This window comes from Pseudopipra pipra, chromosome 16 (assembly GCF_036250125.1).
Source record: "Pseudopipra pipra isolate bDixPip1 chromosome 16, bDixPip1.hap1, whole genome shotgun sequence".
NCBI classification, from domain to species: Eukaryota; Metazoa; Chordata; class Aves; order Passeriformes; family Pipridae; genus Pseudopipra; species Pseudopipra pipra.
This window is the reverse complement of record NC_087564.1, coordinates 1,059,738-1,312,885: the sequence shown is the minus strand read 5'-3', so window position 1 is coordinate 1,312,885 and position 253,148 is coordinate 1,059,738. Positions and strand designations below refer to the sequence as shown.

The following is a 253,148-nucleotide window of genomic DNA, read 5'->3' as shown; positions in this document are numbered from 1 at the left end:
CCAAGAACTCTTCCGTGCCTTGTTTGTTATCCAGGAGCCTGAGGCAACGCTGAGGCCAGTAGGACCCTGACAGGCAGCTGGGGAAACCTGGTAATGACAGGGCCACCAAACCAGTCAGGGAGAAGGAGGCAGAGGATGCAGAAATCAGCAGCGACAATAACAACCGGCCGGGGAACGGTGCCTGGGAGAGGTGGGATCAGTGAACCAGAGAGCTCCCTCCCTGCTCCTCACCTTTCTCCAGGCACCTCCAGGCCACATGGGATGGAGGGTGGGGTGGCAGTGGAAGGGCACTGGTGATGGATTCAGCTGCTTGAAGGTCAAGAGATGAGCCTCTTGTCAGGCTGTTTTCATGATTTCTGGGAAAACACAGCTGCACCTCTCTGGTTTGGCTGGAGAACTATCCCACTCATCAGCTGCCCAGGATTCTAACCTGGCAACCTTTGTTGGCCTTTAGGAACCAGAAGCTGGGGCAAAAGGCACACGTTTAACATGCACATATGAAAGGCTGGGCCTGGGAGAGGAGTTCATGAGAGGATATCACCTTCCTCCCCTCCCCTGAGTATCTCCTCCTGCTGTTCTCCACCCTCTGCTTCTGTCTCCTGAGACAAAACCCCTCCTGCAGCATCCCTGAGCCCATTCCTAATCTCTCACCCTGCACTGCCTGCAGGTCACCCCAAGCTGCCTCTGGTGCAGTGTGGGGGGGACACACCAGTGCAAGGGGTGGTATCAGCTGCTCTTCACAAAACACGGGCACAGCTGCCCGGGGCAGTGGTGGAATCACCACCCTGGAGGGATTTAAAAGCCAAGTGGATGTGGCACCTGGGGACATGGTTCAGTGGTGGCCTTGGCAGTGCTGGGGGAGTGGTTGGACTCGATGATCTCAGAGGGCTTTTCCAACCTAAATGATTCTGTGATTCTATGAGATGTCCCTCACAGCGTGTGTGTGTCCACTTCATTATTCCTTTTTCTCTGACAACATCGTATCAAAGAGAAAAACAGATGGTTCGTGTCTTCTGCCATTGCTGCACCACCTGAGCAAACACCAGCAGTGCAGCAGCACATCAGGGCTGCCATGGCCTGCTGTCCCTTTGCCATGTGCTGGTCACAGAGGAGATGCTGGGGGGTTTCCAGACTTTGTTTTGAATTGATCTGAAATAAAGCCAAGGAGAGGTGTCCAGAGAGGGCTTTCAGCCTTTCTAACCAGGTTTCCCAAGCAGCACCTCATGGTCAAGAGAAGGTGGTCCTGAATCCCACGATTCCATGATTCTATGTTGCTCCTTCATCCATCACTTGAGCTCCACGTCTCAGGTCTCCTTCATGCAGGTGCTGGATGTGAGGGTGGATGAGACGGTGGCCTGGCTGGAACAAAGGTACATGATGACAAGAGAGCTTCAGAGAAAGTGCAACATTCATTCTACCCAATTTCAGATGTTTGGGTGACACTCTGAGTCATATGGCTTAGTTCCAGGTGGTCCTGTGAGGAGCAGGGAGTTGGACTTGATGATCCTTATGGGACCCTTCCAGCTGGAGATGTTCTATGACTCCATAGGTGGGAAGGGTGCAGAGTGCTGTGTGTATCCAGCATTTACTCCTGTCTGTGGCCAGGGACACCCCTGAGCTGTCAAGAACTGTCTCCAGTGATGATTGTTGCTCCCAGATTCAGTGGAGTGAATTCTTTGTGTCCATAGAGGGACCATCAATCCAGCACTGACCAGCACCAGAAACACCCAGATTGCACCCGGGGGGGTGACCTTGAAATAAAGAAGACAGACAAGGGTGGCAGAGGGGCAAACAGGGCTTCCACCACCATGGACAGGCCTTTTCCATCATGTCCTCACTCCCAGAAGAGACCTCACGCTGGCCAGTGCCACCCCATTGTACCTTGCCTGGTGAAGGCATCACCAGCACCCAACAACACAGAGGGGCCCTTTGGCATGTCCTTCCCCAACCCAGCTCACAGCACCTGGGGCTGGATCAGTCCCTCTGAGAGTTTCATTTTGTTACATTTAATTAATTTAATTTCATTTCATTTCAAGAAATTTCAAGCAATTTCAAGAAATTTGATTTTATTTCATTGCATTATATTACATTTCATGAAATTTCATTTCATTTAAAAAAATCTAATTTTATTTCATTGCATTTCATGACATTTGATTTCAGTTAATTCATAACATTTCATTTCATTTCAAGAAATTCGATTTTATTTAATTTAATTTCAATTAATTTTGTGACATTTCATTTTATTTTATTCTGTGAAATGAATTTTCATTTCATGAAATAAAATAAATTTCTGAGTTTTCATTTCATTTTGTTACATTTCATTTAATTTTAAGAAATTTGATTTTGTTTCATTTCGTTTCAATTCATTTAATGAAATTTTGACATTTTATTTAATTTAATTTCATTAAATTTCATTTTAAGAAATTGGATTTCATTCCATTTCACTTCATTAAATTTACAGGGGACTGACCCAGGCCAGCTTATCGTGCTGTTCACTCACTGGACAAGGGATCAGCACCACTGCTGAGTGTGATCCTGGGCTGGGGAGGGACACAGTGCCCAGTGGATCTGTGTGGCCAGAGCAGACCAAAGAACACCAAGGATCAGACCTGTTTTGCCATGAAATCCATTCATCAGTTGTAATTAAAAAAAACCATTCAATTTTGGTTGTTTTTTGCCCTGGAAATGAGCAAAGGGGAGGCCATGGATGTGCTCAGAGGAAGGAGGGTCAGTGCTGCAGGGGGTGGTGGTCTCAGCCCTGCCTGTGAGTGCCATGTCCCTGGAGATGCTCTTGGGAGCTGCAGCTCTCCGAGGGACCACGTCACATTTCACCTTCCTTCTTCCACTGACTTCTGATTCCCTGAACATCCAAAGCCTGGAGTTCACATTATATGGCAGAACAAAAGTGTCCTGGGGGCAAGGGGCTGGGGAATCACACAAATAACAGTTTACTAATTTCATGCTGCCCACAGGACTCCTGAAGGCCTGGGGGTCTGGGCATGGGTTGTGGAGCTTTTCTCTTTTGGGGCAATTAGTTTCAACACAGCCTTTCTAATGACTGAAGGTTCTGGCTCGCCTGAAGGCACTTCAGAGCCTGCAGGAAAAGGGTCAGGGGCTCTGTGTCACTCAGGTCTCTGGATCATCAACCCAGCTCTACAGGCTGGGCTCTCATGGGCCAGCTCAAGGAGGTTTTACCCTTTAAGCTTGTGAAAAGATGTAGCAGGTAGACAAAGGTGTGGAGAAGCCTCAACTTTCTGCGTTTCCATGAAAATTGTGGCCCCAAGTGAGACTGCACAGGCTGCTCATGGCTTGGCTGCAGGGTGTCTACAAATAATTTTTATCCAGGCTTGGACAGACACAACCAGAACCCACAGCCCATCCCATGACCACAGTGACAGTGATTCATCCAAAGTACAGGAGGGTGTTTCTGTTCCGAGCTGGGGTCCCCAGGCTGCTGAACTCCCCTGGCAGGAGCCTCAGAGCTTGAGCCTCATGGAGCAGGACCTTGTTGCTTCCCTGGATTTTGCTAAAGAAGGCAAGCAGAAGTCAACTGGATGTTTGTTTTGTTCTTTCTGAGGGGATATTCATGGGACATCCTCTGGAGTCTACATTTTTTCCAGTGCCAGTGATGGGTGAACGTTTGAGTACAGGTATAACCTGGGAATTTTAATCAGAGAACCTTTCCTGTGTGAAGTTGAGAGAAGATCCTTGGGAGAGGCAGTTGGAAGGGGTAAGCAGATTTTGGTTGGCACTAGATGATCTTTAAGGTTCCATGCAATCCAAACCCTTCTATGATTCTTTTATGGAGGAGAGTTGGGGTGGAATAGGTGGACCTTCTTTCCCCCTTGTCTCAACATCTTCCTGAGCTCTTGCTCCTCACCACACAACTCCCAGCAGAAAAGGCCACTTTGTAGGGATCATTTCAAGGCACGTGAATGAGAGGAAGAACCCCAACACAGGATTTTCCCCCGGGGAGCAGGAGTGGCCACATTCCTGCAGCAGAGTCACAGGGCAGTCCCACAGCCCACCACTTACCCCCAGCTCCATGTGTTGGTCCCGTCAGGTATTTTTCCCGTGGCCTTTGCAGGGGGACGGGGATGCTGCAGGGACGCTCTGAGCAGCCCAGCTCAGCTCCAGTTGCAGCAAAGCAGCTGCAGCTCCAGCTCCCAGCTGCAGAGCCGTCCCCATCTGTTGCTCTCCCCGGACGCTGCGCTGGCTATCAGAGCACACCCCCGCGCTGTCACAGCTCCGCCACTGAGCTCAGGGCAGGAGGGGGGATCTCACCCACTGAGATGGCATTTTTATTCTTTTTTTCCCCCCTGCTTGGGTTGCTAGGAGGCTGAGCCATGCCTTTGGTGAATTTGCTGACCGGCATGCTTGACTTTTACAGTGGAAGCATCTCCTCTCCTGGAGCACTTGCCCCAGACAGAGCAGGTTGGTTGCACGAGAAGCAAAGAGAAGTGGTGTGTTTGTGCCTCACCGCAGCGGGACACCCGGAGGGGTCTGACCCCAGACTTCCAAGGAGCCCACGAGAGAGCCAGGGTATGTGTTCCCGTGGTTGGCAACAGGAGGGAACATCCATCCAGGCAGGGGTCCATGGACACGGAGGGGCTGGGCAGACCCTGCTGGCTTTGCCTCACCTCCTCCTCCCAAGGCCACCCTTGTTTTACCTCATACGAGCTTCACTCACCCAAGCACGAGAGGAGTGCCCTGTGTGAAACACAAACCCGGGGTACGTCCCCTGCCCTCAGGGACCCTGTCCCTCCCCCACGCGTGACGAGGAGCCGCGACCATCCCCTGCAGCCCTCCTGGCACCCCACGGGTCCCTCCGTGCCGCTCCCCGTGCCCGTCAGCGCCGGGGCGGCTGATGGGCCCTGACAGCGCTGCTCTTTTTCTCACGCCCCGCCGGCTCCTGCGAGGGGGGGCCCGGCCCGCGTGGCTGCGATGCCACCCCCGGAGCCCCCCGCGGGAGTCGCGTTGCACCGAGCAGCTGTTCCACATCACATCGCGTTGTGCCGCTCGCACCGCCCGTGCCTGGCCGGGAGCCGCGGAGCCCCGGGACGGGGATGCTCCCTGGAAGGACGGGCAGGGCGGAGATGGATCCGTCTGGCTCTCTGCAGACCCGGGGCGAGCAGGGGCGGGGGCGGGCAGGGCCCCACACAGCGCAGCAGCTTCACCCTCACGGTGTTGATCCAACACAAGGTCCCGCCTGTCTGTGCTCCCCCAGCCGTGCCCCGCAAAACTCTCCTCCCTTCTCTTCAGCTGCCGCCTCCAGAGCCACATCCAAGCACGGTGTACCTTTCCTTTGCTATTCCTGGCTCATCCAACCTACGGCCAGTCCTGGCCTGAAGTATCTTGCTGCTGAAGGAGGAGGGTGCCCAGTGTTCCTCCACTTTGCACCCAAGCCTACTCCATTTCCCCGCAGGGAAAAGCTTTGGTGGTGGGTTCACCCTGGATGCAGCAGCCCCTCAAGATGTGTGTGATGTGAGCCCAGTGTCAGGAGCTACTCCAGCTCCTCAGGAAGGGCATGGAAGATGGTTTCCCCTTCAGTCCAGATCCTGAGCTGGAGCAAACCAGCACCACGGGGGCAGTGCAGGTCCTGCAGCCCCTTGTGGGCTGCTCAGCAGTGATGTGCTCCCTGCTCCCCAAGCACAGGCTCATCCTCCTGGCCTTCCTTGGGCAGCAGAGTTTCCCAGCCCTGGTGCTTGCAGGAGTTCTGCAGCCTCGCTGCACAGCTTATCCATTTTTAACGAGCACACCTCATAAATACTTTGTAAAGCACCTTCTAGCCAAAGTGCTTTGTTTGATTATTTTTTCTTCCCTGGCTGCTTGGAGGAGCTGCTCACCCTCCTGTTTTCTCTGGTCTGTGGCTTTTGCACACATTTGCTGCTCTGAAGTTACAGAGCTCCGTCTCCAACACCCAAGATGAGCTCGATGAGGTGCACATTGCTGTCCCCTAGGGTGGGTCACAGTGAAGGATGACAGCGCTCCCCTTGCTCCCTGCACCCTTCTCAGCACCCTGCAGACACCTTGGTGCCTCCATCAACCCCACTGAGCGCTGGGAGCAGCACAGGTGGGCTCCTCCACACCCTCACCCAGACCTTCCTCACTCTTCCCCTCCCATGGGGCCTCCTTCCCCGCTGTCCACCTTGGGCACTGGGCACTACTGGAAGAACAGGACCTGCCCTCTTCCCTCTCTGTGGCTCCCACATCTTCCCAGTCACCTGCAACTCTGCCAATTTTCAGAAGATTTCCATTTTTGCCTTATAAAGTAGGTGGAGCAGGAGAAAATGACAACGCAAACACGACTTGCCAGAGCTGTGTTCCTGCCTGGGAGATATTCCCAAACCAGGGTTTGGCTTGTTCAGTGTGCAGCAGATTATTTTTATCTCTTTCTCTTTTCTGAGTCAATGCATTGCATGGTACCAGAGCAGGCACTTCCAAAGCAGCTGGTCACAGAGCTGTCCTACCACTGGCTGAGCTTCATCCACTCCAGAAACATGTCAGAGGAGCTGAAGGAAGCCAGTTTGTGTCAACTGACATGGACTTCTCTCCAACTCCTTGTTATATGGCTCCAGCAACCCTTGACTTCGCCAGGTGGTGACGTTTGATGGCAACTTGGCAGGTCCTGCCAGTTCAATACTGTCCCTGCCCCCAGCTCCTGCTTATCCTGGTCCCTCTTGCAGTTTAATTGCTGAGGTTTTAGCTTGCTGCCATAAAGCTGGCTGTCCCAGCCTTCACCTTCCCAAAGTGTTTGGTTCCCAGTTCAGCTGAATTAGACAAAATAGTCAAAATCTGAAAAGTAGAGAGAGGTTTTATGAAGCTTCCTGGGCTTGTCAGAGAGAGAGACCTAAAGTGCTGCCCCATATTTCCTAAGAAATGCTACCATATGAAGTCACCAGGATCTTCTAGAACCACCACCAGGCCAACCAGTGCGTGCATGGCCACCCAACCAGCACCAGTGTCCCAGGAGTTGCTGCCTCAGCTCTGGGAGCAGAGGGTATGACAGGTGACAGGGATGGGAGGGTCTCACTGAGAGCTGGAGAAGTGGGATGAATGAAGTGTGCCCCAGGGGAGAGATTCTAGGGAGTGAATGTGGAAGAGGTTGGGATGTGAACCCAGGAAAGCAGCTGCTCACACCGTGGCTTTTCCCACACTTTATGACCACTTTTGCTGGGGCTCTGAGCCTGGTTTCCTCTTCCCTGGGTGGTAAAACCATCCCAGGAAGGTTGCAGGGCCTTTTGTCATTTTCCTGCTTCTGAATTTTTTATTTTGTTCTTATTTCTCATCTGTGAGAGTCTCACTCTTGTCCAGCACCTGCTCTCTGCAGGCCCCGGCATCCCCAGCCCGGGGAGGACTTTCCCAGGCTCAAAAGGAGAGGTTTCAGAGCCTTTTGTTGCTGTTCTCTCCCTGCCATGGTGTTAATGGCTCGTGAAGGCAGCCTGGCCCCATCAGGCAGCACAGGGTGACCTGTGCATCGAGTGGACACGGGTGCCCCCGGGCAGGACCCGCCTGCGCAGGGTCAGCGCTGCCGCTGTCACCGCCAGAGCCGTCCCCGTGCCCCAGCCTGTCCCTGGCAGCAGGTGAGCTGGAGGATGGGCCTGTGGTGGGGGCACAGTGCTCAGAGCTTTGTTTCTGCCTTGCTCTTGGCCAGGGACCCATCAGCTGTGCCTTCAGTTGGGTGGTGGAGTTTTGGCTGGAGATCCTGCTGCATCTGGCACGTGCTGGACACCCCCAGAACACTGAGATTGGGGCAGAACACAGGAGCAGAGGGCACACACCTGAGCCTGCAGCTGACAGATGTCACAGAGCTTCCTGGCTGGGTTGGATGGAAGGGGTTACAGAAGTGTAAGCCCTTATTTTGCTTCTCTTTTGGCTTTGGGATGGACGAGGAGACTTCTGGCAGGGGCTGGAATTAGGCACCTGAGATAGGTCCCTGCTGTGTGACTTTGTGATCCAGCTAGGGATGTCCCCCAGCACAGACACCTGTGTGCAAGGAAGGGAGGTGAGACCCCAGCCTGGTCCTTCATTAGAAAACAGTGTGAGATCCATACAGTCGGAGGGGGAAGGCAGAGTGAAGGAGGTGAGTTTTGAGAGGAGTCTGGATATTTACTGAGCAGGTGAAAAGCACCTTCCCCAGAAGGAAGTGTGACAAGATCTGAGGTAGAAACTCTCCCATGAAGGCTGTGCCTCAATATGAGGAGTGGGAGCAGCCCAGCAGGCAGAGAGTGGGACCAACTCTGTCAGCAGCCAGAGTCCTGGTGGCTCCAGAGAATCATGGAATAATTTGGGATGGAAGGGATCTTAAAGCTCATCTTGTTCCACCCCCTGCCATGGGCAGGGACACCTTCCCAGTTTGCTCCAAGACCCTTCCAGCCTGGCCTTGGACACTTCCAGGGATGGGGCAGCCACAGCTTCTCTGGGCAACCTGTGCCAGGGCCTCATCACCCTCACAGGCAAGAATTTCTCCCAAATAACTAATCTAACCCTGCCCTCTGCATGTTTAAATTTCTCCCAGGTGCCAAAAAAATGGCCAGGCCACCAAATACAGACCCCAGCTCAGCTGTGGGGGAGTTTTGAGGAGAAAGAAAGAGCACACAGCTAAAAGAGCTGCCAAGGGGAGCGTTATTGATATGCAAGTCACATGTCCCTGTGAAATGCTGCCAACCAAAGACCTGTGGCAACCAGGACATCTGTGAAAGCATTTAACAGCAGATTAGATGGGTAAAAATGCTTCAGATCTCAGATCTCTCTGTTCAACCTCATCTCTGGAAGACATGGTACAAGTGAGGATGCACCAGGTGAGCTGGATTGGGAAGGTGCAGACAGGGATCCTGTGCAGAGCCTCTCCCAGCTCCTGTACTCCTGGAGGGGTTTGGACACCAACCCTGAACAGAAAAGCAAAGTCAGTCCCTCTCTCTGAGTCACTGAACATTTCTTTATCCACACTGTTACTGTATTTTCTGGGCAGGTACACATTCTTCAGTAGTTCTGGTGGCTCAGGTTTTGTGATTAAACACCTCTGGGCACAAATTTGGTACAGGCAGGAGATAAAGAAGATTCACACTAAGAGAATCAAGATTTCGGCTTTCCATTTTGTCTTACTCAGATCACTGTTTAGGCCACCTTTGGTCAATTTGGTGTCCCAGCCACCTTTGACTGTTTGGATTTGATGCTCTTGGAGGTCTTTTCCAACCTCAATGATTCTATGATTCTATGATCAGAGCAGTTCTTGCTTTATTGAATTACTGGAGCTACTTTCCCCTTGAATGCTGCTACACTGTCCTCCTTCTTCCACTCTGTTCTTCAGGTCCCCACACCCAAATTAAGAGGCCACTCTGCTGTTTTGGAAATCCCTCAAAGATCTGAGTATTTATTCTTTGAAGCACCTTTGGGAACTGTTTGAAGAGCGAGAGCATCCTGCTGATCCCACCCAGCCTGGCTCTCCTGTGTTTTGTCCCTGATGTGATCTTTGTTCCAAACACAGGCTGGGGATGAAGGACTCACAAATATCAGCAAGGAAATCAGAGAAGCTGCAATTTTAATAATATGGAGGAAGTCACTTGTTTAGAGCCTGATTCATGATTCTCTATTGCCCATGACAGCTTATGCTGGTATTATATTTGCTTCTGCTCTCACCTTCCCACATTTCTGGGGATAATTTTTATTCCATAACTTGTTTTAACTCATCCACCCTGATTCCCAACTGTCCTTAGCTGGCTAGGAAATATGGAATTAACCCTTCTATAAATCGTTTCACTTTTTCAATGCTTTTGTCCCCACATCCATAAATGGGGACTCACCTCTGCCAGACCAACGTGGCTCTTGGCATCTCAGTCACTGAACTTTCTGATTTATCTTGATGTGCAACTCTCCCTCCAACCACCCCGGGTGTTGGAAACCATCTGGGAATTACCTGTATGGCTTTTCCACGTTTTCCCTATGAAAACAGCTTTCACTGGCTTTGCTGGTCGTCAGGTTCTTGTCTCCCAGACCAGGTTATAAGCTACAGGTTTGGTGCTCAGTAAGTAAGGACTGCTAGAAGGATTGGTTCCAACCCAATGGGAGGAGTGATGTGTTGCTTATCCTGGGATTTAAACTGTAATTAGCTCTGATTGCATTGAGTTTTTAGCATCTCCTGTGACTGTGATAAATGGCTGGGATCACTGATCCTCATCCCCACACTCCCTTTTCTCAGCTGGTGGGATGCTCTCCTGGCTGCCCCACTGGCTCCACTCCCATGAGCATCCCCAGCCCTGCACGGGGCTGCCAAGGGGGAAATGACATTGCCTGTGCTTTGGGAGCTTCCTCAGCAGCACTGCAGTGGGGAGGGCAGTGTCCAGCTTCTCCTGACTGGTGCCAGGGATTTCATGCCTCCTTTGTTGGAAAGTTTTCCCGGAAACTCCAGTGAATTCAGAGGAAAACAGAGCTTTGTCTGGCTGTAATTCCCAGCTCCAGATGTTAAATGTTTGAAGGGACTGCAGTTGGACTAGAGGGTTGTTGTTGGTCTCTTCCAACTGAACTGTTCTATTCTATCCCATCCCATCCCACCCCATTCCATTTGATATGGGTGGGATGGGATGGGATAGAATGGAGCATTGGATAAAGTGCTTCACAGTCGTGACAACACTAAGAGCCAGGAAATGCCCCCAGGTTTAAGATGTCCAGCCCAAGTTTTGGACCAGGGGTGGGAAACTGGTATTTTTATCATTACACAACCCATACACTGGGGTTGGCCTAGTTTCCTCCCTGCAGCATGTGTGTGTGGGCTGCTAGAAAAGTTAAGGCTGGAAATTAAATTGTTCCTGTGATTCCATCCATGACCAGAATCAACCCAATTACCATTGTCAACTGGAATTTGGAGTCCAGAGCTGAGACCATAACGTAGAGACCCATAGCCTGATCTCCTATGCACCTTCTTCTAATTCTGTCCTCCAACCTCCACTGGAACAAAGTCTCTTCCCCTTCCAAAATGCCCTGAAGGTGCCTGCGCACTGTTTTTGCCCAAAAAATGAAGGCTGGACTTCCAACTGCTGAAAGACTCAGGTTGTTGTTGATTCTCAAGGTTGAGCTGGTGATGAGATGTCTCTGTTGGGGTATCTCTGGCTGGTGGCCTGGAGCTTCCAGTTCCTTGGTTTATGCGAATACATCTCCAATCAGATTTCCATTGGAAAAGCTCCAGTTCATGCATAATTTGGTAGGTAGCCCCTCAAAGCTGGTACAACAACCCCAAGGTTGTTTCCTGCCCATGGTAAATTTGTGGTAGAGGATCTCAACAGGTATTACTAAAAAAGCACCAAAACACAGGTCAGGTGAGGTGACTGAACTTTCTTGTTATCATCTAAAAGAGGAGTGAGTGTCTGTAAGTACTGAGTTTCTTCCAGCCCAAGAAATCACTTCTTCAAGCACAATTGAATGGGAAGTGGAGAAAGTCAAGGAAAGCGGTGACTTCTCTCTGGTAACCATGTGGTACCTGCTTCAGAAGCAGGTAAAACAACAGCAGTTCCAATGGCACCAAATTCACCCAGGATGAGGAATTCAGTGTGACAGAATGGAAAAGAGGGGAGAGGAGAACAGGGGGAGATGATACCCATCAGAGGAGAAAAGGGAACTGCTACACTGTCCCACCACGTCCTCAGTGCCCCTGAGCAGCCAAGGGGGTGTTGGCTCTGCTGCATCCCCTTCCCAGGCCTGCTGCACCTCCAGCTGTGGTCTTGGACAAGCCCATCTGTGCTTCCCTCACCGCCGTGGTGCCGTTACCCGTAACACCACCTTTATGGCATCATTGATGGTTATGGAGAGCTTTGAGGTTCTTGGGTTGGGAGGGCAAAGGCCTGTTGTTTAGTGGGCACCTCCATGGAGCAGTGGAGGCACAACCTTTGCTCTCTCTTCCAAGACCATTTAGGACCCTTGGCTTTGCTGGGGTAACGTGTTGCTGGTCCTCACCCCTGTTGCTGCTGCTTTTCCCCCCTCTCTGTCGCTCTCACTCCCCCTTTCTCTCCTCCTCCTCCTCCTCTCCCGGCTCCGTAGCAGTTTCCTCGGGAGTGTTCAGCTAGCTGACACATTTGCCACAGATGGATGGTGCACACGGAGACAGCTGTCACTCCCGATTTGTGGTCCACTGCGTGACAGCAGGACTGATGCCTTCTGAAAGGCCGTCTCGCGGAGCACATGCACTCTGACATTCTTCGAGATGAGCCCTACAGACACCTCTCAGTGGACCTCAGGAGGAGCTGGCAAGCGAACCCTTCCCGCTCCCCCTCCCCGGAGCAGCCTGCAGGCTGGAAGAAAGCAGCCACTGTGGTGTGCACACACACACAGGCACGGCCAACCTCCTTGGGTAGTTCTGTGCCACTACTGGTCTGCCAGGTCCCAGCCCGGCTGTTTGCTCCTGATGCTGGTGTATGAAGTGAGGCGGGTGGAGATTTGCAAGAGGGAAAGGTCACCAGCAAAGCTGCTCTTTTCCCCTTTTCCGCCTTTTTTAATTGCAGGAGGGAGGGATATGGGCTTCAGTTTCATTCTGTCAGAGCAGCTGCCTCCAGCCTCTTGAGTTCCTCTGTCACAACAAAAGCTGATCAACTTTTGCAGCCACAGCCCCTTCAGGCCTCTCTGTCTCCTCCATCACTGGTGGTGGCCTCCATCACTTATGCTGGTCACCACCACCTATGGCCCACACAGCAATATGGAAACCTTGGCAGGGATTTCCCCCCACCCTCCCACCCCAGACCTCACAGGGCAGTGGGGCAGGATGTCCTAACAGCTCCTAGGGAGGTTCCTCTCGCCAGCTTGAGGCCACTTGCAGAGGTAAGGCTGACTTAGGCAAGGCTGGCTCCTCGGAGAACAAAGCTCTCCGTCCTTAACTGGACCCAGGCTCATAGTTTCAGGTCCTAACCACCCACACCTGTCCTGGGTACTGACATGTCGACACCTGAGTATTCAGCTCTGAGACCTTCAACAAAACCTTTTGGTGGGACTTTCAGGTGGACAGAAAAAGCAAAACAGAGGAAACAGTATTTAGCTCTGGATAGAAGAACAAAATCCTCCAGATGCCAGACACCATGAGAATGGGAACTGATCCTTCCTTTGGTCTTCAGGGAAAAAAATTTCCTTTCAGAAAACATATATGCACAGCTCTTATTTCTCCATCTGACTTGAGGAAGGCTGTTGTCAACAGAATAGGTCTTCCCACAAGGGAAAAGTTTGAACTAGATCTAGAGAATATCATCTGGGTCCCTCTGGAACCGGCCTGAGATTTCCCCAACTTCTTCATGTCTGAGTCCTGCCCCATGGGACACAAAAACCTGGTGGCACAAGGTCATGAAAAAAGTCCTTCTAGAAAGGTCTCTGGGTGGTGCTCAACAGTGGAAAACCAGGGGAGAGGACACAGGCAGAACAAACTTACACGAGACTCCTCTTGGATACTCTCCAAGCTTTCAACCAGTCATAGCTGAGGGACTGCAGGAACCAGGTGGGATTTCTCTGTATCCAGTAACTCCTGGTGGAGTTCCCACCCCCACAGTGCCTGGGTGAGGTCTGTTCATCCATCCCCTTCCAAAGTCTTTAGGAGCCATTTAAATACACAGGAAGATTTACAGAATGCAAGGACATCACTTCTCCTGGTTGCTTTGACCCCTTGACTCCTGTTCCCAACCCCTGAGAGCAGGCTGAGTCTGTTGAGCAGGAGCCTGCTCAGCAGGACATGGAGAAGGTGTGGCTTGTGCCAGGACTCTGCTTTCCTGGGTCCTTCAGCAGCAAGAACAGCGTCTCCCACCAGAGTCTGAGCTGCAAGTGTGTTGCCTTTGAGCTTCCTGGCTGAATCCAGCTCTGTTATCCTGGCAAGGACACCCCCAGCCTGGTGGGAGGCCATGCCAAGGCAGCATCAGCATGAGAGGAAGGTATTCAGGTGGGATGGGGGTCCTGGCAGGGGAGATGGGGCACCTCCCCAGCGCCAAAGCTGGGAAGGGACCTCCCCGTGTGGCAAATATTAAGATAAGTATGGATCCAGCAGGAAAGTCCACCATCAGAACTGCAAGTTCAATATTGCTGAAAGTCACTGAAAACCATAAGAAGAGGCTGAGATGGACCAAAGTGCAGTTGAAACTCAAGAGAAAGGAGCAGTGCCATTTCCTTTCAATGAGAGCACCCCAGAAAGGAAAAGAAAGACCTGCTCTGTCACTGGCACCTGTACCTTTCCATCAGGCCATCTCTGAGCAGGGCTGTCTGACCCCAGAAGGTGGGACTGCCCAGGGCAGAAGGTCCCAGCAGTGGCTGTGAGAAAGGGTCCCGTGAGGGCACTGTGCTCCTCAGCTGCAGAGAAGGAATGATGAGCTCTTGCAAAGTCTCAGGAGGTTCTGGTTGGACACACAGCAGCTTGTCCCTGGAGATGTCCAGGGTCACGGGAATACAGCTCTGATACAGCTATTTGAACTGAGCTTGGGAACACCAGGCATTCTGGCATTGCCATGGGCCCCTCTACAGCAGCATCACAAGGCTCCAGAACACTCAGGGACATCAGAAGCAATTATGTTGTGAGAATGTGGCACTCTGGGGAAATCCTGGTCCATCTGGACAAAGCATGGTCAGAGCAGGTACTGGCCTTTCCAGGACCTTCCTTCTGAGATCCTCAGAGTGATGAGGACTGGTGAGGCTGAGCTTTAGCAGGATGGATGTGTGAGCTCCAGGGTAGGAGATCTCAATTCAGCCCAGGTCTGGTGAACCAAAGGCAGGAGACACAATCCCAAAGCCCTGGGGGCAGCTTTGGGTGCCACAATATAAAGGAGATCTAAAGCTCTTAGAGAGTACCCAAAGGAGGGACACGAGGATGGTGAAGGTTCTAGAGGGGAATAGAGCTGTATGAGGAGCAGCTGAGGTCACTTGGCTTCTTCAGCCTAGAAAAGAGGGGACTGAGGTCAGACCTCATTGGGGTCTGCAGCTTCCTCACGAGGAACAGTGGAGGGGCAGCTCCAACCTCTGCTCTGTGTGAGCAGGGACAGGACCTCAGGGAATGGCTGGAGCTGTGTCAGGGCAGGGTCAGGTTGGATCTCAGGAAAAGGTTCTTCCCCCAGAGGGTGGTTGGGCACTGAACAGGCTCCCAGGGCAGTGGGCACAGCACCAAGGCTGCCAGAGCTGCAGGAGTGTTTGGATGATACTCTCAGGGACATTGTTGGGATTGTTGGGGTGTCTGTGCAGGGCCAGGAGTTGGACTGGATGGTCCTTGTGGGTGCCTCCAGCTCAGGATATTCCATGATTCTGTGAGTGTGGTTCTAGATGCCTCTGCCTGGAGAGACCCTTCAGTGCAGACACATCACCAGTCTGACCCTTGGCCCTTCAGCTCCCAAGGTGTTACAAGGAAATCTTTGCTCACAACCCCATGGGGCTCAGCTCCATGGGCCATGTATTTAGGTGGTCCTGCCAGATGCCACCTCAAAGTTAAATTCCCCCTCTTTGTGTCAGCTGGGGATGGGGGATCCCTCACCCATGTTCAGCTGTGAATGTACCCAAGGTTCCAGAATTGTTTCTATTAAGTGGTGTAGCCCAAGGCTGTTTTTTTCCCAAATATTTTTGAGGGAGGTAGAAATGCAGGTCAGAAGAAGATGCAGGTTTGCAGGAAGGGTCTGAGACCTTGGGAGCACATTGTCAGTCCAGCCAGGGTTGGGTTGTTTGGGAAGGGAACAAACAAAATTTTTTATGACAAAATTCTTAGATTTTGAACTTAAACAAAATACAAATAAAAACAGTTGAAAAAGAGCAGCACAATATTCATAACAAAAGCAGGAACCCATCATTATGGACATAAAAACAGTCCATCTGTGCTGCATGTGACCAAATCCAGTAGAAGATATCAGACTCCAAGGGAGACTCTGGTCTGGGAGGGATGTCATTACCTTGTGCCCCCTTTCTGAGGGCAGGCTTGCTTGGCAGGGAAGCCAAGGCTTTCCCAGAGGAGCTCCAGCCAGGAATGCCCCACCTAAAACAGAAGAATGACTTGCCCTTCTTGGCTCCCAGCCAAGACATAGGAGGTGAGTGGAGAAGCAGGACCAATCCTTTGCCGTGGGGAGCTGGTGGGATGGTGGCAGTGGCACCAAGGGCTGACCAGCCTGGTGCCAGGTAAAATCTGGTGGAGAAGGTCGTGAAACAGGGATTTCTGCAGCCCCTGCTCTGCACAACTGGCTGTGCACCCTGGCTCGTGGGGAGGATGAGATGGGGAAAAGGGAGGAAACTCCAGCTTCTGCTGGACAATGTCCTCAAAACATCAGGACATATGGCAGGAGAGTAGGTTCAGCAGCCTCCTGCCTGTCCTTGCTGCCCCCACCGTGGTGGTGGCCAGGACACTCACACATGCCTGGCCCTGTGCTGGCAGCTCCCCACCATCCCCTTTCCCTTGGATGGGTGAAGGGGGCAGCCCCAAGCAGAACATGGAGTTTTCCTGGCTAGCCCCCCACTCCAGGACATGCCATCTCAGCAGCTTTGCACATGTGTGGTGGCCCTGGTGCCCCAGGACCTGGTCTCTGGGTGTGTTTGGGGGAGGATGGTTGGACAGCCCCGGGAGTGCCCCTTCCCTGCCCTGCCTGGCAGCACCGGGGGCATTACTGGGGAGGGGTAAATAATTTGTGCTGGAGAGCTGCAGATGGACAGAGGCATTTGGCAGTGAATCCTCAGCCCCTCACCTGCTGGAGGTGAAGCAGGAGCGGGATCAAGGTGAAAATGCCTTCACGTCTCACCAGCCTTGAAGAGCAGATGAAAGGGGGCACTGGGAGCTGGGGATAACAAAAGGAGAACAGGGAAAGTTCAAGTCAGGCAGGGATTTCTGGCTGGTGGGTTTTCCACTGAGAAATTCTCTCTGCCTCTTTCATAGTGATGAAGATCCTTTTAATTTTTTTTTCTTCCCCCTTTCTCCTCTCCTTCTCCTTTTCCTCTTTTGCCAGGCTGATAGCTGGGAGCTGTGGAGCATGTGATGCATCTTCCATATAGGGGCAGGAGCAAACCAAGACCAACTGATGGACGCCCTAGGGCCAGACTTGCAGACAATATATAACCTACTGCATGATCTAAAACGCTTCCCACTTCCACAGAGCGAACATCAGGCAGAGCGGAGCCGCAGCTAGGGAAGAGGAATCCTGTGTGCAGGTAAGTCCTTCTCGTCTCCTGCTCCAGGAGGGTGTCCCACGTAGGGGGAAGGTGCAAGGGACCTGCTCTGTGCCCAGCTGCTGTGCTGGCAGGAGGGATGGGGCAGCTACTGCTGTTATTAGTGGGGATTTTTTAAGCCTTTTTGGTGGCAGCAGAGTTCAGGACGGTGGTGGGGAGAGTGGGAGACAGAACCTGGCAGATCCCAGACTCAGTCCCTGTCCCTGCAAACACCGATGCCTTGAGTGGGAGAGCATCCCGGGCCAGCCGGCGTTCCTTTACTCTCGTTAACTGCTGTCGAGGTTTGCCTGGGCTGCGGGAAGATCACGGCTCCTGCCCGGCTGCTCGCCGGCGTCTCCCGCCCGTCACCGTCCCATCCCGCCCGGCCGCGCTGGGGGCCCCTTTGCCTTTGATAAAGCAGCAAAAAGAATTACCAGACAACTTTGAAAAACACTCTTGCACATCCCTCTCGCTGCCTCCAGCGCTCTCCTGGCTGCCTTCACCTTCCCGCGCTGGAATTCCCTTTGCAAGGAAAACTGTTCCCAGCCGGGACTGAAGGGGGGATGTGGGCTGGAGGGAACAGGGTGGCAAACGCAAAGTGTGAGGGGTCTGCGTGTGGGGGGAGTATGAGGGGTCTGTACAGCCCAAATGCTGCGGGTGTCCCTGTACCACATATCCGGCCCCACGGAGGGGGATCAGGCTTTGTGTTGTCATACTTTGTGTCCTGCTGAATGGAAAACCATCCTAGCAACCGCTCCGTGCTCGGCGGGGCCTCGCCGAGTTTATAGAGGGGTGGGGTTTGTTTGCTTTGGGGTACCGACTGTGCCTGAGGGAGATGTGGGGATTGAAGAATCCTGGCCGTGTTTGGGGCTGGGGAATCTCCGTGAACTCCCAGATTCTTGGGCAAGACCCGGCTGTCCCATGTGAAAGGGCTGCTGTGACTGTAATTGGGATAAAGAGGGAAAAATCATTCAAATGAATGTTTGGGGGCACTTTGGCTTATACACCCCCAGTGAAAGCACAGATGAAAAAAACGCTCTGTGTGAGGCCAGGCTGAGGATGTTGCCTTGCTCTGTGCCCTGGTTCCCCCCCGTGCCATTCCCCTTCCCCAGTGCTGCCCGTGCAGCGTTTGCCGCGGTGCCCCCGCGCACGTACGAGGGGTCAGCCCAGGGGAGCGGCAGAGCCAGCACTGATGGAATCCAGGCTGTGTTTAGGTGAGGGCACTCAGAGAACCTGCAGCATAAAGGCAGAGGCCCCTCTGCGAGCAGAGCCAGCTCTGCAGGGTGACACAGGTGGGAGGGGGACAGCTGTGTCCCCTCCACACTGAACCAGGATGGGGGTCACCACGAAAGCACCCTGCACCCTGTCTGTGGGCACCGAGGCTCCGGGCACGGCTGGAGCTGCCCATCCTCAAGGCAATCGTGTGTGGGCCCAGGGATTGATGCCCCCATGACACACAGGGCCAGGGACGTGCTGGGGTTTGGTTCCCAGGGAGTCGAGGGTCTGTGCTGGATGTCCTGCCATGCAGTCGGTGATTTGGGCCAAACTCTCTCTCTGCTGCCATGAGTTTTTCCTGGGAAAGGAGGGTAAATCTGATGGCACCATCGGGATCAGGCAGAGCATGAAGAGCTGTCAGGGGCTCAGGAAGTGCCCTGCCCTTGGCTTGGAGCATAGGAAGTAGAGGAGAGGACACCTCACCCCCTCAGTTCCAGGAAGGGGACAGCTGATGGACCTTTGAAAACTCTTCCTGGTGGCAAATGCTCTCAGATTTGTGCCACTGAAATGAGGACAGTGCAAGCCCTCTCCAGCTTTTTTGAGCCCCCTGTGTAGTGCTAAGCGCCCAGAATCCCATTTGTGAGCAGGGCACTGAGCTGCTCCCCCCGTGCACTTGAACCAAGCAAGTCTCAGCCACATCAGGCAAAGGAGTGGCCAAAAGGGTACCTCTGGGTGCCCCCATCCCAGTGTCACTGGTAAGGCAGGAGGTCCCTAATGCTGTACATGAGTGCCCAGCCAGAGGGAGAAGTAAAGATGTCAGAGATTTTTTCTCCCTTATGGGATCAGATTATCCCTGTCTTCCCCTGCTTTTCTTGTCAGTGTTTTCTCCTCTCCCATCCTTCCCAAATTTCGAATCTGGGACAAATTTCAGGGCAAGCTGAATTTCAGCCAAGCTGAAGCCTAAAATCAGTGCTTCCTGTTCTCCCAGACCCCGGGCTGATTTCAGTCAGCAGTGCTGGTTTTGGTGCGGGGGACATCAAGAGTATGAAGCATCCACTCCAGCGCCATCCCTTGATGTTCCCACCTCAATGAGCACCATCTGCAGAGAGTTTTACCCCTGCAGTGCCTTATTCTGCTCCAGGGTTTCTTGGTGACACCTACAGCCCCCACACAGAGTGAGGACACTGCCTGTAAGGGACCACCAGCCCTGCTGGGACCAGACCAAGCACAGATCCAGAGCTGAGAGCAGGACCCCTGTCCCTGCTCTCCTGCCAGCACCAGGTCTTCTTGGACCTAGAAATGCCTCAACTTGCTCTTTTTGGTCTGGGAGGTGGATTGGCTTGCTCACTTTAGTGTTTGGTTGCCCACCTTGGTCCTGGCCGCCCATCCTGGTGCTTGGGCTGTGTCTGTGTTTGCATCAGGCTTCGAATCGTTGTTGTTTGCAATTATCATAATTTCTTATCAGAGGTGTGGGGCTGGTGGGTGGGTTGATGGGCAGAGAGGGCAGAGCTGTTGGTGTTCCATAGATCCTCCTTATGGTCCTGCAGAGCTTGGGAGGAGCATCCTTTGGATCTGGGGAGAAAAGGGACCGACTCCATTTCTCGCGTGCCGTAAGGAGCAAGTGCAAGCCCGGCTGGAGCGAGTCATGGACGGGGCAGGGATTGCAGAGGCATCACATCACTCTGTGGCACAGGCTCCTCTTTGGCATCCAGGGTGATTTCCTGGGCACAACATCAGCCACCCCACCCCAAATCCGGGGCAGGCACCGAGCCCGGCACCGGGAGCGCCGGGCAGGGCTGGCAGAGGCAGCAGGGCTGGCACAGCTGTGTGGCTTTCAGAGATACTTGATCGATAGCTCCTTCCTCCCACTCCCCCCGCTCCCCCAGTCCCCACATGCATTTTTCATGCGAACCCCTCCTGGGCAAAGGCTGTCTGCGCAGGAAAAGAAACTGAAAAAACCGCAAAACACAACAAACCGCAACCAAAACCTACTTTTGTTTCTCTGGTCCCCGGAGATTTTTGTAGTTTAAGGGCCAATCTATAGATTCAGGCTGGGAATATCTTTGCTCCATGAACAAAGAGGGATGAAAAAGCTCCCCGGGGCTTTTCTTAACCCTCTTCATTTGGCCCAGAGTAGGAAAAGGCTCTGTACAGCGAGGGGTCTAATGGTGCAACACCGTCTGGGCAAACTGGGGAGGCTGGAAAGGGGAGCTGGGCTCCTCTGCAGCTCTTCCTGGGCTCATAGCCCTCCCGGGATATGCTGGGATGATGTGCAATGGGGGCATCCCCCTGGGTTCAAAGGGTCAACAGGGCTCCTCATATGGCTGCAAGTCAACCCATGAATGTGAGGCTGGGTCCAGGGTGATCCCAGGCCACAGCGGCCGGTAAGGCTGGTGGATCCTCGGGCAGGTCCTGCCTGGCCCCCCACGGAGAGCTCAGATGAAGGTTTGGGTATGAGCAAAAAATCTGCACGGTTTGGGCAACGGGCAGTTTTCAGGGTGAATTCTTTTTTTTCTCTCCTGTTGTCTGTGAGAGGTGCTCCCTTTTTGCTCCTTATTTTTGGGTGGCACCAGTAAGACGGAGCAGCATCCCACAGCCCCTGTTGTGCCAGGGCTCCTGTGACTCTCCCTCCCATCACCGGTTCCAGCCCTGCCTGTGCAGGGATGCCGAGAGCACCGGGCAGCTGCCTGCGGGGATGTGGGTGCTGAGGGACCGATCCCAGGTGAGGGCTCAGCGCTTCCCGAGATTCCTCCAGACCCACGCTTCCCACTGCATCCCTGGCACCCCACTCTGGGCACTGCTTCAGCCCCGTTACCTTGGGAGCACGCCTGTGCCCGTCACAACCGGGGCCAGACCCATCTCCTGCGGGTTTTGCATCAAGATTTCTGCTGCGTCCCCAAATTCCCCCTATTTCCCTGGGAAGCTGATGGCTCCCACGGCCCCGCAGCAGCTTCTCTGGTCCATAACGAGCCCGGGCGGCGTCGGCAGAGTACGGGCAGGCACGGAGCATCCCCCCGCAGCCCTCCCACCCCCCCGGGCCGAGGCACCGGAGCCGCACCGAGGCGGCGTGTCCGGGGTCCAGGGACGGGAGCGCTCCCCCGCTCCGCCGGCGAAAGGGCACGGGCCAGAAATAGAAGGGGGAGGAGGACGCTGTGACCTTTCCAGCAGCCGGTGACGAATAAAACTTTCCGGCTACCTGTAGGAAGGCGCAGGGCAGGCTCCGTTATCGGCTCATCAAAGGACGACGTCCCCTGCGAGCAGGACAGGCAGAGCCGCCGCGCCCGTGGGGGTTCCTGGAATGAACCTGCCGGTGCCTGGATCCGGCGAGTGTGCGTCTCCACACACGCGGGAGGCTCCAGCCGCGGCCGGGAGCTCTCAGGGTGCTCCCGGAGCTGAGCAGGGAGGGACGGGAGGATGGCAGTTGCCACCAGCACAGGCAGGAGGGCAGAGAGAGCCACCTCTCTGCTAACAGGCTCCCGGGGGCGATTTGGGCTGCTCCCCTTGGGACAGAGCAGGACGGGATGGGACCTACCGTGCACAGCGCAGGGGGGGGGGTCGGACCCAAGACACCCCTAAAGACCCACTTCGGCCGGGGTCCCCCTGTGCCCCCGTGCACCCGGGGACACCCAGAGGCAGCAGGGAGTGGGATGCGGCAGCCATCCGGTGGTACCAGGGTGCAGACTGTCCCTATCGGGCTCAGAAAAATGCCCCCAAGCCCCATGGCGGCAGACCCAAGGAGAAATCTGCGTGGAGGCTGCCCCCATCCGCTCCTCTTCCTCCCTCCGGGATGCGGTGGCATCCACTCGGATGGAGCGAGGCAGCCGTGCTCCCCCCTCCCCAGTTGTCCCCCTGCTCGCTGACCCGGGCGGGGGGCGCTGGCAGGCGGCTCCCCCGGCCCCCCCTCGCAGATGGCGTGGGCAGCCAGCACAGGTGGCCCTGTGCCACGGCAGATTGGGCCCGGCTGCCTGCGGAGTGCCCGGGCAGCGCTGCGCCCCTGCCGCGGCTCGGGGACAGCAGCAGAGCCACGGCCCCCCCGTGCAGGGGGTGCACAGCCAAGGGGGTCCCCGCACTGCCGTGCCCGGTGCTGGATCCGGCTCTTCAGCACTGGCACCAGAGCCCTGTAAAATAATAAACCAAGGACGGGTGACAGGGAGCTGGTGGCTCAACACGAGGAGGGACACGGGGTCCCCTCACTTGGCCCCGGAGAGATGAGCTGAGCCAGAACATCAGGCGGTTTTGGGAGGGTCCCATTTTAAGGAATTGCATTAAACAGTGCCGTGCAGGGTTAGTACGATGCAGATGTCTGGGCTGGTCCAGCATCCGGAGAGGAGATTCTCAGGATACAGCTCCCCCCGGTCCTTCCAGCCAGAGCCAACACCCGGGGTGGGGTGGGGTGCCAGGTACCCCAACTGGGTGGTGTGAGGCTCGCTTCTAGGAGAAAAGGACCTGCAAGGGGACAAGGGGAGGCCCCTCTTCGCCGCGATGGTGCTCAGCCCCACACGGGGATTCCAGAGCACGAGCTCCGGGGTGGACACTGCATCAGGAAGATGGCATCAGCTCCAGGATGGGCACAGAGTGGGGATGACGGTGGGACGGTCCCAGCTCGAGGGGACCCGTCCTGTGACACAAGGGGGGATCTTGAGCTGGAGATGTGGCACAGAAGCTGTCAGGGCAAGGGTGGTGGCTGGAGCAGGTAAATCATTAATGCCGGAGAAAACCAGGCTGGCATCCTGCCCATCACTCGTCGACAGGAAAAGCTGATGTTGGAAGGAGAATTTTCACGTCTAGCCTTCCCCTCCTTCCTCTGCCTCCCCCCCTAGGGACAGGGGGCTGGAGCAGAGAGCCGGCCCGGAGCCACGCACGCACCCAGCCCCAAACCAGCCTCTTGCCGAGCACGTTCGCTTCCAGCCCAGCTGGTTTTGCTCCCAGCCTGCTCCGTCTGTGCACATTAAAGCTTTTTCTAGGTCTGAACTGCTTTTGGCAAGCCAGGCTCCTGTTGGTCCTCACCACCCTCCCCATGGCTGCTCCCCCCGATCCTTTCCCCGTCTGGCTCCCGCTCCCCCTCCCCGGTCGAAGCCCTGCCAGGGACATGGCAAATCAGCGCGAAGCCTGCGGGGCAAATCGGTACAAATGAGACCAAGCAAGAGGGTGGGGAGGGACGGCGAGGGGGGGGGATGACTCTTGGGTTGGCGCTTCTGTTGCCGAGTTTGATGTTTCCTGCAAACAACCCTGTAAATGCTCAGGAGCGGCTTCGGACATCACCTGGCCCCTGCCTCGGCGGGTTTTGGGGACGCTGGGTCCCGGGCGGGGGGACAGCCCTCACCCCTCTCCCACAGCCTCCCCGCAGCCTCCCGGCCCTGAGCAGGGACCCAGCCGGGACGGAAAAGGGACCGAGCTGTAAGTCCTGACATTTCAATCTGTTTTGGGGAGAGATGGGGTGGGCGGAGGGCGGAAGGTGTTGGAGGCAGCACAGGGGTCCCACTGCGGGTCAGGGCAGGAAACAAAACCCACCAAGGACTTGAAGGGGAAAACATTCCCCCTGTTACAAGCTGCCTTCTCCTGTCAGTTTTGCACTCTCCCGGATAAATTCCCAGGCATCTGGTAGTGCCAGGGAAGCCCAGTGCCACACCGAGCTCGGCCAGGAGCGGGAGCTGGTCCCCGGACAGGGGATGTGCGAACCCACTGGGTGCAGGGAGGTGGCTGTTCCCAAGGGATGCTCTTTGATCCTGCTCTCCTGTTTCTTTGCAAGCCGTGTAACTCCTGCTTATTAAAGGCACTCGGCACCGGGGAGGTCATATGGGGCCTTTCTGCTTGGGTTGCTCTCCTAATGACATGTCCGACTGCCTTCGTGAGTCCCTGACAATAGAAAGTTTGTGGAGGATTTTGGATGCTTTCCCCACGGCCGTGTGATGGGTGGCAGAGGTCTGACTGTTCTTCCCACTGAAAAATGAAATGATACATCGGGAAAAGGGAACCAGCCTGAGAGGACACAGAGGGCAGGTTAATTTAAACATATTTACCTCTTCTTGTTTGTGTAATAATCAAGATCAATGGTTTTCTGCAGGTTTGGAGATATGATGAGTGTTTGTAATGGTAAAAAAGAAATATAAACCAGGTGAAGGTTGAAATTTAACAGTAGCACAGTATTATCCATAATTTTTTCTTCCTCTAAATCCTTCTTAATGGAAATGAAAACTAAACTGAGCCATTGAATTTTCAGAGGAGGTGAGTTATTGAAATGCCTAATGGTGTCAATTAGGAATATACTTCCTCATGCCAAAGGATGCCTGTTTGTAGGAATTTTGGTAATTAAATCAAAAGGTCACATAACAAGGAACAGTTCACAGCAGTCAGAGGCTTCTTACAAAAAGAGGCAAGGAAATCAGGTCAGTAAGGCCCAGCTGTGTATCCAGGTGGTGACAAACCCTGGGACTGGGATGGGGACAGGTTTTGGGCACCCTCTGGGTGTTGCCTGCATGGTTTCATGGAGCTGCCCTGCTCTCACCCCTCCTCCAAGGGGAGGATTTGGGTTCCCCTCTGTGAAAATTCGCGATGGGAGGTTGTGAATGTGTCATCCCGCATTGGTCTTCTCACCCTTTCCTGGAGCCTCCAAGGAATTTCAGAGTCCTACCCATCCTAGAGGCAGTGGGAGGGGGCCCTGCGTTTGAAGGGGGGATGCAGAAATACCCCCCTTCCTGCACAGGCATCTCGGGGACTGTCACAGCATCTCCTCCCGGCTCCTCCGGCGCTGCCGACACCCGGGAATTGCAGGGACGCGGCCGCTCCACACGGTCCTGCGGCACAGCACAGGTTAACGAGCTGCATTCCCGCTTCATGCTCCAGCTAATAACATCCCTGCCTCGTCCCAGTGGCTTTGCCTCGGGCCGTTGTTACTCCTCCTGGTCATCCCTTGGCCAGCGCAGACCTTGCTGGGCGATTTGGTGGCCAAGTGCTACCTGCCCGCTCGGCGTCTCCGCCTCCGGAGTCAGCGACATCCCTCGGCTCCCGTTCCGTGCTGCAGCCCAGGCGTTGCTCCTCCTGAGGGAGCGAAGGAGCTGGAAGCATAGGGAAGAGGCTACCGCACCAAAAACCCAACTGAACACCATTCCTGAGGGGCAGGCAGAGAGGTGCCTGCTGCCCACAGCATCACAAACGCTCCTGCCCAAGAATAAATATGCATTTGGAGACTAAATATGTGTTTTGGAGAGAAATCTGCCTGCAAAGCGGCTGCAAAGAGACGCGATGTGCTGGCTGGTGTGCTCAGGGTCCCCACAGAGCAGCCTCTTCCCAGGGCTGTGCCCCTCCTGATTCCCTCCTCTCTGCTGGGATTGTGGCATCCCCTAGGAACAAAACAAGTTTCTCTCCTGAAGGGTTTGTGGATGTCCCTGCCTGCTGGCCCCAAGCCAGAGTATCCCATCCCTGCGAGAGGGCCTCTGCCTGGCTCTGCTCCTCCACCTTCCCTGGAGTCCTTCCCAACCAGCTCTTCTGCTCTGCAATTTCCCTGATGTTCCCAAGCTCTCCCAGCCAGTGTTGAACCATTTCCCCTTTAGTTTTTTAGTGTGTCGAGTTGCTTGTGGTCACCTAAGGATGGGGAGGGAGAAGCAGGGAACATTCCTAACTGGAACCATTTTGAAATAGGTTTTACAATGGGCTGGATTTCATGGATGTGGTCACCAAACTTGTGCCAAATTGGCACATCAAGCCTCTCCGTTTTTTTTTTAGTAGCTTTTACTTTAAATATACTTAGTCCTTTGCAGGCAGTTCTTTGGTGGCTGGTTAGACCTTGTCATGATTTAAATGTCTCCCTTGTGGCTCCATCCTAAAATTGCTGGCTGAATTCAGAGCTGAGAGCTGACAGGCAGGAGCAGGGATACGCTCATGTCCTCCTGGGTGGGGGCACAGCATTGCCACAGCCCCCCTTTTTCTCTGGGAGTGGTTGAAATCACAGCTCCACCTTAGCCATGTTTTGGCTAAGAAGATACCTCTCCTCTAACAGGAGAGGGGGGGGGGTCTATGGGGATTGCCTTGAGAGCCAGGATCCTGACCAAGAAAAAGAAGGGATATACTGTGTGTGCACCAAGGTCTGTTCCCTGTGACCTGTGATCCCCTTTCCTGCCTCCCCTGCCCATCTGGCCTGGCAGGAGGATCCAAAAGGACACAGGGAAGAAATAAGTGTGTCTGCAAATGGGCCCATGTCCAAAGGATGCACCAAGGAAGGGTCTTTGGCTGAATGGGGCAATGCCAAATGAGGGTTGGGTGGCTGCAACCAGTGATGCTTTGCTTGGGAAGCCCTTGGAGACACTGACAAGCTCAGAAAGTCCCAAGAGGGCCAGCTGTGGGACAATCAAGCAATCCCTGGGCACTGCTGGCTCCAGCCCAGGCTCTGCTGAGATGTGCAGAGGTTCCTGCAGGGACATAACAGCTCCTGGCTTGAGGTGTACCATGGCACATGTTGCTCAGACACATTAGGGAGCACTTGGAGTGGGCCAGACATGTCTCTGGGACAGCTGTGAGTCCTCCTCAAAGTCCTTTCCATCTTCAGCAAGGGTGAGAAGGTGTCAGGGTGAATTTACTGGTGTCAGAGTAGCCTGACTGCTGTACAGAGATGACTCACTGCCTGGGCAGGGGGGGACAGAGGGATGCTGTGTAAGTGACCTCAGCAGGGCCCTGGACAAGGCCTCCTGCAGTATCCTCATGGCCAAACTGGAAATGTGAAGACGAGGTGGGTCAAAATCTGGCTGGACTGCCAAGGCTCAATGGGCTGTGCTGAGCCAGGGAAGGTGAAGCTTCCAACTGGAGAAAGGGGCTGACAGGGACCTGCCAGAGCTCAGTGAAGGAAATGGCAAAGTCCTGCACCTGGGATGGGTAACCCCCTGCAGCAGGGCATGTCCTGGGCCAACAGGCTAAAACACAGCTATGCAGGAGAGGAGCCACATCCATGACATGAGCAGAGACAGAACATTGCCAAGAACTGGACAGAAGGGAAAGGGCCTGAAGATAGTAGGAAGCATTGAATGTGAACATGGAGACAGGGAAGGGTGAGGGCAATGTTTGTGATGTCCTTGTGTGCAGCTCCTCTCCTGTAGCAAGGGATAACTGAGGACACAGCCATGGACATGTACAGGAGCAGGAGGGGGCTGGGCTGCAAGGCAGGAGGTGGGCAGGCAGGGAGGGAAGACTCTTTGCTCCTGTCCCCAGAGAAAACCACGTGGATTTGAACTGAAAGAAGGTGCATTTTTTGATTGCAAGACGGAGACTGATTTGGTGGTGAAGGACACCTGGGTAGCAAGTACAAGCATGACAGGTACATCGTGGGAGAGAGCTCAGGATGTGAGGAGGGTTGTATCAAGATGGGAACTTTTGGTGACCTTTGGTGTGTCTTAGGAGACGTGAAAAGATCTGGGCTCTGCTAGGCCAGCAAAAGCAAAGCAGAGATCTCCTCCCTTTCTTATCATTCCCATCCCAAGAGGGTTTGAGTGTGAACTGTTCAAGGACAAATGGAAACAAAAATGAGGAGAGGATTTCTAAGTACTGGTGCTGCAGAGGTTTGGGAAGATCATGGAGCTAATGGGGCAGGGGGTGACAAAAAGCACCTTGTTGTGTGACACAGCTCATTGTTTTGCAGAGGAGGTGGCAGAGGAGGTGGCCATACCCAGCCTGGAGATCTGTGCTCCCAATGGGGCAGAGAGATGATCTAATGTCTGTGTCCACACTGAGGACACTCACAGATGTGACTACCAGGACAGGTAGTCACAGGCAGTGGGATCCATCCTGGGCTGTCACACCAGGAAGAGGAGAAACCACTAAGTGGGGAAAAGAACTTCAGATGTCATAGAAACTGGAAGAATTTATGGAAACTTTTTCTGGAGACAGGAAAGGCAATGCTTTGAACCTTCAGTAGCCCTGCACATCACAAGGATGACCCAGACTTTAGCACAAAGGATAGTTGGACCATACATTCCTATTCCACCTTCATAGACCTCTTAAGCCCCCCCAGTTCTCTCCAGTTGTCCATCCTTTCCCCTGGTAACCATGCCAGCCTGGACACCACCTCCTCTTCATACCTCTGGGTGTCAGCCATACTGTTGACCCTCCTGAGTTTCGCACAACCACTTTCTCCTCTCTCCAGCTGCCCATTTTCATTTGGAGATTGATGTTGTCTTCACAGATTTGGAGGTCAGTTTGCCATCGAGTCACTGACACCATGGCTGGGAGCCTGTGGTCTCCTGGGGCTCCATTACCAGGTAGAGTGGAGGTGGAGGAAGATGTAGGAAGCTCCCATTGTGGGGTCTGGGCACAAGCTTGTGGGGGTGGTTGATATAATGTGGAGAGACAGTCTCACATCCTGGTGAGCCAGGACCTGCCTCTTCCCCGAAGGGCTTGCGGCAGGAAAGGCTGTGGGAGGAAGGCCGCTTGTGGTGGAGGACCCTCGTGTCTCTGGAGAGTAGCCTGGAGGCTGTGACGGCCTGATCTCATCTCTCAGGGAGCCTGTGAGTTGTGTTGTGAGTGTCACAGGCGGGGTGGTGACTCCAGCCCATTGCCACTTGGTTGAACGCTTTTCACGCGGTGCCGGCGTTGCCCCAGGGAGCCTTCAGGCTCAGTGAGTTTTAGGGACAGATAGATGCTTTTTGGGGATAGAGGCTAGAGGAGGAGCATCTTGGGACAGGTCAGAGACATAATAACACTTCCTGAACAAGTGCACAAAAGGGAGAAGATTTTTATTCAATATTAGAGAAGACTTGTACATGTGAAGGTGCTGTGGCTCTGGCACATGGCAGGGAGTAAGTTCATCGTCTGACTCAAGGACACCCCAAGGCTCAGCAGGAGGCGCCAGACAGCCTGCACTTCCAAAGGCAGCAATGCTCACACAGATGGAGCTACCTCATGTCTGGGGTGGGCTTTAGCTCTGCAGGTGGCCCTGACCAAAAGCCCCCCAAGAACTGAGCTTTCCCAACCAGAAACTCCAGATCAACCCATAGGCTGGAAACCCAAAGGTTGGGAACCCAAATATTTTCAGATTTGTAGACCATGACTCTGACTTCAGCTTGACCCTGGGATGTGAAGCATATGCTTTGGTGACCCCACACATGAAGACACAGAACAGGTGATGAGGAACCCTCCGAGCAGCAGAGCCGCACTGAGCTTGGGGGTGTGGGTCAGAGCCTCTGGCCTCGCATGCGAGGACGTGGTGGGTGGGCAGACATAGAAAGATTGGAGCAGATGGGAAACCCCAGGCCTTTCTGAAGCTATTTTGTGGATTTGGGAAGAGGAGAGATTTTGATGCAACAATTGTTGCATCAAGCCAGAGGAAGGTACACCTCGAGGTGGGAATAGTTTCAAAGTTGCTGAAGTAGGGACCCCAGAGAGACACGGCAGGATGGCCTGCCACAGTCACTGCCACAGAGGCTGGGGAGGTGCAGAGGTCTCAACCCCACCAGCCAGGCTTCCCTCTTGCCGAGTGTCTCCTGCTTTGCCATGGCCAATTGCCTCCATCCCAGCCTCCGATAAACGCTTAAAAGCTCAAATCACACAACCCCAGGCTGTGGAAATAAAAAGGGACCCGATAGCCGCTAATAGCCGAGCAGCCCCTGCGGCAACAGCGGGTACTGGAGGGAAAGTGGTTTGCATTGATCAGCAGCTCCCTGTTGCCTCCCGCCCCGCTCTGCCCTGCTCTGCCTGGTTGCTGCAGCCACAGCACTGGAAAAACGGGATCAAACCCCGCGGGAGGCGCCAGAATCCGGGTAATGGCAGCAATGGTATGGTTTGTAGGGTTGGTGTGAGATCCCATTAAAGTGCCATCCTTCTGCTCCCCACTGTCCTGTCCTGGCAGGGTCACCAGGGCAGCACGTCCCTGGGATGCCAATTGCTGCAGACAAACAGTGCTGGGATCACAGACTGGAGCGAGGCTGAGCCTCTGGAGCATGAGGGACCGGGACAGCCCAGAAAGAAGCAGCTGATGGATGTAGGAGCAGGGAAAAGTTGTCCTTTTGTTTGGTGCTGGGAGTGCAGGGCACCACCAATGAATTCCCACCCAGGGTAGGACCAGCTCATGAGAGACCACAGGAGCCCTCAGCTGCAGGACGAGGTGGAGGCAGGTGGTTCATCACAACACTGAGTGGAGAAGAACTTCAGTGCCTTTCTTGAGCCCCTTCCTCCATGCCATGTCCTACAGCCATCTGGGAAAGGCTGAGGGCAACCAATTTCCTTGGGAGCATTGTAGCTCCCTGGCAGCCTCCCGAGTCAGCCTCACAGGTCAGTGGCAAAAGGAGGACACCAATTTGAGAGATGGGGTCTCTGTTCCAGCCAGAACAGCTCTTGGGTGTCTGTAAAAGCAGATCAGGACATGCCCACCTACAGATGGAGAGGATGGCAGGAACTGTTTGTGTTGGTACAGGACCCATTGGATTGAGCCCCTTCCTGCATGTGGCTGCCACAGACTAGGAGGAGGCTCAGGGAAGGGATGAGGTCTGGAAGGGTTCGGCCCCACGTACAGCTTCATCCTGGAAAGGAGGTGGTGAAGCAGAGGTGTGATGATGAACCATGTGGCTGGAGGGTGGACAGGGACCGTGGTTGCTGCTTCCACCAGTCAAAAAATTGGGGGCCATTAAATGACACTTGTGGGGACAACAGGCTCAGAAAGCTGGAGAATGAAGCTCTGGGCAGTGTGCCAAGAACTCCCTGCTGCAGGATGCTTTGGAGGCTGAACATTTCCACAGCTTCAAGAGAAGCTCCTGGAGATTCAGACTGGGGAGGGCCACTGCCATGTGCTGCATCCAGTGGCACCCGGTCTACTGGGATGGCCGAGGGATTAGGAGAATTGGAGTGGTACTATAGATACTTCTCCTACATCTCAGGAACCTACTTTGACTGTTAGTAGGGACATGATGGCCGGCTGAGGTGATATAGTTCATCTATCCCAATGGTTTGTATGCCCTTCCCTGCATCCCTGTGACTGGAGACCAGGCTGGGATATTTAAGCACTGGAGCACCAGGGACTCCAGTTCTCTTTCCTAGGCATCTCTCCCTTCTTCTTTCCCTTTGTCTCCCTCTCTTTCTTCTCCCCTTGCCACTCGGCTCCCTCCGCCCGGCGCTGCCCTGCCCTGGGCGGTCCCGGGGCGGGGAGCAGGGATGCCGCAATTCCCAGGCACAGGTGCGCGGTCCCTGCCGCGCTGCCCCCGGGCACGGCCCCCCCGCCGCGCCTGGCAGCACACTGGAAATAATGTGTTGTGGCAGAGAGAGACTCAGCAGACCACGAAGATCTGCTGGTGCGGGAACTGCTCAGCAACCAGGAGCCACAACGCCTGTCCCCCAGCTCCGCAGGGCCTGATCCGGGTCTGGGGATGCCTCTGCTCCTCCGGGGCCTGCCCAGATCACACGCAGGGCACCTTCTCACTCTCTCATTCTTTTTCTTTGCTCTTTCCCCTTCTCCTCCCTTGCTGTTCCTCTCTGCATCGTTAAGGAGGTGGAAGCAGCCAAGCTGCCTGTCCCTACACGGGACATCTCCCTGCCGTGCCCCGCACCACCGGGCACAGGAGGGAAACCAACGGCTTTTGCAGCAGCCTTGGAGGAGGAGGATCAGGTGTGCAGGAATGGAACAACCAGTGCCAGTCTTCCAGCAAAGATTTAATCTGCCTCTGGCATATAAACAGCAAATGTTTGTTCAACTGACCTGCAAACAGGGGACGTGAATCGCAGCAGGGCCGAGGCGCCGGCTCCCTGCACTTGGTTCCTTGCCATCCAGCAGGGTGACATGGGGCAGGGAACCAGGGACAACGAGGTCCAGGATGCTCGGGGCACCCCAGGCTCGGTGGCTGGAGCCAGGGAGCGATGCTGGGAGGGACCTCATGCCACCCAGCTGCTGCTGCATCCCTTCTGCTCCCTCGAGCGTGTGCTGAGCTCTCCTGGCTCACGGGCGTGATGCACACACACCGTGTCTGAGGGCTGAAGGACAAGTATGTCCCTGTAGGCTGTCCCTCGCTGCCCTCAACCTGCAGGCAGGAGGCCCCAAGCTCTGCCTGCACATCCCACTGCGATGGGAGAAATCAGCCTTGGCTGCTGCAGGTTTGTTACAAGGGGACGTTTTTGCCTGTTTTCTGCATGACCAGATCTCAACAGCAGGGTCGGCTTCCAGCTCAGCCCACACGTGAGTGTGCAGAGGGCTGTCCCCAAGCCCTGCCTGCAGCTCAGCCTGGTCTGGGGAAAGCCATAGCACGGCTCATTCCCTGTCCCCATTGTAGGTGGGAAGTATTTCCTGCTGTTTATGATGACCCTCAAAAAGAAATTTGAAAGGGTCCTATGTAGGACTTTCTTCCATCATGCAAGCACTCTCACCATGCTCCTGGGGGAAGGTGATGCCCTTTGGTGCCTGTAGTGAGGAGACTGGATAACAGACCATGAAGCACCTTCAGCCTGGCACAGCCATCTCCTGGGCATGAGGCTGGTGGGACTATCCCCAGGATCACCAGTATTCCTGTTTCAGGGACCGTCAGATAACTCCTTGTCCCAGCTGCCTAAAGCTGCAGACACACAGGCTCTTTGCCTTCCCATCCTCCAAATCCTGTCTCCTTCTTCCCGAAAGCCAGGGAGCAGATTATTTCCCTGAATGGCTCCAGCTGCCACATTGGTGGCAATCTGGAGCTGCTCCTGGCCTCCTCCTTCCTGGGTTCTGCGTCCCCACACCAGCCTGACTGCAGCATCTCCTGGGGCAGAGCTCTGCCCAGGGACCTGCTGTGTGGGGGAAGGATTTGGCTCTTGAGAAATGAGCCCTAGATACACAGAATGAGCCCTCAAACTCTGTCCCCACCAGGAGAAATGTATTATTTTTTTTCTGAGAAGCTGGCAAGTCCCTCCAGGGCAAATCTGTGTCTGGAGGGGTGACACAGACACGTGCATCAGAGTCGGGTGCCCCGTAACTGCTTTGCCATCTGTGGAGGAGCCCAATTTCGTGGCCGTGGAGCCTGTGCTGGTCTGGCTCCTCTGGGGGATGAGGAGTCAGAAGGCTGTGCCCCTTGGCCCACTCCCAGAGCTGGTGGAGTGACCTTGGAGGGACGGGCTGTGGGACAGGTGTGACCCTGCTGTCCCCAGGGAGGTTGTGGTGGGAACACAGAGCGGACAGCACGGTGTCAGGGGCCTGCTGGGGATGTTGCCTGAACATCTTGATCTTGGGGAAGACACCTGGAAGTGGGGAGGTGTGGTTTAGCCTGGATTGGTTGGTCGGGCTGGATTACCCCTGTTGTGGCACAGGACAGTATCAGTCCCACGCAGCCAGGGAGGCAGGTCTGCTTTTCCAGCCCTGACACCCAGTTCCAGGCAGTCAGCCCACAGTATCTCCCACCTAGTCTGTCCATCCAACTGCTCTCTTTGTGCCCGGATCACACGTCCATGTGCAGGCTCACAAGTCTCTGCATTTAGCCCAGTTCTGCACCAGCTTTGGTGCCACAGCTTTGGAACTTCTCCATCAGCTCTGACATTGCAGTAGCCCAGGAGAGGGCAAAGCCAAAGCCACACAGGTCTGTGCCCAACACAGTGTTTAGGTTTCCATTCTCTTCTCTTTCATTCCCTGCCTTCAGCAGGGAAATGGTCCCTGGGCTGGGCTGGGGCTGCCCCAGGGAGGCTGCAGCTGCGTGCCTCAATGTCAGCTCAAGGTGGTTTAGCTTCAATGCCTTTAATAGTGTTTGTTTTCCTTTTCCTCTGGGGTGGCTTGAGAGAAGAGGGTCAGTAATGGAATCAGCATGTACAGGAACACCTGTAGGATTTGGGTAAAAATTCCATCACTGGCCTGGGTTTCAATCCTAAATATGGGAGCTCCAGATTGACGTCCCAGTAGCTCCAGTCTCTGGGTCCAGGAGGTGCCCACGGAGCAGAGCCATCACCCTGGGGAGCTGCAGGCACAGCTCACCACCTCCATGCTGTCCTTTTTCCAGGGCACACAGCACTTCCCAGAGAGGTGTGGGAAGATTCACACACCCTGCCCCTCTGTTCCCACAAGGAGCCATCTCCAGGCACCCACCGCCATGTCCAAGGACGACGTGAGCTGCAAGCTGACTTCAGTCTACAAGCACAAGGAGAGGAAGCCGAAGAAGCCTCACTACATCCCAAGGCCATGGGGCAAACCCTACAACTACAAATGCTTCCAGTGCCCCTTCACCTGCATGGAGAAGTCCCACCTCTACAACCACATGAAGTACAGCCTGTGCAAGAACTCCCTGTCCCTCCTCATCGAGTCCGACTGGCCCTACAAGAAGGGGAACCTGCTGCACCCAGAGCTGCGGCTCCTGCACACGGAGCCCTCCCGGCTGCGCGGGCGGAGGGATGAGCAGGACACCTGTGACTCCTCGGCCACCTCGGTGGGGTCGGGCCGGACCAAGCAGACTCCAGGCAGGGATGGCCATGAGGACAAGTCAGGAGTGGAGATCCTGCCTGCTGAAGGAGCTGGTGAAGAGGGTGGCCAGTTCCAGGAGGAGGAGGAGGACGTCGCAGGCCTGCTGCGGGAGATGGATGCGGGGGAGAAGAAAGAGAAAAGCGAAGAGGCAGGTTGCCAAGGTGACCCAGCTGAACCAGAAGTGAATGCTTTGGTCTTCGGCTTCAAGAACAAGAGGGACAACAAGCCTTGCAAGGAGGTGGAGCCCGACTTCATCATCACGGATGTCTTCTCCCTCAAGAACCATGTCATGAAGAGCAGGGAAATGGCCTCCCCTGACCTAGATGCTAAGCCAAAGCATTGCAAAGTGCCAAAGAAATGCCTGGCCAGCGGTGGGATCCTCATGGAGCAGTGGAAGCTGGTGGCAAACGGGCAAAGGAGGAATACACCTGAGGTCTCCCCACCTTGTACTGACAGCAACATCATCCCGTGCTATCCACCTCCAGCCTACAGTGACTACCACGAACCTCAGGGCCTAAACCTCTCACTGCTGGGTATCAACTACCCATTAAACCCCAGTCTCTTCTCATACCTGAGCCCCACCATGGCCAACAGCACGACAACACACCCACACTTGGCTCAGCTGCCCTTCCTGGCTTCCACGGCCCAGCTGATGCACCCACATGCCTCCCACTTCCAACCTCTGCAGACCCCCGAGCGCTCAGCCTTCCTTCCCAGCTTCTACTACCCCTTGCTCTTCGAGCACACCTTCGGCTCCACTGACAGCAAGATGTCCTCCAGCAAGCCAGACACCCAGCAGCTGGTGGGCTCAGTCATGCCCACACCACCCCAGGCCAAACCTCCCAATGAGCCAACCAAACCCGGGCTGCTGAAGGTACCCATCCTGAAGACAGGTTTTCCTTGGTCCAAAGGTGTCCGGGAGGAGCCAGGCTCTGAGCTCAGCCACCCTGCTATGCTGGAGCAGGAAGAAGAAGAGAAATGGCTGTCCCAGGAGAAGGAGGGCAGCCCAGCTTTGGGCCTCACCAACCTGCGCAAAAAGCCAGCCACTGACATCTACCAAACCGTGGTGGGGGTGAAGGATGGTGCTTTCACCCACGGCGGCGTCCGGAAGACAGAGCTGGGAGTGGTGACCTGTCTGGAGACCAGCAGCCCTCCAGGAAACCCACTGAAGAGGAAGTTCCCAGCCAACGGGCTGGATTTGATAGGACCTGAGAGGATGATGCCTGAAAAACTCAGCTACCAGGGCAGGTAAGTGATCTCAGCTCCTTCCTGACATCTGGTTGACCTTAAACATCACCTTTGTACCCTGTTGTATTACTGATCCCCCTACTAATCTGATCATCTCTAATGAGATGAGCTCCAGAGGGCTGAGCATCCCCCAGGCTGGTGGTCCACACCAGTGCCCACTCAGAGCAGGACTCTGCCCTCCAGGTGTGTCCAAGCACCTGGGCTATGTCACACATGCTGTCACTTGCTTTCCCCTATTCTATATAGAGCCAGAGGTCGTGCATGTCTGTGTGGTGTAGACCTGTGCTCCTCAGGCTCCAGGAAAGCTCCTCTTGTGTCCCCAGATATCCCACGTTTGCTGGAACAATCATTGCCTATTTTTAAACACACCCATTTGCATTCCTTTGATTCGCCTTCTGGTTTCAAAGCCCAGAAGGAGGGTCACGTTCCCAAACATTTCCTTTTACCTGGGGCTAGAAATGTGCACAGCTCCTTTAAACAGATTTTCGGTTCCTCCCTTGGTTGTGCAAGTCCAGCTGTGACTCCAAGAAAAATGTCACAGTAAACCCACCCCTTTGACACCTGGAGAAACTTTCTCTGGAGAAGCTCTCTGTGGTTTTCTGTCTCCACCTGCCCTTTCCCTGCTCTCAAGTGGGATGGAGAGATCCCCTCCAACTGAGCCTTCATTCAGAACTGTAGGATGGTCATTTCCATCAACATTCTCCAGTGCTCCAAGAAGAGGGAGAACCCAGGTTTGGCCAGATGAGGTGGGATCAGCACCATTTCCCCAGGCTGGTCCCTCCCTTGGTTGATGGGTGTCATGAAACAGTGTGTGCCAGGGCCCATCCTCCTCCTAGGAGAACGATGCCAGGAGCAGGTCCAGCCAGGGCTCTTCACGCTTTGACCAAAATCCTTCCTGGAAGGGTCCCACACTGGCAGCAGCCAGTGGAGGAACCCCGGCTGTATCTGGACCTGTGCCCGAGGGTTTTCCTGTCATTTTCCCTACTGACTGTATCTGCTTCTTCTCTGCAGCGGTTCAAGGGCCAACGCTGGCCACATCCCCAAGGTCCTCGACCACTGGCACACAGAGGTCCTCGCAGGGCAGCCTGAGGAACCAGAGAGGGGCAATGACACTGAAGTCTTTCCCTCTGTGGGTGCTGCCCTGGACCACGGTCTCTGCAAGCAGAGCAGACCCCAGGAGACATCTGCCACCATGACAGACTCTGAGGCAACAACCGTGCTCATCGGGGACCTGTCCAAAACCTTGGAGGAGTACCAGGAGGTGGAGAAGAAACTGTCTGATCTGGCAAAGGAGGACACCCCTGGGCAAAAAGAGCTGAGGGACCAGCTGGTCAAAATACGAAGGGAGCTCTACCACATCCACCAGGCACTGGAGAAAGCCACCAAACCCCACGAGGGGCCGCTGGACCTGTCGGTGAAGAGATCCTCGGAAGGTCTGGAGAAGGTCCAGCAGGCCAAGAAGGAGCCCTGCAACACGAGCCTGGGAAGTGAGAAGCTCCACGGCAAAGACCAAGGGCCCCTCAGCAAATGTCCGGCCACGGGGGAGGCCGGAGATGGGGAGGGGCTGCCCAGCTGCCTCCTCGAGGCCGAGAACAAAACCATCGACCTGCTGATCAAGATGAGCCGCTCCGAGAGCCTCCGGGCGGCCTCGTCCGAGGGCCCCCTGGGTGCTGTGATCAAGGCCGAGGTGCTGCCGCTCTCAGTGCCCCTGGAGCTGCGGCACGTCATGGAGCCCTACTACAGCCGCACCACCAAGTGTGAGGCCGACTCCAGCGTCCTGCTCTGCTCCGACGGCAGGTCCGGCACCACCCAGGGCCCTCAGCTCCCGGTCCCTGCTGAGGACGGGCCCCTGGGCTGCCGGGCCATGCAGCGCTCCCTGTCCCGTGGCCTTCCCGGCGACACCGACGCCGTGTGTGTCCACAGCCCTCTGCATGCAGACCCCTAAATCCAGCTCGCTTGAAAGCTCCTGGATCTCACTGACCACCTCATGCTTCACCTTGCCAGCGTCCCACCTCTCCACTCCTCCGCTTCCCCATGGATGAAAGCTCAGCCACTGCCTGGCTGGAGCCACGTTCTGGGGGTCCAGCCAGCTCCCATGGATGACTCCACAAGACGTAAAAATCCAGTCCCTGTCCTCCCTCAGTGTCACAGACAGTGCTGCTGGGCTCTCCATGCTCCTCAGCCTCAGCACCCTGCTCCTAGAGCTCCCTTCCAAAGGGAAATCATTAGCAGCAACAACGGACAACTGCTAAAAGCACCAGACTCTCAGCAAAAGGCTCACCCAGCCCTCTCATCAGGCACACTCAGGGACATTTTCAACCCAGCTCCCATAATCTGTGGACAGGGGAGGGGCTACAGAGGGCCAAGCCTTGGTCCAGGCTGTGCTCAAAGAGACCGTGGCTGTCACCTTGTGCAGAGCAAAGACACAGTGGCTTCACCCCACGGAGGCTGGAGGGTCACAGCAGGAAGTTGAATGCACAGCTGGACTGAGCCAGAGGCCAAGTGCTTTCCACACTCTGGAGACAAGAACATCCTCCCAGTCACAGTGACAAGGTGACATGGCAGCCACTTTGCCAGCTCCACACCTGGGTCCTGAGCTCTCCTCCAGGGGTGTTTGCCATGTGTGGGGAATGCTGGGCAGTGGGGACTTGCTCCTGTCCACTGACCATTCAGGGTCTGGTTCCCCCTTTCGCCTTTACACACAAAGAACCTTCCCTCCCTCTGCCCCTTGGCTTCTGCCCAAGCAGACATGATGCGTGGCCCTGATTCTGCAGAGTTCAGCTCCCAGGTGCTCCTGCCCACTAGTCCTAATCCCCCAAATGATGGCACATGGGACAGCAAAATGGGTGAGATGATGCTGCCATGAACCACACAGCTCAAGGGACAAAGACCCCAAAAATAACTGAAGGGACAAGCTTACCCTGTCTCAAGCTGGAACAAGGCTGAGCAGCCACCCCTGAGCCAGACCGCTGGGGACCCACCCACACAGTCAGGTGCCTGATGCTTGTGGGATCAGCATCAACCTTCCCAAAAGGCCACCTTTTCCCCATGTTCTTGCCTCTGTTGGGCAGGCTGGGACCCACCACAGGGCAGTCACACCACCCTGTCCCCTGCCACCCTGCTGAGCAGCATCTGGCTCTGGCTCTGTCTCAGGATGTCACCATGCTTGGGGGCCAGGAATTCTTGGAGTCCCTCCCTCCAGTGCTCTCCTCCTGGAAAAGCCAGGCACCCTTTCTTTCCCATCCACACTCCCTGTTCAGGACATGGTGGGGTGTCTTGGTAGCACCCAGAGCTTTCACCACCTTGACCTGGTGGCTTGTTTTTTGGAATGAGAAACACTGGGATGGGGGGGCAGGAGGGCAGGACGAAGGGGACAGAGGTAAAGCCACAAATAAGGGACCTGCACAGTGCATCCAAGGAGCTGTAGACACTCTGGACACAAAGTGGATATTCTCACTGCAGTGGCTTAAGAAGGCAACCCTGCACATGGGACCTGGGATTCACAAGTACTTTGATGGACCCAGACAACAGGAAGAGTTGGCTCTTCTCACTGCTTTGCTCTCTGGACAAAGCTTCCACCTCATCAAAGGAGCTTATTTCTCACTGTAAGACTTTTCCTAAGGCACAGGGGCCTGTGGGGTTGTTGGTCTCTTCTCTCTGAAAGGAAGGAAAAATGATCAGCTCAGCACTGTGGCCCTCTTGAGCCAGCTCCAGGTCTTCCTGATGGACCATGTCCTGCTGCTTCCCAGCATGGCCCTGTCCCCTCAGGGTCCAAGGGAAGGTCATGAGACTCCACTAGAACAGACCCCAGAGCTTCGGTGCAGGACTCTTGATCCCAGAGACCAGAGGAGCTGATGTTGGGCCTTTCTTTCTGGGTGTGAATAGTGCTGTCATCTCTGAATGCCAGAGCACCATCAGCACAGAAGCTCCCTCCACACCAAGCACCTTGCTCACATCACCCACTCCCACCAGCCTCCCAATCTCTCTTCAGCCTCTTCTGCCACCCTGTGCCCCTTTGTCACCCTGTGCCCCTCTGTCACCCCCTCTCCCCAGCTCCCTCTCTGACAGCCCTGGCACCCACTGTCCCCATGCCAGCACCTCCCTGTTCCCATATCTCAGGGCTCCCTAATCCCCCCCCCCACCTTCTCTGTGCACCCTTCATCCCTGGACCCTCACCCAGAGCACAGCCAGGAAGATGGAGTCCCATTTTCCTGTGACATCCTTCCCTGCCCTCCCAGCCTTTACCTCCCCTGAGGAACAACAAGACATGTGGGTCCCTCTGCCCACCTGGGAGCCCCATCTCCTCCCAGCCCCGTTGTTTCAGCAGATCCCCGTCTGAACCCGGGCACCTCGGAGGTCCAGGGCACCAGGGGGGTAGCTGAGCTCTGGGACCAGCAGCCCTGACCTTCAGCAGGAGATCCCTGCCCAGACCTCCAGGCAGTGCTTCCTTTCACCCTGTGTTAGCTGAGATGCTGCCTGCACACTGCCACCTCTCCCTCCCCAGCCCCTGACTCCATCCTGCTGCCCTGAGCTGGGATGCTGCCCTGCTCTGTGGTGCCAATGCTGTGAACTGGGCACTCTCCCACAACCAGAGCTGGTGCCCACAGCCCTCACCACGTCACCCACCATCTCCCTCGCCTCCCCAGAAAGCTGGGGACCGGTGGGAGCTGGGGGTCGATCACACAGTATTTATTGTTCACAGTTTTACGAATGTACAAAACAAAAACCAAACCATTAAAGGGAAAACCTCCGAGTGGGAGTTGCTGTTGCCTGCTTTGTTCTCCTTTCTGTGGAGCTCTGTCTGCTCCAGCCAGATCCTGCAGCAGTCCCTGGCCATGGTTCTCCAACATGCAGCCTGTGTTTTCAGGGTGCCGGGTTAGCCACCAGATGTGGCAGGATGTTGGCTCTGGCTGCATGTGGTCAGTATTTACGTGGGTGGGTTTTGACTGTTTTGTTTTGCTGGATCAACACTGGGATACCATTAGCTTGTCCCGTGCCGGGAAGAGGGGCAGCCCATTATGTCTGGCAGCAGATGTCAGGGGAAGAAAGCTCCTCACAGGAGCCACGAGGGTCCTAATTCATAGAATCATAGAATTCCAAAACAGTTTGGGTTGGAAGAGACCTTAAAGCTCATCTCATTCCAACCCCCTGCCATGGGCAGGGACACCTCCCACTATCCTTGGTTGTCCAACCCCCATCAACCTGGCCTTGGACACTTCCAGGGATCCAGGGGCAGCCACAGCTTCTCTGGGCAACCTGTGCCAGGGCCTCCATACCCTCACAGGAAAGAATTCCTCCCTAACTAGTACTAAACCTACTTTCAGTCTGAAGCTGTTCTCCCTTGTCCTATCACTACCCTTCCTCCTGCAGAAGTCCCTGCACACACACACACAGCCTCTTCCTTCCATCTCCATTGACAATTTACCATGGCTAGGCCTTGGGGCTGCAGCGCCAGCCCCTGAGTCCTGGTGCAGGGCAGAGCAAAGAAGGGGGTATAGGGTCATATCCCACATCCCAGTGCCACCCTGTTGCTCAGCCTTTGCACTTTGTCCTCAGGGGTGCTGGTGGCACCCTCACAGAAGGGATGGCTCCCCTCCGTGCACTGGCATGGCTCTCCAAGGCAGCCCCCTGCCCCGGGACTGCTGCTTGCAGAGAGCCAGGGTGGGATTTTCTGGAGGTGGCCAAGCTGGTGGAACCATTCCAGCTGAAAAGATGAAAGCATTTACCTTTACATTTAAATAATGGATGAGAGTTGAACTACCGGGGTGGCTTATCCAGTCTGCAATCTGCACCCCCAGGGCCCTCAGCCCACTCCAGCACAGCGCCCATTACACGGCTATTTGGTCACCCTAAAGGCATCTGATAGGGAGCCATTACCTGCCCTTTACTGCAGGCCCACTGATAGTCATCTTTCCTGGTCAGGGTTGACCAAACTCCCCCTGCTTGTGTGTTCCCCCCATTTTCCTGCCAAGCCAAAAGCAGTCCCAGTCGACAGCTGTCGGACCCAGACAAATCCCTCCCCTGCCCTGATGAATCCAGCAGCCCCCCTGCTCCTGGAGCTGGGGGGATGTGGAGTCACAGCAGGTCCCTCAGAGCCCAGCAGCTCCTGGTCAATGGAGCTGCACAACTTTTATGAGTTTCTAACCCCAGGTGGGTACAGCTGCTCCTGCTCAAGTATTCCCTCTCCTCCCGGTTCAAGAGCAAAGGAGAGCTCTGGGATTGGGAGGGAGGGAAGTTTCCTAATAAACAAACCCTGAGGGAAGGCTTATCTTGGGCAAGGCAGTGGAAGGAACCAGATTTCAAGGTTCCTTGTAAAAGGGGAGGTTGTCATGCTCCCCCTCCCATTGGCACAAGGATGTGGCCCCAGGGAAGCTGAGGGTGGAGGTGGGTTCGCTGCATCCTCAACCAGTTTTCCAGCTGCACTGGTGTGACTGTGAGCTCTGGCTGGATGCCCTGCCAGGGTCAACAGCAAGGGGAGACAGTGCAGGGGCAACCCAGGCACCCTGGGGCACAGGGATGGGGCCAGAGTTTGTAGGGAAGGGTGGCAGGTCACATCATGCTGTTCATCTTGAGCATGAGGTGGGAACATGCCACAGACCCCATGAAAATGCTGTGTCCCCAAATTTCCCCGGCAAAGGGCCAGTGGTAAATTTTGGGGATGGATCTCATGCTGGAAGAGGACTTTCACTGCAGAGGTACAGTCCCAGGGCTTCATGGGGGACAGCAGGGGCTGTGGTGGGCGTCACCTCCTCCCATTGCACCTCAGCCTGGTGGGGGAAACAACAGTCCAAGGGATGGAGCAGAAAACTCCCTTGGGATTTCTGGGCACTCACTCGTAACAGTGGAACCAGCTGGGGACAAGAAGTGGTTCCTGCCCAGCACAACCAGTTCTCTCTTACCCCAACGTGGGCAGAGCAGAGCTCAGAGCAGTGGAAAGTTACTAAACGTGGACTCAAGAAGGGCCAAGGTCGGGCAGGAGATTTCTGAGACGTGTGAAGCTGCAAAGACAACCTGGAGCAGGATCGCTCCGTCTCGGGCAGGAGGGGGGCAATGACCTGCCTTTGCAGCAGTGACAGGGCAACTTCAACAGCGTGTTGAGGGCAGGCAGAGATCTCAGGCTGGAGGACTCTGGAGCTGTGAAGACAAATCAGGAATTGCCCCAGAACTCTTCCCATCACTCCAGGGGGTCTGTCCAAGTCCACCTTGCATTTCCCACCTGGGGAAAGGCTGCCAAGGCTTCCTTTATGCCAAAGGACTGCACACCCGGGGACAGTTTCCCCATGACCTTAAGTAAGGAGCAGCAGTGCTCTCAGGAGCTCCAAGCAAAGTGTCCTGGAAGACACCTGGAGAACATCATTCCCTTTTTGTCTCTTCCTCAGCCCTCTCCTCAGCCTTGTCCCGCCCTTTGCTTGGAAGCATTTGCACATTAGGAGCAAGCAGGGGAGGATGTGGCTCCCCTCGAGGCAGAAATGTCACCCCCAGGGCTGGTGGCACAGCACGGAAGCAGCACAGATGTGCTGAGAGCTGGCAGGGGCTGATCTGTGAGGGCAATGAGATTGGACAGACAGCCCAGCCACCAATTCTCACCCAAACTGCAGCTCCTGTGCAGGAACCACAAGCCCTCATCCTCCTGGGAGCCTCTCTGTGGGAGGAATAGGAGCAGAGACAGCCAGAAGGCATCACTCCACACAGTTGCCTGTGGCTCATCTTGCATCCTCTGCTCCCAGCTGTTTGTGGAAGCAGCACTGCTGCTCCTCACCGCTCTCACCACTGTGGTGGCATCACTGCCTCCAGCCATCTCACATGCCCTGCTGACTGTCCCCTGGCTCTGATGGGAACACTGCTGGAGTGTTTTGAGTCCAACATGAACTCTTCAACCCCATCGGCCATGAACGCTGAGCTGCAGAGCAGTTCCTGGGACAGCAGCTCCAGAGCTGCTCCGGCAGCGCCCGTGTTCTCCATCCCCCCATGGCATGCAGCCAGTGTAGAGGAGCAGCTATCCCATCTCCTCAGATTTAGATGAGGAAAAACAGTACAAAAAGCTACAAAATCTCCCTGCTGCGTTTTCCCATCTGTTATTGCAATTGGAGGTTTCCTTTCCCTGCTCCTGGATGCCTCCGAATGGATCGTTTCCCTGGGTATTTGCCCAGGGCAGAACCTTTCTGGCTTTGGAGCTGGATCAAAGGCCCATGGAGGGAAGCACTGAGGTTTAAGTACTTAAAAGAGCTGGAGCAGGGAGAGCAGTGCTCTGGCTCTCACAGGGCTGATGCTCCCGGAGGCAGCCAAGCCGAATGGGGAGAGAGTTTCCCTCAGGCTTCGCAGGCTAAGACAGGGTGAGATCCCAGCTGCTGATGATGTTTGATCAGCTCCTGCCTTCCTGCCCACTTCCCTGCCTGGAAGGGACCTGCACCTGCTGGGACTGAGGCAACATGGGAGATGCCAAGAGGTGCTGAGGCACCAGGGCTGGGTGCTCCCCACGGCTGCCTTGGGGTGCAGGGGAAGATGCTCAGGGTCAAAGGGTTGAGAGAGAAGGAGGAAACAATCCTGCAAAGCAGAAGCTGCCTGAAGACCCAGGAGAACCTGCATGGCCAGGTACAGTGCCTGGGCAGCCCAGGCTCCCCCATCCCAGGCAGCAGCTGCTGCGAAGCCCAAACAGCCACATAATTTTCCCAGACCTGGGGCTCAGGGAGTCAAACCACCCAGCCACTGTTATTTCCTCCCTAAGTTTAGGTGTGGGGTACCCAAGGATGTAGGCAGTTTGTGGTTTGGGTGGGAAGGGAGAGCAGAAAATGCAGGTGCAGGTGCTTCCTTGTACACTTGTAGGGGTGCCCAGCAGCAGTGCCAGCCTGCACACCTCCCTGCCAGAGGAAGGGCTGGAGCAACGCTTCCTGGGAGACCAAATGGTCCAGTACCAGCCATAAGAGGAGGTTTCTGGCACACAGCTTTGCTCCAGTAATATCCCTGCTGGAGTTCTGCAGAGCTCCTGGACCTCCAGAGGCCTCCCCAGCAGGCTGAACATGGAGCTGTGTTTGCAGAAAGTTTCTGTTCATTTCCTGCTTCCCACATGGCCTCGGGTTGCTGTTCCCTGCCAGGACAGGAGGATGCTTCACTTTCCTCCCACTGCCCTCCTGGACTAGTGTGGAGAGGCTGCAGGAGCCAGGTCAGGTTGGGATGGAGGGAGCCAGCCTGGTGGGACCACTGCCCAGATCCCATGGCCTTGGTGACAAGCTGGTGCCCAGGGTGGGTGGGGAAGGGGTGGCAATGGGGACACTGCCCCCAGGACAGGCTGGGGCTCATCCAGGGGGCTGCTCGTGGCAGGAAGAGGGCTTTGTGGCAGTGCCCTACTGTGCTTCACAGATTTTGGGCCTTTCTGTCAGGCTCAACAGGGAGCTTGATGTCTCAAAGAGGATTAACTCCCTAATCCTCTTGTGAGCCTTGTAAGAGCAGGAGGCTGCAGAGGAGGAGGGAGAAAGGGAGTAGCCCAGGCTCAGCCCTTGTCAGACCCTGGAGAATCTTCTCCATGGGTGTGGTAACCAGCAGTGGGGATTCCAGAATGTCCATGCCAGCCAGAGGAGAGGGCCAAGGCAGTTTTAGGGACCAGAGTAGTTACAACTTTCCTTTCTGGAGGGATTTCTGCAATGCCTGAAGAGGAACTGAATTCCTGCTCTCAGCTCCATGGAACCAGGTTCAGGAAGTCCCAACCGCAGTCCCAGCCTGTGTGGGGGATCAACCTCCAAAAGCACTGTCCCCAGTGCCCCCCAAGCCCCTGTGTGTCTCCAGCTGGACACTGCAGGCATTTCATGGAGAGTGGGGGAGTGTAGCCGGGCTGGGGCTGTGCTCGGGCTGGGAATCATGTTTTCTGTCTGGCTGTGCAGGGGATACTCTGGCTTCCCACTGAAAGCTCTCGGGCAGTCTTGGGGCACCACTTCCCATTGCACCCACCCAAACACAGACACAGACACACGCAGACACACGCAGACACCGACACAAAAACACACAGACACCCATACAGACACACACACAAACACACAGACACAGACACCGACACAAACGCACAAACACACGCGGTGCGTTCCAGCTTTTTGATAATTAGTGCCAATCACCCGCGGTTGTTGGACAGACGGAGCCGCCTGGTGTCTGTGCAAAGCAATGACCAGCCCGTGTCCAGCCGGATGCTGCTGCCATCTCACCTCGTCCCCACATCGCCCCTTCAGTCCCTGCAAACCATCACAGCCCTTGGCTGCAACGCCCTTGTGCTGACAGAGGTCTGGAGCAGGCTGGGGATTGCTGGGGCCCTCTGGGATGGAGTGCTGTGACATCCAGCGTGGACCTGGGGGTCCTGGCAATGGCCAGTCGGCCCTGAGTCAGCAGTGCCCTGGCAGCCAGGAGGGCCAACCCTGTCCTGGGGGCATCAGGCCCAGTATCACCCGCCTGGCCAGGGAGGGGATTGTCCTGCTCTGCTCTGCCCTGGGGAGGCCTCACCTCAACATTGGGGCAGTTTGGGGGGACACAATGGAAGGAAGAGATTGAGCCATTGGAGAGTGTCCAAAGGAGGGTAAAGAGATGGGGAAGGGCCTTGATTTGAAGCCGTGTGAGGACACTGAGGGCACTTGATGTGTTCAGCTGGAGAAGAGGAGACTGAGGGGAGACCTCAGTGCAGTTCCAACTGCCTGGGCAGTTGAGGGGCAGAGGAGGGGCAGGGACTGAGCTCTGCTCTGGGGGGACCAGGGACAACACCCAGGGAATGGCTGGAGCTGTGCCAGGGCAGGGTTAGGTGGGATCTCAGGAAAAGGCTCTTCCCCCTGAGGGTGGTTGGGCACTGACCAGGCTCCCCAGGGCAGTGGGCACAGCACCAAGACTGCCAGAGCTCCAGGAGTTTGGATGATCCTCTGGGGCACAGGGTGTGACTCTTGGGGATGGTCCTGTGCAGGCCCAGGAGTTGGACTCCATGACCCTTGTGCATCCCTTCCAACTCATCATGTCATTCTGTGACCTGAGCAGGCTGAGGACTGCTGGGACTCAAGGCTGGAGTGCTCCAGTGTCCAGCATGGACCTGAGCCCCAGGAGGGGCTCATTGCACCGTGACAATTAACACTGCACTGACACTGTGGCCATCTGTGTCCCCCCAGTCCTCTCCCCAGCCAAGGAGCTGTGCTCTAGATGGGGAAATATTTTTTTCCCCCAAATCTGTGACTTGGTAGCAATGACATCGGCTGCTCCTGTGGGATCTCCCACTGGCTCCCTGCACACATGCACAGTGCCAGGTGGGCACCAAGCATCCCTGGGCACAGAGACTGGCAGAGACCCAGGGCTTGTGTGTTCCCTGTGGACACTCAACCAAGATCTGCTGTCCCTGGGCCAGGGTGGGAAAAGTTGCAAGAGGAGAAGTTCATCACTCATACCTGCAAGGAATGTGCACCAGAAAAGCCTGAACTGAACCCAAACTCTCTTTCCCTTGGTCCATTTCCAGAGCCAGCGGGCTGACCATGCCCTTGTCCTTGAACCCTGTAGCTCCCGGTGCTGGTGTGGGCATGGGCTGTGCCAGGCCCTGCCATGACACAGGTGTCTTTGGGGGTCCAGGGATGGCTTCTGAACAGGTTGTGACAGAGCCACGGTCCTGGAAAGGTGAACAGGAGCCCCAGGGCCAGGCTGTGTTTGTTTATCCTGGTGATGGAGCTCACAACAGCAAAACAAAAGGTCAGACCCTGTTGCCCTGGGAGATGGTTTTTGAAGCTGCCTCCCGTCCTGCTGGGGCTCGGATGGAGCGGCCACGGTGCTTGTCGTGTCAAGTTATTTCTGTAATTTTGGCTGGTAATAGGTCTGAAGCAGCTTCCCAGGCACTGTGAGCTTCGGAGTCTGATACAGGACCAGAAGGGCCCTAAACACACGGCAAGAGGAGCACCCAGTCCTGGGGCTTTGGGGGCAGATCTCCATCCCACAGCTCCTGCAGCCAGCTGGACCCCAAACTGCTTCCTGAGCCCTAAGGGCCAGGTACTTGCAGGCCCTCCAAACATCCCAGAGGTGGCTGAGTCTGATCCAAACTTCACTTACCTTTGGCCCATCTGAGGAATGAATAGATACAAACTTCTTCACACCTTGACCAGGTTTAAGGTGGGTGGTTTGAGCTCACTGCTGGCAAAGGTGGATGGAGCACAGACAGGAAGCACTGCCAGAAATCACTGCCAGGGAGGAAGGGCAGGTTCTGAGCAGCCCCTTGCAGGCTGCTCCTGGCCAACTCTGCTTTTACTCCTGACCCTCTTTGTTGGAGCTGAACTGATAAATGCAACCATCAACTCCAAACATGGATTTGCCCAGCTGAGGGGAGCCTGGTTTGAGCAGCATGGAGATGGAGAGGGGGGCTGTGCCAGGAGTCCTGGCTGATCTGCCTCTTCCTGGAACTTCTCCATCACTGCACCTCAAAGCCTGATGTGGCAAAATTCCCCAGTCTCCTTTTTGCAAGCGGGGAGACTGAGGCACACAGCTTCACAGTGCCCCAGGCTGGGGGCACACGGGGAGGCAGAGACACAGCCACAAGACCAGGCAGGAGCCCTGATCTGCAATGAGGGTCCCTGTCCCACCCCAGCAGCTGCCAAGGGTGACGTGCAGCAAATCAGCCCCTTTGCCTCTCCTTAAAAGCCCCAAGTCATCCCCGCAGCTGGGCACCTTGGAGCACAGACCAATCCTGCGGGAAAGGCACCTTGTCTCTGGCAGGAGACCAGCAGGGAATAAAAAAACCACGCAGATAAGCCCTTGTGTCGCTGCTTCTGGTTGTCAGCACAAGGAGTTTTGTGTTTACCCAGACCCAAGGGCAATCGCCCGTCACTAACAACACAAGATCCCCTGGTCCTGCTCCCTGAGCCCGGCAGGACGACTCCTGCTCCTGAGGCAGCAGGACAGAGCTGGTGGGACAGAGCAGGACAGAGCCGGTGGGAGGGCAGCACTGCCAGGGAAGGACAGGCAGCTCCCCAGACAGCAGGACTGAGGTACAAGGTCTGTTGAGTTGGGCTCGTGGTCATTTCCCTGAGTTGTGCGGGGGACAGGTCAGAGACCTCTTTTTGGGCTTAGACCCCTGAATGAGCAGCTCAGGCTTGGCTCAGGACACCATCAGGGGTCTGAGGGCAGCTTTGAGTGCCCAGCACCTGAGAAGGGAGGTGGATGCTCGTGGTGAGGGGGGTGTGGTGGCTGGCATAGCAGTGGCTCAGTTTCCCATCTGTAAAATCCAGTGGTTTGGATTTCGGACTCTGTCCAGCGCTGAAGGAGGACCCTGACATGCAGTTCTGGGTGGGGGTGGGGGGCTTATTTCCACCAAGCACGTCTCTGCTGCTGGAGACAAAGCACAACCACTTTGGGGAAGAAACAGCTGTTCCCAGGCCCCAAATCCAGCAGAAATTGGATTCCGTCTCTATTCACACTCATCCCCACCATCACAAATTTGTGTTTGGTAGCTCTGCAAGTATTCAGGGGATGGGGTTTAGATAATTGTGGGATTTGCACATGGAAAGGACTGTTTGGCAGAGTATGCCTTAGCTTCCTTCAGTTGTGGTTTGGGGAAATGTCCCTTTTGCAGGCAGCACAGAGCACATGATCCAGGCAATCATGGGACATGGGGCGATAAAAGTGGAGTGACAGCCTGCAAACAACTCAAAACAGCCAAGTGTGCCCATTATAATATTAATTATAATCACATTTAAAACAAAGTGAACTTCTGCCTCCCCAGGAGCTTTAATGAGGCCACATTTCCCTTGCCGGCTACAAGCTGTGCTCCAGCCAGGCCCTGGGAACACAGCAGAGCCGGGCTCCCATCACTGCTTAGTGTGTCTGTGCAGGGCCAGGAGTTGGATTTGATGATCCATGTGAGTCTCTTCCAGTTCAGAATATTCTGTGATTCTGTGAATGAACATGGTTTGGAGAGATGAGGCTCACAGAAAATAGGGTTAAGAGGTGTTAAAGACCTGAGAGAAGCCACTAATCTGAGGAACCAGAGAGGTGGAGATGCCATTCAATGTGCTCACACATGACTCACCTTTACACAAAAATCCTCAGGCCACATCTGACACCAGCTGAGCTATCGTTGAAGCCAGTGGACCTTTCTGGCTGTTCCTCCAGCTGCAGATCCAGCTTGATGACTCTTTCATTTTCATGCCAATGTCCTTGTTTGTCTTTATGTCCCAAGCACATAATTAGCTGGCACTACAGTGATGTGGTTTCTTTGGCACTGAAGTTAATCCAGACCAGTGTCTACACCTTGACCCTGGGTAGGCAGCAAATGCCTTAGTGTATCCCCAGGGATGGCAACAGGCAGGGACAGTCATGGTCCTCCTGCTTCCCCCAAACAGGGACAAGAGATTTGTCATGGACTACACGCTGGAGACCAGCCAGCTAAAGGAGAAGCTGCTGAAAACCATCTACAGCCTCCAGCTGAAGTCATTTGCCACTCTCCAGACAGCCAGCCCACTGCTGAGCAGCCAGCCCAGCATGGGCATGGTGACACAGCACCAAGTCCACCAGCTGGAAGATAAGGCCAAAAGTCTGTGTGGAGATCTGGACAACATCAAGAACCTCCTCCACTATTGCCAGGATAACCTGGTCCGGCAGATCCCCAACCCCACCGGCAGCCGCTATGGGGGTGTCCGTGGAATCCACTGCTCCCCGGATGGCTCCATCTACCTGACAGCCGAGAACGCTCCCTGGGTCCACGTCCTCTCCAGCACAGGCCACACGCTGCAGGCCCTGCCCTGCCAGCAAAGGGGGAAGGGCACTTTCTTGCCAGAAGATGTGACTGTGACTCGCACGGGAATGGTGGCTGTGGCCGACATGGTGAATGAAGCCATCTGGGCCTTCAACCCTCACACCAGCCTCTCCAAGAGGGAATGGATAAAGATCAGAAAGGTTGGTTCCCCCAGGGGCATTGGAGTCGACTCCATGGGCAAGATCTTGGTAGCAGACTATGCCCAAGGCCAAGTGCACAGCTTTGCTCTGGACCACGCCTTCAAGACACTCCAGGTCCACTCAGTCCCTGACCTGCAGGGGCCTCGCTACGTCAGCCCAGCGCCCAGCGGGGGCTTTGTGGTGAGTGAGGAGTGTGGGGACGCCAAGGTCTTCACGAGCAGCCACAAGCTCCTCTGCTCCCTCAGCAGCAAATATGGACACCAGTTTGGCAACCCCGCTGGGGTGTGTGTGGATAGGGATGGCAGCATCCTGGTGGCAGACGAGCAGCGCCGGACAGTCCACTTGTTCCCAGAGCATGGGGCTCCCGTCTGCCTGGTGTCCATGGGGCTGCGCAGGCCTGCTGGCATGGCTTGCTCCGCCTTTGGGAACCTCTTTGTGGCAGACACGGGGGAGAACTGTGTCAAAGTCTTTAAGTACTGTGTGAGATCCCCTTACAATCCCACCAACCCTGGTGGTCACCCCAACCAAACACCCAGGAGGGGAGGGAGGATGGCTCCACTGCAGCCCAGCTGAGCTGTGGGTCTAGTGGTGGCTGTGAGCTCCATCTCCTTCACACAGAATCATATCATAGAATCATGGAATGTTTTGGGTTGGAACGGACCTTAAAGCTCATCTTGTTCCAACCCCTCTGACATGGGCAGGGACACCTGCCACTAGACCAGGTTGCTCCAAGTTCCTGGCCTTGAACGCTTCCACGGATGCAGAGCATTGCCCCAGACCTGACCTCCTGACGGCTCCCAGCTTCTTCCAGATGGCAGAATCAAGGACTAGACCAACTCTGGAGCAGCTAAACCAGCACCAGAGTAGCTAAAGGATGACCAGGCTACTCAGAATTGGCCACGAGTTGGTACCTTGGCAAATTTACCACCACACTCTCAAATCCTTGTGTGTTTTTGCAAAGCTAATATGAATATTTTTCTTCCCCACACACTGTTTTGATGTATCATGGTTCCACCTTCCTGATGCCAGAGTATGACCAGAGTGGTAAGGCCAGAGCTGGCAGCCATGGCCTGCCAGAGAATCATGGAATCACAGAATGGTTTGGTTTGGGAGAGACCTTAAAGGCCATCTCATTCCACCCCCTGCCATGGGCAGGGACACCTTCCACTAGACCAGGTTGCTCCAAGCCCTGTCCAGCCTTGCATGGTTGAGACAACTGGTCTGTACTAACTCATCCCCAGGATATTAGGAAAAGTTTTGGAATCACAGAATGGCACGCTGGGTCTGTAACAGACTTCAGGAGAAGGGTAGGATGAAGGGAATTCCGTCTGTGCTGCATTCCTGACCTCTACAGGGAAGCAACAACCACTGCACAAATTCCATATGGGAACGTGGAACTGCTCGCACTGCCCCCTGTCCCGGGGCTGAGACTGCCGGGCTGGGCTGTCTGTTATCCCCTGTCGAGGAGAGCTCGGAGCCACTGCCCTTATCGGCAGAGACCAGGGAGAGGCGGGCAGGGTGTGGTGGCACAGGGAAGGGCGTTTTCCTCTCCCATCTGCAGCCCTCAGTTTGGACATGGTGCTGAACGGCTCCTTGGCCTCTGCTGATGTCTGAGACCTGAGTCCAGTCACCACCTCTCACCCCAAACGATCCCTGGAGAGGGCCTTGCTCCTTCCTGGCCTTGGAACAAGCACTGAAGATGTTGAAGATGGTGCCCTCCCAGACTCCTCTCCCTGTAGAACGAGGCAGCCCCAGAGCAAACCCAGAAATAGGGAAGGGGCCTGTCTGTGTGGTCTGCAGGTATGGAGATGAGCCTGTCCCATCCCAGGGAGCTGAGCTTCCAGAAAACCAAACCTTCCCCCACCTTATTTCCAATTCTGTGGCACTCAACAACAAAAATAAACCCCCAAAACCTCTTCTCCAGCTCACCTCCACCTCCACACCCACTTTCCCTTTTCATGTGAGACCCCCTCACATTGTCCAGAGTCTTCCCAAGCTCGCTGGCCCCAACCCACCACTGGGTAACAGGAGGGAAGCTCCCGGGCACCCATCTGCACTCATGGGCCTCTGCCAGGCCAGGGAGCTGCTGAGGTGCTGGGGGTGGGAGTCAAGGGGTCCTGTCAGGACAGCCCCTGGCCTGTGGGGGTGGGGGATAATAGAGTCCCATGGGGATGGACAAGTCCCTGACCTTTGGGAGGAGGGACAACAGGGTTCCTGAGGAAAGGCAAGTCCTTGGACTTTGGGGATGAGGGTGAACAGGGTCCTGCTTGGCAAGGCGAGTCCCTGGCCTTTGAGGATGAGAGACAAGGGGCTCCCATGGGGACAGGCAAACCTCTGGCCTCTGGGGACATGGGACAACATGGTCCTGTGGGGACAGGCGAGTCTCTGGCCTTTGGGGATGGTGGACATCAGGGTCCCACATTAGAAAGGGATGTCCCTCACCTGTGGGATGGGGACAACAGGATCCCATGAAGACAGGAGAACCCTGTGGGATGGGGGGCATTGGGGTCTCGTGAGGACAGGTGAGTCCCTGGACTTTTGGAACAGAGGATGGGGTCCTGTGAGGACAGGTGAGCCTCTGGCATGTGGGAATGGGGGACAACTGGGTTCCATGAGGACAGCCGAGCCTCTGGCCAGGGAGGATGGAGGACGACAGGGTCTGGTGAGGACAGGTGAGTCCCTGGGTTGTGGGATCGGGAGCAGGGGGGTCCCATGAGGACATGCGAGCCCCTGGCCTCGCTCCAGGGGAGGACGGGCACGCCGACTGCCCTTATCGCCCGTCCCAGGCGGCCCCGCCGCTCCCCGGCCCGGGGAAGGCGCCGGGAGGAGCGCGGGGAGCGGGCACAGGGAGCGGAGCGGGCACAGCCGGGCCCTCACGGGCAGCGGGCACAGCCGGGCCCCGAGAGCCCCGGAACGCGGGCGGCGGGCGGCGGCGGCGGCCGGGCCCTCCCTGCGGGGCCCCGCGGCTCCCGCGTCTCCGGGCAACGCGGGCGGAAGCGGCGGCGCCGGGCGGGCGGTAGGAGCGGGGCGGGCCCGGCCGGGCCGGGGGCTGCGGGGGGAGCCGGGGGAGCCGTGGGCGGGGGGCACTGCCGGGCCCCTCACGGCAGGAGAGACACTGAGGGGCTGGAGCACGTCCAGGGAAGGGAACGGAGCTGGGGAAGGGGCTGGAGCAGCAGGAGCGGCTGAGGGAGCTGGGGGGGCTCAGCCTGGAGAAAAGGAGGCTCAGGGGGGACCTTCTGGCTCTGCAACTCCCTGACAGGAGGGGGGAGCTGGGGGGGTCGGGCTCTGCTCCCAGGGAACAAGGGACAGGATGAGAGGAAACAGCCTCAAGCTGTGCCAGGAGATGTTTATACTGGATATTGGGAAAATTTCTTCATGGAAAGGGTTGTCCAGCCCTGGCACAGCTGCTCAGGGCAGAGGTGAAGTCCCCATCCCTGGAGGGATTTAAAAGCCGTGTGGATGTGACACCTGGGGACAGGGGTTAGTGGTGGCCTGGGCAGTGCTGGGGGAATGGTTGGATTTGACGGTCTTGGAGGGCTTTCCAACCTTTATATTTCTATGATTGTGTATCTCCTGGCCTGCTCTCCCTCACCCCCTGGAAGGACCTTGGAGTGCTGAGGTGTGGGTTTGACCCAGGGTCAGCACCCCTTGGCTCTGCTGGTGGCCACAGGATAGCTCATGTGGTGACACCTGGGCCACATCCCACTGTTCACCTTTGCTTTTCTGACAAAAGTTCTGAAATTAATTCATCCTGGGGTCCTGTCTTTATTTTTTGGTCACCTTAACACATTTTAGGCGGTGTCCAGTTTTTGTTTTGGTCGCCTGAGATCGTTTGCTGATGCTCTGCAGCATCTCAGGGAAAGGCTGGGGGTTTCCAGCAGGAATGGGTGGATCTGGAAGATTTTAGGCACTTTATGAACAGGGACTAAGCACATTGGTAGGATTTTTCTGCTCAAATTAGCAGCAGTGAAAACAATTGACTGTGATGACACTTAAGAGGTGAACTTTATATTCAGTCTATTGAAATGAATGAGGTGGGATACCTAGCCAGTTGTGGATTTGGGAATACAAACCACAGTAACGTAAGAATAGTTGATCAGCTGGTTTTCAGCTATCAAGATATTTTGTACAGCCTGAAAATTGTATCAGAATCTTCTCTGCAGCAGCCAAAGGGCAGATGATGTGCTTAGGGTATGATTTGACCTGAGCTATAGCCAGATTAGTTGGGTGCATAAAATGATATTAATTTAAAAGGTTGGGAAAGGTGTAAGAGGAAAAACTCCCAAAATAGGGAAGATAAGGATAAGTGTTTCTGCTCCATGAGAAGTTTTCCCAGATGACTGTGGCTGTCTTAAAAAAAAAATCTCAGTGAAAAGTAAATATTTGTATTGAGAGTCAGTAGACAATTCCTCTTCCAAATGTCCAATGGATGGACAAAGCTTTAAGGTCAGCTGTGCAGAGACACTGGAAGTCTCTTGTAGGGATACACTCAAACACCTCTCACATCTCTTGAGGTAAAAGAACAATTAAAAAATCAACTTTAAAAGCTTACCTCCCCAATATTACTGATATAAGTACTGAAAACTCCCTTCAAGTACTTATTCTTTTAATTTTTCTATTTTTTCTTTCAAAAATGGAACTCAATTTCAGTTTTTAGAGTATTCAGCTATGGGCAACTTCACTTACAAGGTTTTGGTACTGTGATATAACTAGAATGTTATCACTAGCTAAATTTATATTACTTTAAGTAGTGTCTGAGCATATGTGTGTATGTACATTCCTGACACATTCAATCTGTTGTTTTGCCTTTCAGACCCCCTGTATTTACATAATTCATTTCCTTTTTCCTGGGAGTATGTCTGTGGGTCTTAGGGGAAAAGAATTAGAATCCTTTTGCAAATCTAAAGCAAAACATCATCTCACCTGACAATGTTTCCTTAACAGCCTGAGTTAAGCAAGAAGGCATGAGAGGTGGTGAAAGGAGCACTACTTTGGCCAGTATTCCTGGACAAACCAGGGATACTGAAGGGAAGGAAGGCGAAATATAGGGGACAGATTTGATTTCAAACTATTTTAAGGACTAATCTAATTAATTGTGTCTGTTTCACCACTTCTGGATAGGACATGTGTCCTTCGACGTCTCCATGGTCCTCCAGAAAAATAACACCAAAAATACCTCTTTCCGTAGAAGCTATTCCCTATATTTCCAGAGAAGTGAAAAATAAGCTTGGAAGTCTTGTTTTTCAGTCCATTTGGGTGTGATAGTCACGAGGCTTTGGTGAAAGATGCCATTTTTAGGTTGTGCTGCAGGTCTCTGTCCTGCCCAGGCCTGGTGTGCTGCACCCCGACAGCCTCGGGGCGTCACAGCTGCCACTTCTCCCCTCCCTCACACAGCTCTCTGCTTCCCTTCCCTCCTGCTGGAGGCTTGAAACCCTTTGGGAAAATACATAATAGTTGAGGTTCTATCACTTGCCCAGAGAAGCTGTGGCTGCCCCATCCCTGGAAGTGTTGGACGGGGCTTGGAGCAACATGGTCTGGTGGAAGGTGTCCTCACTCATGGCAGGGGGTGGAACAAGATGGGCTTTAAATTCCCTTCCAACCCAAACCATTCCGTGATTCTATGATTCTTTTGAGATCCTGCTTCCTCACAGACTCCAGGTCTCCAAGGTTCTCCCTCTGTGGCCTCCAGATCTCACCAGGGGCTGGAGGGTCTGTGGGGCAGCAAGGGACGGTGCTGTGTGCCCTCAGCACCTGCCAACACTGTGCTTCCAGCACCACGCTCCAATAAAATCCCTCAGGAGCACCCCTATGTCTGCTTGAGGGAAGTTTTGGGGGTGCTTTGCTGTTTTGCAGTAAAAGGGAAAATTCAGTCCAAGGAAGAACAACATTACTCCTTGCAAAGGCAGCTGTGGTGCTTTTCCCATTGGAGGACCGTGCTGTGCACCAAGGGAACCTCACCTTGTTGCTCAAGGAGCTGAGAACTTCTACATTTCCAAGTGCTGTACTGGGGCTGGGGGACTGGAGGAATCGTAGAATCCCAGAGTGGTAAGTTTGGAAGGGACCTTAAAGCCCATCTCATTCCACTCCTGCCGTGGGCAGGGACACCTGCCACTATCCCAGGTTGCTCCAACCTCGTCCAACCGGCCTTGGACACTTCCAGGGATGGGGCAGCTGCAGCTCCCCAAATTACCCTTCTCTGAGTTTTAACCCCAGAGGTTAATCACTCTCCTTTGCTGCTCCCCATCCCTCAACACCGTAGCAAATTCCCAGGTGCTGAGATTTACTGACTCCCTTGTCCTGCTTTAACGGGAGGAAAACAAAGCTATCAGGGCCTCCCTGCACATCCTCTGTCCGTGTTATAAATACCCTCTGTGTTCCCTTTCCGACTGACTGGGTCCCTGCAGAGGAGGCAGCCTCGGGGCCCTGCGGAGTTTTCACATCCCTAACAAAGCACTGAAGGACGGCAAAGGACAACGGGCGCCGGGTGCGACTGTTCTGCGCCAGCGCCCTCCTTACTGCAATTACAGCTCTGTTAGAAACCTCCACCTTATTTAAAGAGACACTGTCAACTGCCTCAAAGCTCCTTTTGGGAAGAGTCTCCCAAAGCCACTGAGATGTGTTCTTAATGATGGGGAGAAAAACACTGGAGATAAAGAGCACTGATAAAGTGGAGAGGCTTCTCCATTTTTAGGCTCTTGTGTCTAATGAATGAAAACTGCTGCACTAACTTCAATTAATCACTGTAGTCCCTTTTGATAAAATTGTTGTTGCAGTTTCCAGATGAGGTGAGTGAGGCAAGAGGAGCTGAGTGATCTGACTAAGGTTGCTCAGTGAGTTTTTGCAGAGCACAGCTCCGGGTTCTGAGGTGATAAAAGAGAGTCTGAAATTATCTGGCTTTATGGCATGGATCAATATTTGATTGTTGGTGATAGCAGGAAATACTCCCCAGAGACACCATGGTGCACTCTAGAAGTGCTCCAGCACATCCAGTTGGGGATCTAAGATCCGAGGCTGAATGAATTCCTGATCTTTTCTGGTCCGATGCGCTGTGCTTATCAGTGAAAGACCTTTCCAGGACTCACAAAAGGTGACTCCAGGCTCACCTTTCCTCACTTCAAAGACTGCAGATCATCAGGAACCTCCTGAACGTGTGTGTGTCTGATGGCTGTCACTGTCCTTACACAAGTGGTTGGGCGCAGTGTTTTCAAACCTGCTTGGTTCTCCTCCCTGGTGACTTTGGCCAGCTCAGATTTTCTTGCATTTACTCGCCATTCTCAGCTTTTATTTTTGTGTTTGTTGCAGGTGTCCCGTCCCTCCAGGGTCCCTGCCATGGTACTCAAGGTGTTCTTCCCATCGTGCTGCTCCTCGGCAGACAGCGGGATCCTGGTCGGCCGCTGGCTGTCGGAGCAGAGCTCTGCCGTTGTCCTGGCCGTGGTGCACTTCCCCTTCATCCCTGTGCAGGTGAAGCAGTACCTCGGGCAAGTTCAGCACCTGACCAAAGTCAGCCTTTCTGTGCTCGGCTCCTGGAGCAACAGCAAACAGGAGAAAGAGGAGGGTCTGAGTGAGTTCTTGGAAGACCTTGGGACCATATTCTCCCATGAGCCTTGGATTCAGATAAGCAAAGAGGGAGACAGCAAGTTTTGGAGCTGCTCTACCCTTCAGAAACACTCCAGCAGCCCTAAGGAGGAAGAAGTCATCTTGGTGTACTATGACCAGCGCAAAGTTATGCTCTCCCATCTGCACCCCCCTCTGGACACAGGTGATGGGAGGGCAGAGGATGCCTCCAAGCTCTCTACCATCTTCGACACCGTGGCCAGGAGCAGGGTGCTGTTCATGACCGACAGGTACGACGAGGGGCCCATCAAGCTGACCCACTGGCAGTCGGAGGGGGTCGAGGCCAGTATCATCGTGGAGCTGCTCAAACAGACCTCTGTGCCTGCCTGCATGCTCCTCACATTCCTGCTCTCACTGGTCTCTGGGATCTGCAGGAGCAGGTAAGTGATGTGATGTCAGCCAGCTTGTTTTGTGTGGAAGTGTAATTTAGGCATTTACAGGATTTCTGCTCAGCCCCAGTGAGAAATATGGTTGATACAAAAGGTTCTGTTGGAAGCAGGCTGCTGTTGGAGTTTGGGGAGCCCCACTGAAATCACAAGGCCAAAGGCTCCCTCAGATAGGACTCTTCATGGAGCTGGGAGGGTTTCTGGGGAGGCATTTGCAGCAGCCCCACTTCACTTTCATCACAGCTGGGCCAGTGGATTTTCAGCTATTCCATGGCTGACAGAATGCTGTGAGCCTCTCCTTAATGGCTTCACAGCTGAGACTCCCTCCTCCCTGTTTGCTGTGAATCCCTCCACAGCTGTCAAACGTCAGCAAATAGTATTTCTAAATCCATTGTCCTCCAAGAGACTGTGGTGCTGCAGCCTTGGAGCCTTATAGCAGGTCACAGGGATTGCTGCTGTGCACGAATCCTTGGTGAAATCCTGTTCTCACAACCAGGAGACTGACTAGGATGATCCACATGTAGTATGTGGCAAGTGCTTGCACTAATGAGGAATTCTGAGCAGATTTGAAGGGGAGAAGTTTAGAACCATGGAATCATTTAGGTTGGAAAGATCATGGAGTCCAACCATTAACCCAGCACTGCCAAGGCCACCACTAACCCATGTCCCCCTGTGCCACATCTACATGCTTTTTGAACACTTCCAGGGATGATGATTCCACCACTGCCCTGGTCAGCCTGCCTGGAGAGGCTGTGGAGAGGGAGGAGAGTGGAGTTCTGGTTCCAAGCTGTAGGGGGACACTTTAATTGATGAAATTTGGATAACAGCTACTACTGTATTCATGGATAAATCTTCTCAAGTGCAGCCTAAGGGCAGGAGGAAGGGAAGCTTTTAACAGTTTCCAATTGTGTGATACTGTTGTGAAAGAATTACAGTGAAACTCTTCCCATGCAAAGACTTTCTGAACAGTAGGGTTACCTATTTTGGTACATAAAGGGGAAACTGTCCAGTTTTGGACTATTCTATTGGAAGAGATTTAGGATCAGGCCAAAACCTGATATAATCAAGGACACTGGTTCCTGGGGCTGCCCTGTAGATGCTGACTCTGTGTTAGTGGCTGTTAATGGTGACTAAGTCACAACTTTGTGGTTGGGCAGAAGATTCGGAGTCAGCCCAGAAGGTCCTTTTTCTGGCTGTCCATGGGCTGTGCCACCACCAACAAACAGGATGATCCTTTTCTTTGTCTTAAAAGGTCCTGACTTGATCAGTCAGGCTTAGAGTCAGGTTAACCCAAGGCTCACAGGTCCCCAGAAGGCCACAGTCTAACTCAGGAACTCGAGCTCAGTCTGGTTGGGCCTGGATAGCTGCTACCCAGCTTCTCAGGAATTCTGACTTCAGCTTTCCTAAGCCCAGGATGGATGTTTTGAGGCACAGCAGCAGCCAGCTGTACCTGCCAGCAGGCAGAATGTGGGGCTGGCTGTGCCCAAACCTGGGCTGAACTTGTTCTTGGGCTTGGGAGACAGATACAGCTTGTTCTCTTCTCTGTTTGATTCACCCGTAGGATCAGCATTATACTCACTTATCTTACAAAGCATCAGTCTTAGAGAACAGAGATTAGTACCTGGCTTTATAACAAACCTCCTGCTCAACTTTCTAAGTCATTTAAAGGATTTTGGTTCCACTCAGCACGTGGTGTGTGCTACAACCTCCCTTGTGCCAACATCCTCAAGGCAGGGAGGGTTCAAGGTGTCATGGGCAGGTGTCCTTCCAGTCCCCTCCTCCCTGTGCTGGGACAGGATGTCCCATAAAATAAGATTTACCAGGTTTTTGCTCCTTCAGGTCACAGGACTTCATTCTTTCCCTGGTTTTTGTGATGTCAGCTTTGAAAAGCTAAAGAAAGAGATCAGCAATGTCCTCTGGGGCTGCAGACCTTTTGGATATGCCCTGTTGTGTATTTGCACAGGAGAAGCAGGGCAGCAGCTGGAAATCTCAGGAAGTGAGTTGCTGACACCGGTCCAAGCTCACCCAGTGCTCCCTTATCTTGAGTTAAGCCATTTCTTCAGCACCACCGTGTGCTGAGGGGTGGCCATTGCAATTCTGCTTCAGAGGGACTTGGGGGCAGGATTCCCATTATCCCTGAAGGTCTCTGTACTCTTGGGGACATCAGGATGATTTTGTCTTGGGACAATAAGTTCTGTGTGCTCCTTGTGGAAAAAAGTCTGTTTATAAACACCATGAGGTCTGATCCCTCATCCAAAGGGAGGCACTGTTCCTGCAGTTTCTGGGAGTTCTGGTTAATGGAGCTTAATATTTGCATGTGATCTAGATTTGGAAAGATTACTTTTCATCTGTTATCTGAAAAATCCCCTCTCACTCCTGGGAAAAAACTAAATTGGAAAATCAAGACTTACTCATGGAGGCTGTGCTAATTTATTGCTAAAATTCCTTATATTTGGAAATACCCCAAAGATCTCCTGCTGCTTAAATAATGCAATGACACAACATCACTGGATTTCTGTTGGGTTTTTCAATCTGGTTGGTTTTCCATTGAAGTTCTGAAAATCATTCTATATAGTGGGTGGTAAACAAGTGGGAGCATTTCTGGCAATGTGCAAAGGGGTAGGAGACCACGCAGGGAATATTTCTGGCTTTCTTCCTCAGCCCTCCTAGAGATGAGAGTTCCTGTAGCACATCCTGCAGCTGCTCTGTTGAGCTTTTTGCAGTATGTTTGTGTTTTTATTTCAATAAGGATGTGTATTTCCTTTGCAAAGAAGGTGTGTGAGTGGAGTAGAGGTTGTCCTTGTGGTGTTGGGTGAAAAGAAAAGAGAGTCAGTTGTAGCACAGACAAGCACATCCATCTGGTGTGTCTGTTGCTTGAGGAGCAGCCCTGGATGTGGGAGACACCCAGTGCTGGGAGAGGATGTGGGACTGTCACTGTGAGTGTGTGGCACAGGGCCCTGGATCTGCTGCTTTCTGCCTCAGCTGAGAGGGTCTGGCAGCTGGGGTTTGACTGGTAATTCCTCACCTTCAGCCATCTGGACATAATCCCACAGGTAGAGTGTTGCTCCTTCCCCCTCCTTTGCATTTCAAGTGCAATTCTCTGCTCTAGTCAAGTTTTGCAACAGCAGAATTTGTAACTGCTGGGCTGGGGCATAATTGGAAGAGAAAGCTCGTCTGCTCTTGTGTCTCTGTGAATCTGTGAGCCCAGGTCTTTGCATCAGTGACCCCCCCTCTCCCGCCCCTGCACGGAGCTCTTTCCTCCACCCCTCCTCTGACAAGGCAGCTGAGGAGCAGTGCTTTCATTTGTCTCCAAGGTGGGAGGCTGTAGCGAAGAGCTGAGTAACTTGGAGACCTCAAATTAAGAGTGATTCACAGAACACTGCGTGTGTTTCAAAGCCAATGTGTCTGAAATCTGAATGGGGAGGGAGGGGGAAGGGGGCACTTCAGCACTTGGGTTTTCAAGCTGACAAACCCTGCACGAAGGGTGGGTGGAAGGGCTCAGGGGGATGTGGGGAGGAGGGGATAGCAGCCATGGGGAGCTGAGTGGGGTTTGGAGGGGCCATACCCTTGTGATCTGTGTGAAATGCATAAATAGTCTGTCCATCCCAGACTGTCCTGCAGGCACTCTGCTGCTGGGCGTGGGCTGATGTCCTCTGGTGAGATCCATGGAAGGCAAGCACACTTTGCAGGGACACACATCTCCAGGTCATGCTCAGTAATGATCCAAGCAGCTCTACAATTTCAAAAGCAAAGCAGGATACAAGGAATAATGTTGGCGTGTGGAATGACGTAAACTGCAGGACCGTGACAAAGCAGTCCAGGAGAGTAGGTGGAGTGACTAAAAGTGAATGTAGATCCCTGGACCCTAAACAGAAAACAGTGAAACACTGTGAAAATAGTGCAACAACAACTGTGTACAGGAGAGAAGTGATTCAAATCATGTCCACATCAGAGTTTAGCCCCCAAAGCAAACCTGGTGCTCTGTGTTGCTGTTGGCTTCTGCACCCAGTGCTGTCATTTTAACCTACACAAGGCACTATCAGTCCTTGCTTTGTAGGTTGTGTGGCAATAAAAGTAACTCCCCAAAATAATTGAGCATCATTTAGTACTTTTCTTCTGAGTCATAAGAAAAGAACCGTGTGACTGTTTTCTCCCCTACAAGCCTCATGTGAATGTTAACTTTGAAACCTAATTAAGTGCCGAGTGTCGTGTTATCTGCATAATGCTGGTCACTGTGAGGCTGTGGAGAGAAGGTAGAAATGAAGACCCTGAGAAAGGAATTTGAAAGTAATAAAGAAAAAAAGAAAAAAGGATCAATTGGAAGAAAAAAGAAAAGAGGAGGGGAAAGGGACAGAAACTCCACAGAGAGCATTGCTCTTTGTTATACCAAGCTCACACAAAACAGAAACTGGTGATCCCCTCTCCTGTGAGAAAAGGCTGGGACAGTTGGAGTTGTTCAGCCCAGAGAAGAGAAGGCTCCAGGGAGACCTGAGAGCCCCTTCCAGTGCCTAAAGGGGCTCCAGGAGAGCTGGAGAGGGACTTGGGACAAGGGCCTGGAGGGACAGGACAAGGGGGAATGGCTTCCCACTGCCCGAGGGCAGGGTTAGATGGGATATTGGGAAGGAATTGTTGGCTGTGAGGGTGGGGAGGCCCTGGCACAGGTTGCCCAGAGAAGCTGTGGCTGCCCCTGGATCCCTGGAAGCGTCCAAGGCCAGGTTGGACGGGGCTTGGAGCAACCTGGGCTAGTGGAAGGTGTCCCTGCCCATGGCAGGGGATTGAGATGAGCTTTGAGGTCCCTTCCAACCCAAACCATTCAGTGATTCTATGATTGGTAATACTGGGATTTGTGCAGCAGTTACACCATGTTGTGTTGTTGCCCTGCACACAAAACTGCCTTGGCTCCTCTCTGCTGGAGGCTCGGGGCATTGTGCAAGCCCAGTGATGTATCCCAAAGCACAGGCTGGAATCAGGATTGCCTTGTGGCTTCCTTGGAAGAGCAAGGCACGTGGTTTGACAGAGTGGAAATGGGAGGTTGGCTTGTCTGCTTTAGATGCCTTGGTCTGGCAAGGCTCCTTAATTCTGTTAACCTTTCAGAGAGTCCTTAACATCTCTGCTTGCACAGCCTTAACTGTGCACTGAGTGTTTTGCATGGATTTGGGATGCTGGCCTGCCTGCTGCATGGCAAAGGCAAAAGGGGACATTCCCATGTGTTTCTGCAGGGTGCTGAAGTTTTGGCCTTTGTCTTTCTTATGGAGCAAACTCTCAACTTGTGAGCAGCTGGGACATCGCCTGCAGCACCTCCAGGTCATCAGCAGCAACAAGAAGGCTCAAACCCAGACTCAGCTGATGAGGTATGGGGTACATGGAAAGTCGTGTGTGTCTTTGCTCTATTCCTGTCTCCCTTGGGGAGCCCAAACCATGGATCCCATGCTCACACAGCACTATGGGGTCATCACTGCACCCCTTGCTCTACTCTTTTTTCCCAAGCCTTGGAAAGGCAACTGGGATATTGCCCCCCAAAAGCTTGTCCTGCACCCATGCGTGAGTGCTTTGCTCTCACAACTCCCACAAACTCATTGCTTTCCTGTGTGCTGCTGTTAACCAAAAACTGCCATCAGTGTTCAGTGATACTTTCCATAAGAGCAGAAAGAAATGTTCCTTTCTTTTACCCACTCTTTTGGGGAACCTTTTCTTGCAAAAACTCTGACGGCAGTAACAAAGTCAGTGTAAGAGAAAAGGCAAACATGCAGCACAGTGAGTGGAACAGAGCAGAGATCTGAGACAGATATTGAATGCCCTGCGGCCCTTCCACAGCCAGTCTTGTTCTGTGTGCTTCTCTGATCCTGCAGTAATAGACTCCCAGGGAACACTTAAAATAGATTAGCAGATTTGAAGGCCAAAAGTAACTGCGATTGTTTAATCTGATTTCCTGAATAACTCACGTCATAAAATTTCATTCAGAAACTCCAGCAGGGAAGGGGGAACTCAGCAGTCCTTCTGGGTTTGTGTATGAACCCAGAAACACTATTTATTGCCTTGAGTTGGGAAACCATCTGATCTCAGCGTGGATGCTCCAAGTGCTGGTGCCCTCAGGGCTGGTAATTGGTAAATCCCCCCTGAGTACATCTCTACCTTTCAGTCTAACATTCCTCTTTGTAGCTTCAATCCAGTCTTTGCTCCCTACTAAAAAAGGTTTTGTGGTGTGGCAGACTCTGAGTGGCTCCATGTTTAGAATCACAGAATCACAGACTATCCTGAATTGGAAGGGCCCCACAGGGATCATCCATCCAATTCCTGGACCTGCACAGACACCCCAACAATCCCACCCTGGCCCTGGGAGCATTGTCCTTGAGCTCTGTCAGCCTTAAGGCCGTGCCCACTGCCCTGGGCACTGCTGTTCAGTGCCCAGCCACCCTCTGGGGGAAGAACCTTTTCCCGAGATCCAACCTGACCCTGCCCTGACACAGCTCCAGCCATTCCCTGGGTGCTGTCACTGGTCACAGAGCAGAGATCGGAGCTGCCCCTCCACTGCCCCTCATGAAGAAGGTGCAGACTGCCATGAGGTCTCCCCTCAGTCTTCCTTCTCCTGGCTGAACACAGAAGGAACAGCACAGCAGGGAAGGTCAAAAGGTCCCTACAGTGTTCCTCTTCACTGGGTTGTCCTGTTGTCCCTGGGACATTAGGATGCAATGTAAGCAAAGCCAACAGTTGTCTTTGAAACATTAAACACTGTCCTTCCTTTTTCTCTAACACTCTTTCTCGTTCTCCTGCATGCAGGAAAGCCAACATCTTTGTCTCTCTACTGATTGATGTGGCCCTGGGGATCCTGCTGATGTCCTGGCTCTACAGGAAGAACCGAATTGGTCACCTTGCTGACACTCTCATCCCCGTGGCTGACGTAAGTCTGGCCAAGGCTGTTCCTCTTCACCTGCTCTGGGTGCTGAGCAGCTCTCGATGCCTGGGGTAGCTGGAAGGAGGCAGTGCCTCCCACACAAGGGTTTCAGAGAGTCCTGTCTGAAGTCATGCAAATTAGGTCTCCTCGAGAACAGTGAAATCTTCAATCAAGCCTGTTGGGGCTGCTCAAAAAGAACACAGTTCTGCTTTGTATGTGCTGTGCATGGCAATTAGGTGTTTACTGGAGGGCTGCTCCAGGTCCTGAAGGGACAATTATGGCTTGGACAGCTCTGCAGCTGCAGGTTGAGTGGTTATGGAGTCACAGTACTTTTATTTTGTTCTTGAGTCAACAGAAAGTGTCCTCAGATTGTTTGGGGGGAAACAAAGCTGTAACTTGGGCTGAATCTGATAAACTGCTGAAAAGTCAGACTTGATAAGCAGTGCAGCTGTGCTTGTGAAAGGAGTTTCATGGGGAAGTCCAAAGGCTTTGGCTGGTCAGGGTACAAACACCTGAAATCCTGCCTAAGAGCTTTGGGATACAGAGGCTAAACTAGGAAAACTTGCTGTGTCTTGTGATTCTGTCAAACATAGCTCCTCTTGCCCACGAAGATCTCTCAGCATCAGCAGAAATTCATGAGGAGCAAGTCTGACTCACACTGTCCTGCTCTTCTGGTGGCTCATTTTAGGTGCAGAGCTCCAATATATCTGTTTAGTGGCAATAAGGAACATATAATGTACTTCAGAAGCTGGAGACCAGACCACTAATCTGAGGTCAGCTCTGTCTTAAGAGCTTCTGTGTCTTGGGAATACAAGTGCAGCCAATTTTGAGCCCTGCCATGCAGCTGCACAGCCTAATCCTTTCTCTGCCCACTTTTCTTTCATTTCTGAGTGGATCTTTCCATTGGTTTCTTTCTAGCAGCTGGAGAACATCTTCTCTCTGCTCTTTCTCCAGCTTCTTCATTCTGATTAGAGAATTCCAGCAGCAGTTTATCTTTCCTACTTATGCTGCGTTTCCTGAGAAGGGCTTCCATTTCCCTTGATGATGATCTGCTTGGTCTGTGTCTAACCCTTTAATTGTTGCAACCCATCAATCTCTGATCATGACATGCTGTGCTTTCACAAAGTGTGTATGGAGTGTCCAGCATAGCTGTGGATCACGATTATTGCTGTTCTTCTTATCTTCCATAGTCAAACTTTCAAGGATAGCATGTTTTAAGGATTGCTGCAGCCACTGTTCACCAGCAGTGGCAGGTAGAAAGGACCACATTTCCTGCAGGAGCTATACCCTACAAATATTTTTCTAAGCCTTATTTCTAAGTCTTTTCCTTACAACTGGAGAAGTTTAGGTTCCCTAGAGCTGTCTCTATGCGATTATTGTAAGTGCCCAGCTCTCAGAAATCTGATTTCTTAACAAGTCTGCAGGGAAGTGGCTTTGGCTGCATTCCTGGTGGCACAGGAGGCTCCGGGAGGGATTCCATCTGCCCAGTGTCTTTGGCAGATGGACACTCTCTGTGCTCCAGGTATGTCCAACCCCAGCACCTGTCCTGGACAGGCTGGCTTCTGAGGTTGCTTGTTTGTTCCTCTCTCAGTAATTTAGCTCACCTGTCACTCAGCTCATGCATCAGTGTCAGTTATCTCCACAGGCCTCCTACGTGTGTGGACTTGGTTACCTGGCTATCACCAGGAGCTGTTTGCTTTCCTTCCTGGAAGTGCTGACTCCTCCATGTGTGGGGGGCCCTGATAGCCAGTCAGTGCCTTTCTTCCCTGTTTATCCAGGCTTATCAGTTCGGGCCACTCACAACTCTCCTTACTTCCCAGCCTTACTTTCTTCTTTCAGGCATATTAGGCTGTGGACACAAAATCATTTGGAGTCCTTTTACTGCCTTTGCTGGGCATTGATTTATATGCATATTCTGCAGGCCTTAAAAATGCAGATCTGAGTGATCCCAAAATATACCGATGACTTCAGCATGTGCTGTGCAAGCCAGCTCCGCTTCTCTTCCAGTATGACAGCAAAATCTCCCCTTAGCCATTCAGCAGTAGGTTTCCTCTGTGCTGCTGAGTGTCCATCTGGAATGCATTATTCCCATCACTGGGGCTTTCTCAAGTGCTTGTGTTTTGCCAAGTTCAGTAACAGAGCTCCTGTTCCTTCCCTAAAGCTCCTTCTCTTCTGCTTTTGAGCTGTGCCCCAGATCTGCTGATGGCATTGGCCTTACACTTCTGTGTGTTAGTAAATAGAATATTGGATATATCATTTGCCCCAGAGGGTGGTGGGGCACTGAACAGGCTCCCCAGGACAGTGGGCACAGCACCAAGGCTGACAGAGCTCCAGGAGTGTTGGGACAACACTCTCAGGGACAGGGTGGGATTGTTGGGGTGTCCCATGCAAGGCAGGGTCCTTGTTGGTCCCTTCCCGCTCAGGGTATTCCCTGATTCTATTATAATATGATTATTATGTACTCTAATATATTTTAAATCATACATAACCTTATTTTAACCTCACTGATTTTCCTATTGACAAACTAACCTTATATAACATATAACCTCATCGGTTTGATTGATTGATTTTAATATTGACAAAATTACAGCTGTGTGGAGCCTGGATAAACTGCTCATTTTTTTGCCTAGCAGACATCTCTCTGGAAGGAGGGAGGTCCAGGTGGGGTATTTTGACTCTCAGCACAGGTCACACAGTCAGCTGCTGCCAGGAGGCTCAGTCCCTGTTCCCTGGCCATCATTCCTCATCCCCTGATGAAATGGTTCTCAAATCAGCACTTAGCTGGCAATTGTTGATGCTGCACAAGGCATCCCACTCTCACAGCTTGAGGAGCTGTGCTGTGCTGGCTGTAATAACAAGTTGCTTTTGTCAGGCAGTGAGGCAGATGTGATTCACAGACACCCAGGGAGCCACTGGCAAGGAGCTGTGTGCAGTACCAAGGACTGATTTTGGAGCAGGCTTTCAAATCCAAGAATGGAAAATGGGAATAATCTTCTCTCTGTAGGTGCCCACACAACTCCTACCTTCCTCCTTCCCCTTGATCCCACCAGGCTTGCCAGTGGTTGTCCCTTTTCCACGACAGCCTTTTTTCAGAAATACCTGACTCAAAGCACTACACTCGCTTATAAACTACCTTCTGTTTCTTTTTTACCTCCTTCATCTCTTTGATCCTCACCAATGTCTCTTTTTCTAAAGCTGTAATCTCTTTGAAACAGTTAAATATTTATCATGGATCGTGCCTCCAAAAGCCTTACTGGGGCTTGGAGATAATTGGATGTACATTCCTACTCAGCCTTGTTCCGCTGATGCATAAACAAAGCAAGCAGAGAGAACACTTCCTGGAAAATATTTATAGATGGTAACTTGTAAAATAGTGTGTCTTAGAGCCCCAAACACCTGCAGCAGACACAGGCAGGGGTGTCTGGCAGCGAGAGCTTTGGCTCTGTGTGCTCCAACCTGCACCAGATAGAGCCATTAAGGCTTCAAGGTCATCAAATCCCACAATCAACCAGCACCACCACTGTGTTCAGCACTAGAGCATGTCCTCAAGTGCCACATCCACATGCTTTTTGAACACTTCCAGGGATGAGGACTCCACCACTGCTCTGGGCAGCTGTGTCAGGGCCTGACCACCCTTTCCATGAAGAAATTTTCCCAATATCCAACCTAAACCTCCCCTGGCATAGCTTGAGGCTGTTTCCTCTTGTCCTGTCCCTTGTTCCCTGGGAGCAGAGCCCACCCCCCCCCAACTCCCCGTTCCTGTCAGGGAGTTGTGAGAATGAGAAGGTCCCCCCTGAGCCTCCTTTTCTCCAGGCTGAGCCCCTCCAGCTCCCTCAGCTGCTCCTGCTGCTCCAGCCCCTTCCCCAGCTCTGTTCCCTTCCCTGAAGCATCAGTGGGTTTCCCGGTGCCCTGTGTGCCCTTATCCATGTCACATCACCATCAGTCCCTCTGCATATGGAAACGAGAAAGAGAATGACAGTAAAGGGAATATTTCCACAGTGAGCTCATCTAACCCTTGTTAGCTTCAGTCTCTCTCCAGTTTGGTCGTGTCCCTGCACCCTGTTATGAAACACTTCAGCCCACTGTGTGTGATTTATTAATACTGCCCACATTCAGTATTCATGACTGCAGGAGGAGAATTGGCCTCCCAGTCACCTTTTCTGATTCTCCTGGCTATCGATCAATCCTAAAATATCTGTTTGGAAAACAATCTCCAAGGTTATGCCTTGGGACTATGCTTTGGGAAGGCTTGCCCAGGTAAATAACAGCAAGATAGGGCACCTTCCCAGGGCTACGTGCCCCTGTCAGGGTTTAGCAGCACCTCTGGGACTGGCAGCCTCCAGAAATACTGCCTGCTGAAAACCAGCCTTGCTGAAGGACTGCTTTCAAGCATTTAAATATTTCATTAAAATCCCCAAATGCTTTTTCTAAGTTACCAGTCCAACACTTTAAATATTAAACCCAGTCTATTTATAAAGCAGCAAACGCTTCCCAGCCACAGAGGTGAGCTCCATGGGATCCAATCAGTCCTGACTTGCAGTGAGACAGAGGAAAAATGGAGGGAACAGAAAGACAGCCTTTTGGAGAAGTTAGAGATGGAGCCATTAATTTTGCCACTGCACTGAAAGTAAATATTTACAAACTCATTTTGCCAGGATCTTGGTTGGTTGGTTAATAAAGAAAATGGAATCGTTCCTTGGAAACAATTTCCTTGTAGGGAAATTATTCATATGAATGATGGGGAAAGTAGGCTGCAGTACTTGAGGGAGTGTGGTTTGGTGGTTCTACATGTGGGCAGTTTTCAGTGCCCTTCACTTGCGTGGACTTAACTGTCAATGGGATTTTTGGAGGTAGAAGGCTTTTCCTCACGATCTGTTCATGTGGGACAATGTCAGAGGTCCCTTCTTCCAGGTATGTTCCCCAGCTCCTTGCTGAAGGTTACCACTCTCAGCTACCTCAGTTCACAGCCTGTAAATGAAGTTCATCTCTGGTTTCAGCTCAGGAGAGTAGGGCAGGTGAGAAGCACCAAGCAGCAGAGCCACTGCAAGGGGAGTGTGGAGTAGTGGGGTGGAGAGAGAAAATCAATAAATAACATCAGCCCGGGATGAAATCACCAGAAATTGTGAGTCAAAGCCCCCTGTGAAGGGTCTGGAGCACAAGTTTGAGGTAAGGAATAACAATCCCAGAGCTGTGTTTTGGTTTGTTCTGCTGCATTGAAGTGGCAGCACCCAGGGCAGGGGGGAACATGTTCTGGAGCTCAGCACCAGAGTCCCTTGGGAGCTACACCTCCAGTCCTGGGACAGTGTTGGTCCCTCATAACAAGAAAGCCATGGAGGGGCTGGAGCATGTCCAGGGAAGGGAACGGAGCTGGGAAGGGGCTGGAGCAGCAGGAGCAGCTGAGGGAGCTGGGGGGGCTCAGCCTGGAGAAAAGGAGGCTCAGGGGGGACCTTCTGGCTCTGCAACCCCCTGACAGGAGGGGGGAGCCGGGAGGGGTCGGGCTCTGCTCCCAGGGAACAAGGGACAGGGTGAGAGGAAATGGCCTCACGTTGTGCCAGGAGAGGTTTAAATTGGATATTGGGAAAACTTTTTCACGGAAAGGGTGGTCAGGCCCTGGCACAGCTGCCCAGGGCAGAGGTGGAGTCCTCATTCCTGGAGGGACTTAAAAGATGTGGATGTGGCACTTGGGGATGTGGGTTAGTGGTGGCCTTGGCCATATTAGGTTAATGGTTGGACTTGTTGATCTTAGAGGTCTTTTCCAACTATAATGGTCTCTGATTCTGTGATTTGGGGACAAGCTCCATTAGTGTTTTTCATCAGTGATTCAGAGGTTGCTTTGTTTCAGGAATGCCATAGGTACCTCTCCATGGAGCCTCCAGAGAGACACAAGAGTGATAGGCAAGAGCAGTGCTATAAGCAGGGCTAATTTTGCCTAGTACACCACAGAGTATCAAGAAATTTTGTGTATGAAATACATTTATATAATCATGTTTTCTACCCTGCACTAAACACATAAAGGTTGTTTGTAAAAATTCACTGCACTGCCATCTTCCCCCCTTTTACAATCCTGGCAGCCTTCCCCAAGCTCAGCTCTGACTTTTTAGTTGACTGTCTCCAGAAGTCCATTTGTGCACCAGCATTTGCCATCTATTTCCAGAACTCTCATTTGACACTGTGCAAGTCTACCAGAGGTGACACAGTTTCATGTTCCCAGCACTGAGACCATGGAAGCAGTTCAGGTTCCTCTCAGCTGTTGTGTTTGAGTCAGTAAGGAGTCAGTGAAGGTGCAGGTCTGATTTGACTGGTCGGCTGTAAAGTAGTTGTTTGGATTTTTTTCCATGGGTTTGAAGGTTGTGGTAAGAATCCTTTGAGGGGGCAGCACCAACAGTGCACAGTTCCTGTTTGGTGTGGTAGCACTGTTTTATCTCCAGTCCCTACTTCCCTGTGTTTGCAGCATGTAGCTGAGGAGCTCCAGGACCTGCTCCAGTGGCTGATGGGAGCCCCAGCTGGACTGAAAATGAACCGAGCTCTGGATCAGGTTCTGGGCCGCTTCTTCCTCTACCACATCCATCTCTGGATTAGTAAGTGCAGTTGTTTAACTTCCCAGCCTCCCTTTTCATCTCTTTCCTCTGAGTGTTTAATGTTTGCCTGGAGGTGAGTAATGAATCAAAATGCTCTTCTGCAAGTACAGACTTGTCTTTGAGTCTTCCTGCTGTGGGAACTGAAGCCAAAGTTGGATTCCCACACAAGGAAATCATGCACATTAAGCAAAGTGCTGGTATTGATGCTCTGCAAGAAGTGCAGATCACCATGGAGCTTTCTTGGTGTCACTGGTGGTGGGTGTCCAAGGGAAGGCACCTCTACAAGGTCTGACATAGCATTTACATGGCCTTTGCCATATGGAAGGCAGCTGATGGGGTAGGGATGAGGAATGTGCAGGGATGCAAACACCAGCCCTGTTCTATTCCCAACTTGAGCTTAGTGCAATTTCATTTCAGGTTCCCCCTTGAAATAACACCCCCCTTCTGTCCTTGGTGGAGGAGTACAGTCATGATGGACATGAACCCCATAGTTATTATACTGCTTTACTTTGCTCACCAATCAAGTATGGTCTTGTTTGTGTGACTTTGCCCCACTTTAGTGATGAGACTGTTTCTCCACACTGTTTTGTTTTATAAAAGCCATATGGGGTGGCTTTTGTGGGAAGGGCAGGAAAATAGAAATGGTTGCAGTAAATGATGATGTGTGCAGTTAAAAATGTACTTGAGAACCCAGACACAGGTGTAGAAAATCAAATGTTCCATCCCTGGAAGTGTTCAAGACCAGGTTGGATGGGGCTTGGAGCAACCTGGTCTAGTGGAAGGTGTCCCTGCCCATGGCAGGGGATGGAACAAGATGGGCTTTAAGGTCCCTTCTGACCCAAACCATGCCATGCTGATTCTATGAATCACATGTGGAGCAAGTGGCTGCTCTGTTCAAGGTAAGTGTATCCTCCCCTTCCTCACAGAGCTGCCACACCTCGACAGAAACCTGGGCTGAAAGAGAGTTTTAGTTGGCCCTCCTAAAAAGGAGGTGACATCTAAAGGAGCTTTCCAGCTTCACTTCCATGTTTTCACGGCTCTGGTTTCCGGAGCAGCGTTCTAGAGTAGGGGGAATCAGACTTTTGAGAGTGCCAGGGGGATGTGACACTGACCCTCTGACGTGTCCACCAGGCTACATCCACCTGATGTCGCCCTTCATCGAGATGATCCTGTGGTATGTGGGGCTGTCAGCCTGTCTGGGCCTCACCGTGGCTCTGTGCATCCTCTCCGACATCATCGCGCTCCTCACCTTCCACATCTACTGCTTCTACGTCTACGGGGCCCGGTGAGTCCTTCCCTCCTCGCTCTGGCTGGGGACAAGGGCCACAGAGCCCTCAGGCCTACCTTCAGCTGGTGGAGCATTCAGTCCTGATGGAGTGCTTTTCAATTCACAGTTTAACCAGCAATTAATTTATTAATTCTTTTATGCTGGTAGAAATGGTGGCCACAGTAGTACAAGCAACCTGTCTTTCACTTCTCCTGTGTTTAAATATTTATTTATCGTGGTAGTGACCTGGAAAAATAGAACTACATGACAGGCAGAGGACAGGAAAGCTGTTCTCCCCATCCCTTTGATTCAGCCGTATAGTGCTCTCCTCAGTTGCACCCTGCCCAGTGATTTGGAGGGGAACTGGAGGAGAGGAGGAGGAGAGGGGAACTCTCATAACTCTGGAGAAGCCCCTGAGTCCCTGTCTCTTCACTGCTGCAGAGGTTCTTGTGGAGCACAGTTGCCAGGTTTGGGGTTACAGCATGGCTGTGACACCATCCTGGTGTCATTGTCTGTCCCTCCTGGAGAGCCCTGTGGCCTGAGAGCTGGGGGAGTGCAGGGGGCTTTGGGGCACATCTAGGGCATGTTGAGGTTCCTGTGCAAGGAGTGCCCATCACTGTGCTCTGTTCCTGCCTCCTTAGCATGTGCTGCACCAAGGAGTCACTCAGGCCATGGGACAACAGCTGAGCCTGACAGGGAGGTGGGATACAATAAATAAAGGACCTTTAGGCTTATAAGGTACAGAATGGTCATTGTCCCTCCCCATGCTTTACACTGCAAACAACAGAAGAAATAGCAAGTCTTTAGATGAGTAGTTTAGGGAATGGTTGGAAATATTGAGACATGATTTATGAGTCAGGTCTGTTGTGAGCACAGGGCTTACACTCAAAATCATGTCAGTGATGGGGAGTCTCTTCCCAACACCTCTAACTACTGGAATCTCTCTGCTGGTCTGTGAGGAGTGGCCTTGCTTCTCCTAATTGTGTAGAGAGTGGAAGTAGGAAAAGCATTTTCTCAGCTGATTGCTCTTCCCTCGAGCTGCAGGGAGCCAGCCAACCCACCTCGTGTTTGTCAGGAGTACAGAGAGCTCTGTGTTACCTTGGCACTGGCACTGAGCTGCCTTGCTGAGCCAGGTGCCCCCATGGAGAGCCAGGAAGGGACAGCAGTCACCCACAGCCACCACAGCACCTTGAGTTCCCACAGCTGCTGGAAGAATTTGCTGGTTCAGGTGCCGATGAAGCCCAAGATCCCCTTGTGAAGCAAACCAGAGAGTGAAAGGAGAGCAGGCAAGTGTGTGCAGGCAGCCAGGGCAGGTGGGGCAGGTGCCACCACAGCAACACCCGCTTGGTGTCAACGTCAGGGTGTGCAGAGAGTGCGTGGCCTCAGTCAGAGCCACGGACAGGTGTGTCCCAGAACCTGGAGGAGCCTTCCTGGGCACCCTCCTGCCCGGGCATCAGTGCAGGGAGCTGTGCCTGTGGTCTGGGGGCACCCTGCCAGTTCCTGGAAGCAGCTGGTGTTCCTCAATCCTAGAGATTCCTCTCTCGGATGAGACTCCTTACCTCTGCTTTCACAAAGCTGATGTGAAATCTGAGCAGCCTCCATGCCTTAGCTACTCTGGTTTACCAGTCTGGCTTTTGTGGCTCAGGCTTCCTCAGGCTCAGTTTTGCCCCACAGGTTGGCTGTGTCCCCTTTCTTTACATCCCTGTATGTTGGCACTTCTGCCCAGGGCTCTCTGTGCCTCTTCTCCATCCCAGAAGCCCTTTATTCCTTGATGTTATTCCATAGAGGGATGTCTGTTTCACATCCCTTGCCATGCCAAGTTTCCCTCCTCATTGCCATTTTTCTGGGAGGGAAGTAGCTCCAAGTGTCATAGCACCAAGTTCATGAATCCTGAGGAAGGGATGCAGTAGGGGCCACCAGCCATTTCCTTGATCTCTTCCCCCTCTTCAGGATGTTTGGAGCTGTGGGTTACTAGAGGAGGCACAGGGGATCCAGTCCTCTCTCTTGTCTCTGTGCTGCAGAGGCAAAATTGCATTGCATTGACTCAAGGAAGGGGGTCAGACCTTGGCCAGCCCTGCCATGGGAGGGTGTGAAGAAATGAGGGGAAGGGACAGATCTGAACTGGGGACACACAGATGAGCCTGGGGGAATGAGCTTGCTGCTTCTTTTCATAGACTCATGGCCTGGTTTGGGTTGGGAGGGACCTTAAAGACCATCCATTTCTACCCCCCTGCCATGGGCAGGGACACCTTCCACCAGCCCAGGTTGCTCCAAACCCCGTCCAACCTGGCCTTGGACACTCCCAGGGGTGGGGCAGCCACAGCTTCTCTGGGCAACCTCAGGGCCTCACCACCATTTGCTGCCAGGATGGTGGTGCCATGGTGCTGGCAATTGCTGCAGCCCCAGGACGTGGCCTGGCCTTTGCCCTCCAGTGGCCCAGAGCTGGCTGCAGTAGCCCTGTGCCAGGGCCAGCCCAAGTACACTGACTGAGCCCTTTGTCTGTGCCATTCTCAGCTGATCCCTTTTGCCACCCCATGTGGGCAGGTGGGTGGGCACAGGGCTGTGAGGCTATTTGGGGCTGGGGCTCAGGAGCTCCCAGCTCTGATGCCCACAGTGTTCTCTCTGCTCAGGCTCTACTGCCTCAAGATCTATGGACTGTCATCCCTGTGGCGCCTGTTCCGGGGCAAGAAGTGGAACGTGCTCCGGCAGCGGGTGGACTCCTGCTCCTATGACCTGGACCAGGTAGTGCTGCAGCCCTGGGCTCACTGCAGGACCCTGCCCACGGGCCGTGTGACCCTGTCCTGCTTCATCCAACACTGAGACAGAAGCCAGGGGAGGCTTTGTGGTGCTTGGAACAAGGACATGCCCCAACACTGCGTCCATGGCTCTTCTGCTGCCCTGCAGCTGCCCTTCCCTTCCCCTTCCCCAACCTTCCCAAACCTTCCCTTCATTCTCAGAGGGCTGAATCCCTCTGAGCCCCTGCCCGGGCCCGCGGTGGGTGCTGCAGCTCCCGGCAGTCCGGGAGCCTGGAGCGGGAACGGGGGAGGGCTGGAGGCCGTTCCCGATGCGGTGCCCGGCAGTGTTGCCACAGTAACAGCCGTGGCAGCGTTTCTATTAAAAGGCCCGGTTTCATTCACGTCGTGCTGGAGCGGGGCCCACTCGCTCTCACTCAGGCAGAGGTAGCTTTTGGTCGAGCGCTGGAAGCTCTTTTTAATTCTGAAATGCCACACAAACATCCAGCAGAGCCTGAACTGCTCCTTCTCTGGCAGCTGCAACATCACTGAAATCATACAATAATATCTGGGGGCTGCCAGGGTCGGTGCTTCCTGCCTTTACAACAGATAACCGTGAGCTTCTTGCCCCACTGCTGGGCTGGTTTTGTTTCTTTGGAGAGTAAAAGCCTCCGTGCCAGCTTTGCATCAGGGCTCGGTCCCTGTGTACTTTGAGGAGAATTGGGTTGGCACTTCAGGCTTCATCCTGCTGCTCTGGAGACCAGTGGGAATTGTGTCGTTGGCTGGGGAGGAAGAGACGTTTAAAGCAGACCTTAAAAGACTTTTGGAGGTTTAAGTAACTGCAGTGGAGTGACAGAGGAGGGGAGAAACAACTGCTGTGAGGAGACTGGGTTGGATTGTGATCTATTCTTGGTTGTGAGCCTAAAGCTGGGGTGCTGATCCACCTCTGTGATGTGGCTGGTGGGTTCTTTTTTTTCATATCCCACAGCCATGATCTCTTTTTGCAAAAGTGGCAGTGCCCTGTGCTCCTAGGGCTTCTCTGTTCTGGAAGTGGTGACTGAAACTTAAAGAATCAGGTCCCTATTTATCATAAATGTGCATTTCTCCCAGTTGGAATTAGTTAGACTTACACCAACTGGGCTGACCCAGAATAAAAATAACTTTTTGTGTGGGCAGTGGAGCCAGTGACACCTGCTTTCCATGGATTTTTTTCTCCTTCATCCACTGAATATTGCTTCCCCCACCCCAGTAACTCCAGCTTCTTCCTTTCTCCCAGTTTCCCACTGAGCAAGAGGCAGAATTCCTGTGGCTGGTGCCTCAGGGAATGTTTATCAGCCAAATTCTGACAGCTTTTAACCAGGTGCCCGTTCTGCTAAAACAAGGAGGAACAAAAGTACTGCTCAATTCTCTACAAAATTTCCATCCAAATTTCCTCTTCTTTGTTCCTTTCCACAGTTTTCTGCTGAAAACTGATCAATGGTTCTAAAACTTTTGTGGATATGGTGGGAACAAATGGCAAGATCATGTAAGTCTTGTTTCCTAAGGAAGCTGGGCTGAAATAGGAAATCTTGAGTGTTGTCTATAAAGGAAAAGTGCTGTCAGGATCCAGCTTTTATTTATCTTCTCAAACATACTCCTAAAATAGGGAGCCTTCTAAGAAGGCCCAATGAGAGGAGGAATACTGAAAATATCCCAGGTAGCATCATTATTCACATAGGCAGTAAAAAAACACATTAAGGGGTCCTGCAAACTTCTGCTGCCTCACAGCCTCCTGGTTTTCATTTGTAATGTGTTTTATTTTGCCATTGCTCTGCTCATGACTGTGTTTCCTTTTTCCCTAGTTATTTATTGGCACTTTGCTGTTCACCATCCTGCTGTTCCTCCTGCCTACAACTGCACTGTATTATTTGGTGTTTACCCTGGTAAGATTTAACCCTTGAAACAAGTCATATACTCTCTTCTGAGAGAGTAAAAATTGGTTTCCTAGACATTTATTGTCATCCATAAAGAAAATATAAATTTTGGGTGTCCTAGGAAGGATTCTCACACAGCTCAAGTGGAATTCAGGATGTATGTTTGTGTTTCTCCAAAGGGAATTCCCAGCAAATCCAGGCCAGCAGGACAAACTGTTTCCCTCTATCTCTCAGAAGCTGTTTTTCTATCTTTCCATCCCATGTCTGAGGTGACAGCCCCTGTGGTTTGATCCAGAACCTTTTTTCAGGGAATAACTTGCTGTGTTAAATGCTCTCAGCCAGGCTTTGCTCAGACGCTGCGACTGCTTTTTCTTTTCTTCCCCCAACATGACCAGTCTCTCCCCAGAGCCAAATTTTCCACAGACAGTGACAATCACATGCTTTCAGCATCTTTTTTGAGCCTTCTCTTTTCAGATGAGCTTGGCAGCAAAAAATAACTGCAGTGTGACAAAAGGAGGTGCTTTAATCAGGGATAGAAGACATGGAGCAGGGAGCTCATTCCTGACTGCTCTGCTCTTGCTTAGCCTCTGTGTGGGGCAGAAATAAGCTACTTCAGCTCTCTTTTGGAGAGGGAAAAGTTGACATTCAGTGGTACACAGTGCTGGAGTTGACTAGAAATGGGAGAATTTGGGCTTCCTTTTCAACTGTGGCTGTCGAAAGTGGAATAGGTCCCACGTCCTTGCAGGACTGCAGCCATAGGAGCTTCATTCCAGTTACACCTGAAAGCTCAGATTGCCAAGGATCCTCACACAGGGTTTGGATGCTCAGCACTTCTGGACATCAAACCCACTTTGGGAGGCTTTAGCTCAGCACACAAGACTTTGGCTTAGCCCACAGCAATGTCAGATCCCAGCTCAGCTCATGAATTTCCAAGTGTTTCATCTCCTGTTTGCTATTTTCTGTTACACTGTCTTTGTAGCTCCGATTGCTGGTGGTGATTGTGCAAGGCCTCATACACTTGCTCGTTGACCTGATTGACTCTCTGCCCCTTTATTCCCTGATCCTTCGGCTCTGCAGATCCTACAGGCTCGCAGGTAAGTCCCTCAGCTCTGCCCCTAAAGCAGCCCAAGGATTTTGCATTATACTTTTAATTTTGATGCCCTGGGTCACTCCTGAATAATAAGGTGCAGTGGGGGCAGGAAAGAACCTGAGGCTTGAGTCATGCAGGTGTCCCCACTGTTAACCCTGCAAGGAGCAGGGTGAGGATGTCAATGGAAAGAAATCTGATGCTGAAGCAAAATCACGAGCACCTTTACTCAGTCCAATCCTGTGGCAGCTAAAAGTGACATCCAAACAAGCACCATAAACGAGTTCATCTTTTGTTCCAGTTCTAGAGAACCAGGTCAGATAAACTTCAGAGAGTTACACATGGCATGAAGCTGTGTCAGGGGAGGTTTAGGCTGGATATCAGGAAAAGGTTCTTCCCCCAGAGGGTGGTGGGGCAATGGCACCCCAAGGCTGCCAGAGCTCCAGGAGTGTTTGGACAACACTCTTGGGAAGGGATGGGATTGTTGGGATGTCTGTGCAGGGCCAGGGGTTGGATTTGATGATCCTTGTGTGTCCCTTCCCACTCGGGATATTCCATGATTCTATGAAACAAGCCAATAACTTTGGCAGTTTGGGCTCTGAAAAAAGCCAAATCACAAAAATACTTGGAATATTGGCTGTTCCAAAGGGCTGGATCTACAGTGGCTGTGAATCAATGGAGCTGTTTCAGCTCTGTGCTGACCTGACCGACTGAAGTCCTGAGCTGAGAAGTTTGGATTAAATTCAAAGCTCTGGGCAGAGTTCAGATCATCACTGTCTTTTTGAGACTAATCTGTCACCATTTTGAACTAGTAATTGTTTGCACTTTGGGTAACCATAAACCATGGCTGGCACCAGAGTAAGGCTCATTTTGGAATGGGTTTGACTGTCGACAGCTATGGTCGATCTAGTTACAGTCAAGCACATCTAAATTATTATCTCCTATCCATTTAAAGAGCATGCAGCAGGAATTTAACATGGGAGAAAGAGCTTGATCATCACTAAACCAAGGCTAGTCATCAAAGTCAGGAGGAGCTTGAGGCAACCTCAGCTTTGTCTGTTGGAGCAGTGCCACGCTCAGTTTTGGGAAGGTAGAGCTGAGCCATGTTACCAACTCTGCCTGCAGCAGGTTCCTATGAATTTCCTGGCAGAAACTTCTCAATCCTTCAGGGCTGTCTTTGGGGAGATGCTGCTGAAGAAAACCAAGCCAGTAAACAGCAGGTCACGGAGCAGAGGGAAGTCTCATTCCTCTGAGAGGTGTATCACTGATTTATCCCTAGAAGTGTTCAGGAAACAACTGGATGTGGCACTCAGTGCTGTGGTTTAGTTGACATGGTGTTGTTCAGTAAAGGGTTGATCTTGATGATCTTGGAGGTCTTTTCCAACCTCTTCTGTGTAAGGCCACATATTCCCGTCAGTCTTGGAATGCTTCTCATTCTTGCTCAGCCAGGTACCTGCTGCAGGGTAACAAGCCTCCACCCAGGCACAGGGTTGTCTTCCCAGATGAGTTTCTTTACTGATCCTGCAATGCCATGTTGTCTGTGAGATGAAGAGGCAGCTCTGAGCATTTCTGCAGCCTGTGTTCCTGCCCCAGCACAAAGATATGGCATTGCAACAGGAACAGATGGAGCAGTTGAATCTAATTCAAAGGACTTCAGAGAGTACACATCTCCTGGTGTCCTCACTGCTTAGGTTCTGCCTCCCTTTTCAGACCCAGAACTTGAATAAGACACCCTCTGGCATGTGTTACCGCAGCTGATTTTACATCAAGATGGTTCTACCAACATGAATGGATAGTTTTTCCTGGTGGGAAAGGTTTAGTGTCATGTTTGAGCTCAGTTCACTCATGGCATCTGGCCTCCAAGTTCTTTACTCGAGGGGGCTTGCAAAGAAGGCTGGAGAGGGACTTTTTGCAAGGGCAAGCAGTGACAGGACAAGGGGGAATGGCCTTAAGCTGAAAGAGGGTACATTTAGATGGGATATTGGGAAGAATATGTTCCCTGTGAGGGTGGGGAGGCCCTGGCACAGGTTGCCCAGAGAAGCTGTGGCTGCCCCATCCCTGGAAGTGTCCAAGGCCAGGCTGGATGGGGCTTGGAGCAACCTGGGCTAGTGGAAGATGTCCCTGCCCATGGCAAGGGTGGGAAACTAGATGAGCTTTAAGGTTCCTTCCAACCCAAACCACTCCATGATTCAATGACTCAGTGAATTGACAAAATACCCCACTGATGAAGCCTGGGCTAGGGTAGGTGAATGATCCATCCACACACCAGAAACTAAGCCCATATTTGCTTTCCACACATCCAAAGTGAAATATTTGTGACTTTAAAAAGCCTTTTGTGCATCCATCAGCTGATGTCCTCTGTACAAGAGTTGTGTCCACCCAGTGTCAGCTCAAGGGGTGCCACCTTGGTTGGGATGTGGATTCATAGGGTAAAGTAAGGCATAACAGTGAGTTTGGGGGTCTCAAGAGCTCTGCCCACACACAGGTTACCAACATGCTGTTTGATTGTGAACAGGCCAGTTCATTTTCTCTGTGCTTCTCTGTCCCAGTATTCCCATCCCAAAGGTTGGGACAGGTTTTGTCGTGGTTCTGTAGGACCTGTCGTGCTGCTGTCTCCATGATCAGTGGGATACAAACAGGCAGTGAGCTCACTTTAGTGTGCTGTCCTGTGAAACAAAGCAAATGAGTTCATGTCCTGGTCTCTCTTGTGCCACTGATGGTGCCTTTGTACAGAAGAAGCAGAACTCTGAGCTCTGGAGTTGGCTGGAAATCATGGAATAGTTCAGGGTTCTTCTCTGCTGGAGTGACCTGCAGGAGACTGAGCCTTCCTGCTCTCCTGGGAAGTGCTCAGACTTCTGAACACTGTAGGAATCTGTAGGTCATTCTAAAATAAATTTATGGCCTTTTCCTGCATATATTTTCTTAGAAGTTTCAGTCTCTTGAGCAATTAAATAATCTAATTAAGAGGTGGTTGGCTTGCAGCTGTAGAAGGGAGGTGTGTGGCCATGACCTACAGAACCAGCTTTTGCTGCTCTGGTGGGCTGTTGTAGGATAAGGCTCCAGAGTGCTCGACCCTGTACCTGAACCTTCACTGCCTGTTGTTTCTGACTCTCTCTGACAAATTCTGCCTGAAAATAGTTCCTGGAATGGCTCAGACACTTCTTCTTAGCCACAGCTCTGTGATCACACTGAACACACTTGGTCATCCAGCACATTTGCTTGTTGAGGCCCAGGGTACTCAAACATCTGTTTGAAGCCACTGGAGGAGCCCATGTTTCAATATAATCCAGCAGAATGCAGATAAACCCCTCCTGTCCTGGACAGGAAAGGTTTTAGGATTTGGGCAGGGAGTTTGAACCAGACCTCTGTGCTGAGGAGAGTTCTGTCTCAGGAGTGTACTATATAATTTTAATTAATTCAAAGCTTGAGGAAAAAGAGGAAACATTTTGGTTTTTAAATGTGGAGGAGTCACAGAGATACTGTAGTGATGGGGTTTACGCAGGTTTTATTTCTGTTTGTACTCCTGAGGCAGTGTCTGATCTGTGGCAGATCATTTTTGTTAATCTTGTCTCATCTTACCTGCAGAAAGGAATAACAGGGACACACTTGGATGGGACAGGTTTATCCAAGAGGAAATAGAAAAGTGGCAGGTTTGATGGGGTTAGTAGCCTGTTAAAAACATCGGGATGCTGGGATTAATGGGCAGGGATTGCTCCAAAATGTTTTCATGCCTCTAGTCAGCCACTTCCCTCCCTCGGTCTGAAAGAGGGAGAGATTTGCACATGTGCTGGATCCACATGAGCACAAGTTAAAGGTGAGCTCTCTGTCTGCTCTAAACATGGAGTGCCCATTCTGATGGAAGTTTGGGGAAAGAAAAAGGTTTTCCCAGTCCCTTTGTCATCATCAGGTCTGGCTGGCTGATTTCTGGTCTTTGTGCTTGCTTTAGGGCTGTGTTCTCGAACTGGAAGTCAGAGGAGCTGCTTTTAATGGAGCTGAGGGAAACATATCATTTGTAATTAGCCTTAAACCACTATGAGAGAATCCTGTTGAAAAAGTGGGGAGGTTCCCAAATCCAGAAAGGTTTAAGACAGTTTCTAGGGAATCAGTGCTCAGACAGCAGCACTGGGCAACAAATGGCGTGGAACTGTAGAATATCCTGAGTGGGAAAGGATCCACAGGGATCATCAAGTCCAGCTCCTGGCCCTGCACAGAACAGTCCCAAGAATCCCACCATGGATTTCCTTGTTTTGTGTCTTTGCAGCTGGAGTGAAGTTCAGAGTCCTTGAGCAGCAGGATGGAAAACCTCTGCGGCTCCTTATGCAGGTAAGGCCCTGGTGCCCTCTGTGACAGTTCTGCCACTCCCCTCAGAGTGACCTCAGGCACAGGGTGGGGATGGGCCTGTGCAGGGCCAGGAGTTGGACTTGATCCTGCTGGGGCCCTTCCAACTCAGCATGTTCTGTGATTCTGTGACCCCACAGTCCTTCCCTCTCCTGTAGCTGCTCCCACTGAAAGGCTCCACTTAAAATACATCAGCTGTAAAACACCAAAATGAAGGAAATCATTTCCTGTTGCCATGGCTGGCTGTGCTCTCTGTGTTTTTGATGCCCTGCTTGAGTCCTCTGGAGAAAATGTAGTACCCTGCATGGTGTGAAGTGAAATGCAGGAGAAGGGAAGGCAGGAGAATCATGGAGCCGAGATACTTCTGGGATTAAGAACTGATGTCATTGTCACCTCCTGGCTCTGGCAGCTTCCCCTTGGTAATTGCTGAACACTGAGAGGAGCAAAAGGAGGCAGTTAAACCATCCAGAATGAAGCATCAGGAAAGGTCCTCCCCTCCAGCTGTGGTGAAAAGCCTTGGCTGCTCCACAATGCCGACAGGATGAGAACCTGAGCCTGGAGAAAGGGAAAGGCCTCCTCTTTCCCCTGAATTGCTCTGGGAAGGTGCATAGGCAGAGCTCACCTGTGCTTTTGTAACCCTGCATTTCTGACATCACAGATACTGAAGGAAATTATTTTCTGAAAAGCAATGAGGTGATGGTAGCAGGGAAGTTCTCCTTATGGTTCAGGGGTGAATTTTCCATTTCCTGACCCAGCAGGAATACAGCCATATCCCAGGGTGACTTTGCTTGCTCTCTGCATCCTAAGAGGGGAGGCTGCAAGTAGCAAAGCACTTATAAAACACTTGGACACTGGGGGAGTGTGTGGGAAGGAATTAACTGCAGCTTCCCAGTTCTTTTGCTTTTTCCATCTTGGGTCCAGCCCTGTTTCAAAAGGTCAGCCTAGCAGCTAGCACAGCAGCTAGCAGCAATTCCAGAGGGAATCCCTTCAACAGATGTCTTCCAGGGCAAATCTAGCATTCCCTGAACATGCTGTATTCCCAGTTCCTGTCTTTCAGTAGGATAGTGGTGTAGGAACCAAAATCCATCATCCTTCATGGCCAGAGAACTCCCTAAAAAAGAACCCAGAGACCAGAGATGAGGCACAGGAGCTTTGGCATCAGCCTGTGTGTGAATGAGCTGGATGGGCTCTCCAGAGGGAAAAGATCCCCACTTAAAGAGCAGAGGCAGTGAGTCATATGACTGTGATGAATTTTCCTTGGGCCACTGCAGGAAGATCCATTTGCTATCTGGAATATAGCACAAGTCATCATCTGGAGAGGTGGAAGTGCTGCAGTGGATGTCTGTCCCAACCTTCTGTTCAAATAATAATGAGCAGAGAGTCAGGAAAGGCACTTTTTTCACTCTCTTTGTGCTGGTGGAAATGAAAAATGGGCTTGTGTTAGAAATCCTGCTGAATATCCCACTTTCTGATAGGCCTTTGGAGAGGACGATCTAAAAAACTTATTTTTAAAGACATGCTAAAATTCTTATTTATTGTACAAGGTGATGTGCCTTTCTAGAATTTTCACAGTGGCTTTGCCCCCTCTCCCTGTAGCTCTCTTGGAGCTCTACTTGATGGAAATAAGGCTGTTTGCATGGAGCTATGCTCAAAATAATTGAAGCTGTAGGTGAGTGATACATTCAGAGCTGTCCTTTGGGACACTGGTAATGGATTAGGAATCAATAATTCTGGGTCTGAGCATTGCCATCCAGCTTGTGGTTCAGCCAAGTGATTATTTTTGATTTTTAAGATAGTGCCACTGGAATGCAAAGTCCAGACACAGGGGGGATGGAGGGCAGGGAATGATATTTCCATTCCAAATGCTACTTAATATTCTCCAGGAATTCTTACATAGGTCAGTGTTTTCATTAGTATTTCAAATAATTTCTTTTGGATGCATAAGAAGAAATAATTCTGGCAGTGTGACTCAACTGAACTGATAGCCCAGGGAAAGACTGGCCTTAAGCTGAAGGAGGGCAGGTTTGGATGGGATATTGGGAAGAAATTCTCCCCTGTGAGGGTGGTGAGAGAAGCCCAGAGAGGTGGTTGCCCAGAGAAGCTGTGGCTGCCCCATCCCTGGAAGTGTCCAAGGCCAGGTTGGACAGGGCTTGGAGCAACCTGGGCTAGTGGAAGGTGTCCCTGCCCATGGCAGGGGGTGGGACTGGATGAGTGTTAAGGTCCCTTCCCACCCAAACCAGTCTTGAATTCTCTGATTTTATGATTCTAGGACATGATGAGTTTGATCCATCCTGCTGCTGGAAGTGTCACCTTTCCCAGCAATTGCTTTGAAAAGGGTTAAGCAGAAGAGGAAGGGAAAGGGAACAGCTCCATTATGAGAGGAGGGATGGATATTCCAGCAGGGAATATCATAGCTTTGAACTGCAGGATTTGCATAAGGGGAACTCATGTTGGCACCTCACTTATGCATGGGGTTTGCCTCATGTTTCCATTTTTAACAGGACAGGCAGGGAATGTATTGCTCTGGGTGTAGCCCCATCCCTGGATATGTTTTAGTAGGGAAGTGTTGGTATCCACACTCTGCCTGGAGATGCTTCTTAACAAGAAGTGTTGTGTCCAAACCTTCCAGCCCACGGAGCCAATAGTCAAAGGAACACACACTGTGTCTGTCCCTTGCAGAGCAGCAGTTCCTGTCCTCCCCCAGCATGTTCGCACTTAGAACAGACTGGTTTGCCTACAGGGAGGGAATGGGCAGAAACAGTTACTCAGGTTTTACTGCTGTTTGTTCTGGGAGCAGGTTTCTTTCGCTTTTTTTTTTCCTTTTTTCTTTTTTTCTTTTTTTTTCCCCTGCAAGCTGCAGCCCTGGCCTTTTTCCTAAACTTCCTAGGGATGCTTCTGTGTACTAGCATTTTCCCCTTCTGCTTCAGCAATGTTGTACTTTGAAACTAATTTGACAAAGGTCTCCAGGATTAATTTTAATGAACCTTTTGCTCAACCACCCTTTCCCAGAGCTCCATCCCTGTAGTTCACTCCCTTGCTCTGTGAGCACCAGAAAGCTGAAGCAAGCTGGTGGTACAGGCACAGTCCCAGAAAATTGGGTACTTCTCAGTGGAAATATTCACCTTTTGACCAAGTGGTGACTCTCTGTGTGGTTTTTGCTGTCTCTCTTTCCTTTTTGTGGCTGGATTTTCTGCTGTGAATGAGAGTCCTCTTTCATGGAGCTGCTTGGTTGGTTCCAGCAGAGCTGGACCCTTTCACTAGAAGATGTCCTTCCACTTCTCCCCAGTGTCCAAGCTTCCTCTAACTTTGTAAGTCCCTTCCCTTGGCATCTCTCATGATCTGTTCTCTGAGCCCCACCATTTCTGTGCAAGCTTTTTGCTCTTTTGGAGACAACCTATTGCTGTGCAGCCTTTAGATGTGTCAGATCTTGGCTGCATTGGATCCATCCTATGGACTTCACCTGTCTCCTGCCCTGAAAGCAGTGGGATGAGCTTTTCCAAGGTCTGATGTACTTCTGTCACCCCTCATCCAGCTAAAGCCTCTGTCTGCCCTCCTCTTCAAAAGGTCAATACAGCAACTTGTGACCATAATCAGAGCTTTTGTAGGCACGGGTTAGGATGGTGATTGAAATCAAATTTAAAAAGATGAACTCAGCCAAGGAGATTTAATTGAAAATGGTAATTTCCAATAGGTAAAATTGGGGAAAGTGGGGAAAATAGTAGTGGTAATTATTTTGGAGTGTGATGCTGTCCTGGGCTCAGTTCCACTGGGTGATATCAGGTTTAACTTAAAGCACAGCTGTAGGCTGAGGGCTCATGTAAGGTATGGCTTCACTGGCCCATTCCAGAAGAGTTCCTGAGAGACCCAGTGCATCCCCCATCCATGGGGGGTATAATTAGGTAAGTTTAGATTAGATATTAAGGAAAATTTCTTCTCTAAAAGGCTGGTCAGGCCCTGGCACAGCTGCCCAGGGCAGTGGTGGAGTCCCCATCCCTGGAGGGATTTAAAGGCTGTGTGGATGTGGCACTTGGGGACATGGGTTAGTGGTGGCCTGGGCGGTGCTGGGTTAAAGGTTGGACTCAATGACCTTAAAGGTCTTTTCCAACCTAAACAATTCCATGCCTCTGTGATTCTATCACTGTCTCTGCAGCCACTGCCACCCCATCACACAGGAGGGGACAGTCCCAACCTGTGTGTGATATGTGTAACTGTCATTGCACCAGCACTTGTGCTGCCTCTCTGCTTGGAGATGATTTCAATGACATCCCTTACCAAGCTCCATTTGGTCACGTTTGGGGATGTTGTGGAAGGACAAACAGCCTTACCAAGGCAGGGAGGGATTCTGATGCTTTGTGAGCAGCAGGACTGATGTTTTAGCAGAGGCTGGTGCTGTGCAGAAGCTGCACTTGCCCTCCTCAGCTGCCTGAGCCTCTCACCACATGTTTTCCTTTCTCCTGCCCCTCTTTCTCCCACAGATCAACCCTCTCTCCTATGGTGCTGTTGTACAGACATACAGGCTGCCCACCTACAGCTGTTACCCCAAGGACTCCTGGGCATCTCTCTGCAAGAAGCTGTTCCTTGGAGAGCTGATCTACCCTTGGAAACACAAAGGAGAGAAGCAGGACTAAAGACAGTGAAAGAGCTGGAGATCTTGGCCAGAAAAACATACTGAATCCTAATGCTTTAGGACCAAAGGCTTCTCAGAGCCAGCAACTGCCACATCCCTTTAAATAGATTTTGGTAACATGAGAGGAGCTGAATTTTTAAAGGCAAGTGTTTTTAAGCATTATTTTTCCACTTTCCTCTTCCCTTACACTGTGTTTGTATAACATGCTAATGATTATTTTGGAAGCTAAAGGTGAAACCTGTCAGTGCCTCACTAAACCAGCCCTCCGTGTCACCAAGGAAGCAGCTCCTGAATGGTTTGGGGGTGAATGTCTCCTTCTGTGCTGGCTCACAGGGCCAGCCCCTGAGGAGGCTCAGAGGCACAATGCTGAGGTGCATTTGGCTAAAGGGTGTTTTGGACTTTTTGTGCTTCAGCCTTCAAGCTGATCAAACACAAAGTGGAGGATTGTCTTGTAAAGTCACACACTGAAAACTGAGCAGCAGCTTGTCTGGGTTCAGAGGATATTTGTTCTTTTCCCTTTGGGAGAGCTTGGATTCAGCCCCACTGCAGCACCAGAGGAGGTGTTCAGCACAGAAACAGGGTGCTTGTGTGGTCTCATCTACATTGTTTTCCAAAGCAAACAGTGCCCTGTGTGGGCATTCAGGAACGAGTTGGACTCCCATGATCCTCGTGGGTCCCTTCCAGCTCAGAGTATCCTGTGACTCTGGGACTGCTCGGGTGTGTGTGGCTGTGAGCCCAGGGACAGAGAGCTCTGGGCTCTGCCAAGGCTCAGGGCTCTCCAGTCCCAGTGTGAGGCTCTCACAGCTCTGCTGAGTCCAGCTCTGGCCAGAGCTCTGCTGGGGGTGCTCAGCCCAGCTCCTTGCCCAGCTCAGTGAGCTCAGGGCAGCCTGTGCTGCACCCCCTGACAGGGCCCATACACCCCCTGTTTCCAGGGCCCTGGTGAGACTCTTGTCAAGGGGTCCCTCATTTTGCACTTCCTGGCAGTCAAGGAGCTTTTAAAGTCTTGGCTGTGAGGCATTTAAAGCCACTTCTTTCCCTGAAACTATAGGTCTAGTGGAAGGTGTCCCTGCCCATGGCAGGGGGTGGAACGAGATGAGCTTTAAGGTCCCTTCCAACCCAAACCGTTCTGTGATTCCATGATTTCTCTTAGGGGAGATTTCCTGCTTTGAGTACACCTCCACAGTGCAGCAGTGCTCTGTTTTTCGTGTCCTGGTCTCATTTTGATGTGTCTCCTGTTCCCTGTCTTGGAAAGAGTGCCTCTGTGCATGGGAGGGTTGTGTCCCTCTGGATACTCTGTGGTTGTGTAGGCATTTACACACAGCCCTTACCCAAAATATCCTTCCTCCAGCTCTGCTGGCTCCTGTGGCCCAGCTCAAACAAGGGTGCAGTGTCCCTGTACCCTGCTTTGCACACCCAAAGTGGCTCTGTTAACTGGCAGGTGAGGGGTGTGCTGGACCTGCCCCCATTTCCTCTGGCTGTCCAAGGAACCCAGGATGGAGGAGGAGGATGTGCTGTGACTCAGCCCTTCCTTGGAGGGCTGCCTGCGTATCCCAGCGGGAGTTATGGAGGCAAGGCAAGGTACCGTGGGCTTTGGGAGCCTTCACTCAGCACTTCCAGGGGCAGGATAAGAGTTTCCTACCCCATGTGCTGGAGGCTGTCACAGAAGAGAAGGGTTATGGCCCCCCTGCCTTAAGACATCCCTGGCCAGATATATTTGGGTTGTCTGGAGCTGCTAAAAGCCCGTCATGGTGCAGCCACTGCCTCTCCAGTCACAGCCTGATCAGGAGGAAAGGAAGCTCTGCAGGCAGGTGCCTGGTCCAGACATTCCTTAGCAGGCAAATCTCCAAGGCCTTCCAGGTTTCTTAGGGTCATCATGAAGAGAGGAAGGGCTGTATGGACCCTGCTCCCAAAGGATGTCCTGTTACCTCATCCAGGGAAGAAGGGCACCTCACTGAAGAAAGCCAGCATGGCAAAAGCCCCCCATCAGCATCTGCCACTGCAGGCTCTGGGTGGGACATCCCTGTCTGCAGAAACTGGAGAGATCTGGTTCCTCCTTGATGATCCCTGCTGAAAACTCCTGTACAAATACAGCATCTTCTTCTCTTGGAATACCACTGCCCAGGTATTTCTCACTGCAGGTGGGAATAACTCCAGGCAGTGATGCCTTTAGTGGATGAATGGTCTGAGTAATGTTTCTCACTTCAGCTGAAGTCAGTCCTGCAGTCCCATCCTCACCTGGCTCTCAGCACAGCAGGTTTACATGTTACCCCTCTCTCATCTTTCCACTGGAGCTACTAAATGATATCCCTGGTTCCTCCCAGGCCTGCACAGTTCAGTTCACTCACTGCTGTGAGAAACTTTATTATTTTTGGTCTTACGAAAATAATGTTCCTGGCTTTTAAAATCTTCCTGTGAGACCAGACAGTTCATGATGGTCTTAGTTGTGATTGTCCTTTGGGATCAAGTGACCTGAAATCCCCAGAGACAGCACAGAGCCATGAAGACCAGCAAATGTGACCTTCCTTTTGGGAACCTGCCAGATGTGTTTGATGTTCCAGTGTTGGGTTTGTTTACTAAAGGCTGATACTGACTGTGGGGATGGGGAAATACTAAACTGAGAGAAAGCTCCTCAAACCTGAGATCCTGAATCTTCTGAGACACAGAGAACCCTGAGCAGCCCAGCTGGGCAGTGGCAGCTCCTTGTGGGTGCAGTTCTCCTGTGTCACCCAGAACTGGTGCCCCAGCTGTCCCACTGCTCCTCCCCTTGGGCGCTCTCCTCTCCCGTGGTGGTATCTGAGCATCTGAGTTCCCTGTGCTGGATCTTTGCCATGTCTCTCCTCTTCCTTTCCAGTCCCTGCTGTGAAACAAGTCTTCCCCCACCCTTTTCCGACTCTGTGCACAGACATTACAACAACTCAGCAGACATCCTGCTCAGGAACACTTGACCTTATGTCATCCCTCTAATTAGAAGTTGGGATCAGCATCATCTTCCACAGCAGCACAGACTGGCCCAGCGCTGGCATTTCCTCAGGGAAGAGGCTGCTGGTGAGGTTCTGGCTCTGATTTTTCCTCAGATCCATATTTTCCATGTCAGCCCTTGGATGAGAAGTAGTTAAAGGTTTCAGATCTCCCATTCCTACCACACACCCCTTAGAGCAGGCACAAGGAGGGTCTAATCTTGCAGATTTTTTTTAATACTGCATTTTCTAATTATTATTTCTTCCACCCTATGGTTCCCAGTGCTGGCACAAACTCCCTCTTTACTTAGGCAGGCGGTTTGTGAGGGAAAAGGTGATTCATTGTGTGCAAAACTCCATCCTAGATAGAAATTCTGCCTTGGAGAAATCCTTTCCTTTCCTCACCAGCACAGCATGTGACGATGCTGAAAGGAAACCTCAGTAATTACACTGCACTGAAGGCTCTGGTTATGGGTTTGGGAGTTTTCCCTGATCCTGCAGCTGGACTGGGCCCCGTTCAGGCCTACACAAAGAGGGCTCCATGAGTGTATAACCCATAGGTTGACTTTCAGGAGTGTAAGGCAGGGAATCTCCTGCATGGTCATCCTGCAGACAACCAGCTGCTTTCCTTCTGGCCTGCGCTGCCTCATCCTGCTGCCCCAACACCATCTTCTTGCTTAACTCAAGCCCTCAGGGATTTACTCTTTGTCCTTAGACCTGCTGGTTGCAGCAACCACTGGTGGGGGTTGGAAGGGGCCTCAGGATCATCTGGTCCAGCCCCGCTGCTCATGCAGGGCCACCCAAAGCTGGTGGTCCATGTGCCCACATGCCCTTGGGATATCTCCGAGGATGGCGACTCCACCACCTCCCTGGACAACCCGTGCAGTGCTTGGTCACCCTCAGAGTGAAAAGCTCTTCAGCCAGGGTTTGATGTGTTTCAGTTCACGCCCATTGCCTTTTGTCCTGTTGTGCCAAGCTTGGAGACACCATAACTCAGATCTCTTCAGTGACTGAGAACATTTGCAGCCCTGTGCCGCCTCTGTTCCTGTTCCCCCTGTTCAGGGACTGCCCAGCAGCCCCTTTGCCTCTTGGGGAGTGTCTAAGCCCTCTGGTTTTGGGGTGCCTGTGCACTGACTCAGGTACCTGACCTGCTCCTCGCCAGCTGTTCTGCGCTGAGCACGTGCTGTGCAGCCACACACTGCTGCTGTGCTGAGCACAGAGGGGCAGCTCTGGGGGCTGGGGAGCAGAGCCCCAGCCTGGCAGTGCCCACGTGTTGGGAACAGCTCTGTGTGCAGCCCTGAGGCTCTGCAGGGTGAGTGTGCTCTGAACACAGATGGGATGGGTCTGGATCCCCCACATGACAGGAGGCCATGGGGCTTTCCAGCTGGCTCAGGAGCTTTTGAGTGCAGGATAAACATGTTCAGAGCAATCCAAACCTCACATGGGCAGCTGATTTTTGTTCCTGGATGAGAACAGTGTGCCCATCACCTTTGCATCTGGCTCACCATTTTCCATTAGCAGTTGCTGCAAAAGTCTGTTGCCTTTGACTCCCAGCTGGCACCTCCAGCCCTTACCCATGCCAAGGCCTCAAACCAGGAATGCTCTAACTCCCCATTTACTGTCTCAGCAAGCCAAATACAAGAGGATCCCTGTGCTGCTGGATGCTGGAGGTGACAGAATATACTCCCTGCATTCCCGGGGCAGGGGAAGTGCTGGTTGTGCTGCTCGGGGGGAGCAGCAGAACTGGGGCCCTGCTCTGTGCTCACTCGGGGCAGGGAGAAGCAGCAGCACCTCTCCCATCCACAGTGTTATTTAACCTCTGGCACTGGGGAAATTCGTGAGAACTTCACAACTCTTGGAATCAATCCTCCTCCTTACAGTGTTTTCTGGTTTATAGTGTTATGAAAGAGCTCTGAATGACTGACAGTTTCATTGAAACTGTGTATTTGTGAGTGAAGTTTGAGAGGAAGTTTGATCACTGCTTAAAAACCACTGGTACATTTTCTCCTTCTCTCACATGAACGTTCAGCAGGAGCAAAGTGTGACACAGTGTTTGCTTTAAATGTCACCACTAACCCCAGCTAAGGTGACTTCCTTCCCACCACAGCCCTGATGTGAAACGCAGCCTGCTGATGTGAAACACAGACTGGCAGGGAACAAGCCCTGCCTTAGGAATCAGACTGGCTTTAGGCTCATGACAGCTCTGTTTCTGCAGGCAGAAGTGCTGGGCAGAGCAATGGCAATGCCAGCAGGATGATGGCAATGCCAGTGGCAGCAGTGCCAGTGGCAGCAGGTCCCTGCACAGGTGGGACCAGGGATGCTCTGCACATACCAGGTACAGGTGCTTCTGTGGGAGAGTTTAGGGATGGAGAGCTCTGTTCTGCTGACAGGTGTGGGGTTTTGGGTTAGTTAAACCTTTTAATCAGAACTTAAATGGATTTTGATTACACTATAATAAAGATGTTGGGAGAAAAATCGAGCTCTTCCCTCTTGTTTAACAAGCACTGTGTGGCCTTGGACATGGTTGAGGTGATGCTCCTCCAGCTCTGGGATTTCCTACAAGTCAGTGAGGGTTTCCCCTGAGCCTGCTCCTATGGTGTGGTGCTGTTTGGTGTGAGGCAGGATGGGGAGGACAAACCTCTGCAGCACTGCCCAATCCGAGCAGGAGCCCGAGCTGGGATGGGAATGATGGGGCCTTGTGACCACTCCTCCTCACCCCAGAGCACTCCTTCCATTCCTGTCCCCTTTCATACAGCTGAGTGCACAGCCATGGCAAAGTACCCACACACCACCTGCCAAGACCCCCCCTCTGCCAGGATCCTCTGCCAGGATCACCCCTCTAGCTCTGCCTCACACCCTCTTGCCATGATTCCCATTGGTCTGAGCTCCAGTTTGGTTTCCACTATCCCAGCGAGGTGAGAAATCCCTTGACTGTGCCATGAACAGGGTCCTCTGGAGTGGCAGGACTGAGAACCAGAGGCTGAAAAAAGAAATAAAATCAAGGAGGTTCCTGCCCATCCTCCTCCTCTCCACTTCCACTGCTTTGGAGCCAATGGGCTGATGGACAGAAATGAGAGGAGTGGCTTTTCTCTCCTCCTGGGGAATCCAGGCATGCACAGGTCCCCCCTCTCTGCTTCCCCTGCTCCACCTGCCAGGGCTGAGCCCTGGAGCGAGAGTTTCCCTGCAGGCTTCACCTTCCAAGCCCCTGCTCCCTGGGGAACACCATCAGCAGAGGCTGGGAGTGGCAGAGACTCCAGCAGGACATCTGCTATTTCCATTAACTCTATCTGCTATTTTGGTTTGCTTTATCTGCCATTTCGTTTTGCTTTAGCAGTGGCTGTGGGAGCTGGGCTGTTTGGGAGGTGGGTGGGGGGATGGAGGGGGCTGTGTTTGGCCCCTGCCACGTACAGAAGCCAAACTGAGCAGTGCTGAGTGTGAGCATCCCCTCAGCCCACGGGGATACAAACCCCTCACCAGAACACCCCCAAAGGAGTTCACACCACGTGGCTCCAAGGCAGCACATGAGCTCAAGCCCTCAGGGTGTGGGAGAGGAGGGGGAGCCAGGCTGGCACCACTAAAGGGGGGCACAGCCCCCACCCCAGAGCTCTGCCATCTCCCCTCACCCAGTGAGCATGAGGGAAGGGCTCTGGAACGAGTCCAGAGGAGGCCATGAAGATGCTCTGAGGGCTGGAGCCCCTCTGCTCTGGAGCCAGGCTGGGAGAGCTGGGGGTGTTCACCTGGAGAAGAGAAGGCTCCAGGGAGACCTGAGACCCCCTTCCAGGGCCTAAAGGGGCTCCAGGAGAGCTGGAGAGGGACTTGGGACAAGGTATGGAGGGACAGGCCAAGGGGGAATGGCTTCCCACTGCCAGAGGGCAGGGTTAGATGGGATATTGGGAAGGAACTGTTGTCTGTGAGGGTGGTGAGGCCCTGGCACAGGTTGCCCAGAGAAGCTGTGGCTGCCCCATCCCTGGAAGTGTCCAAGGCCAGGTTGGACAGGGCTTGGATCCACCTGGTCTAGTGGAAGGTGTCCCTGCCCATGGCAGGGGGTTGGATTAAGATGGTATTAAGGTCCTTTCCAACTGAAACATGTCTGTGATTCCATGTCCTGCCCTCCCCAGGCTGGGCAGGTTCAGAGCCCCTAAGGAGCAGGGATGGGGCACAGGAGGAGCCCTTGTCCCCAGAGCTGTGGGGCACTGGGGTCCTGCCATGCTGTGGGTGCTCAGATGGGCATCCTGGTGCCCAGAGCTGTGTCTCAGCCAGCTGAGGACTGATGGATTCACTGCTGCCCAGGCCCTGCATGTTTCCAGTCCATCACACTGAGGGTGGGCCGTACCCTTGGCTGACTGGCCAGGCTGGTGGAGCCCCTTGGCCTTTGCCAGCTGCCCTTTGCCTGCTCTCAGCCCACCACACTCCAGCCCATTTTACAGATCCTCCATTGCCAGCCCCACTTTTGGGGGATCTTTGCCAGAGGAGTCACTGGTGGGGGGTACCCAACACCCTTGGCACTGCTGTCCTGGCCTGCTGGTCAACAGCACAGCAATCCCTGTGGGGGGAAAGGGAATCAGCCCCGCTGGAAAGGACAGGTTTGGGCAGCAATTAATATTTTATAAAAGCAAGAAGTCTCAGTGCTGCTGCTGCAACATGAGGAGCACAGGCCAGGGAGCAGAGCAGAAGGAGGAAAAGGAGCAGGAGGAGCAGGAGCTGACTCACCAGAGGGAAGGAGCCTGGGGGGCCTCAGCCTCCCTGAAGGCTGAGGGGCATCCCCAGTGCTCCCTGGGCTGGGGGACCCAGGGCAGTTTAGATGGGATTCATTGGGAACAGCCAGGCTGGGAACATCACTAATGGAATGTGAAGCTCTGAAAAGAGGAGCAGGATGCTGTGCTGGGCACAGGGACTTGTCAGCAATTAGGACAGGGAAAGGATCCTCCACACCTTCCCACCAGGAATCTGCTGGGATTGGGCCTGGGAGGGGTTGCTCACAGATGCCAGGCCAGTGCCAAGGGATTTGGACGGAGCAAGGCCAGGAGTGGTTACTGGTGTCACAGCCCTTCCTGGGGACAGGCTCAGCCTGGCACCCCATGGCTGGCACCATCCCTGGGGACACGCTGGATGTCACCTGCCCAGGCCAGCCCTCACTGGATGCCCCCTGCCCCCCCAGCAGTGGGGTGCACACACCTCCAACCCCCCCAAACCCCACACCCGGGCCCTCTTCATACCTGGGTGCCCCCAACACCCGGGTGCCCCCCTAGATGCCCACCCCGAACCTGGATGCCCCCCATAAGTGGATGCCCACCCACCTGGATGCCTCCCCACAGCTGGGTGCTCTCACACACATCTGGATGCCAGCCCTTCCCGGATGACACTTGGATGCCCCCCAATCCCTAGATCCCCCCAATCCCTAGATCCCCCCAATCCCTAGATCCCCCCAATCCCTAGATCCCCCCAATCCCTGGATCCCCCCAATCCCTGGATCCCCCAGTTCCCCCTCTCCCCCCACCGTGCGCTGCCGCTGCCCCCGCCCGTCCCATCATGCCCCGCTCGCCGCAGTGCACGCCGGGAGTTGTAGTCCGCCGCCGCCCGCCCCCTGCTGGCCCCGCCCCTCCCGAGCCCTCCCGGGAGCGGCGGGGCGGGGCCGGCCGTGACCGACGCGTGTCTGAGCCTATGGGAGCGGAGACATCTGAGCGGGGGCGGGGCACCTCCTGACTGACGCGTTTCTGGCCCAATGGGCGCGGCGGGCGGGGGCGGGGCGGGGGCCGTGCGGCGGGGGCGGCCCGGCCTGGCTCAGGTGGGCGGCGGGGCCGGCGCGGGGCTGACCCAGCGTGGGGCTGGGCCCGGCGGGGCGGGGCGGGCTCGGGCCGCGGGGCCCGGCGGGGCGGCGGCGCTTTGTGCGGGCGGGCGGGAGGGCGGAGCGGGGCCGTGTCAGCGGCGGGGGCGCTGCGGGGCCGGGCCAGGCCCTTCCTCCGCCTCCTCCTCCTCCTCCTCCGCCTCCTGCGCCGCAGGTCCCAGCGCGGCCCCGGCGGAAGATGCGCGGCCGGCGGTGAGCGGCGCGGGGCAGAGGCCGCAGCCCAGGCCGGCGGGCGGAGGATGCGGGCCGGGCCGCGCCGGCCCTGAGAGGCAGGATGGGCACCCAGGGCAGCCCCGTGAAGAGCTACGATTACCTGCTCAAGTTCCTGCTCGTGGGCGACAGCGACGTGGGCAAGGGCGAGATCCTGGAGAGCCTACAGGACGGCGCCTCCGAGTCCCCGTACGCCTACAGCAACGGTGAGGGGGCTGGGGGGCCGCGGGACCCCCGCCGCTGTCACCCCCTGTCGCTGTCACCCCCTGTCGCTGTCACCCCCTGTCGCTGTCACCCCCTGTCGCTGTCACCCCCACCGCTGTCACCCCCACCCCGCCCGCTGTACCCCCTCCCCGGGGCCGTGCCCCCCGCCGGGCTGACAGACAGGCAGGGAGGGGTTGTTTTGCTTTTTCCTTTGTTTTTTTTTTTCTTCACGCGCGTGGCGGGCAGCGGGGAGGCCTCGGCAGCTCCTTAAAACGCCCCAGATCTGGAGGGGGACGTGGGCAGAGGGGCCGGGGTGATGTAATCCCTGGATGCGCAGCCGGACCCTTCCCCAGGGGAGCGCTGCCCGCGCCCTCCCGGTGCCCACACGGACCGAGCCGTTCCCAGGGGAAACAGGAGCTGTAACAAAAGAACAGGAGCCGATCCCTGCCCGGAGCCGCTCCGGCTCGGTGGCCGTGCCGGCAGGGCTGGGTTGGCCGATCCGCCTCCTGCCAGCGTCGAGGCTCCCGATGGAGCCCGTGACAGACCATTAACTACGGTGTCACAAGACCGTCATTAAGAGCCAAGGAGTGCCGCGGTTTCCTGCGGTCCCGGCGGAGCTCGGCCTGGCGGGGTGCGGGTCCTGCCGGCGGGTTCAATCTGTCATCCTTTCCCCGCAGTGACCTCCCCGAGGGCTCAGACCCTGCGTCAGGAGCAGGTGGTGCTGAGGTTTGCCCGGCAGCAGGAATCCGAGGGAATCGGGAGCTCCCGATGCTCCGCTTGGCCGAATTCGGAGCCGCTCCTCGCAGCCACCACCGGCTCCCCAGGAGCTGATACAAACACGCACCTGCTCCACGGAGATTCACGGGGAGCTGGTGACTCAGGAGTCGGGCTGCCTGTGAAATGGGAGCAGCAGTTCTGGAAGGAGAGGGCTGCGGGATTGTTCATCTCCTCGGGTGTCTGCCTGGGTTGGTGTGGTTTGCCTTCGAGGAGGTGCTGGGAGCTGTAGAGCTTCCCTGAAGAGAGTTTGTGCCTCAGCTGGGAGCTGTGGAGCTGCTCTGTGGGGTTGGGGTTTGCCAAGCAGAGTGTAACAGGGGGGTTGTTTTACGTGAAGTGTCACAGTTGGAAATTGTCTCCTGATCGAACTGGGCTTGAAGCAGGAGTAAGGAGAGAGCGGAGTGAGTGTGTGGTGGGGTGTCTGGTATATACATACACTCCAAAGAACAGGGATTGTGGCTGTGCTTATCAAAGCTTAGTCTTGGAACCTGCTATTTTATAACAACAAAATAGCAGCATCTTTTTGCTGGAAAAAGAAATCTCAGTGATCTAATATTTTCACCCTCCGTGGGCAATTGAGCCCGTTCCTAATTAGAGAATTAGGTCACATACTGTTGTTTCACAGTAATATGTGCTCTGATAGTCTCTGCCTCTGTTGCTCCTGGGAAGCAACGCACCTTTAGGATAATCAGCTGGAGTGGCTTTGATATCCCAGTGAATTTGATGTGCTGATGCTGCTGACAGGCCCTGGCAGTGGAAGCCCCCGTGTGTCTGGCACAGCTGGGATGTGCTGACAGGGCATGCTGCTCCTCTGCCCTGACAGAGACCGTCCCCGAGCCGAGGCTCTGGGATTTTGGGAACAGCTCGTGCCTGGCCTCCTCTTTGACACGTGCCTAATGCTGCCCCAAAACTGCAGCAGTTTTATGTTATGTAGAGGTTCTGTTTGTAAATCTGCTTGTAAACATGTTGTGCTCTTCCTCATCCCCTCCCAAAGCCCACATCCCAATTTAAAACAAGTGTTGTATCATCTACAACTTGTTTGGTCAGTCCAGAAAGCACAGTTTGCTGGTGCTGGTGTGAAATGGAGGGTGTTTTGGGCTGCTCTTGTGGTGGGGACACCTCATGTGGAGCTCAGGTCCCTGACCTTAGTGGGGAGGGAGCCCTTGGCCCTCTCTGTCTTGTTGAGCTGCTTTTACTCTGCTGTGTGGAAGCAGTTATAACCAGCCAGTTTTTTTGGGATGAGTGTGAAATGCATTGTCCTTCCAGCTCTGGGAAGGCACACCCTTAGGAGAAAAGCTCTCTAAATGAAGCTCTGTAGTTTTGCTGCTCTTACCCAGCCTCTAGAAAAGGGATTGGGGGGATTCCTCTCTTCTCCATGGGCATCTGGCTGTTGGACCAGCACACAACTGAGAGGTGAAAAGCCCTTTTTCTATGGGCTTTTGTGAGCTGTAAGCAGCCTCTGCCTGCTCTCTGGTATCTGAGAGCCTTGGATGCAGTAGGAGCTGTGTCTGTCTTAAAGCATTATAAATGCTTCTGTCCATCTTTTTCCAGGATCCCTGAGCAGAAGGGTCACTTCTCAGCACAGCCTTGGAGCTTGGCACCTTGTTCTAAATTGGGCACATCTTAAATTAGCCCCTGCAGTTCCTGTGGTGCATAGCAAGGCCTCAGCAATGTCCTTTCTTTAAATTGCTGGGAAAATAAACCTGCTCCGTGGGAGCAGAGGTGGTTGTTACTCCCAGTTGCAGGAAGAGGAGTGAGCAATGCCCCGATGCTGCACAGAGCTGAGGGCACTGGGTATGGAACTTACAGTGACAGAAAAATGGCATTTTGAGGAGAAATGTGAGGTCCAGGTGTCACCTGTGTTCCTTCCTATGTTTGTGCTGTAGCTATGGAGTGTATCAGTCTCCAGGAGCATCAGCCAAGCGTTCCCTGTGAAAAGCAGGGAGTGTTGTTTGTGTCCTGTGGCTGGATATTGTAACTGGGCTGGACTTACCTTTTGCTACTTCCTGGCCATCCACAAAAGACCCTGAGTTAAGCCTTCCTACCAGTGTTTTGCCAGGGAGAATGCTCTTCTGGGCTTCCAGTGTTGTCCTTCCCAGCTTTCACCCCTCCCCAAATCTCTAGTTGTGGAGGGAGGATGCCTTTCTTGGAGCCTCACAGCTGCTCTGGACAGCTGGAGGACCTCACCTGGGAACCAAAAATCCTGCTTTTTCCCTGAATGCCCTCTGCTCTCAGCATTGGCTCCTTCTCCCAGGTTCAGGGAGGGGCTGCTCCGGTCCCTGTGCTGTGAGCCCTGGTGTTACACCAGAGTCAGAGCAAAACGCTGCTTTTCTCACGGATACGAGTCCACTGCAGAGATCACTTTTCATTTGGGTGCTTAAATGGCTCGCCTGGGGTCTGTCCTCATCCTTCCCCAAGTACTGAAGCAGGACAGAAGTGTCTGTGGTCACAGAGTGGTTTTGGACACGGGGTGTGGTGGAGCTGCACATGAAAGCAGAGGCGGCCTGTGTGCCCTGCGTGAGGGGCATAGGGGTACTCCTCACCTGGGGGCCCTGTGGCTTTGTCACCACTGTGTCACACATCACCCTGGAATGCCTGGTTGTCTATGTGCTGAAATGGCCTTGCCCAGCTGGTTTGTTGGCTTGCTGGAGCAGCCTGGGGTGAGTCAGGGCAGGACTCGGAGCAGCCACGAGTGCCATCCCTGCCGGTGAGACAGTGCCCCCGTAACGGGCTGGGCTGGGCTCAGCATGCAGATGTGAGGGGATGTGCTCCCTCCTCACGTGAGGGAGGGCTTGTTCTGTGGCTGCCTTCCCCCTCACCTGCTGCTGTTCCCACAGGAAAGGAGAAACATGTGTTAGGGAGAGCGTAGAGCGTGTTTGGGAGCAGATGGCTTGGACTGGAAGGGGGGGTGGATTTTTATTTTTATTTTTCCCTGTCCTCAGCTTGTATTGAGAAAGTTATGAGGATGCAGCCAATGTCCTCACTCTGATCTCCTTGCAAAAAGCACATAAAAGCTGAAATGAGAGCCCTGCCCTGTGCAGGGTTGGTACTGAGACCAGCCCTAATGCATTGAGCCCCAGTGCCATCTTTCAACCTGTCCCTTGGCTGGGGTTTGGTGCCTTTATTTGAGCACCATCCTTAGGTGCTCTGGTCCACCCCTGCTATCCAAGACTGAAAGACATGTTAGGGAAAAGGGAACTGGAGTGCTCAATGCAGTAGCTACTGACAGGTTTTATGGTTCAGATTAAAACTGGATTTTTCCCCCATTGCAGAAGTGCAGAAATTCAGCTCCTGGGTGGGGGCTGTGAGCCCACCATGGCTGGGGTTCCATGCCAGCAGCAAGGGCTGGGGTAGTGCAGCTTGGTGCCCTATCCTTGGCTGGGAGGGTGGAACAGGCAGCTGAGGGCACTGCCCAGCCCTCAGAGGTAGTTGATCCCCTCCAGCCATTACAGTTTGCCTGGGGGCTGCTGTTAATCACCAGGTTGTTTATTGGAGTGACCCACATCTTTGGATGTCTTTTCCCTCTGGTTGTCTTTGTGCAGCTGTCTAAATCTGGAAGTTCCTAAACTGTCCTTGCAAGTCCTTACAGCAATTCCTCTCTCAGCATGTCCTGTGACCCCTCAGGCACCAGTGTGTATCCAAAAACTCCCCCTGTAAACTGCTTTGCTCTGCCACAGTCCCCAAGTTAGTTCTGTGCCAACTAGGAGATTACCTGTCCCACAACAGTGCATGCAGGGGTGGAGGGAAGGGGACACCTTGTCTCATCCTCCTCACTGCCATGGAGGGAGGGCCTGCAAGGGGATGTTTCTCGATGCATCTGCCCCTTGCCTGTCAAGTTTCCAAGGCTGAGCAGGGAGATGGTCTCTTGCTTCTCATCCACAACCTCTCTTTGCTGCCATGTGTGGTTGCAGGTCCTGCCACGCTGGTTGGCTTTTCCCAAACCTTAACAAAGCATGGGGCTGAGCAGCTCTACCCTAAACTTGAACTTGTGCAAGGCCAGGACCTCTCTCAATACCTGACTGCACCCTCCTGAGCACACCAGAGTTTTTGGGTGTCCCCACGGGCAGTGAAACCTCAAGCAGGGCCAGCACCGATGTGGTGGCACCTTCTGGGCATAGACTGCAGGTGTTGAGCCCAGGCTTCAGATGGCAGCTGAGTGCTCCTCCTGGTGCTGCTGCACTGTGCCAGGGTTTGGCATCAGCAGGGAAGGAGGCACTGATCCTGCTGCTGCTTTGCACCTCGCCCTCCTCTTCCTCACCTGGCTTTGTCCCACCAAGTGTGTCCTGCTGTCCACCCTTGTCCCTGTTGGTGGTGAACAGAAGCTGACTGGGCTGCCCCCTGCTTCAGCAGCTGCACGCCATTGGAAACTGCTGTTTGTGTTCTGGCATGACTGCATTCTCTGAAATAATGTTTGGAATAATGTTTGAGTTTGAGGTTTAACGTGAGGAGGAGTGAGGCAGAGTGTTCCAAGTGCAGCCCTGCCATCACATTCCCGAAGTGGCAGTGGGAACATTTCAGCTGGACCATGCTGGTTGTGCTGCTGGAAAACTCTTTGGATGACTTGCAGAGTGGAGAGTGGTTGTTGCAGCAATTCCTGGTGTCAGCCAGCACTTGCATCAGTGTCCTTCAGGGATGTTTGCTTCCCTGTCATCAGGGATGCAAAGCTGATCTCATCAGAGCAGGCAAACTCAGAAACAGCTCCAGCATCTCGTATTTCTCCATTGTTTACTCCAGAATCTTTGTGTAAAAATAATTCCAAATGCACTGTGCTGAACCTCCAGCTCTGCTTGATGTGGAACAACCAGCTGCAGCTTAAACTTAAACAAACCCCAAACCAAAGCCAACAAACTCCCCATCAAACCGACACCCAACCCCCAACCCCAGTGCCTGGCAGGTTTTGTGTCTCTCCCAAGTCAGGATTAGGGAGGCACAGCCGCGTAGGCTGTTGCATGTGCAGAACTTTTGAGGAGAGTTGTGTTTTTGCTGGCGTTTTATAAAGCTGGGGACTTACTCTGCAGAGTTCTGGGTTGCACTGGGCAGTTCTCACCACCTCTAATCCCTCTGTAAAAGCTTTGCTTTTATGGCTGTTACCGTGTTCCTGAGCCCTGAGTGCACAAAGGTGATGTGAGCCGAGCAGTACAAAGCTGAAATGGGTGGAACGTTCTTTTAATAACTGGGATTAAAAGTTCCTCTATGGTTTTTGTTTGTAAAAAGCAAGCAGGTTTTGCTCTCTGCAGGTCCCACAATGGCATTGTCCCCCTCTCCTGCTGTGGGGGTTTGCTTGGTTGTTTTGGTGTATGAGCTGCATAGGAAAGCCCATGGAAAATGTCTCCTCCTCCTCCTTCAGCTTTTGTTTCCAGCTGTTCCCTGGCATGTTTTCCTCCCTCTCCCGGAACAGCAGAGCATCTTTCCATTGCACTTGAGAACAGCTCTGCTCTGAGCTGAGCTTTGGAGCTGAGCTTTTATAACGTTGCAGTTTAAAATCTCGTTTTCTTTCCCTTTGCCCCTCGCTGTCCCTGGCAGCCCCAGCTCAGCTCAGAGCACCCCAGGAGCATTCTGTCCTACAGGTTCCCGTGGGATTGCAGGCACAGGAGGAGGAAGGAAGCTCCAGTGTGAAAACCTTCGGCTCTGTTTTGCCAAAGGCTTTGCTGTGAGATGGGACTCACCTGAAAGAGAATTCCCTGGGGCACAGAGGGTGATGGCTCAGGGCTCCCCATCAAAGAGGTCTGTTTGCTTCTGCAAAAGTTGTAGTAATAGTAAGGTTGCAACATCAGCTCAGAGATTGTTCCTCAGAGATTGTTTGTTCCTATAGAGGTTCTCTTTGCTGAGAGCATTTCTACGTAGCCACAGCTTTTTAGATTTTCTTCCTCTTTTCTGCCTCATCTTTGTCTCATTTCCACCACCCCATTCTACACCATAGTAGATAATTTTAAAACTTTGACACCTGTTCTCTGATAAATACAACCCCTGAAGTGCTTGATATCCTGTGTGTGCTGTGCAGTATCAGTCATTGAATTTGGACAAAAATCCTCATGCAACTCAAACAAAATATTTGCTGTTTAAACCATCGGTGGTTAAGGAGGAGACAGGCAAAAAGGGGACACTGAAAGGCTTTGCTTAACTGGAAGTTTAATAGAAGGTTCTGTGCATCTCTAGGATAATCTTATTTTAAAGAAAATGCAGGTTTTTTAAAAATTTCTTTTTTACTCAACTTGTTTCCAGTCCAGCTTCTGAGTTCCCTGGCCCATTTGGAGGTTTTATTGTGACACTTCCTTCTCTGTGCAGATGATTGCTCCTGCTCACCCCCAGTCCTGTTCACAGGAATTACCCTGTCTTGCTTCCTTCAGTACCAGCTGTAACAGCACCAGGCTGGAGTCTCTTTTACCTGTGGTTCTGGAGGCTGACTGGAGACCAAACTAGATGGAAAAAACCCAACCAAACAATGAGCAAACAAAGAAAACCCAGCAAAAACCCCACTATTTTGCCTATTGTTCACTTAATCTTAAATCCTCTCTTGTCCCAAGAGTTGTTATTTTTCTTACATTGTCAAACTACCTGAGTTACTCGATGGTAAAATCCATCCAGGAAACTGTGCAGGACGTGAAACACAAGCACATGAAACTGCAGGGGTTGGTCTTAGCCGAGAGCCCTCCCTGTGCTGCTCACCATGCCAGCAAATATGTTTGCTGTGGAATACCTCAGTAGGTTCAGACATGCTTGTGCTCTTGCAGGTGTGATCTGTATTACAGGGCTGAAATTCAATACTTTTTTCTATTTTCAAAATGCCAAGTGCTGGCTTTTTCCTTTGCTGTGCTCCAGAGAGGCTGCCAGGGTAGCTGGAGTGAGATCTTTGTCCTGCGGGTCAGGAGGGGACTTGGGAGGCTCCAGTTTGGGCTTTGAAAACACGATTTCAGGCAGGTGAGAGCTCTGTGAGGCAGCACAGTTTGTCCAGGTGTGTCAGGGGTGCTGTGCCAGCAGGGCCAGTCCATCCTCTAGGAACAAGGAGGGAGCACTGAGCACGCCAACCATGCTCGGTAAGTCTGGAGATCTGTTGTCACTGGAAACAGCACATGGAAATGTGAAAGCAGTGTTTGCAGCCATCCCAGTGCTTCCAGCAGGGAGCAGTCCCTTCCCAGTGTGGGGCTGGTGGTCAGTGCAGCAAGACCAGACTCAGGAGCCAGAGAAATTCATGGTGAGTGGTGTCTCACCATGGAGAGAGAGGTGTTTATGGAGCTCTGGAAGTGCCTGTGCTCAGCAGGCACATGGTGCATCTACACCCAGCTAAAGGGCTGCAGCTTTCTCTGGTTGTTTGGGTGTAGAGCATCAGCCTGGAGACACTGTGCCATTGTCAGCCAAGCCTGGAGGTGCCAGCTGGGCTGTGGATGGGGAGCCAGGCATCCTGCACATCCTGAGCCTCTGCAGCATCCCTGAGCAGGTGGGCAGGTGAGCCTGGCGTGCGCCAGGAGCAGGGCCAATGCCAAGAAAGCTTGATGTTGTAGAGCAACATTTCCCTGCACAGTGTCCAGAAACATCCTGGAGGGCCAGGATATTGAAGGTATTTAGTACAAATACTTGGGTATTTTTGAGTGTTGGTTAGTGGGAGTTTTTTGTCTCCAAGCATATCTCGGTGTTTGTATGGTCATCCAGCAACAATGCAGACTGTTTTGGTGCCCTCTGATTTCCCTCACAGGCTGCCTTTGTTTCTGCATGCAGCTGTATAGTTTTTATGGAGATCTGAACTGCAAAGCATGAAGAAACTCTTTTGTTTGTTGTCACTTCTCTGCATAAAATCATTCTTGATTTTCTTCTAAAGCACAAATCCACTTCACATCCCCAATTCTGGACTGACTTTGAACTGTTTCTGGAGCTTCCCGCGTGCCCACTGAAATTGTTGGAGCTTTAGGAACAGATTTGCTCCTGGCTTTGAGTGCTGTTTTCAGATGCACTTGTCACCCTTAGCTGAGCCCAGAACAGAGCTCCTCTGTGTGGGGGCCACGTCGCTGCTGGGCTGGGAGCAGGCAGTGGACAAGTGAGCTCTTCTGCAAATCTGGGCTTCTTAGAGGTCTCCAAATAAGTGTTTTGCTTTTGGCTGGTTACAAAATCAACCAAGCAATTATTTGCCTGAGATCCCCACCTCGGAGCCCTCAGCTGGAGATGAAGATGCCTGGGAACAAACTGATATGAGCAGAACTTCCAGGCTAAATGGAAATCCCTCAGTCGAAATGAGGCGGATATGAATGGAAGATGGAGTATGTTTTTCTGGAGAAAACCTACCAATTTGGGTAACTAGAGATAATTGCAAGGCGTTTGTTCTCTCTGTTTCTACATGTGTCTCAGTACGAGGTGCTTGGCAGCGTGGTGGATGTATCACCCAGAGCTGCCAAGAGCCGTGGCAGCTCCCTGGAGCTGGCAGAGCTCTGTGCTGGGACGTGGGGCTGGGCTGCTCTGCTCAAGCCAGCCACACTCCTCTGCTGCACACCAGAACAAGGGGAACTCCTTGTGGCCTCCCCCTGAGCAGAGCAGTGAGGGTGGGGGGTGTGTGTGCTGCTGGGGGCAGGAGATGGAGGCTGGAGCAGGGGCTCCCATCTCCAGCAGTGCTGGTCTCCCACGCACCCCGGAACAACTGAGACCCCTCAGTCCTTTTCCTAGGGCTCAGCTACAAGGCAGGGCAGGAGCACAGAGGTGGCATCATGTGCTTGCTGACCTTCAGCCCTGCAGGGAGGAACAGGGGTTATTCTGCTGTGGTGCTGTTCGGGAACTTTTACCTGAACTTTTCACCCTGCTCGAAACCAAGGAGTGATACTGGGGGGGGGTAAAAGCACAGACCTGGGAGGAATCCACCTTTGTTTGGCTGACCCCTGTTGTTGATGAAGATAATTTGTTGTTTCTCTATCTAAAGAGTAGGTAATTGAATGCATGACTCAAACTGATGAGCTCATGTGTTATTGGGAAGGGATTTTTCCCGTGGCTCCCAGCTCTGAGCTGACTGGTTAAATTGCTGCTGTTAATGTGCTGCTGTACACACTTTTTAAGGTCATGTGACTTCATCAGTTATTTGAATAGCTTGAATTCACTTTTTTCATCTGTTAGTGTTGATGCCCTCATACCACATTTTTTCTGAATGATTTAGTATCACTTACAGATGACAGAGAAAGTAACTACTCCTCTAAGTGCACAGTAGGAGCAGGTGGTGTCTTCTACATACAGATGCTGCTGCCTGTTTTTAAATTACTCATAGAATCAGAGGATCTCAAACCTGTGTCTCTGGGTGCACACCTTACCTGTGCCCCAGCAGCTGCCTTCTGCCTGGGAGTGGGTTTGGTGTTGGATTAGTACATTTGGTTAAACCTGTTTGCTCTGGACGTGCTCTCAACAGCTCCTGGCTACCTGTGATTTCCATGCCCGTCTGCCTCGTTTGACTGGAAATGAAGCAATAAGTCTTTCCCTATCAGCTTTTACCCACAATCAAACAAGTCTGATAGGTGAATTCTGCCCTTTTACTCACAGGTTGGCGAAGGCTTGAAAAAAGACCCAAAATAAGGCATTCTGAACTACACCATAATGCATCCTGGCTTCATATTCTGCTCTTGCAGCAACTTGGCTACTGGACCCAGTTGCTGTAGGTTGGCATTTCATGACCATCCCCACCATAAGCAGTTAAATGGAAAGGTGCAGGATGTGGGGTGCAGTGAGAGGGAGAATATGAACATGGTGATGGGAGTGTAGTTACTGTTGTTGTCTTGTGGAACATGGTTCTGCCAGAGAACAAGTCCCAGGAGGCCAGTGCCCACCTCGGTCTGGGGGAGAGCCTGTGGAGAAGCCAGGAGTGTGTATGTCACAGGGATGTGCTGTGGAGCTGCTCTGGCCCTCTGGGCCTCACCTTGTGTCATGTTCCCAGTATCCCCCCAAAGCTGGGCTCTGCAGAGGTGCTGCTGGGAGTGCTGCCTGTGGGCAGCACCCTGTGGGTGGGGGGATTTCACCCTGAAATAACCTCCCAGGGAGGGTCTCTGTTCAGGGCTGCTGTGAGCTGCTGTGCCAGTGTCCCTGCTGTCCAAATTCCTGCTGTGAGCTGCTCTGCCAGTGTCCCTGCTGTGCACATTCTTTCTGTGAGCCCCAAGAGCGAGTGTTGGTTTGGTTGTGGGGTTGTCTGTAGGGTTTTGCCTTGGTTTTGGGGTGAGGTTTTTGCATGCCGAGGCCTGGAAGCAGGAATGAAGCTCTTATTCTGGAGCTGGCCTTCTGTCATGGCCCAGTGCAGACCTGGAGCTTTTTGCTTTTGGCCTCAGTTTTGTGACCTCCTTTTTGTGACCACCCACCTTTTGGCCTCAGTTTTGTGACCTCCCAGCACTTCTCTTCCCTCTGTTCTCTTGGGCTGGTTGGTGAGGATGGGACTTGGCTGGGTGTTGCTGCATCTGCCTTTTCTCTGTGCTCAGCAGGGATGGGGCATCTGGCCCCTGGCTGCTCTCCCCCACAGTGGCTCCAGCTTTCCAAAGGAGCTGGGCAGCCCCACGTGATGCCTGGACTGCACACACAGGGGCAAGGCTTTCCCTTCTAAACCCCAGCCACGTCAGGCATGGCTTGGAAAGGTCTAGTAACATCTGTGACACCCAGGGACTTGGTAGAGTAAACAAGTCACCTTTGGACACTGCTCAGATATTGCTGGCATTTGGGATAAATTAATTTCTGCACTAATGGCTTTAGGCTGGACTTAGCAGAGCACAGAAGGGCTTCACTTCCAAAGTCTGTGGCACAGGCAGAGGAGCAGCCACAGTGATGGGTTTTGCACAGTTTATTTGTTTGGTTCTAACTCTTTTAATCCAACTGGCAGGTTGGCACAGGCCCTTTGGTGGGAGAGGGAGGGACCTTTTCAGCAGCTTGTGTCTTGTGGACACAGCAGTAAGATGACAGCTGGCTTGTGTGACAAAAAACATGTCCCCAGAGGTGTGCCAGGGGACTGGGGGGGGAGCTTGAGTGACAGCCAGCCAGGCTCTGCCAGCCCTGCAAGAGGGTCTCAGAGGAAGCGACACCCTGGAGAGCCTGGCCTGGAGAGCCTGACTGCTAGGGAGGGGAAAGGGCTTTCTGCATAGTTTATGTTCTCACAAAAATTCGTAGTTGTCGTGGTGTTCTTGACATCCACAGCATTGTCTGACCTGGTGATAAAGGTTTTATACCAAATTTACCCATCTCTGTTTAGCCCCAGCTCCGGGAGTCCTTGCTGCTGAGAAGCTTCACCAGAGATTCATTCTTAATGTTTTCAGTTTGCAAAAGCAAATTAAAAAGGATTTACAGTCTGTTGACCCACTCTAAAGTGTTTCTGGGTGCTTATCTTACATCTGTGGCAGTGAAAACACTCATTTAAGACCAGCTGCACACTGGGTGATTGTGGCTTCCCTGTGTAGAAGGAAGGATTGTCACAACACAGGTTACAAATTCAAGGCAGAGTTGGCTGGATGCTCTTGACAGTGTTTGCCTGTTTTATAATCATGGCATGTCTTTAATTTTTCAGTTCTTTGCTCTCACATCCCTCCATCCCTTTCTCCTCTCCAATGCCATGCAGCACAACCAGCTCTTCACAGCTGGTTACTCCCGTTCACTGGGAAATCTCAGCAAGTTAAATATTGGATGTGTGTTCTCTGTGTTTTCATTCCAGCGCTGTGCTCTCCCCTCTTCCCAGCAGCCACTGGTCAGTGTGGCACTAACCCCACAAACCTCTAGGAAGGCCTTCTGCACTGGGCAGAGCTGATGACCTGTAGGCAAACAGAAGAGCCTGGGGGTGTCTGGGAGAAAATCCAACGTTTTCAGTTAGACCCTGGTGGCGTGGTGGCTTCAGCTGTACTAATGACAGTCACCAGTCAAAGTCCATCTCCAGGCTTGCTGGGTGAGGCACTGTGGTGGCACTGTGAGTGTATCCTGGTGGCTTGTGAGCAAGAGAGTCCCTTCTCCCTGCCCCCAGCAATGAGGTGAGGTGGTACAGAATAACCTCAGTGTCCTGACCATGCCCCTCCTGGCTACTGCAAAAATTAACACTCTTTTGGCCAGAACCAGGGCATTCTCCCCCCCTTATTCTATACCATCTGTGTCATACCCAGATCCTACACCTTCCCACTATATGTATATACATAAAAGCATATATATATATATATATATATGTATATACACACATAAGGTATCATTTCCATAGTCAGTGACCATCCCCCCAGGGTGTCTGTTGAGTTCATTTAGTCCATGGCTGTGGGTTCTCTCCATCCTGGATGTCTCCCAGGGCAGGAGGGCTGGTGTGCTGTCAGCTGGTTCCAGCTGCATCAGGAGCTCAGGACTGGTGTATCTGGAGCAGTCCATCCTCACTGTCCGTGGCAGTTCTGGCACACAGTGGCAGTGTCATTCAGCAACCAGTATCATACAACTGAACATAGACTGTTCTCACCCAAAAATCACATCTCCTTGAGGGGCACATCATGTTTCCCTGTCCCTCTGCATCAGCCACCAAGTGCACCCAGTCCTTGAGCAAAACCAATCCCACGGGTGGGTTTGCCTTTGCTGGAGGCAGGACTGGTCCAGACTATCTTCCCTCACACATTCCTCACATGCATCATGGGGACTTTATCCTCTTCTACAGTATGGGGAGGTTTGGATTGGAAAGGCAGTGAACCAGTGCTGGGACTTCCCAGTGGAGCAGAGCATTTCTGTAGGGGTGTGACAGAGTCCCCTCGATTGATCTTATTTATATAGTGCGTTGAATGAAGGATTGGCCTTGGCTCATCGTCACTGCACACCTCCAGTTTTGCCTGTTGACCTTATATATCACTTTGCCAGTGGATTGGTTGTCTTCTTTTGAACTATAAATAAATGAAACCCAATTTAATTTTAAAAATGGAGGAAAAAAGCTGAGGTGGCATTATACAGCACACATCTGTAAGCTGGGGGAACTGATTATATTTTTAATGAAGTTCAAGTAATGTGCACTGGTTTTTGTTGTGGGTGGACTAACAGAGTGAGGTGGTGGATTCCGAGCTCCCACAAGCAGAAAACAGTCATGTAAGAAATGAGGTGGCAAAAGCATCTTTGGTCAGTCTGACTCATGCAAACTGGAAATGACTTTAAGTGTCAAAGTGGAAATGACTTTGGGCGTCTCTGAGAAGAAAAGCAAGTGCCTTCAAACTGTATCAATGTCTCACTTGAGCACATTGATTTATTTTTATTATTTTTAAATTTTTTTTCCTTTGGAAAGAGATTTTTGAGCATCACCTGGAATGTCTTTTGCCCTAGATTTGTGAATAAATTATGTTCTTCTGAGAGATACTGTGGATGCAGACTGGGGGTGTTGCTGCCCAGCCTTTGAGGGAGGTCTCAGGAAAACCTGCTGATGTCTGGTTTAAAGTGAGATGGGTCCCTTCATCCCTCTGTTATGGGGTGAGTCCTGGTTATACCTTTGTGGTGTTTGTGCAGGTGCAATGGAGCTGTTGGTGGTTGGATCATTAGAGAGGACACTTCATTGGGACCAGTCACCTAAAATGCAGTATTGGCTCTGGCATCACCCCGAGAGCTGGGATCGTTCTCGCCCCAGCACTGAGTGAGGATCCCCTCGGAAAGCTAAAGCAGGAGAAAGGCACATGCTGCTCTCAGGTTTTGCTCAAATCTGCCTTTTTAAGGGGAGGTGACCCTTCTGGTCCCCCACCCAGGCATTAGGGCACCTCGGGAGTCTGCAACAATAAAACCTGTCTCCTTTTCTCTGAAACAAAGACCCACACAGAGCCCAGAGGCCACTGTGTTTCAGCAGTAAATATTTACAGAGCCTTGTTCACTCGAGCTATTTAAAGCAATTTTCCTGAGACATCAATCTGTTTAAAGAGAGAGCATGAAATGCACCTCTCCCTTGTGTTTCTGCCTTTTCCAGTGGGACTTCCAGATCTAGGTACCTGCTTTCCTGCTGCCTCTTCCATTGTGTTTCCCATGCTTGTGCAGGTGCAGTTCAGGGGCTTGGCTGAGTGGAGGTACCCCTGTCTCCAAGCCATGAATTCCCAAGGGGAAAGGGAATGATAGAAAACTGTCATTTCTCTTGGAGGGGTTTTACTTTTCCTACTCACGTCAGGTGTCATCTTTTGGGTGAAAGCTTGAACTAAGCTCAGGTTGGGTGTGGGGTTTCCAGGTGATATCAATGCAAAGTGTGTTGTGCACTGCATGAGTAATCTGGAAGAGGTCAGTTTCCCATAACAAATCCTGTGTATTCCCATGGGAAAATGACTTTGCTTTCTTAGGTTTTCCTTAGACCAGTTGGCAATAGAAGGAAGGGTTTGGAATTCCCTGGAGCCTTGCCCGGGAGTGTGAAACCCGGCTCTACAGAGGAGAATTGGGTGTCTGACATCAGACTTGGTGACAGCAGATCCCTTTGCACAGTGCCCTGTGCCAGGTCTGCTCCAGGAACAGGGCTGGGATGGCGTCAGCAGGAGTCTAAAGCAGGGCTGGAAAATTAGCAGAGGAGTCGGCCCAAGTGCTAAATCTGAGAGAACAGCCCAGACTTGTTCCCAAGCCTCATTCACTGTGTTGCATCATGCTCGATATTGGTCCAGGAGGAGATCAGTTGATATAAAATAAGCTTTGAACAAGAGTGGTTTCTTTGCCCCGGCGCCGCTCCCCGAGGGCTGGGCAGGGCTGGTTCGTCACCGCGTGGGGTTGGTGGGGTTTGAGCAGCACGGCCCTGCTGAGGCATCAGGGCTGGAACTGGAATGTCTGTGCCTGGCTGCGAGCAGAGGGGATGCTCAGCTGGGGGAAACCTGCCAACACCACAGTGTCAGAAAGATATAAGCTCTTAGGGAGTGTCCAAAGGAGGGCAATGAGGATGGGGAAGGGCCTTGATTTGAAGCTGTGTGAGGACACTGAGGGCACTTGGTGTGTTCAGCTGGAGAAGAGGAGACTGAGGGGAGACCTCAGTGCAGTTCCAACTGCCTGGGCAGGGGCAGAGGAGGGGCAGGGACTGAGCTCTGCTCTGGGGGACCAGGGACAGCACCCAGGGAACAGCTGGAGCTGTGCCAGGGCAGGGTCAGGTTGGATCTCAGGAAAAGGTTCTTCCCCCAGAGGGTGGTTGGGCACTGACCAGGCTCCCCAGGGCAGTGAGCACAGCCCCAAGGCTGCCAGAGCTCCAAGAGGGTTTGGATGATCCTCTGGGGCACAGGATGTGACTCTTGGGATGGTCCTGTGCAGGGCCAGGGTTGGACTTGATGACCCTTGTGGGTCCATTCCAACTCAGCGCATTCTCTGATTCTGTGAACTACAAAAAGGAAACTTTAAAAACTGCCCTTGAGCTGCCTGAAGTGCAGAGGCAGAGCAGCAGCCCTGGTGTGGCCATGGCCATGCACTGTCTCCCTGCCCTCAGCCTCTGCACAGAGGTGGCATCTAGTGGCTGCTGTGGCCTCTGTCCCCATGTCCCTGGGATGAGGGAGGAGCCAAGGCTGAGCTTGAGCTGTAGGCTGGGCCTAGGAAAGTGAGCTGGGCTGCTGTCTTAGTTTAACAAGATTACAACTTAGAAATAAGGAGACTTCAGGTGGAAGTGTGGAAAGGGAAAAAGAAACAGCTTTTTATTAACAAAATCTGAATAAACAACAAATGGTGCAATTAAAAACTTTCAGAAGAAAACAAAGCAGTCCCAAATCCCCAGATGGGGGAGGAGAAACCCGTGGCAGCCCGGGGAGGGGATGGGGGAGTGGGGGGGAGGCAACGTCGGGAAAAAATTCCAACATCTACATTATGTGGATTTTGTGGCACCAGTGAGCCAGGGTCATCCTGCAGAGCTGTGGGAGAGCTGTGAGCTGTGTCCTGCCTGGGATGCTAACCAGCTGGGAAAAATAACATACCAAAAGGGAGTCCCTTTGAACTGTCCTGATGCTCTGAGTGTTTCTGGAAGAGGGAGGCTGAAATCTTCTCCAAAACATCAGCTGTACAGATTTTGGTCCCTATCAATGAGCTTGTGGGCAGAGTTTGCTCCAAAACCTTTTGTAAATGCAGTCCCTAGTGCCAGTTTGGGTGTGTGCAAGTTAAAAAGTACAGCACTTTCCTGCACCCCATTGACCACATACTGCTCTGCCTTAACTCGGGTGTGTGTGACCATCTCAGAGCAGTGTCCCAGCAGTGCCACGGGGGTGATCCTCAGAAAGGCCTCCCCCCTCCACCTCCAGTGCTCCTATGCCAAGGAGAGAGTTCTGCCCAAACACACAGACTGCCCTGAGCCAGGCAACAAAACCACTTGGCTGGAATTCCAACTGCCTGGAATTGGGAAGGGGTAGGTTTGGTACTTTTTTTTCACTGAGCTTTTGCACTTGGCATGAAGGGGGGGGGGCAGCAGGTACCTGGAGACCCTGCTAGAACCATCCATCGTGGGGAGCTCTGGGAATTCCCACAGGAGCTCTGGGCTGCCAATCCTGCCTGACTCCTGGGAAGGGAGATCTGCAGGTACAAAGACAACCTCGTGCTTCCTCCCCCCATCTCACACACCTTCTCTGTGTGTGACATCACTATGAAGGGCTTTTGCTTTGCCTGTTTGTTTTTCCCTGAGCATCTTGAGGAAAGAAACTTCCCCCAGGAAGTTTTCCAGTGCATTTTTTACTGGTTTTCTGCTTTGGTCATGGCTGTATTATTGATATTTTATATATATATATATATATATATACATGAAACAACCAAAGACTGGTGTCACTCTGGTTTAAAGTATGTGATGTAGTTTCAGATGAACAGAGTATTTAAAGCATTTCTCTGGTGACTGAATCATGAATATTTGGGACAGGGAACCCATGTTCCCCATGTTGGGGATGTAGGATGGACAGTTTGTGAATGTGGAGCCTAATGAAGACATTTGTGTGTTTGACATTTACATTAATGAGCTTTCTTCTCTTCCCAGTCAAGCTGAGCCTCTCTTAAGGGCTCATAATCAAGTGATTTGTTTCACCTCACCAGTGGCATTTTTGGAAATGTGGTTTCTGTGCCCTGAACTGCCTCTGTTCCCCCTCCTTGGTGCTTTCCTGCAGCTGCTCCATCTGTGTGCCTGCACTGCTGAGCGAGGGCTCCCTGCCTGCAAGGAGCTCCTGTGCCTGAGGAGGAGGTTCTGCGTGGGGCAGAGTCTCTGAAACAGCACACTGGGCTTAATTAGCCCCTTCCCAACAGCCCATTAGAGCCTGGGTCAGGAACTGGCAGGAGAAGATGTCTGGATACTCCCTCCTTGCTGGGGAAAGATGTCTGAATACTCCCTCCTTGCTCCCACTGCTCCTCGCCATCCCTGGGGATGAAGGAGATTTATACCCGCCTGAAAGTAAATACAGATCAGTCACTTGTCTCTGGAGGAAGATAAAATGTAAACTGTCTGTTTTCTGTGATAAAGCTCTGGAAATAGTTGGGATTTAAGATAATTATCTTTATTGCTTTTTATAGCACCCTGTGAAGGCTGAAATCTAATTTGTTTTTCACTAACAGGGAACTCCTGCAGATGACTCAGAAAAATCCATTTGCTTTATTGACAAACTTGTCTGTTTGGTTGTCAGGGCAGTGTTCTCCTTGCAGGGAAAGGGAAATGCGGGTCGGGTTTTAATACAGATTCAAAGTCTGATATCTGTTGGCAAGAGGAAAAAATAAAGTTGATCTAATCAGAGTGAAGCGACTCTGCTTTATTAAAGAGGGCTGTAAATTAGTTGATGCTTCAGTGGGTGTGCAGTGGTGGTGCTTCGTGCTTTTGTTTAAGCAACTTCACTTGAAGCTTATTAACTAGAGCCTGCAGAGAAGCTGCTTTTCCTGGGCACCTGGATTTCGGGAAGGAGGTGGGAGGCGCAGCTGTGGCTCTACCCCTGTGCCTGGGGCTGTGGGGAGGGTTGAGTTTTGCATCATTTGAACCTGTTGCTTGCAAGTGGAGTTGCCCGTTTTAAACTTCTCGGTCTGACTGTGAGGCAGGCTCCCCCTGCTAACAAACTCCTTGTGTGTCTGAAGATGTTGGACACCCCTTGTGTGAATGAGTTGTGTGCTAGCACAGCTGGGTGTTGTGGTTTGGGGGGGGTTCTGGTGCTGTGTGTGAAAAGCAGATGATGTCTGTGCTGCCTTCTCAGCCCTTCATTACGGGGAGTGTGTCCTGCCTTGCCTCTGGGATCCACACCCCAGGGCTGCTCAGAAGAAGAAACAGCATTCCCTGGGCAGGTTTTCTATATCAGCCACCTCTCAAAATGTCCTGTGACTGCAGGCAGGGATGTTTGAGATGCTGGGACTGCAGGCTCAGGTAGCGGAGATACTTATAAAATGAGTTTGTGTCTCACCCCCCAAAAGTCTAAATTATCAGTCATATGGGATAATGCTGCAAAACACTGAATCTCACATAGTCACAGAATGGTTTAGGTTGGAAGGGACCTTAAAGCCCATCTCATTCCACCCCCTGCCATGGGCAGAGACACCTTCCAGTAGACCAGGTTGCTCCAAGCCCCATCCAGCTTCTCCTGACAGGTTTTATCCAACAATGGACAAATCGTAAGAAACAATGGGGTTAACTGCATTTTCAGGGAGGAGGAATAGAGCTCCAGCAGAGCAGTCTTTGCCTTGAAGCAGAAGCCTATTTCTATCAAGTCTCTATTGTCCTCCACAAAGAGGCAGCAGAGCAGAGGGGAGAGAACATCCCTTTCAGTAAACATGAGGTGACAGATCCGGGTGGGCAGAGCAGGGTTCCTGTGTGTCTCTGAAGACCTTCCCAGTGTTTGCTCAGCTTTTCCTTGCTTTTCTTTCAGGAATTGACTACAAGACCACTACTATCCTGTTGGATGGCAGAAGGGTCAAGCTGGAACTCTGGTGAGTGTTTGTGAGTGTGATGCAGGCCGGGAGAGCAGGGGCAGGGGGCTCTGGGAGTGCTGGGAGGCTGCTGGACCCGAGAGCACAGAGCATCCCTGGCCATGGTGAGGCACCTGCCTGTTCTTCCCAGTGAGTTCCTGTGGCAAACCAGATACCTTTCTGTCAGTGGAGCAGCACAAACACCGTGCTGCTCTGTGCTGGAATAGTCTGATTTCTGTCTTTCTCCATCATGCCTGACCATTTCTGCCACTACTCTGCACTTGTGAGACCTCCCTGCAGTTCTGGGTCTGGGTCTGGGGTCCTCAGCACAAGAAAGACATGGACATGAACAGGTCCAGAGGAGGTCACAGAGATGCTCTAAGGGCTGAAGCCCCTCTGCTCTGGGGCCAGGCTGGGAGAGCTGGGGTTGTTCACCTGAAGATGATCTCAGCAGTCTTTTCCAGCCCATCTGATTCTATGATTTTGTGATTCTCAAGTCCAACCCTTGATCCAACCCCACCGTGGTTCCCAGCCCATGGCACTGATGCCACATCCAGTCTCACCTTAAACACCTCCAGGGATGGAGAATCCACCACTTCCCTGGGCAGCCCATTCCAATGGCTGAGCACCCTCTCTGGAATCATTTCTTCCTGATATCCAACCTAACCCTCCCCTGGCACAGCTGAAGACCCAGCCCTCTTGTCCTACTGCTGGTTCCTGGGAGCAGAGCCCGACCACCACCTGGGTCCCCCCTCCTGGCAGGGAGTTGCAGAGAGTGAGGAGGTCTCCCCTGAGCCTCCTCTTCTGCAGGCTGAGCCCCCCCAGCTCCCTCAGCCTCTCCTCACAGCACTTGTGCTCCAGTCCCTTCCCCAGCCTCGTTGCTCTTCCCTGGACCTGCTCCAGCCCTTCCATGTCCTTCCTGAGCTGAGGGCCCAGAACTGGACACAGCACTCCAGGGGTGGCCTCACCAGCGCTGAGTCCAGGGGCAGAATCATTTCCCTGCTCCTGCTGCCACCCTGTTCCTGAGCCAGGCCAGGATCCATTGGCCTTCTTGGCCACCTGGGCACACACTGGCTCATGTCCAGGGAGACCTGAGAGCCCCTTCCAGTGCCTAAAGGGGCTCCAGGAGAGCTGGAGAGGGACTTGGGACAAGGGATGGAGTCACAGGACAAGGGGGAATGGCTTCCCACTGCCAGAGGGCAGGGTTAGATGGGATATTGGGAAGGAATTGTTGGCTGTGAGGGTGGGGAGGCCCTGGCACAGGTTGCCCAGAGAAGCTGTGGCTGCCCCATCCCTGGAAGTGCCCAAGGCCAGGTTGGATGAGGCTTGGATTCACCTGGTCTAGTGGAAGGTGTCCCTGCCCATGGCAGGAGGGTGGAATGAAATGGTCTTTAAGGTGCTTCCAGCCCAAACCATTGTATGCTTCTATGTTCCTGTACAGCTGTTGATCATTGAGGGAACAGTACTATTTTGGAAGCAATACTGGATTTTCCTGAGATCCAAGGATGAGAAATACAGACAGAATAGGAGAGGAGAAGACAAAAATAGGTGAAGCCCTTAGTCCCTCAGGAGCTGGATATTTCTGAATGACTAGAGGAGAAAATTAAATTAAAACAAGAGCAGTTAATAGACCTCAGAGTGTCAGAGTCTGGTGAACCCCTGGAGAACAGGACTGACTGGAGTGACTGGACACTGGGATGGAGATGGGAGAACATTCCATGGGAGGGGTAACTCCTGCCTTGTCTGCCAGCACTGCAGGGAGAGCTGGAGTCCTGGCTGAGCTGTGTCTGAGGTTTAACCTGCTGAGGAGCTGGCACAGCAATCCTGGAGATGAGAGAGGAGGGATAGGATGGGATAGGATAGGATAGGATAGGATAGGATAGGATAGGATAGGATAGGATAGCATTAGGGTGAGATAGGATGGGGAAGGATAGAATAGCTTTAGGATGGGATGGGATGGGATAGGATAGAGTAGGACGGTGTTTGGGTAGGATAGCTTTAGGATGGGATGGGATGGGATGGGATGGGATGGGATAGATAGTGTGCCCATATTCTGGGTTTTACATGGGTCTTGTGGGGAATGACACAGGCCCTAAAACATGGAGTTAAATAGCCCCTACCAGCTATTGAGTCAAGTAACAGGAATATTAGTAACCTGTGTGAATTGTTAACTAGGAATGAACTCCATGTTCTCAGCCTCAGTGAGTGACTGGCAGCGTGGAGTTTGGTGGTTTAATTACACCCTGCTCTCTGAAGCTGAATGTCCTCATTTTTCTTACAAAAAAGAACAGAAGCAGCTCATTTATCTCTTCTAGCCTGTGTGTTTATATGTGCCACTTGCATTCTTGCCTCTCTCTCATAAGATGCCTGTTGGAACATTTCAGCCCCAAGTGTGTAGTAACTTACTGCTTCCCTCTTGAAACCATCTTCTTTTTATGCTGCAATTCTTGAGCTGGAGAACAGCACAGGAGCTGAAAAGCTGATAACAATGGTTTATGATGCCTTAGTGTAATCTTTCACCATTACTTACCCACTGTTTGATTGTCAAGGGAGAAGGATATGTAAGCACAGGCTGTTAGATTGATGTCCAGGGCCTATAATATGATCCCTGGAAGCTTTAAGCTTTAGATCTGAAGGAGTGACTGTCCTGAACTTGAGGTCAGTGCCTTTCTCATGGAGCTGATGCACATCTGGGGCTGAGGGGGCAAATCATCAGTCTTTTCAGTGGTCATTAATGTCTTTTATTCTGGCCCAGGGAATAGATTTGGCAAACATGATAATGTATCTGATTACCCTGGTGCATCTAAGTCTGTACTGGTTAAATTGGTGTGCTGGGCTCTGGCTTTTTGTCCCAGATGTTCCCACAGGCACTGGAGTGCTGGTAATGCTGTCAAACTTAGTTACACCCTGCTAAGACAGTAAAAATGATAGTGACTGAAGAGCCCCTTATTGTCCCAGTGGGATAGAAACACTGTTCCCCAGTCCTGCTCATTAGCTCTCCATAGGGTGAGATCGACCAGGTCTGTCAGGAATCTGAGTATAAGAGAATTCCCTTTATTTTCAATTTTTAAAACTTGTTTGAAAAAATAAGTGAAGCCAGACAGTGCAAGATAATTTCTCGTCCCTGGAGTGGTTACATTCATCTTATGGTAGGTCAGATGTTCTCCATGCCAGGGAGAGCTCTGCAGATTCACTCTGACTCTGAACTCCTGTGGGCTGCAGGGAACCAAGACAGAAGATCCTTTGCCCAGGGGAATAAAATGACTTGCACCCTCATACATCATCAGACAGTACTGAAGCCAAGTGGTTTGGGTTGGTATTTTCTCCATGGGAAGCACAATGACAGTGGCACAATGAGTGTCTGACTGTGTCCAAATGTGGTGTTGTACCCACTGATTCTTCCCAAAAAACCCACCATGCGGAGCACTTTGGGTACCATGTGTGTTCTAAAGATCTGACAAGATCAACACTGATTTTGTTCTGGTGTTTTGGGTCCAGCAGGAGATGTGCAGTACGGGAGTCAATTCTCCACATTTCACAGCTGTAACTTTTCTGTGTTTCAGGGACACTTCAGGGCAAGGGAGATTTTGCACCATTTTCAGATCCTACTCCAGAGGAGCCCAGGTAAGTGCTGCTCTCAGGGCTTTGAAGAGGTGCATTTGCTTTTCCTTTAGGCTGTAGGAATCTTTTCTGCTGTAGTAAAGAGCTCTGAAGAGGAAGGCGCTGATCAGCAAAAGGATCTACGGAGATGCCAAGAGGCATCTTGTTGCCTGGGATTCTGTTCTTATGAAATGGTGGGAGAAAGGGGAGGGAATGACAGACTTTGCTAAACTCCTACAGAAAAGGTCTGTACAGGCTATGTTCAGTATTAATTTCTAGAGGTGGGGTTAGAGAGGACGAGGCAATTCTCGCTTTAGATGTGCCTTAAGCTTTGATGTGGGAGCTCCTACTTTCTGAGGTTTCCCAAATTTGTTTAAATATGACACTGGCTTTCCCAGTGGAGCTCTTCCAGGCTGTGCTGCCTTCAAGTCAGTTCCAAAAATAGGGGTGGCTCCTACTTGTGTGTCTGAGGCAAACTTGGAACTAGAGCAGCTCAGTTGGATTGTAAAGTGTGTGTGTTCCTTAAAACTTGAGGCAGAGCCTTACAGTTTGAGTTTCTCCTCTGGGGCCTGCTCCAGAATAGCATCAAGATCCTCAACAGCACAAAAATCCTTGTGGTCCTCTGGAAAATTACTTTTAGTGTTTTCTCACGGTTCTGTTGTTGTCCTTGTAATAACATGACAGAGGCTCTCCAAGATAAAGTCTCCCTGAGTTTAATGAGCTACTGTATTTACCTTATTGTTTCCAAATTGGAAAACTTTGGAGAAAATTCCTCCTCTCTTAGACACCTGGAGTCCGAAGCTGCCTATCAGCCTCCTGACTGTGCTGGTATCCTGGCAGATTCCCAGCCTTTGGGAAACTTTGCCACTTTCATTTAAGCTCTTGCCACTCTTGGCTTTTTGCTCCTTGTAGGACCTTTGCTTTTGAAACTGGGAAAATCCATCTTGCTCTCTTTCCCTAAGACTTCCTGCAAATTCCCTTGTGCCGCAGACATGGGAACACCTCACCTGGGATGTGAGGTTGAGATCTCTGGTGTCCTGTTCATTCATGTTTGTGCACATCTCTGGTGGTCTGGATGCTTTGAGGCAGCTCCTTTGAAGCAGAGGCCAATTTCCTGGTGCTTGCAGAAGTGCAGGGCAAGGAGTGTTGGAATTCTGCAGTGGGAGAGCCCAGGATCTCCCATTCACATGCTCAGTCCCATGTCTGAGTTTATCTTTAAGCTTTCCTCTGTCCTTACACATTTCAGAAAAGTCTGGAGCTCCAATCACAGAATCACAGAACAGTTTGGGTTGGAAGGGACTATAAAGCTCATCCTGTTCCACCCCCTGCCATGGGCAGGGACACCTTCCACTATCCCAGGTTGCTCCAAGCCCCGTCCAACCTGGCCTTGGACACTTCCAGGGATGGGGAGTCCACAACCTCCTAATGGAACCTGTGGGCTTGAGGCCACATCACTTCCCTCAGCAGTTATAAATGACCAGAGCCTGGTCAGTGTGGTTTGCTGGTGACCATGAAGCTTAGCTTTGATCAGGCTTTTTTCTGAGACCTCGCTGTGTCAGATTCCCAGAATAAACTGGGAATAGAAAGCAGCAACTAATATGTCCAGAAATACCATTTGAGAGCTTTTACCCCTGTCTGCAGCCACTGTGCAGAATCTCCCCTCAGTGTAGCCTGTGAGCTCCTCAGAGCAAGTGCTGTGTCTCCACAGGGCTGCACCCACACACCAGAACTTGTACCTGCTGCTGCCACCGAGGGAACTGGGGCAGAGGGGGGAGGTGAAATAAGGAGTGATGAGGAATTGGATGGAGAGACAGGTCTAGAACCTGCCTGGAGCTGTGAGGTACTGGCACAGCACATCTATGGGTTCCTGCAGCCTGGATATGACATTTGGGTGCCATAAGGTATCTGGCTGACCTGACCTCAAGCCTGAAATGATTTTCTCTTCCTCAAAATGAAGTTCTTGACCTTCTTCGCTTTGGAGGCAATGTCCTGCCCTTGTGCTGTGCTTATCAGCTTTGCTGGGGGGACTCTCACCTGAGGTTTGCCTCCTCCATCTTGCTGCCTGCCCCTCCCAAGGAGTGAGGCTGAGACAATGAACCTCATCAGCCAGGCAGGGGGACCTTCAGGGTGAATACTTCATCAGATCATGGAATCCTTAAGGTCGGAAAAGCCCTCTGGGGTCATCGAGTCCACCCATTAGCCCAGCCAAGTGACTGCCAAGGCCATCACTAAACCATGTCTCTGAGCACCACATTCTGCAGGGGGTTCGTGAACACTTCCAGGGATGGTGATTCCACCACTGCCCTGGGCAGCCTGTGGCCACCAGTGGTCTGACCAGCCTTTCAGGGAAGAAATTTCCCCAGTATCCAACCTGAACTTCCCCTGGCACAACCTGAGGCTGTTTCCTCTTGCCCTTGTTACCTTGGAGAAGAGACCAAACCCCCAGCTGGCTCCCACCTCCCTTCAGGCAGCAAACCAGCCCTAAGGAGTGAGTCTGCCCAGGAGGAGGAGGAGTTCCCAAGGGAAGTGAAACACAGTGGAAAGCCTCTTGAAGACTAGTGACTGCAGTCCTTGTATTGTCTGCTCCAGGCAGCTTGGAGGAAAACTCAGATTGTTTTCAGCATGAAGAGGTTGGCTCCCATGTGGTGATACACTGATATTCCTGTATTAACAGGAATACAGGTACTGTCTCTCTTAAATAACTCCCCACATCTTTCAGTGGAAGGGGAAAGCATCTAAATTTATACTCTGAATGGTTAACCAAAGCAAGAGGACTGTTTGTTTTGAATAACAAATGCCTGTGTGATTGCAAGGATGGACTTCCAACACCTCCAGTTATTTTCAGTATGCAGAAGCTGACTCCTCTTGGCATGGCTTGAGCACAAACAACCTGACCATTGCGGTCTTGGCAGCGAAAGATAAAATGCTCCTGAGTCGCCTGATTTAGAACCATGGAATGGTTTGGGTTGGAAGGGACCTTAAACCTCATTCCACCCTCCCGTCCAACCTGGCCTTGGACACTCCCAGGGATGGGGCAGCCACAGCTTCTCTGGGCAACCTGTGCCAGGGCCTCACCACCCTCACAGCCAACAATTCCTTCCCAATATCCCATCTAACCCTGCCCTCTGGCAGTGGGAAGCCATTCCCCCTTGTCCTGTGACTCCATCCCTTGTCCCAAGTCCCTCTTCAGTTCTCCTGCAGCCCCTTTAGGCCCTGGAAGGGGCTCTCAGGGCTCTCTCTCTCCCTGGAGCCTTCTCTTCTCCAGGTGAACCCCCCCAGCTCTCCCATCCTGGCTCCAGAGCAGAGGGGCTCCAGCCCTTGGAGCATCTCTGTGGCCTCCTCTGGACCTGCTCTAACATGTCCACATCCTTCTGATGTTGGAGGCCCCAGAGCTGGATACAGTACTCCAGGTGGGGTCTCCAAGATTTGTTCAGGCCTGTGTGCTGTACTGGCTTCAGCTGTTTGCTTCCCTCTCTGCTGTCCTGGAATCATCAGGCTCCAAGACTTCTGCCGTGGGAAGGCTGATGCAAATCCCATCAGAGGCAAGAGAAGCAGCTTTCTTAACCTAAAAGCCAGAAGCTTAGGAAGAACAAATCCAGCAGAGAACAGAGATGCCAGGGTGGGAAAAGCTCTGTTTGCAGTGCAGTGTGATATTTGTACCAGAACAGCTTGGTGTAAACTGGCCATGAGCAGCTTCACACTGAGAATTAGCAGAAGGTTCTTGCAGGGTAGAGGACTGAGGAGCACGAGGGGACCTTGAAGAATGAGGTTTCAGAGAGGATTTTGACAGGTTAGCTGTGAGAACTGGAGGCTGGCTCAGCAAGCTGGCAGCCCTTACCACGGTCTGAATAGCCAGTGCTTAAGAGAATACTTGGTATGAAAAGTGCTTCCAAGCCAGGGAAGCACACTGCACTTTCCCACACACTCCTTCTTGTTTTTTGAGCATAGCAATAAGAATTGAATCTTCTAAAGTAAACCCTGGAGCGGTTGCAACGTGGAAAAATGGTCTCCAGATAGGAGTAGACCTTGGGAGTTCTCCTTTCCTCCGCAGCACAACCCTCAGACTGAACTTCAGGCTGGTTCCTCCCCAGGGGGAGGACTTGGGTACCTTGATGCCTTCTCCAATTTCAACTCCACTTGCCTGGGTCCATACATGTGGCTTTCATGTTCAGCAGGAACCTCTTCCTCTGGAAAACATCTGCAGTAAAACAGCTTCACTGCCCTGATGAGCTGGCTCTGAACAAGGACCAGCCCCTTCCTCCAGCTGAGGCACACCAGCCGTGTTTGCCCCAGGGTTTGCTGTGAGGATCACAGAGCTCTTGCCTTCCTCCCTGTCCTGCCCAGCAGATGTGATCTCATTAGGGACACAATGAGCTCTTGGGCTCGAGGTGGAGGCTTGTGGGGGCTGCTGTGCCTGGGACCCCCCCTCCTTTTCTCTGGCTTCTCCAGGGATTGAGTTTCCACTTCATCCCTTCCCTCTTGGAGTCTGCAGGGCCAGCAGGGCCATCACTTCAGGGTCTCATTTTGGAGCAAAAGAGGAGCGTTTGTATTTGGGATAGCCAAGCATTGGCCTCCAGGCACAGAGAGAGTGTGCAGGCCATGTCATGGAGACAGCAGGGCCAGGGGGGTAGAGATGGAAACCCAGTGGTGTTGCATGTGCAGAACCAACCCAGGGAGTCTGGAGCTTGCTGTGCTGCAGAAGGATTTTTATGTTAATTGTCACAGATCAGGGTATGGTGAAAAGTATTTAGTGATGCTTAAAGGTGCTGCAGAAATCTTTTTTGCTCTTGGACTTGTGCTCCTTTTGAGCTTGGCTTCAAGGTTTCAATATTCCAACAGCAGAGCTGGCACGCTGATCTCGGCTGTTGGGAGCAGCTGTGGCTCTTCTGGCTGCTGTGAGCAGATGCAAACTATTCCAAGAGTCATCACAGAGGGGAAGAAGACTTGTGGTGGTGCTTCCTGATCCAGCCAGGAAGAAGCAGTGCTAGGATCATTCCTGATGTCCTCATATGCCAGTGATTTAAACTGTTCCTGAAAGTGTGGCTTGCCAAACTCTTCCCAGACAGTGTGAAAAATGCTCCCATCTTATAGCAAAGCTGCAGCCCTAAAGGAATGATGAATATTGTTGAGTTCTGCTTAGGCAGGTGTTTTGAGGAGCTGCTGTTTATCCTGTTAAGGGCTTCTTAGTATGCAGGAAGGTGGTGGATTTTTGGCAGCTCAGCAGACTCAGATGTAGGCTCTGCTTTCTTGGTTGCAGCAAATACCTTACCTGCCTTGGGTCATTCAGATGGGGTTGTCTAGCTGCTGGAGAAGTCTGCCCTGCCTGCCAAAATATTTACCAAAAGCACAGGGATAAATAACCCCCCAGTGTGCTGTGGTGTTGGGAAATGGCCTGGCAGCAGGATGTAACTGCCCACGAGCCAAGGCCCGAGGTGCCAGCTGGAAAGCCATGACCAAATGGAGCTCCAAAAGAGCAGGAGGGACAGAGTGTTCTGGTTCCTGTCAGCACTGGATCTTCTGTTCATGGTTTGCTTCATCCTGTGGACCAGAGAAATCCAGTCTGGGGGGTCTTCAGGCTTCTTCAGCAACAGCTTTTTTCCATCAGTGGAGAACAGCAGTGAGTGACACTTCCCTGGCCACCCTATCACCTGCCTGCACTGGGCTGAGGCCTTTGGCAGTCACGGGAGTGCTCCCAGCAGTTCCTTGTGAGATCCAGCTCCTGAAGCATCTGGGAAGTGTTTCTGGACAAGCCTGACTTGCACCGACAGTGAACACGCTGATTTCCACTCGCCTTTCAAAGCTTATTGCTGATAAACCTGGTCCAAACCTGCTGCAAGCAGGCAGAGATGGTACTTCCTCACCACCACTGTGGTTATGTGGACAGATCTGTGTGTCAGCTCCTGCTGGAAACAAATTTGGCTTTTGGCAGAGTAAGTGTCCACATGTGCTGCTGGATACAATGACTGGTGATCTCTCTATGTTCCTTGTTCACTCATGTGGAAATTTCTGTCACTGCTATGCTGAGGGTTGTGCCAATCCCAGTAGTGGAACAAAACCAGAATGGGAATGAGCTCTGAAAATCAACTGTGAAAAGACCTGAGATGGATCTGGGGATGAGTCCAGTCCTCTTCCACCTCACACAGAAGCTGTAGGCAGGTTGGGGAGGGAAGGAAGGAAGGCTGTTGTGAGGGGTCCAGGATACCCTTGATCTGAGAAAGCTGAGTGTGGAGCTTTACTGCATGCTGTGGGAACCTGGGGTACGTAATGCTCACAAAAGGGCTTTGTGAAGCTAAAAATGGAGAGCCATGGAGAGAATACAGTGTTGACAGCCATCTAGGTACTTAGAGAGCAAATTAGGCTGCAAATGGGAAACTGTTCATTTGTCAAGTGGAGGAAATTAAAATTCTGTGCACGTTATTCCAAAGCAGACTTTAAAAAAACCTGACAGATCTTACTTGGAACTGTCTGCAGAGATGGAGCCAGCTCTCTCTGTGTGCATGGCTGAGTGCTGTTCTCTCTGGGGGAGAGATGGTAATGACAGAGTGGATTTGGGATGTGTGCTCTGGAAACGTGGTGTCTGGAGCATGCCAGCACCACTTGGAAGCAGTACAAGTTATCTGGCAGCACCAGGAGCTGGCCAGAGGTTTAGAAGGCTGTGTCCTCCCTCTGCTGAGCTACAGCACAGCTGGGTTGGGCAGGATGGGGACAGAGCAGGGCACAGGCAGCTTGGCCTCGGTGTCTTCTGAACTTTCCTGGACAGTCTTCCCTATAAATGTGTGTGCTGGAGCTGTGGCGTGGCCTGGAGACCCAGCTGGCAGACAGAGTGTCATCTCTTGCTTTTAGAAATTGTGGGCTTGACCTTCCACCCTGCTGAGAACGTGGGGCTGCATTTCTGCTGATGTTTTATCCTTATTCCTATTTAAAGAAGATCCAGGCGGAAGCTGCCAGCAAAGCTCTCTCCTCCTAAAGCATATTCCTGGCAAGAGCAGTCAGCACAAACTAGGTCTTGGGTCTGTTTCTCTTGGCTAAAGGAACTTGTCAATCCAGAGATGAAGGAAGTAGACTTTATTTATCCTGCTGGCCGTTTGTCTTGGAAGGGGGTCATCAAACTCTTTGCTTGGTTGTTTCCTGCCTCTCATTCATTCTCACGCGCGGCCTTGGAAGATGGAAATCAAAACAAATAGAGGAAAAATTAAAAGAAAGCTCAGAGTCTTTTTTTTTTTTCAATATGCACTTAAAATGGGATGTATCCTGCTAGTAAGTATTTCTAAATGGGGCTCTTGGAAAGCAGCGTCTTTGGGTTTGTGGGATGTTTTTAATTATGGAAAATCATTACTTCCTTCTAATTTTTCCTCTCTAAGTGTGGAAGAAACGGACCCTTTTCTCCTCCAAAACAAAAACAACCTCCAATTCTTTCTGAGTGTGACATTTTTGGGCTGTTCTAGAAATGGCACTGCGAAAAAAAATTACAAACTCTAGGCATGAGCTCCAGACTTTCTTTGGAGGACACTGAAGATGCTTCTCCCATCCCACAGATACTTCTGCCATTATGAAAATGGCAGGTGCCTCAAACCCACACTTGGAAGGGCTCACTCTTCATGTTGGGCTGTCAAACACAAAAGCCAACCCACTACACCTGACTAGCCTTTTGTGCCCCCTCCCCTTCTGTTTTCGTACATTTGAGCCTCTGTGCAGAAGGTGCAGATGTTGGGATGTGGGTGGGACAGGGAGGGCAGAAACAGCAAGTGTTGCCTGGGGAGCACCTACCCTGGGGTGGAAGCACCATGCAGTGAGGTTGGGACTAAAGCTGAAAAATCAGAATTTTCTAGAGTAAGGAATCTGAATTGTTCTAAAATTATAAAATTGGTCAGGCTTTGAGAGCTGCTTATTCTGAAAGAGCTGAGAGAAAGACGGACAAGGTCAAGGCACACGCGGTGCACTGGGGGAAGGCTGCTGTTCCTGTGGGGCAGCAGTGCCAGCTGCAGATGTGACTTCACTGGGAGGATTCAGGTGCCTTCGTGGTTCAGATGCCAGTTTATCACTCCTGTGTGCTCCACATCTCACGTTGCTGATTATTTTTTCATAAATTTGAAGTGTATCAGATACAGGCTGTACAGGCTGCCCCTCACGGGCTTTGGCAGCAGCAGGGATTTTGGGAGGACTGGATAGCTGGTGTTTCCCATCTGTGTAGCGCATCTTCCATTTCAGGAAATGAAGGAGCAACTCCACAGATAGGTGAGGGTGCTTTGGTGGTCCCTGACTCTTACCAGGACAGATGATGGGCAGTTTGTCAGCTCCCTCCTTCCCTGGGCTGAATCCAGGCACCTCAAGGACCAGGCTGCCAGCTGAGCCCTTCCTTTGCCAGTTTAAGCTGTGCTGGGGCCTCACTGGAGGGACAGCTGTTCCTCAGGATACTCCTGATTCAGGGAGGACTGGTTTGCTGAGCTTGCTGCTCAGTGATCTGGTTTGGTTTGCCCTTAGCTTGTCTTGCTGCTCCTGGGTTCCCTTTCATCCAGTGCTGCCTTCCCAGCTGGATTGTCTCCTCTCTCAGCACGAGATCATCTGCTCCTCCCTAGTTCCCATTTCAGGGCATCTTCAACTGCAATTCTGCCAAGTCAGCTTGGAGTGCCTGTTGTCACTTGGAATGTCCTTGATTGCAAAGAAGAGAGTGACAAGAAGTCAGAAAAATAAGAGGGGGGCTGGAGAAATGCTGCTGCTGAGGACAATTCCCTAAATGCTGTGTGTGCCCAGCCGGTACCGAGCACTGCCTCGTGTGCCTGCAGGGCCAACGCTGCCCTCATGTCTGTCCTCAGCAATGCTCTGAGTCGAGCAGAGCTCCTTGCTGGGAGATGCTGTGGACCCGAGTGGTGGCCACCAGTCTGGCCATGCTCCTGGGTCCTGCTAACCAGGCTCAGGGTGAGGTGGAGACTCCAAGGAGCTGCTCCTGCCTTGGGTTGTGCCAGTCCTGGGCCAGCACCACTGTGCTGCACCTCCAGAGGTGACTGGGAAGCGAGTCATGGATGTGGGTGGTGTTCAGGGACAATGGAGGTGGGCCTGAGGATGCTGTAGGTACCTCTTGGCAGAAGAAAGGGTTGTTCTGTGTCAGTGTGCCAGTGACAGTGGGAGACACCTTCAGCAAAGCCCGAGTGGATCCCAGTCCTGGGAGCTCAGTCCTGCAGAGATGCTGTGGGGCTTACTGGCATCATTCAGCTTCTTCCTTGTCAGCACAGGGCTGACAATGAGACTGTTCTGTAGAGGGAAAACACTCTGAAGAGGGGTGTGCTTGATTAACTCTGTCCTGCCCTGCTGCCTCTCTGCCACTGACTGCAGCTCTTCTGTGTAAGGGGAAAGAAAAAGACTGTTTCTGCCTCAGTGAGCTTGTATCAAATTTGAGACAGGAGAAGGGTGTTTTGCTCCTCCAGATACACAGTCACCAAGGCAGTTCCTGCTCCTGTGTAGAGACTGCAGCTTTGGAAATGATTTGGAGGATGCCAAAGCCAAAACAAGAGTAAAACCTTCCCTAATGACCTGGGAGTGCATTAGCACAGTCCTGTTGTCTCGATTTTTGCCCTATCAGCACACAAATGGTGCAGCTGGAGCAACGTTCTGTCCCTTGCCCTCTTGGTTTCTGCACTTGGAGATGGTCTTTTCAGGTATGTCCCCCCCTTTTCATGTTGCCTACTATGAAACCTCCTGATTGCTTTTGATTTTCTTCCACCAGGGAATTCTCTTGGTGTACGACATCACTAATCGCTGGTCCTTCGATGGGATAGACCGATGGATAAAGGAAATAGATGAGGTAAGGGAATGGAAGAACATATGCAGGGATCTATAGCAGAAATTTGGGGAGGTATCACCTGAGGTGTCACCTCTGATATGGGGACAGGAATGGCTCTGCTATGGAGGGGACACGATGGCAGTGCAGTACTGAGCAGAGCAAAGTGATAAGTGCCTGTCCTCTACCTCTGTGTAAATCTGGAGTAGTAGGAAAGGGCTTGGGAATGGTCAAGAAAGGTAGGGAAGTTCCCTCTAAAATCACAGGATCACAGAATGTGCTGAGTTGGAAGGGACCTACAAGGGTCATCAAGTCCAACCCTGGCCCTGCACAGCACCATCCCAAGAGTCACATCCTGTGCCCCAGAGGATCATCCAAACACTCCTGGAGCTCTGGCAGCCCTGGTGCTGTGCCCACTGCCCTGGGGAGCCTGGTCAGTGCCCAACCACCCTCTGGGGGAAGAACCTTTTCTAATATCCAACCTGACCCTGCCCTGACACAGCTCTGGCCGTTCCCTGGCTGCTGTCCCTGGTCCCCCCAGAGCAGAGCTCAGTCCCTGCCCCTCCTCTGCCCCTGCCCAGGCAGTTGGAACTGCAGTAAGCTCTCCCCTCAGTCTCCTCCAGCTGAACACACCAAGTGCCCTCAGTGTCCTCACACAGCTTCCCCTCCAGGCCCTTCACGAGAGCCATGATTTCTCCACTCCTTTCCCTGTTCCAGCACGCCCCAGGTGTCCCTCGGATCCTGGTGGGGAACAGGCTCCACCTGGCCTTCAAGCGGCAGGTGCCGACGGAGCAGGCGCGGGCCTACGCCGAGAAGAACTGCATGACCTTCTTCGAGGTGAGCCCCCTCTGCAACTTCAACGTCATCGAGTCCTTCACGGAGCTGTCCCGCATCGTCCTCATGCGGCACGGCATGGAGAAGATCTGGAGACCCAACCGAGGTGAGCAAGGAGGCTGCTCCTGTGGGGAAGGCTGGGCTCACGTGGAGGGATGGGGCTGCCTGGAGGGGGGGTGTTCCTGAGGAACTGTGGGAGCTGAATCCACCTGACAGGGAGAAGTGCCTTGGGCCAGACAAGCTGAAGCTGAGCCACAAGCTGCCTGGACTGGCGCAGGGCTGGGCAGCTCCACAGGGCAGTTCAGCATGTCTGGGATCTGCAGTGCTCTGGGGCATCCTCTGCCTTCCCACTCACTCTGCAGGAGGCTCAGGGCAATTATCTCCCAGCTTGAAAGTACTTCAGTCAGACGGCTGTGTGGGACAAATCCAAGCATAAGCACCTCGGTCCTTGCCCTTGCCTGAGCCTGTCCCCCCTGTTCCAGAGGGAAGCAGAGCAAGCCCAAGGAGCTGAAAGGGACTTAACCTCCTCCCTGCCTTCAGCAGGCAGCAGTGGGCTGGGGGATTCCATGTATCCAGGCACATGGGCTGCAGTGAGGCAAACCACAAGCAGATTTCATGTTATGTCTCAGCCTGTTGGTTTTGAAGAAAAATAATCCCAGTTCCCACGTTATTCCTGGCTGGAAGTGTCCCACTGCAGTCCGAGCAGCAGGAGATCTGTGCTCCTGGGGTGACCTACCCTCCCATGGATCTTCAGCTCCTGCTCACCAGGGAGGGGGAATCCTGTTTGCCATCCGCAGTCCCCAGATGTCCTGCCTGGGCTCCTGTCCCCGACTGTGGCACACTTGGCTGCCATGCCACAGTCTCCAGGTCACCGAGGGATGGTGGGCAGGGAATGTGCTGCATTCACGGACCTTTCCTGAACCTCTTCCGGAGGTTTTGTAACTGTGGGCTGCCTGCTTGGGAACAGATAGGGCAAAAGGAAATGGCCTCAAGTTGTACCAGAGGAAGTTTAAATTGGATATTGGGAAAATGTCTTCCCTGAAAGGGTGGTGGTCAGGCCCTGGTACAGCTGCCCAGGTCAGGGTTGGGGTCACCGACCCTGGAGGTGTTCAAAAGAGGTGTAGATGTGGCACTTGGGGAAGTGGGTTAGTGGTGACCTTGACAGTGCTGGGGAACGGTTGGAGTGGATAGTCTTAGAGGGCTTTTCCAACCTGAATGATTCTGTGTTTCTATGAATGGGAAGCTGCCTGCTCGGGAACTGGAATCTGCCTGCTCGGGATCGGGACCGCGTGCTCGGGAACAGCAGCGCGGCGCTGGCGGGCGGGAGGAGGATAACGCGTGCCCTCTTGTGGCCGCTGGATGGGAATTCCCCTCCAAGGAGAGGGACTTCCCAAGGCGGGCTCACATGGTGCAGGCTGAGCTAAGAGGCTGCTGGGAAACGGGGAAGAGCAGAGTGGTGTTCTGGCTTGGTGGGGTCTCTGTGCCTGGGGGGTTCTGCAGAGAGCTGCTGCTCCCCGAGGAGGTCCCAGGGGACACTGTCCTGTTTCAGGACTTACTGACCCTGTTGCCTCTTCCCTGGGCATGCCCTAGTTGCCAGAGGATGTGCTGAGAAGCCAAGTGTCTGTCAGGAATGTGAGCCAGGCCCTGCCACCCTGGGCACTGAGCAGGGGAGGGCTGGCAGTGCCTAACCCTGTGTTGACACCAAAGCTGGTGTCTGGCAAAGCAAAAACCTCCAACAGCAAAGCTCACCTTGATTGCCCAAGCTTTTTTCCTAACCAACCTGCTCCCTAATAAAAGCTCCTATGCAGTAATTCTTGGCATATCTCCCTGAGGAGCTGGAGCTGTGCAGCATAAGGAAGGAATAGCTGTGGGATGAGGGCAGCCCAGGAAATCTCTTGGCCCTTGACTGTGTGGTCCTTTCTCCCGCAGTGTTCAGCTTGCAGGACCTGTGCTGCCGAGCCATTGTGTCCTGCACCCCAGTCCACCTCATCGACAAGCTGCCCTTGCCTGTCACCATCAAGAGCCACCTGAAGTCCTTCTCCATGGCCAACGGGATGAACGCGGTGATGATGCACGGCCGGTCGTATTCCCTGGCCAGCAGTGGGGGCGGGAGCAGCAGCAAAGGGAACAGCCTGAAGAGATCCAAATCCATCCGGCCGCCCCAGAGCCCCCCACAGAACTGCTCACGCAACAACTGCAAGATCTCTTAGCAGGATGGGCACCGGGAGCTTCTGTCGGATCCGCACCCACCCACCGATGTACAGCTGTTTGCACACCCAGCCCTTTCCCACTGGATCCTTTCGGATGGGTTGCTTTTCCAATGGCACGCACAAGCGTTAGGAATGTGCTCACGTTTTGGCTTGGCATAGGAAGAAGCGTGGTGCCGGCTGGATCCCGCAGCGCTACCGGAGAGAGGATCTGCCAAGTGACCCTCCAAGAATGCTTTGGGCTTTGCCTCTCGGCCTGGGGTGGAAAATTCAGCAGCTGCCGGGCTGGGGAGGGGGGAAGGGGAAAAAAAGCTCATCAAGTCTCAATGGAGCAATGGATTTAATGGAAGATTGAGAGGCTTAAGGGAGTAGGCAAGGAGAGTCTGTGCTGCAACTTTAACTCTTGGCCTCCTGAACAGATTGCTGGTGCAATAGTGATCCTTGGATGTAGACAATAAGAAACAGGGACAGGGGAATAATGACAGTTTTCACCGGGATGTTCACCTGCTGTTGCCAAAAAAACCAGAAAACAAGGCAAGAGTTGGCCAATTGGAAAGGGGAAGGCAGCGCTCGCTGCCTTCGCTTATTTATGTAAATATTATACATATATATATATATATCACTTGTTTTTTTAAGGGTTTTTTTAAGAAGCTGTCAGGGAAAATTTTATGCAGCCATGTAAATACAAGCACTGGATGGACTTTCCCAGTGCCAGCAAAGGGGAGAAGTGGAGGATTTTCTGATGAAAACACATAAATGCTTTAAGAGACTTTCCCTCACCCCTGGGCTCGTGGTGGCGTTTTTAAATACTGTGAGTGCAGAAGGAAAGGACAATTCATGAGGAACATGCCCCAAGCTGCTTTATTCCAATCACTCCCTAAAACTTGTGAGTGCTGATATGCAGGGTGGGATGGGAGTGGATAGAGGGGCAGAGTGGAGAGGCCAGGGTCCTGGGGTTTTTTGGCAGGCAGGAGGAAGAGGCAGCTCTGGGGTTAGACCGATGCCTTGCTCGCTTTGAGCCTTCTGGTTGGGGATTTGGGAGCAGGGGGTGGAAGCATTGTACCTAAAGCAGGGAAAAATGCTGAATTTTGTCCCTTATTGCTGCAAAACTTTGGCTGTTGCTTCCAGTGCCCTCCATCCAGGACACTACCCCGTGTGACAGCCCCTGGATTCTGGCTGCTTCCAGCTTTGCTTTCCCAAAGATGCTGCCTGAGGTTGCACTGCTGTGGCTCCTCCTGGATGAAAATGGGAAAGGGCAGAAGTGGCTTTTCCCACTGGAGCGTGAAGGAGCAGGGACTAGGAAGGTGAAAGGTTGGGGTGGGGAAACAGCAATCCCCAGGTCCCTTAGTGGCAAAGTCACTCAGTTCTTGGGGTAGTCCCAGAAGATCAGGAGAGCAAACTGCTTTGCTCCATAGGACAGCTCCTGGATTTTGAAGGGGCAAGAGCTTGGGATGGATCTTCTGTCAAGCGAGTGCACCTGCTTTCCTGGCTTCATCCCACGGCTGACCTGTGCTGGGAATTCACCTGGAAGCTGAGAAATAATGCCCAGCCCTTACCCCAGAAGCTCAGGGGGTTGGCAGTGGGGCTGAGCTGTGGCAGCAGATTCTCGTGGGTGGCCGGGGTGTGTGGACTGTGAGTACCACGGTAGGAAGTGAAGTGTACAGTGCTGCCATCCTGCTCCTGGGATCAGCAGCTCCTCAAGGCCTGGGCTGGCTCCGCTCCCCCTCCCCAAGCCGCTCATTGCACTGTGTGGGCAGGATGAAGCCGCAGCAGCTCCTGTGCGGCCGACAGACCCGCCAGACCCGCCGTGTCCGGGCTGGACACGTCCCCCCGCGGGGACATTGCCTTCCCTCGCTCCTGAGCCCACCTGGGAGGTGCTGGAGCCTTCCCCCTCCCCTCTGCAGAACACAACAGGGGCAGGTCTCTTGGCTCAGCTTTATCTCTGCTTTATCACCCAGCTCAAGTGAGCGGGGAGAGAATTAAACCCCAGGCAGGCGGAGGGGGAGAAGAATCCTTTGTAGTGGTGCTTTGGCTCGAGAGCAAAGCCGGGGCCGGGCCCGGCGCAGTGGCACAAGGCCGGGGGATTTGGAGAACCTGTCTGGGCTGGCTGGCACCTGTTTCCCATCACTTAACACACGGCAGAAGACAATCGCTGGCTCAGCAGCCCGGGGATATACGGCCAACAGGTGACGGGCACCAAAACTGACGGCTTCTCCCGGGAAACACCGCCCGGGCACTGCAGGGCCCCGGCTGCTCCCGGCACCGGTGTGTGGGGCAAAGAGGGATGGAGGGCTCCTTCCTGAAACCACCAAGCTGCTGCATGTCTCAAAACTGGCTGTACCTCTGCTTTGGTTTGGTTGTGCCGCGTGTGCCACCTCCCCACACCGTTTCCCTGTGGTTGGTTTGGGTTTTGCCACCCTGTAAAGTCTCATGGATCCTGTCTGGAGTGAGGATGGATGATTTCCCTGGAGTGATTGCCCAGCAACAAACTTTTTTTATTTTTTAATTTAAAAGGAAAAGATGCTTACATCTGATGTCAACACTAGTCTGTAGCTGCTCTCCAACACTTGTACCATTCCTGAGTTGGTTTTTTTGGACTATCCTTTTATTTTTTTATTCCTTTGTACAGTCAGTGTTGTTCAACTGATTCTACATGGTTTTGTTTTGTATAAATTAAAGTCTTTTTGTTTGTTTTGATCTACCAATTGAAAGGTGGAGAAGTTGTATCTAGTTTTGTGTGGGCTGGGAAGAGGTTGAAGGGAAAAGGTGGCAGTTTGCCCGTACCTGGGGATTTGGGGCTGCTTCTAGTGCAGGGGTGTATTGCCACTTCCAGGTCATCCACAAAATAACTCAAATTACATTTTCTGGGGAGTCTTCACAATCATGATTCCTGGCTGTGGTGGCTTTTTCCCTTTTCTGTACATGCAGAGGCTAAATCTGTTCTTGATTCTCACAGATTTGGGGTAGTGAGCTCTAAGAAAACACAGAATCATTTGCAACACAGTTGGTCCCATAAGTGGCTGGAGAAAACCAGGCTCCCCAGCAGCTTGCCAGGAATTGTGCTCATCCCTGCTCCACAGGGACAGGTTTGCAAGTAGTCAAAGCCTTAAATCCCTTCTTTGGGTCCAGGTGATCCTGGGGGAGCCGTCACCCATCCTGCCCAGACTGGAGCAAGCTGGAGGCCATCCTGGGATAAATGTGACTGAAATGGAGAGGATGCAGCACCAGTGTCACATCAGGGTGGCCCTCGGAGGCACTGGGAGCCCCAAAGAAAGGGGATTTGCTCCTGGGGTTGAGGGAGACTTCTTGTCTGATCCTTTTTTCCCAGCCCACCTCCCCTTGACCTCCCTTTTCCCCTGCCTTCTCACTTCCCTAGGATCAGATTTTCCACTTCGTACCAGACTGGCCACGCTTGTTTTAACGGCTTAAGTAGTAATTGCCGGGGCTGGGAGGGGGCAGGGGGAAATGAGATCGTGTCTGCAGCCTGGAAAACCCTGGAGCTAAGGTGAAAGCCTGGTCAGGGAAGAGCCTTTTTTTTCCCCTTTTTTCAGGGGGTTCTGGAAGTGTCTGTTGCCTCTTGCAGGGCTGAAACAAAGGCTGTGTGTGGTTTCAGGTGGGGCAGGGACAGCCGGAGCCCATTACGCCGGAGCAGCGGGGGCCGCCTGGGCCACAGCTGTCTGCCTGGGAAGAGCAGGGCAGGAAAACACTGCACAGCCTCAGCGTGGTGGGAAGGCTGGGAGAGCTTCAGGGCTCCGTGGAGAAGGAGGAGGGAGCAGGTTCCTCTGGGGTGATTCAGGTCTTTCCTCACTGAGTGTGTTTCTCCACAAACACCTTCCCCATTTGAGGTGTCTTGGGTTGGTCCCACTGTCCCTCACAGGCTGGGGAGAGGTGGTGACCTCCATCTGACTGCAAAATGCTTGAAAATGTGGGTGCGTGTCCCCACGGGTGTGTTAGAGGGGCAGGAGTCCCCTGGGTGCTGGGGTCATTGGAGGGGGACACATGGCACTGCACCCTTCCTCCGGGACACAGTGCTGAGCTGCTCTCTTGTCTTGAAGGGAGAAGACGAACCATAACCTGGGATGAGCTCAGTTGGTTAAAACTTGGTCCTAATAATGTCAAAGTCATGGGTTCAATCTCTGTAATGGGTCATTCACTTAAGGGTTGGACTTGATGATCCTTGTGGGTCACTTCCAACTCATAATATTCTGTGATAAAACTCACATCTGTGTCTGGGATCTTTGACAGAGACACCAAAAATCCTGTTTTTGGGTGCCATGGGTGCTTGGACATTTGGAAGTGAACAGTTTAGGGGAGACTGAAGTTACAGCTGCTTCAAGCCTTGAGATGGTGAAAGTGTCGTGGGCTTGGTCAGGTTTGGGAGAGTCACTTTGTCCTTCATCTTCAGCTGAAGAATCACTAGAAGAGGCTGGGTGGGTGTGAGGGTCCCAAGCTGGGTGGGGGTCCCCAGGGGTGGGTGAGGCTCTCAAGTAACTGGGAGCTGCATTTCCAACCACGCAGCACTGGCATCTCTCTGTCCAGTGCTGCGCCACTGGGGTGAAGGTTCCCTGCCACTGCTTGTCCGGCCTCACGGCCTTTGGTCTCGGTGACACAGGGATTAGATGTCTTGGGCTCTGGTGTGAAACACGTGCCACCCTCAGGGCTGCTCCTCTGGCTCTGGAGAGGGGCCGTGGGGCGGGAGCTGACCCAGACCCCAGCACCATCATCGTGCTGTGACCACACAGAGCCCAGCCTGTGGGTGGGTGAAAGCTGGGCTTCAGCTTTGCTGTTCCCTCCTGCACCAGCACCCTTGGGAGGACTCTGGGGCACCCCGAAGTGGCTCTGTAGCCCTGGGCTGCATCACCAGGGAGCAAGGGGCCCTGCAGCTGCCACACTGCTTCCCAGCTGGAGCAAGGTGGGTTTGTGGATCAGGGATCTCCAGGCAGCTGGTGGCTGGGGTGGGTTGGGTGGGTCTGGGGGTCTCCAGGCTGCCAGGGTATGCAGGGTATAGCCCCCAGCAGCTCCTAGCTGGGCTATCCTGATGCGATTCCCTGTTTGCTGAACATCAGCCTTCCTGAAAGTGTCCCGGGCAGCAGAACCTCCCCTTGGCAACCATGGCTGGAGGGACCCTTGGGTGGCTGCTGGGCTGTGAAACTGGGGATCCCAGGCACAGCTATGGGACACACTCCAGCCCTCCAGGTGTGGTTGTGGCCAGCTGGTGACAGACCTGACTGTGTTTTGGGGGGTTTTCGGCCCCAGGGAGCCCCAGCATTGCCCTGGGCAGCCAAGAGCCCCCGGCAGCACAGCCGATGATGAGCCCGGGCAGGGAGGTGGCAGCGCTGGCAGGTCACTGTGCCAGGGCACTGCAGCTGCACCCTGCTCACAGCAGCGTGGGGGTGTCAAGGGCCCCCCCAAATCGTCTGGTCTGGGGCAAAAGGGGTTCCCCGAGGAGCTGCACACCGGGGGGAGCACCAAACCATTGCATGCAAAAGCCCCTCAGGGGTGTGGGTGAGTTGGATTCCCCGCCAAAACAAAAACCGAACAAGAAAGGGCTTCCCCTCCTTTTTTATGTCCCCTCCACCACCTGCCCCCCAAGAGGAGAGGCTGGAGGTGTTGAGCTGCTCCCCCGGGGCAAAACCCCCTCGGGTTTGCTGTTTCGCAGGGGCTGCAGACCCCCCTCGGCTCTGAGGCTCTCGCCAGAGCCGGAAGAGTTAATGCTCCCAAAATGCCATGAAATGTTCCTGCTGCAGGTCAGTCTCCAGCGGGGATTAGGGGGATCTGGCCGGGGAGCCGAGGCCGGCTCCTGGCAGCTCAGGGCCGGTGCGGGACGTGCTGGTTGAGCTCAGGCACAGTCTGCCGGGTCTGGTCTGGCTCAGAGGACAGCCTGGCTGTAAATCAGCGGGGAGGGAGGGCTGGGAGCCCCAGGGAGAGTCCCTCCAGTTTAGCTGGGTGGGTTACCCAGCCCGCGGGGCGAGCCAGGGTCCTGTGCCGGCAGCGCGGCGTTCGTGGGATGCCGGCTAGGGAGCGGGGATGGATCCGTGCCGCTGCCGGGATCCCGCTCCTGGGCACCTTTGGCTGTGGTGCCAGTGGGTGCCCAGGGGCGAGGTGCGGGGCTCCCGGCAGCCCGATCCCGCAGCGTGGGCTCCCCGTGCCTCCCGCCGGCCGCCTCGTCCCACCGGACTGCAGGCTCTGCCTGTTTTCTCATCCTGCAGGAATTCGGCTCCGTGGGCCGAGCGGGTTTTCGTGTGTCCCCCCTCCCTCTCTTCACTCTCCCTCTTTGGAGACTTTCTGCATTCTGCCTTTGATCTCCCCCCCGTGTTTGCCCAGGGATCGCCGGGCTCGCCGGGGTTAGAGGCTGAGGTCAGCGCCTTTCCCATTCCAAACACCCAGAAACATCAGTGGGAAGGGAGGGGATTCAGATTACAACCTTCCCGTCCTCCCCTTCCACCCCACTCGCCCCGCTCGCCGCGCCGGGGATGGACTGAGCCCCGGGGACTCCCGCCGCTGCCGCCGTGTCCCCGAGAGCCGCGCGGCGATGGATGGAGGGCGGCGTTGCCGGGGGTCCGGTGGGCGCCGGCCGCGCTGAAGGGCAGAGGTTTGGTCCTCGCCTCCTCCTCCTCCTCCTCCTCCTCTTTGTCCCCCCGCCTGCCCGCCTTCCCCCTCATTCCCTCCGTCCTGAATGTGATTTATCCCGAGCCCTCGCCAGCGAGCCAGGCCGGCGGCGCGGGGTGGCCCGATGGCTCCTCGTGGGGGTCGCGGGGCCCGGGACCAGCGCACGGGTGGGCGGCAGCGGGGCCCCGTGGGCATCGCGCTGCTCCTGCCCGTGCTGGCGGCGGCGGCCGGGCTGAGCCTGCAGCCGGGCAGGACGCGGCACCCGGGCGTGTGCCCCAACCAGCTGAACCCCAACCTGTGGGTGGACGCGCAGAGCACCTGCGAGCGGGAGTGCCAGGCAGACCAGGTGAGCGGGGGGGCTGCGGCGGCGGAGGGAGGTAACAGCTTTTGGGGAGCATCCCCAGGCCCCCGAGGAGATGTTTGGGGTGCGGGTCCTGTGCCCGGTGGCACAGCTGGTTCAGTTGTTTCGGTGCAATCGGCCCGGCTGCAGCTCTGCCCCCCCTAAGCCCCTGCTGGCATGAGAGGTGCCCCGGAGATGCTCCTCAGTGCCCCACAAGCAGAGAAACTGCTTATTGCCCCCACATGCCTCCCCCTCAGGCCATGCCCCTTGGACGGGATCCCCTGCCCCACCCAGCCATGGTGTGCTGGGACAGGGATCCCATCAGGCAGAGGAGAGAATCAATCCCCTCCAACTTTTCCCTGAGGGCAGGAGCACACCCACGAACTGGGCTGCCCATCCCAGAGAGTCCTGGCTCTGGGCTCCGCAGTGTTGAGCGGGACCCCCACCACGGTTAGGGCTGCCCAGACCCAGGATGGGGAGACTCCTTCACAATTCATCTGTGTAACGAGTTCTGCCTCCCCTCAGCCAGCAAAAGCTGAGAGGGGCAAGATGCTGTTTGCTTTGGGAGAGAAGGGCCCGTCATCACTGCAGTGCACCCCTAAACATCCTGGGGGTGCTGAGAGTGGGCTGGGGACGGTGCAGCAGTGCTGGGGAGGTTTTAGGCTCTTACCCAGAGCCCAGCAACGCCAAAGGTGCACAGAGCTGCACGGGGGACACCCGCCCACCCAAAAGTCCCACAGGGGTGGGAACAGCCCCCACAGTCACAGCACGGCAGTGACCTCCATGTCCTCCCCACAACCTCCTCTCCCTCCCTGGCCAGGACTGTGAAGACTTTGAGAAGTGCTGCACCAACGTGTGTGGGCTGCGGAGCTGCGTGGCCGCGCGCTTTGCCGACGGCAGCGCCCCGGCGCTGGCCCTGGCCCCCGCCGCGTCCTGCGAGAGCTTCGTGTGTGCCCAGCAGGGCTCCGACTGCGACATCTGGGACGGGCAGCCCGTCTGCAAGTGCAAGGACCGCTGCGAGAAGGAGCCCAACTTCACCTGCGCCTCCGACGGGCTCACCTACTACAACAAGTGCTACATGGACGCCGAGGCGTGTCTGCGCGGCACCCGCCTCACCACCGTGCCCTGCAAGCACATCTTCACCTGGCCCGACACCAGCCCGGTGCCGCAGGAGACCACGGCGCGCCCCACGCCCGGCGCCGGCCCCGAGGTGCCGGTGCCCCCCGCCCTCTACACCAACCCCTTTCACCAGTCCGTGCGCGCCGGGGGCACCGTCAGCTTCCGCTGCGACGTCAGCGGGCGCCCGCGGCCGGACATCACCTGGGAGAAGCAGAGCGAGCGCGAGGAGAACTTCATCATGCGGCCGGACCAGATGTACGGCAACGTGGTGGTCACCAACATCGGCCAGCTGGTCATCTACAACGCCCGCCACGAGGACGCCGGCATCTACACCTGCACGGCCCGCAACGCCGCCGGGCTGCTCCGCGCTGACTTCCCGCTGTCTGTGGTCAGGCGGGAGCCAGGGGGGACCCCGCGGGCCAGCAGCCCCCAGCCCTTCCCCAGCACCGAGTGCCTGAAGGAGCCGGACCGGCGGCGCTGCGAGGCCATGGAGGTGCGCTGGCACTTTGATGCCAAGCAGGGCTCCTGCCTCACCTTCCGCTACGGCGGCTGTGGGGCCAACAGGAACCACTTTGAGACGTACGAGGAGTGCCGAGCCGCCTGCCTGGGCAGCGCCCGCCCCACCTGCCTGCTGCCCATGGTGCAGGGGCCCTGCCAGAACTGGGAGCCGCGCTGGGCGTACAACCACCTGCTGAAGCAGTGCCACTCCTTCGTCTACGGCGGCTGCGAGGGCAACACCAACAACTTCGAGAGCAAGGAGACGTGTGAGGACGTGTGCCCCTTCCCCAAGAGCCTGCAGTGCAAGGCCTGCCGCCTCAAGAGCAAGATGGTGCTGAGCCTCTGTCGCAGCGACTTTGCCATCGTGGGCCGGCTGATGGAGATCGTGGAGGACCAGGACTCTGGCATTGCCCGCTTTGCCCTCGAGGATGTCCTCAAGGATGAGAAGATGGGCCTCAAGTTCTTCAACATCAAGTACCTGGAGGTGACCTTGACCGACATGGACTGGAGCTGCCCCTGCCCCAACATGACAGCGGAGGACGGGCCACTGATCATCATGGGCGAGGTGCACGACGGCATGGCCACGCTGGACCCCAGCAGCTACGTCCGGGCAGCCAACGACAAGCGTGTGAAGAAGATCTATGAGCTGATGGAGAAGAAAACTTGCGACCTCCTGAACCGCTTCCAGGACTAGGGGAGAGCCAGGATGTGCCAACAGGGGGAGCTGCAGACACACCGTGGAGGGGGCAGCCTGGGGAAGCCCCTGCATCTGAGGTTACCACCATCATGTAGTTTCCCCCAGCCTCATGCTGAGCCCCAGACCAGCTCCCATCTCCCCTGTAATTCATCTGCTGCATGCCCCCCTCTTTTGTGCCCCCCAGCCTGGCCAGCAGCAATAAGGAACTGGGTTGGGTTGCAGAGGGGTGGGAGGTCTGCCAGGACATCCCTCCTCCCCATAAAAACTTTCCCACCTCATTGAAGCCTCTGGACCCAGTGTAGCATCCCCAGTGCAGAATCTGACCCCCCATTGGTGCCGGGAGTGGGCTGGAGATCCTCCCCCCTCATGTTGGCACTGAAAGCATCAGGGAGCTGCTGGGTCAGGGGGGAGTCAAAGCCACAAAGTTTATTGGGGGAACAGCACAGTCCTGGGAAAGGGGGAAGGATGATGGGCCCCCTGCCATTAGCACAGCATCCTAGGAGCAAACTGAGCAAGAAGTCTCCTCCATACCCAGGGGTGCTGTGCCCCCACTCCCACACCTGTGCCCCCCATGCCTGCCCTCCTCTGGTCCAGGCTGTGGCACTCTGCTGCAAAGGGAGAAGGCACTGGGGGACATGGACCCCCCAGCCAGGCCAGCCCCAGCTGGGGCATGGCACTGACCCATCACTGCTGTCCCCAGATGGTACCTGGGGGGCACGTTGGGACCCCTCGAGGAGGCAGCAGTGGGGGCAGTGCCAGGAGGTGCTGGAGGTCGGGGCAGTTACAGCTTGCGGAAGATGAGGCTCTTGTTGTTGGCCGGCATGTCCACCTGGGGGCAGAGCCGGGGGTCAGGGGGTGCCCACTGGTCTGGGGACCCCCCCCAGACCCCATCACTCACCATCCTCTCCAGGCGCAGCCCGTTGGCCTCGGCCAGTTCCCGCAGCAGCGCCGTGTCCCGCAGGCCCCAGGCGGGATTCCTGCGGGGAGGGAGGCTGGGTCAGGTCAGACAGATGGACATCGGGGAGGGAGGAGCGGGTCAGACAGACAGACATCGTCTCCTGAGGCATCCCCATCTCCCGGGGGTGCCCTGGGGTGCGGGGCCTTCCCCCAGATGCTGCTTATCTTGAAGGACCACACTGGGAGGGAGCTTCCTGCAGCTGCAGGAGCACGGATGGGCAGGACAGACAGCATGGGCAGGACAGACAGGACAGGCCCCCAGCAGCCTGGGACCCCAGCCCCCTCCTACCTCTGCCTCAGGCTGCGGTCAAAGTCCACGTTGCTCTGGGGGCTGATCTGTCCGTCCACGGCGTAGGGCTGGTGGGACAGGGAGCTGGAGCTGCAGGCTGGAGCCATCCCGTGTCCCCCCCAAGCGCCCCCTCCATGGGCTGCTGTCCCCACCATGCACAGAAGCCAAGCAGGAAGAGCCGTGGCCCCCAAGAGGCACCCTGGGTCCCATCACCCTCTGCGAGTCCTGTCATCCACCTCAGGTCCTGTCACCCACCTTGGGTCTTGTCACCCACTACAGGTCCCATCACCCTCCACAACCCCCCCCTAGACTCTGCCTTGGATAAGGCAAGGGAGATGAGCATCTTTCCCATCAAAAACTGCCCCATCCAGGGCTCAGCATGTGCCCCAAAACCCAAGCTCTCTCCTTTCCCGCCCCCTCCCCAAGCCATGCCTGGAGCTGCCCTCCCATCTGCCACCCCCCAGCATTCCCAGTGATGCCCTGTGCCCTGCAGATGCTCCCACACCAGGACAGTGACCCACCCCATAGGTGAAGAGCACTCCTCCAGGCTTCAGCAGCACCCCAGCACCCTTGAACAGGCCCTGGGGAATCAGAGAGGTGGGGACCAGGTCAGAGGTCTGGGGACACCCCCTGGGACCCCCTCCTCGGCCCTGGCACTGTCTGACCAGGGGACAGGGCCTGGGGGAGGGCTGCTCACCTGGGTGCAGCACAGCTCCGCGATGTGCATCATGTTGATGCTGACAAGGAGGTCGAGGGAGGCGGGCTGGGTGCCCCCCCACGTCTCCCAGCCCTGCGAGACGTCCACCACGATGGGGGGCAGCAGGTTGGGCAGCCCCGCGGCCTCCACGTAGGCAGAGAGGCTGTGGGCACCAAACTCCACCTGAGCCCCAGCCGGGCATTGCTTGGTCCTCCCCCCCCCGTGCATCCCTCCAGCACCCGCTGCAGGCACAGGCAGAACTCCTGGATGGTGTCTGAGGAGGTTGTGGGTGCAGCACAGCTGGGGGGTCTTTGCTCCCCGATGGAGAACTGGCAGCACCTGGACAACCAGCAGCACATGGATGGAGAGGCCTCAGGGCCCAACCCCCCCATTCCGGAGCAGCCTGTGCTCCTGCCTGCCTGCACCCCCTCGGTACCACTGCCCCAGCACCGCCAGATTTTGGTGTGATTTACACCCTTTTTGGCACATTCACCACCCAGGTCTTGGCTCTGCAGCCTCACAGGGCAGTGGGTGCTGCTGGGTGGGCAGGACACAACCCCCCCTGGACAGGCGCCCATTCCAGCACCTCCCCACAGCGTTTATTTTTTTCCATGGGGGAAAGATGGATTTTGGGACTTTTCTGGGAAAAATAAAGTCCTGAGCTGGGGAGCCTGGTTGGATATTGGGATTTACTGAAAAAAAATATAGTGAGTATTGACTTGGGAAGCCTGGGATGGGCAGGAGTTGAATATTGTGGTTTGCCTGGAAAAAATAAAGTGTCAAGCAGGGAAGCCTGGGCTGTCCAAAGGGTCTTTGCTGGAAAAAAATTCACATCAAGCTCATCTGAGAGCAGGATATTGGAGTTTTCCTGGAAAAAAATACAGCACTGAGCAGGAGAGCCTGAGCTGCCAAAGGGTTGGATATTGGATTTTTCCGGGGAAAAAAAAAAATAAAGTGGGGAGCCTGGGCCCACTGTTGAGTGGATCTGTTCTGGAAAGAATATCCATTTGACAGCTGGATATTGGGGTTTTCCTGGAAAAAACATAGCACAGAGCAGGAGAGCCTTGGCTGCCCCAGAGTTGGAGCTGAGGTTTTTCCTAGAAAAACATGAAGCGGGGAGCAGGGAACCCGGGCCGCGGGTCTGTGGGAAGGGGCTGCAGGCAGGCAGTGCCCCGGGCCCCCCAACCCTCCGGGCCCCCTCACCTGCGCAGGGCCCGGGGGTCGATGTCCGAGGGCTGCCAGCGCGTGTGCGGGAGGGCGTGGGCGAAGTGCGCGGCGTGGAGCCCCGCACCCGCGCCCACCTCCAGCACCCGCAGCGCCGCCCCCGCGGGGGCTCCGCGCCCCGCGCACTCCCGCAGCACCGCCAGGATCGGGCCCTTGTTGCGCTCCGCGGCCTCCGGCGCCTCCATGGCCGGGCTGGGAGGGGACAGGGGGAACTACAGCTCCCGGCACCCCCGCGGACCGGCCCACGGGACCGCCCCCACGGCCGCGGGTGGAGCTTCCACGGCGGGGTGGGTGGGGAGAAAAAAAAAAAAACACAACAGAAAAAGGAAGGAAAAGGTTCCTGCGCCGCCCGGGAATCGAACCCGGGTCGCAAGAATGGGAATCTTGCATGATACCACTACACCAGCGGCGCTGCCGGCAGCGCTCCCGCCCCGCCGCCTCTCGGCCTCGGCCAACGCGGGACCCCGGGGCCGCTGGGCCCTGCAGCTCACCCACCATGCACGGACATTCCCACCCTGTCCCCCCCAACAAGAGCGAACTGAGGCTCTGCGTGGACACCTCAGGAAATTGGGGGTGAGTGGGGAACCACCCCTGCTGTGACTGCTCCCACTGGTGATGGAGGTCTGGAGGGATCCATCTGGAGCACAGGGATTTGGGGTTCAGCCCTTCTGAGCATAGAAAAGCTCAGAGATGTGCCCACAGGCACTGACAAACCCCGGGCAGGTCTCGAGTGGGGAGACTGAAGCACAACCCCTGCCGGCTGACAGGGCAGGTGACAACCAGCGGTGGTGTCCCCACGGGTCGGGTTGTATTTAGGCACAGTAATAGGGTTGGGGGAGTCATGTGGATGTGACCGTGCTGGGTGCACCCCTGAGGGTGAGCCAGGGGCGTCTGGCACCCACCAGGGTCAGGCATTGCTGTGCTTTTTTGGGGGGGCACCCTCCTGCACCCCTCCCTCCCTGGCCACCACCGTGGACACGTGGCGGAAAGGCAAAGGTCACTCTCGTGGGGTGGCTTTGCAGCACCTGGAGCTGGGATGGAGCATTCAGGAGACCCCAGTGGGTTTGTCACATGGCCTCTCCCCAAAACCTGGCTGCTGCCACCAGCCAGCCCCGGGGGGGGAGCCGGGGACCAGCTCCGGGTCATGTGCCGGGTCTGCACCTCCCACCACATGGGGACACCTCGGCGGGACCTCCCAGCTCCAAAGGTCACCGTGGCGGCCGGGACGCGGCCCCTGCTCCGGCTTCCCGCGCTGGTCGTGGGATGTGTGGCTCTGGGCTCGTCACAGCGCTGTCCCCACGGGGGTGGCACCTCAACCCCTGCCTCTGAGCCCCCTCGATGTCCTCTGCCTGGGCCCTCTGTGTCTCAGGAGTGACCCCTACGTGTCCCCTGTGTGTGCCATGGCTCCCGTGTTCCATCTCCTGAATGTCCCCGTTCAGGTCCTCTCCGTGTCCCCTGTGACTCCCGTGTCCCCTGCGTGCCTGTGTCATCTTGTGTCCCACGTGCCTCCTGTGCCTTTTCCCCTACTTTGACCCCTGTGCGTCCCAGTGTCCCTTGTGTGCATTCTATATGTCCTGTCTGTGTCCTGTGTCTCCCACATGTCCCACATGTACTCTGTGTCCCACGCATGTCCCCTGTATGTCCTCATGTCCCACGCATGTCCCCATGTGTCCCCCATGTGTGTTTCCTGTGTGCCCTCCACATCCCACGCGTGCCCCTGATATGTCCTATCCATGTCCCAAGTGTGTCCCCACATCCCGTGTCCTTTCCTTAAGGTCCCTGTATGTGTCCCATGTATGTCCCCACATGTGCCCCAAACGTGTCCTGCACGTCTCCCTTGTGTGTCCTTGCACCCTGTGAGCCCCCATATGTCCCCCCACGTGTACACCCGACATGTCTTGCGTGTTTCCCCTGTGCGTCCCCACGTCCCACACACGCCCCCAGTGTATCCCCTGAGTGTCCGCTGTGTGTCCCCACATCCCCTGTCTGCCACCAGCGTCCCCCATGTGTGTCCCCGGTGTGCCCTGCACGTGTCCCTTGTGTCCCCTGCACCTCCCACGCGTGCCCGTGATGCGTCCCGCGTGTCCCCTGTGCGTCCCCACATCCCACGCGTTCCACCTTGCGTGTCCCGTGCGTGTCCCCTACGTGTCCCCCCATGCCGTGCACGTCCCTTACACACCCCGCATGTGTCACATGTGTCCCCGCACACCTCCCTCGTGTTCCCGCGACGTGCCCCGCGCGTGTCCCACGCCCCCCCCCCGCACACCCCCAGCCCCTCTGCGCGGTCCCCGCCCCACGCGCGCCCCCCGCGCGGTCCCTTTAAGCGCGGGGGCGTGTCGCGGGGCCGCCCGGCCCGGCCCGGCCCGTTAAAGGCCCCGGAGAGGGGCGCGCTCGCCAGTGGTGCGGGGGCGCGGGGCCGTGCGGGGCCGGTGCGGGCCCGCAGGATGTACACGCTGACGCGCGGGCCCAGCAAGCTCGCCACGCAGCGCCGCACAGGTACCGGGGGGCGCGGGGCCCGGGGGGCGCGGGGGGCTCCGTCCCGCCCCGCGTTGCCCCCTGACGCCCCGCGCCCCCCGCAGGTCCCACGCAGCAGGCGGTGGAGAGCAGCAAGCTGGGCGAGCTGCGGGGGCGGCCGCAGCCCGGAGCGTGGCCCCCCGCCAGGTGAGCGCCGTGACCTTGGGAAGGGGACCGGCCCCGGGGCGGCCGGGCCGTGACCTTGGGGAGGGGAGCGGGGCTGCCGGGCCGCCCGGGGGCCGCGGGAGGGGGTCCCGGTGCCGCTGCCCGGCGCGGGGGTCGCAGCCGTCCCGGTGCCCGCCCGATCCCGCGCAGCGAGAACACGCGTGGCGTGGGCCGCCCCCCGGGGGGGACGCCGGGGCTGGCGCTGCTCTTCCTTCCCGGGGGCTGTCCCCAAAAACCGCGGGGAGCGATGGGGTCACGCCAAGGAGGCGGCGCGGGGGGGTCCCGGCGCAGGGCAGAGCCGGGCAGGGCTGGGCTTGTCCGACCCCCCCGCGCCGGCCCCGGGCACGGCCCCGATTGCACAAACCGGCGGCGGGGCCAGTGCCGGCCCCGCTGTGGGACCGCCCGCCCCGGGCCGCGGCTCCGGCCACGCCACGCACCCACGCGGGACTGGCCGTGCCCCTTGCCCCTAAGGTGTGTGTGAGGGGACGCTTTGGGGTGACTCCCAGCGTCCACCAGCCGTACCTGGAGCTGTCGGGTGGGTGCCGGAGGGGATTCCAGCGCCTGCCGGGTGATGATGGATCTATCCCTAAGGAGACCCTTTCCTGGCTCGATGTCCGGGGGCAAAGCTCACCCAGGCAGGGCTGTGGGACCCCTCCAGATCTGCCCATCCCTTCCAGCTTCAAGCAATACATAAGAGCCCCCCTGTCCAGCTCCCCTCCTTTCCAGGATCCCTGTAATTCACTGGAGGGGCTGCTGCCACACTCACTCTCACACTGGCTGTGGGGGTCTGGGGATCACTGCCCTCCCCAGCCCCTGCCCACAGGTCCACGGGGGCTGCCTGCTCCCAGTCTCTCCTGCCCTCCAAACCCACTCCCGAGGCCCCTTAGACTTTGTCCCATGAGGAATGTGGCGGTTGCAGACATGTCCTGTCCCAGAGCTGGGCCGAAAAGCCAAAATACTGGAGTTTTGCATTGAACGTGCCCTCAAAATCTCATCCCAGGTTTTTCCTTTGGCTCTGTCTGGTGTTGCTGCTTCCAGGCTGGGGCTGGTTTAAGTGCCACCCTCCCAAAGGGGATCCCAGCTCTGAGGAAGGCTGACCTGCTCCTCATTGGCAGAGAGTTATGTCTCAGTTCTGGGGCACCTTGGGCTTGTGCTGGGGTCAGGGCTGCTCCGGTGATCCCAGGTACTCGGTCTGCAGAGGATGGCACATCCCCTGCCTTGTCCCCAAGTGGATTTCATTTCCATTTTCCTGATATTCCTGCAGTTTTAGTGGCAGATTCTTTGTTTTAGGGACTGCACTTGGTGCTGGGCTGGAGGACAGGTGAGAGACATGCTTTTCCCTAGGGAGCTCCCCTTTTACCCCTCCCTGTGTCAGAACCCCCTCTCCCTTTCCCTTTCTGTCCCCTCCCTTGGGGACAGGGCTGGGTTGCTGCAGCTGTGCCCCTGGCCTTGCTGGGGCTGTGGGTGAGTGTGCACAAACTGGGGCGACCCAGGGCACCCAGTCCTTGCTTCAAACTGGGGTGGGAAGAGCTGCTGGCCCCCCTCACCCCTCCTTGCTTGTCTCCACAGCCCAGCCCAGAAACTTGTGTTCAACAGAGTGAATGGCAAGAGGCCACAGGTGCTGCTGCATCAGGTCTCAGCTCCTGAGGAGTGCTACACCCTGGCCCATGAGGAGAACGTCCGCTTCATCTATGAAGGTGAGGGCAGAGGGTCCCTGGGCAGCACCTGGGGGGGCTGGAGCGTCTGGGGTCCCTTCTGAGGCAGCTGCATCGTGCTGGGAACATTGACAGTGCAGGGATGGAGTTGCCAGCCTGGGGACCTGCCCTCTCCTGTTCCCCTCCTGCAGCCCCCCAGGCTGGGAAACCCCCATCCCAACCCCACCCCTTTCCTGTTCCCCCCAGCCTGGCAGCAGGTAGAGCAGCAGCTGGACGGCAGCCGGAGCGGGGACAGCACCTGCGGCCCTGTGCAGTACGTGGAGAAAACCCCCAACCCCGGGCTCAAAAGTGAGTGGGAACCGGTTGGGGCACTTCGGGGGATGCTGGGCTCAGGGGTGCAACAAGCTGGTGTGGGCTCAGCCTGCACCTGAGCAGGGCTGTGGTGGGAGGAGGAGGATGCTTGGAGAGCTGGTTGGGTCTGTCCTGCTGGTGCTGAGGCCACTCTGGGGGTCCTGGGCAGGGACAGCTGGCCTTGGCACTGTGGTGGGGATGTCCCACTGTGCCCCTTGGAGGAACATCAAGCAGGACTCTTGGTTGATGACTCCTCTGGGATTCAGGCCTTCTCCAGCCACCAAGGTGGGCTCAGCACCATGCTGGAGAGGAGCTCCCCAGTCCTCGTGGGGACTTGCTTCTCCTGGGGCCAGCAGGACCAAGTGGGGATGGGACAACACTTCTCTGGTGGCAGCTGGAGTCCGGGCTGTGACTGCAGCGTGGGGGGTCCTGCAGCAGCCAAGAGCTCTGTAAACCCAGCCTGGCCTTCTGAGAACATGGCACAGGGGTGGGGGAAATTTGGAGGTGTCATTAGGTTGAATATCAGGAAAAGGTTCTTCCCCCAGAGAGTGGCTGGGCACTGAATAGGCTCCCCAGGACAATGGTCATGGCCCCAAGGCTGCCAGAGCAAAAACTCTCAGGCACACGGGTGGGACTGTTGGGGTGTCCTGTGCAGGGCCAGGAGCTGGACCTGATGATCCATGTGGGTCCCTTCCAGCTCAGGATATTCTGTGATTCCATGGTTATTTTTTCTGGTGGCTCGGGGTGAGCACCTGGAGCTTTGCTCCTGCTCCAGCTGCTCCCCTCTCTCCCTCCCCTCTCTTTCAGACTTTGTTCCCATCGACCTGGAGGAGTGGTGGGCACAGCAATTTCTGGCCAAAATCGAGAACTGCTCATAAAAGGGAAGAAAAGGTCGCATTTGGTCTCTTTTTAAGAGAAACGAAGCTGTGAGCACCTGGTCAGAGCCCAGAGTCGGTGGCGTTTTCCAACCACGTTTTTAAGATGCCCGGATTGGAGTGACCCCCGGGACCGGACCACAGCCATGCCCGGCCACGTGCCTTCCCCATGCCTGGAGGAGGAGCAGCCTGTGGCCCCAGCCAGGATTCCTTAAGTGCCAGTTCTCGGACCGCTGCAGCTCCTGCAGCCTCCAGCTCCCAGGGACACTTTAGTGCCGTGCTGGGGGCGAGGGAGTGGATCCCCCCTGCAGCCCAGGCCACGGGGAGGACAGCGGGGGGCTGTAGCAGGACCGCCTGACAATAAAGAGCTGAAACTGCCCGTGGAGATGCACTTGGAGCAGGGGGAGGGCGGGGGAGCAGCATCATGCCCTGGAGAGGGGATGCTCACAGCTGAGTTGTGGCTCAGTGAGTGCCTGGCTGCTGTGGCTTCAAGGGGCTTGGAACCTCTCCCTTGGAGCTGCATCCTTGTCCTGGGGCTGTGCCATGTCCCAGGCCTCAGCCAGGGGCTGGTGCTGTCTTAGGTGATGTTTGGGATTGAGGGGGCACCTGCAGGGGGGCTGAGCACCCTGGCTGTGGTTCAGAGCCAGGCTGCAGTGTGGAGGTGGGGAAAGATACAGGAATGAGGGTGCCAGGGCCAGCCCCTCACTGCCATGGAGGCCAGAAGTCATTTTGAGCCCCAAGCTCAGGATTTCCCCCTCACCCATGGTTGTCTGGGGGAGGCTAAGAGAGGACAGTTGTGGCTGCCTGTGGTGGAAAGAACAGGGACCCTAACTTCTGCTTCCACACAAAAATTCCTCAGCTCATGGGCTTTTCCCGGCCAGACTGAGCTCTTCCAGTTCTGCTTTTGTTGGACACCCTCCTTCCCTCATGTCCTTTTCCCCAAAGCAGATATCAGGAGGCCAGCACAGCCTGAGCAGAGTCTTCAAAGGAGGCCAGGAAACACCCACTGGAAAAAGAATTGTTTTTATTATTCCTATGATGGGAATAACAATCACACTGCAGCCAGCGGGGAGTAGCAGCCACCTGGGACCTGTGATGCTTCCCCCACCTGGGAGGCCAGAGAAGTGCCAAGGGCAGCCTGACCCTGGCAGCACCTGTCTGGTGAGCTCCTGGTCCTGTCTGCCAGGTGACCATTCCTGGTCCTGCTCCCTGCCTTGGCACTGTGGCTGTGACTGAAATTGGGAGCAGCACCATGCACAGCCAGCAGCACCTGCCTTGGTGACAGGGAGGGTGTTACAGCCCCGTGTGACAGGGGAATGCTGCTTCCTTAAGCCCTTCTTCCTTTAGGCCAGGATGGCCCCAGTGAGGAAGGGCTGGGGTCAGGGGATGCCATCTGTGAACGGACTCCTCTCACCTCAGCTCTGCCAGGGCATCGTGGGCACTATGGGGGTTATACTGCCTCTGTGTATCCCCCCCGCCCAGCACCAAGCCTTGCAGGGGGTCACCAGTACCCCAACAGGACATGTACTGTTACTGCTGTGCTCAGGGCACTGCCAGCCTGTGGCAATTTGGCATCTCACCCCCTGTAACCCCCACATTCCCACTGCTCCCTATGCCAGGCAAAACCTAGGAGGCTCTGCTGTATGTCCCTTTCCAGAAAAAAAAATAAAAGGTACTGGGAGTCTCAGCACTTTGCTGGTGGCTCCAGGCACCTTTCCAGCAGAAAGCATCCCCCTTTTTCTTCCCTCTCCAAGGATGTCGCTGGTGCTGGGAGTCCCTCCCACAAGGTGCCCTGGCAGTGGCTGGCTCTGCTGCCCACTAGGATGCTCCCAGGGAGCAGCCCCTCCCTGCCAGCAGCTCCAGAAGGCTCCAAGGTGTCCAGGGATGCCATTCACCTGCTGGCTGCTTGCTAATAAAACACACATCGTTAAGATCTGGGGCAATTCTTAGTAACATGATGCACCATCGTTCTGAACAACAACATTAGGCAAAGGGAAAAAAATGGAACAGGAAAGAATGAGTCAGTCACGGGGAAAAGAACAAAAACCCAACCCAAAAATGTAACCCAACCCCTGACAATGCAATCACTGGGAGGGAATCAGCCCCCCGCTCCATAAATATTAATTAGTTATGTGCAATTGTGTGTAGTACTATAGTGCAAATAGCTCTGCATTGATCACGGGGCAGCGGCCGGAGGGGCTGCCCCAGGTGACACAGGGACTAGTTAAGGACAGACAAGAATCAACACGGATTTCCAACAAACAAACAAAAAAAAAGCAACCCAACCACTGGGAAACGCTAAAAAGAAATCCCAGTTGCTGCCTCTGACTGGGCACAGGCAGGGCTGGGCAGTGCTGGTGCCCAGCAGCATCCCAGAGCTGGGCAGGGGCAGGGCAGGGCCTTCGCTCCCCGCCTGCTGCTGGAACAGGGGATGGGGATGTGGGACAGGTATGCTCTGGTTGGAGCTGTGTGGGCATAGGGGGTGAGCTCAGCAGGACATGGGCACAGCCAGGGCATCGCTGGCTTCAAACCGGTCCTGTGGCTGCACAGCACAGTGTGGGGCAGTGCTGCTGGCAAAACCCTGCATGGGCACAAGACTGAGCCCAGCAGTGTCCTTGGGCACCCTGTGGCACTGCAGACACATCCCACTGAGCACAGCCACGTCCACGGGCACCCTGTGAAATCCCACTGAGCACAGCAGTGTCCCCAGGGACCCTGTGGCACCTCTCACAGAGCCCAGGAGTCCCTGGGCACCCCTCACCCACCGCTGCCTCCAGCCCAGGCTCTGGCTCTCCAGCCATGCCCATCACGTGCTGTTCCAGGGGCTGAGCTGCAGGCATTGCTCCAGCAGCACATCCTACCTCTCACCCAGTGCCAGCTCCTGGCACCACACAGCTCCCCTTGCACGGCTGAGGTCGGTGCCAGCTCCTCAGGCCAGGCTTGGCAAGCAGGCAGGAGGAGACAGAGTTTTCCCAAGCAGTTAAAGGAGATGGAGCCTCCTCTGTCCCATGCCAGGCAGGGGCCAGACAGGAGCTGTGCAGTGTCCCTCCAGCTGGACACAAAGTGCTTCTAGGGGCAATCCTGGTGACCCCAGGGACGGTTTGGACCTAAGCTATGTGACAGCCTCCTGTTAAACCACGAGCAACCACCAAACGACACATCGACATGCGGGCGAGGACCACGAAGCGGGTGTGAGCGATGGGCAGGGAAGAGGGGAGCAGGGAGACACCCCACTCCCCCTCTGCCAGCCCAAGCCCAACACCCCTCGCCACCCATCCAGGCTCCTCCCAGCTTTTTGGGCAGGTTTTTTTGCTGTGTGGGTGGGATGAAGGCTGGAGAGTGGCAGTGTCTCATGTGCACACACACGGACCGCAGCAGTCCCGGTGATCCCAGTAATCCCGGTGATCCCAGCAGCACGAGGAAACGCCGCCATCCTCTCCCCCCTTCCCCAGTGAAAAGTTTTACATTTATACAGTATTTAAGACACGCTGATATATAAATTACTGTCTCTATATATACTATGTATAGGCTGGGGGCCAGTCCGTGAGGAAGGGCACCGGGGGGGCTCATTTCCCTCTGTCCTCTGTGTAGTGCTGGAAGCGGGTGAAGCTCATGAAGACCTGCTCCAGGGAGATCTGGCTCACCGAGTAGTCTTCCAAGCGATACTTCTCTTTGGCTTTCTCCAAGGCCCCAAAGACCTGCAAGGGAGGGCACAGACATCAGGGCAGTGTGACTTGGCAGGGGGGATCCCCAGGCTGCCAGGAGGACCCTCAGATTGTGACAGGGAACCCCTAGGCTGTGACAGGGAACCTCCACACTGTGACAGGGAAAGCAGAGGAAGCTTTTTATCTCCAGGGAGACTTGTGGAAGTGACACCTTCCCTGGCAGAAGGGTGGGGGGGAGCCAGGAGATGGATTATTTAGCAGAGTATCTGACTCCATTTAAAAATATATGCTGTGTATATGAACATTTTACATATTTATTCAAGATAAATGAATATATATATACACACACACACACACACACACACATACACAACTGGGCTTGAATCCCAGCCCAGGGTTGCTGCTAATACATAATATATATAAAATATTTACATAATCTTAAAAAACCTGCATAGCATACTATATATACACATATATATGTATATATACTATATACATATAGTATATATATAGTATGCTATACCTGTGTATAGCATACAGCTAGCTTATATATAGCTATATATAATATCTAAAATATTTATAAATATAAACACACATATATATTTATAAACTATATGTAGTTTTTATATAATCTGTATACTATGTACTCTCTATATAGTCTCTATATATTCTATACAATATATGTAATGGATATATATATACTCTAGAGTATCACCATATACTATATAGAGTATATAAATAAATAAAAAAACCTATATATACTATATACAGTGTTTATAGTGTATATATTATATAGTGTATATACAGTGTATATAGGATAATATATTGTAATGTGTATAATATAAATGTACATAATGTAGTGTATACACAAAATATATACACTGTACATACTGTATATAATATACAGATATATAAAACCCTATATATACCTATATACTGCATATGAAAACAATCTGTATACTATGTATACCTCTGTATACATGTATTTATATATAGATAGCGTATATATATAGGCAGATAGTATTACAGAGATAGATAATATATATCTGTATATATTATGTATATATTCCATATATTACTACCTATGTACATTCTATGCAGATGGTTACATACTATACTTACTATATATATATATATACATATATATATATACACACACACACATATGTACACCCATGGGGTTTTATCTGTATCCCTGGGCTGGGATCCTACAGGGTCCATGGCTGGGTAAAGCCATTGCCCACAGCCCTGGTGGGACCACAGGGTGACACCCAAAGCTGGGGTGCCAGGGGGCTCCTGGGGCTGAGGGACAGGAGCAGGCAGGTGCCCACCCATGCCATGTTTCCCACTGGGATATCAGGGTGGGAATGATGCCTACTGGAAGCAAAGCACTGAGAGCATGCAAAGGGGCAGGAGGAGGGTTCTCTCCTCCTGCAAACAGGGGATTTGCTCCAGCAGCCCCTTACCTGTGCCCAGCTGAGGTTCTTGTTGGTCAAGTGGTAATGCACCATGCCCTGGTGCTCATGTTTCAGGACACTGCCTGGGAAAGACGAGCAAGGACAGGCTCTGGGTTAGGGAATGTGCTGAAGCTCACACCCAGCACCCTGCCCTCCCTCCGAGGGCTCACAGTACCTGGGAAAGTCTTCTCCACGAAGGCCTTGAAGGCCAGCAGCTCGCCCTCCTCCTCGCTCCGTGTCTTGGCCAGCAAGGTGTAGCCACTGCCAAACTTGCTTTTGAGGTGCTGGGGGCTGCCCAGGCACTTGAACTGCCCGTTCACCATGATGGCCAGGCGTGTGCACAGCGCCTCGCACTCCTCCATGCTGCAGGAGGGAGAGGACTCGTTCAGAGAATCATGGAATGGTTTGGGTTGGAAGGGACCTTAAAGCTCATTTAGTCCCATCCCCTGTCATGGGCAGAGACACCTTCCACTAGATCAGGTTGCTCAGAGTTCCATCTAACCTGGCCTTGAACACTTCCAGGGATGGGGCAGCCACAGCTTCTCTGGGCATGTAAACACCAGGACACAACAGCAGAAGTTTCTGCAAAGTGGTTGGAGGTGTATTCCCTCCTCTCTAGGCTTTTGGAGGAGGGAGATTTAGGTAAAGCCAGCCCCTGGCTGCAGACAGGGACTGCCCACCCACCAGGCTCTGGAGTTGGGTCCCATCCCTTGGACCTGGCCACTCTCCCTGATCTCTCACGCTGAGCCCTGCCCAGCCAAGTGTCACCTGTGGGAGGTGAAGATGATGGATTTGCCACACTCCCGCGTCCGTGTCACCGCGTCCCAGAGCAAACGCCGGGCCACGGGGTCCATGCCAGTGGAGGGCTCATCCAGGAAGATCACGGGGGGACCACCAATGAGGGCAATGCCAGCACTGAGCTTCCGCTTGTTACCACCACTGCAGAGGAATCACAGAACCATTACAGTTGGAAACAACCTCCAAGATCATCAAGTCGACTGAAAAAGGGAGATGGGAATGTAAACAGAGATCCAGGACGAGCGCAGGGAGCACCAGGGCAGCGGACACAGGGTTTGTCCACGCCTCTCTCACCTGTAGGTCCTCACGAGTTTGTCGGCGTGGGGCTCGAGGAGCAGCCCCCGCAGCATGTTCTCCACGCAGCTGCCGCTGTAGCGCTCGGGGATGCCCCGCAGCCGCGCGTACATGCTCAGCGTCTCGCGGCCCGTCATGTGCTCCAGCAGGGCATCGAACTGCGGGCAGTACCCGATCCGCTGCTGCACCTGGGGGCCAGAGGAACCCAAGGGAATTAGCTCACAGGCAGGCCTCCGGGCCAGGAGGTGCCTGGGCACCCACAGGGCTTTGCTGCTCCTCAGTGAACGATGGGGGCTGAGTCACAGCTCCAAAACCACAGGTGGAATGAGATGGAAATGCTCCTGTTGCTGGAGCAGCGGGGCTGGCAAGGATGGACACAGACAACATGTCTCTGGGTGACAACTGGGTGGGCTCACACTGCCCTCTCCCAAGCTGGTTCCTCACTGTGAGGGACCATTTTGGGATTCCCAGGATCTCAGGAGAAGGAAAGTGCTGGAGGGTTGGTACCTCCACCATGTCCTGGTCCTTTCCAAGGACAAGAGTGTGACAGAAGGCAGCTCCAGGGAGGGAATCAATCTGGGCCATGCTTTCAGGGCAGACCCTTCCTGTGTTCTCTATGCCTGACCTTGTCGGGGGTCCCATTCACTTATGAGTTGGCCTCAATGATCCTTGTGGGTCCCTTCCAACTCAGGATATTCTGTGAAATCTGTGACAGTGGTGGAGGAATCCCGAGGTTGAACTGAAAACCCAACCCTGCTCATTTCTTGCTTTTCCAAACAGAGTCGGCAACTCCCAAGGAGTCCTCTAGTGGGGGTCTGGACAGGTTTGACCTACTTGTTTTAGAGAGATCATTTTCCAGTTGTGATCAGTAGCTCACATTTTGCACATTTCCAACTATGGAGCAAAACCTTAGATGAAGGGTTTGCCACCCTCACAAGGTTTGGCTTCCATTTGTATCACATCTGTGATCCCAGTGGAGAGGGGACTGCTTCCACATGACCAGATAATGGAGAGCTGGGCCAGCCAAGGACACAATACCCCTGGGATATTGCCACCCCTGGAACTACAACCACATCCTGCACAGAGGCACCTGCGAGGTGGCTCAGCCCAGCCAGGCACAGGACTGTCTGCAGCACTGCCCTCTGCCCCTGCAGCCCTCGGTACCTTCTTGATGTTGGCCAGGATGCTGTGCCCATCCACAAAGGCATCCCCTGACGTGATGCTCTCGTCACCAGTCAGCATCTTGAAGGTGGTGGTTTTGCCTGCTCCGTTGAAGCCAAGGAGGCCAAAGCATTCCCCTTTGCTGACGGCCAAGGAGATCCTGTCCACTGCCAGCAGGGACTCCCGGCTGTCATAGACCTGGTGGGGAACACACAAAGCCATGTGTCACCATCTGATGGCACGGCAAGGCAGGGGGTGGCTTTGCCAGCCCCAGGAGTACACAGCTCAGCCGGCAGCAGGATGCTCAGGGACACGTTCTCCTCACCTTGGTGAGCTCCTTGATGACCAGAGGGCTGCTGAGAGATGACAGCAGTTCTGGTGGCGACTCTAAAACCTTCTTCCTCTCATCTGCCACGTCCCTGTCCTCTGGCAGCACAGACACACGGTTCAGCAGTGCCACCTGAACACACGGGGGAGACACACCCTGTGTCACCTGGCTGCTGGGGGACAAATGGATTCCTCCAGCGTCCCCAACCCCAGCAGGATCCATCCCTTCCATCAGCCACCTCTGGGGATGCCTCACTCCCTTTCCCAACCCATAAACGCAATGGGATCAGCCCCTCTGAGCAACCTGTTCCAGGGATGCTCCCTGGGAAGATGATTTGGGTGAAGGGGGCCTGTCTCCAGCTCACAGGGACTCCTGGGCTGGGCTTGGAGGGCCCCTCACTGCTCCCTCCCACACACTTCTGCTCACCCATTTCCGCCGCCTGCAGATGCCACAGACCAGAGTTCTCAGTCTCCAGAGAAGGTTTGTCTCAATGAGGAAGAGGAGGAAGAGGAAGGAGAAACCCTGGACGGCCAAGGAGGTCAGGTATCGCCCGATCCCAGGCGTCTCCCAGGAAAAGTAGTTCATCTGATAACTGATATCTGAGGAGGGATAGAACAAAATCAACACTTGGATCAATCCACACTCAGGGGAGGAGCACATAACCTCCAGAGGAATCTGTGAGCCCAAAGCTTTGCCAGGCTCCTCTCCATCCTCTCCTGCCCACAGCTCTTTCCAACACTTCCCATAAGAGGATTTGGGTCTGGAAGGGATCTGGCAGAAGATGCTCAATGGAGGTACGCAGAGGACACCAATCTTGGGATTTTTTTACTTGTCTATGAAACTTTCCCTAGCCCACATTTTCCTCCAATCCTTAATTGGATCACCTATGAGTGTCAAACACTGCCCAGGTTTTGGTTTAAAATGGTACCTGGAGCTACTGCCCAAGTAGAGGCCCCGTGATACTGCTCAGCTCCACCACCCACCCCACAGAGAACCCCAGTGTGGCTATGGTGGGTTGGCCAGGTGAGGACCAACCAACACTCACTGAAGGCCTTGCAGATGAAAATGGCTTCAACAGAGGAGGTGCAGAACTGAATGAACTCGTAATTCTGGTAGAAGTCACTGATGCACTGGCCCAAGCAGTAATTGGGTAAGACAAGAAAGACTTTATCCAAGGTTTTGGAGAGGTCCACCAAGCCCAGCTCTGAAAGAGGAGCACAGGAAGATCAGGTGATTGGAGACGGCTGGTTTGGGAGAAAGATGCTGATATTGCCAAGTTCAGAAAGAAATCAAACATATTTTGTCATGTTTAATGGGTGGGAATGGACTGTTGTAGGGTTTTACTGCCAGTGTGGGGACAGCCCTGGGATTGACAGAGTTCCCTTGGGGGCTGGACTGTCCTGGTGATGACTGCGCAGGTACAGAGGGCAGTGACCTACCTGGGATGCTCATGATGGTGACAGCGAGGAAGGTGGCGGTGCCAGACAGGATGTTGAAGATGGTGAGTCGGGTGTAGGCCGTGGCTGCCACTGAGAAGAAGAAGCTGAGGAGGTACATGAGGGGGATGATGGCCCAGCCATAAAGGAGGAAGATCAGCATCACATCAACGAGGTGACTGTCTTGGGTGAAGGCTTGCACATCAAAGGCTTGGAATATCACCTGGGGCACAGCAATGTGGGGAGAACGCACATTTGGGTTAATCTCAAGCAACATCTCCTTGTCCCAGCGGCCCAGACACTGGGGTAACAGCAGCACTGCACTGACCCAGAGAACCCCCCATAGATGGGTCCTACCAGCAGCCTGGGCTTGTCCCCAGGGAAGCCCTTTCGGCAGACTGGGATGCAGAAAGGCAGATCTGGGAAATTCCTCTCCAAGCTCCCACGGATTTAACATTTCCTAGTGCCCATAGCCAAGTATTCAGGTGCCAGAGGCTGCAGTCAACTGCCCCAGCTGGTTGGCCATGGTCCAGCTGCCAGGAGGATCAAGGGACAGCTTTCTTACTGGTCCTTTCTACTGAGACAACACCAGTGGCCTTGTCCTTTTCCCTGCAACCTCACACATCCCAGAGCAGCACCCAGCGCTCCCACCAATGTGGAGGGCATCAGGGCAACTCACCAGCATCAGAGCACAAGGGATAAGGAAGTTGATGATGTCCCAGAGCAGGGCAGAAAGCCAGAAGTTGACCACGTAGACGCCACTGACGAACTGGACGTGCTTGGCCTTGATGGCCCGTTCGCTGACCAGCAGCAGCGCGAAGGTGCTGGCAAGAGAGGCCATCCCGTACAGCAGGTTGATGGCAATGGCAAACCCAGTCTGGCCTCTGTGGGGACAGAGGGGCAGGTGAGAGCAGGGACATCTTGAGAAACCAACGCTGAGGTCACACAGGGACAGCACAGAATCACAGAATATTCCGAGGGAAGGGACCCAAAAGGATCATCAAGTCCAACTCCTGGCCCTGCACAGGTCATCCCAACAATCCAACCATGTGCCTGAGTGTTGTCCAAACACTCCTTGAGCTCTGGTAGGTTTGGAGCTGTGCCCTGGGGAGCCTGTTCCAGTACCTGACCACTCTCTGGGGGAATAACCTTTTCCTAATGTCCAGCCTAACCCTCCCCTGACACAGCTCCAACCGTTCCCTTGGGTCCTGTCACTGGTCACAGAGAGCAGATATTGGTGCTGCCCTTCTGCTGCCCCTCATGAGGAAGCTGTGGCCAGCACACCCACGCCAGGCTTCTTGCAGAGAAGAAGCTGCAAGAAGTTAGAAGCTGGAACAAGCTGGCTACACTCCCCAGCATGCCGAATAAACACCCCAGTGAGATGAGCATCTCCCAGACAGAGTCCACCCTGCACAGCCCACCACAAACCTTCACCCTGCCCTGGCGAGGTCCCATGCATGGCCTCTCTGTACAAGAGAGGTTCAGAGACCCCAGACGTGGGATTTTGTGAAGTGTACAGCCACACAGACTCCCTGCTCTGACCTCCCAAGGAAAACCAACCTCAACCTCTGAGACATGTCTGTGGGGTGACGTGGCTTCCAGGCTCAGGCAGGTAAGTCACCTCCACAGCTTTGCTCCTGTGTCCTCCTGAGTGTAATCACAGCTACGTTTGGGTCTGAGAAGCTCCAGCCTGGCTCCTCCACTGACCCCAGCACAACCAAGCCACCCTGCACCCACAGGAGCCACGGGCCCTAGGAGGAAGACAAGCACTGTGCCATCGCACGTACTCCATGAGTTGGTCCTTGGCCTTCTCAGTGATGTTGCGGGGCTGGGGGTAGTTGGTGACGGTGATGGAGGCATTGGGGCCCGCCAGCACCCTGAGGACAGCATTGTCAGCCAGCATGAGGGCGGTGGCCGGGGAGTGGTAGGCCTGGTTGTTGAAGAGCGCGGTCACCACCGTGCGGTTCCCGGCGCCCTCGAAGGAGGCGGCTGCGATGTAGTGCTCGTTGAAGGCCCCCCCTTCCTCAGAGGCCCGTGAGATGAGGTAGTCCTCCAGGTCACCTGCCAAACACACCACTGTCAGGAGCAAGTCCATCACAGGAGAATTAAATGGGGTCAACTGGAAAAGACCCCAGGCACCCCAGCCCTGGTGGCCCACCCTAGACCTGATCACAGAAACATAGATCCATGGAATCTCCTGAGTTGGAAGGGACCCATGGGAGCCCACCAAGTCCAACTCCTGGCCCTGCACAGGACACCCCAACAATCCCACCATGTGCCTGAGAGCATTGTCCAAACACCCCTTGAGCTCTGGCAGGTTTGGGGCTGTAACCACTGCCCAGGGGAGCCTGTTCCACAAACACAGGGTTACGAAGAAGGCAGCTCTGCTCAAGTGAGGAGGGGTCTTGCCAACGTTGGGACACTCCCACGCAGGAGCGGATAGACAGGAATGTGTCAGATACGCTGTGGCTCAGACCTAAACTACCTGCACCAGTGGCTCCACCTGCTCCATGGGTTGTCCCTGAGCCCTCACCCAGCACCTCCAGCGGCGACTGGCGCTGGGCATCCAGCAGCTCCACATACTGCTCCGCCAGCCTCTGGGACAGCCCCGCGGCGCCCGGCACCGAGAAAGGCACGACGGTCTGGCCGTAGGGCTCCAGTGTCAGCCGCAGCTGGGACGAGTCCCGCGGGCCCGGGAAGGTCTTGGCCACGATGAGGGCAAAGGCAGTGAAGATCAGAGGCACGAGGAACTGCGCCGCCACCATCTTCCAGTTGCGCCAGCTGTACATGGCTCGCTTCATGAACATGGCGTAGAACTGCTGGCAGCACAGGTAGAACTGGCAGGGGAGAGGTCAGGTCAAGGTGAGCCCTGCTGGCTGTGGACACATCACCCCACACAGCTGATGGGGAAACGACTCCAAAACCACTCCTCATCCTGCAAGCAACCCTCCAGCTTGCAGCAGAGCCTGCTCTCAGCCAAGCCTGTCAAGGGATTAGCAGGGCAGCTGCCAGGCTTCAGCACATCCGACTCCCTGGCTTCTGAACGAGACACAGCCACTTTGGGATCTCAGGTGTTAAAAGCAGCATCAGCCATGACCTTTACCTTTCTCCACCTCCCAGCATTTGAGGTTCACAAAGAGGATTACTGTAGGGCGGCTGCTGCCGAAGCGGCCGGGTGAGACGCCTGGAGTGCCCAGCCCAGCCCCTGCCAGCACCTTCTCTGCTTTCCAAACCCTGCAACACCCTTCTCCCCCTCTGCCTTTGAGATGTGCCCTTGAGAAGACAAGGGATATTTATCACAGGTGCAGAGGCAGTGGGGTGTGAAGGGCTGTGCAGGATCTGGGACACGAGCCTAGCCAGGGAAGGAAGATGGATTTTCAACCCCAGTGATGGAGCAACGGTAGGTGAAAACCACTTTAGACCACCTGGAATACCTCGAAGAACAATTCTGTAGATGTCAAGATTAACGCAAAGAGGATGGCAGGATCCCACCAACCCTAAAAGTCATTTGCCCTAAAAACACAGATTCCAACTTGATCTTCCAATTTCAAGCCACATGTCACGAGATCAGCCATGGGGGAGGCTCTACCTGGTAACCCTGCTCCAAACCCCCTCTTCACAAGCCCCCTCCCCGTTCCTGCTGCACCGTCCCCCCAGCGCTCACCCCGGTGTTGAGCTTGATGCTGGAGCAGTCCTCGGTGATGAGAGCCCCGCTGTCGTCCGTCATGTCCGTCATGCCACTCAGGCTGCTCGAGTCATCCATGGCCCAGTCATTGGAGCGTCTCTCGTGCTGGTACTGGAGGGCAGGCAGCTGGATGGCCTGGATATCCATGCTGGAGTCCACCAGCTTCCCAACCCTGTGCCAGGAGGGAGAGCAGGTGATGCAATACAAGCACAGGCCGGATCAAGCAGTTCTGAGCTGAGGAAGCCAAACCCAAGGCAGCAAACCCCACATGAGCTATGTAGGACATCATCAAACCACATGGGGATGGGTCATCCCTCATTCCTACCTCAGGAAAACCTCCTCCATGGTGGTGACCGAGGCGCCGTAGCTGGCGATGCCCAGCTCCTCCCTCCTGTGCTCCAGCTCCGTGAACAGGGCCTCGAACCTGAGTGGAGAAGTGAGATGTTAGACACTGATGCTCATGAGAGGGGGCACTCAGGGGTAAAGACCCTCTGTGCATCAGCCCTGCAGCTGGTTTAAGTCTTACAGCCAACTCCAGGACTGCCTGTGGTACTGAGCATCCCTCTGTCCCCAAAATCAGCTTTTGGGCTCCATCAGTTGCTCTTCCTTGCCTCAGCTATCACAGAATCATGGAAACACAGAAGGGTTTGAGTTTGGAATGGACCTTAAAGACTGTCTCATTCCAAAGCCCCTGCCACAGGCAGGGACACCTTCCACTAGCCCAGGTTGCTCCAACCCTCATCCAACCTGGCCTTGGACACTTCCAGGGATGGGGCAGCCACAGCTTCTCTGGGCAACCTGTGCCAGGGCCTCACCACCCTCACAGCCAACAGTTCCTTCCTAATACCCAATCCAAATCTCCTCTTTCTCAACTTAAAGCCATTCTCCCTTGTCCTGTCCCTCCAGGCCCTTGTCCAAAGTCCCCCTCCACCTCTTCTGGAGCCCCTTTAGGCACTGGAAGGGGCTCTCACCCCCAGCTCTCCCAGCCTGACTCCAGAGCAGAGGGGCTCCAGCCCTCGGAGCACCTTTGCTCCAGCAGCTTCATGTCCTTCTGTTGGAGCCCTAGAGCCAGAGGCAGCACTGCAGATGGGGTCTCACAAGGGCAGAGTAGATGGGGACAATCACCTCCCCCGACTGCTGGGTCCATAGATTTGATTTTGGAGCCAGAGTAGCCTGCCTTGTTTGTGCCACCCTCCACACCGCAGGAGGAACTGAACCCCATTTTCCAAGACCAGCTCTGACCAGCAGCTCCCCTTTCCAGCAAGCCCACAAGGACAGTGTGTGCCCCAGTGTGTGGAGAAAAGGGGACCCAGCCAGGGTCCCAGGCAGGGGACGATGGCGTTACCTGTGCGTGCTCTCCTTGGGCAGGATGAAGGACAGCTCTGCCCCGGCATTGCTCTCCATGGTGGCGTTGGGCACGTACTGGCAGATGAGGCGGGAGATCTCCCCCAGGTTGCAGTAGGGCTCCTTCACCATCACCATGTGATATCCTGCCCCTGGGCAGAGCCACAAGACAAGGGAGAGGAGGGTCAATCCCAGCCCAGCCTGGCCCGGGTAGGGGGTTGGAGAGAGGGATGCTCAGGCATGACTTTGCCTGGGCTGTGGACACAATGCAGGAGCAAGTGTGGGGATGGGCCTCAGGAGAGGCAGAACAGCAGGATGGAGAGCAACCAGCCTTCAGACAAGGAGCAATAGGCCCCCTCCCTGCCCTGTGCCCTCATCCTGCTCCTCCCTGGCGAGCAGACCTGGAGCGTGGGCTCTGCCCCTCCCGTACCGTATTTGCGCTTGAGGAAGAGCGAGGAGCCACAGCACTGCAGCTCGCCCTTGGCCATGATGGCGATGCGGTCCCCCAGCAGGTCTGCCTCGTCCATGAAGTGGGTGGTCAGAAGGATGGTTCTGTTGCTCCTCTGCTGCTGCAGAAGGTCCCAGGTGGCCCTGCGAGAGGCCGGGTCCATCCCCGACGTCGGCTCATCCAGCATCACCACCTGCACACGGGACATGGCAGCAGGTCAGGAAGGGCTGGGAGAGGCCCAGCAGTGCAGGAGGGACAACCCCGGGGCCCAGGAGGAGCCTTGACCTCACAGCAGTGATCTTGTTTGGGGGAGCAGCTGCCAGGCAGCAGAGCCTCAGGGCATCGTCCCCTTTGTGAGTGTGCTCCTGTCCCCTTCTCATTGTCCCTGCTTCTCCCACTGGCTCACCACGGGCGAGGAACAGCCTCAGAGCCACCCCAAGGACTGTGCTGGCCCCAGGTTTGAGCTGAACCCCATTGAAGCTGCTTGCCTTGGAGTCCCCGATGAGGGCGATGCCGATGGAGAGCTTGCGCTTCATTCCCCCAGAGAGAGCCTTGGTGAGGGAGCGGCGCTTGTCCTCCAGGTTGAGGATCCTCAGGATGTGGTTGATCTCCTCGGGGCACTTGGAGGGTGGGTATCCCTTCAACTGCCAGATGGGGGAAGGGAGAGTTAAGCCCAGGTCTGCCAAACCCCACCACACTCCCTTCCCCATACCCAGGCAGGAAAGTGGGGAAGCAGAGATGGGCTCCTGCCCACCTCTGAAGGAGCTGGCACAGCTGGTGTGGGGTTTTCCACAGAGCCATGCTGCCAGTGACCCTCCACTCCTCCCTCAGCCAAGTAGGGAGCTCCTGCCTGCAGATGAGGTGGGAGGAGGAGGCAAGGGCTGTTCTGCTTATCATAGAATGCTTTGGGTTGGAAGGGGCATTAAAGCTCATCCAGTCCCACCCCCTGCCATGGGCAGGGTCACCTTCTACTAGCCCAGGTTGCTCCAAGCTCTGTCCAACCTGGCCTTGGACACTTCCAGGGATAGCCACAGCTTCTCTGGGCAACCTGTGCCAGGGCCTCCCCACTCGCACAGCCAACAATTCCTTCCCAATATCCCATCTAACCCTGACCTCTGGCAGTGGGAAGCCATTCCTCCTTGTCCTGTCACTCCAGGCCCTTGTCTAAAGTCCCTCTCCAGCTCTCTTGGAGCCCTTTTAGGCACTGGAAGGGGCTCTCAGGTCTCCCCAGAGCCTTCTCTTCTCCAGGTGAGCACCCCCAGCACTCCCAGTCTGGCTCCAGAACAGAGGGCCTCCACCCTCTGACCATTTACGTGGCCTCCTCTGGAACCACTTGATGGATCTCACCCCTCAGGAAGCCAGGAGGTGGCTGCTGGGTGCCTCCCCCAGTGCCACACTCACCCCAGCATAGAAGTGCAGGTGCTCTTCCACCGTCATGTTGTCGAAGAGCATGTCGTGCTGGGGGCACAGCCCGAGGCTGCGGCGGATCAGCACCATGTCCTGGGAGATCTCGTAGCCATTGATGTAGGCCTGGCCACCCGTCGGGGAGTGCAGCCCTGCCAGGGGAGAGAGGATAACCTCAGGGCTCAGGATAACCCCAAAGGCAAAGAGCATCCCCACACACATGCAGCTTTCTGCCAACATTCAGAGCAAGCCTATCTCCTGCTCAAGCTGGGGTACAACAGCTTCCTCCCACCCTCAGGGTGGGCTGTGTGGCACCCACAGGTGGGACATGGACCTGGCAGTGCAGCAAGGAACAAGCCTGGCTCTGAGCTGAGCAGAGGTCAGGACAGAGCTCCAGGAAGGTCCCTTGAGCCCCCTGAGCTGCCAGGAGCAGCTCAGAGCAACAGAGAACAGAAGAGAACCATCAAAGGTCACCGTGTCCATCATGCCAAAACAGGCACCCTGGAGCTCAGCAGCTCAAGGGTGACCAAGACCAGTTAGTTGTCCCTTATCTGCCTTATCATGGCAAATCCTATAGAAACCCATCCTAGAGTGGGTCTGGTGTCTTCTCAGGGCTCTCCAGCACAAAGACTGGCCATCATTTCCCCCACTAGCTGATCCCACTCTTGTAGAGGGCTGAGCAGGGACCCCCATGCTCCCTCCATTTCCCTCTCACTACCCCAGCATGCCTGGCCAACAGCTCAGCAAACCAAAGGTGCTCCAGGGAAGAGCAAAAACCCCTCCCCAACCTCAGAGATGAGGTTCAGCTCCTCTTTGAGGGCCAAGCCATCAGCCTTCCCTGCCCACACCAGCCCCACAGCAGGATGCTCTACCTGTGAGCATGGACAGGGTGGTGGTCTTCCCAGCACCATTGTGTCCCAAAAGGACAGTGATCTGCCCTTCGTACATGTTCACTGTGAGGTCCTTGACTGCCTCTTTTGTCTTGTTTCCTACTTTGAAGACCTGCAGAGATCACATTAATGAGTTGATGCTGTACTCCAGGCAAGTGCTCTGGGAATCCACCTCCTCAGCTCCACCCAGCATCCACTGGGATGCTCACAGGGTGTTGCAGTACAGAACAGCTCTAATTCAGGTTAAATTCAGATGTCACTGCACCTGTAAGTACCCAGCACTTCAGTCCACCAAAAAATGCAGCCAGCTCTAGGAACAGCCTTACCTGCTGTCCCCAGCAGGCAGCAGATTTTACAAAACCAACATTATGGTGTGTTTGTGCCATGCTGAGCAGTGGGTACCTTGGAAAGGTGCTTTATTTTGATGCCTGACACGAGGTCAGCAGGTTCCTCCTCAATGTACTGACTCTTCAGGGCCTTCTCGGGGTCCTCCTCCTCCTCCTTCTCTTTCCCCACGACAGTCCTGGGCCGCCCGCACCAGTACGAGGGCTGATGGAGGAAGGGAGAGAGAGAACTCAGGCATAGGCAGAGCCCATCTCTTCTCCCCAGCCTTGGCCACCCTCCTCTCCCACAGACATCTCCTAGGGATCTTTCAGACCACTCTCCTCAATCTGGGAATTGCCAACCAGCACACCTTCAGCAGGCAGGGCAGACAGGATGGGACAGCTCCTCCTGCCTTGCCTCCTTCCTCCATCTCTCCCTTACAGCAGGACTGCCTGGGGTTACAGAGCATCTTTCCCCATCTTCATCCCCATGGAAAAGGTCAGTATCTCAATGAGAAGTAAAATCACTCAGGCAGAAGCACCTTGCTCAGGAGAGCCCATGAGAGGGATGATCACTCCCTCCAAAACCTCTGACACACACTAAATACAAACAGCCTGGAGTCTACCCTGCTGCAGTTACAGCCTTTTTTCCTTTCATCTGGCTCTCTGGGAATGAAGTTAAATGTTTGTGACCTTAAATCCCTGTGGAAATAACAATTCAACAACTCCTGTGTGCAAAATCGGCTTTTGGCAGATGGCTGCATCTCCACTCCCCCGGCCTGGCTGCAAGAGGGAGTGAGATGCTGGAGTGAAACCATGCTGGGATAAGGAATTTAGAGGGGAGGAGGAAAAGCCTCTCTATCAAACAAGGGATCCAGCCACAGGATCCAAAGGAATTGTGTTGCTCCCCACAGTGCCCACTACAGCTGCAGCTGCTGAAGGTGATGCCGAGCGTTTGGCTTGGCAGAGCGAGGGTGGCTCAGCTGACAAGGTGACAGTCATCACCCACCCCCTGGCACGTGGGGGCTGGCAGTGGATGGCAGTGCTCAGGGGGGTGTCAGATGACTGGATCTGGTTGCTCACACTTGAGGTTTTTCTCCAATGCCTTTGCTTGGGCATGGAGACATTTAACAACACCCTGCATGCCAGGAAGTGTTGGGACAAAGATTTAAAGCCAAGACGACCTTCATAGGCAGTAAAAAATTACAGCTGCATAAGCCTTCAGCCAGGACGTGCTGCAGCCCCTGTGACTTCGGAGGCCAGATGGTGCCACTCTCATACATCAGACCAGCCCACTGCATGGCACAGAAGTGGTGACCATCCCCAAATGACGCCCCTGGAGCCCAGGGAAGGGGTGTAAGCAGAGCTCACCGTCAGGAAGAAGTACCAGGGCTGTGGCACACCGTACTCCCCGGGGAACACAGCCTCCACATACCAGGCCACCAGCCCATAGAGCACCGAGTCCAGCAGCAGCATCCCCAGCACCTGGGCCAAGGTGAAGTTGTCATCCACGCTGACAGGCTTCATGAGGTCCCTCCACTGGATGCCAGTCCCTGCAAGGCACACAGGGCACTGCCACCTCTGCGTCCCCAGCAGGACACAGGCTTCTCCAGGACTGGCAAAGAGCATCCCCTCTCCCAGTTTCCAGCTCTATAACAACGACCACCTGCACAGCTCTACAATCCCTTCTGTGCATGGAGGGAAAAGAGGCACTGACATCCTGAGGCTCCCCACCCCACCACACTCCTTCCACCTCACCATGCTCCCTCCATCCCACCATGCTCCTTCCACCCCGTTCTCTGCCACTGCCTAGGATGAAATGGCCCCTTCTCCACCATCACCCCTGTCACCACAGCCACTGGTCTACTGCCAGCACTTTGTAAATGCATGGTTCTGCTGGAACCAACAGCAGGCTCATTAATTAAAGAAATTAAAGATATATATCAGGATGGAGGAAATGCAATGGTTCCTATCCATTAGAACAGAATTCCTTTGGTAATTAAAGTGATGATGGCATTTTGCACAGCCCAGGGGCCTGGAGAGGCTCCCCTGGTGTGGAAGCAATCAGCAATTCACCCTCCTGCTCTCCTTAGGAGCAGGAAAGTGCTTCTCCCCGACATCTTTTCACCAAGCCAGTCTCATCCCATCAGAAAATCAGGCTGACTCCTCTCCCCAGGGACAGGATGTTCCCTCCCCAGGAACAGATGGCACTGCTCACCTTTCCCTTCAAACATGCCGATGAGCTGTGCCCCCATGGCCATGGCCACATTGGAGATGAGGCAGGATGCCAGCTTCTGGCTGTGGGACATCAGGTCATAGCGGGGCGAGATGAAGAAGTAGGGGATGTAGGAGAAGAAGTAGAGAAAGCCGCCAGCAGCAGCCGCGACGTTTGCTGCCAGCAGGGAAGAGCGGGAGGGAAAACGTCAGTAACACGGTGATGCCACCCAGTATCCTCACCAGCCTTCCATCCAGGGAGATTCCAGCCTTTGGCACAAAGGCTGGGTACATGGAGACAGGATGAGGACAAGCCCATGTCCCACAGCAAGGCAGGAGCCACATCTGGCTCCCAACCCCATGGTGGGCAGCTGCAGAAGACCCTGCACACCCCAGAGCACAGAGTCCTGGGGCCACGAGACAGCAGCATGAGGCCCTAAGGCATGAGCTCGTCATAGAATCACAGAATGGTTTGGATTTGAAGGGACCTTTAAGACCATCTTGTTCCACACCCCCTGCCATGGGCAAGGACACCTTCCACCAGATCAGGTTGCTCCAAGGTCTATCCAACACAGCCCTGAACAATTCCAGGGATGGGGCAGCCACAGCTTCTCTGGGCAACCTGTGCCAGGGCCTCACCACTCTCACAGCCAAGAACTTCTTCCTAATACCCAATCTAAATCTCCCCTATTTCAACTCAAAGCCATTCCCCCTTGTCCTGTCCCTCCAGGCCCTTGTCCAAAGTCCCCCTCCACCTCTTCTGGAGCCCCTTTAGGCCCTGGAACCTTCAGGTCTCCCTGGAGCCTTCTCTTCTCCAGGTGAACACCCCCAGCTCTCCCAGCCTGCCTCCAGAGCAGAAGGGCTCCAGCCCTTGGAGCATTTTTGTAGCCTCCTCTGGACCTGCTCTGGTTTGGGAAGCAACAGCACCCACATCCCCTCCCACCCACTGTGTGGAAAAGGCAGCCAAAAACGGGAAGAAAGACCCCTCCCCTCCACATGTGGAAGTGATCACTAACACAAGGAGGGACTAGGGTGGGACTCACCTCGCGAGAAGAAGGTGCTCACCATGAAGTTGAAGGAGATGGAGGAGATGGAGAAGATGGCAAGGAAGGTGAACACCAGCGTGGGGTCACTGTTGGTGAGCACCGCTCCCTGTTCGCTCACCTGCTGAGAGAATCTGGTCACTCCCAGAGCCAGCCTGACTGCAGCACGTGCAGGCAGCCCAGACCCGATGTTCTCCAAGGGTTAGAGACAAACTGAGATGGATGAGAACACCCAGAAACTCCCAGACCACTCCAGAGGAAGGAAATACAGCTGGCCTTCATGTGACATGGGGTCTAAGGGGCAGGGGACAGCCTGGCCAGCACCCAGGCAGCCCCCTCCTGCTTCCCATGGTGTGGGCACATGCAGAGGGAAGAGCCCAAGTCCCTCCAAGGGCTATAGGAGGGTGGTCCTGCTCTGCATAGTGTTCATGGGGCTTCCAAGCCCCAGGCCCCTCCGAGGCAGTCCCCCCTGCCATGAACACAGCTGTGGGGCAGCACTGCCCACCTCGCTCTGGAAAAGGCTGACTCCAGCCTTCAGAGGAGCCCTGGGACACCAGGACAGTCCTACGGCAGAGCAGCTCTGTCACCCCTGTGCCTTGCCAGCACAGAGCTCATGGCCTGGGGACAGACACTCACCTTGACACAGAAGAGCACGGTGACGAAGAACACGGACACCAGGAGGAAGAGGAAGAACATGAGGAACCAGGCGCTCCAGTGCAACCAGTTGCTGAGGCCCATCATGCGCATGTACTCCTGTGGGAGGTCACGGTGTCACCCAGGGCTGCTCCCGTGCTCCCCGGGCATGGCCAGGGAGACCTGGAGGTGGCTCTGCCCCGTGGCACAAGCGAGGAGGTGGCAGCCCCAGGTGCCACCAGAGTGGTCCCTGCACAGCCACCAGCCTGGCGTGGTGTCCCCATCTCCCCGGACAGGGCTGCCACCACCACAGAACACGTCCCCAGAGAGACAAGCTGAGCCCAAACCCACAGCAGGGTGCCAGCAGTGCCACCAGGGCCACCCAGCAGCGGGCAGGACACCCAGTACCTGAGGTAAGCTAAGCCCTGCTGTTGCAACCACACAGCTGAGCCCCAGCCACCCCCACAGCACACGCACACACAGGGCTCTACACTCAAAAGGACAAAAATCTTCCTTCCCACACACTGAACTCCTGAATCCACAAACTCTGGAACCCACAAGTGTTGCCCTCTCTCCCAGCCCAGGAGAAACACCATCCCTGTGGTCCAACACCCTCGGCTGCACAGCGAGGAGAGCCAAGTCTCATCCCAGCAGCAGGATTAGCAACATTCCTCCCTGGGGCTCGTTAATCCACTGCCATCCCCACCTCCTGCGCTGGCTCCGAACCCAACGGGGATTTTGTTCCTAATTTAAAGGCATCATCCATTGGGAAACGCCACAGAGGGAGGGGAACACCCAGATGTCCCACTGCTCACCTTCAGCTTCTTCTCCTTCTCGTGGACGACGGCGCGGACGATGTTGAGCGAGGTGTAGGTGAAGCTGAGCATGAGCAGCAGTGGCAGCTGGTTCTGGATGGCCAAGAGGAACAGGTCGTTGACGTAGGCGGGGAAGGGGAAGCGCTGCACCACCACTGTGATGTTCTCCAGCAGGCTGGCAGAGCTGGCACTGGCATGATACTGCATGATGGCCCTGTCCACGGCGTGCTGCACCGCCAGGAAACCCTCCCGGAGATAACCTGCACAGCAAGAACACACAGGGATAGAGACAGGTCCGGCTTCTGGAGGGAGAGACAGCCCTTGTGGGAAGGATTGGTTGGGAAGAGGAACAGGGACCAAAAATGGAGCGTGGAGGAAGAGCAAAAAAGCATCACCAGGACACAGTCCTGCAGACACAGCGGGGCTGGGGAAGGATGGACAGCAACTTACAGAACCACAGACTGGTGTGGGTTGGAAGGGCCCTCAAAGCTCATCTCATTCTACCCCCTGCCATGGGCAGGGACAACTTCCACTAGCCCAGGGACACTCTCCACTAAACCAAACCACTCTCTCATAACCATCATTTAGAAGGAGCTGGCAGGAAAACTCAGCTTACACCATGTCCTGTAGAATGGCTGTGATTTTATAAGGGGGAGATTCCCCGTCACCATCAACCACCACAAGTCACCTTTTTCTTTGTAAACCAAAGGAATACAGGATACCCCACAGGCTGTAGGGAGGAAGGATATATCCTGTGACTCATAGGTGGGGCTTAAATTTTTGTGTATTAAAAAACAGTGAAAATAATTTTAATTTCCCAATAGAATCATGGAATCTCCAAAGCTGGAAGGGACCCACAAGGATCATCCATCCAACTCCTGGCCCTGCACAGACACCCCAACAATCCCACCCTGTCCCTGAGAGCATTGTCCAAACACCCCTGGAGTTCTGGCAGCCTTGGGGCCGTGCCCACTGCCCTGGGGAGCCTGGTCAGTGCCAACCACCCTCCGGGGGAAGAACCTTTCCCTGAGATCCAACCTGACCCTGCCCTGACACAGCTTTAATTAACAAAATAAACTTAAAATAGTTTATTTTTAAGAGGGATTGCTGCCAGGTGTTACCTGAAGAACAACTCAAATTCTCTTACAAAACCCGAAATGAGCATTTTAAAAGTCCCTTGGTTACAATGACCCCGAGAGAGGAGATAAAAGTGGGAATATGAGATCGGGAACAGCATTTGATATGAACTCATTTACTGAGCAAACACTCTGGGGCTCAGGTTTATTTACACACTGGGAGCACAACCTGTTTGCCCACTTCCTCACACTCTCACTCTCCCTGGATATGGATGAAGGGAGAAACCCCACTGAGGGAAATACCCCCTTTGCCACCACAGGGGAAGCTCCCAAGAAATCCAGTCCTAAGCCAGCGCCAGCTCCAACAGTGTCCCCTCTGGCTCCTGCTCTGCCAGTGGTTTGGCTGCCCTTAAACACCTCAAACCACAGAATTGCTCTACTTACTTTTCAAGTGCTTAAACAGCACAATAAACACCGGGCAGTTTGGATCGTGAAATAAAATTTCCATTAAATTAGAAATGGAAAAAAAATTAAATTTTAAAACAATTTATGTACGTTAAAATTTATTCTGATCCAGCCCTGCTCAGCAGAGGTGCCCAGAGGCCAGCAGTGCCTGTGAAGTCACAGGATAAAATTGAAATAAAGAATATAGATAATAAATATAACAAAAGTGTAAATATATTTAAATAATATTTAAATTATAAAGAATAATTTAAACATATAAAATTAGTTTTAAATTAAAGTAATGAATAAAATAAACATATAAGAATAAATATATAAATATAAAAATCAAATACATAATGGATAATTAATAATTTAACTAATATTTTAATATAACTATTTTAAATATGTCATTATTTGATGAATTGTTTATATATGCACTGACGGAAATTGAATATAAATGTCCATATAAATATATAACAATTTAATTATTTTTGTACTTATATAGACTTATACGTACATTTATAAAAATTTAATATAAATATCTATATAAATGATTATTGAATTACTTGTCTGTACTTATATAAATTTACTATTTATATAAATATAAATAAATATTTGTTTGGCTTGTATTTTTAAATTATATAATATATAACATATAATAATATATTATATATAAAAATATATAATATATAAAATTATATTTTATATCTAGCATTGTATTATAACAATATTATTCTATACTGTATATTGTATATTATATATTATGCATATTATTAGAGTGCATATTAAAATTAGATATTCTGTAAATGTAGTACTGACATAAATATGAATAAATATTTCATTATAATTCATTAAATTTAATTTCTTTTTAAATTTAAAAATTTAAAAATTAATTTAAAATGAATTTAAAATTAATCTGAGTCTATTTCTTTAAAGGCTCAGAGCCTCGGTGACCCCCTGGCAGGGGCTGAGCTGTGCCTGGCGGGTGACCCCCCTGTCCTTGGCCGTGCCCCAGAGGGTGGGTGACCTCACCTGGTGTCCCTCCATCGGCAAACTTGGCCTCTCGTGGCCCAGGCAGCTGGAAGAGGGGGAACAGGTAACTGGTGTGCCAGTCCCGGTCCAGGTTGGGGTTCAGCCCCGTCTGCTCGCTCCGCGGCGCGTTCCTGGGGCTGTACTTGAAGCGCAGCTCGTACTCCACCTGCGGGGAGCACACGGAGGAGGGACACACCGAGGTGGGACACACGGAGGAGGGACACACCGAGGTGGGACACACGGAGGAGGGACACACCGAGGTGGGACACACGGAGGTGGGACACACGGGTGACCCCGGGTGCGTCCCCACACCCCACACGGAGGTGGGACACACGGGTGACCCCGGGTGACCCCAGGTGTGTCCCCACACCCCACATCCCCGAGCACTCACCTGCAGGGGCAGCGGGGCCGTGCTCTGCGGGAAGTGGTGCCGGAACACCACGGCGGCCAGGACGCTGCCAGAGCGGTTGTCCAGCCTCACATACTCCTCAAAGTCCTTCTCTGAGGCAAAGCCCTGAGCTGTGGAGGCAGAAACATGGAGATGCAGGAACAAGGCACGGCAACGCAACATGGACTGATGCTCAGCTATCAGAACAGTTTGGTCCAGGACATGAGGGATGCTCTGTGCCTGCTGGCAGACACAGGGGAGTCACACGGGATGCTGGAACTGTACCCTGGGCACGGAGACATCCCTCCTTTTTGAGAGCAGGATTCAGCTGTTCCAGAGAAAATCCTAACAGTTTGGAACACCAAGTGCTAAAATTTTCTATGCCTCAAGATTTCCAAAAATATTCCTTCTCAGGGAAGCGCCAGCCACTTCCTTTAACTGTTTTAGGGCGATATTTTTGTAGACAGAAACTGCAAAAAAAGCCACGAAAAATCAACCCAAAATCCTGTTGTTTTAGTGAAAAAAAAAAAATCAAACCATTGCCTTGAAGTTCTGAAAAAAATTATGTATCCCAGGAATAGAGCATCAGGATTTAGAATCAGAGTCACAGAATGGTTTGGGATGGAAGACCTTAAAGATATCCCATTCTATCTGCTGCCATGGGCAGGGACATCTCCCACTAGCCCAGGTTGCTCCAAGCCCCGTCCAACCTGGCCTTGGACACTTCCAGGGATGGGGCAGCCACAGCTTCTCTGGGCAACCTGTGCCAGGGCCTCACCACAGGGGAGAATTTCTTTCTAATCACAGAATTATGGAATGGTTTGGGTTGGAACAGACACTAAAGCTCATCTCTTTCCAACCCCCTGCAATGGGCAGGGAACCTTCCACTAGACCAGGTGGCTCAGAATAACAATTCCTAGGAATTTCTGGGGAGGAAGGAGCAGCCCCGGCCCCGCTCACCTCGGATGTTGATGGGCAGCGCTCTCTCCACCGCCTCGGCGATGCTCCGGACGGCGCTGCTGTTGGAGGGGACATAGGCCAACTCCCAGGGATTGCTGGGGTGCCGGGAGGAGAAGAAGCTGGGCAGGTCATCCACGGACTGGGTGGGGTACAGGGTGGCGTTGGGGTGGCTCACAGAGTGCACCCGGTGCCGCAGCGCGATCAGGATGGCGGCGAACAGCAGCGGCAGGCACACCTCGATGAGGGTCACCAGGATCTGCCGCTTCTGCAGGGCAAGGAAAGAGAGACAAACACAGAGAGAAGTACAGCAAATATATCATGTATCTTTATATAGATATCTATCACAGTTACCTATTATACATAGATATCTATAGGTATATACAGATATAAAGAGAGAAAAAAGAAGATGGAAACACAGAAGGTAGATCAGCACAGTAAGAGGCTCAGGGCATGGAAACACCAATAAGCAGTAGCATCTTGCATTCCACAAGGTTTCACAACCTGGGTTTTTCCAGAGCCCCGGAATGATGCTGCACTGGTTCCCACAACCTTCATGACTCTCCAGCCAAGGTGTCCCATACCCTAAGCACCTCCCTGGCTCAGACCACCGTCCATTAGAGCCTCCCCCACCATACTGCCAGGTTGAATGATCCCAGCTGGTTGGTTGTCCTTTCCCTGTGCCCTGGGGCTCTGCCGAGCGCAGCAACACTGCTGGAACCAGTGAAGCTTTTCCTGTTGGAGCTGAGCAGCTGCAGGCAGCAGGATATGGGATCTGCATCCCAGGATGGGGCCTGGCAGAGCCACTGGCTACAGGACTGGGACCACTGCAGCACAGCAAGAATACCCACGGGCTCAGCCTGCACCCTAAGCCCTGCCTGCACTACACATGGTTGCTCACTATTTTTTTTTAATTGAGGTTCAAGCAACTGGACAATGAACTCAAGCCCGGAGAGCAGAACACAGCAGCTGTGTCAGAGCATGACCCTCCAGTGGCTTCCCTCAGGGTCACCCCTCCTGCAAAATTCCCAAATTCCCACTAGCTAATAACACACACCACCAATGCATGTTCATTAGCACCCAACACAGGTTAATTAGCATTTAAAACTGCTCATCCATCGCAGAGGAACTGGGGTCACCTGACCAATGTGGTCTAGTGGAAGGTGTCCCTGCCCATGGCAGGGGATTGGAACCAGACGGTCCCTTCCAACTGAAACCATTCTGGGATTCCCTCCTGCAAACTGAGCTCCCTTCACCCCAGCCCAGGCACAAGAAAGCACAGCACCCCCAGCCTCAGCCAGGGCAGTGACAGCCCAGAGATGTCCTTGGCCACAGGGATTCACCTCTGCTCATTCAGAGCATGTGCCCAGAGCAGAAGCAGCAGCATTAACCTCTTCTGAGGGCTCTGGCTAATTCAGGCTTTACAAGACACACGGATTTTCCACCTCCCCTCTGCCAGGCTGGAAAGAGGAGCACCACCAGGCAGGAGGAGCACCAAGAATTTTATTCTCACAGCTTTGCTGTCTCAGCAACTGGATTTTATCCAGTAAGTGAGCAGGCTCAGGTGGGCACAGTCTCCAGTGGGGCATGAAGGGGGCCCTGAGCACAGCCCAGCCATTCCAGGGAGACAGCCCCACAGCAGCCGGGGTGAACGGGCCCTTGGATGGTTTGTCAGGAGGGGTACAGGGGTGTAAAGCCACACTGCCATCACCCTGGCTATCAGCACCCACTGGCAAAGCCAAAAGCCCCTCTTGGGGCTTCTCGTGGGAGGAACAGCCTGCTCTGGGCAGGCAGGGAAAAAGGAGCTTTTCCAACAGCCACGGTCGTAAAAGCAAACAGTGCAGATGCCGGATGGTTTTATAACAGCCCTGGCAGCCCAGCTGCCTCCCACTGATTTACTATTGTATTAAACCCCTCTCCATCTCATGGACTGCTCCAGAACAGCTCCCTGCCCCCTCAACTTGCAGGCTAATACACATTCACCAGCCCTGCCAGGAGTCATTTAAGCCGTGTATTTCAGAGGTGACAGGAACACTCATCCATAATCACCACCTCCGCCTGGCCGGGGCTGCCCCAGCTCCAGGTGAGCCACGTGTGTGTCCCAGCATCGTCCTTTCAGCAGGACAAGGATGGCTTGGGAGCTCTGTGCCCTCATCGGGAGCAGGATTTATGTTTGTATCCCGGCACAGCAGATCTGAGTCAGCTTGTGGCCTTGGAAAACACGCCGAGGCAAGTCCCCACCTCGAGGCACACCCAGAAAACGATGCTATCGCCCTGCACAGGGGATGGGGGACTGTCCTGCAGCTCGGGGGATGCACCAGGGGGGTTTGCAGGCCTGGCCATCACAGAGCAAATCATCCCTGCTGCCGGTCCTGGTCTCCTCCCAGCCCTGCTCCCTGCTCAGTGCCTGCGGGGCGGCCGGGCCCAGCCAGCCCTTCCCTCTTCCTTTGGTTTATTTTTACAGCAGCGCCGTGCTGAGCTGCAGAAGGGTAATTGAAAGAGTAAAGCCGGGCGGCAGCCACCTCTGCTCCCTCCTCTTCCGCCGCGCTGTGCCAGGGCTGGCTCCGGGTCCGGCGGAGCCGCAGATCCGCCCAGGAACATCCACTTAAAGGCGCTGCGGCCACGGCCAGTGCCAGCGGGACACTGCCGGCACCAAGGTCCCAAAATCCCTCAGCACCACCCAGCTGCCATGCAAGGAGGAGGGCTGGGAGCAGCTTTATATTTTTAAGAGCCCTAAAAGCTGCTTCTGAAAGTAATGGAGGAAAAAAAAAACCCCAGGGCCTTGGTGGGTTTGGAGGCAGCGGCACCACCAGAGGAGGGTGTGCAATGAGACAGCTCAAAAAAACCACCTTTGCACGGGAGGTGCTTGGCTTATCCTGTCCCGGGACACGGGGAGCTGAGCTCATGGCCAGAGCACAGGAGAGCGACGCTGGGCACAGGGAAAGCGAGCACACAGCCCTCCCTGCCCTTAATTCCCAGCACAAAAGCAGGACAACACCACAGGCACAAATAACCCAGTTTTCCTCCAAGAGATCCCCTGGGCCCGTGGGGGAGGTTTGCTGGAGGAGCCAGACCCCAGGCAAGCTGTGATATACCCCTGGTCAGCGGTGTCAGAGGCAGCCCCCCAGCACGGTGCCAGCCTTACCTGCAGGATGTAGTTCTTCCAGAGCAGCAGCCCAAACTGCCTGAGAACAACCATCCTCCCATCAGAAGGGGCCCAGTGCCACCACCGCCACTCCGCAGGACCCTGGAACAGAGGAGAGAGCTGTGAGTGCCAGGAACTGGTGGAGCTGCGTGGCAGGAGGGCAGCATCCTGCATCCAGCATCCCATCCAGCCCCAGGGCAGCTCCCTGCTTCCAGCCTGGTGTCACAGCAGCTGGCTTGGCCCCAAACAAGGCAAAATAACCATTCTGTTCTCTCTCCAAGAGTCCCTGCTGACCCCTTAGAGCCAGAGCCTGTGGTTTCTGGCATGGCTGTTCTCAGGGAGGGAAGCATCAGGGTCCTTCCCAGCAGCAGGCAGGAACAGCTTTCCTTGAGCTGCGGGAGCACAGTGTTATGAAATCACAAACACCAGCCCAAGGAAGGCCATCAAACCCCTGGCAGCCCATTATTTTGGGATGGGTTAAAATTTCAAGTTGTGCCTCCACCTCCTGCCACGAGAAGGGTTGGTTCTGCAATGTTCTCGGTGCTTTCCCAGCAGAAACTCTCCTCGGAGAGGCGAGGATCAGAAAAGGGCAGGGAAGTGCAAGGGAAGGTCTGTGCTTGAGGACAATCCACTGCCTCCTCCCCCTCTCAGGAAGCATCTGCCATGGCTCCAAGTTGTTTTTGTCTCCATTTGCAGTGGCATTTCCTGACGGGGCACTGCTGTCCCACCACGAGATGGGCTGAGATATCAGGCTTGGAGTGCGGCACCGAGGAGGAAGGGGCAGCCCTGGCACTCTCAGAGCCTCCTGCCCACGGTGCTGGACATGGGGCACCCCTACTGAGCCGCCCCAGCCCCTGACATGGCAAATTCCGACAGGGCCAACCCGGATCACAGCAGTGCCCACCAAGCAGGCACCTGCTGGGGTCAGCTCCAAAGCCTGGCAGCACTGAAAGCGCCACAGGGACAAGGACAGACACGTAACTCATCAGCAACACCCTGGCAGATGCTCCACAGCATGTTTTCCAGCCCTGTCTGGGATAGTATCGGTTCCTTGGATGCAGTCAGCACTCACCAACCTCCACCACCACCCAGCCCTGACCTCAGCTCCCGGAGCGGTGACGGTGAACACAGGGAGAGCAGCAAGAGCAGGCTGAGAACCATGGAGGGCTGCAGGCACAGCAACACCCACCGACCTCACCTGCCCTCTGCCACCAGCTCCTCGAGCCCTCCAGGAGCCTTCTCCTGCCTTGGCACACACCTTCCCAGCCCCAGCCCAAAACCCAGGTGTGTTCTCAGAGCACACAAAAAAACCACCTTCTCTTTGCCACTCCATGCGCAGAAGACAGATTCCCACAACAGCAGGGACATCTGCGTTCAAGGATCTTCCTCCAGGCAGGAAAAAGCAGAGCAGATCTGCTGCTGCAGCCCAGAAAAGTCCATCAGAGCCCCCGCAAGTGGGAAAGGAATAGCAAAAGGGACTTAGCAAAGCTCATCCCAAAGTACCGTGTCTCCAGCTGACCTCTGATCCACATATACCCAAACAGAACTGCCCACACTCTGCCACAGGACCCCTCAGCAGGTTCCCCAGCCCTACACATGCCCATACCCCACACAGCAGCACCTGAAATACCTCGAAATGAGTCCCCCAGGAGCAGAAACCTTCCTCATACACCCCCATGAAGGCGATTCAGGGCATACCAAGGGAATCAAAATTTTGGCTCACTTTAAAGAGGATGAATGTGGCAGTTCAGGCTGGAGCTGGCTGCTGCCTTCACAGAGGTCCCAAATCCTGCTCACTCCACCACACCCTCCAACACAATCTGCCCCCCCGGCCGCCCCCGCGGGTCTTACGCTGCCGTCAGGGCCGGTGCTTTGCTGGGAAAATGTCAAGCAGCTCTTGGGCAACACAAACACTACGCAAAGACAGAAACCCCATTACTGCCAATAAATGTTTTCAAGTTTTTAAGTGTTCCAAGAAAACTCATTCTGGACTTTCATTCGCTGGAGGATAAGAGGAGGAAGAAGCTCAGTTACAACAGGGCTACTCTTACCAGATTTGAGAGTAACAATGGTCAGGCTCTGGGCATCCACAGAAACGATTTTGTCTTTCAACCCAAAAGAGAAAACCTGTTTTGGAAGGTGCAGCCTGGATCAGCCCCGAGATGCCCATGACCAAAGGCAGCTCAGGCAGGGCCCACGGTCCATGCCTGGGACCACCTGCAGCGGGAAAGGATGGCTGTGCACTGATGGCTGACGATGACCTCGGAGGTGCCTGGCAGGAGGACACACGGCAGCAGGCTGGGCTGTCCCCTCCAGTGATGCTCCCACCTCACCTCAGCACTATGAGATGAGATTGAATTTCCCAGCAAGAGGCACAGACAAAGATTTGGGGGAAGAGAGAGACAATCACCATCAGCTTCAGGGAGAACAACCCAGTTCCTCTCCCCCTCACTGGAAACACCCTGCTCTCCGCACCCGACTGCAGCGGGAGGAAGGGTCTGCTAACTATGTGATCCTGGACTCGCCCTGGCCATCCCCAGGGAGGTCAGCGAGGAAGGAGAGCTGTCCTGCCTGCCCACAGCCTGCACGGGTGGGTACCAGTGTGGTGCTCACCACGGGGGCCCCCAGCCCCTGCTGCAGTGCCGAGCTGTGCCGGGTAACGTGGCAGCATCAGTTGCCAGCTGGGACCGGAGCTCTCCTGCCGGTGGATTTAGACGAGGACAGGCTGAGGATTGGCAGGGATCAAGGCCCCAGCATCCTACCCCCTGACCCACTTCCAGCCAGGATCTGGCCATGCCTGGCCGCCTTCTCAGCGGAAAGGGCCGAGTGGGCCGAGCAAAGGCCACGTGCTCCTGGGAGCTGGCAGTTATTTTAGAGCACACGCCGCATCCCTGCTCTTCTGATGTCCCGTTCCCATAGAAACAAGCCCTGGAAATGGCAGACGTTGCCTTTTTTTATATAAAACCGGCGTTTCTCCTGCTGGTTTGCAGAGGCTCCGTGTCACCCCCGGGGGACAAGCTGCAGACCCTGCGGGTGCCTCTGTGACCCTGTGAGGACCACCCGGTGCCCCAGTGCCCCGGGGTGGTGGCATCACACCCCTGGTGAGGCCTGTCAGTCCCGGGGGGGTTTCCACGCTGCCGCCAGAGAAGGAAATGCCTCTCTGCTCCCCACAGTGTTTGTGCTGGAAATTAAAAGCACAAGCAGCCACTTTTTATGGTCAGTGTTTTCAGGAAGAGAGAGTGATTTCCGACTCGGGCGCATCCAGAAAGCCCCTGGTCCTGCAATGAACAACCAGGGCCAGCAGCCACCAGATCAGCCACTCTCCTGCTGGGGTGTTTTCTCCTTCTCACCATTCACAGAGATGTGGGAGTCACGACAAGCAGCCAGACCGTAAAAACCTCACCTTGGTTGTGCAAACAGCAGTAAAACTTTCTAGGAGGCTGCAAGCCCAGCAGTGCTGGGTGCTGCAGGGACCGAGTGTCCAGTGACCTCACAGCCCTCTGCAACCCCAAATCCCAATGCCCTACAGATCCGGTTTTTCCCCAGACAGGAACTTCAGGCCTCGAAATAAAGAAGTAAACACAAACAGTGCTGGGGGTGGGTCTTGTTTGCAGAATGAGGGGTTGGTTTGTGGGCTGCTGCCCTGCAGTGGGGCACAGGGGGGGTCGGTGGGCACGAGGAGCCTGACGGGCTCCAGGGCTGTGTCTGTAACAGCCTTTTGTGCTGGGGCAGCAGCAGGAGAGGGAGGACAAAGCTGCTGCAAAAGCTGGTCAAACCCTTTCCCCTACAAACACTGGCACTGGTTTGCCCAGCGAGTTTGCAATTGCCTGTAAAAAAGCAAACTCTCCAAATTCAGTGGCATCATGGATTTAACAAAAGAACAAGGTGTGGAGCCCAACAACTGGGTTTCTCATGTCCCTATCTGGGGAGGGGGGATCCCTCTACTTGTTTTTTAAACCCCTTCAGGGATGGTGACTCCACCACTGCCCTGGGCAGCCTGTGCCAGTGCCTGACCACCCTGTAGGGGAAGAAATTTCCCCAATATCCAATATAAGCATCTGGTGCAGTTTAAGACCGTTTCCTCTTGTCCTGTCCCTTGTTCCCTGGGAGCAGAGCCCGACCCCTCCCGGCTCCCCCCTCCTGTTGCAGAGCCAGAAGGTCCCCCCTGAGCCTCCTTTTCTCCAGGCTGAGCCCCCCCAGCTCCCTCAGCCTCTCCTGCTGCTCCAGCCCCTTCCCCAGCTCGGTTCCGTTCTCTGGACACGCTCCAACCCCCCAGTGTCTGTGCTGGCATGAGCGACTTTCCCTTACCGAGGGTCGGTACCTGCTCGGTCCGGGCCCGGGGCGCAGCGGGGCCGGCAGGTGCCCCCTCGATCCCCGCAGCCCCCTGTCCCCGCCCGGGAGGGCTGCCCCTGTGCCCCGGGAGGGCTGCCCCGTGTGCCCCGGGAGGGCTGCCCCTGTGCCCCGGGAGGGCTGCCCCTGTGCCCCGGGATGCCGGCGGGGCGCGGGTACCGAGCGTGGCCGAGCATCCCCGGGGAGCCCGCGGGGCGCCGCCTCCCCCCGCCTCGGCCCCGCAGCCCCCGGGGGCCGCGACCGCGCGGGCCCGGCCCCGGCCCCGGCCCCACGCAGGAGCCACCGCCGGGACCGGGCCGGAGCGCGGAGGCGGCAGCGGGAGGAGCCGGGCCAAGGGCCCCGGCGCTGCCGCAGCCCCGGGCGGGGCCACCCCGCCGACCGCCCGAGAGGCCGCGGCCCCGCGCACCCCCCGGAGCCGTCCCCCGGTGCCATCACCTCGGGAGCCGGTGCCGCCCCCCGTGCCCATCGCCCCTCACTCACCGGGCCGGGCGGCTCCGGCTGCGGCTCCCGCTCCGTCCGGCCCCGCCCGCCCCCCGCGGGACCGCCCGCACCGCGCACGCGCGGGGGAGGGACCGGGCCGGGCGGGGCGAGACCGAGAGCGAACATTGTGTGTGTGTGTGATGGTGTGTGGGTGTGGGGGGTGTGTGGGTGTGTCTGTGTGTGTGTCTGTGTGTGTGTGTGACACTGTGTGTGTGTGTCTGTGTGTGTGTGACAGTGTGTGTGTGTGACAGTGTGTGTGTGTGACAGTGTGTGTGTGTGTGTGATGGTGTGTGGGTGTGGGGGTGGGGGTGGGTGTGTGTGTGTGTCTGTGTGTGTGTGTCTGTGTGTGTGTGACAGTGTGTGTGTGTGACAGTGTGTGTGTGTGTGTGATGGGGTGGGGGTGTGTGTGTGTGACAGTGTGTGTGTGTGACAGTGTGTGTGTGTGTGTGATGGTGTGTGTGGGGGGGGTGTGTGTGTGTGTGTCTGTGTGTGTGTGTCTGTGTGTGTGTGACAGTGTGTGTGTGTGTGTGATGGTGTGTGTGTGGGGGTGTGTGTGTGTGTGTGTCTGTGTGTGTGTGTCTGTGTGTGTGTGTCTGTGTGTGTGTGTCTGTGTGTGTGTGACAGTGTGTGTGTGTGTGTGATGGTGTGTGTGTGGGTGTGGGTGTGGGTGTGTGTCTGTGTGTGTGTGTCTGTGTGTGTGTGACAGTGTGTGTGTGTGACAGTGTATGTGTGTCTCTGTATGTTGTATGTGTGTGTGAGTGTGACTGTGTGTGTGAGTGTGTGTGTGACAGTGTGACTGTGTGCATGAGTGAGTGTGTGTGCGAGTGTGTCTGTGTGAGTGTGTGTGTGAGTGTGTGTGTGAGAGAGTGTGAGTGCGTGTGCATGCATGCGTGCGTGTGTGCATCATGCTCTGTGTGTGCACGTGTGTATGTGCGTGTGTGAACATGTGTGCACACATGTATGTGTGTGCATCATGCTGTGTGTGTGTGTGTGCACGTCTCTGTGTGTGTGCATAATGCTGTGTGTGTGAATGTGTGCACACATGTATGTGTGTGCATCATGCTCTGTGTGTGTCTGTGTGCATGTGTGTGCTTCATTCACTGTGTGTGTGACCCCCTGTGTCTGCACATATGGGTCTGTGTGTGCGCATCATGCTCTGTGTGTGTGTGTGGATGTTTGAGTGTCTGTCAGTAGATGAGAATTTGGGGGGATGTGTGCGAGTGTGCTTGCATGTGTGTGTTTCACTCTGTGTGTGACTCTGTGTGTCTGCATGTACCATCCTGTGTGTGTGCACGTGTGTCACCTCTGTGTCTGTATCATGCTATGTGTGTGTGCACGTGTATGTCACCCTTTGTGTGCATTACATGTATGTGTCACTGTGTGTGTGTCTGTGAGTGCACACGTGTGTTTGTCAGTGTGTATGCACTGAGGAGTGTGTGTATACATCATCCCGGGTGTAAATTCTGTGTGTGTGTTTGTGTACACACATTCTGGGCGTTGCATGTATGCCATACATGTGCGTGCAGGGCATTGCATGTGTGCACAGGTGTGTGCACCCATGTCACTGTGTGAGTGCACGGTTGTGTGCACATGTACCGGGCATTGCTCATGTGCACAGATGTGACATACATGTTCACAGGTGCCCACTCGGACCCCCGGGTGTGTGTAAGCGGCTGTGGGTGTGCAAGGGGCCCGTGTGTATGCAGGGGGCTGTGTGTGTCTGTCTGGGGCTGTGCGTGTGAGCGGTTCCCGGTGCCCGTCTCTCTGCCCATCCCGTTCCCGGACGGCAGCACTCCACACCCGGCCCTGCCCTGGTGCCCTGGTTTTTGGGAGCAGCTCCCGTGCGTGGGAACGCGGCGCTCCCGGGCCACTCCAGGGGCCGGGCGGAACGCTGCAGATAAGGATGAAAGTGCCGGCAGCGGAGCGGGGTCGCGGTGGCCTGCCCTGCCCGCTGTGCCAGCCCTGCCCAGCCCCGTCTGCTCCCGCTGCCGGTGCCAAGTTGGCAGGAGAAGGAGCTGCTGGTGCTGGGAACACCGAAGGGAGGAAAGTTTGCACAGTGCGGGAGAGGGAGGAGGAAGAAGAGGGTGGGGAGGGGGGACGGGGACAATGACAGCCACGGCCCGAGGCAGCTCTGCGGTGTGAACACGGGGCACGAGGTGCCCCTCGGGCCGCTGCTTGGGGCTGAGAAGTGCTGGGGGGCATTTGGGGTGCTCTGGTGACCCTCAGCCGCCCCAGGCAACAGCAGACAGGGGAGGGGCAGACCCCAGCCACTGCCTTTTCCCATATAATAAAGAATTCAGGCTTTGGAACTGGCTGTCCAGGGAAGTGTGAAGTTCCTGGTAGTGTTCAAAAGTCATGTAGATGAGGGCACTTAGGGACATGATTCAGGGGTGGCCTTGGCAGTGCTGGGGGAATGGTTGGACTTGATGATTTTAGAGAGATTTTTTAAACTAAATGATTTTATAATTTGGTGATTCTATAATTTGGGGAGGTCTCTGCTCAGCTGAATGCTGCAATGATGGCTTAGAGCATGACTGCTTTGCAGACAGCATTCCCATCCGATCTTTTCATCTTGGGCATTTGTACCCACTCGCTGGGCCCTGGCTGGCCCCGGGAGAGGAGGAAATGAGCTGAGAAACCAGGACATGGGTGAAGCTGTCTCGGTAAGGGAGCAGGAATCAGCAGCATTGCTGTTAAAAATAGGCACGTGTGAACAGAGTGACGCTCCGTGACTGCACTGCCGGAGCTGGGAGGGGACACCTCGCTCCCTGCCTTGGTGACTTTGCTCCTGGCAATGGCCAAATCTGAGCTTTTGCTTTCCGGGGCACCTGGAGCAAGTCCCTGCTGTGGGTCTGGCCCTGGACAGAGGACTGCAGTAGAAGTTCTTACTGCCTGGCCTGTGCTCAGGTCCCATCGCCCACAGGGCTGCAGTGGGAGATGCCTGGATTCGGTGCCCATCTGCAGAGCCACAGACAGGAGCCGTGTCCCTGCACTCCCCCAGCTCATTCCACACACACCAGTGGAGCTGGAGCCTGTCTGCCCGGGGTGACCAAGCAGCCACCAGACCACAGCAAAGCTTCCCTGCTTACACTCATCTCCTTAGCAGCTCCCAGCAAAGCTCATTACGGGGCTCGGAGGCAGGAGCCGGCCCAGCTTAGCAAGTTGTTGTCCCTCAGCAGAGCCACCCGTGCACTTGGTGACGTGGATGATGCAGGTCGGCTGGGCGTGGGGATGGCACGTGCCTTCCCTCCAAGCATGGCCTGGCTGAGGGCTCATCCTTTCCTGGTTTGTTTTCCCCCGTCCCATGTCATGATGCTGCACAGGATCCTGCTGTGATGGCCACGGGAATGGCAGGGTGGAGGTCTCGCCCTGGGTCTGTGCCATCCCAGGCCCCTGGCCCTGTCTCAGATGCTGCCAGCAGCCAGCCAAGTACTCACAGGTGACCGTGGGGCTGGGGAGGATCTGGGACAGTCAGTGCCTGTGGTGACACGCCAGAGCCTCGTGGCAGCCTGGGCTGAGCCACCTGCCCACGCTCCTGCTTGAGCCTGAGTTTGATCCTCCCCAATTACAGCTCTCCCCATGACCTTCCCTGTTGCCTCACGCAGTGCCTCTCCATGCCTGTCTTTGAAGGAAGCTGAGCCATTAGATCAAAACAAAAATCTTGCCAAAGAAACTATTTACAGGCTCCTCATGGCTCCTAGAACAGATGATGGGAGATGTTGCAATGAGGTGCAGTGGCATCACAGTGACTCAGCTCACACCCAAGACTGGGAGTGTGCAGAAGACTGAGCAGGGATGCAGAAGAAATCCACGGGACACTGAAAAGGGCAGTGGGGCAGAGAAGGATCAGGCAGTGAGAGATCAGGCAGTGGGGATCAGGCATCGAGGGATCAGGCAGTGAGGAATCAGGCAGCAGGGATCAAACAGCAAGGGAACGCTTGCCTGGGGGCTGTCCCTCTCTGAGCTCTCCCATCAGGCCCTGGAAGGAGGAACAAGCCCCTGTGCCAAGCCTGCCATCCCCATCCATGCTGCTGGCATCTCTGTCTCTGAGATCACAGCTCTGTCTGTTCTCTACCACTTTCCCTTGGTGGCCGTTGTCACCCCCATCTCCCATGGGATTATTCCCAAGGGGTAGCCCCAGTGGGGACATCCATCCTGCTGTTTCAGACTGTCTGGGTCCAGAAACCCCAGTCCTGCCCATCCCATACCTGGCTTCAGGGTTTAACTTGTTTAAAAGGTGCTGGCTGGCTCAGGAAATGATCTTATCTGTCCATTGAGGCAATGCCTCCCCATCCACAAGACACCCAAGATGCAGGTCAGGTAGGCAGAGGTGCTGTGGGGGGATGTGCTGGTGAGTCCCCAGGGCAGCCATGCCAGCATGGACCCAGCACAAGGTGCACTGGCTCCTCATCTCTAAGCCAGCAGCTGAATACAGATGTTGAGAAGAGGAACTTTGCTAAACAATTCCTCCTTCAGTTCTCTGCCCTCCCCATGGCCCTGCCACCCTGGGCAGTATCTGGGCAAACACTTTGGCTGGGGTTCGCTACTAGCCTTTTGCCACCACCTCTGGGTTGCTCCTTGCCCTCCATCCCAGCCTCCTGCTGCTCCCTGTGAGGGAGGAGGGAGTGTGAGCAGGGCACACAGCCCCTGATGCCCAGTGGCACCTTCCTCCAGGGCAGCTGCTGGCTTGGGGACATGCAGAGAGAGTTTCCATGGACATCATATCCCATGAGCTGCAGGTCAGGGACAGAGAGAGAGCATTTCCCATCTTCTCCTAGTTTCTTCCCACTCTAACATTGCTGCAGTGCTGGGTGGTACAATCCTGGGACTGGCATTTTCTACCCTTAAGCAGCGTGACCCAGGAGGGAAATGCCAGGATGGCGGTTCTGATGAAAGTAGGGGAACAGATCCAGCGCCTTCCGCTACCCCAGACTGGCCAAGGACCAGATCTCTTGGGCTCCCTTCCCCCAGGGGCGGATTCCCTCTTCCCTTGTCCCTCAAGGCATGCCAGCCTGCAGTCCCCCAGCCTAGGCTGCCAGGTTGTGGCAGAGTCTCCTGGTGTGTCACTTTGCTCTGAAAGTGTTGGGAAGATGTGCAGGAAAACAGACTCCCCTTGCAGTGCTCAGACAAAGGAACATTTCCATGGATTGGAAAGGATAACACGTGAGGAAGCTCTTCAGGATGTCCCTGCTCTGCCCCTGTGCCCTTGTTGGGGGTCACAGAGCTCAGTGCCCTTGACAGGCCTGGTGCACCACCAGGATGGAGGAGATGCGGCTGGAAACTTCTGCTACCACTGTTGCTGTGCCAGAGCATCTCACTGTGGTTGGAGTGGTGGTGGATGGAGCTGAGGAAGCAGCATGGCCTGGGACACACAGGTAGGCTCTGCCTGCACTGCCCAAGGGCAGCTCACTTGTTCCTCCAGAGGTATCTGGTGTCCCTAGGGCCACTTCTCAGGGGCATGCCAACAGCCAGGACCTCTTGCAGCTGCTGGATTGAAACTGGCAATTCGGAGCTGAAAGGCTCCTGAGGCCTCTCCAGGACTGTAGCATGGCTGCCCAAGTGGCATCACTTCACTTCAGGATCCAAGAGGTGGGTAAGTGCAAAGGAACAGCCTTGTTTCATTAAGAGGTTGAAGAACTGGTAGCTTTGGGCCCTCTGTCAAGCTCAAAGATCTCTGCCAGCACCTAAATCCAAGGGGCTGCTGGCAGTGTGCTGGGAAGCCAGGAGTGAGATAAGGGAGACATAACTGAGCTGGCACCAAGGGAACTCCTGCAGGAGGAGATCGGGATCTTTGTTGCCACCCCAGCCACCTGCACTTTCCTGCAGGGCACAGCAGCACAGACCAGGAGATGGACTCAATGAGTCCCTTCCAACTCAGGATATTCTGTGGTTCTCTGAGACCACCCTCAGCACAAAAAGGCCACAGGGAGGTGGATCCATTCCTGAAGAGATTTATGTTTCCCTCTTCCAAGACCAAGAGAGAGTTAAAAATTCCCCTAACCCACTGATGCAGAGGAAGCTGGAGCAGGGCAGGCAGTGCTGCTGCTCAGTGAGGACAGGCAGGTTGCTGCCTATGGGGATTGGATTTCGGCTTAGAAATAAACTGGAGAAACTTTGGAGATAGAGGGAGCATCTCCAGGAAAGATGAGCTCTGGCTAAAGGACAACAGACCTGGGGTATCAGCCCTTGATATGAGACCATCATAGGAGGGTTCAGTGAAGGGTGGTGGGTGAGGTGAGTAGGCAGTGGTGTGGGGAATCATCCAGAGGTATATCTTTCTCTGTGATGGTGGTGAGGCCCTGGCACAGGTTGCCAAGAGAAGCTGTGGCTGCCCCATCCCTGGAAGTGTCCAGGGCCAGGTTGGACGGGGCTTGGAGCAACCTGGGCTAGTGGAAAGTGTCCCTGCCCATGGCAGGGGGTGGAACAAGATGAACTTTGAGGTCCCCTCCAACCCAAATCAGTTTGGTATTCTGTGACTCAATGAAATACAGAGGAAAATACTTGCAAAAAACAGGGAGACACTGCCTAGCCTGTGTGGATGTGTGGCTCCTACAAAACAGATCCTAATGCAATAAATACCATGGTGAATCAGCAGGAGGATGGTTTAACAGGAAAGCAAGGTAGTCAAAACACAAATAAGTAGTAAAACTAAAATGGAATAAAATAAAAATTCTGCAAAAACTAGCATTATCTATTTCAAACCAGGAAAACAGCAAAAGATGCAAATTCCCCACAAGCTAAAAACAGCATTAACTGAGATGAAAATATATTTTGAGTGTAATTTGCTTACCACATAAGAATTAACAGCAGTGTATTTTGCAAACACATCAGAAGTGGGAATTCTGCTGAAAAACTACTGGGCTGGCATGTGCTCAGGGCAGACCCTGCAGCAGGACACAGGCAGCAGGTCCCTGACCTTCCCAAACCGGAGGAGAGGTGGCAAAGGCCAGGCTGATTTCTAGGAAGGGCTCCAAAGGATCCAGGAAACACTGGACTCTTAAACCTGGCTTTGGTCCTGTCAGATATGCTGGAAGATGGAAGAAAATATGGCATCAGAACATGTATGAAAGAACATGCAGTGGTGAGGCAACATCCAGCAAGGCTTGGAGGAGGGAATTCTTGCTAGAACAACATGGAATATGTAAATAATGGTGGATCAGATCAAATATAAACAGCAATTTTTGCAAAACTTGAACAAAATCTCTCTCCTAAAGCTCTTCGGGACAGTAAGGTGTATTAACAGTGGGGGACAGGCTGGGTGCATGTCACAGCCTGGCAGAGAAGAGACCTGCAAGGGGTCCCCGAGGGGGAAACAAAGGGAAGAGTATTTTCATTCCCTAGAGCAGAGCCTCAAGGAACAGCACAGGGCTGGAGCTGGCTCAGACCAACAGGAAGCACTTCCCAAACAGTGCATGAGCACGCTGTGGGAGGCTGTCTCTGCCGTGGGGATCCAGCATGGAAATGGATCCAGAGGGAACAAGGGAACACACAGAGGGTTGGTTTGCTGGGGCTGTGGGAAGTCCAGGATGCTCCCAGGCCACTCCTGGCTGAGGAGGACAAGGACAAATCTTTGTTGCTGGCTCTGACTCAGCCTTTGATCAGGCCCAGATCTCCCCACCCTGGTCTTACCCCCATCCCATGGCACTTCCCCAGGGTCCAGAGCCTGGACTGGCCCCAGGACCAGCCCCAGTTCCTCCCCAGTTCCTCCCCCATTCCTGCATCCCCTGACAGCCCTTTGGGACAACAAAGGGTTAAAGCTCACACGCTTACCCATGGATTTGAGAGCCTGAAGATTCAAGGCACTAAAGTTTGACCTTGGGATCTGCTCCATCCTGCTCTCCAGAGGCTCTCCAGGAACCCAACCCCTTTGCAGCCAAAATCCAGGCTGGTTTTCAATGCCCGAGGCAGGAATGAGGGAGCAAATTCCTGCTGAGACAAGCTGGGAGGTGCAATGCCAGGGACACAATTCCCTACAGAGTGACTGCAGGCACCCAGCTCACCCTGCTGATGCAAATTACCAGTTATGAAATAGAGAAAATTGTTAATTATTTCCCTTTTCATCCATTTGTTATGGCCTTCTTCTTTATTGCTAATTAATAGTTTCAATTCACCACTGAAGTAGGGTGGGGGTTTCTCTTCTCTGGTGTTTGCTTGGTGACTCTTGAAATAAATCCTAAGAAATTACCTTTTACTATAATTTTCTATCTGCCTTTCCCCATCACTGCTTTTTCTCAGTTTTTCTTGTCTTTATGGGGTTTGACTTTTTAAAGCATCCTATATTTCTGTTTACTGAATGGATTCTTCTCTGCCCAAATTGAATGTAATCAAGTCGTGATCACTGTTCCCTAGGCAACCACCAACGAAATTATAGAGCCATGATCATGAATTAACAGCTTTGAAAAGTTAAAAAGGGTTAATAAATCTGCTGGACCAAGGCATTCCCAGCTGAGCCACTGGTCACTGCAGAGAGATTTGGGACAATGATCTTGGTTCAAGAATTAGGGAAAGACAAAACACCACCCACCAACCTGTAGAGAAAAATTCAAACCAATGTGATGAAGGGCCATTTCTTTTCTGTCAAAATTTCGAGGGGTGCTTTGGTTAACAAAGGAATTGCATCTATACCTGCATGGGATGTGGGAATTACTGGAACTGAAGAGGTCGTGCAGGGGCATGGCAGTGAAGTGAGGCAGTTCAGCATAGCCCTGTTGCCACCTGCAATGCCAGAGGAAAGAAAAGAGTGACTGTGGAGCACAGTGTCCCAATGCATGTGGTGGGGAGGAATGGGAGAACCCCTCCAGCCTGTCCTGTTGCTCCTGACAGTGTTCAGTTGGTTCAAAAAAATCCAAGAAACAGGCTGCAGAAACCAACTTGAACACGAGCTAAGCTTCCCAGAGTCATTTGGCAGACTTGTGTCTTTCCTGGGACTTTTCTGTGTGCTTAGTGAATGTTAGGAAAACAACTGGGAGCAGTTGGGAAGGGGCAACCAGCAGGATAAGGTCTGTGCAGGACACCTGGTCTGGAGACACCTCTTCCAAGCCCTGAAGCTCTATGGTGAGCTCAGTCAGGGGGTCACACCCCAGAGGTTATTTCATGCTGCCTTCCATTGCTGCTCACTCCTGCTTCCTGCTGAGCTTTGGTGGGAGCGGCTGCTCCACTCAGCTCCTCATGGTACGAACTTCCTTCCAGATCCCCTTTGCCTCCTGCTCACAGCCCAGGCTGTGGTGTTCATGGCTCACTGGGACAGGCATTGAAAAACAACCTTGTTACACGTGAGGTGTTCTGTGGGACAGCAAACTCCGGGTCCCCACTGCCCCCTGCTGCCCCTTGCCCTGGGGGCTCAGGGGCCAGGCAAACCCTGGCCTCAGCCCACCTGAAGGGAAAGGTTTAAGTCCTCTTTTATGGAAGTACATTGGTGCCTGATTGAGGTTTACAGGTGTAGAATGTACCCAGGGGATGGGATACACAGAAGCAAACACTGAATACAGGTACTCATCTCAGCCCTGTGCCACACATTAACTCCCACACTCATTAACCCGTGAGCTCCTGTCCCACAGTCCCAAGGCCGTTTCTAAGCAGCTTTCTGGTGTCTTTTCTGAAGTAGGGAGCAAACACAGAGCCTGGAAGGCAGCGCTGGGGGCATGGCTGGAGGGGACCCCTGAGGCTCCTTCCCCATCTCCAGCCCAGGGTGGCCTGACCTGCCCGGCCCGGCAGGGAGAGCCCACGGTCCACGGGACCGCTGTGAGCACCAGAGTCCCTTCACAGCCCCAGAGTCCCCTCGGAGCCTCCTGTGTCCCCTCAGAGCACCCTCAGAGCCCTGTCCCCTCACAGCCCCCCGTGTCCCCTCAGAGCCCCAGTGCCCTCCCAGAGGACCTTCAGAGTCCCGTGTCCCCTCAAAGCCTGGTGTTCCCTCAGAGCCCTGATGTCCCCAAAAAGCCCCAGGTATCCCTTCGCAGCACCCGTGTCCCCTCAGAGCCACGATGTCCCCTGACAGCTCCAGTGTCCCATGAAAGCTTGGAGTCCCCTCACACCCCAGTGTCCCCTCACACCCCAATAATTCCTCACACCCCAGTGTCCCCTCACACCCCAATAATTCCTCACACCCCGGTGTCCCCTCACACCCCGATATCTCCTCACAGCCCGGTGCCCCCCCAGGGCCGGCCCGCTCCCGGCGCATGCGCGGTTGTTGGCGCGGCGGGCGGGCCCGGGCCATGTCGGGGCGGGGGCGGCGGGTCCGCGGGCGGCGCGGGCCGGGGGCCGGGACACGGACCCCGACACGGACCCCGACCCCGGAGCGGCCGCGGGCGGGGCCGGTCGGCGGCTCCCCGAGGTGCGTAGCGCGGCGGCGGCGGGCGCGGGGTGGCGGCGGGCGCGGGACGGGAGCGGGCGGTAACGCTGTCAGTGTCCCGCAGGCCCGGCCGGTTCTGCCCGCAGTGCGGGCGCGCCGTGGAGCCCGCGTTCCGTTTCTGCCCGGCCTGCGGCGGGAGGCTGCCCGAGCTGCCCGAGGAGGAGCGCGCCGAGCCCGCCCCGCCGACCCCGCCGCCGGCCCCCAGCCCCGCCGCCCCCTCCCCGCGGGCGGCCCGGCCCGGGCCCCGCTCGCCCCGCAAGCCCCGGCCCGGCCCGGCCGCGCCGCTCCCCGCGGACACGGTGCTGGCGGACCAGGGCGGGCGGCGCTGGCGGCTGCGGCGGCTGCTGGAGCAGGGCGGCTGCGGGCTGGTGTACGAAGGTGCTGTGGGGCCCGGGGAGGGACGGGGGCGGTGAGGGGGGCCTGTCCCCGGCTGTGGGTTCGGAGGGGGCTGTCGGGACGTCCCTAAACCCCCAGAACCGTAGAGGGGGTGGCATTGGGGTGACACTGAGTGTCTGCCGGGCTGGCAGTGATCCACCGGCCGGCAGGGGCCGGCATTCACGGAATATCCCGAGTGGGAAGGGACCCACAAGGATCATCCAGTCCAACTCCTGGCCCTGCACAGACACCCCAACAATCCCACCCTGGCCCTGAGAGCGTTGTCCAAACACTCCTTGAGCTCTGGCAGCCCTGGTACTGTGCCCACTGCCCTGGGAGCCTGTTCAGTGCCCAACCACCCTCTCGGGGAAGAACCTTTTCCTGAGATCCAGCCTAACCCTCCCCTGATACAGCTTCATGCCATTCTCTCTCTGGGCATCCACCATCAGTGATTCTGCCACTGATAATAAGATTGAGCCGAGGCCTGGCTGCTCTGTTATGAGGAAATGCCTGCCATTAGGGGCCATGCTTCCTCTTTCTGTTTTTTTAGGTCCAAAACCTAACTGCCAGCAGCACTATGCGAGAGTTCTGTGTTGTAGGTGGTGTCAGTATCCACTAAATGTCAGTTCTGTATTCTGTAGCCTATTTTGTGGGCTAAAATAAAGCAGTTACATCATGTGGACTGCTACTCAGCCATTTAGTGACTGCTGATCCTTTCTCTCCAGTCTAGTTGTAAACTTCTGAAGGGGAATTTTTGATCTTATTCTCTGTTGTTAACTTGGAAACTGTACAGGGAGAGTTTTCTCCATGACCAAGTTTTGCCTGATATTTGGCTTTACTTTCTTTTTCATTACTTAAGCTGTTGCATAACAAAGTCTGAGCATCCATCTATATTTTTAAAAAGATGTGATAAAAGTGAAAATCAATAGTGGAGGGTGCTTTTATAGATACAAGTTTTGGATGACCTGTGTATAGCGCTTGGTCTAAGAACAGAAGAGGAACTGCCCCGAGGCCAAGTCATGGGTGCAAATCCTTTTGGAGAAACGAGGCCACATATAACTCTGACATCCATACAGAGCAGAGGGACTTTGGCATCTCTTACCACAGAGTGAGCTGGAGGGAATGCTCAGCAAATGAATTTGGGGGTGCCTTTGAGATTCCACTAATGATTTGTTCTTTACATACCCCTCAAAGCCCCCCACTACTGTAGCCATGCCCAGATGCTTCTGTGACTTAAGCAGAACTGCACTCGCAGCATGTCAGGGTGCTGAGCTGCTGGAGCAAGGTAAGAATGATTTTGTAGTGATCTGGGAAGGCACTGTCACAGAGGATGCTTTGCAAAGCCCAAGCGAAAGAAGCAGAGGATGAGTAAATCCAGCTGCACAGGCTGCATTTAATGATGCAGAACCTCTTTTCCGTGCTCCTGTAACCACATCTGTTCCATCCTTCCACAGCGCAGTCAGCATCTGGAACCTGCCCTCAAAAGCAAAGCTACTCCCTCAAACTTGTGAGTTTTGATCTGTTTGGGTAAGGAATAGTGCATAGAGTACTGTGTCCTGACCTGTTTGGCTGGGAGTGTCCCAGGAATTCAGAGGGAGTGGTCACACAGGCCCCTTCCAGCTTAGGGATGGATATAACCTCCTGAGGGTGCTATGCTTGGAGTTGAGTACAGGTTGGCCCTTCCACTAAAGATATTAAGGAAATAGATATGAGGATTAAAATAAAAGCCTTAATCACAGAAAGTCGCTGCCTTGGTCTGCCAGGCTCAGTAACCTCCAGAACTGAATTGGGTGGTGTGAGGTGAAGATCTTGATTCAGGAATGTCAGACCAACTTTTCTCCTGTATGGCTGAGGTCTGGGGAGACTAGAGAGGTTGGAACTTGGTGCTGTGCTGACAAGCCAGCATGGAGATTATCCATCAGGCCAGAGCACACTTTTGAAGCAAACAGGAATTATAGTTGGAGTTCTGAGCCAGCTCTCCAGGCACTTGTCAATACCTTGGGTTCTCCAGGAGTGTGTCATTTCCAGGAATAGCTGTTCTGTGGTGGAAATTCAGGATTGATTTTCAGTAACTCACAAATTAGAGCAGAAAGACTGTTTCCTTGTCTGCTGTGGCTTTTGGGCTTTGCTAGTCTGTGGGAGGGCTGGTGCTGATGGATGGTGTGTGGGGCTCTTGCAGGCACTTCAATAATCACTCTGCCTTTTGTCAGAGGAGACATGTAAGAGGATGGAGGAGAAATACAGTGTTGATGAGAAAAGACAGCTAAGTGCCACAAAACTAGAACCACTAGCTGGGAAACTGTAATCGCTTCTGTAGGCAGCGCTCCAAACTCCTCTGTTTTGCACTTTTTGACATCTTTTGGCATTTTGCTTGGTAGTCTGCTGATGCCACAGCCCAGCCCTTATAGTTGCAGAGCACTGTGGAGTGTGATAAGGCACAGGAGAGCATTTTAAGGCTCAGATGGGCTCACCAGGCAAGGTGCAGAGTGAAATATCCTCTGGGACATGGTCTCTGTGTTGTCTGAAGCCTGCTGATCCTCCAGTTTGGTATCAAACCAGCTAGAATATAACTCTTCTGCTTCCTCCTGTGCATGATAGCAGCTGTCCTGAGTCAGTTTGTGTGTTGAATATCTACATGTGTGTAGGCAAACACGGGCATACTGAATGTAAACTATGTGCATTTGAGGTCACTCAATGGCACCGATATCGTAAATATCACAGATACAGACATTTTAACTTGTCTCATTTTCTGACAGCTAGACTGAAGTGTTACAGCTCTCTGTTTGAGTTTTGCCTGTTTGCAGAAATGCCCTTATCCCTGCTGTGACTAGAAGGTCACCTCTGGCTCCCTTTAATGTAACAGCTTTGGGACTAGAGCTCACTCCAGGCTGCCAGATGGGCTGCAGTGCCTGGCTGTCCTTCACCCACAGGCAGCTGTAAATGGCACTGCTGGAAAGGCCCCACCCGAGACAGCCACTCCCCTGTTCTGTGCTGATGCTGAGAGTTTATGTGGTTGTTAGGGGCAGCACTGGAGAGTGAACCAAAGCACCTGAGCTCTGCTAATTTTTTTAGGGGGGGGACACTGCGCTCTTTAAAACAGTTAGTGGAGGTCCTGTGGCAATCTTGCCCAAGTTGCCCTTTCCAGCAGGATGTGTGTGGCTGAAATAATGCTCCTCCTTCCTGTTCCCTTTAGGATGCCAAAGATGGGAGGATATACAATGAACAGAATTTCTTCCAGCGAGCTGCCAAAGCAGGCACAGGTTGGTGCTTCTCGGGAGGGCAAGGACTAAGGACAACTGGCATCCCTCTCTCACCAGTTCCATGAGTCTCTCAGAAGGCCAGGACAGGATAAACTCATTCCCTGCTCAGTTAGTGCTGAGGAGTTCAGCCAAGAGCCAGCTCTCCCAGCAGTGTGTGCTGTAGGACACTGCAGTACTGGCATTTTGAAGCTTTCTTGCTCTACCCACTCTGTCTTGATGTCCCTGGGAGCTGTCTTGCCTTGCAGCCTCACCCACCTTGGCTTCCCCTCTCTCCTGTGCCCCTTCCATGGGCATTTCTGTCAGATGCTCTCTGGTACTGACTCCAATGTCACCAAAACCTGAGCAAGAGCAAAGCTGCCCAGAGAATGTGGGTAGGGGTGGTGGAGGAATTCATGTCAAACCTGCACTTCTGGGAGGACTGTAAAAATCTGCTTCTCCATCCCCCTCTTCCTCCTCTCTCCTTGTTTTCCCTAGCCCTGTTGGCAACCCCTTAGCCTGCTCTGGTATTCCCAGTATCCTCCCTGGGATGGGAGGGATCCCATTCTTGCTGTGCAGTTCCATTCATGCTCTGAAGTGCTGTGCACATTGACATGCCAGTACCCCCACACATCAGGCTGGAATTTTGGGGCCAGAATCAGGATGAGAGAGGCTTCCAGCTGTCAGCTGCCCAGGGCAGAGCAGACCTTCAGAGGTCTCTGAGCTCCTTCCTCCTGGATCTCCTCAGCAGCTTATGCTGCCCTGTGTCTTTTTCTCTCCCTCTGCAGTGGAGAAGTGGAAGAAGTGTCACTCTGTGCCTTTGCTGGGCATTCCCAATTGCATTGGCTTTGGACTGCATGGAGACAGCTACAGGTGAGGGGACTGTGAGCTCTTGGGCCATTTTTGTGAGTGTTCCCTCTCCTCCCCTTGCTGTCTGTTAGTCCTTTTGTCGTTGTCTGCTGGGCTCCTGACCTTATGCACTGCTCCTGTATAATTTATTGAGTGCTTTGCCTCATTGTCCTGTTTCCTTCAGTCCTTGTGTGGCGAGTGAAACCATGGCTTTTGCTTCTGCTGCCCCTCAAGCCAGGGAACACCTTATTCTGGTCCTTTACACTTAACACAAAGAGGAGACTCAGGCTGTGTATCTGCAACACAAGACCAGCACATCTGTCTCCTCTGTAAGAAGTTTTCTCTTATCAAAAATCACAAAAGTGTTTGCCCAGGTCAACTTGGAGTTAAAGTGGGATCTAGTGGATTGCTGGACAAGTGTCTGTTGCAGGGTTTCCAAAGCAAGAAGGTGCTGCCATGTGCAAAACCCTTTTCTCTTGTAGGTTTTTGGTGTTCTCTGACTCGGGGCGAACTCTTCAGTCGGTGCTGAGTGATGGCTTGAACCTGCTGAGGGAGAAGGCAGCGTTTCAGATTGCAGTCCGGCTGGTATGTGGAGAGCCAGTTCTTCCTGAGAGACTTTGTCAGAAAAGACCTGTAACTTCCTTCCAGATCTTTCAGAGATGTTTTAAAGCTGCTCCAGGGGCTTGGCTGGAGTCTCTAAGTAGCATCTCTTGAGCCCCTTGTAAATTTGAGTATCATCTTTTTAGTGTTGTATCACCTTGAAGGAATTTGGGATAAGGAGAGTGAGAGAAACCTGACCTTTGAATTTAAAGGCTCTGAGATGGTGCTTTTAGTGCTCCTCCACATGGCTGTGGGGAGCTGGGGAGAGTCCAGCTCGGTGATAGCCAGGGTGCTGCAGGAGCCTGCATGAGTCTGATAGGCTCCCCTCTGTTTATTCCCAGCTAGACTGCCTGGAGTACATCCATGAGAATGAGTATGTGCACGGGGACATCACTGCTGAGAACATCTACCTGAACCCAGCAGACCTCACACAGGTAGGGAGCAGGAGCAGGGCTGGCAGTGGAGGTGGGCTTGGGAAACGGGATAAGGCAGGGCAGCAGAGCAGTGTGTGCAGTGCTCAGGCAGGCTCTGTGGTGCAGGACTCGGGGCTGCACTGAGCAGAGTGACCCCACAGCCGCTCAGGGGGAGCTGTTCTGTCCCACAGGTGACCCTGGCAGGCTATGGCTTCGCGTTCCGGTACTGCCCCGGCGGGAAGCACGTGGCTCGGCGTGAGGGCAGCAGGACCCCTCACGAGGGCACCCTGGAGTTCATCAGCCTGGACAGCCACAAAGGTGCAGGTGGGTCTGGGTTCCTGGCACATGCTGGAGCTGTTCCTGTGGCAGCACTCTCTGGAGCTGGGGCTCCCCACTGGCGTTCCTGTCACTGCTGCCTTCCAGGCCTTCATATGTGCCAGGAACCAGCTTCCAATTTGGGCTCCTCACTCCTGCCTCTCTCTGGGCTGCTGTGCCTCTCCAGGTCGCTCAGTGACTGCAGCAGGGATGTTCCTGCTCCATCTGGAGCCTTGGCTGCTACAGGCGTGTGAGGAATAGAGAACAGGGCCCTTTGTGCTGGCTTAGCAGGGATCTGTTACAAGCCAGGCTGGATCCTGCCCAAAACAGATTTGCAGCAGGCTCTGCTCTGACCTTGAAGCAATGAAAGCTGGAAAGGCATTTAAATCCCAAAGTCAGTGTGGTTGGAAAAGACCTTTAAGAGCATTGAGTCCAACTGTAAACCCAGCACTGCCAAGGCCACCCATGTCCCCAAGTGCCACATCCACGTGGCTTTTAAATCCCTCCGGGCATGGGGACTCCACCACTGCCCTGGGCAGCCCGCTCCAAATTAGCCGGTCCCTCTCCTGGTTGGGATGTTACTGATCTCTCCCAGTGCTCAGCAAATCTTCCTCCAGAGGCTGGGAGATGATTTCTCATCTGTAGGAGTTAGCAGGCTCACAGAAGTATTGATGTGCCAGAGCACATCCTAGTGGAGCACTTGGATTTCTTTACTTCTGCCCCTTCATGAGTGACATGTGAACGTCTCTTCCCATCAGGACCATCTCGCCGGAGTGACTTGGAATCTCTGGGCTACTGTCTTGTAAAATGGCTCTGTGGCTTTTTGCCTTGGTCTAATGTGCTGGACAGAGTAGAAACTGTGGTGGAGCAGAAGGAAAGGTAGGAGAAATCATCTACCCCTTTGGGAAATCAGCAGAAAGCAGAGAGGGAGGTTTTGTGACTGAAATCTCTCAGTCCCGGTACACTGTTGGGATGGGGTAAATCCCAAGGCTGAGCCTGGCCCAAGGTGTTTGATGAACCCCAGGTTCTGCTCCATTCAGGACATGGCCATCTGAATTCAGCCTGTTTGGGTTTTTGTCCCTTTGCCAAAGCCAGGTGCTCAGGTGGCTGCTCCCCTGCTGCTCACATGACAGCATCTGTGCCATTGCAGGTACAGAGAGGATGTGAAATGCCTTCTCCGACTGTGCTTCGGGCACAGAGCCATTCCAGGTACGGGCTTGCTCTCAGTGGCAGTGGGACTTAGGGAAGGAGGACTGACTGTACATGAGGCCAGAACCTTGTCTTGTGCTGGGCTGCAGGTCCAGGGTGGCTTCTGGTGGTGATGGTGACCAAGCATTGCATGGACTGGTTGGCAAGCTGGGAACAAATCCCTTGTTTTCTGCACAGCAAAACAAGGAGGGCTGCCTCCCATGATCTGTTTCATGAACCTTGCTGAAGGGACAGGTGTTCTGGTGGGTTTAAAAATGCAATATTTGGGGCTAGAGGTCATTTCCCCATCCCGTTCTCTTGCCCAGAGAAGCTGTGGCTGCCCCATCCCTGGAAGTGTCCAAGGCCAGGTTGGATGGGGCTTGGAGGTCTAGAGGAAGGTGTCCCTGCCCATGGCAGGGGTGGGACTGGATGAGCTTTAAAGTTCCTTCCAACCCAAACTCTCTTGTGATTCTATTTTATTCTCTAATTCTATGATCCTGTCTTTGAGCTTCGTGTTAGCCGTGGTTTGGTTTTCCTCTTTGTGCAGCTGCCCAGGGTGGGTGGAGGAGCTGCAGGGCGAGCAGAGGTGGCTGGAGTTGCTGTGCTGCTCCAGGTGTGACAGCCCTTGCTTTGCAGAGGCCCTGCAGAGATACCTGGAGCAGGTGATGGCTCTGGAGTATGAGGAGAAGCCTGACTATGAGGCCCTACGGCAGCTCTTCAAGAAGCCACTGGAAAAGATGAAATCTTCAGCCTATGACCCTGTGGATATCCCAGTGGTGCCCTAGGTGAGTGCCAGGAGCTGAGATGGCAGCACAGAGCTGGTACCTGCTCCCTGTGCCTGAGGACAGAGCAGCCTGTCTGTGACATCTCTCCAGGTGACACAGACCTGCTCCTCCTGACATATTGAGACACCAGGCCAGTACTATAGAGAGCCAGGCTTAGCCTGTGTTTCCTCAATTTTTTCTGGAAATACTTGAAATTGAAGGAATAGAACAAGGGTTAATAAAGCAAAGGGCTGTGGAGGTGCTAACAAAATGCAGACTCATGCAATCTGGTAATTTTTTTTTTTTTTAAGAGAACTGAAGCTCTGAGCTGTAGCATCTCCTTTCCCCTTTCAGAAAGCAGAGTGTAGCTCTGGTTTTAGTGCCTCAGCCCTGAGGAAGTGGTGGCTCTCAAGCCCAGGTGCTGCTTTAGACATGAGGCACCTCCAAGAGTGAGGCTTGGTACAGATCCAGACTTGGTTTTAGCCCAGGGCTGCATCAGGCAAGGCCAAGCATTCAGCAGCAGGAACGCAGAGCCAGCTCCTCATCACCCCATTCCCTGTTCCTGGAAGGAGTTGAACTGATTAATCTTCCCCTTCTCTTTTTTCTTTCAGATCAAGAGAACTTGCACAGGAAGAGTTCAGAGCTTTCTGCAGTGAGGCCTTTGCCACAGATATTTAACTTTTACCAGTTTTAGAATGAGAGAGGTTTTTTTAAGTGCTTTCTTCCCATTTTAATGTGACCCAGTGCTGAAGTTTGAGGTGCTGCTGTACCAAGTTAATGTGAAGACACTCCTACCTGGCAGGTCAGGGGAAGCAGTAGCTGGAGAATTGCAATGGAACCACGAGGAGCAGGGAAATTAAATCAGGGACCTTTTTTAACTGGAGTGGCAGAACATAGTTTTGTAATAAATGTTGTGGACAAGCACCCAAGGCTGCTGCTGGTTATTTGGTACATTCGAGGCCTTTCTGGGGCTGCTGTAGGGTTGTGAGGGTGGTTTAAGCTCCTTGTGCTATTCATGTACATAACCTTCAGGCAGTGCCACTGCAACTGAACCGTCAGAACTCAGCTCAGAGCTAAACCTGACCTCATCCCCAACCACCCCAGCAGTTCTCCAGACCCAGGCCAGTGAACAAGGGGAAGGAAGAGCAGGAGCCACCTCTAGTAACAAAACAATTTTATAAAAAACATTGTCAATAAACACTCACTACACTGTATCTGAACTGTTGCCAAGGCCACAGTAACTTCTAAACAGTCCTGGAGTCCAGTTCCAGTGTTAACTTCAGTGACACCTCCTGGAAGTCTTGTACCTCGGTATTCCACTGTTCATTATGTGTTAAGGCACAGAAGGAATTGTCAGGTGAGGAAAACATGGCAACAAGAGAAGAGGCAAATGAGGTTTAAACCATATGAGAGGTAGGTAAGAGAGCAGCTCAGACCTGCAGTGAGCCTTCATTTACCTCTGGGGTTTTTCAATAAAAACCTTGTATCAGTGCAGCAAATGCCATAGACAGGAGAGGGGAACTGAGGGAGACCTGGCCAGAATAAAAAGGCAGCACAATCTCAAAAGAGGTCTTTCAAGTGGAAGAATCCAAGCATAGTGTTACATTCAGAAACTTGAGATCCTATGTCAATTCATTTCATAGTGCCAGGCCTCAGAGGAAGCAAGGGACAGGACAGTTCTTTTTATCACTAGGAGGGATGACAAAAGTAGGCTAAAAATTTCAGAGGGAGCTGAACCTTAGTTAGCAGAGGATCAGACAATAGGGGACATGTAAAAAGGTAGCTGTGAAGGGAGGAAAGAGCCCACATGGGAGCTACAGAAACACAGAACAGACAAGGCTTAGGGAAAGGGGGTTGTTTTTTGGAGGTATTTACAATATTCACTATCATCCCTGTATGACTGCAACAGAAATATGGTTTCCAGGAATCCTGGAAAAGTTAAAAGCACAAAGACATCAGAGGCTTAAGAAGCCCAAGTTCAGCCTCTCTTCAGTGTGTTCTGCCATGTTTTTCCTCTTGACTTGCCTCCTGTGCAGGTCGTGGGGCCGGGGTGGCCCCCTGTTCATGGCACTGCCAGGGGGCAGTGCTGAGGTAGGTTTGGGGGGAACTCCAGGGCTGCCTCCCACAGAAGAGGTGGGACTGGCACTGTTGACAGAGGAGTAGCCCGAGCTCCCCTCTGGGTTGGGATTCCTTGGGGTGAGATACTCCCCTGGCAGCTCCGTGTCCCTCCGGGGCACCGCAGGCACATCCCAGTCCCCGGCGGGGCCGTCGTCGTCACTGGAGTCCTGCCCACAGTGCTCCGCAGGGTCCAGGTACAGCACAGTCACATCCAGGATCCCACTGGGACTGGTCACTGCAGGGGGGGAAGACAGAAAGTTAGTTTGCCCAAATCCAGCACTAAGCAGGCACCCAGCACAGAGTCAAACAGAACAAAGCCAAGCAAGAGTGTCCACCTTCTGTTTGCTCACACGTGAAGGGCAGAGCTCAAAGTTCACCCTCTTTTCACAGTGTCTTCTTCCCCCTCAGACTATTTGGACTTAGATCTAAGGTACTAAGAGCTATTTAGAAAACAAGCAGCCAGGCCCAGAGTCAGCAAAACCAACAGCTTATTAGTGTTTTTAACACAGTGGGCTGTTCATCACGTTTAGTGCACTGCAAACAGCCTCAGTTCAAAATGCTGAGCAGCTACAAAACCCCTCATCATGTTCTGAAGCAGTGCAGAGAAACAACAGATACCTCTGAGATAGTTTAACAATTATAACCACCAGGGAAGGGGAAGAGTTTTTCCAATCAGTCTTCAGCTGAAAGTTCAGGCATCTGGTGCCTGAGAAATGGTTTTAAGCAAAGATGAAAATACAGGTTTAAAGCTCCTGGCTGCTTTATATAAGGAGAATAAACTGCTCACCATCTCCTTCTCTCTCGCCTTCACTTTCCTGATCACCTTCATAACCAGAGCAGGAATCTAAGCTCCAGTCAAGGAAGTTGTCCAGCAGACTTTCTTCCTGGGAGGACAGCTCTGCTGTGGGTGTAGTCACAAAGCTGCCCCTGTCATCCTGAATGCTGTCTTCCCTCCTCCTGTGGCAAAACAATCCACAAGTCACGTGTTAAAAGCCAAGTCTTCTTCTCCAGCTCTTTTAAGAGGCATGTCCAGGTAAGGACAAGAAAATCGATTGTATTTAAGAATGAAACCTCAGGGTACCAGAGAGGAGGAAAGGCTCAGGCCACTGACAGCCATGAGTTACACTCACCGTTTAGCTCTCTTTCCAGAGGGAGAGCTGAGGAAAGTCTGAATTTCCACTACATTCCTATGCAAGGGACTGGGCTCTGGGTCCTCCTGTTTCACACCTAGAGCTGAGCAGAGCTGGCTGTAACTCATCACCTGGAAAAAAAAAAAAAAAAAAAAAGGCCAGTAAGAATCAGACCATGAGATTCCCAGAAGGACTAAATAGCCAGCAGGAGGCTATTTATTTTCTAGGAGAAATCTATCCCAGCAAGTTCTTCCCAAAGATACTCAAAGAGCAGTTAGAGTCTCTGCAGATCAAGTTTTAAACTACCACTTTATTTAGATATTCTCCCTCCAAAGGTCTGAAGTAAAAATCCCTTTCCCATTACCTGCAGTTCCCCACCCCCTGCCTTGGGCAGCTCAGCTCTGGGTGTCAGACAGCAGCAGATGCAGACCCAGCTCACCCACCTGTTCTTTGCCTATTTCTTCATAACACTCATCCTCAAATCGCTGCTTCACTGCCATGAGGGACACCTGCCTATAATCCTTTGGGACATCATCATGGAAGCTGGGAAGAAAGATGGAAACCCCAATCTCAGATGCTATGAAACAATATTAGGAAAACCTGCCAATTTAGGCACTTTTCCTCTGTCCCCCTCAGTGCTGTGCTAAGGGAGTTGATGTTTCTGCAGCTTAGACAGGATATTTGGTTCTAAGCATATGAGCATTTAATTCCTTTTCTGTGACCCAGGGCCAGACCAGCTGGGATAAATAAAACAGCTGGCCCTGAACTGGGCCTTAGTGTCTTGTGGGGGGATCAAGGCAGTTTCCCATAAGCTTTTCCTTCACTGGGAAGGGCTGGCTGTGCAGGTGCAGCACATCTGCAAGAGCTGCAATCCAAGTACTCATGCCCTCCCAAAGAGTCCCTAAACCATTACCACTTTTGGTGGAGGCTCAGCACACAGGGCACAAGGTCTTCAAGAGAGAAACCGGTGCACTCAGACAGCTGGCTGGTCCAGGGGTGTGCTGGAGGAGATACATATTCATATGTTGAATTACACATTCATGAAGCTTAGGAGTTCTGTAGTCAGACAGCTTTTTCTTTAATAGGATAAATATAAAGATCTTAACAAGCTTATGTCTGTCCATAGTTCGTTCAAGTTCACAGCTGGCTTTAAGGAGAGGTTTACCTGCCAAACTGAAGTTCCAGCTAAGGACAGAAATCCTCACTCTCATTTAAACACAAAGCTTGCACAGTCTGGTGCTAATGCTCTAGTGCATCACAGCTATTAAGAGGTATAATAGAATCACAGAATGGTTTGGGTTGGGAGGGACCTTAAAGCTCATCTCATCCCACCCCCTGTCATGGGCAGGGACACCTTCCACTAGCCCAGGTTGCTCCAACCCCTGTCCAACCTGGCCTTGGACACTAACCCTGCCCTCTGGCAGTGGGAAGCCATTCCCCCTTGTCCTGTCCCTCCAGGCCCTAACACAAAGTCCCTCCCCAGCTCTCCTGGAGCCCCTTTAGGCACTGGAAGAAGTTCTAATGTCTCTCCCCAGAGCCTTCTCTTCTCCAGGCTGAACAATCCCAGTTCTCAGTCCTTCCTCACAGGAGGTGCTCCATCCTTCTAACCAACTTGGTGGCCCAGTACAGCTGAAGAGGTTGAACTCAACTCTTCATTCTGAAGTCTCATATCCCCCTCATTTCCACCCCATTCCCACCTTCCCCAGCACAGTAACTGGGACATCTTGCCTCAAGGCAAACTGACACCCAAATCCACCCCAAAACCTCCCTAAAAAGAGCAGGCAGAGTGGCACACGGTGCTGCAGCCCCAGTGCAGGTCAGGTTCCTCACCTTGGCTGTGCAGGATCCTGGCCAGCAGCAGAGCTGCAGCCGCCAGCCGGGCCGGGGAGTACACACTGAGGCTCGTGTTCAGCAGGGACAGCTCACAAATGAAGCTGTAAAGGTGAAGAGTTCTTCTCTCCAGCAAGACTATGCTTGACAGAACTTCTTTGTAGTCCAAAATGGTGGGTATCTGGTGCAGAAAGGAGAAGAGAGGTTGGAAATATAGGACCAGCACAAAGTATTTAGAACAGTTGTTTGCAGGAGATGCTGGTTTTTTAGGGTTTTTTTGTTTGTTTTGTTTTTTTAACTACTACATTGAAACGTTCTCCAGTGAGAGAATAAATGGCCTCCTAAAACTGAAGTTTTAATCTCTACAGAAGGCAGAGGGTTCTGCATCTACATGCTCTGACACATGCACAGGCTCCACAGCTGACTGGGAACACTCACATAAACCCCCAGCTCCTTAGGTAAGCACTGCCACAGCCTGAGTTGAACAGCAGCCCAGGGGGGGAAATATTCCATCCACTTTCCATACTCACCCTTATCTTTCCTTCTAGGGCAGAAATGATCTCTCCCATCATTCTGACCAGCTCTTCATACTTGTAGGAGTTGTCTGTCAGCCACACAGCTTCTCGTATCGTCAGCATCTCTTTGCTGATGAAACTACAACATCAAATAATATTGACAGTCAGCCCCAGCAGAAAGGGAATTTGTGCAGCTCTGGCAGATAAATGCACCCAAGATGACTCCAGTTAAACTGCACAAGGTACTTTCCCAGGCAGACCAGGAAAGAGAGAACTGCAGTTCTTCATTTATTTCACCTGTAAGTCAGAACCATCTACTACAAAGTTCCTAATTTGGAATACTCTTCCTAATATGGAAAGAAATCTTGGCTGTGAGGGTGGTGAGGCACGAGTTGCCCAGAGAAGCTGTGGCTGCCCCATCCCTGGAAGTGTTCCAGGTCAGGTTGGACAGGGTTTGGAGCAGCCTGGGCTAGTGGAAGGTGTCCCTGCCTATGGCAGGGGGTGGGATAAGATGGTTATTAAAGGTCCCTTTCAACCCAAACCAATCTGTGATTCTGTGATCTTAATTCTTCATTTATGAAACCTCTCCTAGGTTTAGATGCAGGATATTGAGGAAATTAGCATAGAAGGATAATTTTGCACCTCACCACAGAGTTCACCTGAGTCAAACAATCTAAAGTACAGAACACCACTGCTGCAGTTATTACTTTGGCATGGTGCCAATGTCTCATGCCAAATTCCAGCTGCCGATGGAATACATTTAGAGCAATCCACCACTATGACCTTGTTTTAAAATATGAAAAAACCTGCAAGGAACTGCATTTTGTGCCTCATTTGCAGAGACTGTGTTTGTATGTGAACACAGTTAAGCAGCTGTCAAGGTAGAGGGGAGCCAAAGAGTCTTTCCAGCATTACCAGCAATGGATGGGCTGGGGGAGCAGTTTGAGCTGTGGGAATGAGTTTGGGTGATCACAGTCCCCACCTCTGCTCACCAGGCAGAACCCTCACCGTGTGCAAATGACCATGCAGGCTATTCCCAACAGCTGGAGCCGAGCACGAGGCACAGGTCGCAGCTTCAAGTAACGATCCACGCACCCCACTGTCATGTGAAGGCACAGGCTGGAAAAGTCCTTCATGGTGGCCACTTCCACCAGCCAATCCACCAGGATGTACCTAGAATGGGAAGGGAGAGATGTAAGGAAGGACTTGGAGAGCAGTGTCTGAAGATGCTCATGGCATCACATCCAACAGGGGAATGAGCCAGGCAGTGCCAAGTGTTCCTGAGCTGCCTCCCAAGGTGGGAGCCAGAAGGCCAAGCCCCTTCAGGGTGTGTGTGGATGTGGTGATTCTTTTGGATTCCAAAAACCTGCCTGTTCCTTCACCTCCCTGCACACCAACACTCACAGCATGGGGAATAAACAGGAGGGGTTGGAAGTGTGTGTGCAGTCACAGGGTCACGATCTCACTAGTTCCAGAGCCATGGTGGGATAACCTGTGCGGCTGGAATGCTGCCATGGATGGCTCTGTACTTGTAAGGAAGGACACACCAGCAGGGTGAAGTGGTGGAGCTGCCCTTCATGGGAGAGCAATGGAATGTAACAAGCTCTGCCCAGGGATGGATAAAGAACTAGGTAAGGACTGAGAAGCAGGATAACACAGCTGACTCCACTGTGGGTGTTTACTCAGGAAAAGACAGTCCATAGGGACTTTGGAGAGACAGGACAAGGGGGAATGGCTTCCCACTGCCAGAGGGCAGAGTTAGGTGGGATATTGGGAAGAAATTCTTCCCTATGAGGGCAGTGAGGCCCTGGCACAGGTTGCTCAGAGAAGTTGTAGAGGGAATGTAGAGATGTAGAGGGAAATAGGGAATGGTTTCTGCTGTGTGGCCTGACTCCTGGATCCAAGTTCTTACCTCATTATTTCATTCATTCCTTTCTGCACAGTGAAGATGCTTTGCTTGCTGATAGGAAGGGAAGCTTGAAAGATTTGAGAAACCATTTCCCTGGAAGACTTTGCTTCTAATCCTAGTTGGTTTCCATTCCCACAAGCTTTGGCTAAAGCTATCTGTAGTAGAGAGAACACAAAAGAAAGTGTGTTTATTTTACCAAATACAAACTCAGGTAGCACAGGATGGTCCTCTAATTTTCCTGCTAAAAACAGAGAGAACAAGACAAACTACTTGAATCAGTAGTTCCTAGTTTGGTTTAAAATGTTGAGCACACACATTATCTGGGGCCAGGCTTTTAAGTCCATCAAAAGATGGATCTTTACTCATTGTACCACAGGTGTGCAGTCATTTCCCAAAGAGGGGAATGTGCAAAGTAGATACACGTGCACATATCGACCTTATCCAGCAGTGTTGGCCCTGCTTCTAAAAGGAGAAATCTAAACCTACAGTGGCAGCACAGAAAGGACCAATTAAAGACTGTTCTGGGAAAACTCAGTCTTACCTGTGCTTCCCAGCAGCCCTTTGCTGCGTAGTCTCGTAGCTTCCTGAGACTTTGGAGGTATCTGCCAGGATCTGACATCTACAGAGAGGAGTGTAAACAGATGTAAAAACCCATTGCCTTTAAACAACAAACAGAAGAACTGTAGTACCAATATCCAGAGGAAACACACTGCCTGGGGGTACATCTATTATTTCAGCAACCAGTTTTTAAGACAATGCTGTTTTTAAGAACTTTTCTCCAGTTCTTGCCCAAGGTCTCACAGGAAATGAGACCTGGCACTCAGGATTACAAGGTGAGAGTTTTGGCAGATTTATTACTGACAAGGCAGGAGCCTCCCCTTCCTGCTCCCCAGTGAGCCCTGGGATCACTGGCCAGCAGTGCCCAGGTCTTCAGCAGAGTGAGTGTAAAGCAACCTCTGCTGCACCTCAGCTACAACTCCTCACTTCAAACCCCCACCCAGACACCAAACCTCATTTCAGAGAGGTCTTAGTGCTCTCCTTGTCCATGAAGGTAAGCTCAGGAACAGCAATTTCTTTCTGAGGACATTCCTTGCATATAACAGAGGCCCAGAAGTTAAGTGAAAAGTTGTTGCGATACAAAAAGTTACTACTTACAGCAGCCTTTCTGTTATTTTCCCAAAGGAGGTAGGAGCTGATTAAACAACCCTGCTTGGATGATTCCTCAAGCATTTCAAGGGATTCTTTCTTTTTTCCTTCATCCTAAAAACAGAAGGCATACACTGGTATTTTTTCTGCCCAGACAACTGGATGCCTCAACACTTCAGAAGCTACGTAACAGCAGAATCCATCCCTTGGGAGTGCCCTTCAGCCTCTGAGGGATGCTCCCACATCCACTCATTTGCAGACTCAGGCTCTGGGAGCAATTAGTGCTTTTCCTCAGCCAGAAAAAAGCTTTTTGGCTTGTTTGCCACTGAAGGCTTTTTTCTTTTTTTTTTTTTTTTTTTTTTTTGCTAGGCATTACGACTGGAAGGCTTCCTTTGAGAAGGAAGCCCATGATTAAACCAAAATTAATTTCACTGTTTGTACAATTCAATAAACTAAGTTAATAATGTTCCTTTAAACAACCAGTAAATTAAACTCACGAGAACAGAAATTCCTGGGCCACTTGAGGAGCATAAGAGCATCTGGCTGACTTATTTTTTTAATCAAGGTAAACAGCACCAGCATCAAACAAACCCAAACATCATACTGGGAACACTGCTCACCTCAAAGAAATTCAAGACCTTAGCCAAGCTGTGGAGAATAGATCCTTTCTGAGCCTGAAGAAAGATAAAGATTGTTAAACAAAGAACCATAGCAATTCTTGCTAGTAATTTCAGACTGCAGTTTTGGCTTGTCTTTCAATCACTCCTTCCCCTTGCTTTTCTCCATGTTTTGTTAGATCTGAGACAGCACTGAACCTCTCAGAACAGACAGTACAGGCCCCTGGCACTGGGGATGTATCATGTATGGTTTGGCCATAAATTCAATAAAATGATTGAGCCACAGCCATTGAAACAACAAGAGCACAGGAGGCTCCTTGGGGGAACAAAAGCACTTTTTCCAAAATAATGAGAAAGTCAAGGGCAGAAATAAACCAAACCTTCTCGAGCTGACACTCTGCTTTGAGACTGTCATAGACCACAGCTTTACAGCAGCTTCCAGTGAAGGACCAGGGAGGACGGATGAACAGCCAGATGAAGGGCACTGCACACACATTCAGGTGCTCTGCCAAGCTGAAGTAGTGAGATGCCTTTATTCCGTTCACTTCTGCACGACCGTGGCCCGTGATGGACACTGAACCAGAGACAAAAACAGAACTCATGTACAGTTTGTTCACAGTGCCTGGCTTGGCAAGGCCAAGACACACAATAGGAAACAATTAGGAAGACTGAACTATTTCTTCCATTTAGTGCCTTAAAAATCATGGAGACGGCAGAAGAAAAATCTTACTGCAGTCAGAGTTAAGAAATATATAACCCCAAGGTGAGGGCAGGGGGGTTGCAAATCCCAGCCCTCACAGCAGTGTTAACTCCTGCCAGTGTACAAACAAACCAGCGTGGAAGAGCCTGTCCTGCCAGGACCCTCTGTGAGAAGGCTCCTCCTGGCACTTGTCAGGCTCTTCTGACACATTTTTTATCACACCAGGGAAGCAGCTGAGTTTGATCAGAAGTTTCCAGAGGACAACTCCTAAATCCAAATTCACAGGCTCTGTGCTCAGTTTAGCAGGTAGTGGTAAAGCATTGAAATGTAAAGCTCCCTTCTGCCATGCCATGTTCCCCCCAAGCCCCAGGACAAGCTTCCACACTCACAGCCTTCGTTGTACAGGTATGCCAAGCTCAGCTTCACAGCAGCTTCGAAGTTACCACTTTCAGCAGCCCTGAATGGCAAACAAAGAAGGTGTTTGAGGTTGAAATCATTCCCAACACCAGAATGCACATTTTGGGACTTGCACCCTCAAGGACATGCATCAAACCATCAAGTCCTTGTGCTCCTCTCTCCCAAATTGATGTGCACACAGGAGTCTTCCTCAGACAGAGAACACATGCAAAGTGGCAGTTGGAAGAAAAACAATTATTGTAGCATTTAAACCTGTTGAAGAAATTTCTGACACTACAAAACAAATGGATGCCCTTCAAATCAGATGGATAAAAAGACATTTTCCATCTTTTTAAAGCATATTTATTGTTACCCTTTCAAACTTTGTTACTGAAATTCACCTATTTTTCAATATACTGGTTTACACAAGAAGTGACCAAGCCAACTCAGAAACACAGTTATTCTTTGGAGCCTCTCATTTCACTTGGTCATTCATATGTAAGCACCAGGAAAAGATTTCAGTTAATGTACTATGCTCCAATATGAATATTGATGCCCATAAAGAGGAATAACTTTGGTACATGCCATGGGTTCTGCTCTGGTTGAAGAGAAAGCAGCAATCAGCTGCAGCTTAGACCTGAAATCAACCATTTTTCATCCACCAAACCAAGACTTCTCCTCTTTGTACAAGTCACATCCCCCAGTTACACCGAAGACTGATTAGAACTGTGTATCTGTCTTCAAACATCCCCTTCTAGAAGACCAGACAAATTTGATATTTAAAGTTTACCTTTCAAACATCCTCAGGTTGTTTGGAGAAGGCCACATGTCTTGGAAACTTGCATGTGCCCAAACACTGGAATGATTATCCACAAGGTATTTAAGGTGTGAGTGTACCTGCACGGAGGGAGCACAAAATAACAATTACTAAAATAAAGGGACCAACAGAAAAGCAAGTCTTTGTGATCTAATTTGAGAGAGGTAACTAACTAATCACCAGTTAATCATAACCATTATCAGGCAGTTAACAAGTTAAGGCAAAAGATGGCAAACCAATTTGTTCAGTCACAGTGATCCAGCAGGACAATTGCCACAGAAAATGAGCACAGAGCACTCAAATACTGCTGTTACTCTTCTTAAGCTTGAGCAGTGAGAGATCAAACTGCCACTAGGAGAGCAAAAGTCTAATCCTTGCAGGTACTCTTTGGGTTTCTTCAGGCTCATTCTGACATGAAAAGCCTGTTCCATGTGCAGTCCAGGCTCCTGCAGGCAGGGCTGAGCCGTGGTACCTGCCAGAGGGGAAGCAGCAGCAGACTTACAGCTCTGACTGAGAGGATGTCAGCAGCAGGGAGGCCTTTCAGGACATGAAACAGAACATCCTCAGGCAGGTTTAAGAATGTCAGGACTCGAGGTCGTTTTATTATCCTTCGTTTTGAAGGGAAAGAAAAACATCTGGAACATCTACAGTGAACCACTGCAAAAGAAAGACATGGGACACCTCAGTTAGTGATGGAACAGCACAAGGAAAAAGGGCACTGCAGAGTATACACACAAAAAAAGGTGTTTATTTGAGCTCCTTTTCACTGCAGCACAGGACACTTCAAACATATTAACCAGAGAAATGTAGCATGTGCCACATAACACGACAAGACTAAGCCTCAGAGCAGTAAGGGGCTCCTTCAGTTTGGTTAACAAAGCCCAGAGGCTCAGAAGGGATGGCTCACGCTCTTCACAGAGAGCCCCTCCATGCCCTGACTCCTGTGACTGTGTTTAGTGGTGACAATCAGCTTAACTGTCCCTGCTCAGTAGTGACAAATGGTTTAACTGTCACCACTACAACTTAATTTACCTCCCCCACACCCCAACTTTTCCTTCTCAACTGACAGCAGCCCTTGGAATGTGACCACAGATAGTAGGAAGTTAAGACCCACCAAACCTGCTCAAGCCCATCTCCCAGCAGCCAGTTGCTGCCATGGGTGCTGATGTAAGATCCATTGCCTGCACCTTCTGGAGAATTATTGCAATGCAATAATGTTATATATATAACATATATATATATCTCTTTATATTTATTGCTATTATATATATGTATATCTAGAGAGAGATACATATATATATATATATATATACATATATATATATATAAAATATATTCTCTTCAGCATTATCACTGCCATGAAAACGAAATGGACTCCTACGCTGGGATGCCAGTTCTGTCTATATGAGCATCCAAATGCCTGGAGAGCAGGGGGTACTTGAGCAACCCAGGGAAAACTCAATTTCTGAAGACAGGAAGTGGCACAGGTTAATTTCCAAAGCGCCGCCTCATGAAATCAGGGTACTTTGGGCTGGAAGGGAGCTCTAGAGTCACCCAGTTCAAGCACCCTGCCAAGGCGGGTAGGATCCCCTCCAGGCGGGTTTGATCATCTCCGAGGACACGGACCCCACAATTTGTGCGGGCAACCGGTGCCACCGCTCAGCCACCCGTGGCGTAAAAACCGCTTTCTCTTCGCTTTGAATGGAGAGTCCTGCACACTAACGTGCACCCTACAAGCTCACAGGCGCCTGCTGCGCTACCCCACGCCCAGAATACATCCCGGAGCCCTGGCGCGAGGCCGGAGTGCTCAGGCACAGCCACAGCCTCGGATCCTGCGGCCGGGGCGGCCCGGGCGGGCAGCGCTCCGCGACCAGCGCTGGCCCGGGCGGGATCCGGGGGAGCCCCCGAGAGCCCCGAGCCACCGCCGCGTTTGAATCTGGGCGCGCAGGCGCCGGCCCGGCACCCGCCGCTGCCAGCCCCTCACCCGGCCGGGGCTCGGAGTGCCCCGTGCCCACCCCTGCCCTCAGAGCCCCCTCACGAGGCGCCCGGCGGGGCCGCCCCTCCGCGCGGGAGGACGCGGCGCCCGCGGCAGACCCGCGCTCACCGCCCGTCTTCATCGCAGCGCTGCCCCGAGGACCCAGCGTGAAGCGGGCGGACACAGCGCCCTGCCCGGCTCGAAGCGAGCGGCACGGCCAGAGGAGGGACCGGAGCACCGGGAGCGGGCGGGGTCTGCCGGGTAGACACGCCCCGCTGGCCCCGCGGGCGCGCCCAGCGAGCGCCGTGAGCGGCGCAAGCTCCACCCACCGGGCCCGCCCGCCGCCCCGCAGTGCCGCCCCCCGCCCGCGCTCACTTGTTTTAAACACAGCAGGGCCTGCGATTGGCCAGAAGGGCGGAGGGGGCGGGGTCGGTTCCGCGCCGCGCGCTGTGATTGGTCAGCGAGGATGCGAATTCGAATTGGGGCAGTTGGCGGTTCGATCCCGTGGCGGGGCGGCGCATGCGCGCGCGGCAGCGCGCCCCCTACCGGGGGGGGCGGTGCATGGCAGGGGCGGTGCTTCCCCTCACGGAGCCGCCGCCATGTTCGCGGTGCTGCGTTACCCCGCGTCGGCGCGGCCTGGGGCATAGCGCCGTCCCCGGCTCCCCCGGGCCCAGGAGTCCCTTCTCTTCGCGCGACCCAGCTGGCAGCAGCCGGCCCTGCCGCTGCGGTGACGCTCACCCGCGGCCACCTGTGATGGGCTGATGCTGCCCGGCCAAGGGAGCTGCTGATGTAGCGCTGGGGGTTTGTTGCTGCCTGATGGTTTCCACCCTGAGCGACCAGCGCCTGAGAGTGTCCGTGCTGGAGCTAAAGCACTACGGAGGGCATTGCCTGCTGGGCAGTAGGTCTGCATAGAAGGCCTTGGGGGTCCCGGTGTCCCCCAGCTGTCCCTGACCAGCCCTGGAGCCAAGGTTGGGCATCCTCAGGTGTGTGAGGAAGAGCATTTCCAGCAGGTCAGGGAGGGGATCCTGCCCCTCTGCTCACCCTGGGGAGGCACATCTGGAGTGCTGTGTCCAGTTCTGGGCTCCTCAGGACATGGGAAACTCCGAGCTGCTGGAGCAGATCACAGAATCACACAGGTTTGGGTTAGAAGGGACATTAAAGGCCATCCAGTTCCACACCTTCCACTAGCCCGGGTTGCTCCAACCTGGCCTTGGACACCCAGGGATGGGGCAACCACAGCTTCTCTGGGCAACCTGCTCACCACCCTCACATTGAAAAATTTCTTCCCAATATCCCATCTAACCCTGCCCTCTGACAGTGGGAAGCCGTTTCCCCTTGTCCTGTCTCTCCATCCTTTGTCACTGGAAGGGGCTCTCAGGTCTCCCTGGAGCCTTCTCTTTTCCAGATGAACCCCCCCCCCAGCTCTCCCAGCCTGGCTCCAGAGCAGAGGGGCTCCAGCCCTGGGAGCATCTCCGTGGCCTCCTCTGGACCTGCTCTAGCAGCTCCAGAGAGGGAAGATGCTGATGGGACAAGGAAAGGTTGAGGGAGCTGGGGCTGTTTAGTCTCGAGAGGAGACACTGAGAGGGGACCTTCCCAGTGTGTGTCAGGATCTGCAGGGAGGGGGCAGAGGATGGACCAGGCTCTGCTCAATGGGGGGGGCAGCAATAGGATAAGAGGAACAGGCAGGAACTTATGCCCAGGAAGTTCCACCTGGACATGAAGAAGAACTTCTTTCCTGTGCAGTGACTGAGCACTGAACAGGCTGCCCAGGGAGGGGGCGGAGTGTCTCTGGGGATATTCCAGAACCTCCTGGACACGATCCTGTGCCATGTGCTCTGGGATAACCCTGCTTGAGCAGAGAGGTGGGACCAGATGCCCCACTGGGGTCCCTTCCAAGCTGAACCATTCTGGGATTCCTGCTTGAAGAAGGAGCAAAGCTGCCCAGACAGAGGCCATTCCTCCATTCCTGATGTCCTGAGCCACAGCATCGCCCTGTCCCTCCCCAGCACACTGCCCTGCTCCTGCCCCTTCCTGGCCTTGTGTGAGGGCCAGGGGGGATTAGGCAGACAATTGGGGGTCAAAGTTCAACCCTGAGTGCAGGATTTAGAGGAAAGCCCTGATCCTCCCAAGGCAAAGAGCAGAGTGGCATAAGGAGGTGTATTGAAAAGGCTGGAAGGCCAACAAAGCAAAATCAGATATTGAATCTGCCCATCTGAAGACTTTTGTGAGTCTTAAGTCTCACAAGATGTGAAACAGTGAGAAGAGGAGCTTTGTGGGACATAAAATGACTGTGCCCCAGTTTGTGGTGGCTGAAAAGTTTCCCAGTGCTGTACCTTGAATAAACATTGTCAATCCCAGCAGAGCTGAGGTTTCTTCCTGGTAGCATTTGTGAGACTTGTTAGAGGATTTCACAAGCACTTTTCAGTGATAGGACATGAAGTTCTGGTTGCTTCTCTGCACCCACACCCTTGGGATTGGGATAGCTTTGGAATCTCACCAGGGATCTCATGGTCAGGGAGGCTGAGCTCAGACGGCCTAGTGGCTTCTTCTGGCCGTGCTGGGCTGGCACCCCATGCGTTGTCCCCCACTCCCGTGAGGTGACCATGGTGGACCAGCAGCTGTGATCAGCCTTTCTCCCATGCAGCTCCACCTCCTCCATCTGTGGAACTGCGTCATGTTCGTGGGGAGCACGACAGCTGCTGACAGGGAAAAGCAGCACCAGGAGCGCAGGGAATATTTAGCTTCTTTTAATTGAGAAGCATTTTGAGTTAAAAAGTTAATCATGCTGTCGGCTTTTGTTCCTTTTTTCTTCTCTGCCTCACAGCTGTTTCTGTCAACTAAAAATAAGCTGAACCAGCAAACAAAACATGAGAAATCAGCTCCCCACAGAGAGCTCAGATCGCAGCAGAAGATGCTCCTTGAGTGAGCTGCGGTGCAGAGTCCCCTCAGGTAGATCCTGTTCTTTCCAGACATGGCAGGGTTATGTTTGAAGGACAGGTATAGCCAAAACGTGGGTGGGCACAGGGAGGCGGGAGGTGAGGTTTTCAGAAGCAGTAAACCTTGGCCTGGTTTGTCCCCTCTGGAATAGGATGGCAGGACATCCAGGTGATTTTGTCACTGATAGAGAAACCAGATCAGAGGCTGACGGGTGTGTAGTAGGACACACATTACCTAAACATGGCCACTTCTCCAAAAGATCAGGTTGGATTCACCATGCTAAACACAGGTGCACCTCCTTGGAAAGCCATTACAGTGAAGAGTCAGTCCCTGCAGAGGAGAAGGCTGATTAGTGCATTATTTGATCACTGTTTCCAGCTTCTGAGCTGGATTTCCCTTGGAGAGGGACTTTTCACAAGAGCATGTAGTGATAGGACAAGGGGGAATATCCTTAAGATGGTGAAGGCCAGGTTCAGATTAGGTATTACGAAGAAATTCTTGGCTGAGAGGGTGTTGAGGCCCTGGCACAGGTTGCCCAGAGAAGCAGTGGCTGCTCTGTCCCTGGAAGTGTCCAAGACCAGGTTGGACAGAGCTTGGAGCAACCTGGGCTGGTGGAAGCTGTCCCTGCCTGTGGCAGGGGATTGGATTGGGATGAGCTTTAATGTCCCTCCCAAACCATTCTGGGATTCTCTGATTTCCCTTATTTATCCTGCCTCTTTCTCCACTAAAGAGCAGGTAGAGGGTTGCATTTCTCCTCAGTCAGAAAGCCTCCTTGCTCCCTTCACTTCTGGCTGTGGAAATGAGGGTAAATACAACAAAGATGTTTGGTTTGCCTTGATTGCTGCGATTTAAACAAGACTCAACACAAGGGTAACACTTACTCGCTCTTCTGCCAAACCTGGGATTCTCCAGGCATTGGAGATGCTCTACACGAGCTCCAGTTTCACTCAAGGTGTTGATCCCTCTTCTGAAGAGATCCAAGGGCCTGAGACCATCTAAGCAATACATTCAACAGCAACATTCCCCCAGAAAAACTGAAAATTTGCTGAAAATACCTTTTAGCCAGGCAAATATCAGCTTGCACTTTCTCAAGTCCATGTGAGAGAAAGAGGATACACAGATTATCATTCACTCACTGCCTCAGGCACTTCAGTTTTTAAAGCCTCTTCAGAAATCTATGAAAGTCTCTTTAGAACTAGTCCATTTTTCCACTCTAATTTGTTAATGGATTGCAATCAGACTCAAATGTACAGATTTTTAAGAAAGAGCAAAGATGAAGAATTTCGGTCAAATAGGACTTGGAGACAGTGATATAAACCTATATGAATGTAACATCCCCTCTAAACTCTTCAGTTAGTGAACAGGTTAACAAACAGCTAAGTTTAGGCATTCAGAGTTTTCAGTCTGGTGAAAAAGTTGCAGACAAGCCCCTGAATGCTGGAGGTTGCATTACATGCTGTTGCAAAAGTAATATCATTTATCTGGACAGTAAAGTGACATCTCTCTCATTTCATGGCAGAACTCTTTGGTTTGCAGAGGTTTTTCTAACCAACACTGTCCAAGATAGTTCCAGACTTGAAAAGAAAATGCCTGTGCTGTCATAGGGCCACATGAAAGTTAGTTAGCCAAGCTGAAACCTGAGAGTAATTAGCTCGGCTGCAGAAAGGTCCCAGCTATGCTGCCTTCAGGATCCAGCGTTTCTGCAGGGCCTTGTGGATACGAGAGTAGCTGTGGCTTGGGAAAAAGGGAGTCATTTCACTACAATTTTTATTTAGTCTGTGATTATTCAATCGGTGGACATGGGAATTTTATATTATAGTGGCCATAAAATGTATTCTGGCAGTTTTAAAGCGGCATCTTTCCTGCAGTTTGAAGGGCAAATGAAAGTAATCTGGACTATTTACTGCATGGAAGGCTCAAATACTCCATGAATGCTCCTGGCAAATCTCTCCCTGTTGTCATAAGGCTGAAGTGCTGAGAAGGGAAGAGAGAAAATTTTCTCTGGAAACAGCCAATTCTCAATTGAAATAGTCCTACCAGTCTTTGTAACATTTCCCACCCCACTTTTGAAAGGTGAGATAATTCAGCTCTTTATTACACCTTTAGTATAATATAATGATAACTGGTCTGGAGAAGGAGCTGCTCTCCAGGGGAGGAAAGAGCTCCTCCAAATCCACAAATCCAGCTGCAAATTGGGTGGAAGTGTTTGTCTGAGATCCCAAGACAATGAGGGAAAAGTTTTATGTCAGGACATCTCAACATATTCTCTGGTGGCCACATCCCATTCCTGTAGGTATTTCCACATAGCATTACTGATGCAATCCCTGTGTTTTACACTCATACTAACATTTATTAACAATGCTGTTGGGCTGCAAATCAGCACTGAAGAGCTGGACATCTGTGGATACCCATCCTTTCTCCAAACTGTGTTTCTCTATCAAAAGGAACATGCTTGGGAAACATCCCAAGAGCGAAACCCTTCCCTTGCAAATCACGACATGGAACATCCCAAAAGTGAAACCTTTCCCTTGCAAATCGGGCCATGGAGCACCTTGAGAGTGAAACCCTTCCCTTGTATATCAAGGCATGGAGCTACCACGAGGTGGCATCAAACTCATGTGATGGGGCATCGAACCTTCAGTTTTCAGGCGTTTTTCTAGTTTGAGGACATCCCAGTGCAGCATTCCGAAGCCAAAAGGGGTGCACTGATGTTTTGGAACCAGAAGCTCTAATTTCACAAATCTGCGTGTTTTGTTAGGTGTAATTTGACTGCCCTCCATGAGTAGCACTATTCTAGGGTGGTACCTGAATGTAAACCAGGTAAATTAACCTGTATGAAATAGGTTAATGCAGTGCTTTCCAAAATCCAGGGCTGGTCCCACCAAGGCAGAGGAAGGGTGAACATGGCTTTTAGGAACAAATGACTTGGCAAAAGTGTCCTTCAGAAAGGTTCTCAGAAAGAGGGCTGTGAGTTCTGCTGGTGCTCTCTGCCATATGTGCACGAAGGCTCAGGGCACGAGGTGAAACCAGCACCTGGCACGCTGGGCCAGCTCACAGATGTGTGAAATCCTCATCCTGGCAGGTTTTGTGACAGGGCACAGCCCTTGGCAGCGGGTAGGAGGTGGTGGATCACCCTGGTGTCCTCCTGCAGGTGCTGCAGAACCCAGGCCCCACACTGCACAGCACACAGACTCTGTGTGCGGGGACTCAGGGTGGGAAAGGCACCGTGGTGCTGCAGGAAACCCATGGAAAAGGGAGCATGAGGAGTGAGTGGCCCACAGGACCTGCCAGCTTTGTGTCTGTGGTGGTGTGGGTGGGTCCAGTAACAACCCAGCCCCCACGATGGGCAGACCCAGCCTGGGCAGCCCCAGGAAGGGCCACGGAGCAGTGACGGATGTCTGGAGGTTCTGGGGTGAGTTCCAAAGGTTCTGTGGAGGTACTGGAGGTTCAATGACTTCACTGTCAGCCCAGGCCTTTCTCATCCTCTGGCTGGTTCCAAAGCTTTGCTTTGGGGGGCTCTCAGTGGGGCAGCTTTTACTCCCACTCCATTCAAGTGGAAACTTATCCCCTCTCCGGCAGAAAACAGGCAGTTTGGCCAACTTCTGAATGATATCTGATTCCCTTTAAACACTTGAAGAGCACCACTTCTTACAGAAACACACTTCTGTAGGAGCTAGAGACCTGGAGCAGAGCCAAGGAGCTGGAATTGGGATACAGCATTGCACAAGGAAGGCAGAGAGAGAAGGTCTGTATCAGCCATACCAGGACTGGCAGTCACAGAACAGAGCCAAAGGCTCTCAAAGCCACCAGACTTTCTCCTCCCAAGCTCTTGCTGATATGAGATGTTAAATTTATACATTTTTTTAATTTATCTTTTTATGCCAGGTTTTCAAGATGCTTTAAGCAGATCCTCAGCAGCCCAGAGGCTGAGGTGCCAGGAGGGGGCTGTTGGGCCCATGATAGACAAAGCCACTGGCACTACTGATTAAGGTGAGCAGCACCTTGTCTGTGTGAGCACTTGTTTCCCTCTAAGTCCCTAAAGAAGACTGGCCTTATAACTCCAAGGGCAAATCCTCAGAGTTAAAAGCTCCTGGATACCTCTATAGCTTTTTTACACGTTATCCTCCTCTCAAAACAAAGACATTCCATGCTGGGTCTTCCTTATCTTGCAGGACTGAAAGCACAACTTCCCTTCTGTGCATGAATCCATCCCTGGAGGAATTCTCCCCCACTCCCTTCCCTGGGAACTCCTTACTGTTGTCCCTCCACCACAGAAGTTACAGGCACCCCATCATTCTATTCCCAAAGGACTTCATTCCCTGCTCATCCTCCAAAGGGCTTGGGAAAGCTTCCCTGGTGTGCACTGGGGAAGCACAACCCTGTTTCCTGCAGGGATGGGGTGGGGACATGGGGTAAGGGGGGACACCTGGATCACTGAGCTCAGCTCCCCATGTACACAGCAATGAGGGTTTTCTTCAGGAGAGACCCCAGAGCTTCTTCACTGCACACCCTGTGGCACTAAGGGCAATGAAAAAGTCTTCAGGACTTTACTACAAGTTTTATAAGTACAGGTAGAAAAAAGAAAAATAAAAAAGGAGAAAACATGTACTTTGCTCCAGTACCCAAAAAGGGCTTACAAGAGAGCTGGAGAGGGACTTTGGACAAGGACATGGATGGACAGGACAAGAAGAATGGCTTCACATTGACAGAGGACAGGGTTAGATGGAATATTGGACAGAAATTCTTCCCTGTGAGGGTGGCGAGGCCCTGGCACAGGGTGCCCAGAGAAGCTGTGGCTGCCCCTGGATCCCTGGAAGTGTCCAAGGCCAGGTTGGACGGGGCTTGGAGCAACCTGGGCTGGTGGAAGGTGTCCCTGCCCATGGCAGGGGGTGGGACTGGATGATCTTTAAGGTCCCTTCCAACCCAGACCAGTCTGTGATTCTGTGATTCTAATTCACTGCCAGTTCGGTGCTTTCCAGCAGCTCCGGGTTCCTGGGAAGCCCATGGGATATCTTGGAGTCCAATCAAGAATATTTTCCTGAAGCATTTTGACATGACGAGCTCCACACAAGTGAATGAAGGAACTGCCCAGGCCCAGCTCTTAAAACTCTGCTCTGGATCTGCTGCTGCTCCACCTCTAGCCCGGCATGAACTCCTGGCAGACAGTGGTGCCACCTTGGGTTTCAGGACACGTGAAGGAACACTGCCCTAATTCCATGGTTCTGTGCTGATTACACAGCCTCAACCACTTAATAGTGGATGTAGGGTTGGTTTTATTTCCTGTAAAGAACAGAGTGTTTGGCAAAAGAGGAGAGTGAGAGTGACAGCTGTGTACACATTTCACATGTTTCCAGTGTTATTTCTCCTCCGGAGAAGAACAGAGCTGTTATTAATAATCACCTTGCCAAGTTTCTGAATTGATATTTTGAAATGAGCTAGGGATATAATTTAGGAACACAAGCAAGGGGGAAAATGTGCTTTCAATTGAACTTGAAATGGATGGAGAGCTGTTGATGCAGCAAGAGAAATGATGGTGATTCTGGAGGGCTCTAGCTGAAAGAAGGAAGCTGTAAAACAGAGGTTTTCCAGACAATCCCACAATGTGCCGGAGAATGTTGTCCAAACACTCCTGGAGCTCTGGCAGCCTTGGAGCCATGACCATTGCTCTGGGGAGCCTGTTCAGTGCCCAATCACCCTCTGGGGGAAGAACCTTTTCTTAATATCCAGCTTAAACCTACCCTGACACAGCTTCAGGCCACTCCTTCAGGTCCTGTAACAAATATTCCCCTGAACCCGCAATTTCCCACCCAGAATCCCAGTAAAATGGTGGGTGTTTAGATGTCTTTGTTCAATTTCTTTATTTTTAACCCAATTTAGAGGTTTTTTAAGGGATGAAGATGGATCGAAAGAAAACCAAGACCAAAATAAAAGGATTTACATGTTGGCATCCTGTGACTATCCATGAGGTTGGGTTGGGTGGGTGTAAAAGCCTTTTTTGGAGGGCTTTTTGCCCCATTGCCTCCAAAAGCTTGGTCTTTGCCCAAACCCATCCTCATTTGGCTGTGGAAGATGCTGGAGCCCGAGAGCTTTTGGGTGGAGGTGAAGGAGGCTGAAGTGGATGAATACACTTAACAAGTGTTGTTGCTTAGGCAGCACCAGAGCTTGCAAGGCACTGTGTGGCAGGAGTAACCCTTAGAAGTGTGCATTTGGCATGTGAAGGATGCAAGGTGGGCTGTGGGGCAATAGAAGTACCAGACAACATTGTCAGTGTTCCCTCTCTTGTCATCTATGACCTCCTACAGAAGGAAACAGTTTGAAAACCAGTGGAAAAGAATGAAGTGTTGAGGCATCACAACTGCAGCCTCTCCAGCTGTGACTCAGAGCCCCTCTCCACTCAATTCAAAATGAGGTCTCTGAGGAAAAAATTGTGTGGGGTTCCTGCTTGCTCTCTGTAACTGCAGCAAAATTAAATCTCCTTCCTGCAACAAACAAAATCCCTGCAAAGCCTTGTCCATGGCTAATGTTACAGCAGCGCTTTATCTTCTTGCCTGTGTCCCAGGGCAGACTGCTCAGTCTGCAGGACTGACATTCATCTTATCACAGCCAACACATCTCTGCCAGCCTTAGACCCAGTACTACAATATTCTGGAGTTTTTCCTGCCTGCTGAGCACCAACAGGCTCTGCTTGTCACAGGACAGGCAACAACTGGGTGACAGGAACACCCTTTCGAGGTGTACACCACAACCACTGGCCAGCTGTGGTCACAGAAAACCTTCGTGGTCATAGAGTAACCATTTAACAAACACCAAAGGCCACATGTTTAGAAATGTGGCATTTACAGGCAGCAGCCCCCCAGTCCTGGGGATCCCGTGACCCCTCAGAGGCCCCCTGAGGCCCCCCAAGCCTGAGCAGATGTGTGCCTGAAATGCACGGCACTCTGGAGCTGCCCATGGTGTCTGTCCTCCTGGCCTGCACCCATGGCTTTCAGAGCACGTGGATCATTTTCCAGGATGTGGTTCTCCCAACCCATTCCTTTGCCAGGCTGGGAAAGGCAGGGCCCTCAGCAGAGCTGCTTCCCTTCCTCAGGACTCACCTGCCTGGGTCCAGGGGTGTCCAGATCCTGGACCCAGGACTGGGATGCTGTGAGGAGAGAGCAGTGAGAAGCCTTGTGTGGGTTTCCAGAGCTGTTTTTAAGCTCAGGCTCCTGCCCCTGGGGCCAGTGCATGAGCCACATCACAACCATGGCCATCTGTCAATGTGTCCCTCTGGTTCGGACCCAGAGCTGGGATTGACTTCTTAGCTTGACCTCAGACCAAGTCCTGCTGCATTAAGGGATGCTGTGCCCTCCCTTCTCAAACAGGGCATGTTTTCTTTGCAGTAGCATATATCAACACAGAGTTTGGATGGTGATGAGAGGGCTGGAACACAATCTCCTGTGACTTGACTTGGATTAAACACAGCCCAGCCAGGCTGAGCCCTGTAAACACGGCAGCTTCCAAGGAACTCCCAGCAGTGCATCTGCACTTCTTGGGAAATCTAAGCCTCAAAGCCCTGCATAAAAACATCAGTCACTGCCCAGGCTCAGCCTCAGCAAAGAACAAATTTATGCAGAGCCACGATAGAAATTCATTTCCCTGAGTTTTGCAGTGCCGGGATTTCACGGTGTCTCCCGTTACACTTCAGAGGCAATTTTACAAGGTGGATCTTTAGAGACTTGAATTCTTAATACAAAATAGAAGTGGAATATGAAAGGTTGAAGAATATCTTCTGAGCTCTCCACAGATGGAAAGAAACTGCTTTCCCTCATGTCGTTTGTCTCTTGCAAGTAGCTAATGACATGCATTAGATACAGGGCCAGATCCCAAATGTACTTCCCCAGCTGCCAATGATTTTCTTTATGGATCCATGGATGGTTTCTTTGTGCTGTGATCCTCTTCACAGCAAACTTTGCACAAGTGTAGGAAGGACTCTGACTGCTGCATCTGATTGCAGGAGGGTGAATCATTAGCAGATTTCTAAACAGTTTAAGTAGAACAGAAAACAGAATCAAGCTGTAAGGCCACTGTCTGATTAATTAGAAGGGCAAGGGTAAGAATTAGGCTGGCAGGAGTTTCCCATGTGAATTATTTTGCAATGTGATTGCAAAGGAAAATCAAATTGGGCAAGTTATGGCAAAAATATTTTTGATTGCTTTTTGGTTGTTTTGGGTTTTCTTTTCAATTTGGGACAAATGATTTGGTTTGTTCTTTTTAATGTAATAATTTTCAGACACAACTGGAATCAGGGGGAGAGATTGCAACTCCTCCTGGATTCCATGAGGCAGGAAGGATTCTGTGCCACTGTGGGACACTGTTAGTTTCTTTGCTTTTATTTAATTGCACCATAAAAACTTGGAATGAATGCAAAACATTTCTCTTTCCATCCCAGTTGCCTTTGTTTCAATTTGCTTCCCCAAAATTTCCTCTGAGTAAGTGGGAGTGAAACCTCTGCCTCCTGCAGAAAGAGGCGTCACTGCAGGTGCAGCCATGGCCAAAATCTAGTTTAGAACAGAGGAACCGGTTCCTTACTCAGTGGATATTCAGCCTTCTCTAATGGATCAGTGTGGAGCTTCCCACATGTAATATCCAAAACACAAGGAGCTTCCGTGCACCTGGCCAGCCTTTGGTGAGGATGGGGGACCCCACGAGGTGCTCCCTGGGAGCTGTGATGACATCTCCTGCATGGAGCCTGTGTGCTCACAGGGGAAGCTCTGGGTTTCCCCTGCGGGACTCAGAGCAAACCACGGCCAGAAGCAGAGAGAGCTCCTGCCTGGCACAGCCTCGCTGAAACAGGAGCATCCCTGGGCAGCTGTGGGCGTGTTAGTACCTTGTGTGAGCTCTGGCTTTCACTGACACTTCCTGGAAGTCTGGGCTTCTTCACTCCCCCGTGACCTGGAATGGGAAGGCAGAGCTCTGGGGAGGCCTCACCTGCAATTTTGGGGCAGTTTGGGGCACTGCAATAAAAGAAAGATCTGAAGCTGTTAGAGAACGTCCAAAGGAGGGCAATGAAGATGATTAAGGGCCCGGAGAGGAAGCTGTGTGAGGATACTGAGGGAACTTGGTGTGTTCAGCTGGAGCAGAGGAGACTGAGGGGAGACCTCAGTGCAGTTCCAACTGCCTGGGGAGGGGCAGAGGAGGGGCAGGGACTGAGCTCTGCTCTGGGGGGACCAGTGACAGCACCCAGGGAATGGCTGGAGCTGTGTCAGGGCAGGGTCAGGTTGGATCTCAGGAAAAGGTTCTTCCCCCAGAGGGTGGTTGGGCACTGCCCAGGCTCCCCAGGGCAGTGGGCACAGCCCCAAGGCTGCCAGAGCTCCAGGAGGGTTTGGATGATCCTCTGGGGCACAGGATGTGACTGTTGGGGATGGGCCTGTGCAGGGCCAGGAGTTGGACTCGATGATCCTCATGGGTCGTTCCAGCTCAGCATATTCTGTGATTCTGTGATTCTCCAAGGATGAAAGACTTCTTAGCAATTCATTCCACAACAACTGTGATCTTTAGGAGCAGACAAACACTCATCTGCAAAGGAAAACACATCCGAAAGAGCTGCTCGATGCTGGTCAGTCACCCAAGTCAGCTTTGGGTTTTCCAGCCTGTTTTCAGTCACAGGATTAGCTCATGGTTCTGCTGGTGCAGTACCTGAGTCACTGAGCAGTACAGATGATGGCACCACTCACAAACCTGCCAGACTCCAATGAGGTCCTAAAGATGCTTGAGTTAAATGGAAGGAGCCATTGCATCTCCTTTGTGCGATGACCAAAGCAGTGGAGGCCACCACAGAAGACACAGACAGAGCAAAAGCTCCAAAGCTCCCTTAGTTGAAAACTAACCTTGTAAAAGTGCATTTTCACTGCATAGCCACAAAGCTGGTACAGGGTCCTCACCTCTTCAGATGCCACACAGGCTCAGCAGCAGACTGGTTTCCACCTCCCAGCCTTTTTCACCCCCAGTTTTGAGGTCCTGGGTGATTCCCACTGAGTCAGAGAGTAAACTTTTCACTTTGTTGTGTGATGACCATGATGAGGATGGAGAGCTAACACTCATCCAGCCTAAGTTCAGACCTTAATTAAATCCCCTAACCTGACTCTAGGTGGTCACTTGTCCTGGTGGAACCAGAGCCTGGGTGTCTCTGACATGTGGATCAGACACCATGTGGGGGGTATCATCAAGAGGGACCCCATTTTTTAGGTTCCAAACACAAAAAGTGGGGTGAATTCAGGCACAAGTGACATCCTTGATGTTGGAAATAAGATCTACAGCAGGCAAACCACAGGCTTGTAACTCAGCTGCTGAACTGGCTTTCCTCTTACTCCGGTGTAAGTTAAAATAAAAGACTCTTCCTGCAAAATCACCCCCCTGTTGAATTCCTGCTGTTGGCATTACAGTTGCACTGAGTGGTCCAAGCTGCAGGTGAGAACTCGTATTTCAGGCACTGCACCAGCACTCTGAACTGGTTCCTTCCAGAAGCATGTGCTCACCTGGCACTGCATGGCAGCGTGAGAAATCTGAAAAATCCTGTCCAGCTAGTCAGACACCAGGTGTGGAGATCACATTTTCTGCTGTAAATGAAGATATTTTTTAAAATCCTGTGAAATAAAACATTTGCAAGGGAGCCTTGGTGTGAGAAAAGGAAGTCGCTGATATGCCCGTAATTGCAGTTCTGCCTTTATGAGCTACAAAATTAGCAGGATTTCCGTAAGGGGGTAACAGAAGAAGCTCGAGCAGGCAGATCCAGAGAGACCAGCACGGGAATGTGTTCAAAGAGCTGCCTTGGGCTCAGCTTGTGTAATGTGTGGCTGAGAGCTGGCCAGGAATGCACCAGGCACGCTGCAAGGTCCAGGCCCTGTCCGAGGAATCTGCAACACAACACCGGCAAACTGGGAGCCAGGACATCCCTGAGGAGGATGTCTGCATCAGGAAGGAAGAGAAGAGCAATAAACACAGTTGTGGAAGCAAAAAGGTTAATGGAGGACATTGGAAAACAGGACAAGAGGGGGCAGGATGGAGAAGGGACAGCCTGAAGGACATCAAGAGGGGACAGGAAAAGTGAGAAGGAAAAGAAGCTAAATCTCAGTTTTTAATATTATTCCTTGTGGATAAAAAAAATGGGTTTAAATAAGTGCTTACTGTCTAAGTCCTGCTGTTGTCCTGCTGCTCTGGCATTGATTGTTCATCAGGGATGTGCCCACTGTGCCATGACCTACGAGCTCATCACCCCACGCTATGTGAGGCAGAGAGCTCTGCTCTGCCCCCAGCCAGCTGTGCCCCAGCAGCACCTCGCTGTGCTCCTGAGCCCTTCAAGGCATGGTCCAAACTTCTTCCAGATCCTGGAGCCTGATGGCACCAGGAGGGTGAAGCATCAGGTCAAAACCTCTGAATGTGCCTTTCTGGCATCGCCCCAATGCTCCAGCAGCACCACAGTTAAACTATTACCCTCTGCTGATATCTGTCTTCAATAATTATAAAATTTCATTTTCTTTGTGCTGATGCCGTAACTGAGTGATCTGGAAACATTCCCAGAGAGAAGAAAACTGTACTCTGAAGACATTTATTTTAATGTTTTTATGAGGCCCCCATAGAAGACGATGCTGAGATGCCTAAAGAGGCAGCATTAAAGTGTGGGAGCTTCTCCTGCCAGAGGCACCTCATGCTGAGTCTCTGACAGGTCCACTTTGCCTCTAATGGGCTCCTTCATGCTGCTGTATGCCCTCTGTAGCTGATTGATAGCTTGATTTTCTGTGCTTCATCTCAGATGACTGTTAGTCAGCTTGGCTTGGACTTCTCCAAGCTGAGATAAGAGCAAAGTTGCCAGGATTCCAGAGAAGGTCTCCAAGGGACAAAGCTTTCCTGATGGAGTTTCAAGATGTCAACCTGAAGCCATTTTCTAGAAGAAAATTGAAGTGGAAAAAAAAAAGAGAGAGAGACAGTGGAAGAATAAAAAGTTAAGACAAAAGGTTTCACATGCTCTGGAGTGAGCACTTCCCTGGCAGGTCCCCCGTGAGGCTGTGGCAGTAGAGCTCCCAGGCTGTAATTGCAAATGAAATATGGCTTTTCAGGGCAGTCTTGGGTCCAGGCTAGAGGGAGAAACCAGAGAATAAACTCCTGGGAAGTTGGATTTGCCAGTGGATAAGCTGGGTGAAGAAAGTGTGCTCTGGGCTGTGCTGGGGAACCTCAAGTGACCCCATCCCAGGCTGTGAGGGGACCCAACAGTCATCAACGAGCCTTCCCCTGAGCGTGACACAGACCCAAGAAACCAAACTGTCGGGGTTGACAGAGAACCTGTCAGCAGCCTGGCAATTAATGACGAGGAATTTAAACAACTTTAAGGAAATATTTACTGTAATGCCGGACAGAACAAACGTAATGCAGCCCAGACCAAAGGTCAGCAATCAAAATGTGCATAATACCACCAATGACAGTGTGCACAGTGTCCTCAGGTCACCAATGACAATAAGCACAGTGTCTTCTGTGTCTCCAGTGAAAATATGTACTGTGTTTTATGCTTGAGACTTTTGACCGATTGTGTTGTGGCACGATAGTGTACAAAGAGTATAAAAGAAACACTTGAGAGCAATAAACAGCTTCCTGATCACCTTACACCTGGACTACCTCTGATATCTGTGTTGTTTTGGCCGTTCCGACTTTAAAAACGACACCAAACCTCACATCAGGTGCTGGTTTTAACACTCACAGGCAGCAGTGAAGCTTTACCTCACTGAAAACAGTCTCTTCATAATCACAACCAGTACAAATTGAGTTCAAAAGAGTGTGTTAAAGTCATTAACTGAAGACTGGGTGAGGAAGTTCTCCATTCCCTGGGGGTTATCCATCAGGGCCCAACACTGCACTCCATTAGCCTTTCTGAAACACGCAGGGCATGTGTTTGTAGAGAACACGGTAATTGCTTTAATTACAATTCTTTTGATTAGCAATTTTTATTCACTGTCAAGAAGGTTGCCTGCTCCTGCATTTGCGGAGAACAGTTTTTATCCCCTCCTTCTCAGAAACGTGTTTGGCATGAGATCCTTGGATCTCTACAGCCCCTCCCTGCAGCAGAGCACCAGGTGTTTGTCTGTGTGTGTGTTTGCATGAGGAGAACCATCATAATTTGGTCCTTTCTAGGCCCTCTGTAACACTCTGCATCCTCAGAGCCACAGCATGGCTGAGCTTCCATGAGCCACCAGGCAACTGTTTCCCTCCTGCCTCTTCTGATCTCAGACAGGCCCTTTATTTGCTGCCCTCTCACACCACAGCACTTGCTTTGATCACATCATCCAGTCCCAGAGGTGAGGTGAGATGGGCTGACCCTGGCTGGGGGCCAGGTACCCACCAAACCACTCTCACTCCCCTCCTCAGCTGGAGAGGGGAGAGGAAATGAAGTGAAAGGCTGGTGAGTTGAGATAAGGGCAGGGAGGGATCACTGAGCAATTACTGTCACGGGCAGAACAGGCTCAGCTTGGGGGAAATGAGTTTAATTTATTACCAATCAAATCAGAGGAGGATGATGAGAAATAAAATTAAATCTTAAAACATTTCCCTGCCCCCTACTTCTTCTCAGGCTCAACTTCACTCCTAATCTCTCCCTCCTTGCCACGCAAACCCAGGACAAGAGGAAACCTGTTTGCCAGAGCAAAACCATTGCATTTCCAGAGCTCACAGCGGGTAGGAAGGATCATTTGATGCCATGGAATGAGGAAAGAGGTAGGGATAGTGCCACATAGTGTGTTGGAAGAGTGCAGGACCTGCATGGAAGAAGACTGGCAAAGCCACGAGTGGTGCTGGGGTGAAGGGAACAGGTTTAATCAAAGAATCACAGAATCGCAGAATATCCTGAGTTGGAAGGGACCCACAAGGATCACCCAGTCCAACCCCTGGCCCTGCACAAACATCCCAACAATCCCACCCTGGTCCTGACAGCGTTGTCCAAACGCTCCTGGAGCTCTGGCAGCCTTGGCGCTGTGCCCACTGCCCTGGGGAGCCTGGTCAGTGCCCAACCACCCTCTGGGGGAAGAACCTTTTCCTGAGATCCAACCTGAGCCTGCCTTGACACAGCTCCAGCTGTTCCCTCAGGTCCTGTTGCTGGTCACAGAGAGCAGAGATGGGAGCTGCCCCTCATGAGGAAGCTGTAGGCTTCCAGGATTTTTTGCCAGATGCTCAGAAAATAATTTTACTCAAGAGAATTCTGGAATTTCCTTGTTGGCAGGTGATCCCGTGGGAGGTCAGAACCAAGCACACAGGGGGACAGTGACCAACCTGGACAATCACACTGGAAGGAGAAGAGTGGGATTAGGAGGGGCACTGTGCAGGGCCATGCCTGCATACATCTCATGCACATATGGAAAGACCTATCTCAGTCCAGCTGAGGTACAGGGCCACCAGCACCCTTTGCGTGGCCACCTGTGCATGCACCCCCACATGGCTAATGATTGGCAGTTTGTCCTCACTGAAGGTCACACAGGGACGTGTTGCTGACATTGGGATGGAAGGTGCTGTGTCTTCATCAAGGGCTCCAAGGGTGCAGAGTCAGATATTCAAAATCTGAGAGACAAAACTTCTGTTATTGGACAAAGAAGCCAGGGGTGGACACTGGGAACAAGACATGTGGGACTGCCAAGGCAGAAGGTATCTGTGACACTGCACTTACAAAACATGGATAAAATACAGAAAAAGGATGGGAACCTCTACTGCAGCCAAGGAACTGTATGAGGACAACCTGCGTGGGCAGAGTGTTCCCATGTTGATTGGAATTAAGCCTGGATTAACAGCAGTCAGGATTAACAGCCTCCTCTTGGGAATGTACCAGGGGAACTCCACAGGACTGTGGGGTCTGAACCTCCTCTGTTTGCAGTTCCATCAGCAGGAAGATGGACTTGCTGGGCAGCACAGTCACCCCGAGCCAGGCTCAGAGCAGAGAGCACTGCTGGTGGAGCTCTCTGTGCTGCCCTGACCCACTCAGAGAGTCTCTCATCTAATCTTGGGAAAAAATTAGTGCTCTTTCAGTTTGAGACCTGGCAGAGGCAGCCCCCAGTTCAGGCAAGTGTGGAATCCCCACTAAAGGCAGGAAACCCCAGACTCAGCATCAGCAACTGGACACCTGTGACTCGGGCAGGGCCTTGAGCACTCCCAGGAGAACTCAATACATTCCCTGTTTCAGGAGGGATTGCTGGATGGGTGCCATGCTGCCTGGCCAGCCTGAGTTTGCCACCACCACAAAACAGTTTTTGGTAAGAAACATCTGGCTGCAGATTGTTCCGTTGCTGGTGGGGTTTGCTCTCAGCCCCAGGAGGCAGTGGATGGCACCACTCTCCAGCCCAGCATTTCAGGGACATTAAAGTGATGCTACAATACTCAGTAAATATTCTCAAGGCTGCCTTAAATATCAGCTTGACATCCTTTTGTTAAGCAAGAATGACAAACAGGAAAGGAATAGTGAGAATGCAGGTGTCAAGATGAAGATGAATACAATACTGCAGCTCCTGTGGTGGGTGGTGGGCTCAGCTTTCCTCAAGTGCTGTTTGAGGGGGTAACACAGTCATTCCCAGCTCAACCATCTCGCCTTCCTTCCGTACTTTGATCAGCAGAGGGTTGGATAAACAGATGGGCACTTGGGTCACTCACACATCCCAGCATCTCTGCTTAGCCAGGCTCAGCAAATGTGCAGCCTGGAGACAGATACTGATGGATCTATTTGCACTCCATTCCAGATTTAAAGCTCTTTTTTTTTCTGCAGCCTGAAGATTGGAGATTAAATGTTTTAATTTGGATGTAAGGTTAGAGTTTCACTGAGGAAGGGAGGAAGGCAGCCTCCAAAACAGCAGGATAGGGTTGAGCTGCTGCAAGCCAACTCTGAAGAGAAGCGTGTGCAGCCCCATCCCTCCTCTCTCCAAAAGGGAGTTGTCTTCTACTCCATCAAACCAACTTTAGACAAAGGCAGTACCCACAGGTCAAAAGTCTCCTGATACTCAACTTCTCTGAAGGCTGGGACATCCAGCGAGACATGATGGATGTCCTTCCTCCTGAGGAACACAACAGGAAGAGAGACAGAGGAGCAATGGAAAGCTTTTAGAGAGCTATTTTCAGCCTTTCCCCACCAACTGAAAGCCTTTACAAATTGCAAGTGAGGGTTGTGCCACAAAAGCTTCCTCTGTGCCAGTCCTGTCTGACAGGAGAACACAGGTTGAAGAGGCAGCAGACGGTGCATTTCAAAGGGCAGGAGCAGGGATGGCTTCCATTTAGGATGAATCATCCCCATACCTTACCACAGCACCGCAGGGCTGAGTTTTAAATCATCATCTTCTGACACTTAGGCACTGCAGTGCCTGGCCTAGAGCTCAGAGCTTCAGCAGGAGATCTCAAGATGAAAAGCAAAGGCTTTGGAAAAGTCACACGTGGGATCTACAGCAAAAATGGGAACCAGTTCCAGATGTCCAGAGCTGCAGGCGAAGCATCTGCTTTAAAGCATCTTTTGCCTCCAGCAGGAAAGTTCCTTGCATTTGCTCCCTTATCATCATGGAAAAATCAAACCCTTGACCAGCTGCTGGGGACCAGCAGCAGAGTTTCTTAGAGAGCAACACTTCCCTGTCAGATCCTCAGATGTCTCTCTCGGAGCCAAAAGCTGTTTTCTGTCTGTTTTTTGCTTGAATATCCCGCAAGAGGATGGGAAGGTTCCTATTCCCTGAGGGCAACCAAGTGAAATGTCAAGAGGAACATCTCTGCATGTTTAGCATTGAATGTAAATATGCATGAAACCCCAAGGCCGAGTCCTTTCCTCTGAGAAGATGTTAATAAAACCTTACCCTTCAGCTCACAAGCCTGAAAACTGATGAATAACAGCCACATCCTGGTAAACTCTGAAAAAATTCATAACAGACACAGAGGAACCTTCTGAGCACTGCATACTTTCATTAAAACACGAAGGGGAAAAGACAGTATTTTTTTACTAAGATTAGGAATGTTCTCCTTCCATGGTACAGCTGTGCTGCTGGTGCTCCGTGCTCCAAGGAGTGCCAGCCTGGGAGAGCTGTTCCTCCTGAACCCAGGCTCGTGGCAAAGAGGAATTTCTCCAGTTGCAGCACAGAGTCTGAGGGCACTGGCTGCCTCCTGAGGGATGGTGTTACCCTCCTGGGGGATAACGTGTGTACTGACAGGACAGAGCTGGGCACAGCTGAGATTCACACCTATGGTTGCCACAGGAGGCAGGAGCCTTCCTCTCCTTGCAGAGAATGGAAGGAAATTATGGAGCAGCATAAGACTGTGTGGGGTGTGCACCATGATCTCCTCCTCTCCAACAGCACTTTCCTGGATACAGCCTTGCCTGCTTTGTAGGCACTGGTCTCACTCCCAAGGATGGATGTGCTCCATGTCAGACATGTAACTGGAGGAGAGAGTAAAGAAATTTGGTGTAGGAGCCAGAGGAGGGTCCTTCTCCACCAGCCATCTGAAATGTGTGAGGAGGCCTTGGCTGTGGCCTCTCTGAGGCTCTGAGCACTGTGGTGGATCTGCACTCACGTTCCCTGGAGCAAATATTCAGCAGTCACCTGGTCATGTCCTTCTTGGAAGCATCTCTGCAGGCAGGGACGTGAGGATTGACTACTGGGAGGCTTGTGACGGACCTCAGGCAGCCTTCGCCAGGCTCTTGTGCCTTGCCTTGCCTTTCCTTCCCTTCCCTGGACCGTGTGGTTCTGACAAACACCAGCTGATTATTCTGATTTATTCCACAGATCCACCTCTGGTGTGTCACAGCACATCACACCAGTGCTGCAGGAGAGGAGGGAATGGAGCTGCTCTCCTGGTTTTATGGCTTCTTGCTTTCCCAGGCTTCAAACTGCAGCAGATCCCTTTTCTCTCCTGAGTGTGTATCCCCAGAAGGGTGTCCAGGGCCCAGGTGCCAGCAGGGACTCATTGCAGGTGGGTGTTTTATTCCAGCACACCCACATTTAAATAACACCTCCATATTTTACTTCATCTTTGAATAAGAAGTGAACAGTTTTGTGATTCTTTTGCTTCTTTGCTGATGCTCATGGAGCCCTTAGGCAGCGAGGGGCTGACATGGACCAGTGAGTGGTCCCACTGAATTCCTCCTGTACCCAAGGCTCCAAGGAAGCAAAGGGAGTGACAGCCATGCACAGGTATTTAGTTATTTTACCAAATCCCTACAGCTCAGGTTTTCAGATACCCTTTGACAGGGCAGTGATTCTCCCCCAGCCCACAGCAACGTGGACTTTGAGCCTTTGACTCCAGGGAGAAGTGGTGAAGAGCTGGGTGGGACTTGAAGGATCCATCTCCTAATTCCCATGTCTCCGTGCTGGTGTGACCATGGGTAACCCCACCATGTCCCCCCTGGCTGATGGGGTGCTGGGATGATGGGGTGCTGCTGAGGGGCTGCCTGTGTGCCACCAGGGGATGGATAACAAGGGTTGGTGCTCTCCTGCTTCCGAGAAACCACGAGGCCACATGTGCTGGGAGCCAAATCTTCATTCGTTTGTGCTTGGTTTCATATATTGCAGCACATCTAGGAGACCTTGAGCTCTTCAGCACGGGGACATGTCTCATCTGAAATGAAATTACACCTTAGGTGCTAATTTAATAAGAATAAGACCAATTATTTCTATGAATTTGGAGAAATTACTGAAAACTCCTCAATGCATGAAGCTGCAGGCCAGCTCACCTGCTGAGTTCCTGTTTTTCATGGCACAATTCACACCAGACTTGTTTTTACTAAATTAATCTGGGATCCTTTGAGGGGGTTGGCTGTTAACACATTCTCCCTCCTGCAGAAATTAAACATTAGCATTTCTCCATCCCAGTGAACTCCAAAGAAACAAAGGCATAAAACACACACGCCTCCACCTGTGTTAAGCTGGTGCAAAGAGGAATGAAATGCACGGGTGGTAGGAGAGGACAGGAGTTTGTAAGTAGTTCCTGGAGCCAGAAATCCTGTTAAATTCTGTTTATCCAGCAAATACACTTAAGCAACACATCTGACCTGGAGCTTGGCTGTGCTGGAAGCAAGAGCAGCTCTCAAGGATGCAGAGAGAAGCAGGGGCTCTGCAGGGGTGAGGGCTGGGGAACTGCTCAGAAATAGAAATAGTCCATGTGTAAGGGGCAAACTCCAGCAGCTTGATGTGAGATTGGAGGAAAAAACTCATTCCCATGGTATTTACTGTCTCAACTGAGGCATCTGATAGCACTTCAGACTCGGGTTGCTGCACTGCCATGCAGATGTTTGAGGCTTTCCTTTAAAAACAGGAGGGAACCTGTTCCCTGTTGGGGTGGCAAGTGACTCTTGGAGAATTGCACAGTTGTGGCAAGTGAAGCTCCCACCCTGGACTCAGATCTCACATGGCCCTGTGCTGCCCCAGCCCTTCTCGGGGGACTGTCTGTGCCCCAGCTCCTGCTGGCAGGGGCAAAGGGATTGGGCAGGGCTCAGGTCAGGGCTGGGGGCCAGCTCAGTTCCAGGCTCAGGGCAGAGCTCAGGACAGGGCTCAGATCCAGGTTCAGGACAGGGTTCAGGATGGAGCTCAGGGCAGGCTCAGGAATGGAGTTCAGGACAGGGCTGGGAATCATGTCAGGGTTCAGGACAGGGCTGAGGGCAGGATTCAGGTCAGGTTCAGGACTGGGTTTCAGGACAGAGCTCAGGACAAAGTTCAGCTCTGGGCTCAGGACAGGACTCAGGACAGGGTGCTGTGCTGGCCAAGAGATGCTCTGGCCTCCCATTCCCTTGGACTCTGCAGGTCCTGGGCTGGCTGTGATTCACCAGCTGCCTTGGCTGGGGGCCCTCTCTGATTCCCTACAGGGAAATGAGTCAGGGTAGTGAATGAGGGAGAAGAAAGAAGTAATAAGTGAGTAAAGGTACTTCTCTGAAACTCTCTGGGGCCTGGAAGGGAGCAGTTTAACAAACACCTCTGGGACTCAGCCCCTTGCTTCCCCTGCTCCTTTCCTGCACCCAGAGGATGCACAGGCAGGACAAAAGTCCTGGTGTGGTTGGCAGGCACGAGGCAGCCCTGGCCAGCCTGTGCCAGGAGAAAGTGGAAAACTACAGAACAGTCTGAAGAGCTTTCTATAGCCCCAAGGAGGCCAACGAGGCAATCTTTAAAGCCGTGTTACTATAGCAGCCCTGATGGTGATTTACCAGAACATCTCCTTTTCTCTTCTTCACACCCTTTTGACAACAAAAAAATGAGATTAGGCTCATCTTCCCCAATTACCTCACCGTGTTCCCGCAGCCCTGGGCTAACAGCTTTCCAGAAAAAGCCCCACAACACCACTACACAGCCCAGGGCCCCCATTGTTCTCCCCCGGCACCGGGAGGAAAACAGGCTGTACCAGGAGCATCCTGCGGGGACAAGGAGGGTGGCACAGGAGGGGACACGTGGCACCTGCACGACGGGCTCCCACTGCAGTGCCTCTGTTGTGCCAGACACAGCTCGGGCAGGAGCTTCTGCGTCAGCAGGAGAGAAGTTCTGCTGGAGGTGTGGGCAGGAAACACTCATCTGCCTCAAATGTCACGAACTTTTGGGAGCAAAACCACAGTGCAGTGCTGGATTGCCATACTCTGGTTTTGCCTGTGATAATCTGTTAAACTTCCATGGAAGAGTCCAAGGCCAGGCTGGATGGGGCTTGGCACAACCTGGGCTGATGGAGGGTGTCCCTGCCCATGGCAGGGGGTGGGACAAGATGAGCTTTAAGGTCCCTTCTGACCCAAACTCTTCTGTGATTCTGTGATTCTATGATAATATGTTCTTCCCTGGAGAGAAAAATAAGGTTTGAGGTATGGTCATACCTGGGAGGCTCGGGGATGGTTCTGGGGTCTGGTTTCACTTGAGGATGCTCAGAACATTTAGTGCCTGTTAGAAAGCAGGTACTGAGTGCTCCATTCCCTGTTGCTGCCCACGCTGAGGGACACCCCATACCAGCTCCCACCTGCCTGGTGCCACGTGGGGCAGCTCTGGAGGGGCAAAAAGGGGGTCAAGGTCTTGTGGGACCCCTAGCCAGGGCAGTGATGCTGCAGCCACCTCGTGTGCCCACCATTCCAGGGGCAAGGCTGTTGTGGCACAGCACTGGATTTTTTTATGTTGATAGAGTTGTGAGTGAGCAGCAGAAGCCACAATAAGTCTCCATTCAGGACAGTCTGTGCAGGAGATCTGACGCCTGCCCCATGCTAGTCCTGCCACTGCACCATCCTCCTTCCTCACCTCTACTCCCAGTCTGAACCTGGAGACCACCCAGAACCAGCCCTTTACTCTCTGCTTCTCTCCAGTCCTTTCCCATGTGGCAGTGGCTCCAGAGCCTGCTGGAGATCTCACTGTTCCTTTGCTCTGCACCAGGGGGGAGATGGGAGTCCTCCTTTCTGTGTTGGTGTTGTCTGACGAAGAAAGACTGCTCCCACTGTGCTTCCTGCACAAATCAACCTAATTACTGCTCCAGTGGCAGCTAATGAGCTTAAAGCTTTTATGGCCAGTGCCTCCTTCCCTCCCTGTGGGAGAGCGACTTCAGTCAGGACTGTCCTTAGCTGAAGAGCTTTGATAGTGGTGGAGGAACAGGAGGAATGATCCTTGGGGAACAGCAGAGCATGGCTAGTGCTCCTGAGGCTACTGAACACAGAGCTGCTAGTCCTGGGCAGGGCTCTCAGTGTGCTTGAAAGCCCTGCCATGGGAGGAAGGATGGAAGGGGATCCGGGAGCTCACTGCTGCAGGTACCTCCTTGCTCCCAACCTGGTGTCCTGCAGCACCACATGGACATGCAGACACATTCCCAGGCTCAACATGACAAGCCCCCATGCTGCTGACAGGCTGCTGGGAGGTGACACCCCCGTGAGGGGGGAGACACCGGCAGGTGCTGCCCATGGTGACGTCTCTCGGTGCATGTGGGTGCTGGCTGTCCCCACACAGCTCTCCTGGGGAACAACAGCCCATTCCCATCACCAAACTGAATCACAGGGTCATAGAATCAGGGAATGATTTTTATGGGAAGGGACCTTAAAGCTCATCCTATTCCACCCCCTCCATGGGCAGGGACACCTTCCACTAGACTAGATGAAAGCCCTATCCAACATGTCCTTGAGCAGGGATGGGGCAGCCACAGCTTCTCTGGGCAACCTATGCCAGGGCCTCACCACCCTCAAAACAATCAGCTCTTCCTGGTGCTTGTCCTTCCAGTGCCACGTGTGCCCATGTGTCACCCCAGGATGAGCCAGGGGGAGCTGAGGTCCCCAGCAGTGCCATCATGGACAGGCAGCACAGGCTGGTGCAAGGCTTGGGGGTCCCATCTGCCATCTCTCCTACAGGCAGGAGGCTGTTCCAGCACTGCTGTGCTCACCCAGCACCCAGAGCCCACCCAGCCCCCGGAGCTGCTGTGGCTGCAGTGCTGGTGTGAGCAGGATCCTGGGCTGTGGGAGTGGCTCACACGTGTGCACAGACCCTGCAGTGCAGAGACACTAATGCCATTTTCTTAAACTATGATTGGTTTCCCAATTTCAAAAAAGTTGTCTGGCAGGCTGGGCCCCCTTCCAAGCTTTCCTGGAAATACGAAGAGGTCAAGAGGGTGCTGCTGGCAGAGCTGCTGAGCCAAGACCGAGCCTGTTGCTGGTGCTGCCAGGCCAGGACTGTGCCTTCCTAAAATGCAGTCAAACCCACAGGGCCAGCTCACTCACAGGCCCAGGGCTGAGGAACTCGTGGCTGAATTCCAGCTTGGCTGGCTCATCCCACACAGCCCAGCTTATTTTGAATCCAGCCCCAAGTTTATCCTTCGCTCTGGGCCCGAGCTGTTGTGCAATGTTAGTTAGCTCGTGCTGCCACACTCCTCCCACGCTCACAGATGTATTTTGGGGCTGAGCGAGGTGATTGCTGTACACAGAGGGGTGGGAAGTGCTTGGGCACCTTGGACGTGAAAGGATGAGGGCAGGAGATGGGGGAGTGCTCACAGAAGGTGTGTGAGGAAAGAAGGATGTGAAGACTTCAAGTGAGAGCTCCAGCCGTGTCTGTCTGCCGGCTACTCAGCAGATTATTAATTTCCTTTATTAACTCTGTGTTAAATTACCCTATTCCTTTAATTTTTCTGGAGGTTTATTGCTTCATTTTCTCTGGCTTATCTTTATAATGACTTCTTGTGAAAGTAAAGCTTTCCAGGAGAGAGTCTCACCAAAGAACATCTGTGTATTCCCAGCATGGGCACAGGGCAGTGCTGGAGGACAAGTTCCCCCCTATACTAACCCAGAGTCTGGGCAGTGTGGCAGAGCTCCCTCTGTCAGGCACCTGATTCAGGTGAAAGCACATCTTTCCCCTGAGCCTGATTTCACCATTTAAAACTCAGCACACTAAACCAAGAATCAGAAACATTAAGTCCCATCCCATCTGATGCTCTCCTTAAGACACGCTGCCCTTGGGGCATTCTGGCTTCACCAGCCCTGACAGGGGAAATAGATCTTTTATCAAGTTCTCAAGTCAAAAAAATTCCATTTATTCCATGGCAAAGTCCTGGCTCTGAAGCTGAGGGACCTCAGGGGGCCACGTCTCCTCCAACTTCTTCTGGTCTGCCAGGAAGGGGGAGTGGATTGCAACTGGGAAGATGAGCCAGGGAAAGGGATCCTTCATGTGGGTGAGAGCTCAGGCCTTTGGGGTTTGAGAGGGGAACAGATGCCAGTTCACATTTCTACATGGATGTAGAATCATCATGGAATCACGGATTAGTTTGGGTTGGAGGGACCTCAAAGCTCATCCCGTTCCATCCCCTGCCATGGGCAGGGACACCTTCCACTAGCCCAGGTTGCTCCAAGCCCCATCCAGCCTGGCCTTGGACACTCCCAGGGATGGGGCAGCCACAGCTTCTCTGGGCAACCTGTGCCAGGGCCTCACCACCCTCACAGGGAGTAATTCCCTCCCCATATCCAACCTAAACCTACTCTCTTCCACCTTAAAGCTGTTGATGCACATGAATGGTGTGAGCAACCACCTTTGCCAGGGGATATCTGCCTGGCATCCCTCTGGCACAGGGAGGGCAGAGGAGCTTCAAGGCCGGTACCAGCACCTGGCAGCGGGTGCTGGAGCAGCAAGGGTGCCTGTGAGGGTGGGCACAGCAGTGCCAGGAGAGCTGGCTGGGGCACAGGGCAGCAGGACAGCCCGTTAGGGATGAGCTGGGCTGTGCTGGTGACTCACAGTCACTGTCTGTACCTGCCAGTGACTCAGCTCTCTGCTGAGAAGCTGTAATGAAATCCCAGCTCGTTTGGCGAGAGGGTGTTTTTGCCCTCTTTGCCACCCCCCGCAGGGTTGGGGCCATCACTCACCTGCCATCACAACAAGGCTACAGACACAGTTAAAGGCTTGTGGGGACCTTTCTGTCAGCTGGCCAAGGCTGAAAGGCCAAAGATTAGAGTCAGACATGGTTAAAATGCCATTAAATGAGAACAAGTCCAGACCCTGCTGAGCCTGGGATCATACTGTGCCATGCAGGGGGGAGAGAAAGCCCCATCCTGCTCTCCCCAGGTCAAATCTGCTGCTGGGTCTGCTCTGCTCTGGCTGAGGAATAGCCAAAACCTGCCTGGCTGGAGACTCACTGCTGGAATATCCTTGAGGTTTTGCAGTGGAGAACTTGCTGCTGCCTTTGCTGAGCACCGCCAGCCGCCCAGAAGGGCTCTTGTTGTCTCTTCCAACTCTTTTTCTGGAAATCCTGACTCTAAGGGTTGGAATTTATGCCGTGGGCTTTGGCTTTCTCCTTCTGTCTCCCCAGAGTCACGTCCTGAGCCGCTCTTCAGCCAGTCAGGGACACACTGGTGGGTGTGCTGGGCTTTCCTGCTCTCCGTCCTGGACAGTGCTCTGACCTCTTCAGGGAGGAAATCCCTTTTCCTCATCACTTTCTCCTTCACAACTCTCCTCTTCCTCACATCACAGGAATTTTCCACCCTTCCTACACAGGCTTTGGTTTCTCTGGCCATGGATGCTGTGTTCCCTGGATGGGATGCTCACTGGCATCTCAGCCAGGCTCCACACAGAGCACAAGATGTGGCCTTGGAAAGAGCCACTTTGGATGCAAAACGAGCCAGGGATTTTTACTGTGTGTCCCCAAAATGCTGCTGTGCTGCTTTTCTGCAGTGCCTGTGGCTGCAAGTGAGGATGCAGAGTGTTAAAGCTCTGGAGAGACTCCTCTATGGAGTTTCCACTCCAACAGAGCAACTCTGAGAGACTTCCGCCAGGGAATACTGAAGGAGATCAGCATTTTTGACACTGCACAGCCTCTTCCTGCTAATATTCCCAAAAGGAATGGTGTAGATCATTGTACTTAGCAGAAGAAATGCTGCTGATGTCTCTCCCAGGAGTGGGTCTGAAGCACAATGTATGTGCAGGATGCAGCCACAGGAGAGAGTGATGGTCCCACCCCAAGAGCTTCTCATCCAAATTGGCCACCAAGTGGACAGAAGGAACAAAAGCAGCCAGGATTTGGTCCTGGTCAGCACGTGCAGCTTGACAGCAGCTGTCCTCATCTCCATGACTCGTAGGGAATGCAAGAAAGGCAAGTGCTGGGAAAAGGTCTGAAGAACAATGGGATGGGTTTGTGACTGTATAGGGATGTTCTCTAGAGAAAAGGGAATAAAAATTCCAGAAAATGTTTTCATCAGAGTCTGTGTCCCTTCCTAGGAGGTCTTGGAGCAGCCTGGACACAGAAATAAGAGTTCCCATCACCATGTGCAGTGACAGAAGCTCTGAAGTCCCTGAGCCAAGGGACTCCTCCATGGACCCAACCCATCTGCTCACACCCCAGACAGCCCTCTCACCCTGGGCACCCCTTGGAGGGGGCCTCTCTTCAGCACCTGCCAGCTCTCCCCAAAGGTCAGTCTGAGGCCTTTTGGGAGTGATGTTTTGGAAACAGCCCTCAGATTGATGCCATCTCTTTGCCCTATTTTTATCTCCTGTTTATAGGGCCAAGGCTGTTCATTGCTTCATCCTCCTCTGTCCCTCTTTTCCATTTTTGATGATATATTACTCCATTCATATTTCATTTAGCCTGTCTTTTCTGCTGAAAGGGTGGTTGGAGAGTCCAGTCCTTTTTTAACCTTTTCAGTGCTATTCCTCTGTAGTTAAGACCCTATCCCTTAACATTAAGGTTTATGCATCCTTAGGGAATGAGCCCAAAACTGTCTGTAACCACATTAGCACATCACAAAGTTCTGTCCCTCAGCCCAAGCAAGGTGCTTACCATGAGTTTTCCAGCCCCTCTGGAGTTACTCTTCCAAAATCCTCTGGATGTCCAGAAACTCTAGACAAGTGCCCCAACACACTCAGTCTCAACAAATCCAACTAATTGTGGTGACTAGTGACTGGACCCAAGGAAACATGTTCAAGAAGCATCTGGACAATGCCCTCAGGCACATGGTGGGATTGTTGGGGTGTCCTGTGCAGGGCCAGGAGTTGGACTCAATCCTTGTACATCCCTTCCAACTCAGGTTGTTCCATGATTATACTTCCCCAGTGAATCCCTCTTTCCAGATTCGTTGCTAATATCTCATGCCATGGATACCAACCACGTTGGATGCAGGTTAATGCCTGCACAGGGGTTCACCCTTCAGTTAGAGACCCTTTAAAATCCTTTCTGTGCAGAAGATTACTAACTTTCGCCTATTCTTCTTGCAGTAAACATGAAATTCCCAGTCCCTGTATTGGCACTATGATGTTTGAACTAAACAGTTTGGACTGAAACCTGTGTGATGCCCCAGCACTCAGAGTTTTTCACTGATCAGTTCTAAAAAGCCTTTACCAAAAAACACTCAGCTTGTGTATATTCTGCCACTGAAGGCACATTCCTGCTGCTGTAAAGGGCTGGAAATAAGAGTCAACAGAGCTACAGGCAACAGAACGTTGTGGATTGTTTTCCTAATGAAAGAGCAGAAGGAACATCAGTGAGGCTGGAAGGCATGAAATGGAAAAGTGATGAAAGCAGTCTCCTGACACCTGGCCACGCTCACTCCATTCCCTGCCATGTGTTACTGCAGATATTCAGCAGAAACCCCCCCAAAACAAGACTGACCTTTACAGTGGGAGGTGTGGAGGTGCTGCAGGTCTCCTGCTGCCAACAGCAAATTGCACAACTTTCTGATTTCTTTCAGAGTGCAAAATGCTTCCAAAGCCCTCGGGCTGATGAGGAGGCACAGGAGAGCAAGTGGCACAGGGGTAAACCTGAGTGTGCCTCCAGGTCTGAGCTTTGTTGTGGGGACTAAACCTTCAAATGCCCCGTGAGGTATCAGAACCCCCATCAGACACCCTCAGAGCCTGGGTTGTAGCTCCCGTGCTTGGTGCTGGCATCTCGTGGCTGGTTTAACCTGAGAACTTCTCTGTGCTGGCTGGGAAAGTTGGGAACACTCAGGGATGAAGGTGCCTGTGCAAACACAGACTGAGCTGGGGGGGCTGGAGAGCTGCTGCACTGCCTAAACACTGCACCTGGAGGGGCTCTGTGCACTGACAGAGAGCAAAGCAGGTACCTGGGGGCACCTGGGGTGTGTTGTGGCTCAGAGCCCGAGGCAGAAAGCAGGGATGCACACGGAGCATTAAAGAACTGCTGAAGTGGGACCTGCCACCTCTCCTGTGACCCTCGGGTCCCATCCCTCACATTGCCATGGACATTGCACATCTCTTGGGCAGAGAAGCCCCACAGGACCGTGCTCAGCACCATCCAGCCAAGCAATGGGCCTCCCACTCCTGCTCAGCCCATCCAGGTTTCCCACCACCCCAGGAGATTTGGGGACAGCATAAGCCAGTCCAGCTCAGAGCAGCCCTACAATGCTGCACTACAGGCACAGTGGGATTTAATCATGATGGTGAGGCTCATGAGTCCTCCTCATGACCCCATCCTACCCTGAGATGATCTCATCCAAAAATTAAGTGCTTATATTTAACAGCTTTGATATATCTTAGGTCACAAGAAAGACAACTGCGAGGGGATTCCAACAGGTCCTTCCTGAAAACACGCCACCCATCATAGACTCAGAATCACAGAATCCCAGAATAGTTTGAGCTGAAGGGACCTAAAAGATCATCCAGTTCCAACCCTCCACCATGAGGTTGAACTGGGCTCGGAGCAACTTGGTCTAGTGGAAGGTGTCCCTGCCCATGGCAGGGGGTGGGATGGGATGAGCTTTAAGGTCCCTTCCAACCCAAACCATTCCATGATTCTATGATTCTGTGAACTATCAAATCCCAAAAGACATAAAAATGCAGTACTGTTGATTTAGGATTTAGAAATGGCAGTTGGGTCCTCTCAGCTTTACCCCCCAGGTGCCTCATTCCTCTGCTCTCCTCTGTGGTTGCTACATCCCCATGGGACTGCACTGACCAGTCCCACCAGCCAGTCCAACCCTCTGGAAGGGGAAGGTCACATGGACAGCAGGGCTGGGATGTGCTTTGCTGTGGGATTTCCAGGTATTTGTGTTTGCTCACCTAATGTACCTCAAAGTTTTTAGGGAAATTGAAAATTTCAATGTAAAGATTTGGTAGCCTTGAGCATCTTTTAATGCTGAAAGTCAACACTTGGAGTGGGGAAGAACAGACTTTGCAGGATTTGTTGTCTCCTTTATCCCAGCAGGATCCGAGCATCGATCCTTGGAAGAACTGTCAACTAACCCACTTCAGGCTCGACTCAGGGATTCACTTAAGAACGTGTAAAACTCATCACTTCAGATCCATTCTTAGCTCTGGCAAAACATCCCAGCATATGGTCTTGAACACAGGCTTAAAATAAATCCCACAGGATTGTTTCACCAGGCTGGGGCACTGCCATGAGACACTGTTCCACAAATTCAGCCTTTATTGGGCACTTTTTAAGCCCAACAAAAGTAGATATTGCAAACAAAAACCAATCAAGAGTAAAACTACAGGGCATGAACTGGAGCCACTGTACAGGTGAGATGACTTTTGCTGGGTGCTGCTGTGTCTTGTGCTTTTTTTTCCTCAAAAGTGGCTGCTGGGTGCCTTGGGAAGAGTCATTGTAACGGTTCAGTGTAATAAAAACCCAGGGAAAACATTTCAATTGGTGAGTGCCCTGTGGGAAATCAAATCCCTGAGCCAGCCCCATGGGATTTCTGCCAGGCAGCTCTTCAGGAAAACATCCTCAGGACGAAGGACTCTGAATAAAGCCACTATTCTGCTGTGAGCAGAAGAAGGAAATGATAAAGTCCTGAAAATGCCATCGAATCATAGAATCATTAAGGTTGGAAAGGACCTCCAAGATCACAGTCCAACCATTCCCCCAGCACTGACAGGACTATCACTAACCCGTGTCCCCAGCTGCCACATCCACATGGCTTTTCAATCCATCCAGGGATGGGGACTCCATCTCTGCCCTTTCCATGAGGAAATTTTCCCAGTATCCAACCTGAGCCTCCCTTGGCACAGCTTGAGGACATTTCCTTTGGTCTTGTCCCTTGTTCCCTGGGAGCAGAGCCTGACGCCCCCCGGCTCCCCCCTCCTGTCAGGGGGTTGCAGAGCCAGAAGGTCCCCCCTGAGCCTCCTTTTCTCCAGGCTGAGCCCCCCCAGCTCCCTCAGCTGCTCCTGCTGCTCCAGCCCCTTCCCCAGCTCTGTCCCCATCTCTAGTGCAAAAAGCTGAGTGTTTTGCTTGTGGGGAGCTGGGTTTTGGGAGCAGTGAGGATACAGGGGTGCTCAGGGCTGGTGCAGGACTGTGGAGCATCACCCACGTGTGGCTGGAACTGCACCCGCTGGGAGATACCTCCAAAAGCCTCTGTGACATCTCAGCAGAGAAGGACAAACTCACAGGCATCATGGTTTTGAGTTTTTAAGTGGGATGTTGGAAGACGGAGACTTAGAAAACTCCGAACTATAATCCAAGGAGTACTTTTAAAGAAGTACTTGTAAAGAGTTTTTAAAAAAGTGTCACCTCCTTGATCTTACTCAGACACCTGTGAGGGCCGTGGTGAGAGCTCTCCAGCCCTGGCACTGTGAGCAAATGCCACTTCAGTTTCAACAAAACCTTATTGTCACCTTTTATTCCAGCTATTATTATTTTTCCTGACTCACTGGTTATTACCTCCTCTCCAAAGCCTGAAAACAGCCTGTTTTTTCCACCCTCTGCTGTGCTGCCTCCTGCTAAAACAGCTTTCACTGTTCATTCTCCTCCTGCTCTCCAGGAGGATCTCACTGCTTCCTTCACAGTCCTGCTGTGTGACACCTTTTCCAGAGGGATGCAAACCTATTCCTGGCTGACAGGTGCTGCAGAGTTCCCCAAAACACCCTCATTGCCCACATAACCCTCCATTTTAACTGTTTCCAAGTTGACTACCATTAAATAGCTCTGGGTTTGCTCGGATTTTTAACAAATTCAGAGCGTTCTCAATCCTGTGCAATGACTTAGTGGAGATGGGTCACATTCTTGACCTAATGTATCATAGAATCATTGAATATGCTGAGCTGGAAGGGAATCATAAGTCCAACTCCTGGCCCTGCACGGGCACCCCAACAATCCCACCCTATCCCTGAGAGTGTTGTCCAAACCCTCCTGGAGCTCTGGCAGCCTTGGGGCTGTGCCCACTGCCCTGGGGAGCCTGGTCAGTGCCAACCACCCTCTGGGGGAAGAACCTTTCCCTGAGATCCAACCTGACCCTGCCCTGGCACAGCTCCAGCCATTCCCTCAGGTCCTGTCCCTGGTCACAGAGAGCAGAGATGTGAGCTGCCCCTCATGATGAAGCCACAGGCCCTGACGAGTTTCCCCTCACTCTCCTCTTCTCCAGGCTTCTCCAGGCTGAATGTACTTTGTATTTTAAATATGAGATTTCACTCCGTATTCAGAATTGGGAGTGCAGAAACAACCTTCATAAGCACGACAGGATGGAGAGACAGCGTGGTCCCTGCACCTCTAATGGAACCTGATTTTAGTCTGGCAGAAACCTCTGATGCTGTAACCACCTCTGGCATTTTACCTTGGTAATGCCATGGGATTTACAGCCTTTTTAACACACTTCATGACATACTGCTGGTTTGTACCTCGTGTTCTCAAAAGCAGTGAGAGGTAATGAGGACCTTCTGTCATTTTCTACCATCTCCACAAGTTCCATGTGCAGGGATTCAGGAAAAATGGGGTTGCATCTTGTCAGATGGGAGGCACAGACCAAGAGTGGTGTGGGGTTGTCATGATCATAGAGTCATGGAATCATTTAGGTTGGAAAAGCCCTCCAAGATCATCGAGTCCAACCATTCCCCCACCACTAACCCATGTCCCCAAGTGCCACATCCACATGGCTTTTAAACCCCTCCAGGGATGGGGACTCCAAAACTGCCCTGGATAGCCTGACCCAATATCCAATCTTAACCTTTCCTGGTGCAACTTGAGGCTGCTTCCTCTGGTTCTGTCCCTTGTTCCTTGATCCCAAAGAGCAGAAAGCAGAGGGAACACCCAGGTTTCTTGTCCTGCTGCATCTCAGTTCAATATTGGAGCATTTTTTTCCTTCCACTGAGTACAAGTTCTTCCTGCTCCTCAGCACTGCATGCTGGGCACCAACATATTTTTGAGTAAAAAAACCAGCAGAATTGTGTCTTAAGATTGGAAGTGGGTATTCCATGGGTGGTTTAGCTGCATCCTGGGTGTCTGAAGCACTGTGCTTTCCTGTCTCCCTTGGCATAGCACAGCTTGTATGTGTTTGTTAGATGGGCTTTAATTGCTAATTTTTGGGATGAGCAGCCATGGGCAGCTTCTCCCTGGTCTCAAAGGGCTGCCAGGGCAAGGTGGGTCACTGACACACAGCCCCAAAATTGAAAAAAATAGGGAACATGGGCATAGAAGTCATGGGAGAGTTTGTTGTAAATGATGGAGCCCATGGGTCTCATTCTTGGAATGAAAATAGGGTGTTTTATAATGCTCCATATAGGAGTGTTGTGGCTTAACCCCAACCGGCAACAAAGGACCAGGGAGCTACTAACTCACTTCCCAGCCTCCCTGGTGGGGAGGAGAACTGGAAAGAAAAGATAAACTTTGTGGGCTGAGATAAGAACAGTTTAATAATTAAAACAAAATAAAATATAACAATAATGAAAATGTAATGAAAAGGAGAGAGAGAGAGAATGAATCCCCCAGGCAGAGAAGTGCTGCCCAATACAGTCTCTCACCACCCACTGCCCCTTAGCAGGCTCCTGGCAACCTCCCCAGTTTCTGTACTGGGCACGATGTTCCATGGTCTGGAATATCCCTCTGGCCAGTTTGGATCAGCTGTCCTGGCCATGATCCCTCCCAGTTCCTGTCACCTCCTCGCTGGCAGAGCATGGGAAATGGAAAATCCTTGACTTAGAGTGAGCACCTCCCAGCAACAACCAAACCATCAGTGTGTCACCAACATTGTTCTCATCCTAAATCCCAACCACAGCCTGGGACTAGCTTCTGGGAAGAAAATTAACCCTATCCCAGCAAAAGAGGGACAGGGAGCCCATGCCTTTCCTGGGGGCTGTGCATCCCACTGCCCCCTTCCCAGCCCCGAGTCTGCTGGTGGGGAGGGTTTCAAAATGATCCCTCCATCTGTGGCAGGACATCCCTCCTGGAATATGACCAAGACAATGCTCTATTTGCCAATGGTTAAGTGGTGGGCTCAGAGGGGCACCAGGAGATGTTAAAACCAGCCTGGCTTCAACCCCGAATTAACATCCTGGTGGTGAGGCAGCCACTGGGGTCAAGGGACTGTCAGTCAATCGCTTTATACCGTGATAGTCCAGTCCCCTTTCATACAGGCAGGTTCTTCTAACATAACCCTTCTTGGGGTGTCTGAGTGGAGATTCCTCCCTGGGGTGGGGATGCCCCTCAAGGTCACTCCTTGAGGCTGAGCAGAAGAGATGTCCCCACAAGCCTTGGGGGGTCTGGATAACATCAAGTCTCTAAGCAGTAATTACTTCTTTTTGCTAGCTTTAATATAATTGCTTCAAGATAGTGCACTATTCTATCCTGTACTAAACTACTACTAGTTTTAACTTTCATACTGTGTAGCAAATAATTCTGATTAAGATCTTTCATCTATTTATTCATCTGATAATTTGTAATAATAAATGATTTGCTTTATATAAATGTTCTCAATTTGCCATCATTAAAACCCGAGTGACAAAGGGGTTCAATCACACCTCTATAATGCCTCAAATTTAAACTGTTGACAAAATCCAAGGCTGAGATTGGATCCAGCTGCACCCAGGCTCCTCTGGAGAAGGATTTTGGAAATCAAAAGTGTCCTTTCTGCACCTTGTGTCTCAACAGCAGGGCTTCTTTAATAAACTAAAAGCCTCAAAGGCTCCACTGCCCCATCCCCCTGTGACAGCAGGAGCACAGCCCGGCGGAAGGAGCCACCTGTCCCTGGCAGGCCTGGCACGGCTGTGGCACCGGCGGCTCCGGCCCATCTGCTCCTCACCCCGCGGGGGGACAGCAGGTGGGATGGCAGCAGGGCTGGGATGTCTGTGCTGAAGGGTGGAGGGGTTTGCCCCATGGGCTCTGGCTGGGCACGGTGCCGAGATGTCCCTGGCAGGTGCCGAGCACGGTGAGTCCTCTGCCATCCTCCCTTCCTGGCTCATGGCAGCCCTGGCTCAGGCTGCTTCAACTCCTCAGCCTTGGGGCTGTGCCCACTGCCCTGGGGAGCCTGGGCAGTGCCCAACCACCCTCTGGGGGAAGAACCTTTTCCTGAGATCCAACCTG

At 53.2% G+C, this 253,148-nt stretch overlaps 10 protein-coding genes, 3 long non-coding RNA genes and 1 other non-coding gene across 37 annotated transcripts; 9 read left to right on the top strand and 5 right to left on the bottom strand.

The window, feature by feature from the left end:
* The first annotated feature begins 14,506 nt into the window (after positions 1–14,506).
* Positions 14,507–20,315, top strand: LOC135422839 (uncharacterized). Of its 2 annotated transcripts, none has more exons than XR_010434608.1 (3): positions 14,507–14,588; positions 16,926–17,127; positions 19,887–20,315. It is a non-coding gene; the product is annotated as an uncharacterized LOC135422839 (long non-coding RNA). The 2 variants fall into 2 exon arrangements; XR_010434607.1 differs by having other exon boundaries at positions 14,555–14,641.
* A 3,147-nt stretch (positions 20,316–23,462) lies between these two features.
* PRR35 (proline rich 35) lies at positions 23,463–40,720 on the top strand. The gene is made up of 3 exons (XM_064672467.1): positions 23,463–23,736; positions 34,263–35,968; positions 36,980–40,720. The coding sequence occupies exons 2-3, from the start codon at positions 34,353–34,355 to the stop codon at positions 37,911–37,913; spliced, it is 2,550 nt and encodes an 849-aa protein (XP_064528537.1). The 5' UTR covers positions 23,463–23,736; positions 34,263–34,352; the 3' UTR covers positions 37,914–40,720.
* A 9,598-nt stretch (positions 40,721–50,318) lies between these two features.
* NHLRC4 (NHL repeat containing 4) lies at positions 50,319–51,845 on the top strand. Its single transcript, XM_064672498.1, has one exon. The coding sequence runs from the start codon at positions 50,321–50,323 to the stop codon at positions 51,428–51,430; it is 1,110 nt and encodes a 369-aa protein (XP_064528568.1). The 5' UTR covers positions 50,319–50,320; the 3' UTR covers positions 51,431–51,845.
* A 1,927-nt stretch (positions 51,846–53,772) lies between these two features.
* PIGQ (phosphatidylinositol glycan anchor biosynthesis class Q) lies at positions 53,773–93,723 on the top strand. Of its 7 annotated transcripts, none has more exons than XM_064672493.1 (11): positions 53,773–53,873; positions 58,160–58,851; positions 64,077–64,208; positions 65,635–65,755; positions 72,201–72,327; positions 73,459–73,612; positions 76,225–76,336; positions 78,168–78,248; positions 79,219–79,333; positions 83,588–83,649; positions 88,140–93,723. In XM_064672493.1, the coding sequence occupies exons 2-11, from the start codon at positions 58,187–58,189 to the stop codon at positions 88,290–88,292; spliced, it is 1,722 nt and encodes a 573-aa protein (XP_064528563.1). In that variant the 5' UTR covers positions 53,773–53,873; positions 58,160–58,186; the 3' UTR covers positions 88,293–93,723. The 7 variants fall into 7 exon arrangements, with proteins under 7 accessions (XP_064528563.1, XP_064528562.1, XP_064528560.1 ...); XM_064672491.1 differs by lacking the exon at positions 53,773–53,873 and adding an exon at positions 54,184–55,371 and having other exon boundaries at positions 79,317–79,333; positions 88,140–88,272; XM_064672486.1 differs by lacking the exon at positions 53,773–53,873 and adding an exon at positions 54,191–55,371.
* Positions 93,724–97,188: 3,465 nt separating this feature from the next.
* On the top strand, positions 97,189–136,191 carry RAB40C (RAB40C, member RAS oncogene family). The gene is made up of 6 exons (XM_064672464.1): positions 97,189–97,509; positions 117,025–117,085; positions 120,628–120,688; positions 130,386–130,463; positions 131,157–131,379; positions 133,203–136,191. The coding sequence occupies exons 1-6, from the start codon at positions 97,368–97,370 to the stop codon at positions 133,481–133,483; spliced, it is 846 nt and encodes a 281-aa protein (XP_064528534.1). The 5' UTR covers positions 97,189–97,367; the 3' UTR covers positions 133,484–136,191.
* Positions 136,192–139,603: 3,412 nt separating this feature from the next.
* WFIKKN1 (WAP, follistatin/kazal, immunoglobulin, kunitz and netrin domain containing 1) lies at positions 139,604–145,548 on the top strand. Its single transcript, XM_064672466.1, has 2 exons — positions 139,604–140,435; positions 141,250–145,548. Exons 1-2 carry the CDS (start codon positions 140,214–140,216, stop codon positions 142,738–142,740), a joined length of 1,713 nt encoding a protein of 570 aa, XP_064528536.1. The 5' UTR covers positions 139,604–140,213; the 3' UTR covers positions 142,741–145,548.
* On the bottom strand, positions 143,144–146,145 carry METTL26 (methyltransferase like 26). Its single transcript, XM_064672465.1, has 6 exons — positions 145,890–146,145; positions 144,687–144,849; positions 144,511–144,570; positions 143,990–144,057; positions 143,642–143,720; positions 143,144–143,572 (listed from the first exon to the last, which is right to left on the bottom strand). Exons 1-6 carry the CDS (start codon positions 146,093–146,095, stop codon positions 143,525–143,527), a joined length of 624 nt encoding a protein of 207 aa, XP_064528535.1. The 5' UTR covers positions 146,096–146,145; the 3' UTR covers positions 143,144–143,524.
* Positions 146,146–146,251: 106 nt separating this feature from the next.
* Positions 146,252–146,322, bottom strand: TRNAG-CCC (transfer RNA glycine (anticodon CCC)). The gene has a single exon. It is a non-coding gene; the product is annotated as a tRNA-Gly (tRNA).
* A 1,930-nt stretch (positions 146,323–148,252) lies between these two features.
* MCRIP2 (MAPK regulated corepressor interacting protein 2) lies at positions 148,253–151,849 on the top strand. The gene is made up of 5 exons (XM_064672462.1): positions 148,253–148,406; positions 148,490–148,571; positions 150,159–150,286; positions 150,491–150,592; positions 151,403–151,849. The coding sequence occupies exons 1-5, from the start codon at positions 148,355–148,357 to the stop codon at positions 151,471–151,473; spliced, it is 435 nt and encodes a 144-aa protein (XP_064528532.1). The 5' UTR covers positions 148,253–148,354; the 3' UTR covers positions 151,474–151,849.
* Positions 151,850–152,477: 628 nt separating this feature from the next.
* Positions 152,478–185,342, bottom strand: ABCA3 (ATP binding cassette subfamily A member 3). 2 transcript variants are annotated; one of them, XM_064672460.1, is made up of 31 exons: positions 185,281–185,342; positions 180,451–180,552; positions 177,309–177,573; positions 176,352–176,479; positions 175,961–176,126; positions 173,409–173,668; positions 172,597–172,713; positions 171,961–172,084; positions 170,922–171,095; positions 170,075–170,256; positions 168,783–168,929; positions 168,363–168,492; positions 167,488–167,642; positions 166,575–166,730; positions 166,069–166,279; positions 165,640–165,790; positions 164,620–164,718; positions 164,274–164,466; positions 163,143–163,446; positions 162,397–162,670; positions 161,289–161,493; positions 160,613–160,832; positions 160,219–160,377; positions 159,600–159,772; positions 159,171–159,305; positions 158,849–159,043; positions 157,685–157,872; positions 157,361–157,531; positions 156,768–156,955; positions 156,602–156,675; positions 152,478–155,168 (listed from the first exon to the last, which is right to left on the bottom strand). In XM_064672460.1, the coding sequence occupies exons 2-31, from the start codon at positions 180,502–180,504 to the stop codon at positions 155,037–155,039; spliced, it is 5,130 nt and encodes a 1,709-aa protein (XP_064528530.1). In that variant the 5' UTR covers positions 180,505–180,552; positions 185,281–185,342; the 3' UTR covers positions 152,478–155,036. The 2 variants fall into 2 exon arrangements, with proteins under 2 accessions (XP_064528530.1, XP_064528531.1); XM_064672461.1 differs by having other exon boundaries at positions 171,961–172,081.
* A 6,687-nt stretch (positions 185,343–192,029) lies between these two features.
* Positions 192,030–194,628, bottom strand: LOC135422889 (uncharacterized). The gene is made up of 2 exons (XR_010434642.1): positions 193,051–194,628; positions 192,030–192,307 (listed from the first exon to the last, which is right to left on the bottom strand). It is a non-coding gene; the product is annotated as an uncharacterized LOC135422889 (long non-coding RNA).
* An 863-nt stretch (positions 194,629–195,491) lies between these two features.
* Positions 195,492–204,292, top strand: VRK3 (VRK serine/threonine kinase 3). Of its 12 annotated transcripts, none has more exons than XR_010434636.1 (12): positions 195,492–195,610; positions 195,693–196,006; positions 197,458–197,510; positions 199,197–199,263; positions 200,028–200,112; positions 200,571–200,673; positions 201,030–201,122; positions 201,293–201,425; positions 202,175–202,295; positions 202,567–202,625; positions 203,152–203,389; positions 203,980–204,292. XR_010434636.1 is itself a non-coding variant. In XM_064672450.1 (12 exons), exons 1-11 carry the CDS (start codon positions 195,492–195,494, stop codon positions 203,387–203,389), a joined length of 1,296 nt encoding a protein of 431 aa, XP_064528520.1. In that variant the 3' UTR covers positions 203,980–204,292. The 12 variants fall into 12 exon arrangements, 9 of the variants coding, with proteins under 9 accessions (XP_064528520.1, XP_064528521.1, XP_064528526.1 ...); XR_010434637.1 differs by having other exon boundaries at positions 202,512–202,625; positions 203,241–203,389; XR_010434638.1 differs by having other exon boundaries at positions 202,508–202,625; positions 203,241–203,389.
* A 235-nt stretch (positions 204,293–204,527) lies between these two features.
* On the bottom strand, positions 204,528–220,481 carry CCNF (cyclin F). 3 transcript variants are annotated; one of them, XM_064672449.1, is made up of 17 exons: positions 220,340–220,481; positions 215,049–215,203; positions 214,520–214,626; positions 213,723–213,790; positions 213,014–213,207; positions 212,637–212,690; positions 212,026–212,130; positions 211,412–211,489; positions 210,874–211,025; positions 209,970–210,134; positions 208,977–209,100; positions 208,447–208,627; positions 207,530–207,617; positions 207,060–207,159; positions 206,617–206,747; positions 206,274–206,443; positions 204,528–205,721 (listed from the first exon to the last, which is right to left on the bottom strand). In XM_064672449.1, exons 1-17 carry the CDS (start codon positions 220,464–220,466, stop codon positions 205,324–205,326), a joined length of 2,397 nt encoding a protein of 798 aa, XP_064528519.1. In that variant the 5' UTR covers positions 220,467–220,481; the 3' UTR covers positions 204,528–205,323. The 3 variants fall into 3 exon arrangements, with proteins under 3 accessions (XP_064528519.1, XP_064528517.1, XP_064528518.1); XM_064672447.1 differs by lacking the exon at positions 220,340–220,481 and adding an exon at positions 216,651–216,842; XM_064672448.1 differs by lacking the exon at positions 220,340–220,481 and adding an exon at positions 216,651–216,842 and having other exon boundaries at positions 210,057–210,134.
* LOC135422888 (uncharacterized) lies at positions 217,702–225,962 on the top strand. 3 transcript variants are annotated; one of them, XR_010434640.1, is made up of 4 exons: positions 217,702–223,203; positions 223,344–223,448; positions 224,438–224,719; positions 225,761–225,962. It is a non-coding gene; the product is annotated as an uncharacterized LOC135422888 (long non-coding RNA). The 3 variants fall into 3 exon arrangements; XR_010434639.1 differs by lacking the exon at positions 225,761–225,962 and having other exon boundaries at positions 224,441–224,711; XR_010434641.1 differs by lacking the exon at positions 225,761–225,962 and having other exon boundaries at positions 224,423–224,711.
* The last annotated feature ends 27,186 nt before the right edge of the window (positions 225,963–253,148 follow it).

What these genes read in the sequence shown, in the direction of transcription:
- NHLRC4 (XM_064672498.1), top strand. Translation starts at nt 50,321, where the DNA reads ATGGACTACACGCTGGAGACCAGCCAGCTAAAGGAGAAGCTGCTGAAA.
- METTL26 (XM_064672465.1), bottom strand. Translation starts at nt 146,095, where the DNA reads ATGGAGGCGCCGGAGGCCGCGGAGCGCAACAAGGGCCCGATCCTGGCG. An exon ending in GACCCCCGGGCCCTGCGCAG is followed by an intron (nt 144,850 to 145,889) that starts GTGAGGGGGCCC and finishes TGGTGCCCACAG; the next exon opens with CCTCTCTGCCTACGTGGAGG. An exon ending in GGCTGCGCCTGGAGAGGATG is followed by an intron (nt 143,573 to 143,641) that starts GTGAGTGATGGG and finishes CTCTGCCCCCAG; the next exon opens with GTGGACATGCCGGCCAACAA.
- PRR35 (XM_064672467.1), top strand. Translation starts at nt 34,353, where the DNA reads ATGTCCAAGGACGACGTGAGCTGCAAGCTGACTTCAGTCTACAAGCAC. An exon ending in AAACTCAGCTACCAGGGCAG is followed by an intron (nt 35,969 to 36,979) that starts GTAAGTGATCTC and finishes TCTTCTCTGCAG; the next exon opens with CGGTTCAAGGGCCAACGCTG.
- WFIKKN1 (XM_064672466.1), top strand. Translation starts at nt 140,214, where the DNA reads ATGGCTCCTCGTGGGGGTCGCGGGGCCCGGGACCAGCGCACGGGTGGG. An exon ending in GGGAGTGCCAGGCAGACCAG is followed by an intron (nt 140,436 to 141,249) that starts GTGAGCGGGGGG and finishes CTCCCTGGCCAG; the next exon opens with GACTGTGAAGACTTTGAGAA.
- VRK3 (XM_064672451.1), top strand. Translation starts at nt 195,492, where the DNA reads ATGTCGGGGCGGGGGCGGCGGGTCCGCGGGCGGCGCGGGCCGGGGGCC. An exon ending in CTGCGGGCTGGTGTACGAAG is followed by an intron (nt 196,007 to 197,457) that starts GTGCTGTGGGGC and finishes ATCCTTCCACAG; the next exon opens with CGCAGTCAGCATCTGGAACC. An exon ending in CTGCATGGAGACAGCTACAG is followed by an intron (nt 200,113 to 200,570) that starts GTGAGGGGACTG and finishes TTTCTCTTGTAG; the next exon opens with GTTTTTGGTGTTCTCTGACT.
- CCNF (XM_064672449.1), bottom strand. Translation starts at nt 220,466, where the DNA reads ATGTATTGCTTAGATGGTCTCAGGCCCTTGGATCTCTTCAGAAGAGGG. An exon ending in ACATCCTCTCAGTCAGAGCT is followed by an intron (nt 214,627 to 215,048) that starts GTAAGTCTGCTG and finishes CCCTCCGTGCAG; the next exon opens with GTACACTCACACCTTAAATA. An exon ending in AACCTGAGGATGTTTGAAAG is followed by an intron (nt 213,791 to 214,519) that starts GTAAACTTTAAA and finishes TTTGCCATTCAG; the next exon opens with GGCTGCTGAAAGTGGTAACT.
- PIGQ (XM_064672493.1), top strand. Translation starts at nt 58,187, where the DNA reads ATGGTACTCAAGGTGTTCTTCCCATCGTGCTGCTCCTCGGCAGACAGC. An exon ending in TCTGGGATCTGCAGGAGCAG is followed by an intron (nt 58,852 to 64,076) that starts GTAAGTGATGTG and finishes GTGTTTCTGCAG; the next exon opens with GGTGCTGAAGTTTTGGCCTT. An exon ending in CTCTCATCCCCGTGGCTGAC is followed by an intron (nt 65,756 to 72,200) that starts GTAAGTCTGGCC and finishes CTGTGTTTGCAG; the next exon opens with CATGTAGCTGAGGAGCTCCA.
- MCRIP2 (XM_064672462.1), top strand. Translation starts at nt 148,355, where the DNA reads ATGTACACGCTGACGCGCGGGCCCAGCAAGCTCGCCACGCAGCGCCGC. An exon ending in GGAGCGTGGCCCCCCGCCAG is followed by an intron (nt 148,572 to 150,158) that starts GTGAGCGCCGTG and finishes TTGTCTCCACAG; the next exon opens with CCCAGCCCAGAAACTTGTGT. An exon ending in CCCCAACCCCGGGCTCAAAA is followed by an intron (nt 150,593 to 151,402) that starts GTGAGTGGGAAC and finishes CCTCTCTTTCAG; the next exon opens with ACTTTGTTCCCATCGACCTG.
- RAB40C (XM_064672464.1), top strand. Translation starts at nt 97,368, where the DNA reads ATGGGCACCCAGGGCAGCCCCGTGAAGAGCTACGATTACCTGCTCAAG. An exon ending in GGATAAAGGAAATAGATGAG is followed by an intron (nt 130,464 to 131,156) that starts GTAAGGGAATGG and finishes TCCCTGTTCCAG; the next exon opens with CACGCCCCAGGTGTCCCTCG. An exon ending in GATCTGGAGACCCAACCGAG is followed by an intron (nt 131,380 to 133,202) that starts GTGAGCAAGGAG and finishes TTTCTCCCGCAG; the next exon opens with TGTTCAGCTTGCAGGACCTG.
- ABCA3 (XM_064672460.1), bottom strand. Translation starts at nt 180,504, where the DNA reads ATGGTTGTTCTCAGGCAGTTTGGGCTGCTGCTCTGGAAGAACTACATC. An exon ending in GCATCAAGCTCAACACCGGG is followed by an intron (nt 163,447 to 164,273) that starts GTGAGCGCTGGG and finishes CTCCCCTGCCAG; the next exon opens with TTCTACCTGTGCTGCCAGCA. An exon ending in ATCATCTTCACCTCCCACAG is followed by an intron (nt 156,956 to 157,360) that starts GTGACACTTGGC and finishes TCCCTCCTGCAG; the next exon opens with CATGGAGGAGTGCGAGGCGC.